The sequence below is a fragment of the Diadema antillarum genome, unplaced genomic scaffold, assembly GCF_040938485.1.
Source record: "Diadema antillarum isolate AM-2024a unplaced genomic scaffold, OU_Dant_1.0 scf00000196, whole genome shotgun sequence".
NCBI classification, from domain to species: domain Eukaryota; kingdom Metazoa; phylum Echinodermata; class Echinoidea; order Diadematoida; family Diadematidae; genus Diadema; species Diadema antillarum.
The window spans coordinates 292,494-580,851 of record NW_027271085.1 but is presented as its reverse complement, the minus strand read 5'-3'; the positions used below and the strand labels follow the sequence as shown (position 1 = coordinate 580,851).

Genomic DNA, 288,358 nt, shown 5'->3' with positions numbered 1-288,358 from the left:
GCTGACGGTTAGAAACCAATGGAGATAAGAGAGAGAAGTGAAGTAGAAGTGAAATTCGTGGGGGAGAAATAAGGATAGATCTTCATGCTCTTTCTAACTGTATCTGCTGGCAAAGCAGCCGGTTTGGCGTCGTATGTCCCTGAAGAGTAGCTACATACATGACTACGTTACAGCGTAGAATATAGGCCCGAATGTTTGTAAGTTGGTGTCAGAAGCGTGCAAACGTTTAGGCGTCCAGACATTCATTAACCGCAAGAATTCACCAGACACACCTGCAGACTGCTCGTGAAATTAAAAAAAAAAAGTGCTCTACAACTGGTACAGATCACTGAAACTACATCACGATATTGATACATAGCGTAATGCTGTTCTCATGGAAGCAGTTAAACGTATGGTATGTTGGTCGTTACAGATGGTATAACGATCAGACTTTGGTAGACACGCCAGTACAAACCACCAGCAGAATGAGGTAAAGCTATCATGATATAAAGAAACATTACAGTGTCTGTATTTTATAGCCGACTACCGTAATTATGAACTTGTGTACGACAATTGTGACCCGCTACAACAAAATGATCCTAAAGTCGGGCGAGGTCGATTATTTGAAAATTGCATGATATAATCCCCTAATCTTTCTCCTTTAAATTGATATGTGACACATTCTATAAAAATAATCGGCTGCGGAGATATCGATGTTTAAAAGAGAGCATGTCGAGACGTCTGGAAAATCACTGTTTCGAGAAAAGCGCCCTAAAAGTCTTCCTTTCGACGCAATCGCGATCAAGGGACACGCAAGTCAGTTTTCACCTCTGGACAATAGAAGGTAATACCTAGCAACCCCCGAAGAGTTCATTCAAGCACATCAGCGTCTGCGGTCTCCTCACCAACCAATCAGTGACCAGGATGTGATAAACGGCTGAGCATAGCGCACCCCGCCCGCACGCACCAGTCGACTGGGCTGTGTGCGAGCTTCACGCTTCAGTTAGCAGCAAGCAGCAAACTGACCAATGAGATCACTCTGGTCGTTGTTAGGGGCGGAGCCTATCTGCGGCGCTCAATCCAAATTTTCGAACCAGTTTCTGCTTCGTTGAAACGCCAAAAAACATGGCTCACAAAAATGCTATTTTTTAAAATCTTTCCTTTGATCATTTTGCTTCAAAATTTCGACAGATGATAGAAGACATGTTACACTACAATAACATATCAAAATCAGAAAGTCGTAAGTTTTGACCAATTTTAATGCTCTGACTTCAAACTCGATTTTCACGGCTTCGACCGTGCGCGACTTTAGGACCTTTTTGTTTTAGCGGGTCACAATTTCCTTTTCAAAAAGCACTATGTGTATATTGGACGGAATGGATTTAAAAAAAATGGTATTTTCTTCTGAACATTCTTAAGGTTGTTGTTGTTTTGGTGTGTTTTTTTTTCATGCGATGATTTTCTGTCTTATACAAGTAGGCCTACACCATAGTGGAATAAAAAGAAAACGTGTATCGGAAAGAAAAACAAAAACGTGTAAAAACTCTAAAAAATGAAATAATCTTTCACATTACAATACTGTTGGGTTGTTGTTGTTGTTGGTTTTTTGCACTACGTAGAAGTGAAAACTTTGAAAAAAAAGATAAAGAAAATAGCACAGGAACGTAAAAGACATAACTGTTGTTTTAAGGACTAGCTTCTGTAACATCTTTTTTTTTTCTGAATTGATCTATTACATTATTTGCTCTTTCATAATCGGCCCTAAATAAAAAAAACAACAAACAAACACACAAGTCTGGTGACTTTTTGTAAGTATTGTGGTGCTGCAGTGTCACATACAATGACCACTTATCACGTTAATTAGGTGAATTAAGTATCTACTCCGTGACATCCTGCGTGGCTACCGATAAAGATTTCCATAAGGAGAATAAAGCTCAGCTGTTAACAAAAGCAGAACAATGCAGAACCCCTTTATTTACACTACATCCAGCACGGTGTGGCATGAAAAACCTTATTTACCGAACCATCTTCAGTTCACATCTTTCCAGGCTGTCTACACCTCTGTATTTGAAGAACTCGTTTCCAAAGGGTATTTTATTCATTTTTTAAAATCAAAATCTATGTTTTCTTTGTTAAGGTACCCATTTTAGTAGCTTTATTTACAACTGTTAATAAGATGTTGAATTTCCCATTGGAAAATGCTAAAGAATGACATTTAAAATTCAGTTCGTTTCCAAAATGCACTGCATCCATTTCAGTTCGGTTCCAGGAGGTACTACTTCCATATTTACAATACCATCATAGGAAATTAACCAATCAGAGAGCAGTATAATGACTGGAACCTACATTATTGTTTTGCATTAGCTTTCGGCTTTCTTGTGATATTCCGAGTGTGCTTATCCTTCGATTCCCAAGTCAGTCCCCCCCCCCCCCACATTTCATGTGGGCCTTTTGTTTTTAAAAATGCAAATATCATTATCACAATGAAAACAAAAAAAAATAAGCAACCCCGAACTTCACCTCTCCCGTCCTCACGCTCTCTTCTAAAAGAAAATGTTCAAATCAACACAGGGCTACACCCCCACCCGACGATGCATCTAGGGTATCTAAGGGGGAGTGGGGGACAATTTGTCTGAATCCATGATGACGGCTCCCAACCATCTATGGAAATCTTGCTCAGCACGGGTAGATCATTGTGCACTTTGTTTTAGGGCCACCGACGGAAGGGGGGGGGCAGTGCCACCCCCCCCCCTCCTCCCCACCAGTAATACAAACAAAAAGTATGGATAAGATCACCATCTGACAACATTGCACCTTTTCTATGATAATGAAAATCTGTACTAAATCTTCTCTGGAGAGTAGCAGATTAAATTGATGCGTTATAATTAGTCTGGGAAATCTCGGTTCGAAAAAGTACTGCTCTCAGGTGAATTGAAAATATAGTAATAATATTGATCGATTATGAATCAATCTGTGAATTTCGATTATTTTAAAAAAGTATTCTTACTTTTGTATCATACATGAGAATTCTAGAAAGTGAAAGTATCATTCCCAACAAATATTGCTAATTACGATTATCATAGTACACACACACACACACACACACAAAAAAAAAATCCCAGGATAGCGAAAAAAAAAAATCCCAGGATTTGGATCTATAATGAATCTGCTACCTTTTGGAAACGTTCATGTGTCCTAACACTAACAGAATGGTATGGGTAAAAGATTATTTGTGTGTGTGTGTGTGTGTGTACTGACAGAATGGTATGGGTAAAAGATGATCCGGACGCTGCATCTAACCTGAAACAAAATTCTTCAGTTCGCAAACCGACCCAAGTCGAGTCATATAAATGTACACTTACCACTCCCTGTCATAGTACTATAACAAAAACAAACTGAGAGAAACGTGAAGAAACCAAAAAACGTGAAGAAACCAAAAAGGTGAAAAAATTTGTCTGAATCCATGATGACGGCTCCCAACCATCTATGGAAATCTTGCTCAGCACGGGTAGATCATTGTGCACTTTGTTTTAGGGCCACCGACGGAAGGGGGGGGGGGGGGCAGTGCCACCCCCCCCCCCTCCTCCCCACCAGTAATACAAACAAAAAATATGGATAAGATCACCATCTGACAACATTGCACCTTTTCTATGATAATGAGAATCTGTACTAAATCTCTGGAGAGTAGCAGATTAAATTGATGCATTATAATGTGACAAATGAGGCGAATTCATAGATGTCTTTGTCGAATCTTTGTCGAGCTAAAATGAAATGAAATCCATCTTCACTCCTAAAACAAGCAATCGAGATTAAAGAATACTATGGTGTTGGGATAAAAAACAACACTATTGCAAGGTGGGGTGTGCCTATGCTTTGTGTTAATTATATTTTCTTTTATCGCTATTAGTCTATAGAAGGTGGTGCTGTGCAACCGAATATTTGAAGGAGATTGAATAATGCAATAGACTTTTAAGGGATTTTCTACAAGATGTTATGCCTAATCATATTATGAGGGACCGTGTCTCGCCTTAGCAGAATATCCTCTCTCTATTTTCAAAGCTTCATCCAAACGCCAGCTGCCCATCCCTTGGAGCTATCTCCTGTATATAAAGACTGTCTTTGAACACTGGTGACTATGGCTGTGCGGGTTATATGAGAAAACCCGAGGGGTTCCCTCGTTGAAATGCAACGATTGATCAAACAGATGGAGGCAGGAACCATGCAACCTATTTTGTTTTATATTGCCAGCTAAGCAGAGAATCACTCCCAAATGCCACTCAAATAAAGTGCTTTTGGAAATCAAACTGAATTTTGTCGCAATTAAATCATTCCAACTGTGTACCTCTCAAAATATTATCCGATCCCACTACACAACATGGTGGTGACGTTGGCGGTTATTTCCACTGCGACGATGGTCCGGAGAGGGAAATGGTGGTGGTGATGGTGATTATGCTGGTGGCGATGACGTCTACTGTGATGATCGTGCGGAGATCAAGATGGTGGCGATGTCGATGATGATGCTGATGGTGATTATGGTGGCTGGTGTTGCGATGATAGCAAACATAGGTTGTATTTCTGGAGATCATGGAAGTTGCTGTATCTGGTACTCATCCATCCTGGAGAGCGATGTCGTCGAAGTCATACGGCAATGAAATGCATGGTGCCGTCCGAAAGGTTGATGGGATATAAATGTTGATGGTGATCTAGTTGTACTGCACGCTCATTTCCAGTACCATTATATTTTGAAGTCCACGGTCATTTTGCATGCTCTGCTGTCCGTTGCCGTCCGTTTGTCACATTATATAAGGGCGTTGGTGGCAGATGGTGTGATATATGACATCGTATCAGATGTGGGCCTAGTAAGTTTTCAGTTCTGCTGGTATGCAATCTTCGTCGAAACTCCTACAGCAAGAAGACAATTTCTGGTCGCAGGAAGATGATAGTGTGGAGTTTTTTCCCCGTTAACTACAGATGCCAGGGCTCCACAGATTTGTTTTGCTGATATTAATGGTAAAGTCAGCATCACCAGTCTTTTTCTGATTCCCGTAGCAGTCAACTAAAAAAAAAAAAAAAAAAAAATGGATTCTCCACCATGTTATGTAGAATTGGTCCAATTAAGCCTGGTTCTCCACCACGCTGCGCAGTGGGATAGGTAAATATTTGAGAGGTGCATAGTAAGAATGACTTGCCACACAGTTCAGTTAAATTTCCAAGAGCACTTTATTTGAGAGGCGTTTAGGAGCGATTCCCTCTCTTCGAGCGTCAGAATGCAAGTCTTCTTCTCTGCATGTTATACACCTTGTAAAAGTTATTCTCTATTAATTCATACATTCAATCATACCCATTGGTTATATGGTTGTAACACGCTATGAATGGGTGAATGGGGTGATGTCTTCATGTTAAAGAGAGGTTTTCATTGGGCAAAACTTTTGTTATTATAGGAACAAAGGCGGGACTTGTTTTACAAAGGTCGCAGTACTCTTGGTTTTGGATTCAACAGCAATTCTAAGTAATCAATGGGGGAAGGTCAGGATGTTTGGGTTTGACAATAGCCTGGTCGTAAATTACATGGGGCTAGATGAACAATGTACTGAAGGGATGATGAAGGTTGATGACTCACTGAATGAGGTGGAGAGTATTGGTAGGGGTCATTGACTGGCGGAGATGAACTGGTATATCCAGTCATCATTGTGGAATGGGGGGGGGGGGGTTGTGCTAACTTTGAGTATCATTACACAACTGTCAACAGTTCTACACACTTCCATGTAGAACATACTTCAAAAATTGCCATCTATAATATGTGACCGTGCACCTCAAAACGAACATAAAGTCGCACACACTGATTTTGCGTGAGGACTGAAAATAAGTGAAATGGGTCAGCCTAGCCGAACTTGACTTTTCATATTTTCTGAAAGAACGGGTCTTCGTTTACATTATACTAAAATTTGGTATCATAAAACGGGCAGGAAAGTGTGTTTTTTAGCAGTTTATCTCGAACATTTTTGGTACAATAGTTTGGTTATGTGTGTCTTTAGAATCCCTTTTTCATTTCTGAAAAACCTTGTCCACACTCTTCACTTTCAACTCTAATAACTTTAGAAAGGATAGAGCTACTGCTTTGAAAGTTAGCATTGATTATGGACAGAATGTGTTAATGAGGAATGCTTAATTTCAGTTTAATCTGATAATCCCTTCATTGTTGTTACTCTGATGGTTTACTTCCTGTTTTTGTCCCATTCATCGCACAGTCAGCACGGTTTGGTAAAGATTAAGCGCTTGAATAGACACTGTACTTCAGAGCCTCTTTTCTCAGTTCACACTTTTCCTGAGTTTGTGCTTTCTTTCCAATATTTAGATAGGTTAAGAGAGTCCGTTTGATTTGAGTTACACATCATTTTAAAGCTTAAAGTCTGCTCTTTCAGAATATGGTCTTAACTGAAAATTCATGTCTGGCGACTTTTTGTTTGTTTTGAGGTGCAGAGTCACATATACCAATTGGTCTTTATCAAATTAAGTGTTCATGGAGACGAAGCAGAGGTCTATTTTCTTGGGGTGAAATCATTCAATTTACTTGACGTTCCTCTTTCTTAAGGATTCTGTCAGTCTGCCCAGGAAAGGATTAGAAGATCAGAAACGACTTCGGATTTGATGACGGAGGAAGAAGAGGATTTCGGCCGACAAAAAAGGAAGAAGAGGTAAGCGTTATGTCTTGTCAGCATTGAATCCACGTCAATCACTAAGAATGACGTGTTACGTGGTTTACTTACATTTCTTGAATACCTCTTTTCTTGTCGTTGTAAGAAGACTAACTTTATCAAACTCAAAGTTAATTATAACACTTTACATTGGGCGTCAACATTGATGTACTCCATGGGTTCTGCGTACATAGCTTGTGTCAAAAGAAAAGGCGACTTCACTTGCCTGATGTTGACAGAGTTATGGTGTTGTCAGTACATTTGTTTTTAAATTACAAATCGTTTCCATCTTCATAAAAAAAAAGAAAAGAAAACAAAGGTCACTGCTGCAACATGTGACCTTTCTGTTTTCTGTATTTTTATTTAGTGACATACATTTAATTGGATTTTTTGTTTCGTTTGTTTTAATTGGTTTCCCCAGATATAGTTGGTCTTATAAAACATCCGTACTTTAAACTTCCCCTAATCTGATTACTCACGAGACCTGCGGCTGTACAAGCTAATGCTTTTACGCAGGCCCCATCATATTTTTTCGCATTATGACCACAGTGTAATTCGCATGCATACAGACCTCGTGTTTATACCAAATCAAACTTCGGCACATTCTGATGAAGTCTCATCTAAATCATGTTTTGTATAATTTTCGTATTTATATACTTTATTGTGATATATGTGAGAAATATGAAAATGAATTGAAATGAAATGAAATTGTTTTTATGAACAGTACATCTTCACTTCGCCCGTCCCAAGTATTCACTCACCCTATGTAGGTTTAAATGTGCCAACTTCTTAAATATTTTCCTGAGGCCCTCTATCTATTTTAGACCATAAACTGCAAATGATAGTCTGCAATTTTTTCACAGTACAGAAATGTTGATAAAGTCTTATAGTAGAGCAGTTAAGCTGACGAATTGTGCAAAATTTGACTAAAGCATGAAACTTTCACCATTGTTGACACATGCTATAAGATAAATTCTAAGATCGGGAGGTAAGTCTGAATTGACTTCTGATGACCTCCCGAGGTCACCAGAGGTCAATGACCTCAAAATGTAAGAAAATTGATATTTTGCATCGTTGGTTAATGATAGGCCTAAGCACAGTAATGATGTACTAAAACTTGATTATTATCACAGTGAAATAATTGTCTTCATGTTCAGCAGAGCCTTGACAGGTTTCTAACTTTGACCTCTGATGACCTCCAGAGGTCAATGACCTCAAAATGTCAGAAAAGTGGTATTTTGCATCATTGGTTAATAATTAACACGGTAATAGTGCATTAAACCTAATTTTTGTTTCAGTGGAATTGTCCTCATGTTCCACAGAGCCCGGACAGGTTTCTACTTTTGACCTCTGATGACCTCCAGATGTCAATGACCTCAAAATTTAAGAAAATTGATATTTTAATGCGTCACTCATTACTGAAACACGGTCAATTATGTACTAAAATCTGATTTTTGTAAGTGGAATTGCTTCAATGTTACACAGAGCCTTTTAAGTCAGGTTTCTACCTTTGACCTCTGATGACCTCAGATGACCTATCATGAGGTCAATGACCTGAAAATATCATAACATTGATATTTAGTGCAATTGGTTGATAATAAACATGATTAAGATGTCACATTCATATGTATCACAATTAGATTGTTTTCCTATTCCACAGAGCAAGAGAAATTACTGTTTCTCAATCTTTGACCTCTCAGGACTGTGACAGGACAATTACCTCAAAATATCAGAATAATTTATGCATAGTCAATGCTCAACTTATACCCAATGTACAGTCATGCATTATGCTATTAGCATTTATGCTATAATAGAAGAATCTTGTTATTCCAAGGAACATTGGTCATTACCCTGTGCATTATATCCAACTTTGACCTCAGGACAATGAGAGGTCACTGAACTTTTAGAATATCAGAATTTGTGAAGGCATGCCTGTATTGATGTCTGGCTTCATTCGTTTAATCGTAAATGCTTCATGTACAAATCCGCCTTGACGTTTTTATCAAAGTATGTATGCATATTCCACAGAGCATTGGTTTATGGTAACAGGTCTCTAAAATGTGAGAGGTCAATTACTTCAGAAATAAAGCTTTAAGTGTCTTGAGTGATGGCAGTAACCTCAAATATAAATTTTATGCTTGGGTTAGTTATGCAGACTAGCAAATATGGCCATTATCTCCGCACTCGAGGAAAATAAGTCCCACGAGACTGACATACATCAGAGCGTTTAATCTATTCAGTGTAGGTCTCATAGACCTTTTTCCCCCATGTGTCGGACTCATTATGGGGCTGGTTTGCTTATATTATCAAGCTCATGGGCAATATTTGCATAGTTAGTAGCTGGTGGGCCTGTATTGGCCAATGTCAACCTTGTGGGTTGTTACAGTATGACTGCGATGAATGACTCATGGTCCTGGAGTATATAGTCCACAGCTGCGACATCATGGACCATCTTGAAAACTTCGACAGACTGTGAGGCCCAACATGCATTCCACATGAAGCAATCCTGTGTTTTGCAACTAGCTATTGCCATCAGAGACCTACCCAGGGAATAGATAAGCATGTGCAAAATATTTTGGAGTCTACTCCCATAGGAAGCTCAGCTGGAATCACATCGCCACAGCAGCTTAAAAAGGGTATACTTCAACCACAAACTCTCCCCAGATGAAGATATCATAAAATTCAGGTGCTTTAATTGCTACTCCACATTGCTCACGACTGTCCTTGAATATGCATGCATCATCTGGGATCCATTCACCCAGACAAACATCATGAAATTTAGAATGATCCAGAGAAGATATACATGCACTCTTCAGCTGCAATGATCATCATAATATGCAAAACAAGCAGTGTTACAGCCACACTGGAAAAAAAAAATACAATGGCAATCCCTGTAAGAAAGTACAGCACAGGCAAATTCAGCGATGATGTTATGCAACAAGAACTCCACAATATCCACTCCGCAGGAAGTTGTGGCTCCATTGCTGCATTCTTCAAAAAGGGCAAATGACCAGAAATGTAAGGCATCATTTGCAAGAACACAAAGATTTTTTTTTTTAATCGCTACCCTAGGCCACTGTCTCTTGCATCTCTTTGAAACACTTCAGGAGAGAGATACTCAATATTCAGCTCTGCTATCTGGGTTATTTTTTTTTTTGTACATGTACAAATAAACACTTGGCAAAATGAACAACTTTCACATCAAAATGTAAGCGAGAATACTAAAAACGAAATAGATGTAATAATGTGCAAAGCAAATACCAGGCCTACATCATCTAAAGGTATACAAGGAAGGAAATCACCTTATTGATAAACAATTTACTTAACTGCGATAGCGACCACTGAACAATATTGTATCTTACAATTCTCTCTTCTTTTCAACAAGTGGAATAAAACACATGCACATACCGGGGCATCAGTTTAGAGGAGGGGTGGGGTGGTGGCAGCTGTAATTGACCCCCACCCTAATAAATTCTGAGATGTGGACTTTGTTTTGTTTTGTTTTGTTTTGTTGTTGTTTTTTAGACAGAAAACAGCCCAAGTTTTTCAAGCTTTTTAGACAGAAAACTGCCCAAGTTGTTCACTTAAAGTGTGCATATGATCGTTGAAATTTAATGATGAAATGCAAAATCTCCCTTCTGTGAGAATGGATATCTCCTTTCAATAGACTCCTTCCCCCTGTTTGGTTCCTTCCAGAGATAAAGCATACTTTGGGGATTGATAATTTCCTAATTCTATGAAAAATGTTTTTAAGACATATTTCACTTTGAATTCTAAAGATGAAAAAGCTTTCCTATATATGCACGAGTGTTCATCTTGGAGGGCAAAAGGCAGTTGCCCCGCTTCCCGTGAAAATATGGGAAGGGGAGTGGTGGGGACATAAAACTTTGCCTCCAAGTATTTCCTCCGAAGCGGACTTTTTATTAACTCTTTTGATAAAATATAAATTGCCTGAACATTTCACCTACAGTATACGAGATTAAAAAGCAAAATTTCTCACTATCGCTTTACTTCTCTCGCTATATCAACATCCCCTCCATGCATTGATTATGGCTACACATTTGCTGATGGACATTTTTTTATTCAAAATGGTAGTTCAACCAAGAGAGGCACATTGAATTGCAAAACAAAAGAATGCAAAAGCTCCATAATGTGGGAAGGGGATACCTCTACCCACATCCTTTTCTCGATTGGTCTCCCTCCATAGATGGCTGAATTACTACACCTCTCTGATACAAATTTCGAGATATTCCTTCAAAAGTGCATGTGTGCCAGATCGTTGAATATCATTTCTCAAAATACAAGATCTCTCTCGAAAGGGAGTGGAATACCCTACCCTCTCCAACGCTGCCCTTGGTGGGTTCCCATCCATATAGACTAGGTACACTTTGGCGATCCATAATTTTCCAAATATTCCACAAAACGTATGCATCAGATTCTAAAAATTAAAAAAAAAACTTCGTCTTCGGGAGGGGGGGGGGGGAGGGTGAGATGCGCCCACACCCCATCAACTTCCATGTAAAGTGATGACGCACACGTTTAACAAGAGCTGCACTAGATCACTGATTTCAAGTCTAAAACTGCAAAAATCCAATCCCCCACCCCCACCCCCTCCGCTGCACTCCTTTGCACCATGGACTTATGCTTACACATATTTTCAAGTCCCCCCCCCCCCCACGTGAAAACAGATTGGCACCCCTTGCTCTGTGCACATACCCAATGTAGATAATTACCTGAAAAGTTCTGCGGAATGAGTAGCCACTTTTTGGTAACAGAAATGCATGGTTTGCAAGCCTTACTAACAATTAACTATTAATTATCGCAATATAATATTAATATCATCGCATATCATGGAGGTCTTTGACCTTGTGTGATTTTCGTAGGTGAAAGGTAATGGCTCATTAATAAGCAGGGCCTACGAATGCTCTCTAGAACCAAATCATGTTTACCATTAATGATGCCAAAATATTCTGATACTTTGAGGTCATTGACCTCTCAAGATCATCAGAGGAAAAAGGCAGAATCTCGTCTGTGCCTTGGAATATGAAGACAATGTCATTGTAAAACAGATATGCCTGTTTGGTACAACTTTACCATGTTTATCACCAACCAATGATGTCATACTTCAATATTCTGATATTCTGAGGTCATTGACCTGTCATGGTCATCAGAGGTCAAAGGTAGAAACCTGTCTGCTTTTTAGAATATGACTACAAATTCATTGTAAGACAGATATGCTTGCTTTTTACGTCTCAACAGTGTTTACCATTAACCAATGACATCACAGATCAATATTATGACATTTTGAGGTCATTGACCTCTAAAGGTCATCAGAGGTCAAAGGTAAAAACCTGTCAATGCTCTGTGGAATCAGAAAATGGTTTCCCTGAAGTATAGATGCGTGTTTTGTGCATCAAAACCACATATATCATTCACAAATGTCTCAAAACATTGATATTCTGATATCTAAAATTCATTGACTTCTGGAGGTCATCAGAGGTCAAAGGTAAACACCTGTCAATGCTCTGTTGAGGCAGAAAATAATTCATCTGCAGTATAAATGCATGCTTAGTGCAGCATAACCACATCTATCATTCACAAATGTCTCCAAACATCACTATTCTGATATCTAAAGTTCATTGACCTCTGGAGGTCATCAGAGGTCAATCAGACTTACCTCCTGATCTTAAAATAAATCTTATGGTATTTACTAACACTGGTGAAAGTTTCATGCTTTAGTCACATTTTGCACAATTCTCGTGATTTTGAGAGCTTAACCGCTCTACTATTATTTTCAACATTAATCTGCAGAAAAAGCATACACCTATTAAGTGACCTTGACAATGATGATGACGGCAGCATATGCCTGGATACTTCACCGTCACCACCACAATCGCTGTTTCAAACATCGACCTTGGTACAGGGGATGTCCTTTAAAAGCGCTTCAAGTGTAGGTGCACCATTACCCTCAGTAAGGAGAGGCACAGAAGGCCAGTCGGCCAGGGGAGGTGTAGCAGGACCCTTGGTCAGGTCTTGTGAAGCATGGCCGTCGGTTACAGCCGATGCAACAAAAGCATCTGTAAGGATGGGTGCAGCAGGGTCATCATCATCCCTTTGGACAAATGCGGTTCAGGGTGATCATGCAGACATGGGCAAGTTCTCATATTCTTTAAAGAAAATATATAGAAAAACTCAAATTGTGCATTGTAACGAACATTTTTTAAACTTGTTTAACATTTCTGGCTACATATTTGCATATTGCTAGAACTTCAGTCGTACCGTCAATGTTTTTTTTTTTTTTGATTTTTTTTTCCTAATCAACCCAGCAATACTGTATACTGTATATCGTATTTATCATTGTAATTGAAAAATGTAACAAAAAATGCGAAAATTAACAAATAAATTACACCCCTGCTTGCTCAATAAATGTTATAATTCCTTAAATATATGCACAACTCCAAGTCAATTATGAAAGCCAGATTCCAGGGTTAGGAAAGAGCAAGTCGCTACTTTAGGTTAAGACACTTATAGGGACTAATTATGGTAGAAATACCAACATGTTGTTATGTGTTCTAAAAAAAAAAAAAAATCTGCATTGATATGGAATTTCTGACTCTATTTTCGCAGGAAATCCTTTGAGAAGAACACTCTTAACCCACCTAGAAGACATCAAGGAGAGCGTTCAGAACAACACAGTCAAGTTGAATATATTGCTAGAGACAGCTGGAGCAGATGAACACAGAAATCTCCAATGTGAGTTGCCAGATGACATGCACCTACCCTTGACAACCAAACAAAGCATGGTTGATCTGGAGAAAAAAATTTCAACTGACAATGTGGCAAAAAAAGCTTTGGTAAGTTTTATCTTCACGCTCACTGATTTGATTCTGAATTGTACAGTAGGGTCTTGTTTCATGGAATGCAACATTGTAATCCCTTGAGTAGACAAATAATGAAAAGCTCACTCAACCCCCTCCAATACACACACACACACACACACACACACACACACACACACAACCCATGCACTAATGAAACTTCCAATACCTTCTGCAATTGTGCATTGAAGCAAACGGCATTGGCCTGGATAATGGTTTTCCAAGGAAATGAGAATTTGTGTGTTTGTTGTTATTGTTATTGTTTTTTTTTTTTTGTTAGCAGAAAAGTTCAAGTTCAGTTAAACTGAACTTTAACCAGCTTGAACCTGTTTGAGCCTGCTTTCCAGTTGGTCTCAAATTGCTTAATAAAAATGAAATGAAATGAAATAAAATGAAATTTATTCATATTCCACATAGTGGACATCATATCATAAATATACGGGATATAACACATAGTGGACATTATATCATAACTATGCAGAGTATACAAAATATCGTGATATTTCTATATAAAAATTACAGCATGCACAAATGTGGAGGGGACTACTTAGAAGCACTGCTTTTTAAATGTAGTCCCCCTACAGAATATACACGACATAATATCAAAGATAAGGCGAAGTGCCTTAACGAAGACACCCTGATTATATACGTTATTTACAAGAGCACAATTATGGACTCTGCCATGGATATAAAAAAAAAAGTCATGTAATGTTACACAGTGCAGGTGTATGTACAAAGTGTTTACAGTGTGCATTGATATTCCATTAAGATAATGAATGAAACAGAATATAACCTTGCGAGTATACTTAATGAAAGTACTTCTAGAAAACATTGGTTGAAATATAGAGACATTTAATTACCATGAATCCGATTACTATTACTTACCAAGAAACATGTTTTTCAGCTTATACTTGAAGCTATTTATTAAAGCTCTGAGCTTGTTTCAGTGAACGATCGAAGGAATTCCAAAGCTAGGACCAGTGAACATAAAATTCCTGTTGCCAAAACTAGTTCTATTTTTAGGAAGATGATAATCATTCGCATGCCTTGTTGAGTAATTATGCATATCTTTATTTTTTCGGAACATTTCCTTAAATGCAGCAGGTGTAGCGTTAATGTCTACGTTGTACATGAGACAACCCAGCTGAAGTTGATATAATCAGTTATCTTAAGAATGCGGTTTTCTTTAAACAAGACATCAGTGTGTAATCTATAACAAATAAGAGGTATTGCATATCAATCGCATCGCTCTTTTCTGCAAGAGGAGTACTCTGTTCATTTTCGTTTGTACTGTATTTCCCCATGCCATTATGCCATAATTAAGGTAAGGCAGAATACGAGTTCAATATAACATAACAAGCATTGACTTGGAGAGAATTCGTTTAACGTGACTGATAATGCCAACATTTCTTGAAACTATCTTGCAAATGTTATCAATACGACAATTCCATGTTAGCTTATTGTCAATTGTAATACCTAGAAATAGTGCGCAAGTTTGTATAATAGAATGTCGTGAATTATAGCAGCGGACGGTTTAGAAAAATCTAAGAACAAACCGATAGTATGACAGGACTGTTCGATTGAACCTGATATGGTATTGATTAAACTTAAAATGGCATGAGTTGTGTTATATTTTTCTTTGAAGCCACATTGGGAGTCAGATATCATGTTGTGAGATTCAAGGAAGGCAGTTGTCCTTGAATGAACAATTTTCTATAAGATTTTTGATAACGAAGTTAACAAAGATATCAGGCAATAGTTGCTGATACATAATTTGTCTCCTTTCTTGAATATTGGAGTCACCTTTGCGAGTTTCGTTTTAGATGGTACTTGACCAGATTGTAACGAAAAGTTGTATAAAAACAATAAAGGATCTGCTATACAATGTATAAGGTGTTTGATAAGGACATTGCCAATGTCATCATAGCCAGGGGCTTTGTTTGCTTTGAGGTGAAGTACAATTTTGATTAATTCTTGCCTGTCAGTTGGTTGAAAAAAAAAATGGAGTGGTCGTTTGGTGAGGAAAGAAATACGTTAAATGACTTATCACTCGGAGTAATAGTTTGTGCTAAGTTTGAACCTATCTTTGAAAAGTATGAATTAAAGATCTCGGCAATTTCAGACTCGTCCTCAATGATAGTATTATCAACTTGTACTTTAGAAATGAAATTTACAGCCTTCCTTTTTTTCAAAACGTTATTTATTACTTTCCAAGGGTTCTTGGTATCGCATTTGAATTGACTCAATTGGTCAGCAAACTATTTCTTTTTAGCTAATCTGATTGTATTGGTAAGACTAGTTTTGTATGAAATATATTCCATTCGAAAAGTTCGTCACGGTTCTTGATATAATTAACAAAAGGAGTACTTTTACGATTTATTGAGCGTAATAGTGTTTTTTTTAACCCATGGTTGCTTGGGGATTCGTTTGTAATCCTGTGTGCAACACTTCCTTTAAGGAATTCATGTATCTAGGCAATTACTAGAAATATAAAGAAAATTATGCTTGGTCAATATTTTCATTTCCGTCATGCACAATTGACCAGTCCACAGATTGAAGTTTTTCTTGAATTAGAGCGATATTTTCAGGGGTGAATTTGCGACGAAATGCATGCTTTCGAGTTATACTTTGACTCCTTGGTCCATAAAAAGATTTGATATACCACTCACCACTATGCCAGATTTTGGAAAAGGTTAAAGGTTAGCAAAAATGTTGTAGATAAGAGTAACAGAATGAACAGTAATTCTTGTGGGTTTAGAAATAACAGGCAGAAATGAAGCTTGTAAAATGTTATCAAGGAAGTTATCACAGGCAGCGTTACTGCTTGACAATAGATTTATATCGAAATCACCCATGATTATGTAATCCTTCTTGTAGAATGCACCATTTCGACAAATGTCGTTCATTATTTCCATAAAATCATCATAATTAGATTGAGGAGGTCTGTATATAACTCCAAGCAGAATGCTTTTGCCCTTTCTGACTGAAATTTTAATAAAATTAATAGTGATTCTATGACTTCATTCATATATTTCAGTTCTTCCTTTGTAGCGTAATTATATATGCCTAAAACATTAATAGCTACCCCACCAAATGATCTATTTGATCTGTTGTTAATAACAATATCATAATCAGCAAGAACATTAAATTAACCTGACGCTGGAATTTCAGCAGATCACGTTTCAGAGAGGCCTATGATAGGTGCCGTAGGGAAATCAACATTTTCAAGAAATATTTAAATGGAAACAAAATAATTCTTTTCGTTTTAGCGTTCGCAAATATTCATTAAGGGTTTCCCTGTAAAGTATGGCGATTTAGCAAGTTGACAAGCTTCATCGTGGCTATTAAACTCAATGTTGAGTTCGTCTAGATGGTCGGCTAAGATTCTAGTTGCAGTCCTATCAAACTTGGTGTTTCTAGCAGGTACATTTCGGTCTTTTTGAAATAAAGTTGCAAAGTCATGATCTGTTAAGAGATTAAAAGGAAAAAGATTGTTATCCACCATTTAGAGGAAGAATCGTTGTGGTAGACAACAAACAAAGTTATAACACGTATATTACTGGAGTTTTCACAAGTCATATTTCCTGTTGATGACATTGATGGCGCCTCCGTCGCTTTTCTTCACATAGATTCGCCCATTGTGGGTCAACAGGTATTTGTATCCTGCCTGCCTCCTTGCTCTGTTTGTGTCCTTTAGCAGCTCCCTGGTGGACGAGACAAGGTTTTCGTTGACATAGATCCGTCCGTTACCCTTAGAGTTGCTGCGGAGATAGAGGTCTTTCGTGGTGAAGTGCTGTAGCCTTCTTCGGCCGTCGTAGATCATGTTTCGTTAGCGTTGGTTGGTGAATCTGACGATTATCGGCCGTGGCCCCCGCTGACCATCTGCTTTTCCTAGTCGATGAGCAATATCGATGTCGCCAGCGCTCACGTCTTCGGTGATCTTCTGAGCAATCTTTAAGACGATCTTCTCAGGGTCTTCACCCTTTCCTTTTGGCACGCCGGCGATGTCAAGATTGACCCGACAGTAGTACCGGTTGAGGTCATTTATTTGATGAGTGAGATCGTCCACTCTTCTTTTCAGCAGCTATTTTGTTGTTGTTGTTGTTGGGTGTTTTTTTAGGTCGTGATTTTCTGCCTTCAGTCGCTCGGTGATTTTCTTCATTTCTTCGAATTTGGCAGTGAGAAAAGTAATGGAGTTCAAAATGCCCTGTTGGCCCTCCTTGACCTCAGAGACCGCTTTCTCCAGTTGAGAAAGTTTGCCGTTCAGAATACGTGAGAGATTTGCTGCTTCATCACTCTACGCGCTGATATCCACTTCCTCTGCAGGTTTCTTCTTCGGAGGCATCTTTTTATGATGTCACAAATACTCTTAACACTGAGCACTGAATTAAGGGATTGTTACTATGCGTGATGTGCAAGTGATGGATTAGTATGGATGCGTGGCATACGCACCATCTATTCTATTTTTTTTTTTAATGGTCTCGAGCAAAATAAGGAGAGTGTGTTTGTCTTTTATATGGCTCGTGACATCATTTGTTTGTGTGTTTGTTTGTTTGTCCGATATTCAACATATTCCTAAATAGATATCGTCACTGACTGGAGTTGGAGGTCTGAATATTGAAAATGCGGTGAAGCGAACAATGAAAGAGCTCATGACGACCCAGGTGGCACTTGCAACCAACATGACCGGCAGAAATGACAAGATGGCATTTGAAAACACAACCTTATTGGAATGTGTTGTCTGTGAGTTTTTTTTACAAGTGGTTACCGCATGTACGTGTCCCCACCACTATGTATACCCAAGGAAGTTCAAGAGAAGGAGGAACTGAAACAGTGTTTTCCCTTTTTATCCCATGTTTGATGCCGCCACTAATAAATATTTGAAGTATAGAGCTACCCACCGATAGGAAGACAATTGTGACCCTGCACCTCAAAACAAACAAAAAGTCGCCAGACATGAATTTTTAGTTAAGACCATATTCTGAAAGAGCAGACTTTAAGACTTAAAATGATGTATAACTCAAATCAAATCAAATCAAATGGACTCTCCTAACCTATCTAAATATTAGAAAGAAAGCACAAACTCAGGAAAAGTGTGAACTGAGAAAAGAGGCTCTGAAGTACAGTGTCTATTCAAGCGCTTAATCTTTACCAAACTATGCGGACTGTGCGATGAATGGGACAAAAAACAGGAAGTAAACCACCAGAGTAACAACAATGAAGGGATTATCAGATTAAACTGAAATTAAGCGTGCCTAATTAACACATTCTCTCCATAATTAATGCCAACTTTCAAAGCAGTAGCACTATCGTTTTTAAAGTTATTAGAGTTGAAAGTGAAGAGTGTGGACAAGGTTTTTCAGAACTGAAAAAGGGATTCTAAAGACTCACCTAATCACACTATTCTACCAGAAATGTTCAAGATAAACTGCTAAAAAACACACTTTCCTGCCCGTTTTATGATACCATATTTTAGCATAATGTAAAAGAAGACCCGCTCATTCAGAAAATATGAAAAAGTAAAGTTCGGCTGGGTTGACCCATTTCACTTATTTTCAGTCCTCACGCAAAATCAGTGTGTGCGACTTTATGTTCGTTTTGAGGTGCACGGTCACAATTGATTCATGAGGCATTGCATCATGACTTGTCACTCTGAGGAAGATTTGTTTTTATGATGAAAATTACTTTTCACCCTCCCTTCTTATGAAACATGAGCAGTACATGAAGGTGCACACACAGGGATATGCGAATAAAAATTCCACTGAAATTGATGAAATAAGAATAAAAACTAATCGACTTTACATGTTTTTACACAAATAAAACATATAAGTGAATAAGGAACTGCACTTGAAGATTATACCATATCAGTTTTATTTGTCGGAAGTGATCGGAAAGATGATAAAATCGAATTTCCATTAAGGATGGAGTTCAAATATTTTCACAATCTACGGCTCAGATTTACCCCTTTTGGACATAATCCTGGAAAGAACTTACTTTCTCTTTCATATGCCTTATCATTAGCTGAAATTTAATTTCGTCTAATACAAAAAGAAACAAAATATAGCCGACATTACGTTAGCGTTTCAACTTAATCATTACATTGCTCGGAAAGACGGCGGCATCGAACCTCGATCATCAATGGTACAAATGCACCTGTGGAATTCTTTTGTACGTCAAAAGAAAACTGACAGCTGTTTGAATGTTTACAGCCAGTTGGAACTCCATTTCTCAAACCTCCTTGGTATAGGCCTACCTGGGGAAAGCTGCAACTTGCGGTTAGTTGCATCTTGGAATGTGACAACACAAAACCAATTCTTGGCCAATTGGCATCAATATCTATCATGTGTGAAATTCATGATAGAATCCCTGCCCTTTAAAGGGGGACATTTTTTGTGAAATATCATGAGGATCCTTTCATGAAATGTTGCCCTTTTTGCCAGTGTGAGCATCTCGAAATGACATATGTAATAAATATTATGTGTGCGGATTGAGTAAATGCAGCAAAATATGAAGAGAGCAAAGAGTGATATGAATGAAGAGAATCCCACATTTTTTACTTCATTTTTTTTTTAACAATGATGCATTCCCTCGATTTGATACTGACTTACCGGGTTATATCATTCTATCTCCTCCAGTTTTTTTTTTTTTTTTTCTGCGAGAAAAGCTAGAATAATCATATGTTACTCTGAATTATGTTAAATGCACGTGTAATTAGTACAACAGTGAATTGTTATCAGTTTTCACTTGAAGCATGCTCCTTCCCTCTTGAAAAAAGATGATGGTTGCTCTTGAATGACAGTAAAGGTGACAAATTTACTATTTTTTTTCCTTGACTCACCCAGGTGCTGTAAATAATAATACGGAAGCTGACAAGGAAGAAATTGAAAGGTTGGTGAGGAAATGGCTTTCGGGCGCCAGAGACCGAGATGGAGGTAGGCGGAAGCGCGGGGTCAAAACTGGAGCAGCTCGCAACACTGGAGCCACCAGATATGCTGATGATAAAGACGATGAAACTCCAGCACATACCCCTGAAGAACATCTAGTAGCGGGAGGTGACTATGAAAACGAAATGCCAACATCAGAAGACAATGAGTGTTAAATTGACCATTTCTGCAGTAACAGATATTATACAGTCCTTAAAAGTACTTTTTGATTCTGCGGGTCAAAGCAGAAGTGCAGTGTAGACTTGTTGAAAATCAAATTGTGTTACTTTAAAGATGTATCAAGCTCAAGATTAGTTAATTCCTTCACTAAACGGTTCATGTTAATCACCAGTTTCATGCCCTCACCGGAAAGATTCGCTAAAGGCATCATGTCTATCAGTTTTCCACCCATCCTAATCGATTTTGTGGACGCTGTAATTGTAATAGAACTATGTAGTGAAGAGACATGTGGACTTGTGTCGATTCATGATACCCCGACCATCACTTACGTAACCAAATCATAGGTGCAATGTATTCTAGGATTATGTTCTACTAGTTTTCATTAGATTAACTAGGTAAGCCCGTAAAATGTATTCAAAATGAAACTTGTGTGATGCCACTGACAATATCTGTTACTGATACTGTTACTGATACAAACAATGAATGTCAAGATGTTAAGCAGTATTTTCTCCAAAGATTTTAATAGGGTTAGGGACAGGGTTGCAATAGGGTTTTAGGTTTGGTTTGATGTGAGGATTAGAATTAGGGTTAGGCTTATACTTATCGATGTTTGTTTGTTTGGGGTTTTTTTTTTTCGTTAACGTCCAAATATTCCATGGGAACAATTGTTTAAACATTTTGTTTTTCTATCTTACATCTGTGCCTAACACATCAAAAATAAAGACAAGTAAGTAAATGAATGAATAAATAAATACATGAATAAGTATATTCATGAAGTTTCAAGTCAATCGGACTCAAAATGAATTCAAACAGGCTAGTCAAAGTGGAAATTCTGCGCGTGCGTCAATACCGATATACAGTGCAAATGTGACCGTCAGTCTGCATCACAAAACGCACAGAAAGTCGCCAGACATGAAATTTTAGTTAAGAGCATATTCTATAAGAGCAGATGTTAAGCTTTAAAATTATGTATAACTCAAATCAAATGGACTATCTAAATATTGGAAAGAAAACACACATTCAGGAAAAGTGTGAACTGAGAAAAGAGGCTCTGAAGTGCAGTGTCTATTCAAGCGCTAAATTCTTACCAAACCGTGCTGGCTGTGCAATGTATGGGCCAACAAACAGGATGTAAACCACTAGAGTAACAATAGTAAAGAGATTATCAAATTAAACTGAAATTAAGTGTGCCTTATAAACACATTCGGTCCATAATTGATGCCAACTTTCAAAGCAGTAACATCATCCACTTGAAAGATATTAGAGTTGAAAGTGAAGAGTGTGTACAAGGTTTTTAAGAAATGAAAACGGGACTCTAAAAACACACCCAATCTCACCGTTCTACCAGAAAATGTTCGAGATAAACTGCTCAAAACACACTTTCCTGCCCGTTTTATGATCCCAAATTTTAGCATTATGTAGAAGACTTGCTCTTTTAGAATATGTGAAAAAGTCAAGATCTGTTAGGTTAAACCATTTCACCTATTTTCAGTCCTTACAGAAAATCAGTGGGTCCGACTTTTTGTTTGTTTTGTGGTGCACGGTCAGAAATGTGAAAGCTGATTAGTTGTAAATAATTACTTCATGTACTGGTGATGATGATGGGAAATCATGTAAAGTTATCAAATGCCTGTGCAGAATGAAATAGATAAAGAGTTGCATCGCAAAATGCGGCAGGCGCAAAATAAAAATTTCTGACTTACTCTAAACAAACAAAAGCAGTTAGATGTAAAATCAGTTTTGTGAAATGATTTCAAAAACCTGTATTATAAAGTTTTCAAAATTGAGTTTTAATTTTCTTTTCTTCAAACGCGTTAACTCCCACCTCAGTTTTTGTTGTCTTTTGTTGTTTTTCTGTTTTGTTTTTGTTTTGATATCGCGTTATATCCACGCAGCCGAATATACCGCATGCGCACTTCGTTTCCCCAACATGTTCATGTGAATTGAAGCTTGCATTCTTCCGCAATCTTTGATCTAGAGTATGTTTTTTTGTGTGTAGGCCTATGTGTGTTTGAACGTGTGTGCGTGTGTGCGTGTGTGCGTGTGTGCGTGTGTGTGTGTGTGTGTGTGTTTCGAACACGTTAAAGTATGCCTTTATTAGGTAACATACGAAGACCTGAATATAAGAACGACCCAAGTCCAGTTTGTAGCCAAATTCAGTTTGACATGGGAAATTGTAGCTTATGCATGGACTCATCTTGTGTATAAATCATAAATCCTAATTACCCCCGGAAGTGCCTGAAATGAATGAGTTAAATCTTATATGAATGTAAAAATGAAGGACTTGGGTCATTCTTACATTTATATTATAGCGCCCTCTCTCATCCTTCTCTCATCTCTATAACAGAATGTCATGTATATGAGTCAAAGAACGACCCAAGTCCATCACGCAAAATGGCCTCTCCACAATTAATGTAAATGTTAATTGTCATAATAATATGTGTTCTAATTTGTGTATACAATGTTGCCTTCCTATCATAGTTAAATGGAATATCATTGGACAAATAAAAAAGATATGAATTTTTTTTTTTTTTTTAAAGTTTACTCGAAATGGTCTTCCATGGACTTGGGTCGTTCTTATATTCAGATACGCATACTTTCTTCATTATTTCAAAGGTATTGCTATCATGTGGTTCGAGTGGATAGTGAATTTGTGATGGCCTCTATACAGGAAGGACTTAGGCTATGAAGCCTGTAGTCGAAACAGACAGTATAAATATTTGCCTCGTAATTTACTTTTTTTTTCTCATTTAATCTCAATATTTTCAAAAGAGCTAAGACAACAAGAGATTCCTCATGAAAATAGTAGTATGTGATATTGGAATGATGATGTTGGATTAACAAATTATACTTTTCCTGTCACGGTAAAGGATTCACTACTCTCCGCCCTTTAAGTGTTCAATGTTTTCCAAAGGGCGATGAGTTAGCTCAGTCGGTAGCGCGTCTGCCTCACAATCACGCGGCCCGGGTTCGAACCCGAGTCTGGACTGAGCAATGTTGTTTGTAAGCATACCGTCCCCTCTAGCAAGAGGCAAAACACTCTGTCCCTCGGCTAGGACATAAAATGGAGGTCCCGTGTATGAGAGAGTAACAACTCATGTACGTAAAAGATCCCGCTTCATTCATTCATTGCAAAGAGCAGGGTGTTTAATCCGGTGAAGTGGTCCCACCTCACATCCAACTGGCCCCCATGGAAGACCAGCTTGACGCAACTGAATATGGGCTATCCAGCCATCTTCTCAGTTGGAAAATGAAAAAAACAAATGTGACCGTGCACCTCAAAACGAACATAAAGTCGCACACACTGATTTTGCGTGAGGACTGAAAATAAGTGAAATGGGTCAACCTAGCCGAACTTGACTTTTTTTATATTTTCTGAAAGAGCGGGTCTTCTTTTACATTATGCTAACATTTGGTATCATAAAACAGGCCGAAAAGTGTGTGTTTTTTTAGCAGTTTATCTTGAACATTTTTGGTAGAATAGTGTGATTAGGTGTGTCTTTAGAATCCCTTTTTCATTACTGAAAAACCTTGTCCACACTCTTCACTTTCAACTCTAATAACTTTTGAAAGGATAGTGCTACTACTTTGAAAGTTGACATTAATTATGGGCAGAATGGGTTAATGAGGCATATTTAATTTCAGTTTAATCTGATAATCCCTTCATTGTTGTTACTCTGGTGGTTTACTTCCTGTTTTTTCTCCCATTCATCGCACAGCCAGCACGGTTTGGTATAAAAGATTAACCCTATAAAGCCCAAGCTATTTTGACCCCTTCCAGGCCCAAGGGGGGGGGGGGGGGCACATTGTGCCCCCTATATAATTTCTTTATTATATGGTGTATGACCGTCATATTTGGCACATGGGTAGAGCAACTCATACTCTACATGACCCGACATTTGAAATTTCCCAAGGTCATCCACTGAGGGCACTATTTACCAAAATATAAAGAAATACAGAGGAAATATGCTAAAATCATGTTTTTTCTTTGTATTTCTTTATCCCCAGTATATATGTTTCTATTTTATATCAATCATTTTCATATTTACCATAAAGGAAAAGCAACTCAACCTTCACAATTCGTAATGGTTGAAATTGCTCAAGGTCAACATGTGGGGGCGCTATTCATTACAATAAAAAGAAATATATGAAACCTATGATGTATTGCTTGGAACGGGTACATACATTGGTATCACATTTCATATTTCCAAAATATTGAAATTTTGAGTTTGCAGATTGATAATATGATAAACAAATGATATTACAGGCGAAGCTTGTGTGAAAATAACCCAAAATAAAAGGGTAGTGTTTGAAAATGCTGTATTTTCGATTATTTCTTTTATATCTATTGTTTCATGCCTATGTCGTGAAAAAATAAAGGAAATAATAAGAAGAGCATTTCAGGGTAATTCATAACCATTATTACTTCACATTTTGGTCCTTTAGCAAATTACAGCCAAGAAAACCCCCATTTCATCCATTATTATACTATTAACTGAAATTGGAACAGAAAATCACGCAAAATCTGACGAACATGGTTGTCAGTTTACGGTTGCCATGGCAACCAGCAATATCGAACATGGCTAAATTATATATCAAAATGTTTGCAATAAGATTCTAGGAAAAGTCACCAAATTTGGTTGAAATCGAGTAAAGGGTGTGGGAGTGGCAAACAAAAATATGGTAGGGGGGCACAATGTGCCCCCCCCCCCCTTGGGCTTTATAGGGTTAAGCGCTTGAATAGACACTGTACTTCAGAGCCTCTCTTTTCAGTTCACTTTTCCTGAGTTTGTGCTTTCTTTCCAATATTTAGATAGGTTAGGAGAGGCCATATGATTTGATTTATACATCATTTTAAAGCTTAAAGGACAAGTTCTCCTTCATAAACATAAGGATTGAGAAAATGCAACAATATTAGTAGAACACATCAGTGAAAGTTTGAGGAAAATTGGACAATCGATGCAAAAGTTATGAATTTTTTAAATTTTTGTGTTGGAACCGCTGGATGAGGAGACTACTACAGCTTGTGAGTCATATGCGTACAACAGTATAAAGGAAATATAAAAGAAAATTCAACATATTTTCACCTTTTTCGCATAATAAAAGAGCAATTGACTTGCCTCTTTCTAAAGGCAGGGGAAATAATATTACCCATAACATTTATCGGTAGCGAGTCAGGGGAATGTGCACTTTTTTCAAAAGATGGAATTTTGTATATTTGTATATTTTCCTTATATTGTTGTACGCATGTGACATCTAAGTTATTCATACACTGCAGTAGTCTTCTCATCCAGCGGGTACTGCACAAAAACTTCAAAAATTCATAACTTTTGAACGGATTGTCTGATTTTCCTCAAACTTTCAATGATGTGTTCTACTAATATTGCTACATTCTCTCAATCCTTATGTTTATGAAGGTGGACTTGTTCTGTTCTTTCTAAATATGGTCGTAACTAAAAATTCATGTCTGGCGAATTTTTGTTTGTTTTCAGGTGCAGGGTCACAAATAGTACATCAACAATAATAATTATATTTAACCTAATGAAATGCAACTGAAAATCATATTTCAATATTGGACAGTATTCTGGAAAAGAGTGGCTACAACTTGGTATTGATTGGCAATTATTATCACCCTTGTTTACATGACACAAACACACACACACACGCACACAGACAAACGCTAGCACACGCATATAAGATATATATATATATATATATATATATATATATATATATATATAATATATGGAATGGGTGAGAATTCTAACGATGTGCAATTGCCAATTTTCGCACCTTATGACACTTTTTCCCTCAGAACACACCAAGATGATATAAGAAACCAGTTTCGTTCATGTCATCTCAAAGCGTGGTAAATTTCCTTTCAGGAAATATATGGGTTGGCTTACTTTTGACTGATATTTTGCATATTACAAGGATTTAAAGCGCAAAAATACGGTAAATATTCTATTTTCACAATAATTTCTTCCTTTTTTCAAATCAATGATGTGCCATTTAAAGGTACGTGACATCTATTATCTGACCGTGTTTTGGATCTGACATATCATGGGTATGTACCACAAAATGATAAGAACTCTATGAGCACGTATAAAATTACAGAGAACAATAGAAATATCAAGGTCCTAAGCAGACGAACGTCCGTGATGCTTCTATGTCTATCGCTGCTGCAAATTCTACTTTGTTGTCCTAACTGTAATGTATACGAAAATTTGGTGCTCCACCTAATTTACATATCCTACAAAAATTGTACGTCTACTGGCTGTACATGGGACGTAATATTCTTTTATGCAAGATTATACTCAGTTTTCGTCACGGATGTGCGTCCGCTAAATAGCACCTATAAATATCGTATCCCATTGAACGTTATTGGCGATATTGTTCTGTGTCGTAATCAAGTAAGATCTAGGCACATGGTAATATGTATGTTTAAAGTTGTTGTCCATCCTTTGTCCAATGCGAACCGAAATTACATTTTTAGACGAACCTACGAGAAAAAGAAAGAACGTCCGTCATGATTAAAACTTTATCGAGTGGGGCACCATCTTCCTTTGATGGCACAGGTACATTTTCCTCTGGCTCTCTAACCGAGGAGCTGCATGTCATGTTTGGAGCGAACTGGGACTCGTCTGCAGTTTTTGGACCATACGATACACAGAAAACCGAACAAATTTTGAATATTTTCTCTGAAAATCCACCTCCTACATCCTCTGTGAAAAAATACATGTTGAAAGGGGCCAAATTTCTAATAATTTGCATTGAGAATGCCTTTCACTTTTTTGAAAGAGTTAGGAAGGCTACGTGCTCTCTGTCGTTTAGTATCCGCCCTGGAACATGACCCTAGGGGTAGAACGAACGTCCGTGACAATTTCAGCGAACGTCCGTGACGTAGGCAATCCAACCGATAGGGATAACTTGTCTTGAAAGTGTCCTTTATTTTGTAAATGTTTCACCTCAAATAAAGAAAAGGAACGTTTTGCAAAGTAAACAACGAGCTTAGAGCAGTAGTTTCAGAATGTTTAAGGCGGTATGCGATCATGATGAACAAACAGCTCAAAATTTGCTTGCAATTTCACCATTGTATTCCCTCTAGTTATGTAAATACAGCTAAACACTGAAAACCAGGTTATAGGAATCTGAAATTTTGCGTGATCTGTAATTTCTGTGCATTTAAATTTCTTTCTGATGAGGTTTTGGAGGCAATTTACACTGTTATAGGTTCTGAAAATTTCGCTCACGGACGTTCGGTCCAAGAAAGAAAATCTGTGATAATTACAAATATATCACTGTACGAAGAGTTAATGTTACTTGAAATATTACTAAATCACTGAATCTCTCATACCCAAGAGTGAATAACGTTCAGCATTCAATTTTTCTGTAATAACAAAAGGGAAACTTTTTGCTTACGGATGTGCGACGGTAGAATTAGTCCATGAATTGCATAGTAGGAGATAAAGGAACAGTGTCACTTTTTAGTGACAGATGCTCTCCGTGTATATCTTTTGTGTATAGGTAGCTGATATCTCAAACAGAACACATCTATTTTTGGTCTTCATCACGGACGTGCGTTGTAATTGTCATATATTCTATTCCTTTATACATTCTAATCTTTCTTTTCACAACGATTTTCTCTCATTTTCTAAGTAGCCTGAACATGCTGCGACCAAAAGAAAAGTCCGAAAAGTGCTACAAAGTCACATTCAGAATTGAAACGAAAAGGGTGAAATGACGGAATAAGTCTGTAATGGGCATGTGGCAAGATGGAACGTAAAAGTTTCAAAAGAAATTGGAAGCAATTGAATGAAAACGAGAAGAAACTGAGGAAGGGTTGAGCTCCAACACATATAGAAAAGAATTGCCAGAGCACCCCTGTTATACCGAGTTTCTTTGGAGGGGCTGTTTTTGTTCTTTTTTTATTTATTGAAATTTCGTCATATGCGAACAAAAATAATGTATTATTGACCGATGAAAACTCGCAAATCCTCCATTTATCATGACATGGTGTTTTTACACTCATCAATGAAAAGCAATGTTAATTTGCAATTCTGCCTCGTATATTTCTTTTTGTAAGTTTACTTTTAAGAGACAGAGAGATCGTTTGTGCTTTTGTGCTTACTTTGAAAACACATGTTAAAAAGTAATGATTAAGTAATATGCTTGAGGTCGCACTTTGATACGTTCGCTCTTGCAAAGATTCGTTGCTTCGAATGTCCGTTATTCACTCAATTCAATATTCCAAAGGTTTGTTATTCCGAAAACGACAAAAAAAGGTTCGTAATTAATTTACGAGGTTCCTCATTAAAAATGTTCTTTTTCAGAAAGTTTGTTAATCAGAAAATTCATTATCAAGGTTCAATATTCTTAAGGTCCGTTATTATAAATGTGGAATATGGGCCTGATATTCGTTTAGGTGAAAAAGATATCATGGGGGAGGGTTCCGAGGCCCCCCCCCCCCCCCCCCCCCCCCGTTGCTGTGGTACTTGACATGTTCTACTTGGCGTGCCCTGGGGATGTTTTTGTTATTACCCCCGTGTCATTTTTTTTTTTGTATATTAACGAATTTACCGCTGAAACAAGTCGAGTTCTTAATTATTACATATGTGGATGATGTAGTGATGAGGCGTAAAATATGTAAATGACCATTGTTACATGTTGGGTAATTGTTAAAAAAAAAATGATATCTGTAAATAGCTTTGGATTTAGTTGTGAATGTCTGGTCAAGGTATTATGTTGTTAAGGTGTATGTGGTATTGTATGTTGGCATGGTTTTGTTTCAGTTTCAGGTCCACTTTGTGGTATGTCTTTTGGTGCATTTGTAGTGTATTTCATGTATATTTCTGGTAAGATCCAATGCAGATGTGCAAAGAATTGCCTTTGCTGACATTAAAATGATTAATCAAAATAATGAATTCGGATTCCGTTTCTTGTTTTTCTAATTCTTTCACTTACAACCATTCATGTATTTCAGAGATATTGTGCTGTGCTATGAGAGGTGGAAACACGTAATTTTTTTTTTTTGGAACAAATTTGAACAATTTTAATGTGGTAATAGGTTTATCCTAAATCATTTAAATGACTATATGCATTAATTTGGGCTAAATGAGTAGTATACATTTATTTTCTTTGCTAAAAATTATCAGCAATTATCAGCAAGTAATGATGGGATTATGGACTGATGTTGCATGTAAATGTAACAAAAATCGAATATCATGACTAAAGTATGCAGCTTTGGGATGTGATTATACTTCATCACACACATACATTCATTATTACATTAAAAGCCTAGATATGAAGTATATATGTTTATATATGTATATATATATGAAGGGTTTGTTTACAAAAACCGATAAGTCCATATTTGCCAAGTGGAGATATTTGCGGTTAAAGGTCAAGAAAAATAAAGATGAATAGTAAGAAAATTTTTGCTTCTTTTGACCATAACTTCAAAAATGTGCCTTTATATGTAGTGACCAATATATCATTTAAAAAGTATTATTTTGTACTTTATTACAGAGACCGTACTTCAAAATCTTCAAAAATGAACTTATCGGTTTGTGCAAACAAACTCTTCATATATACATGTATATATATATATATATATATATATGAAGAGTTCGTTTGCAAAACCGATAAGTCCATTTTTAAAGATATCAAAGTAAGGTTTCTGTCATAAAGTACAAAATAATACCTTTTAAATGATATATTGGTCACCACAAAGGTACATTTTTGAAGTTATGGTCAAAAGAAGCAAAAATTTTCTTATTATTCTGTATATTTTTCTTGACCTTTAATCGCAAATATCTCCATTTGACAAATATGGACTTATCGGTTTTTGCGAACAAACTCTTCATATATATATATATATATATATATATATGCTATATATATATATATATATATATATATATATAATGTTATATAAAAGAAAGAGAGAGAGAGAGAGAGAGAGAGATAATGACACTCGTATTTACCGATTCCCTAATACACAGCCAAAAAGGAAAGTACAGTATTTCGAAGTTATACTTTTCACAGAAGATTTTGATGAAAATCCATGTATCATATACTATACTGAAGGTAATTAGATTAATTATCAACATAATAGGTCAATACGAAAGGAAACCTTAACACATAAGGGAACACTTTCGTTTTTGTCCTTGAATTCTAAAAAGAAAAGAATACATGTCGGCTTTCATTTGCAAATGTTCTTCAAGATATCAATAACAACAAAGTACCAGTTTAACACAATGAGGGACTTGAATGAAATAGCCAAAATAAATATTTGTTCTGTTTGTCTCTTCATAACCTAAAACAAAAGCAAAATGAGAAACTAAAGGAGGAAAATAAGATTTTTTTCATCAAATAAACGTTGAATTTCTCATGGAATGACATGCTCTCTCATATTTCACAAGAGGTTTCTCATTATCTAACCCAAAAATGTTAGAAACACGAAATTTATTAGTTCTCATTAAAACTATACGTTCCCTTTAACCTTTCAGGTTGATAGCCAATTAAATTATCTTTGACATGGTAGATAACACATACAATTTTATCCAAATACTCTATGGGAAATACAAACCTAAGAAAGTGTTTACTTTCTTTTCTTTTTCTTTTTTGTTGCTGAGTGTAGAAATTGTACAGTTCACTTGGGAATTAGAATGCGCATCGTGTTAAATCATCGGTCCGTTTATATGGCATCGAAATCTCCTCTGCTATAAAGTCATTGATACGTCTCTTTTATTACTTATTATTTTCTTTTGAGCAAATTTTTACGTGGAGAGCTTACTTCCAAAAGGCGCTAAATCCACTGAAAGTGATCGCTCTACCGCCGTCTGGAAACAAGTTCTTCATAAGAGAGAGAGAGAGAGATAGATAGCGATAAAAATTGGACCTGACGCCGACGTTGCTCTTGATTTTGTTCCCTCTTTTACTCGTAATCAATCGAGCTTTCGAGCAAAGTCGCCTCAAGTCTAATTTCTTTCACTACAATATGCTAGCAACAATGAGGCACGGCGTAGGTTTGGGAAGGGAACTATCTCTCGCACTATATATATATATATATATATATATATATATATATATATATAATTGCATTTATATGGCGCTTCATACTGACGTTTCTAAGCGCACTTTGCTACTCATACAAATAGACTAGAAAACACAATAACATTAACAAAAAACAAAAGAAGAAAGAAAAGAAAAGAAAAGAAAAATACATGTGATATAATGGTACAATAATTGATAACTGTGTGCGCCTCCAGAAAAAAAAATACAGCTGATTAAACAGGTGAGTTTTAAGAAGTATTTTAAATGATTCGACAGATGAGGCATTCTGAATATAAAGAGGGAGTTTATTCCAAAGAGTTGGAGCAATGGAAGAGAAGGCTCGGTCACCATAACGGGTTTTTGTACGTGGGCCATGAAGTAATTGGAGAGAGGAAGATGAACGGAGGGGTCTGGCAGAAGAGGAGGAGCGGAGAGAGACTAGGTTTTGAAGATATATGGGTGCAAGATTACGTGTGATTTTGTACGTCAGAAGTAGGATCTTGAAAGTAATACGGGAATGTACTGGAAGCCAAAGGAGTGAGCGGAGAACAGGAGATATATGGTCATGTCTCCTACTAAGGGAGACTAATCTAGCGGCTGAATTTTGTATATATATATATATATATATATATATATATATGAAGAGTTTGTTCGCAAATACCGATACAGTGCCGACCGCGGGAAACGTCACGAAAGCCCCTAGGGCAAATGCGGGAAGCCCTTTCGTCCGGGCGTACGAGTTTATACGCGGGTGTGTGGACGCGGATAGACGAAGCAAATCGCCCGCACCTTCACGCTCGTCTGAACACCCGCATTTGCCCGAGCGCTCCAGGCGCTCGTATGGCAGCATTGGATGTATATTTAGAATCAAATCTCCGTGGTTTCAACCCGCGGATAGATTGCTAGTATCATTAATACTCGTAGATGTCCAATGTTGCTTACATGAAAACATGGACATTGCCCGCTTGTCTGAACTAATAATATCGAAATTTTATTTGTAATTCGTAATAATCATCCGACATTGGTCTCTAATCAATTTTCCTCACTCTTCTACATTGGATCGGAGAAGATGAATCACTGATTATCATTCACAACTTTGACATCGTCCGCTAGGTATAGCCCTGATTTGATAAACACGCAGACACGAGCCCCAGAATGAATTATACGAGTGTTAGTTGCTACTTAGGGTGTGATTTCACGGAGCACGCGAACGACTTGCGAAGGACGCGAATGGCAAAATCCAGCATTCGTATTTTAGTCTGCAAAAGATCGCCGAACGAACGTGAGGGTTCGGAAGCATCGTCAATTGTTCGCGAACGTCGTTTTTACTTACGCGAGAATTTCAAAAAAAAAAAGTTTGAAATATTTTGCGAACCTTTTCCGCACACTTGATTGTGATTTGCTCGTGAATATTGTTCTCGAAAGGGTCTTTAAAGCCTCGTCATAATTATTATGCGCAAGACCTTCGCAAGACACGCGAGATGTTTGCAAATAATGTTCGTGAAACCGGTTACCAGGGAGGAGGGACCTCCCTGGTGAAACCCCGAACAGACTTCGTAACTTTGGAGAATGTCTCGCGTATGTTACGCGAAATCTGCGATGTTTTTCCTACCATTTTACGACGTAATTAGATTCGCAAACTGTTCGTGTACCTTTTGAGACATTCTCGCGAACGTTTAGTGCATGTTTGGGGGATGTATGACCCACGTTTACTCCAAATCAAAATCGGAGCATACATCTAAACATCAAACAATCACTAACTACTACACCTGTAGTAGAAAAGAAATTAAAGACTAGCAAAGGGAAAGAAATGTTTGATTTAAAAAGAATCGCAGAATCTGAAGTACGCCAAAATTATATTTAACACTAGAGATTATGTTTTGAAGTAACTGAAGAAAAAAAAATCAAATGCTGTACAAGTGGACAAAGGTCCTAGAAAAAAACTGTTGGGACACACAAAATAGTATGAAGAGAGAAAAAGAAAGGAGAAGTACAGGAAAAAAAAAATTAAACTCAAAGAGAGCTTCCACCTCTCCTTAGGTACATTTTCTCCCATGATTATATATATATTTTTTTGTTTTTTTGTTCGCATTTCCGTCGCGTGTTCTTCGTGTACGTAACATGCTGTACTTTAGCAATGATACACACGACATTCGCACATCCGTCGCGGGAACTTCGCACAAATTGTGCAAGAATAGTTTTCGGCTTAATTGTCGGAACACATTCGGAGAAAAACTTTTCCGAATGTTGCATTTTGTCATTCGCATCCTTTAATTCGCAAATCGTTCGCGTGCTCCGTGAAATCACACCTTTAGCAACTAAATCATCGCTGAGGCATCGTTGCTCCTTAACGAGCTGTATAACCAGTAAATCGACTTGCGGACGTCATCCGCTACTGCGTAAATGTTAAAACATTGACATCGTCTGCTTATTTAATAGTGAAATCAACATTTGATTATTCCTTGATTATTCCTTCGACCAACCTTCCATATCGGCTTTATTTATGTAATACTCTATGAAATCATCCCCTACGTGTGTAGCTATTAATTAAAGAAATCCGCTTACATATAGTTCATCAATTTTCTGACGCTGATCTCTACTTCAGTTTTAGGCCCCCATTCTAAACATCGCTCGTACATTGTTGCTCGACCTGCCAACGTTGTCCGTTGTTGCGTAAGATAATCAAACATCGATATCGTTTTCTTATCACAAATATAATTAGTCTTCGACATCGTCTGCGTGTCATTGATTTGATAAACCCTTGACATTGTCCGATATTTATTGTATTAGATGAACCCGTCCGCTGTTTCGCAAATTATTCAAACATCGACATTGTGCGTCTATATCAATTTCCACATCGTCCGCGCATCACTGATTCTATAAACCCTATAGACATCGTCTGATATTTCATAAACCAACGGACATGAGTCCCCGGATTAATTATTCAAACAATCCATGATATCAGTTCAGGCCTCGAATTAACCGAGGGCCACCGTCGGCCATGGCCGTCGGTGCCCCTCTCGTTGGCCGCAATGCCTTTTGTTTTTTGATCAAAGTTACGGCCAAAAAAAATGTGCCCTTTTTCTTGGGGCCGTGGTGCCCTTTTAGAATGAAAGTTATTATTTATGACGTATGATATGCCCTTTCTCAAAGTCTCTTTAATAAGCTTGAACAACTTTCCTGATCTCAAATATCATACCTTCAGTTCACTCGCGTCCCGATATCTGATTCAAACTCAAAAGTATCTTTCCGAGGTACGAGACGACGTGTACGTACATGTACGCCCGACCGGCTTTTACCGTCCCGACTGCCTGCGCAGCGCAGCGGCCGCGAGTATGTACTAGCTAGGCAGCGCATATTCAGATAGAGTAGTGATGAAGAGTGAACTCCAAGTTCACCAAGAAAAAAGAAAAATCCCACGATGCCAAGGTGTGCCAGACTGGGGAATGGGGAGGGGTGGAGAGAGAGAGAGAGAGAGAGAGAGACCAATCAACAGAAGAAACCGCGCGTACTGGCGCATTCTTGGAGGTCATGAACTGTCTGTCACAGACTACTCAGTAATCATAGCAATCTACACGCGCACGCAAATTCCTTTGCCTTGTGGTTTTGCCAGCCAGCTGTCGGAATGTGCTTTGAAGTTTCATGGCAGCCTGGCCTGGCTGGCCTGAAAGGGTGTCGAGTTTCAATCAATATCGAGTTTCAATCAATACCTACTGTTGTTTTATTCCTGTTTTAAAAAATGTCGTTTCACCTGATAGAAACGCGGAGATCGGGAGTGTGTTACAGCTGTAGGGAAGAGGTTTTTGTTGTGTGTTGCACTTTGTGTGTGTGTGTGTGTGTGTGTGTGTTTGTTTGTTTTTCTCGGTTTGTTTTTCTTCTTTCTTTTTTCATAAACACCAAACATGCCCTTTCCAATGTGGCCTTGGTGCCCCTCTGACTGACTTATTCATATACATAAGGATTTAGAGAATGCAGCAATATTAGTAGAACACATCAGTGAAAGTTTGAGGAAAATTGGACAATCCGTTCAAAAGTTAAGAATATTTTAAGTATCTGCGCAGTCACTGCTGGAAGAGAAGACTACTACAGTGTATAATGTCAGATGCGTACAACTATATAAGGAAAATAAAAAGAGAATTTCACAAAACTTTACTTTTTTAATAAAGTGCACATTTTCTTCGACTTGCTACTGACGTATGTTAAGGGTAATATTACTCCCCCTGCCTTCTGAAAGAGAGAAGTTGAGTGTTCTTATGTTATGGGAGAAAAATGGAAATATGTTGAATTTTCTTAATTTTTTCTTTATATCGTTGTACTCATGTGACATCACAAGCTATAGTAGTCTTTTCATCCAGCCGTGACTGAGCAGAAACTTCAAAAATTCATAACTTTTTAACGGATTGTCCGATTTTCCTCAAACTCTCATTTATCATGTGTTCTACTAATATTGCTGCATTCACTTAACCCATATGTCTATGAAGGTGAACTTGTCCTTTAAGTGCCCTGGCCTCTTGGAAAAAGTGCCCTTTTCTAAATGGCCTTGCCCCTCCAAAATCCTATTTCGAGGCCTGCAGTTGCTAAACTAGTGTTGGCCTACTTGTCAACTTAACCATCACTCAGACACGATCGTTGCTCATTACGAAGTGAAATACGTGTAGACTCGCGGACGTCATCCGCTTGTGCGTAATATCATATTCAAATATCGACATTATTGTCCGCCAATCGTTGCTTCAATCAACTTTCCGCAACTTTTAATACGAGACCTATTAATAGCATTTGCTGGTACATGTATTTTGCTGGGTTTTTTGTTTGTTTGTTTGTTACAAGTTTTTTAATCGCTCTTGTGATCGGGACGAGGGTGGGGAAAGGGGAGAGAGTAGGGTGAGCCGAGTACGAGTGAGAGTGGACAGGGAGAGGGAAATCGAAAGATGGAATCCTCTGCTCACGATTTGTCTCTTATATACCAGAGTACATAAATATTGTCATTTTTTTTCTTCATAGTTGTAAAATTTGTTATGTTGGTGAGTCAATGTGTTGATTTTTTTCTGCCGTAAAAGAAGGAATTAATATTGTAGAATGCCGACCAAAAACAAAATGGTTTTACCAACATTGCGTGCACATACGACCATAGTCTAGTATACGTACAAAAAGAAAATTAAGCGCCAAAAATAGGGAAAAAAAGATAAAAGGATTTGTTCCGTAATTTGGTCGGTCAATATCTTTTCTTTCTTCAGCAGTTGCGCGTGACATTACCTGTTCTTTGTTTTTGTTTGTTGTTTTTGTTTTGTTTTGTTTTGTTTTTGTTTTTGTTTTTGTTTTTTGTTTTTTTTTTTTGGGGGGGGGGGGGTGTGTCATATTCGTTTTACCAACCTAAGGTTCGCTATACCAACCTAAGGTTCGCTATGAAAATACGAAAATGAAATATTCTAAAAAACAAGATTTCTCTAAACACCACATGTAGATGTTCGTAAAAGTCAAATGATGTCATGATTCATAATCCGGCCGAAAATGCAAGAATGTTTGTGATTCCATAGGTGTGATTAATTTCGTTGTCGGAACATTGGAATATGGAGGCTTGGATTATGCAAGGATAAACGAACATTTGGACCAAAGAAATTTATTTTCAAAGCAAGACGATAAGTTTCTTAGTTTGACATCGTTTATTTCTTAGTATAGGAAAGCAAGTGATAACAAAAAAAAAAAACACACACACACAGACGGAACGTAGAATATGTCAAGGCAACTAAATGAAACTAAAATATCTTAGTATGTATGTTTGTTTGTTTGTTTGTTGTTGTTTTTTTTTTTGGGGGGGGGGCATTTTCATAGTACCCACGTAATGTTTGCTGATGTGAAAATACTATTCTGGAACACGCAAATCTATTTCTTCGTTACGTGCAAGGTATTTGTAATTACCTGAAGATTTTTTTTTTTTTCGTATTGTGATGATTTATGTCGGATTCGAAACGCGCAAAATCCCTGTGCCGATCAAGATTGTTTTCTTTCAGAAAATGCAATAGGGTTCGTTAATGCAAACATTATTTTGCAGCTTTAAATTCTGAAGAGAGAAAAAAAAAGAATTCGTTAATCTGAAAACGATTTGTCTTTCGTTTTCAGATTAACTTTATTCTTTAATGGCTTAAAGAACCTTCAGAATAAGTAGTTTTCAGAGAAACTTATAACAGTACTCAACATTTTTTCTCCTTTATTCAATCGAACAAGGGGCGGACGACTCACAATCCCTACAGAATGGAGAAGGCAAATAAGTTATCGTTTACTTTATTTTTATTGGTTAGAACATACATTTCAGATAAGAAAGGGGGAGAAATAGCCTTATTTGAGGCAAGATGAATGACAGAAATAAAGAATCATAACGTTTGTTATCCTGGCTGGGCCTTCGCCCTACCCTGGGGATTCGACTTGAGGTATCTTTAACTAAACCAAGGAGGTATACCTCCTTGGTTAAACATCCTTTCCGTGTTAGAGAGTTTATGGCCTCCACAAATGCGCCAGTACGCGCGGTTACTTTGACAGTGTAGTCTCTTTCTCATCTGCCCCTCCCCTTCCCTAAGTCTGTCACCTTGCCATCGCAGGATGTTTTCTTGGTAAAGTTCGTGTTTTTAAATACTCTGGACTGCGTGTTACTGACTTTTTTCAATTCTACCTGTAATACGTCGAGTCTATGTAACCGTGTGTACACGTGGAGCATGCTGCGCACATGCAGCGAGTCACCACCACAGATGTATGTGTGTAGAGTTCTGTGCATGGTCACTACTCGACTTACCTGCAGGTACGGCATTACCGCGAACAGAAAACGGCAGACAGTTTCTTCTGCTTCTCTTACTGTCAACATATATCACTCGTCTTCGTCACCACAAAACATATTTTGACACACATTGTAATGGAATACAGACGAGCTTTCTTCAATAGCGATGAGTGTTGGTGTTGGATCGCAATATGCATTAGGATTTCCTCAAATAAGTGTTTGAAAGTTGTTTATCGATTTGTTTTACTTGGTTGTTATCTTTATGTTCGGTGGATCTCTCCAAGCATTTGGCAAGATATTTTAATGCTTGCCAATAATCAGGTTTTCCCTACAAACATTTTCCTTATCTCATGATGTTTGATATTTTAATACCATTGGGGATCACGTCCCAGAAATACTACTACACATATACAACATTCCTTTGGCATTTGCGTCTATGTTATACTAAGTTGTGTGTGTGTGTGTGTGTGTGTGTTTGTGCAGTGTTTCCGAACGTTCATGTTTTTGCGTTGGCTTTCACTTTATTACGATTTATTATTATTTATTTTTTAGCAGGTTGACTTATCACAAGGGCAACATTTAGCCCCCCCCCCCCCCAAAAAAAAAAAGAAAAAAAAGAAAAAAAAAAGTTGTATTGGCGTAAAATGAGATTTTCAAATAGGGGCGGTCGGGCGGATTTTTTATTTTATTTTTTTTTTTTTTGTTACCTGCATTTTACGTGTATACTCGTTTAACTCGTGCTCAGTAAACAGGTACAACTGCTGCACCGTATGTGCTGTGTTCATCTATTCCACAAATCATTTATGAGGCCGATATTACTCGAATTATACCCCTTCACAGAATTTAAAAATGTTGAAATCCCTATCCTGAATGTTTTCACCTCATATTTTACTATTTAGACTAGATAAGATTGATGCAAATTGACCCATATGTACGATCTTTTCATCGCACACGGCGATCTCTATTTACAGTCCCACATATACAGATTCGTGTAAGTTCTCCACACAAGAAACCTATAGCAAAACTGTGCACAATGCATTGCAGTCTGAATGCTAAGTATACACTGTATAAATCTCGATAGAATACGCGTCCGTGTTGGAAACAGATGACGTACTGATCAAGCGAGGCTAGGCGAGGCGTTAGCGAGATCTCTCTCTCGTACATCCGATACTGGTATCCCCACAGAGCCGTTTCCACTTCCGGGTTTTTGCGATCGCGATCGCAGTCAAGAAGATACTTGATATCGATAGCAAAAAAAAAAATAATAAAAAAACATAGGGTCGGCCGCATTTTTAGGGCCGGGCGGGTTACGCCAATACAACAATTTTTTTTTTGCCTTAGTTAAGACATGTACGCAGTGTTTCTATAGTACAACGATGTATAGTTTCCGCTTGATATAAGATGAAAAGAAAGAAATATATAATATAAATATGACAAGAAAGACACATGATATAAGTAAGAAAGAAAGAAAGAAAGAAAGACACATAACATAAGAAAGGAAAAGAAAGAAACATAAGAAAGAAAGAAAGAAAGAAAGAAGGAAAGAAAGAAAGACACATGTTATGTTATATCTTACTTGCTCTTATTTCCAACCTCATTTAATTATAAAATTATTGGCGAAATACAAACACAAGCACACACACACATGATTCATAATCCGGCCGAAAATGCAAGAATGTTTGTGATTCCATATAGGTGTGATTAATTTCGTTTGCCGGAACTTTGGAATATGGAGCCTTGGTTTATACGAGGATAAACGAACTTTTGGACCAACGAATTTTGTATTCAAAGCAAGACAATAAGTTTCTTAGTTGACATCGTTTATTTCTTAGTAGGAAAGCGAGTGATAATTAAAAAAAAAAAAAGAAAAACACATACGGAACGTAGAATATTCAAGGCAACTAAATGAGACTAATTTTCTTTCCGAAAATGCAATAGGGTTCGTTAATGCAAACATTTGCAGCATTAAATTCTGATTTAAAAAAAAAAAAATGTTAATCTGAAAACGATTTGTACGATTTGTACGGCATTACCGCGAACAGAAAACGGCAGACAGTTTCTTCTGCTTCTCTTGCTGTCAACATATATCTCTCGCCTTTGTCACCACAAAACATATTTTGACACACATTGTAATGGAATACAGACGAACTTTCTTCGATAGCGATGAGTGTTGGTGTTGGATCGCAATATGCGTTAGGATTTCCTCAAATAAGTGTTTAAAAGTTGTTTATCGCTTTGTTTTACTTAGTTGTTATCTTTATGTTCGGTGGATCTCTCCAAGCATTTGGCAAGATATTTCAATGCTTGCCAATAACCAGGTTTTCTCTACTAACATTTTTTCCTTATCTCATGATGTTTTATATTTTGATACCATTGGGGATCACATCCCAGAAATACTACTACACATACAACATTCCTTTGGCATTTGCGTATATGTTATACTAAGTTGTGTGTGTGCGTTTCCGAACGTTCATGTTTTTGCGTTGGCTTTCACTTTTTTACGATTTATTTATTTATTTATCTTTTTTTTTTTTGCAGGTTGACTTATCACGAGGGCAACGTTAGTTAAGACATGTACGCAGTGTTTCTATAGCACAACGGTGTAGTGTTCGTTTGATATGAGATGAAAAGAAAGAAAGATATAACATAAAAAGAAAGACACATAATATAAGAAAGAAAGAAAGAAAGAAAGACACATAATAGTAGAAAGAAAGAAAGAAAGAAAGAAAACACATAATATCAGAAAGAAAAAGAAAGAAATATAACAAAAAAGAAAGAAAGACACATAATATTAGAAAGAAAGAAAGAAAACATATAACATCAGAAAGAAAAAGAAAGAAATATAACAAAGAAAGAAAGAAAGAAAGAAAGACACATGTAAGTTTATATCTTACTCGCTCTTATTTCCAACCTCATTTAATTATGAAATTATTGGCGAAATACAAACAAAAGCTCACACACAAGCACATACTCAAGCACACACACAAACACACACTCAAGCACACACACAAGCACACTCGTATTGTAACAATCTCACAATTGTAAACCGTTATCAAACTCAAATAATCGACCAGTAGGCACTTTTTCTGTCTCAGTTCAGATGTGTACATTTTTAATCTGTATACAATTCAACAGAGATTGTACATCGGAAGCATTGCCATGATTCGACGCAATGAATAAAACATCATTTACAAACATTTTCATAAAACAAAAAATACGCATGCGATCATGCAATGTCACAAAGTCTGAAATATAAAACTTCAGTGGTGGCAGTGGTCGAAGATCGAAGAGAGTCCTTAGTGGCCAGACGCTTTGCCCTCGCGCTCGATCACGACAGGGATGACTTTGTACAGATGGTCGATGTACCGGTTACACAGTGGTGTCGTCATCTCTTGCACCCAGAACCGCTTGATGCCTTCGGCGAGTTCGCCCAGAGTTGTCGGATGCACGCGTCGTCGCAGGAAGGTCTTAAGCTGGTGCCACACCATCTCGATAGGGTTGAGATCGGGACTCTCAGCAGGCGTCTTCCACCAAGTCACTCGATTTTCCAGGAACCACTGCTTGGCGAGATTCGAGCAATGCTTGGGGTCGTTGTCTTGTTGCAGACGATGGTGATCAGGGTATATCTCCCGGATGAAGGGGAGGAGCGTGTCGTTTAGGATATTCTGGACGTAAAAGGCGGAGTCCATGATGCCACTGAAGACGAGAAGATTGGTCGGGCCACGCCTCGATATCCCCGCCCACACGTGAAGTTTCCCGGGGTGCTTTGGGGTAGCCCTCATGGGACGGCCGCGACCTTCCTTGGTAAAGCAGATGCTCCCGTTGCTGTTCAGCTGAATCGTCGATTCATCTGTAAAGATGACGTCGTCGAAGGATTCGTTCGATGCCTGCAGCTCCCGGCAGAAGTCCAGTCTCTTCGCTCTATTTGCCACGCGAACCATTTGGCAGTATCGCGTCTTGCAACTTCTCCAGCCCAGTCGTCGACGCAACCGCTTCAGAGTTGACACGGATGCTTCGACTTTGGCGAGATCCTTCAGGATACGCTGGAGATCGACTGCCGTCAGTTCGTCGTCGTTTTCGTACAGTTGGTCGATTAGTTCTAGGAATGGCTCCAGCTTTGAAGACTTGCGTGTCGGTAGCTTGGATGGAATTCGTCCGGTCTTCTTAAATCTCGACAGGAAGCGAGAGACAGACTCACGAGTCACTGTCACATCTTCGGCCTGGAGCACTCTCACCATCTCTGTTGGCTTCAGTCCCTGCGTAGCCATGTATACTACACGTTGTCGAACAGACTCGGACATTCGACCCATTCTTCTATGCCGAATGCTATCAACGAAAACGGAATGAACGCTAAAAGACCAATTGATGCGAAGCAGAATATTAAAACAATGATAAACTTTGTCTAATGTCCGGGTCGCTTTATATACTCTTGCCCTCTTCAGCCACAGAAAGGGCCGCGTTCTGATTGGACGTCTTTATAAAATGATGCGCGAGCTGTGTTTTAAGATAATGGCGAAAAATCGACATCGTTAATTGCTGACGTGAAGTCATTTCAAGGGGACTCATGCACCCCTTCCCGCTTTTCTCCCTTTTCATGTGATGCCGACTAGTTTGGGTGATTATACATGCTATTAAGCCAGCTGGACATTCAATGGGAAGAGTACCGGGGCGCGTTGATCACCACACGTGGGTGGATTAATCTAAACAATGCTCAGCCGGCTTGTTCGGATTCTGTGTTCCAGACATTGAACAGTTCACCAAAGCTGAATTATAGCTCACTAAACGGCGGCATGAACTCATGATGATAATAGGACTTAGATCAGAGCCGAACGTTCGCTCCTTCATTACTCTAGAATAAGAAAGAATACCCTGTGTTCAAAGTTTGCTTGGGTGGGACGCAGTTCACTTAACAAGTATGAAGAGTATTGTTTCATTGTCTTGTCATTATCTCGCTAGGTTGGGGGGGGGGGGGGGGAGGGGGACGCGTCAATCACCCGAACAAAACATTTCTAGTTAAGTTGGGCTACATATTATGATATATATATATATATATATATATATATGGGAATATATGCTTCTCATTTAATGCCACTCCTCATTTAAAACAAAGAACAAGATGAGAATATTACCATTACATTATGTTACAGTATGCATGTAAACACATACACTCAAACACACACACACACACACACACACACACAATTGAACGAGGTGGAAAAAAAAATGAAGAAAAATTCTTCGGGAGAAAATGGGTGAGCCAGAAGAGGCCATTGGTTTTACGGCTGAACTCCCACTTGAGATTTTCCGCACTTTAAAAGATACGCTTTAAAAGAGATAAGAAAAAGACAAATAAAACAAGCAAACTATGAGTGAAAAATACGATGCTGCTCATTATAAAGAGAAGATGAATTTCGTTATTGATCTTCATATTGCCTGATGTTTGCTTTTCCGTTCGAAAGTAAATACATTCAGTGCTTTCAATGCTCTTGACAAATCAAATGGACATTATTATGAGGGGCTGTTTTATAGAGATTTAGCATAAGTTGCAATTAATTGCAAACCACTAAAGGGTAGAATGATGTCTCCCGAGGTGTTTCTGTATGATTTGCAGCTACAGTGTATAGTCTTATTTTTTTCTTTTGTTTTTCTCTTTCTCTTTTGTCTATTTTTATACTACAACCGACATTACTATCTTTTTTGAGTTTGTTTTTTATTCGTGATATACATAAATTGGCACAATAATGACTTTATGTTGCCATGAGTGTCAGATGACAATTTGAGGGTACATTGTCACGTTTATTCACTTATGAGGTCTTCTAGCATTGGGTGACATCTTCCTCTCAAGAACTTTGAGTTTGGGCCCATTTTACGGCAAATGGAAATAGGACACAATGAATGGTAAATTGTGAGGGTATGACATGATCAGCTCTCTCATTTTCATATTCATACCCACTGTAAAAGAACTGTTTGCCGAAATTACCAATACATGTACTTCAAAATGTCACAAATTTTCATCCGATTTCAGTCAAATTTTTACTGTTGAACTCGTGTAAGATTTTACTTTTTTATCAGAATAACTTGTATTGGAACTGGATTTCCTCTTTTAGAGGACACTTAAAACCGTAGCAAAGTGTAACCTCTGATCGAGTGAAAACAGTATTATAAAATATATCAGTGGAGGTTTGTCGAAAATTTGGCAATCCTTGAAATGTAAACTGTTCAAAGTTTCAGTATTGCTGGATTAAGAGACTTCAACGCTTAAAATTACGTCATCATGGATAACAATACGTTGTATAAAGAAACTACTCTAAGAATTTGATATATTTAATTTTAAGTTAAGCGAAAGAGGCATTGAGATATTATTATCTATTAGAAATCGGGGGAAGAATAATATGATTTACATAACATGCCGTTAACTAGTTGACAGAGCGCACACCTTGTCATGACGAATGAAATTTCAGTGAAGGAATCTCACATTGTTAGAACATCAACAGGATCGGATCTGCTTTTGGTCAATTTGTGCATACAATGTACAATGTATTTTCTTTATTGCAACAAAGTAACCGTGTGCTGCCACAACATTCTTATCCCAACAGCATGCTGGGAAAGTTTACTACATTTTATGTCTATTTATTCCGTGATGATATGATTTCATTCTTGCTTGATTAACGTAGATTTTATTCAAAGTCGGGTTATTCTGCCGTCGGAATGTCTCATTGCAACTGATTGACGAATTACCCTATACATCTACGTAAATACGCACTGAAGTGATCAGTGTTTCAGAGAAGCCACGATAAAAATAATCTAGGGTGTATAAACTCGAACAGGATTTGAACCGACGACCTCATGACAGGCGTCATCTCCACTAGATCAACGACCTTCCGCCCGACAGCAAGTGTCGGTTCTAATCCTTTATAGCAGGCAGCTGGTAAACTGCGTAATTATTCAAATTCATGAAATTCTTCCGTTGAGAAGGTTAGGATGTCGTAATTTCGAATCCTGCTCGATTATGTACGCCCTTCTTTTGTGTGTGTGTGTGTGTGTGTGCCTACTCCTCAGACACTGATCAATTCAGTGCTTATTAACGTCGATTTAGGGCAATATGCCTATGTCCATCAGTTGCATAGATGTCATTGTTTCACCTAAATAGTGGAAATATATTATTTTCACACAGAAAATTAACTTTATCTTTTGGGATCTGATAGTGGACGTGAAAACTAGAATTCATAGAACTACACCGGTTGCCTACCTATTCGAACCGGAGTCTTTATACCTATGCGTAGCACGCGCGTAATAGGGTGTCGCCTGTTCTAGAAGTATAAGTGGTTGAAATTATCTTTTCTGGCCAACTCTAACCAACGCAAAGGCGCGAGAGCTTAAAACTGTACCGAAAAAGGAACAATACAATACGCTTGTCTTTATCTGTGAAGCTATTCGGTTAACACTCGGAATATATTTGCTTTATGGTTGATAAAGCACAAAAAAACAACAACAAAGAATATCAATGTTTCCTTAGTGTTTCACAACAATTTCACAATAACATATATATATATATATATATATATATATAAATATATATAAATCAGGTTATAATGCCAAAAGGAGCCCCTCCCCCCCCCCCCCCCCCTACTCCTTCCTCCTCGCTTTCCCCCTTTTCAATAATAATCCTATGTAGACAAACATGCCGCCGACTAGTTTGGGTCAAGCCAGCTGGGCATTCAATAGGAAGAGCGATCAATGGGCGCGTTGATCACCGCACGTGGGGGGATTAATCTCAACAATGCTCTACCGGCTTGTTCGGTTTCTGTGTTGCAGACATTGAACAGTTGACATTGAACAGTTCAGCAAAGCTGAATTACAGCTCACCAAAAGGCGGCATGACTTCATGATGATAATAGGACTTAGATAAAAGCTGAAAGTTCGCTCCTTCATTATTTTAGAGTGAAAAAGAATACCCTATGTTCATAGATGGCTTGGGCGGAAAGCAGTTCACTTAAACAAGCATGAAGAGTATTGTTTCATTGTCGGTGAGCTACAATGAGCTCGCTAGGGGGGGGGGGGGTGGGGGGGGGGGGGGGGGGGGACGCGTCAATCACTTCGTGAGTGCGTCAATTACCAGAGAAAGACATTTCTACTTAAGTGGCGCGATATACATATTATAAAAAATATATACAGACATATTGGTATATATGCTTATTAATTTTCAGTTCTCATTAAAACAAAGAACAAGATGAGAATAGTACCATTACATTAGGTTATAGTATACGTGTAGAAATAAACAAAGAAACAAACCACATATACACACACAATCTAACGAGGTAGAAACAAGTTTGAAAGAAAAATTCTTCGGGAGAAAATGGAGGAGTCATCTGTAGAGGCCATTGGTTCTACGGCTGAACTACCACTTGAGATTTTACGTATATTATAAGATACGTTTTAAAAGAGATAAGAAGAAAAGAAATAAAACTAGCAAACTATGAGTGAAAATACGATGCTGTTCATAATAAAGAGAAGATGAACTTGGTTGTTGATTTGCATAATTTATTCTCTGATATAAGGGTCCTCTATTGCATTACAATCTAGTTGCATTGGTAGCGAAGCAGTGAGTGTGTGACATACATATTACATGCAACTAAAATTTGACTGATCGGTTATTGACAAATTGCCCTAAATCGATGTAAATAAGCACTGAATTGATCAGTGTCTGAGGAGCAGGCACTAATAATTAAAAAAAAAAGAGATGGGCGTACATAATCGAGCAGGATTCGAAAATAGACCCTACTGACCTCCTCTATAGAAGAATTTCATGAATTTGAATGATTACGCAGTATATCCGCCGCATGCTATATAAGGATTAGAACCAACACTTGCTTGGAGGGCGGAAGCCCGTTGGTCTAGTGGAGATGACCCCTGTCTAGTGTCATGAGGTCGTCATTTCAAATTCTGTTCGAGTTTGTACGCCCTTCATTGTTTTTGTCGTGGCTACTCTTAAAAGACTGATCAATTCAGTGCTTATTTTACGTCGATGTAGGGCAATTTGTCAATCGGTTGCAATGAAATATCTCGAGGTAGAAAAAATGAATTTGAATAAAATCTATGTGAGTCAAAAAGCATGAAAACACATTATTTCGGTGTTAATAGACAATACAAGGTAGTAAACTTTCCCAGCATGCTGTTGATGGGTAAGGCTGTTGTGACCATACTATCTTTCTTTTTTTTTCTCTCCCGAAGATCCGCAGTGGTCATGACAGTTTGTGTGTGTGCACGGTGTGTTTGAGTTTTTTGTTTTTTTGTTTTATTCATAATTACATGTATACAAAAATTGGCATAGTAATATGTTGCCATGAGTGTCAGATGACAATTTGAGGGTACATTGTCACGTTTATTCACTTATGAGGTCTTCTAGCATTGGGTGACATCTTCCTCTCAAGAACTTTGAGTTTTGGCCAATTTTACGGCAAATGGAAAAGTGAGCATGTCATTCCTTCACATCTCACCATATTTTCATTTTTCATTTTGCGTATATCCTTCATTCATCCATTCATTCATTTATTTGGCAAAATACAAAACAATGTATAACTTGCAGGTCATTACAAAGAAACAAATACATGCCAGGACACCTACTAAGTAGTTATGTGCATTCGAACAGGAAAAAAAGGACTAACCATAATTATAGTCATATATAGTTTGTACATAAGATTTTGAACTTTCCTGGTTTTCATTTAAGCGCAATTATGGCCGAGGCTCAAATCCTCGTATATCTCACTGATCACTATTTTGAAGTTATTCAACCAGGAATTACATCATGTTACAGACATCGATGAAAAAAACGCTAAATTGTGTTCATTATTTTTTGGTACACGATGAATAGAAAATTGTAAGGGAATGACATGATTAGCTCTCTCATTTTCATATTCATACCCACTGCACAAGTACATTTTGCCTAAATTACCAATACTTCAAAATGTCTTTACTTTTCGTCAAATTTCAGTCAAGTTTTTACTTTAGAACTCGTAAGATTTTATTTTTTTCAGAATAACTTATATTGGGACTGGATTTCCTCTTTTAGAGGACACTTAAAACCGAAGCGAAATGTAACCTTTGATTGAGTGAAAACAGTATCATAGAATACTATAGTGGAGGTTTGTCGAAAATCTGGCAACGTTGAAATGTAAATTGCTCAAAGTTTCAGCATCACTGTATTGCTGGATTAAGAGACTTCAACACTTTATTACGTCATCATGGATACCAATATAAAGAAACTACACTGATAATCCAATATTTTTTCATTTTAAGCTAAACGAAAGAGGCATTGACATATAATTATCTCTAAGAAATCGGGGAAGAATAATACGTTTTACATAACATGCCGTCAACAAGTTGACAGATTGGACACCTTGTCATGACAATGAAGTTTCAGTGAAGGAATCAAATTGTTAGAACATCAACAGGTTCGGATCTGCTTTAGGTCAGTTTGTGCATACAATGTATATTCTTTATTGCAACAAAGTAACCGTGTGCTGCCACAACATTCTTATCCCAACAGCATGCTGGGAAAGTTTACTACATTTTATGTCTATTTATTCCGTGATGATATGATTTCATTCTTGCTTGATTAACATAGATTTTATTCAAAGTCAGGTTATTCTGCCGTCGGAATGTCTCATTGCAACTGATTGACGAATTACCCTATACATCTACGTAAATACGCACTGAATTGATCAGTGTTTCAGAGAAGCCACGATAAAAATAATCGAGGGTGTATAAACTCGAACAGGACTTGAACCGACGACCTCATGACATCAGGCGTTATCTCCACTAGATCAACGAACCTTCCGCCCGACAGCAAGTGTTGGTTCTAATCCTTTATAGCAGGCAGCTGGTAAACTGCGTAATTATTCAAATTCATGAAATTCTTTCGTTGAGAAGGTCAGGATGTCGTAATTTCGAATCTTGCTCGATTATGTACGCCTATCTTTTGTGTGTGTGTGTGTGTGCCTACTCCTCAGACACTGATCAATTCAGTGCTTATTAACGTCGATTTAGGGCAATATGCCTATGTTCATCAGTTCCATATAGATGTGATTGTTTTACATGAATAGTGGAAATATATTATTTCACATAGAAAATTAACTCCATCTTTTGGGATCTGATAGTGGACGTGAAAACTAGAATTCATAGAACTACACCGGTTGCCTACCTATTCGAACCGGAGTCTACCTATGCGAAGCACGCGCGTAATAGGGTGTCGCCTGTTATAGAAGTATTCAGTGGTTGAAATTATCTTTTCTCGCCAACTCCAACCAACGCAAAGGCGTGAGAGCACAAAACTGTACCGAAAAAGGAACAATACAATACGCTTGTCTGTAACTGAAGGAATTCTGTTCACACTCAGAATATACGTGCTTTATGGTTGATAAAGTAAATAACAAAACAAAACATTGATGTTTCCTTATACTGTAAACAATCTCACAATGACGTGATGAAGGTGCATATATATATATATATATATTATATATATATACAGTTATAAAGCTTTACATCCTGTCAAAAGGACACTCTCCCCTTCCCCGCAAACCCCCCCCCCCCTTCCTCCTCGTTTTCCCCCTTTCAATGATGTAAACAAACATGCCGCCGACTAGTTTGGGTCATTACGCATGCTAAGCCAATGGGAAGAGCGATCAATTGACGCGTTGATCACCGCACGTGGGCGGATTAATCTCAACAATGCTCTACCGGCTTGTTCGGTTTCTGTGTTGCAGACATTGAACAGTTGACATTGAACAGTTCAGCAAAGCTGAATTACAGCTCACCAAAAGGCGGCATGACTTCATGATGATAATAGGACTTACATAAGAGCTGAAAGTTCGCTCCTTCATTATTTTAGAGTGGAAAAGAATACCCTGTGTTCATAGTTGGCTTGGGCAGGAAGGAGAAGAGTATTGTTTCATTGTCGGTGAGCTACAATGATCTCGCTAGGGGGGAGGGGGGGGGGGGGGGACGCGTCAATCACTTCGTGAGTGCGTCAAGAGAAAACCATTGTTAGTAAAGTAGGGCGATATACACAAACATATTGGTACGTCCCTATATATGCTTACCATTAATTTTCAGTTCTCATTAAAACAAAGAACAAGATGAGAATAATGCCATTACATTAGGTTACAGTATACGTGTAAAAACAAACAAACAAACAAACCACATACACACATAATCTAACGAGGTAGAAACAAGTTTGAAAGAAAATTATTAGGGAGGGAATGGAGGAGCCATCAGTAGAGGCCATTGGTTCTACGGCTGAACTACCACTTGAGATTTTACGTACATTATAAGATACGCTTTCAGAGATAAGAAGAAAGACAAATAAAACAAGCAGACTACGAGTGAGAAATACGATGCTGTTCATAATAAAAGGAAGATGAACTTCGATGTTGATCTGCATATTCTCTGATATAAGGGTCCTCTATTGCATTACAATCTAGTTACATTGGTAGTTGACATTGTTACGTATACAGTTTGGATAATACCGGCGCAGAAAATATTGTGGTTGACGTATTATGGTATGTTTAGCGAAGCAGTGAGTGTGTGACATACATATCATATATACAACTACATATACAAATACATACAGGGCTCGACACCAACGGTGGCCCGGTGGCCTGGGGCCACCTTAAACGCACGTCGGGCCACTTTAAAAAAAAGTCGGATGTTTGCTTATAATTTTGGAAATGAATGACAGTAACATTAAGCTATAACGGTAATAAAATCTTCATATTGGATTTGAGTTCGAAAATGAATAAGGATAACATTCGACAACGGAAGATATTGACATGAATATCGAATGTTTGCTTTGTCGTTCGGAAATGAATACTAAGAATATACAACTCCGTACGATGATAAAATAAAGGCGGATGTTTGCTTTTCCGTTCAAAAGTAAATAGCAATAACATTCAGTGCTTTCAATGCTCTTGACAAATCGAATAGACATAATATGAGGGACTGTTTTATAAAGATTTTGCATAAGTTGCAATTAATTGCAAACCACTAAAGGTAGAATGACGTCTCCCGATGTGTTCCTGTATGATTTGTAGCTACTCTTAATTTAATCTTTGATTTTTCTCTTTCTCTTTTGTCTATTTCTTTACGACAGTCGACCTTACTATCTTTCATTTCTTTCCCCGAAGATGGGCAGTGGTCATTACAGTTTTGTGTGTGTGCACTGAGTGTTTGAGTTTGTTTTTTATTCATAATATACAAAAATTTGCACAATAATGACTTTATGTTGCCATGAGTGTCACATGACAATTTGAGGGTACATTGTCACATTTATTCACTTATGAGGTCTTCTAGCATTGGGTGACATCTTCCTCTCAAAGAACTTTGAGTTTTGGCCCATTTTACGGCAAATGGAAAAGTGAGCATGTCATTCCTTCACATCTCACCATATTTTCATTTTTCATTTTGCGTATATCCTTCATTCATCCATTCATTCATTTATTTGGCAAAATACAAAACAATGTATAACTTGCAGGTCATTACAAAGAAACAAATACATGCCAGGACACCTACTAAGTAGTTATGTGCATTCGAACAAGGAAAAAAAGGACTAACCATAATTATAGTCATATATAGTTTGTACATAAAATTTTGAACTTTCCTGGTTTTCATTTAAGCGCAATTATGGCCGAGGCTCAAATCCTCGTATATCTCACTGATCACTATTTTGAAGTTATTCAACCAGGAATTACATCATGTTACAGACATCGATGAAAAAAACGCTAAATTGTGTTCATTATTTTTTGGTACACGATGAATAGAAAATTGTAAGGGAATGACATGATTAGCTCTCTCATTTTCATATTCATACCCACTGCACAAGTACATTTTGCCTAAATTACCAATACTTCAAAATGTCTTTAATTTTCGTCAAATTTCAGTCAAGTTTTTACTTTAGAACTCGTAAGATTTTATTTTTTTCAGAATAACTTATATTGGGACTGGATTTCCTCTTTTAGAGGACACTTAAAACCGAAGCGAAATGTAACCTTTGATTGAGTGAAAACAGTATCATAGAATACTATAGTGGAGGTTTGTCGAAAATCTGGCAACGTTGAAATGTAAATTGCTCAAAGTTTCAGCATCACTGTATTGCTGGATTAAGAGACTTCAACACTTTATTACGTCATCATGGATACCAATATAAAGAAACTACACTGATAATCCAATATTTTTTCATTTTAAGCTAAACGAAAGAGGCATTGACATATAATTATCTCTAAGAAATCGGGGAAGAATAATACGTTTTACATAACATGCCGTCAACAAGTTGACAGATTGGACACCTTGTCATGACAATGAAGTTTCAGTGAAGGAATCAAATTGTTAGAACATCAACAGGTTCGGATCTGCTTTAGGTCAGTTTGTGCATACAATGTATATTCTTTATTGCAACAAAGTAATCGTGTGCTGTCACAACAGCCTTACCCCAACAACAGCATGCTGGGAAAGTTTACTACCTCCTATTGTCTATTCATTCCGAAATAATAATGATTTCATGTTTTTTTACTCACATAGACTTTATTCAAATTAATTTTTTCTGCCTCGAGATAATCTCATTGCAACTGAGTGATATATTGCCCTACATCGACGTAAATAAGCACTGAATTGATCAGTCTTTTAAGTGTAGCCATGGCAAAAAACAATCAAGGGCGTACAAACTCGAACAGGTTTTGAACCGACGACCTCATGAAGGCGTCATCTCCGCTAGACCAACGAACTTTCGCCCGACAAGCAAGTGTTGGTTCTAATCCTTATATAGCATGCAACGGGTATACTGCGTAATCATTCAAATTCATGAAATTCTTCCTTAGAGAAGGTCAGGAGGCTATTTTCGAATCCTGCTCGATTATGTACGCCATCTTTTTTTTTTTAATTATTAGTGCCTGCTCCTCAGACACTGAGTGCTTATTTACGTCGATTTAGGGCAATTTGTCAATAACCTATCAGTTGCATATAGCTACATTGTTTCTACTGGATAATGGAAATAAATTATTGTTTTTTTTTTTATCTGATAGTGGACGTGAAAACTAGACTTCATAGATCTACACCCGTTGTCTACATGAGAAGCACGCACATAACATACATGTCGCCTGTTCAATAAGTGGGTGAAATTACCTTTTCTGGCCAACTCTAATCAACGCAAAGGCGCGAGAGCACAAAACTATATACCTACAAGGGGACAATACAATACGCTTGTCTTTAACTGTGAAGCAATTCGGTTAACACTCGGAATATACTTGCTTTATGGCTGATAAAGCAAAAAAAAAACAACAACAAAGAATATCAATGTTTCCTTAGTGTTAACAATTTCACAATAACACACACACATATATGTATATATATATATATATATATATATATATATATATATCAGGTGATAATGCTTTACATAGTGTCAAAAGGAGCCCCCCCCCCCCCCCCTACTCCTTCATCCTCGCTTTCCCCTTTTCAATAATATTATGTAGACAAACATGCCGCCGACTAGTTTGGGTCAAAGCCAGCTGGGCATTCAATAGGAAGAGCGATCAATGGGCGCGTTGATCACCGCACGTGGGCGGATTAATCTCAACAATGCTCTACCGGCTTGTTCGGTTTCTGTGTTGCAGACATTGAACAGTTGACATTGAACAGTTCAGCAAAGCTGAATTACAGCTCACCAAAAGGCGGCATGACTTCATGATGATAATAGGACTTACATAAGAGCTGAAAGTTCGCTCCTTCATTATTTTAGAGTGAAAAAGAATACCCTGTGTTCATAGTTGGCTTGGGCGGAAAGCAGTTCACTTAAACAAGCATGAAGAGTATTGTTTCATTGTCGGTGAGCTACAATGATCTCGCAAGGGGGGGGGGGGGGGGGGGGGGCGTCAATCACTTCATAAGTGAGCGCGTCAATCACCAGAGCAAAATATTCTACTTAAGTTGGGCTACATTATCTTTATATATATATATATATATACATATATGTATATTCATATATTGGAATATGCTTCTCATTTGTTGTAAGTTCTCATTTCAAATAAAGAACAAGATGAGAATCATTACATTAGGTTACAGTATGCGTAAAAACAACAACAACAAAATAACGCACACACACACACAATGGAACGAACGAGGTGGAAAAAAAAGTTTGAAAGAAAAATTGCTATTGGTTTTACCGCTGAACTCCAACTTGAGATTTTACGTTCATTATGTAAAGATACGCTTAAAAAGAGATTAAGAGAAAGATAGATAAAAAAGGCAAACTGTAAATGAGTGAAAAATACTATGCTGTTCATAATAAAGAGAAGATGAATTTTGTTGTTGATCTGCATATTCCATGTTATAACATTCCTCTAGTGCATTACAATCTAGTACAATTGGTAGTTAATAACCCAGATTTATATAGCGCTTTTTCTAAACAGACACAAAGCGCTTCAAAAAATTTAACAAGATACAAGAAATATAAAGTAAAGCAAATACACATTTGACATTGTTACGTTCACCTCGTAGTTCGGTTAACACCGTCGCACAATATACGTATGGGTGACGTATTATAGTATGTTTAGCAAACCAGCGTGTATATTATGTCTTAATAACACAAATTTTCCTTGTGTAAAGTAAAACGATCTTGACGGGATGAGGATTTTAATGGTAGAAATATGCTTCGTCGCTTTCAATGCTCATGACAAATCGAATGGACATAATATGAGGGGCTGTTTTACAAAGATGTATATAGCATAAGTTGCAATTAAGTGCAAACAACTGAAGGTAGAATAATGTTTCCCGAGGTGTTTCTGTATGATTTGTAGCTACTCTTATTGTTTTTTCTTTGGATTTTCTCTTTCTCTTTTGTCTGCTTTTACTACAACCGACCTTACTATCCTTTTTTTCCCCAAAGATGTCAGTGGTCATGACAGTTTTGTGTGTGTGCACTGTGTGTTTGAGTGTTTTTTTGTTTAATTCATAATATACATAAATTGGCAAAATACTGACTTTATGTTTCCATGTGAGTATCACGTGGCAATTTGAGGGTACATTGTCACGTTTATTCACTTCTGAGGTCTTCTAGTATTGAGTGACATTTCTTTCGTTCAAGAACCTTTGAGTTTCGGCCCATTTTACGGCAAATGGAAAAGTGAGCATGTCATTCCCACACAACTCACCATATTTTCATTTTTCATTTTGTTCATAACCTTCATTAATTCATTCATTTGGCAAAATATAAAACAATAGACAACTTACAGGTCATTAGAAAGAAACAAATACATGCAGTACACCTAATAAAAGCACCTTTTCTGTCCAACTCTAATCAACGCAAAGACGCGAGAGCGAAAAACTGTACCGAAATGGGAACAATACAGTACGCTTGTCTTTATCTGTGAAGCAATTTGTTTAACACCAGGAATATACTTTCTTTCTGGTTGATTAAGTAAAAAAAAAATATTGATGTTTCCTTAGTGATAACAATCTCACAATTAGTGATGTCGCTTTATATATATATATATATATATATATATATATATACAGCAAGTGGACAAGTGAGCATGTCATTCCCACACAACTCACTCACATGATTGTGAACTCTCTCTTAATATATATATATATATATATATATATACATATACATGGATATATATATATATATATATATATATATATATATTTATCTCCTCGCTTTGTCCCTTTCATTGATGTACACAAGACATGCCGCCTAGTTTGGGTCACTACGCATGCAAGCCAGCTGGGCATTCAATGGGAAGAGCGATCAATGGGCGCGATCACCGCACGTGGGCGGATTAATCTAAACAATGCTATGCGGCTTGTTCGATTTCAGTGTTGTTTTTGTTTGGTTTGTCAGCCACCACTAGGGTATCTAGTAAGGTTAATTGGTCGGGCTCTGTAATTGGTTGGTTGCTTCTATGCAAATCTCTTGATTACTTGTTCAATTTTAACCAATCACGAACCCTAACCAATCCCGAATTCTGAAGGCAGGTGCGGCAGGTTTGCAAAAAAGGTATATAAGGTGATCAAAATTATAATTGGATTATCATTCTACTCCGCGTACCCCTGAAAATCGTCTACTCTGCGTCCTTCTGATATTCGTCTCTTCCATCAATCATCATGCCACGTTCGAGAACCAAAACGTCTTACCGAGAGATTCTGGTAGCGTTTGAAGAAGACTTTTCAACAAGCATCCTTCCGTGGAAATGTCTATTGACGAAAGCGCCAGTGAAGATAGGGGACAAGGTGCGAGTGCAATATGGCGCTAAGAAGCTTTCCGCTACTTTGCTGTATCAGAGTGGTGAGTTTCCACGTACGCTGATTTCTTGACTTTGCACAACCCTTCAGGTTTTCCTGTTCCTGTATTGTTCTTTCTTCCTGTCAAGTTCTCTTCCTTCTTTCCTTGGCCTAATACGGCTATCCAAGTGGTGTTCCAAACACACTTGAAGCAAAAGAATACTCTCTCTCTCTCTCTCTCACTCTCTTTCGATCTGTTTCTTCAACTCTCTGTTATTATAATGATTATTATGTTCAATGACTTCTAATTACCTTACTATTATGTATTTGATGTGTCCTTATTTCTTTCTATCTTTCAAGTTCTCTTCCTTCTTTCCTTGGCCTAATACGGCTATCCAAGTGGTGTTCCCAACACGCTTGAAGCAAAAGAATACTCTCTCTCTCTCTCTCTCTCTCACTCTCTTTCGATCTGTTTCTTCAACTCTCTGTTATTACAATGATTATTATGTTCAATGACTTCTAATTACCTTACTATTATGTATTTGATGTGTCCTTATTTCTTTCTATCTTTCAAGTTCTCTTCCTTCTTTCCTTGGCCTATACGGCTATCCAAGTGGTGTTCCCAACACACTTGAAGCAAAAGAATACTCTCCCCCTCTCACTATCTTTCGATCTGTTTCTTCAACTCTGTTATTATAATGATTATTATGTTCAATGACTTCTAATTACCTTACTTTTATACATGTATATAATGTGTCTTATTTCTTTCAAGTTCTTTTCCTTCTTTCCTTGGCCTAATACGGCTATCCAAGTGGTGTTCCCAACACACTTGAAGCAAAAGAATACTCTCCCCCTCTCACTATCTTTCGATCTGTTTCTTCAACTCTCTGGTATTATAATGATTATTATGTTCAATGACTTCTAATTACCTTACTATTATGTATTTGATGTATCCTTATTTCTTTCTATCTTTCAAGTTCTTTTCCTTCTTTCCTTGGCCTAATACGGCTATCCAAGTGGTGTTCCCAACACACTTGAAGCAAAAGAATACTCTCCCCCTCTCACTATCTTTCGATCTGTTTCTTCAACTCTCTGGTATTATAATGATTATTATGTTCAATGACTTCTAATTACCTTACTATTATGTATTTGATGTATCCTTATTTCTTTCTATCTTTCAAGTTCTTTTCCTTCTTTCCTTGGCCTAATACGGCTATCCAAGTGGTGTTCCCAACACACTTGAAGCAAAAGAATACTCTCCCCCTCTCACTATCTTTCGATCTGTTTCTTGAACTCTCTGTTATCATAATGATTATTATGTTCAATGACTTCTAATTACCTTACTATTATGTATTTGATGTGTCCTTATTTCTTTCTATCTTTCAAGTTCTCTTCCTTCTTTCCTTGGCCTAATACGGCTATCCAAGTGGTGTTCCCAACACACTTGAAGCAAAAGAATACTCTCTCTCTCTTTCTCTCTCTCAATCTGTTTCTTCTGTCACTTATCCCCTATCCGCTTTCTCAATCTTGTAAGGGGAATTTCTGACCACAGGTTTGTAAGCTCTGTTTAACTGTGGTCTTTAATGTGTTCTCCATACAGACAACCCGAGTGCAATCCGGAACTTCGACCGAGAGGCCCGTGTCGCCGAGGCCAATAGACTCGCGGCAGCTACAACGAGAAAAAAGACCCCTGCGGCGAAGAAGTCACAAACAACGAAGAAGAACAACGCAGTCGAGCCCACAGCCCCGAAGCCACCGGCTAAGAGACTTGTAGCGAAGCAGGCAGCTCAAGTGTATGCGAGAGTCGTGCCACGAGGGACACCCCCTGCAGCAACACCGGGTGATTCCTACTTTCCTGATGTGTCATTCACATCACTCTCTTCAATGCCGTACTCCCCTTTACCATCGCCATCGTCTTTACCTGCCTCGCCTTTGCCGTCATCTCCTGCCTCGCCTTTGCCGTCGTTTCCTGCCTCGCCTTTGCCGTCGTTTCCTGCCTCGCCTTTGCCGTCGTTTCCTGCCTCGCCTTTGCCGTCGTTTACTTCCTCGCCATCGCTGGTGCCTCCGTCGCCGGTTTTGCAGCCAACGGTTCCCCAGCCTAGTGCGTCATCTGGGCAAGAAGCTTTGCTGTGGGTCATCATCGAGGAAATGAGGGAGATGCGGAGACTGATGGAACAGTACTTTAGATCAACGGCCGCTAATCCACCTGTAACAACGCCCGCACCAGCCACGACAACGCCACCTGCATCAACGCCAGAACCAACCACGACAACGCCACCTGCACCAACGCCCGCACCAGCCATGACAACGCCCGCACCAACCATGACAACGCCCGCTCCAACCACGACAACGCCCGCTCCAACCACGACAACGCCCGCTCCAACCACAGCAACGCCCGCTCCTGCCACGACAACGCCCGCTCCAACCACGACAACGCCCGCTCCAACCACAGCAACGCCCGCTCCTACCACGACAACGCCCGCTCCAACTACGACAACGCCACCTGCATCAACACCTTCACCACCATCGACCACTCCACCAGCAGCTGTGGCAGAAAGAGAAATGCAGTTTCTGCGGTCATGCAGCTGTTCTGTGACGAACTTTGCGGTTCGAGTTGCCAAGCGCCTGTTCACTAGGGAAGAACTCCGGGATGGAAACTGCGCTGGAGTTCGAGGCAAGGCTGCTCTGGACAGCGGCCGACTGGCATTCATTTTCGAGCGTGTCCCGGCAGTGTGGGGGATCCCCGAAGGTGAACTTCGACACACCGCACGGCGGTGTCGCATCGCGATAGACATGTACGCAAGGAAACTGAAGTAATTTCACGCCAAAGACTCTCTCACCTACCAAAGCATCGACCACTCCCACCACTGAAGGTTTTTTTTTTTTTCAGACTTTGTGACATCGTATGCATGATCGCATGTGTATTCTTTTTTTTTTTTCAATGAAAATGTCTGTAAATGATGTTTGATTAATTGCAATGCTTCCGATGTACAATCTTCGTTGAATTACAGATTAAAAATGTACACATCTGAACTGAGACAGAAAAAGTGCCTACTGGTCGTTTATTTTAGTTTGTTCACGATTTACAATATTATTGTGAAATTGTTATAATGCATATGTGCTTGTGTGTGTGTTTGTGTGTGTGCTTGAGTGTGTGCTTGTGTGTGTGCTTGTTTTAGTAACTCGCCAATAGTTATATCATTAAATGAGGTTGGAAATGAGAGCGAGTGAGAGAGATATAAGATAATATGTGTCTTTTTTCTTTCTTATATTATGTGTCTTTCTTTCTTATATCATGTGGCTTTCTTTCATGTGTCTTTCTCTCTTTCTTATATCTTTCTTTCTTTTCATCTTATATCATACGAACACTACTTCGTTGTGCTATAGAAACACTGCGTACATGTCTTAACTAACGTTGCCCTCGTGATAAGTGATAAGTCAGTCTGAAAAAGAAATGTAATAATAATAATAATAATAATAATAATAATGATAATTCGTAATAACGTGAAAGCCAACGCAAGAACAATCATGAACGTTCGGAAACACACACACACACACACACACACACACACACAATACAATATATTGTACTTGTATAACATTTATGCAAATGCACTATATGATATTTATGCGTTGTAGGCCCTGGTTGTCGTATATTGTACATGGGATGTGATTCACAATGGTGTTTCAACATCAAACTTTATAAGTAACAATCTAGCCATATCATTGTGATATTTGATATTAATCCTATAAACAGTGATAAAGACCAAGTTATATTGGTCCCTTCCAGAACCCCTGTTCTGGGATCTCTACCTTCTTTATTATGCGATGTATCGCCGTCATATTTGGCACATGTAAAATACGAAGAAAAACATATCCTCATTCATTAACCGATTTTGATAATTTTTGAACGTTCTGTAGTGGTTTATCGTTTCTTTTTCATATTTCCTTTTTCTTTTTGGGTGGATCTCATCTTCAAGCGTTTGGTATGATTTGATACTTGCCGATATCACTTCTTTTTGTTTGATATTCAATCAGAAGGCTAAATCGTCGGCAAGTTAAAATATCTTGCCAAATATTCACGCAGGAAATTCACCCCAAATTCAAATAAAACCTTGTTTGAAGAACCTAAAGGAAACAAAATCTAACAAAAACAGGCTGTCAGGAGGGTTATAGCTTGTAATTCCGAAGGTTCGTTATTCCGAAGGCTCTTTATTCCTAAGATTCGTTATTCCGAAGGTTCATTGTTCGGAATTTCATTTTTGGATTAACCAATCTTCAGAGAAACGAACCTTCGGAATAACGCCACAAATTTTCGGATTAACGAACCTCTCGGTATAGGGAATTTGCCTGTTTCGGATAAACGGTCCTTCGGAATAACGACCTTCGGAATAGCGAACCTTCGGAATAACGAACAGCACCCGTCAGGAGAAGGTAGCTAAACTGCGTGTGAATAAACATTTTGACAAAAAACAAAAAACAAAAACAAGAAAAAACCACACACACAGAAAAGAAACGACAAAACTCCCATGATTAGCCACGCATCACCCTGGGAACGGGGAGGGCGCATAGTTGAGATCAAAGAGGTTCTCCACCTCTTTGGTTGAGACCAGACACCGCGCGCACTAGCTTGCATTCCGGCAGGTCATAAACAATCTGATTCCTGGGGAATGAACAGGGAAAGAAGCTTCCGAAGCTAGCTCAAGTCGGAAACCCAAGCCAAGACCATTGGCAGGTTTTCAAAGGTTTTTTTTTTTTTCCTTTTTTTTTTCTTTCTTTCAAATAATGCATTTGTCAATGTAATGATGCACTCCACTACCGGTGGACATGGGTGCGTCATGGCCATTTTTTGACTGACCACACGTGGTTTTTGTGGCACACCACAGTCGCTTTTTTTTTTTTTTTTTTGACGGACAACACGTTGAAAGTGACAAACACCTCGGTCACTTCCCTGACAGACATCCCTGATACATTTAACGCACATCCGAAACTGCTGAAACGATATTGGCATTCATTTTATTCAAGCAATTTCATTTTCTTTTGGTTGGTAAACATAATTTGTGATAGTTTCGGCAAGTTTCCCTTACCCTGCAGGCCTAAGTACCGTCATTACCTGTAAATGAAAATCACTCTGCCACAAGCACGATATTCCGTATAACTGGTCATGCAATCCATACATGACTTGGGTGCAGATGCGCTGTTGTGTGCGGCCATTTTGAATGCAACACATGAACGACGTATACTATATAGTATAAGTAGCTTCCGTTCGACGAGGAATCCTCGTGTCTTTTACAAGCAGAAAACTAATCGACTGTTGATCAGAAAATAAACTAAACTAGCAATCAGAGGAACTTCACTGTTCATGGTGCACAGCTATTCTGTTTTATATTATCCTTTCATGCCAAAATATAGACAAATAATGCCTCAGGCACCACTTCGTGGCGGAGGCAAAAATAGTACCAATATAGGAGTTGTGTTGGCTCAGTGAGTAGAGCGGCTGCCCTCACAATCGGGAGGTCGTGGGTTCAAACCTCGGCCGCGTCATACCAAAAGACGTTAAAAGATGGGAGTTGCTGCTGCCTTGTTTGCCGTTCAACGGTTGAAAAGGTTAGAACAACGTCGATCTGGCGCTGCTCAGTGGCTGCCGGGCCCACGATCAATTGGGCAAAATGAATTTCCATTCTTGGACAATAAAATTTGGAGTTTATATCCAAAACAATTATTATTATTATTATTATTGTTATTATTATTATCATTATTATTATTATTATTATTTTGCATTCTTTCCAAGGGGTTTGGTTGAGTACCGTACTTTACAGTTGCTAAACTCAACCGTCTGTTCCCACGTACTCCGTCCCAAATTTTACACGCGCGCGCAAATTCCTTTGCCCAGTGGTTTTGTCTGTCACATAAGGTGTCAAGTTTCCCTCTGCCTACTTTTCATTGTTTTTTCATGTCGTTGTTGAACGAGGGAGGGCCACCTCCCTGCTTCATCGTGAACATTTTGCTTCAATAATCTGAACAAGATAAGTGTAGTCATATTTGCTGCTAGTTGTTTGCGTTTGTTTTGTTGTTTTTTTTATCACTTTTGTGATCGTGGCCATGGTGGGGAAAGAGTAGGGTGAGCCGAGTACGAGTGAACGTGGACAGGGAGAGGGAAATCGAAAGATGGGGGATCCTCTGCTCACGATTTGTCAACATTTTTTTTTTTTCAGTTATGACGGGTGTTTTGTTGGGTGTGTCAATGTCCTGATTTTTGTGCCATAAAAAAAGAAGGAATAAAAATCGTAGAGTGCCGACAAAAAGGGAAATGGTTTCACGAACATTGCGCATACATTCGACCAAGTATTAAAAAGAAAATCCCCCCCAAAAATATATATATAAGGATTTGTTTTCCGTTATTTGGTTGTTCAATATATTTTCTTTCTTCAGCAGTTGCGCGTTACATTGCCTGTTTTGGTTCTTTTTTATTGGATCAGAAAAGGAAAAAAAAAAAGAGAGAAGAGATATTCAAAGCAAGACAATAAGTTTAATTCTTAGTTTGACATCGTTCATTTCTTTATTGGGCAGCGAGAGACAATCCAGACGATGATACGGGAGATTGTCAAAGCGGGTAATTCAGATTGATTCTCAAGTTTGCCTCGGATCATTTTTCTTTTTCTTTTTCTTTTTTGTAGAGGGGGTCATGTTCGTTGTACCCACCAAAGGTTCGTTGATACAAAAATGAAATGTTCCGGAGTATCGAACCTTGGTTTGTTTGGTTTTTTTTTTTCTCGGATAAACAAACTTTTATATATATATATATATATTCCAGGCAATTAAGATAATAAGTTTATTTTTGATCGATAGTTTATTGACATCGTTTATTTCTTAGTTTGGAAGCAAGAGATAATCATAATACAGAAAAGAAACAGACGGAACGTGAAATATTTAAAGTAACGATATAAGATTAAATCTTAGTATGTTTGTTTGTCTCTTTGTTTGTTTGTTTTGTTTATTTGTTTGTTTGTTTTTTTTTTTTGGTTTTTTTTGGAGGGGGTAATTTTCGTTGTACCCATGTCAGGGGCGGATCCAGGAATTCTGTAAAGGGGGGGGGGGGGGGGGGGCGTGACTAGTATTTCTGGTGCCACTTCCGGGTTTCATTGCAGGTTTTTCTTTTTATCTCCTTTGTTTTTAACGAAAATTAAAGGGGGCGTGCGCCGGTTGCGCCCCCCTCTAGATCCGCCACTGCATGTAAGGTTCGCTGATGCGATAATCATGTTCTCTCTAGCTAATGTTTACAAAGTTTGCTTGCCCAATAAATTCTTGATAGGAGAATAACAATAATATGCCCGTGTATAATTGATAAAAATGAGGAATAGCGGACGACGAGAAAGGTTTCAAATATGAATTAACGGACAAAGGGTGATACAATGTGATTAACTAATGGAAGATGTTGAAGGCTGATAAAATTTTCAACGGACAATGTCGAAATACGCGAACTGGATGAACGTTCAGTTGGTGTATGATGTCGGCGGGTTGATAAAATCAATGACCAGAGAACGATAATTATGTCGCAGCTATCAACGATCAGCGGACAATATCCGTATATGGTTTGAATTAATACGAATTGATTAATGACAAATGTTGCTTTAGTAAGTAATAGCGAACATCAAGTCACTTTTTTTTAATAATCAACGAATGATGCCAATGGATTGATCATATCAATATGCAGTTGACGATGTCGAAGAATTATGACCTGATATCTAGCGGCGATGTGGAATTTTGATAATAGATTAATGATTAGTAGGGACACCTGCCTAGTGATTAGTGATTAGCGGATGAGATCTGAGTGTTCATGACATTAATTCTGGGGACGATATCCGCTTGTACATCAAGTGAAAAAAAAAAGTGAAAAAAGAAACAGCGAACGATGCTGAAGATCAGTGAAATTATAAATTTGCTGATGTCCGTGCCTTTGGCGATGGCGAAGATTAATCGATGATCTGCGGACATCGTCCGCGGGTTGATTGATTTTCGGATTAACGAACCTCTAGGCAGGGCTCGACACTAACTTTTATTTTTGGTGGCCCGATCGGGCCACCAAAATCATTAATTTTTATTTTCTGGTGGCCCGAAAGTAAAATCTGGTGGCCCGGACAAAAAAATCAAGAAAAACATAAGAAATACTAAATCGGTCCTACTGAACATAGAAAATGAAATGTTAAGTATTAATGAAGTGATACATGTACCCATGTCTAAAATAAATGAAGAGAAAATTCAATCTTTTATTCTGAGTTCTAAGATTTAGCAAATAGGCTTATAGATTATTATAAAAGTTGATGCCTATTTAGGTGGTCAAAACTTATACGTTTGAAACGATAGAGTGGGAGCATTTGGAGACATTTGTGAATATCCGACATCTGTTTTGGCATTATAAAGAGCCGGAAGTTACCGTTATTCATTTCTGATTGTAAAAGCAATTATCCAACATTTACTAGTATTTTGATACCGCACGGAGCCGAATGTTACTATTTTTTTTCAAATGTAAAAGCAAAGAACTGACATTCTTTTTAGCATCTTACGGAGCTGAATGTTATCCTTATTCATTTCTGAACGTGAAAGCAAACATCTCCAATTTATTTTAGCATCTAACTGAGCCGATTGATGCAGTTAATCATTTCCAAATGTAAAAGCAATAATCTGTCATTCATTTTAGCATCGTACGGAGCAGAATATTACCGTTATTCATTCTAACATTAAAAAAGCAAACATCCAACATTTGTTTTGATATCGTACGGAGCCGAATGTTACTGCTGTCCACTTCCGAAAGTGAAATGAATTATCTGACAATTTCACATTGTACGGAGCCGAATTTTACTGTGTTTCATTTTTTAACGTCACGGCAAACATCAGACATTAAATATTTTACCATCAAACGCAGCTGAAAGTTACTGTTATTCATTTCGAAATGTAATAGCTAATATCTGACATTCATTTTAGCATCGTATGGAGCAGAATATTACTGCTCTTCACTTCCGAACGTAAAAGCAATCATCTGACATTTATTTTAGCATTTTCCTTTGCCGAATGTTATTGCTACTTACTTTCGAAAGTAAAAGCAAACATCCGACATTTATTTAATCATCATTCGGGGTTGAATATTATTGTTATTCATTTCCGAACGTCAAAGGGCAAGGGATCATTCGACATTTATTTTAGCATATTCCGCAGCTGATCTGTTATTGCTATTTACTTCAAACCTGAACGTGAACATCCGGTATTTATTTTACTATCTATATGGATTTGAATATTATTGTTGTTCATTTCCGAACGTCAGAGCAAAATCAATATCCGACATCTATTTTAGCATCTTCCGGAGCTGAATGTTGTTGCTATATACATTCGAACATAAAAGCAAACATGACACATTATTCTTATCATTCACCTGAACGTGAACATCCGGTATTTATTTTACTATCTATATGGAGTTGAATATCATGTTTATTAATTTCCGAACGTCAAAGGGATCATTCGACACTTACTTTAGCATCTTCTGGAGCTGAATGTTGTTATTTACTTTCCAACGTGAAAGCAAACATCCGGCATTTATTTTCTCATCGTACGGAGTTGAATGTTATTAGTATTCATTTCCGAACGTCAAAGCTAACATTCCACATTTATTTCAGCATCTTCTGGAACCGAATGTTATCCTTATTCATTTCCGAACGCAAAATCAAACATCCGACACTTATTTTAGTATCATACGGAGTCGAATATTACCGTTATTCATTTCCAGAATAAAAAGCAAACATCTGACATTTATTTTAGCATCTTACGGAGCCGATTGTGACCGCTGTCCATCTACAAAAGTAAAGGCAATTATCCGACTTTTTGGTGGTCCGATTGGGCCACCTAAATCTTCATTTCTGAATTTTAGGTGGCCCGACGCGCGTTTTTGGTGGCCCCGGGCCACCGGGCCACCGTTAGTGTCGAGCCCTGCTCTAGGTATAGGGAATTAGTGTGTGTTTCGGATCAACGAACCTTCGGAATAGCGAACCTTCGTAATAACGAACAGCCCCGTTGAAATTTTCGCGAATTTTGCGCAAGCATAAACTAGCTCGAAAATAAAAGCACACGAATACTTTTGCTTGCCTTATATGTTCCGTAGTTTCTGTCTCGATTCCGCGAAATTAAATTTCCGCGAACTGTTACCATGCCGAGCGCGAAAAATATTTAGTCGCGAGAAAATATCCACTTTTACAGAAATCAGTGCCCGATGACGTAGGTCGTTAAAAGGCATTATTATTTACTTATCGTGGCCGATGTCGATGTTCTAATGTTGATACTTGAGTAATCAACGCACAACTTCCGCAGGTTTACTTCCTTAGAAAGTAGCGGACAATGTCCAGGGCAGTTGGCATTGAAGTTTGATTTAATTGAAAAGAAGCTCCTGAAATATATTCCGTAGTTGATGTCTCGACACTGTAGATTCCGAGAAATTAAATATCCATGAAACTCTTACCACGACGAGCGCGAAAAATAATTAGTCGCGCAAAAATATCAACTTTTACACTAATCAGTCCCGATGACGCAGGTCGTTAGAAGCCGTGTTATCGTGGCCGATATGCCGATGTTTTAATATTGATACTTGAGTAATCAACGCACAACTTCCGCAGGTTTACTTCCTTATAAAATAGCGAACGATGTCCAGGGCATTGGACATCGGAGTTTGATTACATTGAAAAGAAGCTCCTGAATTTGGAATGTGATTAAAAGTGGCAAAATCGGAACTCCATGAAATGTATTTCAAAATGAATTTCAAAATCAAACTTGATTAAAAAATAACGGGAATGTGCCCTTGATTACCCTCGTCCACCCTCGTCCACCCTCGTCCAACCCGCGGCAATCGAGACGCATATTCCCTCGGATAGATTTTCCGTGCGGGCGGATGGACTCGTCCACTGAACGCGTATACCCGCGGGTACCCGCGGGGATACGCGTGAGTGGCCTCGTCCAGATCTCGGAAAAGCGTGACGTTTCCCGCGGTCGGCACTGTAAGTCCATTTTTGAAGATTTTGAAGTGTGGTCTCTGTCATAAAGTACAAAATAATACCTTTTAAGGACGTTCCTCAGTTAAAGTGAAGTCCATGTCATTTTCTTCTAACTTTCTATGCAGTAACTTTGACCCATCCGAAGCCCAAATATGTAAATAGAACCATAGGTTCATATGCTTGTTTTCCTCTGACGGGACTTTGAAGAATATGACTAATCTGCCGTCCTGTACCAAAATGATAGCGTTACAGGATCAAGACCATGATTGGCAACAAAATCTGCAATGACAAACTTGAATCCCCATAATTCTTTCAAAATCCACGTTATTTTCTCCAAAGTTGCAAGAATTGCAGAAAAAAGGTACCCAAAACGAGGAAAAGGTTTTAAAGTTAGGCTTTACACTCTCATTCTTGAGCAAGCAGCGCCCTCACGCGGCAGAAAACACCGAAATCTCTCAAATCCTTCTCATCGATGTTTTCTGTTAGGGGTTAGCTAAAGGACAAGGTTCATAAAACGTATGCTGTACATTCAAAACCCATGTCATTTTCACGAAACTTTATCAAACTGTAGAGGAAAGCTTACTAATTCCAGAAAAATAACAAAAAGTGAGGGTTCATGTGCTACTTTTTTTGTGCTAGCAGCGCCCCCATGCGACATATTATGTCATCGTAAGTCCCAAAAATCTGGTCAGGAACCTATATGCAGGGATGCCTTGACAGGGTGGTTCATAAAACTTATGCTGTACATTCAAAACCCATTTCATTTTCACGAAACTTGACCAAATTGTAGAAAAAGGCGTACTAATTCCAGAAGAACAACAAAAAGTGGGGGTTCATGTGCTCGTTTTTGTGCTAGCAGCGCCCCCATGCGACATATATCATCGTACTGTAAGTCCCAAAATCTGGTCAGGCACCAATGCATGGATATACCCTGCTAGAATGCATGAATCTCATGCGACTCACTCAAAACCCCTTTTTTCAAAAGAAAAAACAAAAACGTGTCATAATTGCAGTGATATGGTGAAAAAAATATCTAGAAAAGAAGAATCATGTGCGTTTTTGTTATTATTTTCCTTACAAAGCCATAATGACATTATGTGGACGCAAGCGGAAAACTCCACATTGACATACTTGTTTGCCCTGACAAAGTGGGTTCGTAAAACCTATGCTGTACTTTCAAAACCCATGTCATTTTCACAAAACTTGACCAAATTGTAGAAAAAGGGTTACTAATTCCAGAAGAACAATAAAAAGCGGGGGTTCATGTGCTAGTTCTTGCTTTAGCAGCGCCCCCATGCGACATAATCATTATGTCATCGTAAGTCCCAAAAATCTGGTCAGGCACCTATGCAGGGATGCCCTGACAAGGTGGGTTCATAAAACTTATGCTGTACATTCAAAACCCATGTCATTTTCACGAAACTTGACTAAATTGTAGAAGAAGGCTTACTAATTCCAGAAAAAAAAACAATATAAAATGGGGGTTCATGTGCTAATTTTTTGTGCTGGCAGCACCTCCATATGTGACCGTGCACCTCAAAACGAACATAAAGTCGCACACACTGATTTTGCGTGAGGACTGAAAATCAAAGTGAAATGGGTCAACCTAGCCGAACTTGACTTTTTCATATTTTCTGAAAGAGCGGGTCTTCTTTTACATTATGCTAAAATTTGGTTTCATAAAACGGGCAGGAAAGTGTGTTTTTTTAGCAGTTTATCTCGAACATTTTTGGTAGAATAGTGTGATTAGGTGTGTCTTTAGAATCCCTTTTTCATTTCTGAAAAACCTTGTCCACACTCTTCACTTTCAACTCTAATAACTTTTGAAAGGATAGTGTTACTGCTTTGAAAGTTGGCATTAATTGTAGATAAAATGTGTTAATGAGGCATACTTAATTTCACTTTAATCTGTTAATCCCTTCATTGTTGTTACTCTGGTGGTTTACTTCCTGTTTTTTTGTCCCATTCATCGCACAGCCAGCACGGTTTAGTATTCAAAGATTAAGCGCTTGAATAGACACTGTACTTCAGAGCCTCTTTTCTCAGTTCACACTTTTCCTGAGTTTGTGCTTTCTTTCCAATATTTAGATAGGTTAGGAGAGTCCATTTGATTTGAGTTATACATCATTTTAAAGCTTAAAGTCTGCTCTTTCAGAATATGGTCTTAACTAAAAATTCATGTCTGGCGACTTTTTGTTTGTTTTGAGGTGCAGGGTCACATATGGTAGAAATCATCCTCGGACCCCAAAATCTGGTTAAGAAAATATCGTGGTGCCCTGATTAGATGGGGTTCATGAATGTCATGCTGTACATTCAAAACCCATGTCATTTTTACGAAACGTTATCAAATTGTAGAGGAAGGGTCACTTAATGCATAACAATTGTAAAAATGGGGGGTTCACGTGCTCGTTTTAGTGCTAGCAGAGCCTCCTTGAGACAGAAATCATCGTAAGACCCCCAAATCTGGCCAGGGACCAATGCATGTATATACCCTGCTAGGATGCATGAATCTCATGCGGCTCACTCAAAACTCCATTTTCTTTTCTGTAAAAAAAAAAACAAACAAACAAACAAAATTGCCTTAATTGCTGTGATATGGTGAAAAAATATCCAGAAAGGAAGGGCCATGAGCGTTTTTGTTGTTAATTCCCTTACAAAGCCATAATGATATTATGTGGACGCAAGCGGAAAACTCCATATTGACATACTTGTTTGTGTGTTTGTTTTACCCACTTGCTGTAACCATGTGCAGAAAGTGATAAGGGAGGAAGAAGAATAGATATAGGGAAATGGGAGTTTTGGCATTAGCCTGACGGTCCTTAAAAGCAAAAACAAATAATATAATGACGTTGATTGTAGATTGTATGTGTTGGTTGTTGCAGTGGTTGGTAAAGTGCGTGTTGTAAACTATGGCGATATACCTTGAGTACCCCACTCCCGAAAAAAAAAAAAAAATCTTTGATTCTCCTTTTGTTACACCAGATTGGGTAATCAAAAATGATTATCTGAATGGTGAAAGTGATAAATACCTGTTTGATAATACTTTCGTGACCTTGTATTTTGTAACCATAAATTAAAAAACAAACAATATGTTGTACTAGTAATGACAAATTTAGATCTAATTTAGATTTTAACAGAGATACTCGGATTGTTTTAGTTGTTAGACCTAAAGATGAAATGTGTGTCATGATTATGTTTATTTTGTTGTTGTTGTTGTTGTTTTTAACACCTAATCTAGTAGACTAGTAGTGCCCGAATATAGGCCTATAGGCCCTAGGTACCTTAGCACTCGACTTGACCATGTTGATGAACAGATAATGAACTGCATGTCACAAAACAGATCTATGAATTGAAAATGGAAACAGCTCAGTTCCACTTCCAAGCTTCCCGATTCCGTCGATCAGTGTTTTGCTACCATGACCATGAATATGCGACCGCTGAACTTTGCGTAGTACGTACAAATATTATCGCGTACAGTCGGCACGCCAGCCGAGCGAGGCCGCCCAGCGCTTCGGCGGTGGGGAGCTGTCGGGTATCCGTACGTACCACACTCTAGCTCGATCTACTAGCAGCTGCTCAGTCAGCTAGCTCATCTCATCACTCTTTCGTGCGCTTCTACGCTCTTTGTTACGTCACTGCCAACCTGCGCAGCTAGGATGCGCACAAATTCAACTGAGGAACGCCCTTAAAAGAAACCTGTACTGACATTTTCTACTTGTCTGATAATTCTAATCTACATTTTTTTTTTGATGCCTACAACTGGAAAGAGAGGATTCTAAAACCCAGGATAAGCCTGTAATGATTTTTTGATAAAAATGAAAACGAGCAAGCCAAGGAACGATCCACACAATTTGGCATACGTCACAGGTGCCAACCTCCGACTTTAGCAAAACGAACTAGAAAGGTTCTACACATGTCAATTTACTGATGAAATCTCACACGAAGTACCGCAAAAACGGTTATTTAGTAAAATTGCAATATGGAGCTGAAATAAACATGTTAAACAATATTCATTAATTCTTAAAAGGAATCTCTTCAAAAGTTTTTTATTTAGATCAAATTTGTGGGGAATATTCCAGATATGCAAAATGAAATTGGCATCATTGTCCGAACGTGCTGCCCATAGAAAACGGTGTGTTGAATAACGTTGCACTAGCTATGCATTTATGATGAGCGACAATTGTTCGACATCACAGTTCAAACTATCTAACGAAGATGAGGACTGAGTGATTCTTAAAATCTAAATCCAAAAAATAGTCAACGGCAATCACGGTTTACGCCTAGTTGGAAGAAAACGGCACTCAGTACATATAGACTCTAGACTAGAACTAGGACTAGGACTAGTGAGCAGTCAAGGACCGAGAAGATTCTACTCGCCGCTCCGTCGACAGCTGTACGTGCACAGCGCTAAATAATGGGCACAGCGTAAACGTTTAGTATGCAATACATACCCCTGCTGCCAGAACTTGAAGAAAGTCCAGACGAAAGTCCAGACTCCAAGGTCTAGCGTTGTCGCTAGAGGCCCTTGTGCTGCAGGCCCTGTTGTTTTTGTGCTGAATTTTGCAGGTAAGGTATCTGCTTTATGGATTTTCAATGTTTTTGTGGTCGAGATAAATCTCATGGTGGTCGTATTAACACCAAGGACTAACTTAGATCTAGTTTTAGTAGGACCCATACCTCGGAAGAGTGGCCCGACCACGTAGATACAAACAGTGCCACCGCTTCGCGATCCAAGCGCTGGTGTAGGCATAGTGCTAGAGTTCTTCCGTATCCATGTAGATATCTCAAAATTCACCCAACCAAATTGCACCAAAATCACAAGAAGTATTTTATGACTCATGTCCACTTGCTCACGCTAATTGGAACCAAATCGCAAGTTGAGAAGCGTAAGTGAAGTTGTCGACTTTCCTGTCGTCGCTAAAAACAATCTGCTCTGTACGAACTAAACAAGAGTGACCGCGGCGTAGTAGCCCTACTTGCCTGCGCACGCACAGACTGAAGTTAGCCATCTAATATCATGAGACAAATCTTTCAAGTAATCGGGAGCAAAAAATCAATTTATAAATTATTTGAGATAAGTTGAATGAAAAATAAAGTTCGTAAATCACACAAATCGCTAAAATCATGACATTTTTCAATTTAGTTCCCGCGTAAATTCCCCGTTCACACAGCACTAGTCGGCTAACTTCAGTTCTAGATTGTGCATATCGCGTTTACCAAGATCTCTCGCGAAGAGTGGGGTTTTTTTTTAGTGACAACTTGAAATTCGGCGTCAATATCAAGTGATACTTCTCGATTACCGATTTCGTTCAAATATAATACGGTATTTTGAAATATGCTTAGAAGTATATCCTGTAATTTTGGTGCGATTTGGTTTAGCGAAATTTGAGACAGCTGCATGGATAGGACAGTACACAAGTGCCGCCTGCTAGCTAAATTGGGCCTAAGCGTCGTCTGCTACTCGGCACGATTTAACGCACGCGTATGCGAGGGCTTGTAATCAGTGAAACATTTGGCACCTGTGACATCACGACATCCGGGCTCGTCAGCTCATTAGCATAATTCTCGCCCAAAAATTTTCATTTTCAACATGAAATTACGGACTAAATCGTTATGAAATTTTGATTCTATTTGCACCACTGGGTCTTTTAGAATTAAAAGAACAACATATAAAAGAATAAAAAACCGGTACAATGCCCTTTTAAATGATATTGGTCACTGCATATAAAGGTACATTTTTGAAGTTATGGTCAAAAGAAGCAAACATTTTCTTATTACTCTCTTTATTTTCTTTGACCTTTAATCGCAAATATCTCCATTTGGTAAATATGTACTTATCGGTTTTTGCGAAAAATCTCTTCATTATTATATATATATATATATATATATATATATATACATTGCCCCCCCCAAAAAAAAAACAAAAACAAAAACAAAAACAAAAACAAAAACAAAAACAAAAACAAAAAAACTGTTCATTTGAGTAGGAACCCTTTTAATTGAGCTTTCGAGCTAATTGCCCTTCTTCGGAATTCTGTTGCTGTTAGTACTGAGTATGTTAGTACCTTTTAGCAGGGTTGTTACGGCACAATCGCCCCCGACTCTGGGCGACAATTTATGCAGGGGTTGACGACACAAATTGTCGCCCTTGCATAACTTGTCGCCTGGCGACAAATTATGCTACTTGTGCAGTTCCCAATTTTTGACCTCGATGGCGACAATTTGTGCAGGCAAAATGAAACGTAGCTGCAAAAATTGTTGTCTGCCATGTACTATGAATTGTGTGGTTTGAGTGGTTGCTCCGGTGTTATGCTTGGGTGGGAGGGGGGGGGGGGCTGCATGGTATGTGTTGTGTATGATTTGTAGGTGCGTATTATGTGACTTGTGTATGCGTTTGCGCATAGCTGTGTGTGTGTGTGTGTGTGTGTGTGTGTGTGTGTGTGTGTGTGTTTAGAGTATAATAATACAATGTGTGGAAACTGTGTACATGTGTGGTGGTTGTATTTGCTGTGGTAGTGGTTTGTCTGTCTGTGTATACGACGTGTGCCTGTGTGCGTACGTGTGTCTGTTTGTGTTTGTGTTTTGATGTTTGTGCGGACGAACTTGTTGGGCCAAATGTTAAATTTCTACGGCGCGTTTCTATTATGGCTCATAACTTTTGATAATGATAGGTCTGTTTAAAACCAAACTTGAATGGTAGATGTCTCTTGGAGAGTTGAAGGGTATCAGAAGGCAGGCTAAAGGTCACAAGTATGGGTCAAGGAACTTTTGGGGCCCAATGTCAACTTTTTACAGCGCGTTTCTATTATGAACCATAACTTTTGATCGATTGGTCCGTTTGTGACCAAACTTGGATGATAGATGTCCCTCAGGGAGTTGAAAGTCACCACAAGGTCCGAGGCCACAAGCAAGCAAGGGTCAACGAACTTTTAGGGACCAATGTTAAGCTTTTGTGGCAAGTTTGTATGATGGCTCATAACTTTTGATCAATGCATCTGTTTGTGTATGCATGCGCGAATAATTTCGACACGCCGTAAATAATTTCTCAATCTTTAGTTGATTTTAGAACAAACGAATTGCCATAATGCACACCCCAAATACATACGCATTCATAAACCAGCCCCAACAAACACTCGAAGAAATCCTCGTAATGCATATAAACCACCTCAACACACAATCTTCCATGACATGCAGTAACACACACACACACACGAACGGCCACTCAGTTATCATGTTCGCACATACACACTTCCTTGACATCTCAGCGCGACTTTTTACATTCGTTGTTTGCATGAATGTAGCCATGTCAGTTATGTGTTGGTATTTCAATGACTATATCAAGAATGATATTACCCCCAAGAATGTGCTGCAAGGGCGGGCGGCAATTTTTGCCGGGGAGACAATTTGTGTCGCAACAAGGATCTTGTAATTATGGTTATATAGTCAACTGGACTGTCGCACAAGTGTCAAAGATTAAAAGAGATTAAAGATATATAACGACAGTTCAATCACTCATCTTCGATGAACTATTCAATGACGGCATAAGTCAATCTTAGCGCGCGTCACCATCAGAGTATCGTAATATACTAGTATCTCGCGCGATTGTTATATCATCGCGCCCACGGAAGCTTTGCGAAACCATCAGGAGCACATTGGCGCCCACAATATTGCACCACATACGATGAGTTTTGCCCGCCAACTTAAGTTGAAGTGCCACTCCCTTCGTCAGATAAAGATATGGAGAAAACTTTGTCAATAGTTCTGCCAGCTGCCTTCCTGGTGCTTGATTTAGGAGAGACGAACGAGTGACTTTGTTTTTTGACGTTGATAATTGTTTTGAATAGAATCGATATAATTGACTTTGTTCTGATCAGTTATGATTATTCTCGCGGAGATAATGATATGATGCTGATTTCGGTTTATTCCGTCATTTATGTTCGAAGGTTATCTGACAATGCAAATACTTTTATTTTCCTCTTGAATTTGTATTATTATATCTTGCGCTTTGAAAGATCAATCGCTTTCCCCTTCTTCTCGTTCTACATCTCCAATGTGGAAATTGATTTTTTTAGAATGGAACCGCTGTGTCTTGTGTGAAATGCATTTTTTCCGTTACTACATGTACGCTCCCAATATACCATGACTTGCAGGACTGATCATCGTATACATAATCCCTCCGCTGCCACTAACTAACAGGACCAATCGGTATAAAGCTGCGAATGTAATAGAACGTGTTCTGTTACAAATCCATCTCATGACAATATTTTCTATTTCCCATCTTGTTTGGGTTTCATTTTCCTTCTGAAATACATTACTTAGCCATAAGACGTGCAAGTAAAGATGAATCAGTCCTTTCCATTGAAGTCAGTAAATATTACTGTATTTGCCTGAGACATTTACAGTAGATCTCTGCACAATACTAAAAGGCACTCTTTCAATTATTTGTTATTATTTGGAGAGTTAAGCCATAAAGAGAGTTTTACCATCCCATCAAACTTGTGTTCAGAGTGCACAGAGTTTTTTTCATCTTCTTCTTTCATGCTAGAGGGGACGGTATGTTTACGCACAACATTGCTCAGTCCAGACTCGGGTTCGAACCCGGGTCACTTGAGTTGGGGGCAGATGCGCTACCCACTTAGCCAACTCACCGCCCTATAATTCAGTCTTTGGGAGGTTAATACTAATAACATTCTCTGGTGGAATATGCATTAGTTTAAGTCATTAAAACAATCAATTGCATTTAAGTATTTTGGCACCCTGATATTTGCATTTCAAGAAAATATTGTCTTGAGAGCTTATTTTACATGTTACTAAATAGACATTGCGTAATTTAAGCTTATTGATGAAAAATGTGTCTAGTTTTAATCACCATTTCTTAATGTTTAATAGTTTATGGAATCTCGGCGGATGACAAGCCACATGGAATTTGCCCAGTGTTAATCAAATGTGGAAGTCAGACCCTTCTCAGCGTGGAGATCGTTCATTTGGTGCCAAAGCTGATACGCAGTGAAGACAGCGCCGTGTTGGGGAAATATCCTATGCTGAAAAGAAAACCTGGATATGTATGTAGCGTGCCGACTCGAGGTAAACCCTCTGGGTGTGTGCATCACAATCACATTAACCATATGAAGTGGCATATCTGGCCCATATAAGATAGGATAATAAAGGAAAATCGGGAATTTTGACCATTTTATAGAAGAAGCCTTACAAAATATTGATAAGCCTTTTGAGTGACACTTTTATTACCTTTTCATTGGTTTGCTGGTGAAAGTTGTGCGCATTTAAATGACACATTGACACTGCAAGGGTTAAAAAAAAAAAAAACTATTATAACTACCATGTTGTCATTCAGGCGGTAACAGCTCGTTATTCCGACCGAGGGTTATTTATTCCGAAGGCTCTTTAGTCCGAAGATTCGTTATTCCGAAGGTTCGTTATTCCGAATTTCATTTTCGGATTAACGAATCTTCAGAACAACGAACCTTCGGAATAACGCCACAAATGTTCGGATTACGTGACTGAACCTCTAGGTATAGGGAATTTGTGTGTTTCGGATTAACGAAAATTCGGAATAACGAACCTTCGGAATAACGAACAGCACCCATTCAGGCGATGGCGATTCTAAAATCAGGTTCGGTAATCTTGTTAGTCATTTTTTAGTATAATGTTGTATTTGTTTTTAAAGTGTCCCATTTAGCAAACAGTAAATGATAATGATATTATTTCTCAAACGAATCATAATTATTGTTATTATTGTTGTTATTATTATTTTATTACTATCATCATCATCTAATCATTATAATGATGACAATAAAACAACGGTTATAATAATAAGTGATGATAAAATGTATTGTTTATATTGTTTCTATGATGATGATATGTCCAGTTTTTGGCCAAATTCAGTTTGACATGGGAAATTGTAGCTTATGCATGGACTCATCTTGTGTATAGATGATAAATCCTAATTACCCCGGAATTGTTTGAAATGCATGAGTGAAATCATATATGAATGTAAGAATGACCCAAGTCCAGGACTTTACTCGAAATGGCCTTCCATGGACTTGGATCGTTCTTATATTCCGATACTCAATTATCACCTACACGCAAAGGTAAAATATCCGGTTTTCCTTTCCAATGCATTTTCCGTTTTTTGTTTTGTTTGTTTTTGTTTGTTTTGTTTGTTTGTTTGTTTGTTTTGTTTTGTTTCTTTTTTTTTTTGGCTGACCAAGGAGGTTTAATACATTGGAGTTCCAACTGGCTGCAATTATTCAAACGGTTGTCAGATTTATATTGATGTAAAAAAGAATTCCGCAGGTGCACTTGTGACTTTGATGATCGATGTTCCAAGCCACCGTCTTGCTGAGCAATCTGAAGATTCATTTTGAACGTTATCATAATGTTGGCGATATTTTGCTTATTTATTTATTAAATTAAATGAAATTTTACGTAATGATAAAGCATGTAAAACAAAAGTCAATTCCGTCCAGAAATTTGCGCAGAAGTGTTAATCAGAGCTGTATCATGTGAAAATGTTGAAAACTGTACCATCCTGTTAAGCTGCTTTTATCACTTTTCCGCTTAATTTCCACAAACGAAACTAACATGAAAAAATCTTCAAGTATAATTCTTTATTGATAGATATAACTAATTTGTGCCCGGGTATGCCCAGTCGAATAATTTTCACCTTTATTTGCTCAATTTCTATTCGCGCATCCTCGTGTCTGTACCACCTACCTTTTATAAGAAGGGATAGCGAAAAGCAATTACCATCACAAAGACATATCTTCCTTTGAAAGTGGCTGGTAATTATGCAATGAGACACGAGTCAATTGTCTTCTTATCTGCGTGGCAGATCCTGTTTGGCATATGCTTCAAATATTCATGAGCGGCGAAATCGAACATCTAGTAAAGGAAATAAGACAGTTGTGGCTCCATTCTTTAGAACCTCCTTGGGCTGACATTTCATTTACACATTAAGGAACGGACAGTACTGGTTGAGGCGAGGATCCAGGCTCATAACGGTTTTTGATGAAATAATGAGAAATCTCTTCTGTAATATGAGAGAGCATGTCATGTCAAGAAGGATTCAACGTTTATTTGATAAAAAACGGCCTTGAAATGGTTGGGATATCAAAAAAAAAAAGGCGATCCTATTAAACTTGACAGGCCACGACGTTTAATAGAATCCCTTTGTTTTACCTTGTTTTATATATCTCATTCAAATCAACTTTTGATTCCCCTTAATATGCTCTACAGTGCGTATAAAAAAGGTAATGCCCCTTTAGAGGGCTACTATTTCATAATTATAAGCTATGGAGAGCACAATGTTGGTTGGGAGGAAAGAAGAAAATTTCCTCTTACAGATTGAAGATTTTGTACCTCATTATGTTGACAAATGTCATGCATGACTGAGCACATGAACTTTAAAGACAACAATGACAAATTACACTTTTTCCAAGTGTGCGTGTTATTGTGAAGGAACCATGCATGTCTCACTGCATGGATGAGATCTGTCAATAAAAGTGGCCAAATAAGCCAGCCTCTATGAATGCAGATTTGTGTTTAGGGTTTGTGTGTATGGTTTCTCCTAACCTTTTATGGTTCATAACCTTTAACATTGCCACCTGTTGGATAACTTAGTCATTTCACAGAGGCCAGCCCATACAGTCCATTTTCTCTGTTCATATTCAACACATAGTTCGCAGCGACAAACCATGTCTTGATTATGAAGAGAGAACATGGATAATGGTTTAGCCTTTGTGAGAAGTACCAGGATTTCAACAACGTGGCCATGTTGAAGGGTATGAACCATAAAAGGTTAGGAGGGCTTAGTTCGTTCATCGGGTGATCGCGTTCGGGTCGGGGGTGGTCGCGATACACGACCTTTCGTAGATTATATGCCCTAATATACGAAGGGTCGGGTGGAGCATTTGAGAATTAGACCCCTATTATTTACGAAGTATCGGGTACAGCTTACCCGAATCTTCGAGAAAAAGCCAGTGCAAATTTACGAACGATCGCGTGTTTTATCTCCGAATACGCGATTATATTCCTACGTTTTTACTCTGAAAATTTTTCACGAGCGTTTGTATACAAGGCTAGCAGCACGTAATGCTCGCCGTGCATAACTATGGCAAAGCGATACGCTCGCGTGCGATAAAGTGATAGTGCAGGTTTCAATGGACGGCCATTCATATTGTACAGTATGCGCGGCGAAAGTTTTAGTCGTCTCGACTCGTGGATCACAACAATCTGGTCCTTTCTGTTCTATCTGAACATCTTGACAACATTGTTATCGGCATTGGGCCGAATGCATAAAACAAGCAATTGCTTGTAAGCAATTGCTTCAAGCAAAAGCACAAGCTCGTCTAGCAAAAGGTCTAGCTCAAGAAATTGCTTAAATCCATATGCATAAACTTTTGCTTGTGCTTATTAGTCCATGGGCCAAGACCCGAAAAATGGGTTGTTGGTACCATCTGAGGTGGCACAACATTTCTGGTGTCATTTTGTTTGTCGGGCATAGATATGCTTATCAAGCTATGATAGCATTTCCAAATGAGTAGCTTAGTCATAATGAATGAATTTCTAACCAATTTGGTCTCGTATTTATATCCCTATACTTCTGAATCGAAACTAAACCGCTATACAAAGAAGAGCACCGCCTTTTGTATGTCCACAGGTGTTCTGTTGTAAACGCGGTGCGCTTAGTCTTTATTCAAGGCAGCGAAGGGAATATCCAAAGAGTTATGATCTCCACAGCTGTCACGCGGTGTGCTTAGTTCTTTATCTAGACCAATGTACCGTTATCATATCTAAAGTTCCTCATAAAAGGGATTATCTATACTGTTTTTATACTACCCTATCAACAAATACATCCGTTTTAAACAAAAATCACTCTCTTCATTTACAATATCATTCATTATATATAATGTATCGTAGTGTACCGGTACATTGTTTTTGCATTATGTTATATTGTTGGAGGGAAATAAAGCGACATTGGCGTGGTATCAGCGTTTTCACCGTAGCGTTTTGACCGGAAAATGATAAATGATTGAAAAATACGGTAAAATTCACTAGGAATTGCTTTTGTTGTTGTTGTTGTTTTTAGATAAAAGGATATACACTGTATCATACGCTTTGGATATTCCCTTCGCCGTCTAGAATAAAGACTAAGCGCTGTGGACATCATAACCTTTGGATATTCCCTTCGCTGCCTTGAATAAAGAATAAGCGCACCGCGTTTACAACAGAACACCTGTGAACATACCATAGAGCTGCATTTTACAGCTCTATGGAACATACAGAAGACAGTGCTCTTCTTTGTATGGCAGTTAGTTTCGATTCAGAAGTATAGGGATATAACGACGAGACCAAATTGGTTAAAAATTCATTTACTATGACTAAGCTACTCATTTGGGAATGCTATCATAGCTTGATAAGCATATCTATGCCCGACAAACAAAATGACACCAAAAAGATTTTGCCACCTCAGATGGTACCAATATCTGGCCTGGCCCATTATACCTTTTGCTTGTCCCGCACAAGCAATTGCTTGCGTTTTCAACAAAAAAGGACGTCACGCCTGTGCGAACACAAGAACAAAGACGAGTGTGACAGCATGTATTTGAAAGGGCATGTGTGTACGGAAACATTCCCTGACATAGCAAAGGAGCTATGAAATGACACTCATAAATGCACACCCAGATCCACACACACATCTATACACACACACGTACTGGCTGATTCCCATCACTGCTTATAGTAGCCCGGATGTTCCAGATCGCACGTAGAGCGAAGTCTCCTTGCTCTCCACCGAAGTCAGACATCCTACCTGTTTTTCATCACATTTTGCGTGCTAACCACTGGACATTCCCGTTGTTGAAACAAAAAGTTTCTTACACTACTTAGGAGTAATTTCTTCTAGATTTATACCACTCCTGCACAAGTGTGGTCTTTCTTTTTTTGATATTGTAATGAAATGAGTTTAGAGCACTAGAAGTAGGTGTCTCTGGTACGTCTAGTAGGACGTTGGAGGCGTGCGGTGACCCCGTGACCTTAAGAGTTGTAGTGGGGGCACAGGTCGCACGTGGGTAAAGTCTCGCTCGAGCGAGCAGTGTGAGCGAGCAGTTGTTAGCTGACTCTCCACAGAGGCGGACGTAGTCTAGCTTCTGGACTCTTTTTACTCGTAGCCGTGATTGTACGCGACAAGCCGTATGAGGGCGTGACACCCGAGGATAGCGATACGCCGAGAACTGCGATACCCGAGAAAAAAGGGCGCGCAGTCTCTCGATTATCGCAATAAGAAAATTTGCGCCCTCTCTTGGTCGCACCAAGGAAAAGGGGACGGAGCCCAGACTAAGGCGGACGTGGTCCGTGGTGTGTCTCCCTGTGCTTTGTTGTATATTGTATACAAGACGCTGTGTATCGACTCTTCGTGCGGTGATCAGTTACGCACCGTGGCAGACGAACTCTCCGAATTGGCGAGTACGGTAATAAAGTTTCCTCTATGCACGCACTTTTCTTGTTGCTTGTGAATTAATGATGTCGACTCGGCGTGATATGGAGGTGTGGTCTGATCGCTGTGAGCGTGAGTGAAGTGTCCGCGAATATATACCCAATAAAGATCCCACAGTAACCGGAGAAATCCGGTTATATTACAATATGAAAAATTACACTTAAAAGGGAACGTCCCAGTTAAGCAAAAGCTCAAGCTCATTTTACAGAGCTTGGAAAATCTTAAGCAATTGCTAGCAAGAACAAGCAAAAGGTATGCTTTATGTATACGTTTTTAAGCAAATGCTTGGTCTCTAAGCAATTGCTTGCGGGCAGCAAGCACTTGCTTGTGCTTGCTAGCAAATGCTTCTGCTCGCAAGCAATTGCTTGTTTTTATGCATACGGATTCAAGTAAAAGGCTAGCACATGCAATTGCTTGTAAGTAATTGCTTCAAACAAAAGCACAAGCTCGTCTAGCAAAAGGTCTAGCTCAAGCATTTGCTTAAATCCATATGCATAACCTTTTGCTTGTGCCCATACCTTTTGCTTGTCCCGCTATAAATAAAACTACAGTAAGCAACAAACATACACAATGTTTTTGTGCTTACCATAATCACCATCGCCTTTATCTTAATGATCACATTTTTTTCTTTTATCATTCTTTTTCATCATCGTTACAATTTTTTATATTATCATATTTTCACTTCATGTAATAATTACTCAGGGTTTTTTTCGACATTCTGCTGAACAAAATATGCAGACGCATAGGCTTCCTAGGCTGCCACGTGTTCAACAATCCTCTTATAGTGGCAGTCCTTCTTCGTAATTTCTTATTTGCTAATTAGGTTAAACAATAGAGTCAACGCACATATCTATTCTTTCTCCTTTAAATCGTGTATACTAATTAATATATTGATGTTTTCTAAGGAATTTACTGTGTACTGAAACGAATTCTGATACATGTATTAAATTGCTTTGGAGAAAATAAGGCAATCATATAGACAAACAAGCTTTCGTGGTAATGCTTTTAATAACCCTGCCATAGGTTAAGGATCCAGTTTACATTTGGGAGCAGTGATTTAAAAAGATAAATCAGGATATCACATTTGATGCATATGTGTAGGTCTGTTGTATCACAAAACATTATACCATGTAAAATTTTCGCAATAAAGCCTAAAATATAAAGAGATTAAACCGTAACTGTCGACGGTTTCGTCTGGAAGCATTCTAAATATGACTCTTGTTAACATTTTGTGTACCTATCAATTGATTGTACGGATTCAATTTTGTTTTGTTTTTGTTTTCGTTTTTTTTTTTATAGTGGCTGTTTCTATCCCTAGCTCACATTTTAGACCTATTTTAAAGCACTAATTGAAGCTGGGGTTTTGTTTCATCTTCAAATGATAGATTATGCCTTTAATGTTGGTATTGAAATCCTAGGCTGCCAAATAATACACACCGACAAGGGAAGATTCTACAGGGATTTCGCCTTTCCTGGTTTCTACCTACAAAATAACTCCTTGGCTATGGATTTTGAAGTCAGCACCAAGTTCGACGCGCATCTCGCCTTGTCTGGGGAGAACTCTGGCGTACCCGATATGTATCGCATTGGTAATCTATTAACATCACGTAACTACCAATATGGTTGGGGGAGAAAACGACACCTTATGACAATTGTTATCCAAATTATTTTCACGAAGGATGTGAATTTTGTTTTGGTTCCTGTTTTATCTATTGTTATTGTTGTTTAATTTCTTCTTCTTCTTCTTTTTTTGCTTTCATAAGCCATGACCATTGATAAGAGAGGGCAGCATTTTTCCTCAATAGCTTTCATGACTTATTCAGAATTTCAACCACCCAGCTGCTGAGTGTTGCATACCATGGAAATACAGTATGTCCCCCCAAAAAATTACAACGGGACCCCCGCAATGATATCTTTAAAAATAGTAGATCAATCTAAATACAAATTCAGGGTATGAAACTATAACTCATTGCCCTCATCTTACAGAAAACCCCATTAGATTTGCTTCAGTGGTCAAAGAGAAATGAGGAATTTTGTAGAGGATGTCGGGAATCTCTTTTGTCCAAGTTCTGTCTATTATTCACGCACTAGAGCATTGAATTGCTGCAATCGGAAAAATTAAACTCATGACATGCTTTACAACAATCTACATTTCTCTGTGACCGCTTAACGAAATTGAATGAGATTTTCTTCAAAATAGAGCTAAGATGTTACATTTTAAGGCCCCGAAGTAGCACTTAGACAGGTCGATCATTTTGGATGTTATCAATTCGAAAATTTGATTGTAATTTTTCAGGGACATACTGCAGTATGTCTCACAAATATTACAATCAGATTTTTGCATTGATATCATCCAATATGATTATTTTTTTTAAATGCTACTTCAGGGTCTTAAAATATAACATCTTAGCTCTATTTTGCAGAAATCCCCATTCGATTTGGTTAAACGGTCACACGGAAATGGGGATTGTATTAAAGCATGTCATGAGTCTGATTCTTCCAAGTTTAGCACTTCGATGATTTTGTGTGTGAACATTGGGCCGAATGCATAAAACAAGCAATTGCTTCAAGCAAAAGCTCAAGCTCGTCTAGTAAAAGGTGTAGCTCAAGCAATTGCTTAAATACATATGCATAATCTTTTGCTTGTGCACATACCTTTTGCTTGCATTCAGCAAGCAATTGCTTAGGGTTCGAACAATAGCGTCACGCTTGTGCGAACACTGTACGTCTGAGAACAAAGGCGTATTAGGTATTTCATAGGGGCATGTGTGAGCTGGAACCTGACATAGCAGTATGGTGATCATAACAACGCTCATATGAAATACACACACACACACACGCTTATACCTTTTGCTTGTCCCGCACAAGCAATTGCTTGCGTTTTCAACAAAAGGGACGTCACGCCTGTGCGAACACAAGAACAAAGGCGCGTGTGGCAGCATGCATTTGAAAGGGCATGAGTGTGCAGAAACATTTCCTGACATAGCAGAAGAGCTATGAAATGACACTCATAAATGCACACACAGACGCACACACACACAACTATACTAACACTCGTATTACTGGCTGATTCCCATCACAATTAGTCCAGCGGATATAGAAAAAATCATGCACTTTATGGTAAAAGCACCATACTTGGTACACATTTACATGATGTCAATATAAGTCATTTCTGATATGGAAGCCACTCTGATTCTCCCTTTGGCGGCCGTGGCGGCCATTTTTCAAAATGGCCGCCATGTGATATAGCAATGCTGTGTATTTTAGAAACTATAAGTCCGATTGTCGTGATTCTTGTACCAAAGTATAGGTTTTGAGGGTCAAGGATTCCAATAAAATAATTTTTGAGAGGATAAAACCATGGTAACCTACTTATTGGCGGCCATTTTGAAAAAATTTGGCCATCATGTTAGATAAAAACATATCCTTAAAACGTATGGACAAAGGGTCATGACTCTGGTACCAACTTATATGTTTTGGGGGTCAAGGATTCCCATAAAGTCAACTGTAAGTGAATATGTGACCCGCTACAACAAAAGGATCCTAAAGTCGCTAACGGCTGAGCCGAGAAAATCAAGTTTGAAGTCACATCATCAAAATCGGTCAAAACAATCGGATTCTGATTTTGGCATAGTTTTGTAGCCTAATGTTTTGTCTATTATCTGCCGAAATTTCGAAGCTAAATGATCAAAGGAAAGGCAAGAAATCAGCATTTTTCTGGGCCATGATTTTCCGACTTTCAACATAACGGAAACGAGTCCAAAGATTTGTATTTAGCGCCGCAGCTAGACTCCGCCCCTGGCAATGAGGGAGTGATCTTATTGGTCAGTGCGTGGCATCTTTATTACTGATTGGTCGTGCGTAGACCGCTGGCGATAAGCTTGAATGAACATCGAGGAGGTCGCTAGGGACATGTCTTCTATTGTCAAGTGGTGAAAACTGTCTCCCATCTCCTTGAGTATGATAGCGTCGGAAGGAAAATTTTGAAGGCGTTTTTCGCGAAACTCTGATTTCGCCAACTACTTGACATGCGCTAATAAAATCATTGATATCTCCGCAACCGAGTACTTTTATGAGTTGCGCTATATATGAAATTAAAGTAGAAGAGAAAGGGAATAATGTCATGCCATTTTCAGAAAATTGTCCTTCCCCGACTTTTGGATCTTTTTGTTGTAGCGGATCACATATGAATCGCTTCATCCTACGTTTTGGCGGCCATTTTAATGAATATGGCTGCCCTGCCATACAACAGAAAATGAATATTGTATATCTTCGAACTCAAAAGATATACACTCAGCAAAAAAAGAAAGTAAACACTTTTTTGAGTTCATAATTTTCATAGAAGATTTTGATGAAAATCAATGTATTATATACTGCATTTAAGGTAATTTAATTGGCTACTAAGCTCATAGGTTGAATGATAAGAAACCTTTACGCATGAGTGAGCACATTCGTTTTTGTCCTCCAAGGAACAAAATTAAAAATTGCAAAAATTGACATGTTCTCTTTCATTTGCAAATGCCCTTCACGATAACATTGACAACAAAATACCAGTTTAACACAATGAGAGACATGAATGAAATAGCAAAAACAAGTTTTCCTTCTCTTTATCTCTTTATAACCGCTAAAAAAGCAAAGTGGGAAACTAAAGGGGGAAATAAGAATTTTCTGTCAAATCAAACTTCAAATGACGTAGGGAATAATAAGCACACAGATGATTAAATGAGCAGAATGTCTTTATTTATTTCTTTAATCTAGTGTTTTAAGAATTCATGAGACAAATTCAAGAACCAAACAATATTTACAATTTCCTAATTTGAAAAAAAGCTCAAATTTCTACCTTTTTAGTTAATAATCACTTCTCTTAAATTTCATTTGAATTTAGATTTGACATAAGATTCTTTATTTTCCTCCATTATTTTTAGCTTTCATTGATCATTTGGGCTTTAGAGATATCATAGAGATCAAAGGTTTATTTTTGCAACTTAATTCATGTTTCGTTCTGTGTGAAATGTGTTGTTTGTTCTTAATGTTCTATGGGAGAGCACATACGCATGAATGACAACTTGTTCAGTTTTGCAATTTTTGCTTTTGTGCCCTGGAAGAGAAAAACAAAGGTGTTCACTCATGCGTGAAGTTTCCCCTTTTTTTGACCTACCAGGTTGATAGCCAATTAAATTACCTTTAATATGGTATATAATACATTAGCTTTCAGCCAATATTCTATGAGAAATATAAACTTGAAAAAGCGTTTACTTTCTTTCTTTTTTTTTTGCTGAGTGTATAATCACGATTCAAGTGTAAAAGTATAGTTTTGGGGTGAAGGTTTTCAATTTAATGATGTTTTAGCAAAGTGAATAGGTTCATCACATCCTTTGTTTTGGCGGCCATTAAATTTTGATAAATATGGCCTCCCTCCAGTTATAATATAGCGTACGAGTGTTATGAAAGCGGGATGCCCATTGTGGATTGATTCTGGTGTAAACGTTTGTTTTAGAGTTCAACAATTACTTGTTCACTCATTTTTAGTATTCTAATGTGGAACATCTGGGCATGGTTAACTTTGGAAGCATTTTGGAAAATATGCTCAACTTCCTTTATAGGATTTCTGTGTGTACAGTACATCGTATGTGAAAAACATGATCTTCACAATTTCATGTCTGAAGTACGTTTCTCAAGATTATACAGTTTCTAGAAATATAGACTCTCGCTTTCTCTGGTCCCTGGACCATGGAATGAAAATCATAGTTTCCAACCAATATAGTACATCTGTTTTCTTTGGAAATATGACACTAAGTGTGAGAAAACTTCTAAAACTTATTGGGTCACTTTCATACATCAAATGTAAACACACTACAATTATGTATGTCTGTAAAATCCATGATTGACCAGGCTGTTCTGATACTTACAACTACACTGAATCTTATACATCAAACGATAAAGTAAATATAATAGGTATTATACGATACATCTTTATAGGTTTACATCTAATTGCAATTTGCAGCGTAGTGGGTAAAGAATCGGCCTCATGAAAACAAATCAGATCTTCTGCCAAAGTTTTGTATCTTAAACCAACATCATTTCTTTTAGACAAAGCTGGACATGATAGGTTTTTTTTTGTGTGTGTGTGTCATCATCTTGACATATGAATATGATGTACTTGGTCCAATCTGTTTCTTTCCTGGGAGCTGGTTTCTCGGTTGAAATGAGCTTTGCTTTTGAAGCCATGTTATCCTACAAATAAACCCAATTACCAATTACTTAAAAAGATAACATTTTATGTAAATGTGCTTCACAGAGGTAAAGCAAAAAACTTATGTGTACATTTTTTCTAGAAATGTGACAAACATTTTCGTTAAATGGATTTGTGGTTGTGAATTTTACCTTTTGATGTACAATTATTTGTAAAGAACAAGAACAAGGAAAAATCAAATTATCTGTTTCTGTGTGTAGTTCTACTCTGAATACATTACTTGTTATGGTTGATTAATACATTAATTTTTATCAATGATTTTAGCCTCTTGAACTGAATTTCACCATACCCTAACCCCAAAGAAATTATACAAATATATATTTGATGCATTTGCCATTCTCATATGGAATAAGGATTAAGGTTTCATAATTCAAAAGCAACTTCTACAGGTAAATGGACAGTGGGCATTTCAACGCAATTTTATAACGTAACAGCGCCCAAACAAAATATAAACTACAAGAAAAATTATGCTAATTTATGAATTTAAGGAAAACCTCAAAGAAATACACATTTTGGGTTTCATAATTATTGGAAGATAAAACTGCAGAATAAAATATTCAGTATATCGATCTTTTTACTTACCGGCACCAGTAGAAATACTGAAGACGTTCTCTAAAGCGCACCTGCATCTACATAATTATGCATTAACATTCGTCACCGCTCATCAATGGATGATCAGGAACAATAATTGTTTTGGATTGTCAGAGCTCATTCGATTCCTTTATATGATTCCTTATAATTTGTGTAACAGTTTTGACAAGGTCATACTATGAAATAATGAACAAGAACTGAGAACTTTAGAAATCAATAGGTCTTATAAGACTGCAATAATCATGTTTTTGTGGCTGGAAACTATGGCAGTACACTTAAGATACTCTCCTATCTATGCATCCAAAATTGGGGGAAAGTCTTCTATTCCATTCTCACCATTTACTCTACCTAACTGATATTCAACATAATTATCTTTATAGTATTCCAGGTATGCAAAATTATTGTACTTATGTGATGTTCAATATACCTATACTTGAATAGTGAATGTGATAGAAGTATGGTCAATCAACAACAATCAATGAACAATAAAGAACTTAACGCCGCAACAACAAAGGAGGTTCATTTACCAATAATAGGTGAACGATTCTTGTCAATGGGACAATACATATGGCAAGTGAGGGTGTATATATATATATATATATATATATATATATGGTGGCCCTCAGAAAACGGAAACGAATATTTTTTTCCAAAACCAAAACGAAATTGTCCAATTTGGTTGAGTATTTTTCTTTCTAGACATGTTTTTGTTGATCATTATTTTTTTACTTTATTTTATCAAAGCGCAGCAATGGAGACTACCCAACAATTGAAGGTGAATTTTCGACTCTAATCCTATTCACGCATTCCACATTGTGATGTGCGGCCTCAATTCTCTGTTAGTCTCCCAAGGCAGTGGCTTTTGTTCGATGCTGAAATTTGTTGAATTGAGCTAAGAAATTTACGCTCGACCCGTCTTTACAAAAACATCTGTAGAATAAAAAATACTCAACCAAATCGGATGATTTTGGTGTCATTCTTCTTCTAGATAAATTCTCTATAACTTTATGTCATTCCTTTTTGCATAAAGTAATGCAAATGTGCAAATTATTTGCGAAAACTCGCGTTTCCATTAATTCTAGGCCACACTGTATATAATGTGTGTGTGTGCGTGTGTGTGTGTGTGTGTGTGCATACTCTATGTAGTGCAGCAGTCATATTTATCAAAATGGACCTGAAAACGAGATGTGTTAGTTCTATTCATCAGCAAATGCTTGTTTAAAATCATTGACCCCAATTAGTTTCAAAGACGTACAGTACAGTATATATCGCGGTGGCCATGTTTTAAAATGGCAGCCAAAACGTATAGGATGTGATGGCTGTATACACGAAAAGATGTATCCATTTAAATAATTGAACCTCAAAAACATATTTTTGTGCCAGAATCATAAAGATGCATCCATTGGTTTTAAAGATAGGCCTATATAAATAGAATGTAGAGCGGCAGCCATGCTTTTTTTCAAAATGGCCGCTAATAAGTAGGTTGCCATGGTTTTATCCTCTCAAAAATTATTTTATTGGAATCCTTGACCCTAAAAACCTATACTTTGGTACAAGAATCACGACAATCGGACTTGTAGTCTCCAAAATACACAGCATTGCTATATCACATGGCGGCCATTTTGAAAAATGGCCGCCACGGCCGCCACAGGCAGAATCAGAGTGGCTTCCATATCAGAAATGACTTGTATTGGCATCATGTACATGTGTACCAAGTATGGTGCTTTTACCATAATGTGCATGATTCACCCTATATGTGCTCTATATCCGCTGGACTAAATAGCCCGCATCTGCCAGATCGCACGTGGAGAGACGTCTCCTTGCTCTCCACCGAAGTGAGACATCCTACCTGTTTTTCATCAAATTTTGCGTGCTAACCACTGGACATTCCCGTTGTTGAAATAAAAAATTTCTTACTCTGCTTAAGAGTAATTTCTTGTAGATTTGTACCACTCCTTCACATATTGTTGTCTTTCTCCCATGAATATGAAAATGATACTTACAGAGCTTGGAAAATCGTAAGCAATTGCTAGCAAGAACTAGCAAAAGGTATGTTTTATGCATACATTTTAAGCAAATGCTTGGTCTCTAAGCAATTGCTTGCGGACAGCAAGCAATTGCTTGTACTTGCTAGCAAGAGCTTCTGCTCGCAAGCAATTGCTTGTTTTTATGCATACGGATTCGAGTAAAAGGCTAGCACAAGCAATTGCTAGCGTTTATGCATCCGGCCCAATAGACAGTACTTGGACAGAAGAGATTCCCGACATCCTCAACAAAATTTCTCATTTCTCTTTGACCGCTGAAGCAAATCGAATGGAGTTTTCTGTAAGATGTGGGCAATGAGTTATAGTTTCATACCCTGAATTTGTATTTAGATTGATGCAATATTTTTAAAGATATTATTGCGTAGGGCCCCGTTGTAATTTTTTGGGACATACGGTAGATTTTGCATAGCAACTATCATAGAGGACTTGAAGAGTTTGTTCCCAAAAACCGATAAGTCCATTTTTGATGATTTTGAAGTACGGTCTCTGTCATAAAGTACAAAATAATACCTTTTAAATGCTATATTGTTCACCACATAAAAGGTTCCTTTTTTTAAGTTATGGTCAAAAGAAGAAAAATATTTCTTTTTATTCTCTTTATCTTTCTTGACCTTTAATCGCAAATATCTCCATTTGGCAAATATGGTCTTATCGGTTTTTGCGAACAAACGCTTCACTATAGACTAGTGCTAGCTACTATATGTCGTGAAGTTTGGGGACAGTGTAAAGAAGATGTACATGAACGTTAGTTCTGATCTCGGAGCCTGTTGCATTTATAATTGAGTGGGTTGCAAACAGTTGCAACTCGGATGTAAAGCAAAATGAAACGTAACTTGCTGAAAATTTATAGGGTTTTATTCTTTGTCCTTTACAGCAACACAAAGCATCTACAAAAGTACTGAATCAATAGAACATCATAACCTTTGCATTCGAATTGAGTAACGACCGCCTACTGGAGAATTTACATCATAATTATGTCTGACTATGCAGGAGAGCAAATTATACTCAAACATAAGACAACATATTTAAATGTTTTTTTTCACCTTGTATTTCCTATCTCTGCACGGAATCAGGAGTATCTTCTGACACCCCAAATGGTGAGGAGTCGCCAGGATACAGCGAAATTGCTCAGGGGCGACAAGCAAGGGACATTTGTGCAATGTGAACATAATCGAGCACACATCCGCTGCCAAGCTATCTGGTATTCCAGAGTACAATCACTTCTGGTTAACATTTTACAAGGGTCGTTTCAGTATGGATCGCCATGGTAACCGTTCCCCCTTCATAGAATGGACCGATCCCGACCTTCTACATGTCAAGTATATCGGCGTGTGGACTGGGCATAGTTCGGTTGGAAGATGGAAATTTCACTCTTTTTGTTAAATCTTGAAATAATGCTTTGTGCGACTACCAACGCACACACACTCAACAATAGTTGAGCTCTTTAGGAACGGCCGACTTCAGTCGAGAAAATATTGCGGCTTCGTGACTCTGTATACTAACATAAAGATCAGTGACAACTGACAATGCTGTGCATAATTCGCTTTGAGGATTTTTGAATACGTTGTATATCCAAACCGGACCAGATTTCCTATTCCGTGAATCCCCTCGCTCCCAGGTCTTTAACTGTAACAACAGCAACAACAACAAAAACAAAAAGCAAAAACAATGTGTTTCGGATTTTCTTATCTCGAAGATTGGTTTACAATTGTCATATCTTGGGTTTTTTGATGTCATCATTTGCCTCAAGTGTTAGTGTCGCCCAGGAACACAGACAATAAAGTGTGATATTACTTAATTATATGGCATTACAAAGCGGCAGCTCAGCGTCTTGTAGCGTGACATTATTTGAAGTATTTTTTTGTTTTATTATTGTCATAATTGATCTTTCTCGTATACAAGATAAATGTCATGGGCCCTTACTTATATACATTTCAAATTGTACACTACTAATTTCAAGCTTTCGGATAAAAAAAAAAGGTTTTACACGAAGTGGTACCTGTATGTCCATTTGAATTTCATTTAAAGGTAGCATATCGCCATGGTACACCACACATACATTGATTTTAAGCATTGTGCCAAAATAAACGTAATTTTGTTTCGTGAGAAATATTACTCTTTCACTTATGGTCATCTTGATGGGATCGTGCAAATAATAAGAGAATCTTAACTCTGAATTCATTGTATAGGAGCAGACTACAATATATTTCAGCAGATGCCTTATGGCAAGTTGAGGGTATTATTGTCGTCGGAGTACTTAGAATAATAAATGTAGGGCCTCATAGAACATAAATTAACCTTAATTCCCGTCAGCAAAACAGAGTCAAGATATTGAAGCCTCGGCTCTCTCCATTCCGGAAAAGTTGTTAGTCCGCTAGGAGAATCACAAGACAAAAAAAAAAAAATCAGGATAAAATGTCATATAGAAATTATACACTCTTGTATTCTATGTGTATGAACACGTAGTTACCCAAGATGAAATTAATCTCATATTTCACCTTTGCACCTGATGCTCATTTCTGCTCATTTAGTTGTTGTTGCTGTGGTTGCCGTTGTTTGTCACTACGAAACTCAAAAGTGCAACTGACACGTTGATCAAATGCATTTTGTATAGAAGTTGCCGTAAAAAAAAAAAAAAAAACAAGCTTAAGATAGTGGTCTCCTGCACTTACTTGCCATGATTTGATTCAATAATTAACAATGATTTTGCATTTATGATCAATTAGTTTCTGGATTTGTTGTCGAAATGTAAACGAAAATAAATGATACAACAAAGTAAATGCACTTAAAATGAAAAGACTGGAAGCTGAATGTAAATACACATATTCTGATTAAAAAAAAAGAAATAACCTTCTGATTCAAAAACGATTTTATACATTGGAATGGATTTCAAAGTAGGAAATCCGCATGCATTTCCTACACGTGGGTTTTCATCTTTTATCCACATGAGTTGTAATATGGCACGTTTGTTTGAAATGAAACAAAAATTATATCACGGATATTTAGAAATGTAACTAACATGACGGTAATATTCCCCCCCCCCTTGTCATTTTCAAGACGACAATGACCACCGAAATACTCATCAAAGAAGATATAACTTATATGATCGGCTTAAACCATTGCGTATAGGCCCTATTTGACTAATGTGTCAACGTTAGGCGGACATATCACAAGTCTAAAAGCACCAATTCTATTGCCATAGAGGCATTAATTAATTGTGCGATGGCAGTGTTTAGTATACTGAAGTGAAATTTTGAGGGAAATAAACTATATTATAAATATTGAGGTAATTCAGGAATGAATGGATGTGGTGATGGTAAAGGACCCATAGTATTTGTAATGATTATGTAAGTGAGAGAAGAAAAAATAAATCTTGCTTATACATATCAATACGGTGTTGTCAAATGTCATTGCTATAATAGTCACCTTGACAAGATCAGTCTCTCTCCCTCTCTCTCTCTCTTGCTAAATTTTCTTTCTCTATCACTGGCATATCTCTATTCACGCACACATGCACACCCATAAAAGACGAACACATGCGAACACATGCGCACAAAAGCGCGTATCCATATTACGTCTGTCTGCACGAATATGCAGTTAGATTAGGTTCATCATTACTATTAAGGTTAAAGGGATGGTACAGTATTGGTGGAGATGAGAATTGGGCTTTTAACCTTTTGCGAGATTCCAAGAAAACACTTCTGAAATAGCACAGAGCATACCATTTTAAGAGGAATTCAAAGTTTATTTGATGAAAATCGGGTTTGGCATGACTGAAACAGCCAAAAACAAAGTATAACAAAGCGATCGTAAAAAAGTGTGGGTCCCACACTAATAGAATCGCTCTGTTTTGGATATTCCGCCATTTCAAAACCAATTTTCATAAAATTAACGTTGAATTCCTCATGGAATTGCATGTTCTTTCATATTTCATAAGTGGTTTCTCATTATATCACCCAAAAATGTAAGAAACCTGAAATCAGGTCTCAACCAAAACTGTACGATCTCTTTAAAGGGGATGGCTAGTAACTGATCAGTGGGAATCAGTTGGAATGCTGGAGGATGATTTTTCCAATTCTTGTTGGATTCATTTAAGAGTTCATTATATATCTATTGTGTGAAAACTATTTACTTCAGAACGGTCTCATATTAAAGTAATGTGCAGTTTAATGCCCCGTCACTGTACAGGCATGCTAGCCTGGAACCATTAAACTGCACATTATTCGAATATGAGACCGATCTGAAGCAAATAATTTTCACACAGCAATAGATATATAATGCACTCTTAAATGAATCCCACAAGAATTGGAACAATCATCCCCCAGCAATCCGAATGACTTCCACTGATTAGTTACTAGTCATTCCCTTAAAAGTCAAAGGAACGGTGCAGGCTAATTGTCCATAGGAAGTAATTTCCCTAGACCGTAAAACACACACACACACACACACACACACACACACACACACTCACATGCATTTCAATCGACAGCACATACACATTTTGTTTACAATATAGATGTTTATCGCCATCCATGCATCAGAACTATATAGTCAAGTAGGTAAATTTATGTCACAAAACAAATACAACTAACATTTATACGTATGTGTGTCTGCGCAGGTCCCAACAGATGTCTAGAATGAAGAGCATATCAAAAAACAAACAAAAACAAAACACAGTAACCTCGTAGGATAGATTATAATATTGGGAAAAATAACACAATGATATTCGGAAGTATAGAAAAGCTTTCACAAATACAAGTGCAGGCGAACAAACGAACTAGATGCTGAAAACAGTAAATTTTGCAGTTTTGCAGTTTTTGTTCTGTTTTGTTTTTTGCGTGATAGCAACATTGCCAGAGGTGTACTACACTGATTGTTACAAGTGTGATAGTGTGATTGTTACAATCAAATTGTCCCCTAGTGGAATACAAAGGAAGTATCAGGGAAGCGGGGGGGGGGGGGGCACTAGCAGGTATTCAAATAAAGGGAAAAACGTGTTTTTTTCTTGTTTGTTTTGCTATAAGGTCAATTCTATTCTTTAAGGAATTATATAATAAAAAAGTTGGCAAAAATTAAAATCATCTCTCGGACAAAAATATTTGATATATATGCAGATTTGAAATAATGAGATAAACACCTTTTCTAGTCGTAATTAGTTTGCTGAGTGAATATGTCTGTTTCGAGATTGCATTCTTCTAGCATTGTCAAAACATTGAATTAAACACTCACAGATCGTCATGCACATACTAAATCTACACACAATAGGTTAAAAACAAAATAATTTTCATTTTAACAACATCACAGCCAAGATTTTCCAGGCTTGTATATTAGGTTTAGTGCCACATTTATTGAACTGTAATAAACATGGTATACAGCATTTCCCCCGTAGTTATGAACCTTACATTCCAGCAAGTAATGTGAAAAATCATTTCGGGTATGAATCACGATGAAACATCCCCTCCATATTGGAAATGATGAACTATGTTACATTCTTCTGCTTGACAAACAATCATGGTTATTGTCATTCAAGTTTGTTTAATGTCGGGTTGTTTAGAAAATTGCAACCCTCACTTGCTTCTCCATTTTTATATTGATTACAGCATCACCATAGAAGTAGTTGTAGTTGTAGTAGTAATAATAGTAGTAGTAATAATGATACCAATAATAATGATAACAGTAATGCAATTAAATTGAGGTGAACTGAACGCAAGGAATGTTACATTAGGCTATATAGGCTCGTAAGTCTTGCAGATCCAAAAGAATATTAATTGTAATTAAAGCCGTCTCATAAATAGTGACCTCGTCTCATCGGTAACTAAGCAGTATGCAATCAACCAAAGTACGATTCCAAAGCATGAGAATGCCCATGGAGATGGGAAATCAAAGAAGAAGTGAAATCTACATGTGAATAGTATGGATTACCTTTTAAAGGCCACATTTCGTCAGCTTAAACTTGTTTTGTTTTGTTTTGTTTTGTTTTTTGAGGCGTGTGTTGTTCATCTTTTTTTTTTCTTTTTACATAGGTAAATCGAAAAAGATAAAGGACGAAATTACATCAATTTTGGAAAAGAATCAGTCTATACAAATAAGCTGCAGGAGAAGTACAGTCTCAAGGTCAAGGCTGCCATTGCAATCATATATATATATATATATATATATATATATACATATATTAGTCATCATTCTGTTTATCATTAATTATCACCTGTATTTTCGGAGTTCAACACATTCTGCAACAGAGATGATATCTACTAAGGTATTGTATTTCTGTCAATGGTAAGCTCCATTTCATACACTCCCTCCCACCTCCTCTCTCTCTCTCTCTCTCTCTCTCTCTCATTATTTAGGTCTCTTCTCTTGAATATTGGTTGAGACAGCCAAGAGTTTGATTTACAAAATGTAATGAAAGCCAATGATTATCATCCATGCTTTGTTACAATTTCTGTAATTATCACAAGAAAAAGCAATCTCATTTCTTCCTGATTTTGCAACTAGTAATGTTAAAGTCAAAGAAATGGTATAACATCACAATGCCTTGGATACACTAACATGATAGAGAAATCCCACATACTACATCGTGAGCAAGAAAAAAGGAACAACATTTTATGTTGAAGGTCGTTTTATTTTTTTGTTTTTTGTGAGGGGCTGTTCTGTTACTGGGTTATTACAACATTCTGAGAGCTTGCGAAAGCGATACATTTGACGAAGACTGACGATTAGAGCTCCAACTATATCAAGAACGTGTGTAGTAGGAAATACGGCCAGTTTTTATCTCATGAAACCTTATTTTTAAAGGAAATCAAAACCCAAAGAGCAATGTGGATAGAGTGAAAGCAGCAATAGTAGTAGAACACATCAGTAAAAGTTTGAGGAAAATCGGATAATCGATGCAACAGTTATAAATTTCAAAGTTTTGGTGTTTGGAACCACTGGATCAGGAGACTACTAGAGTTCCTGACGTCATGTGTGGACAACAATAAGAGAAAATATAAAGAGAATCCCCCCCCCCCCAAAAAAAAAAAAAAACAAAAAAAAAAACATTCCATCAACCTGATACTGACATATGTTAAAGATAGTAATAATCCCCCTGCTGACTGAAAGCTGTAAGTCAATTGCTCTTTCATGAAGCTAGAAAAGTGAAAGCATTTTGAATTTTCTTTATACATGTATGTGTTAAATACGGCAGCATTTAAACAATCTTCTTTTTTCTATGTGATGATGACCTAACTTTAGAAACTTTTAAAGTGACGGTTATCTGTTTTGTATTGGATTTTTTTTTTCCGTTAATAACTGTTCAGTTTTAAAGTCTCTTAGATCTTTTCTAACCTATGCATGTGTATATTTATGATTGATATTAAGCATTTCCCAGCAGTCAGTGAAATAACTCAACATTTATTGACATAAGGAATACTGAGAGAAGGTCATTCCTCTTCTTCCCTCCTTTTCTCTTTTTCCATCCTTTCTTTCTCGTCTCCCGGGAAGTCTAGCCCTCTCAGAGCGCGAATTATTTCATCACGCAGCTCGACTCGACGGCGTTTGTCATCTTCGTCGCTTACCAACTTCAGCCACTCCCGAAGAGGAATCTGGGAGCAAAATGGAAAGAGGGCATTGCTGTTACACAGTCTTTATGTTACATTTTTGCTATTGTTCTTGTTCTCTTTCTAAACCATGGAATATCTATTTGATGTGTGACAGTGAATGTGATTGCGTCATCTACACAATTTACCACATTTACGTACAGAAATACTCTCAGTCGTGCAAATATTTCATGGTAGCAATAGTCGACACAGCAGACGTCGTAGAACCGACATTTTTGTACATAACAATAATATTGTTATGTACAAAGATGTCATATCGTTTTCGTATTTAATAACTGAGCTTGAGCATGAAAATGCCTAATTTATATCAAAACATATAAAACATATATATCAGGTTTATCAATTAACATAATACCATACATGTATATCGATATATGTGGAGAGTTACATCGATTATATTGATATACTTAGACATTCTAATAAAGATAATTTCCATCTTACGTACTTCATTGCGAGTGTGTGTTGTCTGCGGACGTTGTGTGCATGAAATCGAATTCTTAGCTATTCAATGTACTTACAAAAGACAACAAAACAAAACAACCAAAGAGTCTGCAACAGCGACAACACCTAATGTCAAATCGGCTGCATGCTTACAGGGTCATGGCCAGCTTGAGCCGACGGACGTCGACCACTAAAGCACATTCCGTTGCTCTCTTCCTGCTCTTCCTGCGCTCTTTTCCACTTCTTGAAGATGTACCAACCGATCCCCATAATAGATAGCTCAGCAGACAGCCCTGCTACAACTATGCCTGCTATTTCACCAACCAGCGAAATCGGTCCAGATTCAGCTGCAACGATGGGGGGGGGGGGGGGGGTATGACAATAAAGAAACAAAAAAGCAGCTTTTGAGATGTAAACTAAATTCATTGAAAAGACCTTGTAGCACAAATGATTTCTGATAATGATTTTAGGCAGTAACCCTTCTTTACAACAACTAATATTCATCGCTTTATGGCGCAGAAAATAGCAGGATTTCTTTGACTTCAAACATTGTATTTGTATTAAGCGTCACAGACATCTTCAATCCCCTATGCGAGCATCTTTATACCCAAGGTATACGGCGTGTGATTTCGAACAACAGCATCGCTTGCTATATGATCGTTGATTTGACCTTTAACAAACTACAGTTCACTATGGAAACTTCAGGTTTTCGTTCTCTTTCTTTCCTGTTGCATCTTCAGAGGCGCTCCATACTCCGTTCATTGTTTTTTCTCGAACATAATTATTCAGATGACAGTACAAAAGGCAGAGGAGATAAGTGTTTCGATGTGTTTGTCACGATATTTTTTTTCTCAGGTCAATATTCTTCATACATTCGAAGAGGATTCAATCTTTGTTTAGATATTTAATATTCTCCTCGTGTTGCTCTAACTTCTGTTTCTCTCTAATCTCAAGATGGTTGCAAAGAAGGGCTACTACCTTGTAAATGCAATTGGCGGATTCACATGAACGCGTCCGTGTCATTTTCTTTTTAACTCCTTCATAAGTAGTAAAGAATAACTGTTGGTAGGGATCGCCGATACGTGGAGCCGCACACACGGGAACTGAAGTTCGGTGTGCTTAATTTGGCCGACACCTGTGACATATGAATGTAATACAAAGAAAACGCATTTGATAGAGAGAATAAGCTGCATGTGTAAAACGAGCAATCACTAAACTCCTTCGCATTATGGAGAAGATCTCATCAATTTTATTTAGTGCCATCATGCTATGAAAATGTATTTACAGGACAAAGCCTTCAAGTACTGAACAGAAGTGTGCTTTTAAAGGCTCTTGGCAGCATCCATGGCATCAATATCATCAAAATGAATATTCACATTTATTTGGACGCTAATTAGAAAATACAATCGGTTCTTTCAGGAAAAGGTATTGCACAGGAATACTGTTTGTACTCTTTTCATAAAGAAATCATCAAATTGCATTATTATTTAAGTTAGCCTCTTTAATGATTATATTCATCGTTACATTGGACGGATAATTTTGTACTACACTAAATTGACACGTTCTTTTGATGTCTCAAGCACAGTGGCACAATATAGTGACCATAACGAAGACAAAACTCACATTACGCTCTATCCGTCTGATACAGAGCTGACACGCGTCTACACGTAGCATCCTGCCGTCGTCTTCTATTCGGTCTGCCGGCAAGTTAAATTGAGTAAGGAAGGAAAATAGTATTATCTCTTACCCATGTCTTATAAAATCAAGTATCATTCATTTTAGGATCATACTTTCTTGTCTAATAACTGATTCGTAAAATATATATGTCAGTGCACAGTTGGCAGAAGATGGACATATAAATAATCTTATGTAGTACTTTACATTGTCTTTGATGGATGTTGTAAACACAACCTAAAAATGAAATGAAATGAAATAAAATGAAATGAAAGTACCTCACAAAAGAATGCAAAATATCGAAATATCAATACATCACTTCATGCGAAAAACCTGACTATAGAGTGCATTATTTGTCTATAGCTCATAGAAAAGGAACAGACACTTCTACCAATGATATAACGTTATTACGTCACAGAATCAAAGCAACATTTAATTTCTGAAAATGACATATCATCAATGCGACAGCAGGAGAAAAATAAAAAGAACGTCATCATGTTTAGTTGTTTGCCAAGATCAGGACCACGATCCAACGATCACAACACACATAACAGCGAACAGAAAAACAGAAAGCATAATCTTTAGAAACAGATAAAACGATTGTCTCGGATAGAGTCAGGTCAGCTTCACTACAACCTGTCCTTCTAGCTGTACTTATCGCGTATCACTGGGTTCAATATCAACTATATGATTTGAAGAGTTTGTTTGCAAAACTACTCGCCTGTTATTTCTAAGCCAATCGTCAGAAAGGGCAAAATAAAACCTTTCTTATGATACCTCACTTTTACCATTACAAGGGATATTTTCTTAATGATAATCTATGATGGCAAATGTTCCATATTCTCTTAACCCGTTGAGGACGAGTCCCGAGTATACTCGGGCAGGTGTCTATGGGAAATGCGTGTTGTAGCAAAATCAGTCCGTCCTCAACGGGTTAAGATATTTCTTCTTTTTTTACCTCTGCTTGCCACATTAGTTTCCTGTGCATAGGTCTGTGTGTAAACTCTTCACTTATCACATAATCTACTAACCTCTTTCATCTCTTCCACGGAATCAAAAGATGGGATCCGGGCAGTTGAATCGGGGTGGCAATGGGTGAATGGATGAAACTGGTCCAGGCAGAAACTCCACTGTCCAGCTGTGAAAGCCACGTCCCTTAGATTCTCCAACGACGCGTGTTCACTCCATCGCAGCTCCAGGTAGAATATCTGATATTTTTGTGGGTGTCACCTTGGTCGGGGACCCCTTTCGGCATAACTCAACAGGATGAAATATTCACTGCGCATGCCTTTTACACAAGCTACCCAAGTAAGCGTGATTTAATAATACCAAAACAGATGAAAGAGTGTCACGAATGCACTGCCTAGACCCTACTGCTGTACGTTGCAACTGAGCGAGTAGTTTTTGGACATTTGATAATTCTCTACTACTTCTTAACAGCTTACACTACAATATTGCATAGGTGTATATACTGTTGACGCGTGCAGACCTGTGGAGAGATGAACGTTGAGATGTTAGGAGTTAGTCGGGGCAGAACATACTTACCCTCCTCGCAGAATGTACCGAAGAACCCAGGCGGACAGACACAGGCGCTTTCTTGACAGGTGCCTCCATTTTGACAGGTATCCTGCCCACAGTCCACTAAGAAATAGGTAGCAGAACGAAGGCGAAGGGAAATTGAAAAGAAAAAAAAAAGAATATGGCATTACATTCGATAAAAAAGTAGAAGCTGTAGAAATTATTGACGTTATTTAGAAATGCATGAAATATGCTGTCAGTAACAAACTCAAATATCCGTGTGTGTAAGAAATTATTAGTAAAGTTATAGAGCTCCAATAGCAAGTGATGAGTATTCACACGGGAATGTGATTCAGAATGGTAAAGTGGTCGTAAAAGATATAAAACGTTTTAAAATTCCTAAACATCCATTTCTATTCCTCTTGCACAAAACACACACACACACACACACACACACGCACACATATATATATATTTTTTTTTTGGGGGGGGAGGATCAAAAATAAAATCTATGTTATCCTCATAATCGTTTTCAATTATTTTACCTATGAATATTATAGATATAATTATGATGAAACGTTTGCGGCACGGGCTTGTTGCTTTCCCTATCTTTCATTTTACTGGTGGTGCTAGTTGTTGAGGCTCTTTCGGTTCAGTCAATCTCACAGATCATACGAATTGTAACATGAACTATTTTCTTTGCTAAAGTATCTTTTGGTTATACTTTTGCAAACTGTTTCAACAAATCTCCTCATATCAGTTAAAGATGTAATATGTAGGGCCTACGGTCTACAAGCTTCGTACAATGGTGTCCGGAATCCAGGCACTTATACATACAAACGTTGATATAACAGCAATCAACTGCATTATTTTTCAGCATATACTCTCCAAATTCCGTAGATTGAAAGTCAATCTAATAGATTGTAATCAGGGACCAATTCAAAATAGGATTGAAAGGTTCAATCCAATGAGATTGAACTCTAACTCTATTAGATAGAAAACTTCAATCCAACTTTTGGATTGGCCCCTGACTACAATCCATTTCAATCTAAGGAATTCAGAGTGTAGTCACGGTAAGCAGGATAAGCGTTGCTGGATTTGATTGCGTTGTTTCCCCTTAATCCTCTCCTTTACACGTTAATTACCGGGTTAGAGATTTGTGTGTTTGTGTGTGAAATGTATCTATATGTGCATTTGACCCAATGAAACAAAAGGCTAATTGGAAGAAGGCGGCATCTGTTGTGTCGTATTGTAAGAATTCACCTCGCTCTGCTTCGCTGTCAGCTGGATAAAGATGTAAATATTACCGATGAGCCGTTTTGTATAAAAGCTTTAGGTTGCATAGACTGCTTGTCTAATGTATTTAGATTCTATGAATGCTTTGTTCACAAATGTTACTCCATTTCACAGAGTCTTTTTTTTTCTCCTTATTGGTCACTCACCAGAAGCAAAGATTGTTCTTTACGGCCACCCATCTAAGTGCATCGGGTCACAGTGTGATAGATCCAGCTCGTTTGATCGAGTATCAGATGAGTATTCTGCCAGTGTCGCGCGTGATCCTCATCGGACAATCTTGTCTCATCAGATCACCGCGCGACGTGTCTATCACTGACCCGATTATCGACTGACAGAAGTCGGATTCATCGGACTGCACTCCGATACTTTTCTGTGGGTGGCCGGAAGTGATAAACTTAGCTTCCGATGAGTGACCGACGAGAGAAAATCTCTGTGAAATGGGGTAAAGCTGGCCGGAGGGTTGCCCGACTTAGCAACAACCAAGCGAATTCTTGCCGATGGAAATTATTTGAAAGGAGAAGGTGAATGAAATACTTTGCTACTTTCATGTAGGAAGTAAACATCCATAAATAAAGATAAATCACAGAAACGGTCAATTTCATTTCTTAGAAAAACCGCCGCTTTAAAATGTCATCATCTTAACATAATGATTCCGTTTCAGAATTTTAGCAAAACCCATTAAATTTGTTTTTTTTTTTAATGTTTTTTCTTTCAAGATGGGCTATAACATGGTAATCGTTGATGAATCCTTGTGATCGATTTTCAGCCTTTGTGACTCGAAGCCTTAAGACTTGACAAAAAAAAATCTGAAGAAGGTGGTAATAGTTGTTTCTAACACACCTCTTTCGCAGAATGATCCGCCGAATCCATAGGGACAAGCGCATGCCTGGTTGAGACACGTTCCTCCGTTCAAGCACGGACTCTGCTCACAAGTTATCAACGGCGCTGCTTCTGGAGACAAATATTAATATGAATTGCTACTATTAATTAATCAATATGATTTTTTTTATGATATCCCTACAGCATGAGCAAATCCACTGGTTTGGGTAACACTGGGAAATAGACCGCAGGAGTATTACGGCTTCGCTTTCAGGTTGTTCAGGGAACAGAGAATTGCAAAGGAATGTTTACCTACAATCAAAACTTCTTTTGAAGATACATTTTGGAAAAACAAAACAAAACAAGCGTAATCACTTCTTGGAAGCGAACAAACAAACAAACACATTACAAACAAACTTGTGGTAGCTGGACAATCATGATACCACTATACTTAAGTGAAAAAATTAGGCAACAATTCATTTTAGAAAGATAACGACACCATAATACGTCCATACTATCAGCATTTGTTTGTGTTGTTTTATTTCTTTTTATTTTAGATATTATTGATTTGACATTCCGCTGAAGGAAATCGAGGAAAGCAACAATCGTCCGTGGATCATTTGATGAGGAAAGTAAGTGCGGTATGTGCAGTGGCCCCTTTATGTATAATGCATGCGTACCTTCACCACAGACCACGCCGCTAAAACCAGGAGGGCACACGCATACACCATTCCGACAGGTCCCTCCATTTTGGCAACTTCTGCTCTCGCATGCATCTGCAAATCATAACATATTATATACATATATATATATATATATATATATATATATATATATATATATATATTAAATCAATTTCTACAAACAAAAAGAAAAAAAAAAACCTGCGAAGAAAAGGAAGTTGAAATTCTGGTTTCCGGGAACAATTCAGCAATTATAACTAAATCGATAGAGCGATTGTTATCATAAACTGCTTAAGTAGTGCACTCGATGTATGCGTTTCTTGGAATCATTTTCGTCTGCAGATTAACTTAATTCATTGTGATCTCATTTAGCTACGAGGTGACATTGACGAAAATGATATAGTTGACTTGGATTGACTTCGTATATATTCTGTCTTGGAACGTCATATGGAGGTACAGTGTATGTATTAGGTATTATAACAGACGCAAGGTTGTGCCACCGCAATATACTTATTGAATACATGTAACTGTAAATACACTGAACTATTAAAAAAGACGCTGTAGATACGCATGATTTTACTTTACTGTGTAATGTATTAGCTCTTCACTTCTTTCGCACGTTACATTTAATTTACCTTTTCTGAAAAGCACAATTTTCTTGATGTTTCCACATTAAAACGCGGAGCTATTATCCGGTATGGACTGCCTTGTCCAAATAGATGAGTTCAATAACTCAACGAGGAAGTAACAGTGCAATTTAATTGAAAATAAACTATTTTTATTATTCCGAAATTACAATCTTTCCCCGAAACTTACTAGGAACTGGTGTGATTACAGCTTGACAGGTGGCCAGTGCTCCACCAATATCACAGTACTCCCATCTTCTGTTTCGATCGGTTGTGTAACACCAGGCGGTGTTCACATTATCAGGGTTTCGACAGTAGTTGTGATCTCCCAGCCCTGCGTTTGGGTAATTTGCAGGAGTCCTGGAGTGTTGGTGAGGAGCCTGAAGGGTCCATCGCTGGCAAGTTCGACCACTGCGGGTCATATTGACCAAGCCTCTGTAGTCTCTCGCTCTTGGCTGAGTGTAGCATTCTCCAGGACCAATCTCCTCAGGACCTAGTTTACAACATGCGAATCAATAACTTTCTTTCTATTTTGACCAATATATTTACCACATTATGTATCTGTCCTTGTCTTTTTTCTCTATATTGCAAAAACAAAATACATGTCGTTCATTTGATTTTCAATCTTTTTTCAATCTTTTCTTTTTTTCAATCTTTTCTTATTATTTTGGCCTAATAATACGGGGTCATCCCACTAAAAAGACACCCACGAGTCATACAGCCCACGAGTTCGACACTAGGCAAATAAAGCTCATGAGTTTGACGCTAGGTAAAAACAGCCCACGAGCCAAGTTCGACAGATACAACACGGCGCGTTGTGTCGGTCTTGTGGGCCTTGTTGGCTTAGTGTCGAACTCATGAGCTGTATGACTTGTGAGCTGTATGACTTGTTTGCCGTATGACTCGTGGGTGTCGGTCTCGTGACGTACACCCAATGATACCTCTTACCTGAAAAGTCCAACGCCTTGTCAAAGTACGCACTGCAATACTTTCATAAATTACACAAACTCAAGGTTCTTGAACAACGAAGAGTACATTCTACTTTAAGTAAAATCTAATAAAGAAATTTCATTATCTCTGCCATACTTACTAGGTGCAGGGGTGACCAAAGTTTCACAAGTTGCCTGTGCTTCACCAACATTACAGTACTCCCATCTTCTGTTTCGATCTGTTGTGAAGCACCAGGCTGTGATCGCATTAGAAGGGTTGCGACAGTAGTTGTGATCTCCCAACCCTGCGTTTGGGTGATTTGAAGGAATCCTGGAGTGTCGGTGAGGAGCCTGAAGAGTCCATCGCTGGCAAGTTCGACCACTGCGGGTCATATTGACGAAACCTCTATAGTCCCTCGCTCTTGGCTGGCTATAACATTCTCCAGGACCAACCTCCTCGGGACCTAGTTATACAGCACGATAATCATTCTCTCTCCTTATATTTTGTCCAGCACCAGTGAACTGTCTTATTTCTTTCTTGCAATCCTAAAGAATTTGTGTCCTATTTTGTCATTTTATACCCCCTTTTATCTAACTGTTCTAAAAAACCCACAAGCATTACCTTGAGTGCACTGAAGTAAAGGAGAAGCAATCACTGAAATGGAAAACAGTATGGCTAAAGATGACCTCACAAACACTCGAATCAAATGACTTAGACAAACTGGCAGAGTGTTATATTATTGACAGGAAAACTGAGTAAGACAATATTAAATTTTATAAGAAATTAATACCGGGCGCTGAAGTGACTACAATTTGAGAGGTTCAACACTTTCTTATCCTATACCATATTCCTATAAGGCTATAACGCTTTGCAAACCCTACTCTTTACTCATTTAATTCTTATGACACGAGATATGGTCGTACACACTGTTGAAATCTTTTGTTTTGAGATAAAATAAGAATCACAATAATAGGAAATCCTACCAGGTGTAGATGTGACCACAGCTTGACAAGTGGTCTGTGCATCACCGATATCACAGTACTCCCATCTTCTGTTTCTATCGGTTGTGTAACACCAGGCCGTGTTCACATTGTCAGGGTTGCGACAGTAGTTGTGATCTCCCAACCCTGCGTTTGGGTAATTGTCAGGAGTCCTGGAGTGTTGGTGAGGATCCTGAAGGGTCCATCGCTGGCAAGTTCGACCACTGCGAGTCACATTGACCACGCCTCTGTAGTCTCTCGCTCTTGGCTGGGTGTAGCATTCTGTAGGACCAATCTCCGCTGGACCTAATTAACATGGAACGAAATTTAAGAGTATTGTTTTTTCCTCTTATTCATTCAATGTACCGGATGGCTATTTGTCTCAAACACTCTTCCTCTTTAATTTTGCTTCCTTTCCTCGTTTAATCGACCCCCTCTACACCTTATCGCTCTTTTATACCACATTCATTTTGAAGACACAACGCTTTGAAAGCATTTTATACCCAGGAAAGCAAGGAAATTCTTCATACAACAGATATGCTAATACCCAGTTGAAATCTTTAATGTTGTTTTCACGAAAATAAAATATCTTATAATAAAACCTACCAGGTGCAGAGGTGACCTCAGCTTGACAGGTAGGCTGTGCTTCACCAATATCACAGTACTCCCATCTTCTGTTTCGATCGGTTGTGTAACACCAGGCCGTGTTCACATTGTCAGGGTTGCGACAGTAGTTGTGATCTCCCAACCCTGCGTTTGGGTAATTGTCGGGAGTCCTGGAGTGTTGGTGAGGAGTCTGAAGGGTCCATCGCTGGCAGGTTTGACCACTGCGGGTCACACTGACCAAGCCTCTGTAGTCTCTCGCTCTTGGCTGGGTGTAGCATTCTACAGGACCAACCTCATCGGGACCTAGTGAAAATGGTATACGGAGTTCTCGAGTATATTTCTTTTTTTTTTTACCCATTTATTATGTGGCCCCGGAAAGGTTATTTAAATTCAAACGCTTTTTTTTCTATTTTACAGGTTTATCTTTTTTTTTTCCTTCACCATCAGGTTTTCATCGTTTACAATATTCCTAATAAAACTACTCCGCTTTAAATGCATTCTCTGCTCTTTTACACTGTTATACTTGTTACGATAGATATGCTCATATACACAACTGAAATCTTATAAATGCTTTCTTCTTCTTTTCTTCTTAGATAAAACGGAACAGCAAGTCATAATATTCTAGGAAATCTTACCTGGTGTGATGGTAACCTCAGTTTGACAGGTGGTCTGTGCTTCACCAATATCACAGTACTCCCATCTTCTGTTTCTATCGGTTGTGTAACACCAGGCCGTGTTCACATTGTCAGGGTTACGACAGTAGTTATGATCTCCCAACCCTGCGTTTGGGTAATTGTTGGAAGTCCTGGAGTGTTGGTGAGGATCCTGAAGGATCCATCGCTGGCAAGGTCGACCACTGCGAGTCACATTGACCACGCCTCTGTAGTCTCTCGCTCTTGGCTGGGTGTAGCATTCTGTAGGACCAATCTCCGCTGGACCTAATTAACATGGTACGAAATTTCCGAGTATTGTTTTTTTCCTCTTATTCATTCAATGTACCGGATGGCTATTTGTCTCAAACACTCTTCCTCTTTAATTTTGCTTCCTTTACTCGTTTAATCGACCCCCTCTACATCTTATCGCTCTTTTATTCCACATTCATTTTGAAGACACAACGCTTTGAAAGCATTTTATACCCACTACCCAGGAAAGCAAGGAAATTCTTCATACAACAGATATGCTAATACCCAGTTGAAATCTTTAATGTTGTTTTCACGAAAATAAAATATCTCATAACAAAACCTACCAGGTGCAGAGGTGACCTCCGCTTGACAGGTGTGCTGTGCTTCACCAATATCACAGTACTCCCATCTTCTGTTTCGATCGGTTGTGTAACACCAGGCCGTGTTCACATTGTCAGGGTTGCGACAGTAGTTGTGATCTCCCAACCCTGCGTTTGGGTAATTGTCGGGAGTCCTTGAGTGTTGGTGAGGAGCCTGAAGGGTCCATCGCTGGCAGGTTCGACCACTGCGGGTCACACTGACCAAGCCTCTGTAGTCTCTCGCTCTTGGCTGGGTGTAGCATTCTACAGGACCAACCTCATCGGGACCTAGTGAAAATGGTATACGGAGTTCTCGAGTATATTTCGTTTTTTTTACCCATTTATTATGTGGCCCCGGAATGGTTATTTAAATTCAAACGCTTTTTTTTCTATTTTACAGGCTTATCTTTTTTTTTCCTTCACCAGGGTTTCATCGTTTACAATATTCCTAATAAAACTACTCCGCTTTAAATGCATTCTCTGCTCTTTTACACTGTTATACTTGTTACGATAGATATGCTCATATACACAACTGAAATCTTATAAATGCTTTCTTCTTCTTTCCTTCTCAGATAAAACGGAACAGCAAGTCATAATATTCTAAGAAATCTTACCTGGTGTGATGGTGACCTCAGTTTGACAGGTGGTCTGTGCTTCACCAATATCACAGTACTCCCATCTTCTGTTTCTATCGGTTGTGTAACACCAAGCCGTGTTCACATTGTCAGGGTTACGACAGTAGTTATGATCTCCTAACCCTGCGTTTGGGTAATTGTTGGGGGTCCTGGAGTGTTGGTGAGGAGCCTGAAGCGTCCATCGCTGGCAAGGTCGACCACTGCGGGTCACATTGACCAAACCTCTGTAGTCTCTCGCTCTTGGCTGAGTGTAGCATTCTCCAGGACCAACCTCCGCTTCACCTAGTCAACATAGTTCGCAATTCATGAGAATGCTTCCTCTTTTTCCTTTAGTTTAAGCCCCGGGATATTTATCTGATTTACTGCTTTAACTTTTCTTTAGAATAATATAAAGGGTTTTTATCAAAAACATATTTTCTTCAGGACTTTCGGTCCATTACCATATTCCTATTAACCCAATCAAAAAAAAAAAAACACGCTTTGAAAACATTCTCTGCTCATTTAGTGCGAGGACATTGCTATTACAACAGGAATGATCATTCACACATGAAATCTTTTTCAAGAGTGGCTTCTTCTTCCTTTGTTTCAAGAAAAAAACCTAACAAGAAATCGTAATAATTATTTTAGGAAATCTTACCAGGCGCAGAAGTGACCACGGCTTGACAGGTGTTCTGTGCTTCACCAATATCACAGTACTCCCATCTTCTGTTTCTATCAGTTGTGTAACACCAGGCCGTATTCACATTGTCAGGGTTGCGACAGTAGTTGTGATCTCCCAACCCTGCGTTTGGGTAATTGTCGGGAGTCCTGGAGTGTTGGTGAGGAGCCTGAAACGTCCATCGCTGGCAAGGTCGACCACTGCGGGTCACATTGACCAAACCTCTGTAGTCTCTCGCTCTTGGCTGAGTGTAGCATTCTCCAGGACCAACCTCCGCTGGACCTAGTCAACATAGTTCGCAATTCATGAGAATGCTTCCTCTTTTTCTTTTACTTTAAGCCCCAGGATAGTTATCTGATTTATTGTTTTAACTTTTCTGTAGAATAATATAAAGGGCTTTTGTCAAAAACATATTTTCTTCAGGACTTTCGGTCCATTACCATATTCCTATTAACCCAATAAAAAAAAAAACGCTTTGAAAACATTCCCTGCTCATTTAGTGCGAGGACATTGTTATAACAACAGGAATGATCATTCACACGTGAAATCTTTTTCAAGAGTGGCTTCTTCTTCTTTTGTTTTAAGAAAAAAAAAACCTAACAAGAAATCGTAATATTTTATGAAAATCTTACCAGGCGCAGAAGTGACCACGGCTTGACAGGTGTTCTGTGTTTCACCAATATCACAGTACTCCCATCTTCTGTTTCTATCAGTTGTGTAACACCAGGCCGTATTCACATTGTCAGGGTTGCGACAGTAGTTGTGATCTCCCAACCCTGCGTTTGGGTAATTGTCGGGAGTCCTTGAGTGTTGGTGAGGAGCCTGAAGGGTCCATCGCTGGCAAGTTCGACCACTGCGGGTCACACTTACCAAGCCTCTGTAGTCTCTTGCTCTTGGCTGGGTGTAGCATTCTTCAGGACCCACCTCCGATGGACCTAGTTAACATAATACGCATTTCAGGAGTATGCTTTCTTTTCTTTTCCTTTCGGTATCAGTAATCCCCCGGAATGGTTATTTAATTCAGCGCTTTCACTTTTTTGATAATAAGAAAGCCCGTTCTCATTAACACATTTTCTTTAATACTTTCGGGTCATTACCATAATATCTATTATTACTTTTAACGCAGCAACAAAACAAAAACAAAACAAAACAAAAACGCTTTCGAAACATTCTCTGCTGATTAAGTGTGAAGCCATTCTTATATTGTCTTGCCACCCGTTTATTGCTTGGTGGTACCCACTATAGACTTAATACACTTTGGGGAATGACAATTTCCACAAAAAGTGTGCCCTAGATCGCTTTATTTCAACTCTAAAAACACAAAAGCTCCGTCGAGCGGGAGATGGAATGCCGCTCCCACATCCTCCCCCTAATCTCTACTTCACTAGATTTTAATATACACAGAGATGATGCACATTTGGAATAACAGCTAAATTCCGTGATTTTAACACTTCCCTGAAAAAGCCCTTATCTATTTCCATTATTATTTGGCACTGGAAAAATTCGAAGTATTGCATCAAAAGTTTGCACAAGATCGCTGAATTTCGGGTCTGAAAATCACTTTCGTGTGAAAGGAGAAATGACCCTTATCTACACACTCGTGTGCGTGCTTTTTCTGTTTGAATGCTGAACAGACAGCATTCATGATAATCATTGTAAGAATCAACACATAGAGTTTATTTAAATGATACCATTTTATATAGGCAAATTGTTCACTGCTAATCTACATTAAATATTGCTATCTACAACAAATGGGACTGTTTCAAGTCGATAAAAAACGCAAAAACATGCATCAAATTGCATCATTTGCAACATCAAAGAGCAAAAAGTTCTCACCTTGGGAGGGGGAACACCCCCCTCCCACACGCTCCCCTCCCCCTCGCTCGCTCCGCTCGCTCGGGCTCAGTCGCGTTCATGATATTCAGTGTAAGAATGAATACAACAGGTTTATTTAAATGATACCCTTTTACAGACAAATTGTTCATTGATAATCTACATCAAAATATACTGCTACCATTAAACAAGTGGGACTGTTTCAAGTCGATAAAACACGCAAAAAAAAAATGCATCAAACTGCACCATTTGCAACATCAAAATACAAACAGTTATCTTTGTGGGAGGGGGGACACACCCTCCCCTCTCCTCTCGCTTGCTCTGGTCGCTCGGGCTCAGTCGCGTTCATGATATTCAGTGTATGTATTAATACAAGAAGTTTATCGAAATGATACCATTTTACAGACAACATGGACAAATTGTTCATTGATAATCTACATCAAAATATACTGCTACCTTAATCAAGTGGGACTGTTTCAAGTCGATAGAACACGCAAAAAAGGTGCATTCAATTGCAACATTTGCAACATCAAAATGCAGAAAGTTCTCGTCCATTGTCGTCGGAGGGGGACACCCCCATCCCACATTCTCCCCTCGCGCCTCGCTCGCTAGATGTTAATATACACAGATAATCATTCTCTCTCTTTATATTTTGTCCAGCACCTGTGAACTGTCTTATTTCTTTCTTGCATTCCTAAAGAATTTGTCACCTATTTTGTCATTTTATACCCCCTTTTATCTAACTGTTCTAAAAAACCCACACACATTACCTTTAGTGCACTGAAGTAAAGGAGAAGCAATCACTGAAATGGAAAACAGTACGGCTAAAGATGACCTCACAAACACTCGAATCAAATGACTTAGACAAACTGGCAGAGTGTTATATTATTGACAGGAAAACTGAGTAAGACAATATTAAATTTTATACGAAACTTAATACCGGGCGCTGAAGTGACTACAATTTGAGAGGTTCAACACTTTCTCATCTTATACCATATTCCTATAAGGCTATAACGCTTTGCAAACCCTACTCTTTACTCATTTAATTCTTATTACACGAGATATGGTCGTACACACTATTGAAATCTTTTGTTTTGAGATAAAATAAGAATCACAATAATAGGAAATCCTACCAGGTGTAGAAGTGACCTCCGCTTGACAAGTGGTCTGTGCATCACCAATATCACAGTACTCCCATCTTCTGTTTCTATCGGTTGTGTAACACCAGGCCGTGTTCACATTGTCAGGGTTGCGACAGTAGTTGTGATCTCCCAACCCTGCGTTTGGGTAATTGTCAGGAGTCCTGGAGTGTTGGTGAGGATCCTGAAGGGTCCATCGCTGGCAGGTTCGACCACTGCGGGTCACACTGACCAAGCCTCTGTAGTCTCTCGCTCTTGGCTGGGTGTAGCATTCTACAGGACCAACCTCATCGGGACCTAGTGAAAATGGTATACGGAGTTCTTGAGTATATTTCGTTTTTTTTTACCCATTTATTATGTGGCCCCGGAATGGTTATTTAAATTCAAACGCTTTTTTTCTATTTTACAGGCTTATCTTTTTTTTTTCCTTCACCAGGGTTTCATCGTTTACAATATTCCTAATAAAACTACTCCGCTTTAACTGCATTCTCTGCTCTTTTACACTGTTATACTTGTTAAGATAGATATGCTCATATACACAACTGAAATCTTATAAATGCTTTCTTCTTCTTTTCTTCTCAGATAAAACGGAATAACAAGTCATAATATCCTAGGAAATCTTACCTGGTGTGATGGTGACCTCAGTTTGACAGGTGGTCTGTGCTTCACCAATATCACAGTACTCCCATCTTCTGTTTCTATCGGTTGTGTAACACCAAGCCGTGTTCACATTGTCAGGGTTACGACAGTAGTTATGATCTCCCAACCCTGCGTTTGGGTAATTGTTGGGGGTCCTGGAGTGTTGGTGAGGAGCCTGAAGCGTCCATCGCTGGCAAGGTCGACCACTGCGGGTCACATTGACCAAACCTCTGTAGTCTCTCGCTCTTGGCTGAGTGTAGCATTCTCCAGGACCAACCTCCGCTTCACCTAGTCAACATAGTTCGCAATTCATGAGAATGCTTCCTCTTTTTTCTTTAGTTTAAGCCCCGGGATATTTATCTGATTTACTGCTTTAACTTTTCTTTAGAATAATATAAAGGGCTTTTATCAAAAACATATTTTCTTCAGGACTTTCGGTCCATTACCATATTCCTATTAACCCAATCAAAAAAAAACACACACTTTGAAAACATTCTCTGCTCATTTAGTGCGAGGACATTGCTATTACAACAGGAATGATCATTCACACATGAAATCTTTTTCAAGAGTGGCTTCTTCTTCTTTTGTTTCAAGAAAAAAACCTAACAAGAAATCGTAATAATTATTTTAGGAAATCTTACCAGGCGCAGAAGTGACCACGGCTTGACAGGTGGTCTGTGCTTCACCAATATCACAGTACTCCCATCTTCTGTTTCTATCAGTTGTGTAACACCAGGCCGTATTCACATTGTCAGGGTTGCGACAGTAGTTGTGATCTCCCAACCCTGCGTTTGGGTAATTGTCGGGAGTCCTTGAGTGTTGGTGAGGAGCCTGAAACGTCCATCGCTGGCAAGGTCGACCACTGCGGGTCACATTGACCAAACCTCTGTAGTCTCTCGCTCTTGGCTGAGTGTAGCATTCTCCAGGACCAACCTCCGCTTCACCTAGTCAACATAGTTCGCAATTCATGAGAATGCTTCCTCTTTTTCTTTTACTTTAAGCCCCAGGATAGTTATCTGATTTATTGTTTTAACTTTTCTGTAGAATAATATAAAGGGCTTTTATCATAAACATATTTTCTTCAGGACTTTCGGTCCATTACCATATTCCTATTAACCCAATCAAAAAAAAAAAAAAAAAAAAACGCTTTGAAAACATTCCCTGCTCATTTAGTGCGAGGACATTGTTATAACAACAGGAATGATCATTCACACGTGAAATCTTTTTCAAGAGTGGCTTCTTCTTCTTTTGTTTTAAGAAAAAAAAAAACCTAACAAGAAATCGTAATATTTTATGAAAATCTTACCAGGCGCAGAAGTGACCACGGCTTGACAGGTGTTCTGTGTTTCACCAATATCACAGTACTCCCATCTTCTGTTTCTATCAGTTGTGTAACACCAGGCCGTATTCACATTGTCAGGGTTGCGACAGTAGTTGTGATCTCCCAACCCTGCGTTTGGGTAATTGTCGGGAGTCCTTGAGTGTTGGTGAGGAGCCTGAAGGGTCCATCGCTGGCAAGTTCGACCACTGCGGGTCACACTTACCAAGCCTCTGTAGTCTCTTGCTCTTGGCTGGGTGTAGCATTCTTCAGGACCCACCTCCGATGGACCTAGTTAACATAATACGCATTTCAGGAGTATGCTTTCTTTTCTTTTCCTTTCGATATCAGTAATCCCCCGAAATGGTTATTTAATTCAGCGCTTTCACTTTTTTAATAATAAGAAAGCCTGTTCTCATTAACCCATTTTCTTTAATACTTTCGGGTCATTACCATATTACTTTTAACGCAGCAACAAAACAAAAACAAAACAAAACAAAAACGCTTTCGAAACATTCTCTGCTGATTAAGTGTGAAGCCATTCGTATATTGTCTTGCCACCCGTTTATTGCTTGGTGGTACCCACTATAGACTTAATACACTTTGGGGAATGACAATTTCCACAAAAAGTGTGCCCTAGATCGCTTTATTTCAACTCTAAAAACACAAAAGCTCCGTCGAGCGGGAGATGGAATGCCGCTCCCACATCCTCCCCCTAATCTCTACTTCACTAGATTTTGATATACACAGAGATGATGCACATTTGGAATAACAGCTTAATTCCGTGATTTTAACACTTCCTGAAAAAGCCCTTATCTATTTCCATTATTATTTGGCACTTGAAAAATTCGAAGTATTGCATCAAAAGTTGTCACAAGATCGCTGAATTTCGGGTCTGAAAATCACCTTCGTGTGAAAGGAGAAATGACCCTTATCTACACAATCGTGTGCGTGCTTTTTCTGTTTGAATGCTGAACAGACAACATTCATGATAATCATTGTAAGAATCAACACAAAGAGTTTATTTAAATGATACCATTTTATATAGGCAAATTGTTCACTGATAATCTACATTAAAATATATTGCTATCTTAAACAAATGGGACTGTTTCAAGTCGAAAAAAACCCGCAAAAACATGCATCAAATTGCACCATTTGCAACATCAAAAAGCAAAAAGTTCTCACCTTGGGAGGGGGAACACCCCCCTCCCACACCCTCCCCTCTCCCCCCCCCCCCCCCCCCCGCTCGCTCCGCTCGCTCGGGCTCAGTTGCGTTCATGATATTCAGTGTAAGAATGAGTACAACAGGTTTATTTAAATGATACCATTTTACAGATAAATTGTTCATTGATAATCTACATCAAAATATACTGCTACCATTAAACAAGTGGGACTGTTTCAAGTCGATAAAACACGCAAAAAAAAATGCATCAAACTGCACCATTTGCAACATCAAAATACAAAAAGTTATCATTGTGGGAGGGGGGACACACCCTCCCCTCTCCCCTCGCTTGCTCCGGTCGCTCGGGCTCAGTCGCGTTCATGATATTCAGTGTATGAATTAATACAAGAAGTTTATCGAAATGATACCATTTTACAGACAACATGGACAAATTGTTCATTGATAATCTACATCAAAATATACTGCTACCTTAATCAAGTGGGACTGTTTCAAGTCGATAGAACACGCAAAAAAGATGCATCCAGTTGCAACATTTGCAACATCAAAATGCAGCAAGTTCTCGTCGGAGGGGGACACCCCCATCCAACATTCTCCCCTCGCGCCTCGCTCGCTCCGCTCGCTTGGGCTCAGTCGCGTTCACGATATTGAGCTTAAGAATTAATATAAGAAGTTTATCTAAATGATACCATTTTATAGGCAAATTGTTCATTGATAATCTATATCAAAATAGACTGCTACCTTAAACAAGTGGGACTGTTTCAAATCGATAAAACACACAAAAACATGCATCAAATTGAATCATTTGCAACATCAAAATGCAAAAAGTTCTCACCGTGGGAGGGAGGACACCCCCCCCCCCCCCCCCGGGTCAAATCCTGGCCACGCCGTTGAATATCAGACTCACAACGATCACATCACATCGCATCATTACGTCGAGACGCCATTAATAATATCACCGAGATGACAATCGAGCTGCGTGCGTACGAAAAACGTTATTACCGTAACTCGCCGATCCGGCGACGGCGGCGACCCATCAGGGCTAGTCGCCTGACACCATGCACAGCCGTCATTCTACTCGCCGCACGAACTGCCGATACACACAGCGTATACAGTATGTCCCCCCCCCCCCCCCGGAAAAAAAAATACAACGGTGCCCTCCGCAATGATATCTTTAAAAATAGTGAATCAATCTAAATATAAATTCAGGGTATGAAACTATAACTCATTGCCCACATCTTACAGAAAATCCCACTCAATTTGCTTCAGTGGTCAAAGAGAAATACGGAATTTTGTAGAGGATGTTGGGAATCTCTTCTGTCCAAGTTCTGACTATTATTTACACACAAGAGCATCTAAGTGCTAAACTCGGAAGAATCCGATTCATGTCATGCTTTACAACAATCCACATTTCTCTGTGACCGCTTAACCAAACCGAATGGGGATTTCTGCAAAATAGAGCTAAAATGTTATATTTTAAGACTCTGAAGTAGCATTTAAAAAGTTTAATCATATTGGGCGTTATCAATGCGAAAATCTGATTGTAATTTTTGGGGGACATACTGCAGTAAGTCGCCCCAAAAATTACAATCAGATTTTCGAATTGATAACACCCAATATGACCAACCTGTCTAAGTGCTACTTCAGGGTCTTAAAACATAACATCTTAGCTTTATTTTGCAGAAAACCCCATTCAATTTGGTTAAGCGGTCACAGAGAAATGTGGATTGCTGTAAAGCATGTCATGAGTCTGATTATTCCAATTTTAGCAATTCAATGCTCTTGTGTGTGAATAATAGACAGAATTTGGACAGAAGAGATTCCCGACATCCTCTACAAAATTCCTCATTTCTCTTTGACCACTGAAGCAAATCAAATGGGGTTTTCTGTAAGATATGGGCAATGAGTTATAGTTTCATACCCTGAATTTGTATTAAGATTGTTTCACTATTTTTAAAGATATCATTGCGGAGGGCACCGTTGTAATTGTTTTTTTTTTTTTTTTTGGGGGGGGGGGACATACTGTACAAGACTTCAGCGTACAATACATTACAAAACCATGGGGAGACACCGCGGACGCGTCCGCCCTCGTTGAGCGTCAGCTCACCACCACTCGCTCCTATATACTTCTCGAGCGAGGGTATACTCACGTGCCACCCGTGACTCGCCCCCCCCCCCCCCCCCCACCGAAACTCTTACTGCCATGGGGTCACCACACGCCCCTACGTCCTACCAGACGTACCAAAGACAGCAACTCCAGTGCTTTAAACTTATTTCATTACAATACTAACGCAAAATGCAAACATTCTCTGCTCATTTAGTGCGAAGACATTCGTATCAAATCATTACGACCATACACTCGGGAAATCTCTTTTAAAAAGTATATACGTTCTTCTTCTTTTGTTTTAAGATAAAACCTACCAAGAAATCCCAATATTTTAGGAATTCTTACCAGGCGCAGAGGTGACCACGGCCTGACATGTGGCCTGTGCTTCACCAACATCACAGTACTCCCATCTTCTGTTTCGATCGTTTGTGTAACACCAGGCCGTGTTCACATTGTCAGGATTACGACAATAGTTGTGATCTCCCAATCCTGCGTTTGGGTAATTGTCAGGAGTCCTGGAGTGTTGGTGAGGAGCCTGAAGGGTCCATCGCTGGCAAGGTCGACCACTGCGGGTCACATTGACCAAGCCTCTATAGTCTCTCGCTCTTGTCTGGGTGTAGCATTCTCCAGGACCAACCTCCTCGGACCTAGTTTAGTTTAACATGGTACGAAATTCCCGAGTAATGTTTTCTTCTCTTATCCATTCCATAAAATAATGGGATGGTTACTTGTCTCAAGCAGTCTTCCTCTTTAATTTTCCTTCCTTCGCTTGTTTAATCGATTTCATCTACACCTTATAGCTCTTTTATAGCATATTTATTTGAAGACACAACACTTTGAATCATTTTATACATAGTAAGCAAGGAAATATCTTGTTACAACAGATATGCTAATACCCAACTGAAATCTGTACATATTTTTTTTTTTTCAGGAAAGTAAAATATCTTATAATAAAACCTACCAGGTGCAGAGGTGACCTCAGCTTGACAGGTGACCTGTGCTTCACCAATATCACAGTACTCCCATCTTCTGTTTCTATCGGTTGTGTAACACCAGGCCGTGTTCACATTGTCAGGGTTGCGACAGTAGTTGTGATCTCCCAACCCTGCGTTTGGGTAATTGTCGGGAGTCCTTGAGTGTTGGTGAGGAGCCTGAAGGGTCCATCGCTGGCAGGTTCGACCACTACGGGTCACATTGACCAAACCCCTGTAGTCTCTCGCTCGTGGCTGAGTGTAGCATTCTCCAGGACCAACCTCCTCGGGACCTAATTATCATAGTACGAAATTCCCGGGTAATGTTTTCTTCCCTTGTCCATTCAGTATACGGGACGGCTACTTGTCTCAAACACTCTTCCTCTTTAATGTTCCTTCCTTCGCTCGTTTAATCGATTTCATCTACAGCTTATCTCTCTTTTATACCATATTCATTTGAAGACACAACACTTTGAAATCATTTTATATCCACTAAAGCGAGGAAATATCTTGTTACAACAGATATGCTAATACCCAATTGAAAGCTATAAATATCTTTGTTTTTCAAGAAAATGGAAAATGAAATATTTTATAATAAAACTTACGAGGTGCAGAGGTGACCTCAGGTTGACAGGTGGCATGTGCTTCACCAATATCACAGTACTCCCATCTTCTGTTTCTATCGGTTGTGTAACACCAGGCCGTGTTCACATTGTCAGGGTTACGACAGTAGTTATGATCTCCCAACCCTGCGTTTGGGTAATTGTCGGGAGTCCTTGAGTGTTGGTGAGGAGTCTGAAGGGTCCATCGCTGACAGGTTCGACCACTGCGGGTCACACTGACCAAGCCTCTGTAGTCTCTCGCTCTTGGCTGGGTGTAGCATTCTTCAGGACCAACCTCATCGGGACCTATTGAAAATGTTATACGGAGTTCTCGAGCATATTTTCTCTTTTTTTACCAATTTATTATATGGCTCCGGAATGGTTATTTAAATTCAAACGCTTTTTTTTCTATTTTACAGGCTTATGTTTTTTTTTTCCTTCACCAGGTTTTCATCGTTTACAATATTCCTAATAAAACTACTCCGCTTTAACTGCATTCTCTGCTCTTTTACACTGTTATACTTGTTAAGATAGATATGCTCATATACACAACTGAAATCTTATAAATGCTTTCTTCTTCTTTTCTTCTCAGATAAAACGGAATAACAAGTCATAATATCCTAGGAAATCTTACCTGGTGTGATGGTGACCTCAGTTTGACAGGTGGTCTGTGCTTCACCAATATCACAGTACTCCCATCTTCTGTTTCTATCGGTTGTGTAACACCAGGCCATGTTCACATTGTCAGGGTTACGACAGTAGTTATGATCTCCCAACCCTGCGTTTGGGTAATTGTTGGGAGTCCTGGAGTGTTGGTGAGGAGCCTGAAGCGTCCATCGCTGGCAAGGTCGACCACTGCGGGTCACATTGACCAAACCTCTGTAGTCTCTCGCTCTTGGCTGAGTGTAGCATTCTCCAGGACCAACCTCCGCTGGACCTAGTCAACATAGTTCGCAATTCATGAGAATGCTTCCTCTTTTTCTTTTACTTTAAGCCCCGGGATAGTTATCTGATTTATTGTTTTAACTTTTCTTTAGAATAATATAAAGGGCTTTTCTCAAAAACATATTTTCTTCAGGACTTTCGGTCCATTACCATATTCCTGTTAACTCAATCGAAAAAAGGAAAAAAAAAAGAAAAAACCGCTTTGAAAACATTCCCTGCTCATTTAGTGCGAGGACATTGCTATTACAGCAGGTATGATCATTCACACGTGAAATCTTTTTCAAGAGTGGCTTCTTCTTCTTTTGTTTTAAGAAAAAAACCTAACAAGATATCGTAATATCTTAGGAAATCTTACCAGGCGCAGAAGTGACCACGGCTTGACAGGTGGCATGTGCTTCACCAATATCACAGTACTCCCATCTTCTGTTTCTATCGGTTGTGTAACACCAGGCCGTATTCACATTGTCAGGATTGCGACAGTAGTTGTGATCTCCCAACCCTGCGTTTGGGTAATTGTCAGGAGTCCTGGAGTGTTGGTGAGGAGCCTGAAGGCTCCATCGCTGGCAAGGTCGACCACTACGTGTCACATTGACCAAGCCTCTGTAGTCTCTCGCTCTTGGCTGGGTGTAGCATTCTGTAGGACCAATCTCCGCTGTACCTAATTAACATGGTACGAAATTTCCCAGTTTTGTTTTTTCCTCTTATTCATTCAATGTACGGGATGGCTATTTGTCTCAAACACTCTTCCTCTTTAATTCTGCTTCCTTTACTCGTTTAATCGACCCCCTCTACACCTTATCGCTCTTTTATACCATATTCATTTTGAAGACACAACGCTTTGAAAGCATTTAATACCCAGGAAAGCAAGGAAATTCTTGATACAACAAATATGCTAATACCCAGTTGAAATATTTAATGTTGTTTTCACGAAAATAAAATATCTTATAATAAAACCTACCAGGTGCAGAGGTGACCTCAGCTTGACAGGTGGGCTGTGATTCACCAATATCACAGTACTCCCATCTTCTGTTTCTATCGGTTGTGTAACACCAGGCCGTGTTCACATTGTCAGGGTTTCGACAGTAGTTATGATCTCCCAACCCTGCGTTTGGGTAATTGTCGGGAGTCCTTGAGTGTTGGTGAGGAGTCTGAAGGGTCCATCGCTGACAGGTTCGACCACTGCGGGTCACACTGACCAAGCCTCTGTAGTCTCTCGCTCTTGGCTGGGTGTAGCATTCTTCAGGACCAACCTCATCGGGACCTATTGAAAATGTTATACGGAGTTCTCGAGCATATTTTCTCTTTTTTTACCAATTTATTATATGGCTCCGGAATGGTTATTTAAATTCAAACGCTTTTTTTTCTATTTTACAGGCTTATGTTTTTTTTTTCCTTCACCAGGTTTTCATCGTTTACAATATTCCTAATAAAACTACTCCGCTTTAACTGCATTTTCTGCTCTTTTACACTGTTATACTTGTTAAGATAGATATGCTCATATACACAACTGAAATCTTATAAATGCTTTCTTCTTCTTTTCTTCTCAGATAAAACGGAATAACAAGTCATAATATCCTAGGAAATCTTACCTGGTGTGATGGTGACCTCAGTTTGACAGGTGGTCTGTGCTTCACCAATATCACAGTACTCCCATCTTCTGTTTCTATCGGTTGTGTAACACCAGGCCGTGTTCACATTGTCAGGGTTACGACAGTAGTTATGATCTCCCAACCCTGCGTTTGGGTAATTGTTGGGAGTCCTGGAGTGTTGGTGAGGAGCCTGAAGCGTCCATCGCTGGCAAGGTCGACCACTGCGGGTCACATTGACCAAACCGCTGTAGTCTCTCGCTCTTGGCTGAGTGTAGCATTCTCCACGACCAACCTCCGCTGCACCTAGTCAACATAGTTCGCAATTCATGAGAATGCTTCCTCTTTTTCTTTTACTTTAAGCCCCGGGATAGTTATCTGATTTATTGTTTTAACTTTTCTTTAGAATAATATAAAGGGCTTTTCTCAAAAACATATTTTCTTCAGGACTTTCGGTCCATTACCATATTCCTGTTAACTCAATCGAAAAAAGAAAAAAAAAAGAAAAAACCGCTTTGAAAACATTCCCTGCTCATTTAGTGCGAGGACATTGCTATTACAGCAGGTATGATCATTCACACGTGAAATCTTTTTCAAGAGTGGCTTCTTCTTCTTTTGTTTTAAGAAAAAAACCTAACAAGATATCGTAATATCTTAGGAAATCTTACCAGGCGCAGAAGTGACCACGGCTTGACAGGTGGCATGTGCTTCACCAATATCACAGTACTCCCATCTTCTGTTTCTATCGGTTGTGTAACACCAGGCCGTATTCACATTGTCAGGATTGCGACAGTAGTTGTGATCTCCCAACCCTGCGTTTGGGTAATTGTCAGGAGTCCTGGAGTGTTGGTGAGGAGCCTGAAGGCTCCATCGCTGGCAAGGTCGACCACTACGTGTCACATTGACCAAGCCTCTGTAGTCTCTCGCTCTTGGCTGGGTGTAGCATTCTGTAGGACCAATCTCCGCTGTACCTAATTAACATGGTACGAAATTTCCCAGTTTTGTTTTTTCCTCTTATTCATTCAATGTACGGGATGGCTATTTGTCTCAAACACTCTTCCTCTTTAATTCTGCTTCCTTTACTCGTTTAATCGACCCCCTCTACACCTTATCGCTCTTTTATACCATATTCATTTTGAAGACACAACGCTTTGAAAGTATTTAATACCCAGGAAAGCAAGGAAATTCTTGATACAACAAATATGCTAATACCCAGTTGAAATATTTAATGTTGTTTTCACGAAAATAAAATATCTTATAATAAAACCTACCAGGTGCAGAGGTGACCTCAGCTTGACAGGTGGGCTGTGATTCACCAATATCACAGTACTCCCATCTTCTGTTTCTATCGGTTGTGTAACACCAGGCCGTGTTCACATTGTCAGGGTTTCGACAGTAGTTGTGATCTCCCAACCCTGCGTTTGGGTAATTGTCGGGAGTCCTTGAGTGTTGGTGAGGAGTCTGAAGGGTCCATCGCTGGCAGGTTCGACCACTGCGGGTCACACTGACCAAGCCTCTGTAGTCTCTCGCTCTTGGCTGGGTGTAGCATTCTTCAGGACCAACCTCATCGGGACCTATTGAAAATGTTATACGGAGTTCTCGAGCATATTTTCTCTTTTTTTACCAATTTATTATATGGCTCCGGAATGGTTATATAAATTCAAACGCTTTTTTTTCTATTTTACAGGCTTATCTTTTTTTTTCCTTCACCAGGTTTTCATCGTTTACAATATTCCTAATAAAACTACTCCGCTTTAACTGCATTCTCTGCTCTTTTACACTGTTATACTTGTTAAGATAGATATGCTCATATACACAACTGAAATCTTATAAATGCTTTCTTCTTCTTTTCTTCTCAGATAAAACGGAATAACAAGTCATAATATTCTAGGAAATCTTACCTGGTGTGATGGTGACCTCAGTTTGACAGGTGGTCTGTGCTTCACCAATATCACAGTACTCCCATCTTCTGTTTCTATCGGTTGTGTAACACCAGGTCGTGTTCACATTGTCAGGGTTACGACAGTAGTTATGATCTCCCAACCCTGCGTTTGGGTAATTGTTGGGAGTCCTGGAGTGTTGGTGAGGAGCCTGAAGCGTCCATCGCTGGCAAGGTCGACCACTGCGGGTCACATTGACCAAACCTCTGTAGTCTCTCGCTCTTGGCTGAGTGTAGCATTCTCCACGACCAACCTCCGCTTCACCTAGTCAACATAGTTCGCAATTCATGAGAATGCTTCCTCTTTTTCTTTTACTTTAAGCCCCAGGATAGTTATCTGATTTATTGTTTTAACTTTTCTTTTGAATAATATAAAGGGCTTTTATCATAAACATATTTTCTTCAGGACTTTCGGTCCATTACCATATTCCTATTAACCCAATCGAAAAAAGGAAAAAAAAAACGCTTTGAAAACATTCCCTGCTCATTTAGTGCGAGGACATTGCTATAGAACATGAATGATCATTCACACATGAAATCTTTTTCAAGAGTGGCTTCTTCTTCTTTTGTTTTAAGAAAAAAAACCTAACAAGAAATCGTAATAATTTAGGAAATCTTACCAGGCGCAGAAGTGACCACGGCTTGACAGGTGGTCTGTGCTTCACCAATATCACAGTACTCCCATCTTCTGTTTCTATCAGTTGTGTAACACCAGGCCGTATTCACATTGTCAGGGTTGCGACAGTAGTTGTGATCTCCCAACCCTGCGTTTGGATAATTGTCGGGAGTCCTTGAGTGTTGGTGAGGAGCCTGAAGGGTCCATCGCTGGCAGGTTCGACCACTGCGGGTCACACTGACCGAACCTCTGTAGTCTCTTGCTCTTGTCTGGGTGTAGCATTCTTCAGGACCCACCTCCGATGGACCTAGTTAACATAATACGCATTTCAGGAGTATGCTTTCTTTTCTTTTCCTTTCGATATCAGTAATCCCCCGAAATGGTTATTTACTTCAGCGCTTTCACTTTTTTAATAATAAGAAAGCCTGTTCTCATTAACCCATTTTCTTTAATACTTTCGGGTCATTACCATATTACTTTTAACGCAGCAACAAAACAAAAACAAAACAAAAAAACGCTTTCGAAACATTCTCTGCTGATTAAGTGTGAAGCCATTCGTATATTGTCTTGCCACCCGTTTATTGCTTGGTGGTACCCACTATAGACTTAATACACTTTGGGGAATGACAATTTCCACAAAAAGTGTGCCCTAGATCGCTTTATTTCAACTCTAAAAACACAAAAGCTCCGTCGAGCGGGAGATGGAATGCCGCTCCCACATCCTCCCCCTAATCTCTACTTCACTAGATTTTGATATACACAGAGATGATGCACATTTGGAATAACAGCTTAATTCCGTGATTTTAACACTTCCTGAAAAAGCCCTTATCTATTTCCATTATTATTTGGCACTTGAAAAATTCGAAGTATTGCATCAAAAGTTGTCACAAGATCGCTGAATTTCGGGTCTGAAAATCACCTTCGTGTGAAAGGAGAAATGACCCTTATCTACACAATCGTGTGCGTGCTTTTTCTGTTTGAATGCTGAACAGACAACATTCATGATAATCATTGTAAGAATCAACACAAAGAGTTTATTTAAATGATACCATTTTATATAGGCAAATTGTTTACTGATAATCTACATTAAAATATATTGCTATCTTAAACAAATGGGACTGTTTCAAGTCGAAAAAAACCCGCAAAAACATGCATCAAATTGCACCATTTGCAACATCAAAAAGCAAAAAGTTCTCACCTTGGGAGGGGGAACACCCCCCTCCCACACCCTCCCCTCTCCCCCCCCCCCCCCCCCCGATCGCTCCGCTCGCTCGGGCTCAGTTGCGTTCATGATATTCAGTGTAAGAATGAGTACAACAGGTTTATTTAAATGATACCATTTTACAGATAAATTGTTCATTGATAATCTACATCAAAATATACTGCTACCATTAAACAAGTGGGACTGTTTCAAGTCGATAAAACACGCAAAAAGAAATGCATCAAACTGCACCATTTGCAACATCAAAATACAAAAAGTTATCATTGTGGGAGGGGGGACACACCCTCCCCTCTCCCCTCGCTTGCTCCGGTCGCTCGGGCTCAGTCGCGTTCATGATATTCAGTGTATGAATTAATACAAGAAGTTTATCGAAATGATACCATTTTACAGACAACATGGACAAATTGTTCATTGATAATCTACATCAAAATATACTGCTACCTTAATCAAGTGGGACTGTTTCAAGTCGATAGAACACGCAAAAAAGATGCATCCAATTGCAACATTTGCAACATCAAAATGCAGCAAGTTCTCGTCGGAGGGGGACACCCCCATCCAACATTCTCCCCTCGCGCCTCGCTCGCTCCGCTCGCTTGGGATCAGTCGCGTTCACGATATTGAGCTTAAGAATTAATATAAGAAGTTTATCTAAATGATACCATTTTATAGGCAAATTGTTCATTGATAATCTACATCAAAATAGACTGCTACCTTAAACAAGTGGGACTGTTTCAAATCGATAAAACACACAAAAACATGCATCAAATTGAATCATTTGCAACATCAAAATGCAAAAAGTTCTCACCGTGGGAGGGAGGACACCCCCCCCCCCCCCCCCCCCGGGTCAAATCCTGGCCACGCCGTTGAATATCAGACTCACAACGATCACATCACATCGCATCATTACGTCGAGACGCCATTAATAATATCACCGAGATGACAATCGAGCTGCGTGCGTACGAAAAACGTTATTACCGTAACTCGCCGATCCGGCGACGGCGGCGACCCATCAGGGCTAGTCGCCTGACACCATGCACAGCCGTCATTCTACTCGCCGCACAAACTGCCGATACACACAGCGTATACAGTATGTCCCCCCCCCCCCCCCCCCGGAAAAAAAATACAACGGTGCCCTCCGCAATGATATCTTTAAAAATAGTGAATCAATCTAAATATAAATTCAGGGTATGAAACTATAACTCATTGCCCACATCTTACAGAAAATCCCACTCAATTTGCTTCAGTGGTCAAAGAGAAATACGGAATTTTGTAGAGGATGTTGGGAATCTCTTCTGTCCAAGTTCTGTCTATTATTTACACACAAGAGCATCTAAGTGCTAAACTCGGAAGAATCCGATTCATGTCATGCTTTACAACAATCCACATTTCTCTGTGACCGCTTAACCAAACCGAATGGGGATTTCTGCAAAATAGAGCTAAAATGTTATATTTTAAGACTCTGAAGTAGCATTTAAAAAGTTTAATCATATTGGGCGTTATCAATGCGAAAATCTGATTGTAATTTTTGGGGGACATACTGCAGTAAGTCGCCCCAAAAATTACAATCAGATTTTCGAATTGATAACACCCAATATGACCAATCTGTCTAAGTGCTACTTCAGGGTCTTAAAACATAACATCTTAGCTTTATTTTGCAGAAAACCCCATACAATTTGGTTAAGCGGTCACAGAGAAATGTGGATTGCTGTAAAGCATGTCATGAGTCTGATTATTCCAATTTTAGCAATTCAATGCTCTTGTGTGTGAATAATAGACAGAATTTGGACAGAAGAGATTCCCGACATCCTCTACAAAATTCCTCATTTCTCTTTGACCACTGAAGCAAATCAAATGGGGTTTTCTGTAAGATATGGGCAATGAGTTATAGTTTCATACCCTGAATTTGTATTAAGATTGTTTCACTATTTTTAAAGATATCATTGCGGAGGGCACCGTTGTAATTGTTTTTTTTTTTTGGGGGGGGGGACATACTGTACAAGACTTCAGCGTACAATACATTACAAAACCATGGGGAGACACCGCGGACGCGTCCGCCCTCGTTGAGCGTCAGCTCACCACCACTCGCTCCTATATACTTCTCGAGCGAGGGTATACTCACGTGCCACCCGTGACTCGCCCCCCCCCCCCCCCCCCCCACCGAAACTCTTACTGCCATGGGGTCACCACACCTACGTCCTACCAGACGTACCAAAGACAGCAACTCCAGTGCTTTAAACTTATTTCATTACAATACTAACGCAAAATGCAAACATTCTCTGCTCATTTAGTGCGAAGACATTCGTATCAAATCATTACGACCATACACTCGGGAAATCTCTTTTAAAAAGTATATACGTTCTTCTTCTTTTGTTTTAAGATAAAACCTACCAAGAAATCCAATATTTTAGAATTCTTACCAGGCGCAGAGGTGACCACGGCTGACATGTGGCCTGTGCTTCACCAACATCACAGTACTCCCATCTTCTGTTTCGATCGTTTGTGTAACACCAGGCGTTACTTGTCTCAAGCAGTCTTCCTCTTTAATTTTCCTTCCTTCGCTTGTTTAATCGATTTCATCTACACCTTATAGCTCTTTTATAGCATATTTATTTGAAGACACAACACTTTGAATCATTTTATACATAGTAAGCAAGGAAATATCTTGTTACAACAGATATGCTAATACCCAATTGAAATCTGTACATATTTTTTTTTCAGGAAAGTAAAATATCTTATAATAAAACCTACCAGGTGCAGAGGTGACCTCAGCTTGACAGGTGACCTGTGCTTCACCAATATCACAGTACTCCCATCTTCTGTTTCTATCGGTTGTGTAACACCAGGCCGTGTTCACATTGTCAGGGTTGCGACAGTAGTTGTGATCTCCCAACCCTGCGTTTGGGTAATTGTCGGGAGTCCTTGAGTGTTGGTGAGGAGCCTGAAGGGTCCATCGCTGGCAGGTTCGACCACTACGGGTCACATTGACCAAACCCCTGTAGTCTCTCGCTCGTGGCTGAGTGTAGCATTCTCCAGGACCAACCTCCTCGGGACCTAATTATCATAGTACGAAATTCCCGGGTAATGTTTTCTTCCCTTGTCCATTCAGTATACGGGACGGCTACTTGTCTCAAACACTCTTCCTCTTTAATGTTCCTTCCTTCGCTCGTTTAATCGATTTCATCTACAGCTTATCTCTCTTTTATACCATATTCATTTGAAGACACAACACTTTGAAATCATTTTATATCCACTAAAGCGAGGAAATATCTTGTTACAACAGATATGCTAATACCCAATTGAAAGCTATAAATATCTTTGTTTTTCAAGAAAATGGAAAATGAAATATTTTATAATAAAACTTACGAGGTGCAGAGGTGACCTCAGGTTGACAGGTGGCATGTGCTTCACCAATATCACAGTACTCCCATCTTCTGTTTCTATCGGTTGTGTAACACCAGGCCGTGTTCACATTGTCAGGGTTACGACAGTAGTTATGATCTCCCAACCCTGCGTTTGGGTAATTGTCGGGAGTCCTTGAGTGTTGGTGAGGAGCCTGAAGGGTCCATCGCTGGCAGGTTCGACCACTGCGGGTCACACTGACCAAGCCTCTGTAGTCTCTCGCTCGTGGCTGAGTGTAGCATTCTCCAGGACCAACCTCCTCGGGACCTAATTATCATAGTACGAAATTCCCGGGTAATGTTTTCTTCCCTTGTCCATTCAATATACGGGACGGCTACTTGTCTCAAACACTCTTCCTCTTTAATGTTCCTTCCTTCGCTCGTTTAATCGATTTCATCTACAGCTTATCTCTCTTTTATACCATATTCATTTGAAGACACAACACTTTGAAATCATTTTATATCCACTAAAGCGAGGAAATATCTTGTTACAACAGATATGCTAATACCCAATTGAAAGCTATAAATATCTTTGTTTTTCAAGAAAATGGAAAATGAAATATTTTATAATAAAACTTACGAGGTGCAGAGGTGACCTCAGGTTGACAGGTGGCATGTGCTTCACCAATATCACAGTACTCCCATCTTCTGTTTCTATCGGTTGTGTAACACCAGGCCGTGTTCACATTGTCAGGGTTACGACAATAGTTATGATCTCCCAACCCTGCGTTTGGGTAATTGTCGGGAGTCCTTGAGTGTTGGTGAGGAGCCTGAAGGGTCCATCGCTGGCAAGTTCGACCACTGCGGGTCACGCTGACCAACCCTCTGTAGTCTCTCGCTCTTGGCTGAGTGTAGCATTCTACAGGACCGACCTCCTCTGAACCTAGTTAACATAGTACGCAATATCATTCCCGAGTATGTTTTCTTATCCATTCAATATATAGGGCCCATGATGGGTATTTTACTCAATTTTTTCCAATTTTTCTTATTATAACAACATTTCTCATTATCCTCCATTTTCCTTGCAACTCTTTGGTCCTTTCCAATATTCTTTGTAAGGCTACACTGCTTTGGAAACATCTGCTCAGCGAATGAGAGCAAACTCTTATTACAGCAGATATGCCCATACATACTAGAAAAATAATTTTAGTGCTTTATTATTCTTTCTTTTAAACATAAATCTTAGACCTTAACAAAGAATCACAACATTTTAGGAAATCTTACCAGGAGTAGAGGTGACCTCAGCTTGACAGGTGGCATGTGCTTCACCAATATTACAGTACTCCCATCTTCTGTTTCTATCGGTTGTGTAACACCAGGCCGTGTTCACATTGTCAGGGTTGCGACAGTAGTTGTGATCTCCCAACCCTACGTTTGGGTAATTGTCGGGAGTCCTTGAGTGTTGGTGAGGAGCCTGAAGGGTCCATCGCTGGCAGGTTCGACCACTACGGGTCACATTGACCAAACCTCTGTAGTCTCTCGCTCTTGGCTGAGTGTAGCATTCTCCAGGACCAACTTCCTCGGGACCTAGTTAAACATGTTACGCAATATAATTTCCGAGTGTGTTTTCTTCATCACTCAATACAATGTAGGAGACTCCGAGATGGTGATTTGATAAAATAGTTTTCTTCTTTTTCCTATTATGTAGCCCTTTCTCATTCTTCTTCTTCTTCTCTTTTCTTGACCTTTTTTCTGGGTCCTTTTCACTACTCTTGCTAAGAATACACTTCTTTGGAAAATCAGTTTATTGAATGCGAGTATATTCTTATTACAGCAGATATGCTCATACACACTAGTGAAATATTTTTAGTGCTTTATTCTTTGTTCTTCTAAAGATAACCCTTAAATCTTAAACAAAACAAAAAAAATCACAACAGGAAATCTTACCAGTTGTAATGGTGACCTCAGCTTGACAGGTGACCTGTGCTTCACCAATATCACAGTACTCCCATCTTCTGTTCCTATCGGTTGTGTAACACCAGGCCGTGTTCACATTGTCAGGGTTGCGACAGTAGTTGTGATCTCCCAACCCTGCGTTTGGGTAATTGTCAGGAGTCCTGGAGTGTTGGTGAGGAGCCTGAAGGGTCCATCGCTGGCAAGTTCGACCACTGCGGGTCACATTGACCAAGCCTCTGTAGTCAGTTGCTCTTGGCAGGGTGTAGCATTCGCCCGAACCTGGTGAAAGATTAAGACTTGTATTTAGACTCAAGCTTGAAAGGATAATGTACAATATACAATTCCATTTCGTTTTATTTCATTTCATTTTATTTCATTCATTTAATTGCAGTCTCTTTCCCACATATAAGACAAGAATTATAGTTTCAGGTCAAAGGTATGATATATAATAAGCTCCATGAACAAAAAAGAAGCAAACGGCACCAAAGTAAATCCATGTACAAGACTTGCACTTGTAGAGGGAGACAGAGTGAAGGAACTCACATCTTCACGTTTACCCCTCTGAATAATATCCTTCTTTCATTTATCCTATGCCTTGTCCGCCTTGGACTACTTAAAAGGATGGTACAGTATTGGTGGAGATGAAAATTGGGCTTTTAACTTTGTGCGAGATACCAAGAAAACACATATGATATGGTACAGAGCATACCATTTTAAGAGTAATTCAAACTTTATTTGATGAATATCGGGTTTTGAAAGGCTGAAACATCCAAAAACAAAGTAAAACAAAGTGATCGTAATAAATTGTAGGTCCCACACTTTATCACAATCGCTCCTTTTGGATATCTCAGCCATTTCAAAACCAATTTTCATCAAATAAACGTTGAATTCCTCATAGAATTACATGCCCTTTCATATTTTATAAGAGGTTTCTCATTATCTCACCAAAAAAAAAAAAAATGTTAGAAACCTAAAATTGGGTCTCACCCAAAACTGTACGATCCCTTTAACATAACAATGTCGGAATCTCGGAGCTTGGGTATTTTGTTCCTTGTTCATCGTGTCACTGCCGGAAACCAGGGACAGCCTGGTGGTAGTGTCGCTGCCCGGAAAGCACTAGATGACAGGTTCGAGTCCCACTAATTCCTTTTTTTCCGACATGTTTGTTAATTTACAGATCAGCAGTACTGCTGCGATCTTAACAAATTTAATTTGTAGAGGGAGACAAACTGAAGAAACTCACACCTTCTCCTTCACCCTCTGAATAATATCCTTCTTTCACTTGCACAACTTAAAGTAGTTAAGTCTAGTTCCTTTCTCCGGAAACCATTTCACGTGGTAGTTCGTACGAAGCATCCTTCTACCTTTATTAGACAAGGTATTAGCTCATTCTCATGGTATACGTTTGTGTATTGATATCACGTGATTTTTTTTTTTCCTGTAAATTGTGGGTCTCTATATCCTGCAAAATAATGAACCATGACTTTCTGCACCAGCACGGTGACCAGGATATAAGAGTTTCATCGCAAATGGAGCTATAATAAGCGTCATTTTTTAAACATTTTAAAATACGTCAATCATCAGATAGAGCGGAATAAGACCTTTCCAGATATATCTCACTTGTAAATATTAGCGAGAACTAAGATTTTCCTATTGTTCTCTGTTTTTTTTAGCAGTAATCGCAAATATATCAACCAAACAAGCATAGACTTAGCTCGTTTTGCAATACAATTCTTCATTATAAAAAACAAGCCATGATTATTACAAAACTATACTGTTAGTATCATTGATAAAGTCATCATCATCATTAATTGTATATACATCAAGTCAAATTTGACATCGGTGTGTGCCGTTACAGAAGAAACAGAGAGGAAAGCCGCTCTTTCATTTGAAGCACTTTTAGAGACTTACCCCATCTCGGGAACAAGGCCAAGGCCAGAAAACATATGACCAAGAAGCAGATTGGAATTCGCAAGGCTACTTGGTCCATGACGCATTGCCATGCAGCTCCGCCTCGCTGCCTTGCAACCTCGACCAGTTTGCAAACAAACGCTTTGCTGCAGATTCTCTTGACAGAAATCAGCACCAGTTTGCCCAGGATTTGCTGAATGCTTCCTGTCTAGACAAGAGGAAATCTGAAATCTAAAGCGAGAGAGTAAGACGAGCAGGAAACAATGTGCATTCCTCAACTCTGTTGCGGCATCGGGCTAATACCGGTCTTTTATAGGCCTAGTACCTTTCCACCATCCATCAATATTGCTGACAAGAGTTCATAATCAGTGCCTTTACCATGCACTCCCCTAAAGAGCTTGTGAGGGGAGGGGAGAAGCACAATTAGATGGTGCATGGAAACACAGACGAGGGGTTAAAATGGCAAATGCAGAATTCTTCGGGTACTAGTGCATACTGATTGTTCTCAAGTGCTAGAATTACCAGCAACATTTCTGCTACGCATCATGGAGAGAAAAGATTAATTTGTCTGATATCGCTAATAATTAATATCATAAGACGCACTCTTTAATTTGAATGTCTAGACAGACACGTTAATCGGGATGATTCAGATCAAAATAGACCCTGGGAGGTCACTAGGATCAAACTTTCAAACAACACGAACAAGCATGTAAAATACTTTCGACTCCGCATAAAAGTCATCGGAACATGATACGTCCAAGAAACGGATAACTCAGTGAAAACAAGCCCAAATTACACTCATAAATGAAGGTCTTAAATGGAAGATCAGATGTATAGTTTGTTTTATCTTGTCAAAATGACATATTTTAGTTTGAAACAGCATTGAGTGAATTGAAAACAAAGAACATATAATTTTGATATCTTCAAAAATATTTCTTGTTACGTAACTAGTGCAGGATACATACTTCTCAATACGATTGTAACTTTACATATAATGAAAAGAATATATGAAGAGTTTGCACAAACCGATAAGTCCATATTTGCCAAATGGGGACATCTGCTATTAAAGATCGAGAAAAATAAAGAGAATAATAAGAAAATTTTTGTTTCTTTTGACCATAACTTCAAAAATGTACCTTTATATGTAGTGACCAATATATCATTTAAAAGGTATTATCTTGTACTTTATATCAGAGACCGTACTTCAAAATCTTCAAAGATGGACTTATCGGTTTTTGCGAACAAACTCTCTATATATTATAATAAAGGTATAATAATTATACTATAAAGTGTCACGACAAAGAAAGACACTCTCTGGTGGCATCAAGAGGTTCATCCGGGATCTCCTTGACAGGTTATAGGTTAAGTACATTGCCTAACTTTATGATAATGATATTTAAAAGTTGTCATCGCGCCGAAAGACAGAATACAACGTAGTCCATTTCTTTGTCTTATATATAAGTTCTATTCCATGTTTATGGACTGAGCGGGCTTGTAGTAAGCAGACAGAGTTTAGAGCCACTCTGTGTTGAAAGGCTTAATTTAATATTTGCAGATCATATGCGTAAGGGATAAAAACATCCATTTTAAAAATGTGAATGCTTATAATTGATGTTGAATATATTGAAATACACAAAATGTGTACAATACTTATAATAAAAATGTTTCCAGACTAAACTATCTACAGTTGAGAAATATACGGATTCCAAGTATCTCCTTATTATAAGGATTTATTGAGAAAAATCTATGTGATAGGGTGTTTTGTGATACAGCAGACCTACACGTATGCATCAAATATGATATCTTGAACATTTTCTTTTTTAATCACAGCTCCCAAAGTTAAACACTACCTTTAATATTCAGTCTCTTGGCATTGGTTCAAAATGTTTCGTATATCAGTGTATGTCGACGTTTGGAGTTAATTTGGTTTTCTTTAATTCGAGAAAAATTATGAGAGAAATTCACTATATGACCCTGCATCACAAAACCAACATAAAGTCGCCAGACATGGATTTTTAGTAAAGGGCAGATTCTGAAAGAGCTGATTCTAAGCTTTAAACTGTTGTATAGCTCAATTGAAATGGGCTCTCCTAACCTATATAAATATTGGAAAGAAAGCATACACTCTGGAAAAGTGTGAACCGAAATTAAAGGCTCTGAAGTACAGGGTCTATCTGTTTATTCAAGCGCTTAATCTTTACCAAACCTTGCTAGCTGTGCCATGAATGAAAAAAAAAAACAGGATGTAAACCACTGGAGCAACAACAATGAAGAGATTATCAGATTAAATTGATATTAAGCATGCTCTATCAACACATTATGTCCATGATTAATGCCAAATTTCAAAGCCGTACCCTTATCCCTTGAAAAGTTATCGAACTTGAAAGCGAAGAGTGTGCGAAGGATTATCAAGAAATGAAAAAGGAGCCTATATAAGACGTATACCTGATATCTCTACTCTACAAAAAAGGGTTGCAGAAAAACTGCTGAAAATGCACTTTTCCATTCATTTTAGGATCCCAAACTTAAGAATAAGGTAGAAGAAGCGTAGCGCTTTGAGAAAATATGAAAAAAAGATAATATCAAATGATGTGGTTGACCTGTTTCACCATTTTTGAGTCCTCACTTAAAATCAAGGGGTGCGACTTTTTGTTCGTTTTGTGGTGCGCGGTCGTGTATCGAAACGAAAGGGAAAGTACTTGAAATACGCCATTTTTTCACAGAGTGTATATAGAGCGTATTTTTTTTTTTTTTTTTTTTTTTTGTTGTACTGATCATGCAAACAAGAACATGTTTCCTGTCTGGTTATGTATACTTTACTACTCGCATGTCAAAACTTATAATATTGTTTCTTGTACATTCTGTTGGAAAAATACAAGTGAAAATAAATTATGAATTTGAATTTGAATTACAAAAGAGTTCCACCTTATTTGTAATGTATCACAGAAAAAAAAAATGTGTGTGTGTAGACATGACTCGAAACAGTTTCTTTCTCAATATGGTATTTATGACAAGAAATTAATGGCACCTTCGTACCGTCTGCAAAAGATCATATTCTGTTCATAATTATTGTGACATCAGTAATAATTGGAAGATTGATGATGCGTTGACGACATCGCTGTCTCTAGCAACAATATCACGTGCAATTCTTCTGGTGTATTCATCCATATTGATTATACAGTCAAAGAAAATACAATTGTAATGACATTTATGATTGATTGAGATGTTGAAGTCTGTTAGTTCATTCGTGCAGATGGTAAATGAAATAGTGAAAGGAACACAAGGGGAATGACATCTGTTTAGAGTATGTTCACCTCAGGGATATGATATAGGAAAGAAAAGTGCAGTGAACTTCATAATACATTAGTCCCTAGGATAGATTCAATTTTGCACCATATATAGTGACGTTCAGTCCACGTTTGCACAGGCATATACTCTGTTGTATATTGTTAATACATAGACATACATATTCAATCAGTTGCAATTATATCTTGAAATTAAACAACAACAAAAATACAACCATTTACATAAAGGGCTTCTCTGAAGAGTGCAAAAATAGGTCCGAAAGTCAACTACATAAGATAATTATACAAGACAGAAATGACACGGCAATTCGACACGACAACTTACTATACAGAAAAGACATGTAGACCAACAGGCACACGGACCTCCTGGAATACATACCCTGTATGGATATATATATATATATATATATATATATATATATATATATATATGAAGAGTTTGTTTGCAAAAACCGATAAGTCCATATTTGCCAAATGGAGATATTTGCGATTAAAGATCGAGAAAAATAAAGAGAATAATAAGAAAATTTTTGCTTCTTTTGACCATAATCTGATACACTGACACTCAAATCAGGAGTACCGCAGGGTTCTATTTTAGGACCCCTGCTCTTCACGCATTTTGTTAACGACCTACCCTCTGTTGTCAAACACAGCAAAATCGTTCTGTATGCAGATGACACTGCTATTATGTATAGCGCTTCGAGTCCCAAAGAATTAGAGACTGTATTGAATGACGATCTAAGGCGAGTAGAGTCGTGGTTGAACTCGAATCGTTTAACACTCAACACTGAAAAAACAAAGTTTTTGTTAGTCGGCACCCCACAGAGAGTTTAATGGTATCAGGGAAAACATTGATATTCAGATTGAAAGTGTGTCGATAGAACATGTGAAGACGGTCAAATATCTTGGTGGTTGGTTGGATCAACACTTGACCTGGAATGAACATGTTGCCCAGGTATCTGCCAAAATTGCTTCCAGGCTAGCTTTGCTCCGTAGAGTAAGAAAGTATTTGACTGTAGAGAGCGCTAAGCTATTAGCAAATGCTCTGATATTACCTTACTATGATTACTGCTCAAGTGTGTGGACAAACTCAAGTCAAAGAATACAGGATATTCTTATCAAGCAACACAAACAAACAGCAAGAATAGTTTTGCAGACAAACACTCGAACCTCAACGAATGAAATGTTCACACGTCTAAAATGGATAGATATGGAGAAGAGATGGAAATTTCAGAAAGGAAAACTTATGTTTGACATTCTGAATGATTCTGCCCCTGTATATCTGCAGAGTATGTTTTCAGCTGCCATGAGTGTACATCGATACAGTACGAGAAACGCTCAAAGTAGAGCTTTAGTTGTACCCAAAGTAAAAACTGAGAGTGGCAGAAAGGCATTTTCTTTTGATGGTGCAATACTTTGGAATAATTTTCCAAGTGAAGTGAGAAATGCTCAAACAAAGCAAACATTTTGTACTCAGTTTCTGAAAAGTCGGCAATATTAAGATGCTGTATTGGTAATTATCATATACATGATTACATTTGATAATTTGGTATATGTTTTTTTTTTTTTGGTCTTTTTTTTTCACAAGCAATATTGTTTTGGTAATGACTTGAAGTTATATACACACATGTGTTTTCTATGGTATGTACAAGTTTGTAGGAATGCAGACCCACCTTTGGTAGTTGTCGGAGAGTATGTGCTGTGGTGACAGGTTTTGTTTTTCCTTTCTGTTCTGTTCTGTTCTTTTCTTTTCTCTTCTTTTCTCTCTTTTTTTCCTTTCTCTGTTTTGAAGGTCATTCAAATTGCCAGTGGATGAGATAGGTTTTCTGGTTAACTGTTGCACAATGTGTTCCCATGGTAACAGTACATTTTGAATGAAAAATCATGTTAAAAAATATGGATTTGGAGTATTTGGTTTGAAATTTGGCATATGTAACCATTATATGATTTAGATGTTTAAATCTTTGTTATGTTAAGTATTTAAAGTGTGTTGCCATGTTAACAACATTATTTGAATGAAAATTATAGAATAATACTGCCTTTTTTAGTTTTTGAGTATTTGATTTGAAATTTGGGATATGATATGATCTATGATATCATAGTTGTGTAGATTTTTGTTTCATGTTATACATTGTGTTACCATGGCAACAGCGTTTTTACTGACAAACACAGAAATTACCGATATATTTATTTTTCTCAGATTTTGGGCATTAGACAAGAGATATGATATACAGCTGTATATGTGAATGCCAGTGGGCATTGTATTCGTATTCTTATTCGATGTTGAGTAACATATTATTATGTTTATAAGTTTGTTATTAGTAAGAACATAATAAGCTGGTTGCTGGTTGGGTTCATTTCTTCCCGCTTTGGGTGGGGGTATTTATCACTCTCAGTGAAAGTTTTAATTCTTAATGAAATTTATGGTTAATTGTTTGGTTATGATAGTTACGTAGGCCCATCACCATGTTATTATTGCTTGTTTGACTAGTAAGCGTATAGTTATTGTGTGACTGTATGTAGGAGACTCAGTGGAAGAATTGTACCTGTCCACATACAGTGTGTTGTATTTGATGTATATGTCTCTGTCTTGTCAACTGTAATGTTTGTTTGTGCTGGGCCCCCAGTAAGAACAGTACGTGCCTACTGATGGGGCTACCCTGTTGAAAAAAGACTGAATAAGTAAATAAATAAATAAATAAATAACTTCAAAAATGTACCTTTATACGTTGTGAACAATATATCGTTTAAAAGGTATTGCTTTGTACTTCATGACAGAGACCGTACTTCAAAATCTTCAAAAATGGACTTATCGGTTTTTGCGAACAAACTCTTCATATATATATATATATATATATATATATATATATATGAAGACCTGAATATAAAAACGACCCAAGTCCAATTTTTGGCCAAATTCAGTTTGACATGGGAAATTGTAGCTTATGCATGGACTCATCTTACTCCCCTTACTTATATTTTCTTATATTATATTACTCCCCTTACTTATATTTTCAATCAATCTTTGTTAACTGGAAAAGTTCCTGAAAAGATGAAAATTGCTAGAGTCGTTCCAATATTCAAAAAGGGTGCTAAAGAATCGGTTAGCAATTACCGTCCAATATCTCTTTTAACTTCAATTTCAAAAATTTTGGAGAAACTTGTTCACAAACGAACTCTTAGATTCCTTATCAATTGCAATATTCTTTCAAATTTTCAGTTTGGATTCAGAAAACAGCATAGCACAATCCACGCTCTGCTAGCTTTCATTGATAAAGTAGCCCATGCTTTAGATGAAGCTTCCCATACCATCGGTGTTTTTCTCGACTTCTCAAAAGCGTTCGATACTATAGACCATGATATTTTCCTTTATAAGTTAAGCCATTACGGCATTCGTGGGACAGCTCTAGATTGGTTTAAAGACTACCTTACTAATAGAAAGCAATATGTTTCTCTAAACGGTCATGAGTCTCTCTTGAAAACAACTTCTTGTGGTGTCCCCCAGGGTTCCCTACTTGGCCCATTATTATTTATTTTGTACATAAACGACCTCCAAAATTCGTCTCAGATTCTTTCTTTCATATGCTTTGCTGATGACACAAATTTATTTCTTTCACATCGTAACTCTAACACGCTTATACATATGTTAAACAATGAACTGAAACTTGTTCAGTCCTGGATCCAGGCAAATAAGTTATCACTAAATATTGATAAGACTCATTACATGCTGTTCAGCAATTCTCTGCAATCTGTTTCTGATTATGTTAAGATCAATGGTATCAATTTAAACCAGGTAGATAGTATTAAGTTTCTAGGACTTTACATTGATAGTGATCTATCCTGGAAAACCCATGTTAACTATTTAAGTAAAATTTTGTCCAGAAACATAGGAATTTTGAATAAGCTGAAATATTTTTCCCCATACATATATTGCAAATTATATACTCAACAATGATTTCCCCTTACCTCAACTATGGAATTCTTGCATGGGGTAATTCGTCCAGATTTTTGCTTGATTCGCTTTTCCTCCTCCAAAAACGCGCTATCAGAATTATCAATAACGCTGGATATCTATCTCATACAAATGAATTTTTTCACAAGAATAAGATTTTGAAATTGCCTGACTTGTTTGATTACAACCTAGGTATTTTCATGTATAAATACTCCACGAATGATCTTCCTGATGTTTTTCTTCACATGTTCAAAAGAAACTGCTCAGTTCACAATTATCCCACCCGCCAACGGGACGCTTATCACCTTCCACGTACTCGAACAATTTTCGCGATGAAAACAATTATGTATGCGGGACCGAAATACTGGAACGATCTCCCCTCTGAACTCACAGGTTGTTTATCACTATCATCCTTTAAATGCAAATTAAGACAGTATTTATTGAATAATTACATTAATTCAGCTCACTGAAATCTGTTTTGTGATGCACAGGACTATCCCGCTGTACCGTACTCCAGGGTTGTTGTTATGTTAAAACCAGCTATTTGTGCCCTCAAATTCTGTCACTGTGTCTATGACCTATTGCATTTTCTTCCTTCTCTAAGACATTTGGGGCGAGGTAACAGCTGGTATTTTAATTCCTTCTGCACTGTAACTGGTTGTTGAATGTCTTCTTTTTTTCTGGGGGGGGGGGGGATTTGCAGGTGCATGTGTTCCCTCCTTAATACACGCAATGTATAAATCTTTAATATTTTTTAACCGTATTATTGTTATCATATATTGAGTCATATTGTTATTATCGCCAGAACGACAATGGTTCATCCGCCTACAGCATGTGGCTTATCCGACCCCAAATCTGTATTAGAGAAGAATTTGCTATATAACTGTATAAATGTACTTTTTTTTCTCTATGTTTTGGTCAATGTTGTACCCGTGCTCCCCATCTTAATCTTTAACTCGATTTTAACTGGGACCTACGCTCAACAAGCTCGCTTTTAAGTAGGTTCCTTCATATTTCTTTAGCATCCATTCACAGATTCAAAACGTCATATATCGACCACTATATGTTTTATATATTTGCAATATTTTATGTATGTCTCAAGCTTGATATCATGTACTTCATTTGATTTTGTTATATTTGATGTATTTTTTCATCGAGAAATATGAAAATAAATCGAAATCTTGTGTATAAATGATAAATCCTAATTACCCCCGGAAGTGCCTGAAATGAATGAGTTAAATCTTATATTAATGTAAAAATGAAGGACTTGGGTCATTCTTACATTCATATAATGGCGCCCTCTCTCATCCTTCTCTCATCTCTATAGCAGAATATCATGTATATGAATTAAAGAACGACCCAAGTCCATATGAATCAAAGAACGACCCAAGTCCACCACACAAAATGGCCTCTCCACAAGTAATGTAAATGTTAATTGTCATAATAATATATGTTCTAGTTTGTATATACAATGTTGCCTTCCAATCACAGTTAGATAGAATATTATTAGACAAATAAAAAAGATACTAAGTTTTTTTTTAGTTTTCTCGAAATGGTCTTCCATGGACTTGGGTCGTTCTTATATTCATATACTCATATATATATATATACCGTGTGTCCGGAAAAAAATACAACGGGAGCCTCCGTAATGATAACTTTGAAAATAGTGAATCAATCCAAATACAATTTTGGGGTAGCAAACTCATTGGCCGTATCTTACAGAAAACCCATTTCGATTTGTCTCAGTGGTCAAAGAGACATGAGAATTGTGTACTTTGTTATAGAGCATATCAGGAATCTCTTCCCCCCAAGTTCTGTCTATTGTGATCACACACAAGAGCATCCAAGTACTAAGCTTGGAAGAATGATCAGACTCATGACATGCTTTACAACAATCCACATTGCTCTGTGACTACTTATCTAAAGATTGAATGGGGTTTTCTGCAAAATAGAGCTAAGATGTGATGTTTTTAAGACCCTGAAGTAGCATTTAGACAGTTTAATCATAATCATTATTGGGTGTTGTCAATGCGAAAATCTGATTGTATTCTTTTTCTTTTTTTTTCTTTTTTTTTGGGGGGGGGGCATACTGTATCGATATATGCTGGTGTTCTTAGGCCCAGGCCTATACACTGTCTGTGGTACTATGTACTACTATTTAACTGCTACTGCTACTACTACAATGTACTACTACTTCTACTACTACTACTACTACTACTACTACTACTACTACTACTACTACTACTACACACACATACACAGTAGTAAACATAAAGAACCAATGTATCAAAGCATACAATAATCACAGATGAAATCATTCCACATTGCATGCTGTGCAAAATACTCATTAGAATATTGAGGAAAAAAAAATGAGAATGACGTAAAGACAATAGTCATCTGTTCAGCTCCGAGAAAACTACTGTGAACTTTTGATATCGATGTTTTCTGGCATAGCACCTATCTACGTGACCCTACAGTTGTTCTTTTTTATCTTTCTGTTGTCAGTAGTCATATTACTTGTTTACTGAATCATCTGTTTGAAATTAGGGGAAAAATTAAAGCAAACAAAAACATGTTTGTCACATTAAAGAAGACGAGCACGTTGGAAGAGACAACAACAACATTGTCAGAATAATTCCAGTGGTTTGTGATGAAAACAAAACATCAAGGAAACAATCCATGATTGTTTGTTGGTGTGTATGTGTCTGTTTCTTTCTTTTTCTTGATTTTAGCGGCCGTGCATCATTTTTTTTTCGCTTGTCAAGTCAACAACATTGCAGTGTGCCAGAACGGCTTGTTAAAAAAAAAAATACAACCAACCACACAAACAAACAAACAATCAAAAAAAAAAAAAAAAGTCATCAAGCTTGTTTGAGAGGTTTCTTCTTTCTTTTCTTTTCTTTTCTTTTTTGGAGGGGGTGGGGCAATAATGTTATTTCCTGTGTATCCTTCGTTTGCCAGATTATCTGTTTGTAATTAATATCAAATTCTGTTGCGAGTGAAATAATTTCCATGCTGAATTCACCGAAAGAATAAACTAGTAAAGATCTGGTGTTCGCTGTTAACTGGAAGACATTCCATGTGATGACATCATTGTAATTATCCGCCAAAATTAAAGTATACGTACTGTCGGCATGACAGCACTGAATTGTGAAAATTTGTTCTTACGATTGAATCCTTTCTATATCCGGTAAAAATTCCATCATTATTCCTGATTTCCCCTAAAAAGGAGAAAACTTTGTCAAACTAAGCGAACTTGATTACTGACATTAAATGTCTCCTTGCAGACCAATGAAAACACTCTGTGAGGTTTTATAAAGCGCCCTCTCGGGTTAGTACACAGTGAACTGTGATCATGTATGAACAGTAAATTTCTTCTTCTTCTTCTTCTTCTTCTTCTTCTTCTTCTTCTTCTTCTATTTCTTCTTCCACGAAACTGCTTTGATGTGTTTAGCCTGTTGGGCACGATTCTCGAGTATAAGCGGGCAGGTGTCTATGAGAAATGCGTATTGTAGCAACTAAATCAGTCCGTCCTTGTTGAAATGATACAAAAATAATATATTATATAATATTAACAAAATTTTGGTATAAGCATTGAGAGAACAATAAGAAAAAGTGAGGCAGGCTGACATTTCTATGTAAGAAGAGATAGTTTGATGATTTTTGATCTTCAAGATAATCATTCCCTTAGTTATAATGGCAGAAATAAAATGTTGCCAAAGTTACAGGGTTTTATTTTAGATAATTATTGCATGCATAAGAAGTGCAATGTGAGAAAGAAAATCTACAACAATTATAATTTTTTTTTTGTTTTCTTTTCGGTAATAAATAGAATCCATTACGAAAAGTATTGAAGAGTTTGTTCGTAAAAACCTATAAGTCCATATTTGCCAAATGGAGATATTTGCGATTAAAGGTCATAAAAACAAAGAAAATAATAAATTTTTTGCTTCTTTTGACCATAACTTCGACAATGTACCTTTATAATTATGTAGTGATCAATATATCATTTAAAAGGTATTATTTTGTACTTTATGACAGTGACCGTACTTCAAAATCTTCAAAAATGGACTTATCGGTTTTTGCGAACAAACTCTTCTTTTCTTTGCCATTTGATGGTGCATCTTTACGGAAAATGATGTGCCGGACTATATTCTATACCACGGCAGTGCGTCTCAACATACTTACTCAATCAAGTGTCGGCGTAGATCTCTAAAATTGCATTATGTTGGCCAGTGTGAGATAACTCCAATCATGGGTGAAGTATCATTCTTTGCTTATATAATTATTGTACTTACATTATTTTAGATCCACATGTTAATTTACATGTATACTAGCACATGTATTATAATGTTAAGTTTTCATCTCAATGTGATATGATAAATTATAGTAATGATGATGATGATAATAATAATAACAATATTAATGATGATAATATTGGCTACTGTCTTGTATAGCGCTCAAGTCTACCTTTCAGTGCTTATGGCGCTTAAAAAATGAATAAAATGACAACAAACATACGAAGAGTTTGTTCGCACAAACCGATGTCCATTTTTGAAGATATTTAAGTACTGTCTCTGTCATAAAGTACAAAATAATACATCTTAGATAATATATTGGTCACTACATATAAAGGTACATTTTTAAAGTTATGGTCAAAAGAAGCAAAACTGTTCATATTATTCTCTTTATTTTTCTTGACCTTTAATCGCGAATATCTCCATTTGGCAATATGGACTTATCGGTGTTTGCGAACAAACTCTTCATTACTATTCCAAACATGATAGAAAACAATTGGCATGGTGACATGTTTCATGCATTTTAAAGTTGGAGTTATTCATTGTACTAGTATTGCATTATTTTTACTACCTCTTTTATAGAAACTTTGTATTAGACAGGAGTACTGGTATCAGACTTGATTTGTATTCATCGTCTTCTCTGGCGCAGGTATCCTGTGTTCATGCTGCATAATTGTGCCATGTAAACGTTGTGAATACGAACAATAAACTTCAACTTAATTTCGGAATTTTTCGGGGGTTTTGAAACTAATTCTATTCGGGAACCCATTTCAGGATAACATTATTGTTCGGAAAAGGTTTGAAAACTATCATAACCCTATAGTAAATTCCTCGAACATCATTTCTGGGGAAAATATGAAGAGATCCCCATTTCAACGATTTTCTTGATTTTTTCCCCGAATTGAGCCCCTTAGCTACACCCTTTTTCAAGAAAAACAAACAAAAACAAACAAGCAAACAAACAAATTAGGAACGCGCATGTGGGCTGCCCATGACTCATCCACCAGTGACCTGTCCAGCCTGCAGCTGCTGCTGCAGCAGTCCTTGCTTGTCGAAGTCAGTCTTTCAGAGAAATAAATAAATAAAGAAAGAAAGAAAGAAAGAAAGAAAGAAAGAAAGAGAGACAGAAAGTAAGAAAGAAAGAAAGAAAAAAGAAAGGCAGAGAGTAAGAAAGAAAGAAAGAAAAAGAAAGAAAAATAGACAGTTAAAGAAAGAAAGAAAGAAAGAAAGAAAGAAAGAAAGAAAGAAAGAAAGAAAGAAAGAAAAAAGAAAGAAAGAAAAAAAGGCAATCCAGTCTTACGCCCTCTTGTGACAAAAAAAGTTGAGTGGAGAAATTTCATCGATCGCGAAGAAGATCGCATGGAAACGTGTACGAATGTATGACACGCCTTCGTTCGCGATCGCTTCAAGCTTGCTTCAAGCATAGATTAGTGTGTGTGTCGTGTGTAATTACAGAGCGTGCACCGGTACCACAATTGTGCGTAAGTGTGAATGTTGTTTCACTCTGGTAAAACAATTTTTTTCGCTTTACCTTTTTTGTACTTAATAAGATTACCATCAACAACTGGAACGCAAAGGTACAATAACAAGTCCTGCTTCATAACCCGTTTATCTTCAGAACGCCGTGGTGAGTATGCCATGAATGATTTAAGTACTGAACCTGCACACGTCACCACTCACCAAACATAATCGCTCGCTAGTTTTGGGGCTTGGCGACCCAGCCTGATAATTCTGCCCGCCGCGTCCCGATGTAGCTCCCCTTGTTGGCCGCTGGGCAGAGTTGCTGGGTAACTTGGTTACGTAGGCTTGCCAATGTACAACGCTATACGTAGGTTTGCCTGCCTGTACTGTAGTGAAGCTTGCAGTTAGTGAACTGGATGGGTTTCTTCAATGGCAGCCTTCTTCAATAGTGTCGGTGCGTGTACAATGTCGTGAATACAAGATTGCTACAGCTGTGTTAGCTCTGCAGCTTGATAATAGATTGCCTCTCCTGCAGCTCTGAAAAGCTTTGATTTTATGTAGATTCTAGGTAAGTGCCTAATTATAATTACAGCGTGCCAAATAAGCAGTGTACACTGCCTTATATTTAATAATTAGGCCTAATGTTAAACTTAGTCTTTAAGTTGTAACCTAGGTCTACTCTAGTCTAATCGATTGATTGTTAATCTAATCCAGTTGCTGAACAGGCTTTGATGAGAGGCACCGTAGAGGTAGAAAAAGTAAATTAATGGAATATTTTAAAGAAACTAACGGTCCAGTGGCAGTGTGTTGTTTGGAGGTTTGCATGGTGAAGTAAATGAGGGAGAAAGATTTGCAGTGACACCATTACAATGTAGTCTACAGGGTTCGTTAGACAACACACAGGATGACTGATATCGACACCAGGAATATGCAATCTGTTCTCTTTTACTTTTGCTGACACGGCACACAAGCTTTAACCTCTTCGTCGTTACATTGTCGTTCCTTCTCTCTTTTTTTTTTACATCGATCTCCACCAATCGTGATCGTAATCGTTCTACATAATCTATCTACTATCGTAATCGTTCTACATAATCGATCTACTATTTCCCTTACATCATTAGCTATGTACAGTAGAACCTCTACTCTAGTCCTTAACCGGGTCTTTGGGGAGCTTTAGATTTTAGACGCGCGGACGTTCAGAGGGGAAAAAAATGATCTAAGTGTACACAGAAGCGTGCGTCAACTTGACCCGTGCTACTGCGCACATGTTTTTTCTCCCTTTGAACGTCCGCACGTCTAAAATCTAAAGCTCCCTACTGTTTGGCAGAAGAAGAGCCTAGAGAGGAGAATTGAAGAGGGAAGCGACATATGAGGATTGTAAGGAGGGCAAAAAAAAAAAAAAAAAAAAATGAAGAGTGGGGGACAGTGGATGGGCTGGATGTTGAACTTACAATGTAGTGGCACTAGTGGAGACGGTAGAGAAAGGAACAGAGAGAGTGGTAAGGAAGAATAGAGCAAGAATCAAGTAAGAATAAGATGTTCGAACATCGTTAGAAGGAGAAAGATGAAATAGAAGGAAGAGGAAGAGGGAGGAGTTGAACGTTGAAAAATCATGGTGATAGGAGAGAGAAGTGAAGATTCATGGAACCAAGAGAAGAACAATGTCGGCGAACATTGTGGACTATGGAATGCGGAATCAATGGAGAAAGGATGAGTAATCCCACGAAGGAAAGGTACAAAGTCGAGGAGAGATGAGACTAAGTTGAGAGAATTACATTGTAGGGAGTGAGAGAGAGAGAGAGAGAGAGAGGGGGGGGGGGACAAGAAAAGAAAAGAAGATAATGAAATTCAAGCAGTAAAGGAGAGGGGTAATGGAGAGGATAATTGATGACAGTTAAATCCTGGAAAGGTTCCTGTGGGAGAAATGCAAAATAAGAGATTAGAATAAGGTTAAAGTGTACGTAGTCCTGAGGGGAGAAGGCAATAGAAATAACCTATGAAGAAAACTGTAAATTACTACAAGTGGTCCTGAAAAGGACTGTTGGGTTGTATGGAAGGGGTAATGAAAAAGAAGAAACTGTGATAGCTGAGTTTTGTTCAAACCTTGCCAAATTCTCTCGGAGTCATTTTCAGACCTTGAATCTAGATATGAATGATATTTCACCCATTTCACAGCCAAGATAAACTACAGATCATTTGATATCAAGGGCAAGATATAATTGAGACTTGTCAAAGGAATTTTCATTGCACTGTACCGTCTGTACGGCAGGTTTTAATACTTGGATTCTTGTTCACCTCTCTGGCCCAACCAATTATACATGTACTAGTACCTGATACACAAGGGACTTTTCTACTGCTCAGTAAATTTGGCTACATCTCAAACTTCACACCTTTAAGCTTTATTAGTGTTTGCACCTTCTGTGAGGCACAGGAAGAAGCAATTATTGTACATAGACACCAAGTTGACCCATACAATGTATATTGCCAGCGAGGGTCCCATACATTGTACAGCACATTTAATACACATTGATGGTCTGTGCTATAAAACTCTAGAGGCTCCTGTGTGAATGTGTATATAGTCAAATTACAATTTATGTACATATGTAGTTGAAAACTCAGCAATGCATTTGTTCATATTCTACAACTTTGTCGATTACATTTATAAATGCTATTTAATTGAATGCCAGTGCTCTGTTCAAATGATAGTATTTTCTTTCAGAACTATAACCTACACTTGTACGTACATTTAGTGTAAAAGTAATGATTTTAAATCATTTTTTTTTTTTTTTTTTTAGCATGTCCAAACTCTTTGTCGGTTTTGTGTCCTCACTATTGATTAAATTTTCAAATCCTGGCAGAATTTCTGGCAGGAATTATGTTGCCATGGTTGAAATGTGTTGCAAAGTCAGCGATCAGTGAGCAGATACAGAGTTCTGAAAACTATGCTTTTGAAATTAAGAGTAATGAGAAAGTAGCATGTTTTGAATAAAAACCTCAAAACCCACAAAAGTAGGCTAAATGAATTTTCACTTTTGTATCCATTATATCAAATGTACACTGTAGTTTGAAAGAGTTTAAAAGCTTAGCTTTAAAATGATACGTTGTATATGGTTTTATGTCATATTACATACATATACATAGCTTTAAAAAAAACAATGACAGGGGAGTACATTGTAGAGAAGAGATTTCTCTCCCAGGTATAATTATTAAACGACAAACCTTAAAATATAATTTGAGTTGGTCAACCACAATTCTTGTGGATTTTGAACTGGTGGTCACATACACTGTACAGTACAGGTATTGTACATGTTACAATTACATAAAAGTTATTTGATGTTTTTACTACCATATGTGACCATGCACCAGAAAACATACAAAAAAGTTACCAAATGTGGAATTCTAGTTAGAGGCAGATTCTGAAAGATCAGATTCTAAGCTTTAAAATGATGTATTTAACTCAATTCAAATGGATTCTCCAAACCTATTAAAATTGGAAAGAAAGCACACACTCTTGAAAAGTTTGAACTGAGAAAAGAGGCTGTAAAGAGGCATTTTTTCGTGACTATTCCACCGTGCGGAATATTTTTGACCGCGCCGTTCGCTGACTTTTTACTTTCAAGTCTCGTACATCTTTTAACATCCTTTTTTCGCGAAAATTGCGCATACCGTTAAGATGCTGCATGACCTTTTATACATGGCTGTCAGACCAAAAATAGCTCAAAAACGTGATTTTGTGTATTTAAAGTCTATAGATGCAAATAGAGTTTTCTCACCTTATTCATAAAGATATTAAATTATTTTCACTTTCATTCGCTGAAAACAATTATTTTCAGCATGATCTGAAATGCTTGAAATAGATTCTGTCATAAATTTTACGAAAAAAATGATAAAACAGAAGGTCGAAAAACAAAGAAATACATAAGAAATTCATAAAACAATAAAATAAATAAGAAGTTAGTTTTGATACCAGATTTTTTTTTAAAAGTACGTTGTTACCAGGAACAGTGTTACCAAAAATTAGGATGCCACTAGCTTCATTTTCTGAATTAGAGCAAAATTTATGATTTCACCTAGATGTGATATTATTTGATATTTATATTGAAAATGAAAATTTAGATTTTTTCTTTCATGCTTTGGTAGATAACATGACAGGTAATGTATGCGCTAATTTTCAGGGTGATTGCGCAGTCGACGGCCGAGATCTCTGGGGGGAGGGGGTGGGGGGTTGAATCAACCCTCCCCCATCCACAGAACACAGAACACCCCAAAAAAGCCCAGTCTGGTTTAGGGTTAATATCTCACAAAGACACACACAAAAATGTTGGAATTCTGTAGCCCTGTCTATAGTGTAAACCAAAATTGTACCATCCCTCAACCCGTTGAGGACGGTTTGATTCTGCTACAACACGCATTTCCCATAGACACCTGCCTGAGTACTCGGTACTCATCCTCAACGGGCTAAGAATACACACATCCTTGTGTATCAATTTGTTTCAGGAATACAGCAAGATATGAAAAACTCAAGTGTTTTATTCAAAACTTACATTTCCGAAGTGCATCAGATACCATATTTGGCTGGAGGTCAATGATACATAACCTTACATTGTACTTTACAATCCATAATACCCCATACAAGATCTAAATCATTTCAGATAAAGAAATTCCACCCTAAATTGGTCCACATCCACCCAGAGCACATAACCAACAGTACCATTTTTTTCTTTTTTTTTTTTTGTACTACATTTGTAGACCTTACTCAATTCAACTGCACTGTACAAGTGTATGTGAGATCAATTTCCGGTGCTTTCATACACAAAGTTAATTTGCGCAATGAACATCTGGAGGAGTTCACAAACTGACATTTTGGCACAGATGGTGTTCTCGTCTGGCACAAATTTGGTGCATGGCATGATCACTAAACTGTATTCAAGAAGGGGAAGTTTTCGAAAACATGATCTACAGGTGATAGGGCTTATTGTTTATTATCACGAACTTAACTTCCTGACGATAACATTGTCTTGGTATTAACATGCTTTTCCTGTATACAACAGGTACCGGTACATGTACATTGTAACATTGTGTCTCATGTTTTTTACAATGTAGGTCATTTGCTGTCAAATATAAAGGGAGAACAAAATAATATACAAAAATGTTTGAATTCTGTTTTTGTCATACTGCCACATGTTCTCAAACATCCTCATCATGATTCAGTTGTAAGCTGGCTGTACGCTTTAAAGTACAAACGTACATCAACTAGTTGACCCTGTTATTAATGCAGTCATACATTTTTTTTATATTCTCCTGAGTAGATCATGCTTTGTGCATGTTTAAAAATATTTGTGAAAATTAGTGATTTTTTTTTTCCTTTTAAAACAAAAGAAGGTTTAAATCTGCTCAGCACGGTCTATAGTACTGTACATCACACAAAGTTGCCAATTTGCCTTGCACTCTAAACATCAGATCAGATAACTTTTCATGTGTTTGTCTGATTTTTCCCCAAAAGATTTTCACCGGAATACCTATACAGTACAAAGCACCATAATGTCAGGGAGGACTTTCCATTTTGACCATATGTATGGTTGTTATGGCAACATTCTTTATGTATGCATTCAAACAGAAACCTACTGGTATAGCATTGTGCGAGATGGATGTCACCTCCCTTCGCCAGAAACTGGCCAGTCTGGGCCAGGACCACGTCCTGCAGTTCTGGGACGACCCCGAGCTCGACGACGAACAGCGCCGGGCCCTGTACGACGACATCCAGGCCACCAACGTGGCGGAGGTGCTGCAATTTTTCTCGACGTCGACGTCGAACATGGACAACAAGGAGAAGGTGGACGACCGGATGGAGCCGATCCCGTCCGAGCTCTTTGGGTCAGTCACCCGCTCTGGGAAATATCTGGACCAGTGGTACAAGGAAGGCAAGTTGAGCTTTCTAAACAATTTTGATTTAAAATTGCATTTTTATTTCATTCTAATACAAGATATGTACCCACTGTTGTTAAAGATCATAGCTGTCACCTGTTGAAGAGATTGACGGTGTATGGACAAATTTTTCCTTGTTATGATAATGGCTTTAAATATAAATACATTGTAAAATGGTAGATTGTCAAAATATTGCAGGAAGTGGAACCAGATGCTCAGTACAACAGAGCTGGAGATGGTGTGTGTGGAACGATTGTGTGTAAACGTGTGTGTGTGTGAGTGTGTGTGCATGAGTGTTTGTTTGTATTTCAAAAGTATAATTATGTGTGATTTGTTAGTACGTACAACTGTAGTACACACATTAAAATGCATTTAGAGCAGTTTGTTGTTACTGTTAAATTGTTATTTAGTGTATAATGTTCTGCGTAATTCGATGCTCTCTGTACTATGCTAGTTTTATCAACTACCAAATTTCTGTGATGCCACCGATTCCCTCACACAGGGCTAAAGCAAATCTCCAAGGGGAAGGTAGGGGTGCTCCTGCTAGCTGGTGGCCAGGGCACCCGGCTGGGGGTCAAGTACCCCAAGGGTATGTACAACGTGGGGCTCCCATCGAGCAAGACACTGTACCAGCTGCAGGCGGAGCGCATCCTCAAGCTGCAGGAGCTGGCCCTTGAGCTGACCGGAGAGAAAGGAACCATTCCATGGTGAGTCCCCCCCCCCCCCCCCCCCCCCCATACTTACAATATGTTGTACGTAATATGTATTTAACTCTTTATGTGCCACGTTCGCACGTCCGGCTCAGTCGACGGCGTGCCAACTTCGCATATATTCTGCTCAACAAACAAAGCCGCCAAAACCGATCGATAAATCACTAATCACTGCTAATCCCGTGGCACGATGAAAGCGTTTTCCGTGCTTTTGTTCCTCTCATATATACGGCTTGCATTCTATGTGGTGATTGACTATCAAGTGGTGTTCCCAACTAGATTTGCTCGTTATATTCTAAGTTTCTGTCACGGTTTAATGTGCAAAAGTCATGCCTTTACAGTAATGTAGCAACTGGTCATTCGAAAGAGAAATTGAAAATAGATTCGTCATACAATTTATATCGAAACAAAGTTTGCATTCCTCTTGAACTTTGCCTACTATTATGCCCATCCTAACAGAAATATGTAGAGGTTATACAAATTAGAAAAACAATTCTTTCTCAAAGCATGACTACCTTCGTGTCTCGGAATAACGTGCCACACAGGGGGTTTCCACCATGGCACATAAAGAGTTAAATGCTTTACGTTTACTACACGCTTACCTCGCTCTAACAGCAACCTCTCTCCCGCCATCTCGCCACCTCACCTGATTCAGGGCATCCTCCTTCCTCCAACAAACCTTCCAGCTCCCAAACTCCTTCTCCACACTGTTCTCTAAGTTCTTGTCTGAGATCATCCTCACTTTTGTGGCCCATTCACTTTATTTTTAAAGCTTGATAGCACCCAAAACATGAGGAAAATATGTGTACTTTGATGAAAGAAAGAAAAAAGAAAAAGAAAGAAAGAATGAAAGAAGAGATACCATTGCAATTTTTGGAGAAGTTCCTCGTCCATATTTTATTAAAAATCTGTCATTTCTTGAATTTTCTTGTGTTTAAATCATTGTTTCTGTGTGTGTGTTCTCTTTACAACCAAAATAGATATAAATGAATGAATAACTAACTATTCCCTAACTAACTAAACTATAAACTAACTAACTAAATGAATACATAAATAAATAGATAGAAAGGAAAGTACCAGGGAATGACTTTGCTGTTATTGCATCTTCAGTTTGCTATAGAGGCATTTTTCATACCACTGCTACACAGAATATCATTTGTGTAGCAGCTTTCTTCCATAGAAGTGTACAGGATATCATTTGAACATTGTTATCAGCTGAAATTGCTAATCGATTCAAACTTGAGTTGGGAAATCATTCCCTGGAGTTTGGGCATGATAATTAAATTCCTATTGGTAGCATATACAATAAGAAATATTAAAGATGCACTAATGCTTGCATTGTATTTAGAGATTATGCATTTTTAACAAGTCATGCACATGTGAAGATTTTATGTAAAAAGTACAGTGTACTCTGTATGCCGGGTAGGTTCCAAATTACAACACTTATCAAAAACAAGAATGCAGTCATAATACCTGTGAGATACCAGGCCACTCAATGTACTTTGCCATTCCCTAGCTGCATCACCAATTTAATGATAATAAGCCTTGTACAAAGTCTACTATGGGGATTTGTACACCAGGGCTGCCAACACTGGAAACTACGGCGTAGTTGAGAGTGAGACTCCCACAGGCCAGTGCTATACAGTACGCGCAATAAGAAACGCCTCCGTCAATTTCGTTTTCCAACGAAAGTTCGTTATCGATCGAGTAGCAACGAAATTTGGACGAAATTTGGACGAAATTTCGTTATCGATCCAGTAGCAACGATTCTGACGCTTTGTGGACGCATTTCACGCACGACCGCCCGCTCAATTTCGTTCGGCAAATGCGTTGCTCGTTCGGAAAATGCGTGTTCGGAGCTCGGCAGTTTCGTCCAAATTTCGTTAAAACCGTCCGTGATCCAAGGCGCACATGGAATACAGTACACACGTGTGTGTGTAGTGGCCACATCCACAGCCGCTAGCCGGCAAGAATCACTGCAAGATTAGACTCAACAAGTACTAGTAGTAGCACAGCGGTCGGGAATGAGAACAGTAGACAGGCGTGGAATTCACCTGATTCACATAATACTATTAAGAATGGTAACATGTATACATACATCGATGCCGTTTTCATTGAAGCAATTTGTAAAAGTTTTAGTTTCCCTTACCCTAGCTGTAAGTACGGCACCGTTAGCAGATTATTCACTGCATTTGTAAGTCACCTGATACATCACATGTTGGTATGCGGGCTGCATGTAACCAGGGAATGTGCACGTGTGGGAAAGGCGAGTGCGCCGTATGTGCGTCGCAATTGCCATGGCATGGCTCGCTCGGCTGAACGAAACAGAGATGTACGATACATGACAAGACCCAGTATAAGGCCTACTAATTGTTCACGTGTTGTTTTTTTTTTTTTTTTTTACAAGCAGAAAATAAACAACTGTTGATCATGAAATAGACTAAATTACCAATCAGAGATCATTCGGGTTCATAGTATTTAAGAGAAATCACGCAATTTTGGCGAGGGTGAACCCACAGGAACCCACAGGAACCTTATCGTAGAATGCCGACCAAAAAGAAAATGGTTTCACTAAAATTGCGTGTACGTAAAATCCATTTGAGTATAGAAAGAAAATTAACCCCCAAAAAGAGGAAAAAAGAAATTAGAAGGATTTGTTCGCCGTTATTTGGTCATTAAATATATTTTCTTTCTTCAGCAATTGCGCGTTACATTGCCCGTTTTTTTATTGAATCAGGGCCCTGTTGCATAAAACCCTTACCGCTGGACTTACCGCTCCTTTCTATGCGGTAAGTCTTAAATCAGCGGTAAATTTTATAATCATTGATGCTGACGGTAGTTACTATTGAAATTCAATGGTAAGTTTTATGCAACGGGCCCCAGAAAAGCAAAAAAAAAAATAATATTTAAAACAAGACAATAAGTTTAATTCTTAGTTTGATATCGTTTATTTCTTTATTGGACAGAGAGATAATTCAGATGGTACGTGGAATTTTCAAAGCGACTAATTCAGACTGATTCTTAGTTTGACTTGGCTCTTTCTTTCTTTCTTTTTTTATTTTATTTTTTTTTTGGGGGGGGGGGGTTTGAGGTTCATGTTCGTTGTACCCATGCACCCATAAGGTTCATTAGGACGAAAATGAAACATTCAGATACACGCGACTTCCCTACACAAAAAATAGATGTTCGTAAATGTGATAGTCAAATTATGATTCATAATTCGAAAATGCACGAATGTTTGTGATTGGATAGGTGCGTTATTGTCGGATTAGCAAACCTTCGGAGTACTGTAGTATCGAGCCTGTTGTATTCAAGGATAAACGAACTTTTGAAATAATGAATTTTATATTCAGAGTAAGACAATAAGTTTAATTCTTATATACCTGTAGTTTGACATCGTTTATTTCCTAGTTGTGAAGCGGGAAGCGAGAGATAATTCTGAAAAGAAGTATATATACAGTCATGCAGACGGAACGTGAAATATTCAAAGCAGCTATGAGATTAAATCTTAAGTTGTTTATTTGTTTGTTTGATTGCTTGTTTGTTGTTATGCTCAAGCGTTGGTGTAATTATATATACATTTTTTTTTTTTTTGGGGGGGGGAGGCATTTTTGTAGTACCCAATGCACGTAAAGTTCGCTGATGCGAAAGTGATAAAATGTTCCGTAACACGCAAATTCCCTACACCTTGTAGATGTTCGTACCTAGTGTGAAAATAAAATGTATTACTATTATTTTGTTTCCCCCATTGTTCGATGGGTATAGCAAACCTTCGGAGTGTCAATCCTTTCGTTTTCGGATAAACGAACTTCCTTAACTCACAACACCATGTTTCAGAGTAACAAACTAGTCATTATTTTATTCGGGCATTGGGAATAGTTCAGGAATAAAATATAGAAGGGAGGAAAATCTTTAAGGCAAGAATTACGATGGATTCTTAGTTTGAAATCATTTATTCATTTCCGTGGTGTTCATTATTCCGAAAAAAAGAAAACGGGTGCGCTATTCCGATGGTTACGGCGTTATTTCGAATCCGAAACACGCATATTCCTTGTGCCTATCCATGTTTGTTGATTCGAAAATGTAATCATGCTGCGGGTAATTGCTATAGGGGGGCATATATTGTTTTATTTCTGTCTATTGTTATATTATTATTATCATTATTATCATTATTATTATTATTATTATTATTATTATTATTATTATCATTATTTTTATTATTATTATTATTATCGTCTTTAACATTATTAACCAATGTTTTGATTAACGAGCATTTTGTGGGCTGTTTTTTTTTTTGGGGGGGGGGGGGGGCATTGCCCGATTAGCAAACCTTCGGAGTGTCAATCCTTTTGTTTTCGGACGAACGAACTTCCTTACCTCAGAAGAAGAAATCAGTGTAACAAACTAGTCATTATTTTATTCGGGCATTGGGAATAGTTCAGGAAAGAAATATAGAAGGGAGGAATCCGAAACACGCATATTCCGTGTGCTTATACGTCATGTTTATTGATATGATGCGGCTAAGGGCCTATTGGAGGTCGTTATACCTTTCGTTTGGTCTACGATTTCTTTCGTTTCATATCACTTTATTTGTTCCTTTCATATTCTGAAATATTTAAAGGTAATCTTTCAATTGCCTCGCACTGTGTATATATACATGCATTTTCGTAACGGCGATTTCGCGCTTTGCTGCAGTATTTCGAAGGGTGTTTGATGCCAGCCGCTTCGGTGTGCTCTGTGGTAATGTTTATGGTTGTCAGGGAGGTTGTTGATACTTTGTCTGTTGACATTTATTTTCGTACAGGCATGGGCGGATCCAGGAATTCTGTACAGGAGGGGGGAGGGGCGCAACTAATATTTCTGGTGCCACTTCCGGGTTTCACTTCTATTTTTTTTTTCCACGATAAATAAAGGGGGCGTGCGCCTCATGCGCCCCCTCTGGATCTGCCACTGCTACGTGTTTATCTCGAGTGATGGTGATCGTGTTTCTAAATGTTTATAAAAAAAGGACAAAATTATCCGAGTGATGCCTGATGATAGTGCAAGTGATGATAATCAACGATGCAGATGTAAAAGACGGCTTGCTGTGGATGCTGAGCGTACGTGCCCTTCGTTTATTTAAATAAGTTTTCCCTCTTTTACTCTTCTTTCCCCTCCCAAGAATGATAAAAAAAGAAAATACCTACACCTCACAACAAAAGGAACCACGTGTGAACAACCATCGTTAAGTTCAATCGAAATGTTCATTATTAGCAAAGAATAAGGGGAAAACACGAGTGACGGAAAATGATAGAAGCGACGAGATTGTCTTCTTGTGTATAATGCGGTCTCTTGGGATTGGAAAAACCCCACCCTCTCCCTTTGTGGAAATTTCCACAAAACCAGGTGCGTGCCAGACCCCAGGTGCCAGACGAAAGAATGCGCGCATTTGGTGTAGTATATCGATCGAAGAACTCGCGGGTGAGTTGAGTTAAAGGAATCATTGCAAAGATGTTCTGATGTTCTGGTTCCCGAACTGTAAAAAGGAATTGATTAATCACTCAAAATGCAATCACAGATTTATATGAAAAGTCTCATATGCCTAGACAAATTCACTGAGATGTCCTATGTGATGCAGCCACCACCCGATTAAACGGCAAAATCATGACAATAAAATTTCACGCTCATCAAAACTGCCTATTACTTTTCATATGAATTTTGGTTATCAACACTCGTTCGTGGATTTGTTTGCATGTTTTGTGTGTATTATTCCTCGATCCTGAAAGACGTAATAATTATTCGCATCGAACGTAAACTGTTTACCGTAACTAAGCCTATGGCGCATTCGATCCATTCAACTTGCAGTAACCTTTAAGGCAGTACAACTGTAAGTAGCACATGGTGCATTCTTTTGAACCACGTGTTTCGCATATCGGCACATCCAAACACATTAGCGATCGTCCTTATGGCAAACTTTCCGATTACAGTCAGGGGAGAAGAAATCGTAATACTGTACATGTACTTACGAAAGTGATTATGCTTAAGATCAAATAAAATGAAGAAGTTTGAAAACAACTTGGCAACACTCAATCAAGTTTTGCATTCTCTCACACAAAAGCTCTCTTGAGAAAATGAAAGCATTCCCTCTCCCCTGCTAGATAATGGAAGTTTTCATTACTAGCCCAGCAAGTTTTGGGAGTGTACATGAATGTTTTTAGGATAGAGTCAAAAGGGACCTAAGTTTTCGATCATAGCAGAATCTTCGTCAGAAGCAAAATGGCAAATAGGCAGAAAAAGCAACCAAACACATGTAAAGCGACTTCACACAACAAGAACAGTCAGGAACAGGCAAGGGACAAGGAACAAAGAAAACAAAAGGAGAGGGTAGGATGTCATGGGCAAGGAGCCCAACAGGTAAAGGGAGGGGGATTAGAGCAGGAGGATGGACAGACAAAAGGCAGGGAAGGTTAGTAATGGTCGTGAGGGCCAGGGGGCAACCATTGAAGGAAAAGAATGAATATGGAGGCAACATCAAACAAGATAAGGAACAACAGAGAGACAAAGAAAGGTAAAGAGTGAAATAGCAACAGCAAAGGGGGGGGGGGGGGGTGAGCAAACAGCAAGCCCTAGAAAGGATCTGTACAAGTACCAAGAGGAGGCAACAAAATGAAAGTTAGAGTCAATCAACAAATGCAATTAACCTTATCAAAGTATGGTAATATTAATACAGCAATAATGATGATATTGACAAAACAAATTAGAATAATCATTAAAGCACATAAAAAAAAGGGGGGGACACAAAGTCCATGGGAGAGAAAATGTATACTTGCAAAGCAAGTATCAATAGGCAAATTAAATACGTTTCAAAGAGCTGGTTCATATGAAATCGCCTTTGATTTATGATTTTACAAACAAGAATTTTCATCGCTTACTTATTTCTTTTATTACTTTAGTAATGTCATGATATTTCATGATGGTATGTGTTCTGTCTTTACATGGCAAGATAGGGTTTTTTTTTTCCATCCAGGGTCAAAAGAAGAAAGTGATAACTGAAAGGATAGAATGGAACACCTACTCAGCAGGCAACACTAAAACAGCCCCCAGGGCCAGGCCATGTCGTCAGTGTCTCTCGTCTTAGATCATTACAGGCCTACATTGTACATGTATAGGCTACTCGTTTCGTACTCGTCATCGCCAACGTCATGATGGTCGGTCACACGAAATAAATTGCATCATCATAAGAGCTCTTATATCAACACCACTAGATAGTGTAGATTCATTATCATTATCACTATCATTCCAGTCGATCTCATCCACCGCGAAACCCTCAAAATCCTCAAAATCATCGTGGTTAATACTCTCACAAAACACATCTGTAAACGATTCAGACATCGCAGACCTAGCTACACATCTTGCACACAAAAATGAAATGGAGGTGGAAAACTACGATGAATACACAAAAAATATCGACAATGGCATTTTACCGTAGCAGAAAATACACAGAGTATCTTGCACCGGAAAAAAAAAATGGATGTGGAAAACTACGATGAGGAAAACTAGGGTGAAAACCCGATGCGTGAAGACGAACGATGAAGACACTTTACGGTAAAAATACTTACACGGAAACAAACGAGTGGGTACGATATTCTCGCACACACGAAGATAATCGACACATCGTTCAATCGAAAAACTCAACAAACACTCGAACAAAAACTCACCCCAAATTGTGGCAAACACGGTAATCACTTAATAAAAATGAGAAAAAATACTCTCTAAAGTATGATTGTACTCTGAAAAGAAAGGGATACAATGATACGAAAGCAAAAGAGAGAAAATGAGAGAAATGGACGGGAAACCTAGAGAACTTCGACGAAAGAAGAGCTAGCAATTCGCGATTAGAGCTAACTATCCTGTGTGTGTGTGATCGCGTGTAAAGGGTTGAAAGCGTTGAAAGCGCTGAAAGCGTTGAATGCGTCCACAGCTTCGGAAAAGCGTTCGGGGATTTCGTTGAATTCGTTGAATTCGTCCAAAATCCGTCCATGAAGTCTGGACGCAAAAAGCGTTGAAAACGTCCCCGACGAAATCAACAACGAAAAAAGCGTTGGGACGAAATTTGGACGCACTTTCGTCGGGCGTTTTCTATTGCGCGTACTGTACAACGTAATTTAGGAGTCAAAATGAGTGAGATCACTTGATAGAAATGCATGCAAATGAAATAAAATTTTAGAGTGAGAAAGGACCAAAATGCGTGAGTCTTCACGCTCAATGCGTGAGAGTTGGCAGCCCTGTTGTACACATTATTGTATAGTAGGAACAAGTTTATAAAGTCTGCCTAATTCCCTGAAAGACTCAAATGCAATGGCAGGAAGCTGAGATAAATGACCTTGTGTTTGGTTCAGTGAAAATGTATAGTGTAGAACAATGGGAGACTGGCATACACTGTACTTGCCTTTGTGCCACAGGTCACACGTCAACTGATTCTAGAAGGTGCTATTGAATAAGATGTGTAAACTAATACTGTAATACGAGGAACTTTCGCGTGCATTTTAATTTCGCGAATTTCGCGAGCGCCAAGATTCGCGAAATTAAAATGCACGCAAAAGTTCTTGTCTACACTATATGCATTGAATGCCAGTGGCAGTTCGCGAAAATTTCATGCCGCAAAAAAGACCGTCGGCTCCAGTTCGCGAAAAATTCTTGCCGCGAATATATCATGTTTTACAGTATATGACATTTCATGAGGCAAAATAATACTCATGAATACCATACATGAAACCTACCTTCATACATTGTATTTAGGAAGAGTCTGGAGCGTTGTATACACTGACTCATGCAAGAGTTCATGTTAGGTACCTGTATGTTCCAGCATTTCTCAACTGACTGAACTTTCAGCTTGTTATAACCATGGACCCTACCAGTAGGATCCATACATTTGTATTAAATTAATGTTCAGCCCCTGGTTCCTTGAAAGATGCCATACATGTACGTACCCTTATTGCATAATAAAAATTAGATGGCTATTTTCAACTTCAGATTGTATCAGCAGCGCATGGTATACTGCAAAATGAATTACGTACAATGATGTACGTACCTGTTACAAGCTGGCAGAGAGTCATGTGTTAACCTGTTGAGGACGAGTCGTACTCAGGCAGGCGTCTATGGGAAATGCGTGTTGTAGCCAAATCAAACAGTCCTCAACGGGTTAATAAGCAACAACATGAAGTCAGTTTTGATATCAATGCTTCTAGATAACTGATTTGGTTTACCAATGAGTTAATTGAAATATTGGTTATTAGTAAAGGTGATGGCTAGTAACTGATCAGTGGGAATCAGTGGGAATGCTGGAGGATGATTGTTCCAATCCTTGTGGGATTCATTTATATACTGTTGTGTGAAAATTATTTGCTTCAGAATGGTCTCATATATTCAAGTAATGTGTAATAGAATGTTTCCAGGTTAGCGTGCCTGGTCAGTGACGGGGCATTAATCTGCACATTACTTGAATATCAGACCGTTCTGAAGCAAATAATTTTCACACAACAGTAGATATATAATGTACTCCAAGGATTGGAACAATCATCCCTTAGCATTCCCACTGATTCCCACTGATCGGTTACTAGCCATCCCCTTTAATATTAGTTAATATAAGTTACACAGTATATAATGTACACTGTATTTCTGGAGATTCAGTGCAATTCATTTTAATGGAATATGAGAATATTGACATTGATAACAAATTTTACCGCTAACAATTGTAAGTGTTTCTACCCTTTCTGTTTTTAAACTTTGTGCAAAACAGTCCAAAATTGTTGATGTTTCTTGGTTAGGATCTCAGATCTTGCGGTTGTTTTGTTTTGTTCTATTATGTTTCTTGTCATTGGCAATAATTGCATCACATTTTGCTGTAGAAAATCCACTATTGCTCAACAGTCCCACCGCCCTCTTTTGTGTTACTGGTATTGTGTTTTGCTTCATATCCGTCAAACATATACAATGTACCACGTTGTACTATTATAAAGCAATGCTTTTGAACATTTTCTTTTTTCATGTACACGTGTGAAAGTCACATGTTCAATATTGGACATGCTGTGTTTTGCAGCGAAGAACTAGATCAAGGTTAAATTCTTGATGACCTTTCAACTCAAAAATTTGTAGACAATGCCTCTGGTGTTATCTATGTTGGCTGTTGCCTTGACAGTTGGGAAAGCATTGAATAGTGCATAGTGACAGTACCATGCTTACAATATATGTACTTCTATATCAAAGGACTACTTGCTATTATTTCTTTCTCATTTTTGCTCATTTTTAATATTTTTCTTTTCATGCCTTCAACTGCTGTATGATTTATTTTAAACCGGTTCAATTGTCTTTTTTTTAATGCACAGAACAAAGTAATGGCTGCAGAGTGAAGAAAATATGAAATTACAGTAGTTTGAATAAATTATGTTGATAGATTGCCCAGGTCTTACGAGAAATTTTTAGCCATTTATTGTAAAATTGTAAAATTCACTTACAAGTCAAAATGCTGAGTTACAGTTGTACTTCTAGAGGTGTTGGAATGAGACTTTCATGGTTATGTACCTAAGCTCTGTGTATGTTTTCACTTTATTCCAAAGAATATGCTTTAAAAAGGGATCATACTTCAGGTTTCTAACATTTTTCAATGAAATGCAGTAATGAGAAACCTCTCATGAGTATATAAAAAAAACCAAAAACAAAACATGTACCGTAGTTCAAAGGGGAATTCAATGTTCATTTGATGAAAATTTGTTTTGAAATGGCTGAGATATCCAAAACAAAGCAATACGGTACTATAAAAGGTGGGACGCACCTTTTCAAACATAAGGATTGTTTTGTTTTACTTTGTTTTTTGATTTAGTATCTCAGTCATTTTAGAACTGATTTCAGAGAATAAAATTTGAATTTGAATGGTACTCCATGCTCTCCAACATTTCATAATAAGTGTATTGTGGTTTCTTGGTATCTCGCAAAAAGTTAAGAGCCCAATCTTCATCTCCACCCATACATACGTACAATCCCATAAACCTGTTTTGCGATGAAGTTGTTCATTGTACACCACACGGGTAGTTATATTTTAACAGCATGGTAATGCAGATTATGATAACCAGGATATGGGCATGGGAGAAAAAGCTTTAAATCTTGTTTGTACTGGACACTTCTTCTCTTTTGTGATAGTGGTATTGCCCCATTGCGAAACATTGTTTTGAATACATGTATGGGCTAGTCTCTTGTACGTCACAGTGCTGGGTGTGGTTCTAATACCATACGTGGCAGAGGAATAACAATGAGCAGTATTATAGAAATGCACAGTTAGCTCTTCACTGAATTGACTCGTGCGTGTCTAACCTGAGTACACACCCAGGCAATACACTGCAAACACAGACTTTTATATAATTTGTGCGTGCACCGGCCAGAAATGCAAACATACAGTACAATGTGCTGTGGAGATTTTCTATGATATGACAGTTGTCCGACAATAGATCTCAAAATCCCATGCAGCCCTGTTGTGCACAATTCACGGTTGAATAGTTCTGTTGTTACTGTTAAAAGATTGCTCTCCCCCCACCCTCCCATATTGAAACAAGAACAAATACACTGTACACATAAACACATACCATACAATAATGTAGTATCTTATATCAAAAGCATCCAATGAAAATGTTTTCATTGAGCAGACAAAGAGCTGCAATTTTCAATTTTAAGCATACTGTGCGTTATAGGAAGATTTAAACAGACACTTGTGTAAGGTCGTGCTTTTTAGGTTGTTGGTTTTTTCTTTATTTGTCCTCTATTGAGATACATTAGTCTTCTCTTTTCACCCAGTGATAACCATACAAGTGTATGTGTTTTGCAGTTTCTCACAGTAGAAATCTGTGCAGCCAGATGTTTTTAATACAAATATATTACAGTCCATCGCTACTCTGTTCCTTTAAAAAAAGTGGTGAAGTGTGTGTAGTGTATGTAGTGTATAAGGAATGCATTATAATCAACTTCATCGGCTGTGATTTCTTGCTGAACAGTTCATTGTTTTTATTATCGCTACACTTAAAATATTTTTTTTTGTTATGATCATTAAATCATTAGTAGTGGTACATATGTATAATACTATCATCAAATTACATGTCATCATCTGTTACCAGGGTGGTCCACAACTTGAAATTTGAGCATGTTGCAAGCTCAGAATCTGAGAATATTGCAAAGCGGAGCGCACATCACGAGCACATTGTAGTACGCAATATTTAGCAGCATATCTCTCTTGGTGCTGCTTTCATTCAATGTTCTCTCTCATGTTTTGCACACAAATATCTAAGTACCAGGTAGTTTGATGTTTCTATTGTCTTGCACATGTTTTTCACATGTTTGAACACATATTCTCTTGAGCTTGTTGCAAATTCTTTAGGATGTTGCCTAGCATGTTACTGGCTTTTTGAGGATGTTGCTCAAGAATTTGAGCATGTTGCAGCGACATGCTGAAACCCCTCGTGGACCACCCTGTGTTACTATCATTGTCGTTGTTACTATAGATAATTGCATTCCTGTATTATTTCACCATCATCATCCATTTCAAGTATTTGCTATTATGTCATCACCATCTTCTTGTTTTATTCTGTAAAGGTACATAATGACCAGTGAGCACACGAAGGAGCCCACCAGAGACTTCTTTAAGAGTCACAACCACTTTGGTATCGATGAGGCCGACCTAGTCCTCTTTGAACAGGAGATGCTTCCCTGTGTTTCCTTCGAAGGCAAGATCATCCTCGATCAGAAGTGGAAGATAGCCCGGGCACCGGGTAGGTTGGATCCACCTGTTTGAATCTAACATGGTGGGAATATCAAAGGACAAGTCCGCCTTCGTACATCCTATAGGATTGAGAGTGTGCAGCAATAACACATCAGTGAAAGTTTGAGGAAAATTGGACAATCTATTTAAAAGCTAAGAATTTTTGAAGTTTCATCGCTGCCATTACTGGACGAGAAGACGACTCCAGCTTGTGATGTCACATGGATAGAACATGATATATAGGAAAGCATAAAAGCAAATTCAATATATTCTCACTTTTCTTGCATAATAATAGAGTGCTTGACTTGCCTCATTCAGAAGGCAGGGGAAATGATATTTCCCTATACATGAACTGTACATGCATGTCAGTCGTGAATTGAGGGATTTTTTTTTTTCCAAAAAATTAAAGTTTGTGGAATTCTCCCAATTTCCTTTAATACAAATGTCACACCATAAACTGTAGTAGTCTCATCATCCAGCAGTAACTGTACCCTGTGCAAAAACTTTATAAACGGCATATCTTTTGAACAAATATTCTGATTTTCTCAAAACTATCACTGTTGTGTTCTACTGATAATAGAGAGAAAGAGAGTACTAAGAAAATATTTTCGATAGAAAAATAAATAAGTAGATAGATACTAGGGAGATAAATAGATCATAGGAAGATAGGGTCTTAGAAAAATAGATAGAATAGATACAGTGTAGATAAATAGATTGATTATTAGGTAGATAGGTGCTTACATAGATAGACAGATATAAATGTTTGCAAAATAACTCCAAAAGTTGTGAACAGATTAGAATGAAACTTGCAGGAAAAGTTGATGATTACTCTAGAAACAGATGGTTCAACTTTTGTAGTGACCCAGGAATTTTTATGGATATTTGAAGGATTTTTGCTCTTTTTACGTATGCACATATAGAGGTCAATGAACTTGGGACTTCTAGCTGTGCGTACTAGAGGTTTACATACGGGCACTATAAAGTGTGTGCTTTGCTTGGGTAGGGCGCCGGGCAGCTGGAAGTGAATGATGTAGCAACAGGCTTCTATATAAAATTCAGAAATTTCATGCATGTTTGGGTGGTTCCAGCTGTTGTCTTGGCAGAGGACTGCGCTCTCAGAGTGCTTCTCTAGTTCAATTTCTTTCTCTTTGTGTGGCTAGACGGAAACGGAGGCCTCTACCGGGCGCTGGGTAACTGCAAGATTCTGGAGGACATGGACAGGCGGGGTGTGCAGTACGTCCACGTCTACTGCGTGGACAACATCCTGGTCAAGATGGCTGACCCTGCCTTCGTGGGATTCTGCATCGCAAAGGGCGCCAACTGTGGAGCCAAGGTGGGTGCTCCAGTAGGGCGGGGCCCCTTATAACACAAGATCACAAATCCCCAGTAATTTTTAGAAAAAAAGAAATGATAATACAAACAACAACAAAAACAAAACAAAACAAAGTAAAACAATACAAAGCAAAGTTATCATGCACATGGATGTATAAGAGTTAACTCTTAACGTGCCATGGTCGCCGATCGGCGACCATAGTCCTGACGTGCCATGGTCGCCGATCGGCGACTAAGAAGAGCAAGAAAACTCCTGCTCATTAAAATGTTTGTGGTATCATAATTACTTGCACTATGAAACTGCCATTGATATATAATGATAGCAGATAAGTGTATCTATCGTTTGAACTAAATATTTGTGTATGCTTACATAGGATTTTTTAGAGTAAATTCATGATTTTTCGACAAGGTATGTTTTCTTCGCGCCGGGAAAATTCGGCGTGAGCTGTGAGCTGTGTATAAATCAAAAGTCTCATTGGTAAACCACGCGTGTGTACGCTATTGAGTCTGCGTGTCTTTTCTATGAGGTTCCAGTCGTCTTGTTCCGCTTGGATGCTGTCCTGCGGGACGGCTGAAAGCATGCTTTCATTTTGTCCCTCAGAGAAGGTCAGCTTTTATTTTGACGGTCAAGCCTTTCATCCTTTTGTCTGTTTGATGTACTGTAATCGTCCCGACGCTTACATACAATCAGATACAAAAGAAGAAAACGCCTTTGTCCTTGTGTATGCACGCGTACCAGCAAGCGAAAACTTGACTCGTGAACTAAGCCGCACGGCACATCCATATAATTTGCGTTGACGTGATCGTCATTGTTTTTAGCCTGTCATTGCCGGTCTCCTTGTCCAAATGAAAGTGAATACCAGGAGAAATTTAGGTTGGCGTACTTTAGGACTAAAGACAGAATGGTAGAAAAAGAGGGGGAGGTGAAAAGGGTATAAAAATACCCAGGTATAGTCCCCTTTTGTGTATGAATGTGTCATTACATAATATCATTAGCGCTAGAAAGAGTTCGATATACACACCTTGAGAAAGGGAAGTACTGAATACATAATGCAGCTGGTATGGTAGTGCCCGACATCATAGTAATTTCGTACGCATATTTCTGCGTACTTACGATCTTCAATACTCGCGGGACCTCGTAGACTGGCCTCACAAATCGTTTATAAGGACCGAAACCGCAAAAATAGAATGCAACACAAAAATGCAAAAACGTTAAGAAATTCACATTTTACCTCAGATTTAGAAGAAGATGTCGATTTATCGCAAGATTTTATCATGGGAACTATTCAAAATGTTCGTATTAGACATTTTGCGGTGAGAAAAAAAAAATGAGCCTCATTAGCCGATTCTTTTTCTCTTTGTCCTCCCCTCGGTAAGAATACTAGTAGGTACATGTAGTGAACCTTGGGTAAGAATTGTGGTTCTGGTGCAAGAACAAGATGTGAAAGCATTGACTATGCCATTACGAAAATCATGTACCTAATTATAATGCGATTTTTTTTTTTTTTTTTGCGGTTGTAAAAGACAACTTTTGATTTTTTTTTAATTTTTTGGAGAGAAAGATATACTTGAAGCCTATTCTCCAAAAACCTGAGTGAATAATTTGCGTACTTTTGCTGAATTCGTATTTTCAGGACTTTGTGAATAACCGGTGTTATTTTTTGCCGACATTTCATCCACTTTGTGCTGAATTCAAAGCCACAAAAAAAAAGGCGTTCGGTGATACGATCCGCTCTCCTACTGTATACATAGTAAACGATTCATAGACATTCACAAAGCACACATCGCGATAGCTAATGTCCTATCTTTTTGGCCCTTTGTATGCGTTTATTGTGTACTTTCTTCTGACGATAAGTGTCCCATGTTTTGCAAAATGGTAAAGTGCTCAACAAAACTAGTCAACAAAAGGAATTCCAATGTTGACATTGATCAAATCCAAAAACGTACGTGAAGGACTTTCCAAGATAGCGGAAGTCATTCAAACTGACTAAACTCTCACTAAAACCCTGTGGACTTACGAACCTTGCGATATGTCTTTATTTCTTCTTATTGTTGTTGTGTATCAATGAGCTCCTCATATACTTGGCGAGCAACTCTCTTGCACTTCCTCTTCTACAAAATTTCGTGAATAAATTTGGCAAATACAACAGATCACAGTACTGTAGGCTGTCTTACTTGACACCTGACGCTGTTTTACGTAATTTGTGCAAAGTGCAACGTGATTTTGACCTTTTTTTAGCTTAGCTTTTTTGTTCTAATCTAAGATAGAACTAAGTGTACCCGTATAATCAAACCTTTTGTTGTGGAACTTGCCTTGATTCTTGTTTGTGTGTTGTTTGATATGTGTGTGTGTGTGTGTTCTTTTTTTTTTTTTGGGGGGGGTACTATCCATACAAACGATCAAGACGCAGCCTTTTTCAATATTCAATAATTGGTGCAATTTGGTCATACAAGAATGTCGTTAACTCAAATCTTTACTTCACAAAATAAGTGAAGAAGTCGAGGTAAAATTATTATATCTCTCTATGATATATGAATAACTTCAAATTATTGTTGTAACGTTAACCTCAATATCCATCTGTCCCTTCTCTCTCTCTCTCTTTCTGACAGAATCGCTTTGTCTCTCAAACTCTTGTTGTTACTAATACCCTATTGGCGAATTTCATTTCTTCTTTTTTTTCTCTCTCTCTCTTTTTTTTTTTTTTTTGGGGGGGGGGGGAGAACTATATACTCTAAAGAGGAATTGCTGTACAAGGCTTCGTGCATTGTTTCTTCGTACCTTGCGTCTCGTATGATTTGATGCGGATATAAAAACTGTTAGCTTACATGTTGACGTTGTTGTACAGTACGTTTGCATGGAGTGTATGATTTGATGAATTCCTTTGTTGTGCATGTTTTCAGCTTCGCTTATTATACTTTTCCAACCTTACATGCAACTAAGTGTGCTAATAATCATACTCTTGCTTTGTTTGTATGTGTGCTTTTGAGTCTTGTTTGTCGGTTGTTTATTTGATTTTGTGTTTTTAGGCGAAGAAGAAACTGACGACCTCGATCTATGTATGTATACAATATATATATATATATATATATATAGAGAGAGAGAGAGAGAGAGAGAGAGTAAGAAATATACGCATATAATATACTTATATATTTATATATATTTATGTATGTATATATACATATATATATATATGTATATATATATTATATGCACACATGTTTATTATTATTATTATTATCGTTATACTGTATGTCATAGATAACTATTTTTGGAACGTCGAGTTCCATTTCCATTCGTCACTTTCTCTCTCTCTCTCTCTCTCTCTCTCTCTCTGTCTTTCTGGCAATAGTATTCTCTCTTCAAACTGATCTCACTCCACATATACAACCTGTTACTGAATATACATTGCACCTTCTCTCGTCAATATCTCTAGATACTACTAGTATCCTTCAGTAGTTACATACACTTCAGTTTTGCAATCTCACTATAATTGATCAGCTTTGATCTGACATTACACACTCAGCAACGCTGATTAAATTACAAATAAGAAACAGATGAGTATAGTTTATCTCTTTCACTCGTCACTGTGAATAATGCTTTATTTTCAATTCCTCATTCACACGATGACTAGTGATATCCGGAAAAGAATTCACTGCTCTTACATTGACAACTTACATGCATGTAATATGTGGTGATATGACAATTACTTATTCAAATGCGATCGTGGAACTCGCTGTAAAATCATGACAGCGGCTACTTATTGTTGAAGAGCCAAGGAATAATTACACAATGACATAAATAACCCCACATAATCTAAAGTTTGATAAGATACACCATTGAATTCATAAACACAATATACCATCGAGATTCAGAATTGCCACTGACAAGTATACATTGTAAAGTGTAATGAGCACTACACAAATCCATAATTCCATAATTTGTCGGACATATGTATGTATACAAAATAAATTACTAGTACAAGTTGATAATAAACTAGTGCTAGTGGCACAATCACTGGCATATCACTGGTTACTCATGGGGATCGATTTGACCCATAATATCAACCTTTTCTGATAATACAAGAACTTGTGAGCTACATCTCAATAAATTATCACATTGTCATTGATATTTTGTGTATAACCATATCATCAATATGAACGTTTATCTCTTTGTACAGTATTTGATTTTTTTAATGCTATTAATTACTATTTCGAAGACTTACGGATAATAAATAACCAATCCTTACAATTACGGGAATATCACCATTATTGAAATGTACATACATTGTGTGTACACTGTAAATAGGCAATGTAATATGAGAGATAACTTGGCAGAGAAATTCATGTCTAAAGATTTCACGTTACCCTGGCTAATGACATAATCATTGGTAACTGGGATCGATTTGACAGACAATAACCACCTGGTTTTGTGTACATGCAAATGAGTACAAGTGAGAGTACACGGAACGTTTCTTTTGGGGTGAAGTTCAGACAGATATCGCGATTATACTTCAATACATCTCAGTCTTGGATCGTAAAACCAATAATGTCCATGTAATTACAATGAATCATGCACCTGGAAATGCTTGCCATCTGTGAGCTGTAATTTGAACATGCATATTCTATAAGCAACGGTAGACAGGCCTATACACGACAAGTTCATGACATTGTTTAGAGTTCATGTCATCAGAAGACTCAGTGTTTGTGACCTATGATCGGAAATCTTTTCTGGTGTGGTAGATCTCGAAACACGGGATGCAACACATAGCAAGTCCACATTGTCGGCAGTATGTCCTCGTCTGTCTTCGCCTTCCCCTCCTGCGGTCCGAACACACGTAGCAGTCAGGACGATGTTGTCGATCTTCGAACTCTGCTGGGAAGTGGCGCTCAGTCAGTCTTGCCTCGTTGTCGGCGATGGGAGGTGACGGTGTCCGACGATAGCGAGATGCTCTGTAGCCGTTCAGCAGACCCTCAATCACCCGACATCTGAAGTCGCGCGTGGACATCTTGTGGCCAGCCATGCGAAATGCGATGTAAGCGTTCACGAGAGCTACTTCCATGGTGAAGTGGTAGGTTACGCGGTATCCCTTGATTTTCTTATGAGGGTAGCGGTAGTAGGACATGCGTTGATCCATTTTGTCCACGCCGTTCATGAACCTGTTGTACACGTCAACAGTTGCTGGCTTCTGAATCGTACGGCGACCTCCTTCGGCGTTCTTACTCCGTATCTGCTTCTGTTTGAGATCGTTGCTGCTGACGGTCGACAGCACGTTCACGAGTTTCACGTCATGCCAAGTCACTGCTGACATCTCCCTCCCTTTGGCGAAAAACACGGGATCGTCACCTTTCGCAAGGTGCAGACCACCACGTCGGATCTCTTCTGGAAGTCCTCGTCGGTTGCTCCTCACCGTTCCACAGGCTCCAAGTCCGTTCCGTGACAGATCCTCGTAGAGCTTTACGGAACTATAATAGTTGTCCATCACGATCACGCGATCCGTGTTGTAGAATGGCTCCGTCAGCTGTTTCACCAGGGCTTCAGTGGCGCTGTCCCCATTGTCTTGTCCCTCGGCTCCGACATACTGCCGCCACCGCAGACAAAATCCCGTTTGGGCGTCACAGAGCATCCAGAATTTTATCCCCCATTTCCGTGGTTTGTTTGGGATGTACTGTCTGTAGGAGATTCTTCCTTTGAACGGCGCCAAGCTCTCGTCGATTGACAGGTATCCCCCGGGAAGGAAATGCTCAAGGTACGTCGGCTGGGACATATCGATGAGGGGGCGCGTCTTGTGAAGGGGGTCGAAACCGGGCTGTCCACGGGGCACGAGCTTCTCGTTGTCATTGAAATGAAGGAAGGTGTTCAATAGCTGAAATCGATTCCTGGAAATGACGTCGGCAAACCCAGGAGTCACTAAGATGTCGGAGTTCGTTTCCCAGTACTGAGGCACAGATGGCTTTGACACCAGTCCCATCGCTATTTGAAGTGCGGTGAAAGCGCGTATCTCCTCCTCATCGGTGTCCAGCCATACGCCGAATCGAGAAGCCTCTGGGAGGGGCGCTGGGCAATCGAAGAATTGTTGCGCATACTTGTTCGTTTCATCTGCTATGTGGGCAAAGATGGGAGTCGGATAGAACTTCGTAAAAAAGTCCACTGGCTCCAATCCTTCAGCGTCGAAAAGTAGTCTGGGTTGGTCGTCATACACTCGTCGACTTGACTTGAATCGCTCGTCAGGCTCAAGTCTCCGCCAATCGTGATCGGAGAGTGGTTCAGCATGAGTTGTTGGATGAGGCGGAGGTAGATCATTGAGGTGGTCATCGTCACCTCCATCAGCTTCGTCGCCTGACGAGTCTTCAAACAGTGATTCACCGTGCTCTTCAAACTCCGGGAGAAGACGTGAGGAATCACGTTCTTCTGTGCTTTCACTGCTACGAGATGATTGCGTGTCTTCTTCCCAGTTGTTATCTACAATATCCTCGATTTCGAAGTCAGAGTCCAACATGAAATCACGGACCTCTTCGGCAGTGAACTCACGCCTTCGCCGTTTTCTCGGTGGAGCCATAGAAGCGAGCACACTTTAGCTCATTCAGGAGAGACTGATAGAGTATTTAGAGATTATGAAGCAGTAACGTTGTTGAATCGCAGGAGAGATCGAGATAAATGATGATCACTGGCAATTTCCCCCTTCTTATGTAAGTCAATGTGATCAGTTCGGGTGATAGAATAGCAGGATTAAAACTATCAACGTTCGATACCTTCGCCAATCACGTATAAGCAAAGGTTATTATAGCTCTAGAATAAAACTTTCGTTTGAAAGACCTGAAAAGAAAGAGTACCGCCTATTTCCAAAACCTAACCCATAATAAAGACGCGGCACGCGTGAATAGATGTTTCATGGCCACCGCCACCTCACCGCGGATACAATAAGAGTGCCTTATTTGCATAGATGAAAGCGCCTACCGAAAGACCGCCACAAACAAAAGAAGGCCTTGACACCCAACCTTGGTCATGGTCTATTACATTTCGAAAAACATGTGTCAGTATTTTGTTGGTCAAACTATGGAAATACATGAAAATATCCTGTCGAAACAAGAATATCGGTCTGTAAACACTCGTAAAATAATTGGGAATGAATGTTTTGAACTGGCAGTAATTCAATTGCGAATGTCAACCTTACCTTTTCCCTGTTATATTGTACCTTTTCTCCCAGCAGATTCAAACGCGTTAATAATTGTGACAAACTATAATTATCATGCAGTTGATTTTAGTCAGTAAATCTAAGTTTCATCAAATATGTCAGCGAACTAAACATTGTAATAAAATGAAGTACATTCATTTCAATAAACCATTACCATGTCGATTTAAAAGACACATGTACATTATATATATATATATATATATATATATACACTCATATATACAGAGTGGGAAAAGATAAAGGCATTCATGGACGTATAGATAACGTACATGTTTCACGTATATACAGTATACACACATTCGTTGAACTACGTTCGTGAATGCCCTTATCTTCTCACCCTGGATGAATAATGAAGTAGCTACATGTACACTTGTTCTGTACAAGGTCGAGGCGCCTTCTCTTTCTCGCTCTGTCTCTCTCATTTCATATATATATATAAGTAACAAAAGATAAGTAACAAAAATACAATGAATAATACAATAATGTAAAATGAATTTTGTTATTGTTCTCTCAGTATCAACACTTGAGAAAGGGCGGCGAGACGCTCGAAAATTTGTGTGAAGAAATAAACCGTTGGTGAATACAGCATGAACTTTGTTACAGCTTTGTTACTTATCTTTTTATCTTGCCAACACGTGGGCTACCTTATCAACATATATATATATATATATATATATATTATATATATATATATATTCATATTTTTAATACACATATGTGTATCTTTATAATATTAATAATTTTGCCTTATTCTGTTCAAATGTATGCAAATTGGTTGCTTTTTTGCGCGCTTCTTTGTGTTTACGTCCCAAGCCCTTGAAAAGACTGGTAACTCCGTCGAAAGCTTGGGAGAGTAAAAGGCTATTAGTGAACATTACTGCAACGTCTGCGAGCAGTCTTTCCCGTCACACCTACACATAAATATAATTCAGCACCCACAACGTAGGGAGCCAAGCCCGCTTCACCTTATATGTTGTATATATATGATTATATATAATGAAACAAGTTTTAGTCCGCGTGTTGGTACCAGTAGGTATAGAAAAGATGTGAAAAAGTAGAGTGGTAATGCATTTTTGACAGTCTTCATCTTCATCATCATTTTTTCTGTCTACATGTATATAGAAATATATATATACGTATATATATATATATATATATACTATACCAAAATATATGTATCTTACATACAATTATAAATTCAGCAATGTTATAACAACTGCACTTGATAACCTAGGACGGCGCTTCTTCTCTGTCATAATAGTATAGGACAAAATATGTACCATTGTAAAGCAGAACATAAAAATGCTTCTCCTTCATGCTTCAGTCAGATTTTTTATCCCGTTTTGCAAAGCTTCTTCAGCATACATAATACCGTGTTGTTGTAGCCTATAAGAAAAGCAATCAGCTTTTGTGAGAAAAAGGAAAGAAAGAACACAGACAAGTTTCAAACGTAAAACTTGCCATTTCATCTCTCTCTCATCTTGACCACACAGTTGGTATAAACACGAACTAAAGATTTGCCACGCAAACGCTAAGAGGCACGGCTAATCAGGCAGGATCATTATGTTCTGAACTATGCGCGACACAGCCAACAGCCATGATCATTGTCCAACCACGGGAGGCTGCGCCGTCTTGATGTTAGCGTCGCCGATCTGAAGAACTCGCTGTCTACCACAGATCAGAATTGAAGATCTCGGGTAGTAGAATACCCATTTCCATGAATTTTGGATACTAGAGGTATTCACATGTGCATAAAAAAAATCACACTATCGATCGAGATAAATGATGATCACTGGCAATTTCCCCCCTTCTTATGTAAGTCAATGTGATCAGTTCGGGTGATAGAATAGCAGGATTAAAACTATCAACGTTCGATACCTTCGCCAATCACGTATAAGCAAAGGTTATTATAGCTCTAGAATAAAACTTTCGTTTGAAAGACTGAAAAGAAAGAGTACCGCCTATTTCCAAAACCTAGCCCATAATAAAGCAGTTCGGGCACGCGTGAATAGATGTTTCATGGCCACGCCACCCTCACCGCGAATACAATATAAGAGTGCCTTATTTGCATAGATGAAAGCGCCTACCCGAAAGACCGCCTCAGACAAAAGAAGGCCATGATATCCAACCTTGGTCATGGTTTGTTTACATTCGAAAAACATGTGTCAGTATTTTGTTGGTCAAACTATGGAAATATATGAACTTATCCCGTCGAAACAAGAATATCGGTCTGTAAACACTCGTAAAATAATGGGGAATGAGTGTTTTGAACTGGCAACACCCTCAATTGCGACTGTCAACCTTACCTTTTCCCTGTCATATTGTACCTTTTCTGCCAGCAGAATCAAACACGTGATGATTGTGACAGACTATATTATCGCGCAATTGATTGTGGGCTGTAAATCTAGGTTTCATCAAGTATGTCAACGAACTAAATATTGAAAAGAAATTAATTATTCATTTCAATAAAGCATTGTCATGTCGATTTAAAAGATATACATACATACATATATGCAGAGTGGAATAGATAAAGGCATTCATGGACGTATAGATAATTCAACGTACATGTTCCACGTATACACACATTCGTTGAACTACGTTCGTGAATGCCTTATCTTCTCACCCTGGATGAATAATGAAGTAGCTACATGTACACTTGTTCTGTACAAGGCGCCTTCTCTTCCTCGTCTCTCTCTCTCTCTTATATGTATAATATATATATATATATAATATATATGTATATATATATACAGCAACAAATAGTTTCTTCTCGGAGTCCTAAGAAAGTATAGATTCACTACAGTAGGTCAATATAAACTCCGTTGGAGACGTAAAGTGTCAAATGTATTGACTTGACAAAGCCCTATGGGCGAAAATGCGTCAAATTTATGTCTCCAACGGAGTTTATATTGACCTACTGTTGTGAATATATATATATATATATATATATATATATATATATATATGTATATATATATATATATATATATATATATATATATATATACCTTTATATACGATTTTGCCTTATTCTGTTCAAATGTATGCAAATTGGTTGCTTTTCTGCTTTTGTGTTTACGTTCCAAGCCCTGAAAAAGACTGGTAACTCGGTCGAAAGCTTGGGAGAGTAAAAGCTATTAGTGAACATTACTGCAACATCTGCGAGCAGTCTTTCCCGTCACACCTACACATGAATATAATGCAGCACCCACAACGTAGGAGGCCAGCCGCTTCACCTTGTATGCTATATATATATATAGATTTGATTATGTATTATGAAACTCATAGTCCGCGTGTTGGTACCAGTAAAGAAAGATAAACAAGTGGTAATGCATTTTGACAGTCCAACAGTGCTATTTATTAGCACATTCGGACTTTCAAAATTCATTACCATTCTACTTCTTCATCTTTTCTACCGACATGTATATAGAAGTATATATATATATATATTGACAGTAATGTTATAACGACTGCGCTTGATAACCTAAGACGGCGCTTCTTCTCTGTCATAATAGTATAGGACAAAATATGTACCATGTAAAGCAGAACATAAAATGCTTCTCTTCATGCTGCAGTCAGATTTTTTTGTTTATTCCGCTTTGCAAAGCTTCTTCAGGATACATAATACCGTGTTGTAGCCTATAGAAAAGCAATCAGCTTTTGCGAGAAAAAGGAAAGAAAGAACACAGACAAGTTTCAATCATAAACTTGCCATTCATCTCTCTCATCTTGACCACCAGTGGTATAAACACGAACTAAGATTTGCCTCGCAAACGCTAAGAGGACGCTAATCAGGCAGATCATTATGTTCTGAACATGCGCGACACAGCCAACAGCCATGATCATTGTCCAACACGGGAATCTGCGCCGTCTTGATGTTAGCGTCGCCGATCTGAAGAACTCGCTGTTACCACAGATCAGAATTGAAGATCGCGGGCAGTACAATACCCATTTCCGTGAATTTTGGATACTAGAGGTATTCACATGTTCTTAAAAAAAATCAAACTATCATTTTTTAGCTCTGTATTATTCAATTTCAAACAGATTCAAATTCTGTCCATTCCAGTTGCATTACTCCTGTCTCGATACCGGTGGGACGTGGCTGTTGTGATGCCCATAACCATCCTCCATCATGTCTATAGCAACGTGGATTGACTGTATGCATTGTGCCAACGATTTTCGTGTACATTTTTCAAGAAGTGATTATGTCAGTAATGCATCTAATTGTTATCAAAAAAAGAAAATCAACAGCTGTATACAGGTACTTGAAATACGTGGGGTACCTTGTATGAAGAATGTGGTAATGACAGGGTGTTGAAGGAAGGCCTCTGATTTCGACGGACTGTGAGAAAAATAGGAAATGATTATCATTAGCGCAGATAGGGTCTTTACCAAGAAAGAAGAGTCAATCAGAGCAACGTACAGAACAGAAACCAAGAATTCAAGAGACCTCCCTGATGGTAGCATAAGTTGTGAAGATTTTGCATGTTCAAAGAAAGCTTTAGTTCAGAATAAACGCAGTATAAGCATATACAAACTTCGCCTTTTGTGAGAGTTCTTTTCGGTCGACTTTCAAATGCAGTGAGCATCGCGGAGCTGCAAGAAAACGATACATGTTTTATGAAGACTAGAAGAGCCCTATGATAGTTATAGTCGAAGCCTGTGAATGAAACTTATATACTAGCGTGACACCTACGCTTTATTGAACATGGTTTGAGTTTTTAGGTCAGTAAAACACGTTTCCAAATTAATCTTTGACAGGAATTACTTCGACTCCCTTTGCCTATAGCATATTTTGCTTCATTTCTGTGCACAACAAAATATGAGTTTCAGTACCACCTGTGTTCTGCATTCATTCCTTGAAACCCTTCAGTTTGTAGCGAAATGAAGCATCATCCTATATGCATCCTACAGCATACGAGTGATTGCATGGATGTATACGAAACTACAAACGTGAAAAACAGCTCATTCTGTATTTGGCGTGTACATGCATTCATTTATTATGTATAATTATTATCATCATTGAGCGTATCTAATTGAACTCATGAACCAGACGGCGAAAACTTCCCCCTTCCTTTGCAGCGATAGTGATTACTATTGACATTGAGATTATCGTAACTTCACAGTCAATTATGCCTAATGTGAATAACAAGTCAACGATCAGAAATGAAGAAGTTGAGGGGCAAGATATAAAGAGAGAGTGAGGGAGAGAGAAAGAGAGGGTGAGACAGAGCACATACTTTGATTTATGCAAAGGCACGATCAGTGATCGAAATCATAAAAATTGATAAAGAAAAGTATGAATAATGAAGCTAGCATTCTACGCTACACCGGGACGACTGAACTTCGACAGTATAGAGTGTAAATACTGTTTCTGCTAGAGAAAAAGATGACACTCTGAGTTACAAGACGTGTAGTGAACAGAATTAGCAGCAATAAGAAAAGCGCCTCAGATCTTCCGACAGAAGATAGCTGTATTGACTATACTGCTGAATAACGTAAACTAATCAGGAGCGATTAGCGAGTAAGGAGACGTAATTTCAAAAGAGAGATAATGACATCAAAAAAGCCCACATTAGCAGAGTTTCTAAAGGTTGTCTTTATGTTTGTAGTTTCTTTTCGTTGTTTGTTTGTTTGATTGATTGACATCTTGTTTCTTTGCTTGATATTTTGTTGCCCCGGCGGCTCAATCCCACTTACCAGCATTGCCTTCTTCTTTATAGCTGCTACACGGGTACGATGATTTTTGAAGTCCTTTGATTCTCTCTTTCTATCATTTTGCATCATGGTAATTTTGTTGGAAAGATTTTAGTTTTTACTGCACCTCAAATGTTTTCCCTTATGTTTTTTTTTTTTTACCTCAAATAACGTGATCATACTAATCATATAATGTTTAACAATTTTATATATATTTTCTTTTTTTTTTCAAAACATAAGGATGCGTGCTTGACTTGATCATATTCTTTGATGTGTGGATGCATGACTTTCGCGACGGATGAGTGCTAGACTTTACATTCTGATTTTGCAGTTTTCTCCGATATTACTAAGGTTGTGAGACGTTAGCGGTTAAAATGTCGGGAAATGAATCTGCCGTCATGCGAAGGTCCAGCATCAAAACACTTTTCCGAAGTGAAGTACAATTTCTGGGATACCTCTAATATCGCTGATATTCTGTTTGTAAGTGTTACCCAACACCCAATGTACCGATCACGTCAAAAAGCAAAGTAATAGATTTTTTCACATGGTCATAATATTGGTGCGATACGAAAATGAAACTCACTAAGCTCCAAAATAATTTCAGTAAACAATGATATTGTTACCGATCAAAATCTTTTGAAATATTCAGAAATACGCAAACCAAAAATCACTCTCTCCATTTCTTTACGCCTCCCCCCCCCCCCCCCCCCGAATCACCGCACTGCAGTGCACGCAAATGAACTATCAGTAACCTTTGTTTATTTCATATGGATGTGTAGTTCTTGGTCTGTGTGCCATTATGTCCTTCATTTTGAAATAGACTAATTAGTTTGAGAATTTCATATTCCTACAAAACGATGTTCGCATACAGTTCGCGGGAATATTAGACCTAGATGAGGGTCTGATTGCTCTTCAAAATCTGGTGAACGTTTCAGAATGAGGATTATGTAGATATGTGTAGTGCTATATTTTCAAATTCCACTTTGTTCCACGTATCTGGTTTCAGCCAGCGCTAGGCGCAACAAGCACGTGGCTTCAACTGCAGGTTTCAGCGGCTGTCCTCGTGGTGCTGTGAGTAAATCGCTTGTTGTGAGCCAAACACGCGTCGTTGTTATGAAGTTACTAAGGTTACACTTTAGTCATGCCGCGATCGCTTTGGTGGTGGGTAGCTACGCAAAACAAGGAACTGACCATTGATCGATTACTCGTAGACTTTTGATGAAATAATAAGGAAGGCATGCGCCGCATTGTCAATAAGATATTTTTTGGTCCGACAGTGTAGCACATTGTTCAAGGCATCCTCGGATTATCTCCGCCTGTGACCATGGGCTCGCACGCCAACGAGCCCCTCACCGACAAAGGACTGCCGATTTCAATAGGGGCACGCTCGCCCCTCACACTAACAAAAGAGGGATTACTGTTGGCACTTCCTGCTCAAATGGATAAAAGAGTGGAAAGACTCTCCTCCAAGACCCGGGACAATTACCTTTACTCTCAAAGAGGAACCGGGACTAAATAACCAAAGTTTGGGAATGAACTACTCGGTCAAAAAAGTAAATTGCATGGGCAAAACAAACTGCGAATATCTTTGAAAGTATACGACTCTAGTTGACAAATGTGGTATCATTCGAAAGAAAAAATGTATATCTAAAACTTTGTCACAGAGTCAAACACACGTTCTATTGAAGAAAATTCACAATTAATTCTTCCTTTTCATGCTACCCAAAATTTCTTAATAATTTTTTTATGATATGATTTCTTTCAGCAATATTTCAAATTAGGATAAATATTACTGCAAACTGACGACATGGCACGAAAGAATTACCATTTCTCCACATTTTTTGTGCAGACAACATTTCAAAACAAGCAGTAATTACAGAGATATGACAGTTTGAAATTACCCTGTCTATCCAGATTCGGAGCTTCCGAGCACTGGCTAAAAATCTCTGGCACGTTAGGGGTTTTGGGCCTGGCACATTAAGAGTTAAAATGTTTAATGTGATTTCAGATTTTTTTACTCTGCCCAAACCCTTTGGACCAATGTCAATTCAAGTGGATTGAAATGTTCACAGTGTGAATGCACTTCAGACTACGTTTTTTCATATTTTAAAGTTTCATTTTTTTTTTTTTTTGCACGTACAATGTACTCTGACACCCCTGCGTGCTGGAGATTAATCTAGTCTGGGTCAGATTCTGATAAGAGGAGATTGCCTACCTTAACCCTATTAAGGCCGGGCTTTTTTGGGTGTTCTGTGGCCGGGGAGGGGTTGATTCAACCCCCCCCCCTGAGATCTCGGCCGTCGATCGCGCAATTGCCATGAAATTTGGCACGTGCATTACCTGTGGCGTAATCTACCAAGCTATACAAAAAGAAATGGAAATTTTCGTCATAATGATTAATTATGCTAATATATGCATAAAATCATACATTTTGCTCTAAATCAGAAAGTAAAGCTCCTACAATCGTAATTTTTGGTGAAAACATTCTTTGTAGCATTCCTAACAATGTAACTGGAAAAAAAATTTGGTATCAAAATCAATTTCTTATGTATTTTATTGTTTTATGAATTTCTTATGTATTTCTTTGTTTTTTCGACCTTTTGTTTTATCATTTTTTTTCCACAAAATTTATGACAGAACCTATTTCAAGCATAATTATGCTAAAGTTAATTAATTTCAGCCTGTGAAAGTGAAAATAATCATATCTTCAGAATAAGAAGAGAAAACTCCATTTGCATAGACTTTATACACAAAATCACGTTTTTGAGCCATTTTCGGTCTGACAGGCATGTATAAAATGTTATGCAGCGTCGTAAAGGTATGCGCGATTTTCGCGAAAATGGTGTTAAAAGATGCGCGAGACTTGAAAGTAAAAAGTCAGCGAACGGCGCGGTCAAAAAAATTCGCGCAGCGGAATAGGCGCGAAAAATGTCGAGGGGGGGGGGTTGATTCAACCCCCCCCCCCCCCCCCCCCCCGGCCTTTTTAGGGTTAAGATAAAATATGACTCATTAGAATTAGATAAACTTTTTGGTGGATTCCATGTGCCAGCCCCTGTGTAGACAAAAACTATACACAACTGTTTGGTTTTATATCATACACTGACATGTGAGATGCAATTTGGCCCTGTATTGTATGGCTGTGGAAACTACATTCTGCTCTAGGCGATAATGATAGAACGGTAGTAATGATGTTGGTTACAACCTTTTTCCGGTTGTAATATGTTGCATTTGAATTCCCGAGGTATGTCAATGCAAATTACATTGTTGTCCTTGTTGGAGACAAAGCTCAGATGATTAAATGTTGCAGTGGTGCTGTCATCTTTGCCTACCCAAAATACACACACACACACAAACATACATATCGTAGGTGAGCAGACATCAAAATGTGCTTGATTTATGTACAGTCATTTCAAGTATTGAATATGGTGTTAACATTTTACGACTCACTCCCCCTCCCCCCTTCCACCACTCCCCCAAACTTGATCCATTCATACAGGTGGTGGAGAAGGCCTACCCAACGGAGCCGGTCGGAGTGGTCTGCCGGCTGGACGGTCAGTACGAGGTGGTGGAGTACAGCGAGATCACGCTGTCCACGGCTGAAAAGAGGAACGAGGATGGCCGACTGATGTTCAGTGCCGGAAACATCTGCAATCATTTCTTCACGACAGATTTCCTGCGCAGCGTCGTCAAGTAAGAGCACAACTTTCCCTACTAAAATTGTATCTCATGCTTTCTGACACATTAGTTTTTTGCTTTTAAGCGGACAGACTTGTCATTTTTTACTTTTTAGCTGTCTTGGTTTGTTTGGTGATCAGAAACTGTCATAAAAATCGCTTGTTGAGGTATAATAGTTTGATGATATCTTTCAAGGCTTTTGCAGTGTCTTGAAAAAGTGTCATGTTCTGACCATCCTGAAACATAGTCGTTTTGGGTATCTTTTTCAATTTTATAAGTTGTCTTGTTTGATGACATGAGTTTGCAGTGTACAGTTGTGTTTGCTAATACTGTGTAGGTACGGAGATATAGATAAAAAACAGAAAGATATATACTAGGTAATACACATTTATGTGCACATGCTGCACAGGCAAAAGATATCAAATGTATAGATGGCTTAATGGGTCGATCAAATGATAGATATTTATGTTCACAGATAGATAGATATGCAGGAAGATGGATAAATCAGATCGATAGACCAATATGCAGACGGGGATAGATAATTAGATTGATAGATAAACATAGAGATAGACAGATAACTAGAAAGCTAGACAGAAGACCTGATAGTAAAAGAGAGCTTCCAGCAAATTTGTCTCGCCATATTCGGTTGAACAAAATCTTTGATTCTGGTGACAGTCTTTCCTCTTTCATCCCTTTGTCCAGTGAAAACGAGTCAAGATTGCAGCACCACGTGGCCAAGAAGAAGATTCCATTCATCAACGGGGAGGGCAAGCGCGTGGTGCCAGAGAAACCCAACGGCATAAAGATGGAGAAGTTTGTCTTTGATGTCTTCAAGTTCTCAAAGTGAGTTCTTCCAAGTCACTCTGTTTAAAGGGGCATAGTCCCGGTAGTGTAGAGGGCGCTGTTGATGATACTGCCGATCACCGTAAGCATTGATACGAAGATTACCGAAGTTGAGCTGTCATCAAGAGTAAAGTGCGTAGCTGTTGCTAAGTAACGTTGCCTTCGTTGTCCTCTCTGCGCATCGCGCAGTCTGTAGTAATGCCAGGTTGCGGGCATTTGTGCTTGTTATTATGACATCACAAAAGAAGGTTGCTAAAGCTGTCATCCCCCGCAGCCGAATCATGAGCCGAACTGTGATCGGACCACTGACTACAGTGGATCGGACTCGGGAAAGTGGGCCAAAGCGTAAGCGCTAAAGAGGAGTCGATAGCGTAGGTCTCTATAACTGTTTAACCCTCTCTTTGTCAGGGATCAAGAATCTCCAGTTTTGCTAGTGGGTACAGGCAGGAAAATCTTCCATTTATATAAGAGACACTTAGGGTTAGAATTTCTGTCACTTTTGGTAGGCAGCAGTGGTGGCAAAACACCATTTCTTTTCTATCTGATTTATGGTGGATGCTTGAACGTAATCATTATGGACAGGCAGTGGTGGATAGGAGGTGAGTACAGTATTAGATAAGGCAAGGTTGGCTATCTTTGACTCTATCATCATGGAAATGTTTCTTGTTCTGGGAATAATTTCTCAACTCAAATTTGATTAGCAATTACAGCTAATGAATGATATTTCAAATGGTATTCTGTACGCTTCAATGGAATTCACCTGCTATACAAAATATGTGTAGTTTGGGTAGCAGTAGTATGAAATATGCATGGTACATTGCAATGTAATACTAGGAAAATTATTCCCTGTGGTCCGCAGAAATATTTGATGCATGATATCGATCTAGCTAGTAATTGTTTGTTTTTTATGTGTAGTAATTTTGCCGTCTTTGAGGTGCTCCGCGAGGACGAGTTCTCGCCCCTCAAGAACAGCACAAAGTCCGAGAAGGATAACCCCACCACCGCCAGACACGCCCTGCTGTCCCTCCACCACCGGTGGGTCCTCAACGCGGGCGGAGACTTCGTGGATGCTGATGGCACACCCATCCCGGCCATCCCCAGGTGAGCATACTGCTGGTCGTGGGGCGTGAATGATTCAAAGTGAAAACATAGTTCTGTTTACTCAAAAATTTACACAAATATGCATATTAAGAAATGAGTGAAATAGCTTTTTACCATGATGTCAGTAGGGTAATGATAAATATGCAAAATATCCCCCCCCCCCCAAAAAAAAAAAAATAGATTCACTAGAAATACGACAATCTGAGAGAATACCTGATCAGGGTCGCTGCGTAATTTTTTTAGAGTCGATTATCGATTATCAATAAATTTGGCAACAGCTGCACTCACTGGTCTACCCGCTCGAGTGAATCGCATTCAATTGATCTATTTGGAAAATACTATAGCTAGGCCAAGGTTGATCATCAGGAAACATTATACCCACAATACTGAATGGGGAGAGGGCCCTTCTGGAATAAAAGTCATGTGCTACGATTGAAATTATTCTATACTTTTGATCTCAGAATACGAAACCGTGTAATAGTACTTGACAACAGCCCATCATCCTAGCAAATCGCATCAGCCAGATCAAAGATTCTTGGTAGACCGTTTCGATGTATCCCAAGCAAATTCCAAATCGTGGAAGATGGATTTTCAGCTCTTCTGAGAACTATGTTTTCACTTTAAATCTTCTTACTAGGCCATAGCGTTCTTTCTCTCGTATTTTCTTCTTCATCATTATTGCCTTGGTCTTGCTCTGCTAAATCTTACTTCTCTCATCATCTTTTTCTTTATTTTTCTTCTTCTAATGGGATGCAAGTTGATAAGATTTTGTCCAACTTGACGAAGACTATAAAGAATGAGAGTCTAATTATTTTTGTGTGGTGTGCTAGTCATGTTCATGCATTTTCAAACTGATGTAGATTCAAGATCATGGTTCATAAAGTGTTGGGCAGGCTGTGTTGGACTCTACAGTAGAGCAGGGGACCGTTTCATGAAACTTTTTGTCAGTGGTTTACACTGACAACTGTTAAAAGCTACTGAAATCCTTGCGTCTGATTGGCTGATTGCAAATTTGTCGGTGAAAACCTCCGACGAACTCGTTGATGAAACGCCCCCCTGGTGCAGAAACTTTGCAAGGGATGAATGAAATCAACTGGATATGGTGGTGGGGTGGGGGGGGGGGGGAGATGTTTCATAAAGCTGTTGTTAATGTTACGAACAACTTATGCGCGACTGGTGATCAGTTGTGATGTGCTATACTTACCAGAATTTTGATAATTCAGCACAAGAACTGATCACCAGTGGCTCATAAGTTGTTCGTAAGTATAAAGAACAGCTTTATAAAACACCCGCCTGGTCTCTTACCAGTAGGTTGTTTTCCTTCTCAGTTTTTCATCTGTCAGTTGTGAGAACGTTTTTTCTTTCTTTCTTTCTTTCTTTCTAACCATGATACACTGTATGAGGGAGGGATTCTCAATGGCTGTGTATAGTTTGAATCCACCACACCAAAAATATTGCCGTGATTTTCCACCCCATGAAATCATTTTTAAAAATGTATCGGTATAATAAAGCATATTTTCATATTTTGAAGTAAGGGTCAGTCAAAAGCAAAACAAATCAATTGCATATTCAAATGTAATGCTATTAAAGAGCAGACAGCTTCGCAAAAGCAAAGCAGTAAACCATTATTACTGTGCTCTCAGAGCTGGAAACAATTTCCAACCATTCACAGAAAATACCTGAAAAAAATCAAGAAATGCATCAGCAGCTCCATCCCCTGATTAATGAGTCTATTCTTTGCAAATATCTCAAATTGACAAAAATGGAGTTAACTCGTTTTGCAGCCAAACTCTTCATATTTGTGTTTGCATTTCTTTTTTTGAATTTCTTTAATGGGGTTTGCTCAGCTGGGTCATTGTGTACGTGGGTGTGTTTGCATTTAATGGGTGTAAGCTAACAACTTGCCAATTTTCCCCGCGAACTCTGAGAGTGGTTGACAATCCAGCAGCAATTGATTATCACCAGCTTCTTGGCAACGCCCCCTCCTCCCCTCCCCTCCCCCATTGGTCAAATTAACCCATTGTTAATGCTTGGTGCAGCAGTATGGAGGAAGGATGCAGACACACTATAATATCTGCTCTCAACCACAAAATAAGTGCCTAACCACTCATTTAAATGTACATTTTTTATTGTACACAGCAGTAGTCTCTGGGTAGGTTCCATGACATTTGCTCCTGTGGCAATTACTCCCATGAAATATCAAATTGATGGAATGTGTAATTTTCAAGGAGCTAAGCATGAATTCTACCTTAAAGCATAACCCTAATCCTAATCCTTATCCTCACATCAAACTAAACCTAAAACCCTACCACAACCCTAACCCATACCCAAGTCCTTGCAGATAATAAGAGCAGAGTAATTGAAGAGTGTGTTCGCAAAAACCGATAAGTCCATTTTTGAAGATTTTGAAGTAGGGTCTCTATCATAAGGTACAAAATAATACCTTTAAAATAATTATATTGGTCACTACATGTGAAGGTACATTTTTGAAGTTATGGTCAAAAGAAGCAATAAAATTCTTATTATTCTCTTTATTTTTCTTGACCTTTAATCGCAAATATCTCCATTTGGCAAATATGGACTTATCCGTTTTTGCAAACAAACTCTTCATGTTTCAGGAGCAAATGTTGTGTCATCCTTCATATGTCTGCTTATATATGCACCAGAGACATTTCTTCTCGATTTATTTATTTTTTTCTATGTGTGTCCATTCTGTTGTCTTGTCTTGTCTCATTGTGTTTCTTTTAAGGTAAGAAAACCTATTCTTTTGTATGTTACTTTTATAACATATGGCATACTTTTCTAATTTAATGATATATTTCGTCATAAGGTGATCTTCTGCAGGCCCAGCTTGACAATTTTTGCAAGACTGTCTGTCATAAATCCCTAAAATGTACAAATGTACATTCAAGTAGTGTGTACATGATAAGTCATGATAGAATATTCTGTATACTGGCACATCATAATTTGAGGGAAATCCACTTATCTTGAGAGTTGCAATGAACATTTGGCATACCGTGAATCATGTAAAAAATGCCTACTTTTCATTGCAATATTGATAAACAAGTTTGCATATTGATGAATTCACACAACTACAGTTGTAGACTGTCTTAGTTATAGAGGTACAATACAGCCAGTACAGTCATGTAAATCTCCAGTAGGCATAACAATGTGCGTTCTGTTTTGTTTTGTCTTGTTTTTGTTTGTTTGTTTGTTTTTTCCACCGTGCTGGTTTCCATTGTTTTGGTATTTCTGAAGAGATAATCTTATCTGAATCTGAAGTGTCAAAGCATAAGATTGATTTGATAATAATACTTCTATTTGTTGCTTCTATTTTGTGTTTTTATTTGGTAGAAGGCATGTTTGCGGAAAGAAAAAAAAAAGAAAGAAATAAGAAAGAAAGTGATCTTTTGCATGTGGAGTTCAGTACATCGGCTCTAATGATATGATAGATAATGAGCTATTGTACACCGGTGTAACTTTATCTACGTTTGTACGTGTGTATCTGTAGTGTGTTTAATTTGGTTTGAGGATGGCTTTGGATTCATGTTTGCCCTAAATGTGAAACACGAGTGCTTAGCAGCTGTATTGCACCTGCTTTCTGTGACAGATATTCGCGCCAGATTTCCGACGACCCGCAGAGCAATAAGTAAGACAGCACCACTGCATCGTGATCTTTTAACCTCTTACTTTGCATCTTTGATTTTCAGCAAATCCTTTCTCCTGCTCAAAAGATACCCTTATTTATGCCTCTTCATGACGCTACATGTATGTGTATCGTCCACACTGTTAAGCAAAGTTTATGCTTCAACAATTGACTAGTAATTCTAGTCTAATAATTGAGGGGGTCGGTGCAATATAGTGCTAACCCACACTTTTGTCAAAATTGAGTTACATGCATTTTCATAATCCTTATCCTTCACTCTAACCTCCGTGAAAATATCATATTTGAATTCAACCAATAAGGTGGTAATAAATGCATGATTTCATGTTTTGTTGATGTACAATGTATGGACTTTGCAAACATTCAACAGCCATTATCTCAAAATGACTATTGTGTGGGTTAGCACTATATTGCACCGACCCCCTCAATTGCACACGGTGCTTCCGTGCTATCTTGAGCCGTACTTCATTTGGTAGCAAGGGATATCGTATTGCATACTGTAAAACCAGAAACATTCGCAGCTTGAAACTTTCCCAAATCTCAAACAACAGCCTTTTTTGTGGCGTGAAACTTTAATGAGTTGCCCCTCCCCGACATCTAGTGCAGAAAAAGAAAAGAAAAACAAACAAGCAAACAACGAACAAAAATTTTTGGGTGCATTGTTATTTTGTTCACCATGGCTCCTCGTGAAATTTTTAAAAGTTTCAATTCAAGCAAGCAAGTATTTCTGGTTGCACGGTATTCGCTCTGTTGGGCTCTATAGTGTATGTAGGCCTATCTGTCAACATTACCAACTGTGTGTCAAGCCGCGTTCCTGTCTCATTTCATCATCTTCAGGCTTATCTCATTTTTCTGGACATCCTTTCATCATTCACTGACTAAAGTAGACATGGATAGCTAAAAAATGTGAAAAAAATCCTTCTCTTTGCCCCTTCCCCTCATATCTCAACTTACACCCCATAGCCCCCCCCCCCAAAAAAAAAAAAAAAAAAAAAAAATGAACATGATATACTTTGAATATGCTTTCAGTCATTACTTTTAGAGGCAAACAGTACAAGTGGTTTCTCTCGATTGTAACATGGCAATAGCTTCTCATAGATATTGTAGATTAACCTTTTGTAAACTTGTATCAACCTCCTATAAACTTACCTTCTTTATAAACTTGAGTATAAAATACAGTACCACAAGGAGACCACATTTACCTTGTGTTTGGGAAGATGGCAAAGATTACGTAATCCCTACTACTCCTTAAAGTAATCCTTTACAGCGTCTTTTGGGACTGATTTCCTCATTAACAAGAAATGTCAGTCTCTAGAACTCCTCCTCCTCTCCCCCCCCCCCCCCCCCCATGATATCATGACAATGTATGTGACTTTCATTGTCTACTTTCGATATTGATACAACACCGTAGTGTTTTGCAGCTGATGCCGACAGACCATCTGTTAGAAATTTCAAAGGGAAATTAAGTCCATTAAGTCCATACAACAAAAGGATCCTACAGTTGCTGACGGGCGAGCCAAGCATGGCCCAGAAAAATGCTATTTTCAGGCCTTTCCTTTGATCATTTAGCTTCGAAATTTCGGCAGATGATAGAAGATAAATTAGACTACAAAATTATGTAAAAACAGAACCCGAACATTTTGACAGATTTTGGTGATCTGACTTCAAACTCGATTTTCTCGGCTCACCCGTCAGCGACTTTAGGATCCTTTTGTTGTGGCGGGTCACATATGTTGATTCCGGCATCAATATTCATAATATCAAAATATGTCACTCTACAACAAACATATTCTAAGGAGAAAATAATATGAATAAAGGGGATTTTAATATGGGCCTGACCACTTCAGCATGATGAGTGGCCATGTTTAACCCATTGAGGATGAGTCCCAAGTATACTAGGGCAGCTGGCTATGGGAAATGCATGTTGTAGTAAAATCAGACCCCGTTTACAGTGAAAAAAGGCCGGGCTCCGCTGCGGCCGAGTCCGGCCTTTTCTCACTGTAAACGCAAAGTGGACCAGATGATGTACCAAACTGCGACCAGTGCACTCCCAATAATACTGTAAAACCAGGAATGGTCGCATGTATTTTAATTTTGCGAATTTCGCAAGCGCCAAGATTCGCGAAATCAAAATGCACGCGAAAGTTCTTGTCTACACTATATGCATTGAATGCCAGTGGCAGGTTGCGAAAATTTCATGCCGCAAAAAAGGCTGTCTGCTCCAATTCGCAAAAAATTCATGCCACAATATATCGTGTTTTACAGTAGTCGTTTGTTTACAAGCAGACTACAAAAGTGTATGACAAAATATTGAAAGGTTTGAATGAAAAGCCCGGGCCGATCGATCCCGGCACTGTAAACGGACAAAATTGTGAGGCCAAGTACCGCAATTGAGGGACAGGCTCGGCCCGGGCTCAGCCCGGCCCTGCACTGTAAACGGGGTCCTAGTCTGTCCTCAACGGATTAATGTTATCCTGTTGTATGCCATAGCTATCAATCGCCCTTTCATGACCATTGTGCTTCATGACTGTCGCTCCCATTCACAGACACTGGTAGAATTAAAGTATTTCCATTTGGTGCAGAATTCTTCCATAAGCGCAATAATTCTCTCTTTCCATTTCCATCCAATGTATTCCAAAGCTCATTCTATAGATAGTGTGATCTGTGTGTAGCTTGATCTTGTAAAAACACTCCACAGATTTTAGTGTACAGACTTACAGGCATAGTTAGGTAGAGAACTGGATAGAAATACACTCTCTCTTTATGTGCAATTATCATCTTTTAGATGCCCATTCTCAGAGACTGAAATTTCTGAACGGAGTGTTGCTTTAAAAAAGAGTTGTGTTGAGAGAAGCCACACCACAGAGCTAGTTTGTAGTATGCCGTGAAAATTTGATACATGCATTCATGACATTTCTAGAGCTTGCCTTCTGTAAATATACCAAACTGTATAATTTTATGCAGTATTAAAGGGACGGCAAACATGGAGGGAAAACATTCGCGGGAATGATATTTTCCCTTGGTATAAACTGTGAATACTTTCACCACGTTTATGCATTCTGGAATAAACAGAAACCAAATTTACACAGTGAGGCTCTTCCATTTTCTTTCTTTCTTGTTTTGTTTGTTTTTTAAATGCATAGTATACATGCATTGCTATAATTGGGAGAAAAAAAAAAAGAAAGAAAAAACAAATTTAATGTATCTTTCCTGTATACAGTTTGTAAGTGTGAGACAGGCTAGATGATTGCACCTGGAAAAAAAGAAAAGAAAATAAAAACATTTCTTTTCAGTAAATTTGTCAGTAAAGCTGCAACAATACAGCAACGAGAAATGCAAGTTTGTTTTTAATAGTTGAATTGAATTTAGTACTGATCCATTTTTTACAAGACAATTAAAAGTGAAACCGAGGTTTATGGTAACTGCAAGAAGAAAAGGGAAGAAAGCAAAAAGAGAGTTATCGAAGGAGGAGAAGGAAATGAGAAAGAAAGAAAGGAAGAATAAATGAGAGAGGAAGAGATAGAGAGATAGAGAGAAAGGCAGAGAGAGAAAGAGAGGTACATGGGGAGAAAGATGGAGGGAGAGAAGAACAGTGCACACTAGCTGGTGTGTCTCCTGGCAACCTGGTAGTGAAGAAGGGTGGGGGGAAGTAATGCACAGATTCACTAGTACCGCAAGTCCAGTCATTCTTGTAGATCACAAAATGCATGAACATGGACAACCAACTAAAATTTGTCTGTGAATCATATGGCATGGGTGTATGCAAGGGGGGGTCGGGAGGGTCGTACGACCCCCCCAAATTTTCAAGAGGTCCACTTTTTGTAAAAGACATTATAGGGCTTTTTACTCTATATAGGCCTACAACAGGAAAAAAAAAGTGACCAGGTGGTGTTCCAGCAAATTGTCAAAAACCTCGTAAATTTCGTAACTTAGTTTTAGTATGCCATAATTTACCTTATTTCTAAGCTGCACTGCCATGCCGAAAAAGTCACTTTTGTATGCACCAAATTGCCCCATTTTAAGATATAGAATTCAAAAACTCCCTACCGTGGAAGGGGGGACACCCCCCTCCCACACCCTCCCCCCGCTCGGTCACTCCGCTCCCTCGCAAAGGTAAAGGTCCAAAAATTTGGGTTACGACCCCCCCAGAAAAGATCCTGGATACACCCCTGTATGGAATGCCTCATGATAGAAGGGCACTGTGGCATGTTTGTCTGTTTGTTTGTTTGTTTGTTTGTTTGTTTGTTTTGTGGGACATTTGTCTGTTTGCAAGTCTGGGCAGATAAGCAAATTTCTTTGCATGATATGGGAGGGAAATACCAGAATTCTCTAGATGCAGTAGGTACCCCAAGTGAGGACAAGGCACCCAAAATTTTCCATGCATATTGTACCCAGGCCATCAATTGTCTGTACGAGGCTACAATTGTACCTTTCATGCACCGCATGGGTCAACATCGTGCATGACATTGCATGAGCTGGCTGGAGCATGTCTTTTTCATTCTCTTTTCGTAGTCGCATTCTTTGATGCATGCAGTGAAGTCTAGCTGGCACAGGCTACTAAAATGACTTTGAAAAAAAATATATATATATAAAGCAGACCAACAAACAAAAATGCATCTTTCTTGTCGTACTGGACATGCAGAAAAGCATGGAAGCATGCAGTGGTGTAGCCTGAGAATTTTTATGTAGATTGCATGCCAGAACTTGGCACAAATGGAACAGGGAAATGTATACAGTATACAGTGATTCACGTACAGGTCTTTAAATGATTGTCATTTCCTCTCTCTTTACAGTATTTCAATTTTTTTTCGTCCCCGCCGAACGAGTTTGAGCAGGGGACTATGAGACGGGCTCCGTACGTGTGTGTGTGTCTGTGTGTCCGTCCGTCTGTCTGTCTGTGCGTCCGTCCGTCTGTGCGTCCGTGTGTGATCAAAATGTTCAAAATGCTACTCCTTCGCCATTTCTAACCCGATTTTAATTCTGTTTACTTTATATGATAGCACTACCTGGGAGCTTTGAAACTTGTACACAGAATTTCAGTTGTGACCTTTGACCTTGACCTTTGACCTATATTGTACATTTTGCTTCAAAATGCTACTCCTTTGCCATTTCTAACCCGATTTTGATTCCTTTTGCTTTATATGATGGCACTAGGTGAGGGCTTCAAAACTTGTACACAGAATTTTGACATTTGACTTCTTTGACCTTTGACCTTGATCTTTTTACCTATATTGTACATTTTGCTACTAAATGCTACTTCCGGCGGGGACATATATTACGCACCGCGTAATTTCTACTTTTCCTTGTTTTTTCTGTCTCCCTTCTTTGCAATACACAGTGAGAAACTGATTCTCCCACATACTCAATCATAACGTCACCCTGAGTTGATTGCAGAAAGCGAGTAGTTGTCAGCATTGATATTTAATAATACGTGCATATTTCAGATTTAATCTTTAACTCGTTGGAGACGAGTCCCGAGTATACTCGGGCAGGAGTCTATGGGAAATGGGTGTTGTAGCAAAATTAGCCGAGTCCTCAATGGGTTAGACTCTGCTATAGAGTGTGAAAAAGGATTTTGGTGGAGAGAGCCCAGCCGAGTGGGGTTGCGCGAGGGCCTTTTGAGATCTGCTTTGCATAATTTTGTTAGCCCTTTGAATCAGGAACTTTTGCTCCTCGGGAGCAAAAGTCGACCAATCAGCATGTCTGTCTGCCCAAGCCTGATTTGCATACGGTGAAAGCATGCCATAGACCTCCATTGGTGGTCAGTGATGCGTGCGAACAGGCCAGACAACGCCAAGACGAAGGATGTGGCGAAATTCCATTTGTCGACGGGATCCTGTTAACTCTTTATGTGCCACGTTCGCACGTCCGACTCAGTCGACGGCATGCCAACTTCGCATATTCTGCTCAACAAACAAAGCCGCCAAAACCGATCGATAAATCGCTAATCCCGCGGTACAATCAAAGCGTTTCTCGCCCTTTTGTTCCTCTCATATACGGCTTGCATTCTAGGTGGTGAATGACTATCAAGTGGTGTTCCCAACTAGATTTTGCATGTACACTTTCAGTTTCTGTCACTATTTTATGTGCAAAAGTCATTTCTTTACAGTAATGTAGCAACTGGTAATTCAAAAGAAAAACTGAAAATAGAATTGTAATACATTGTATATGGAAGCAAAGTTTGGCATTCTTCTTTAACTTTGCTTTAATACTATTATGTCCGGCTTAACAGAAATTTGTAGAAGTTATACAGATTGGAAAAACAGAATTCTTTCTCTAAGCATGACTATCTTTGTGTCTCAGAATAACGTGGCACACAGGGGGTTTCCACCATGGCACATAAAGAGTTAATATGACTATTCAGTAGGGTTCATGTGTCGTGAATGATGTGTGAAGCATATCTTAAAAGGCCCTCGCACTTTCGTGCTGGGCTGGGCTCGTTTCGCTTGCCCATTACAGCGAAGGGGCCTTGACAAAAGGCAATGGATGTGAGTGCGACACCTTGCCATCACATTTATTCGTACACTGTACATTGTCAAGAAACACATTGTTGTGCAATGTGTGCATAGTGCTACATTTCGCTTTTCTGCCCTGCCTTAAGAGAATGCCCAAGTTTGATTAATTGCAGACAGTAGAGTATCGAGAGTGCTCATCTCGTACGACAGGTCAAAATTTGGATTTTGGAACATTGCACTTTATTGGTTTGTTGTGCTGTTGGAGATTTTGTGTTGCTGATGATGAAAATAATGCTCTTTGTATTTTCATAATTAAAAAAAAACAGTCTGGTTAAATGGCAGGAAATAATGGTGTTTGCACTTACAATGTAACTGACATTTACTGAACACTGCATGGTGTTTAACTTGTGGCAATAAACAGTGCAAGTGTGTACTGTGTGTGGTAGCTCTACGCTTGTAAGCCATAGGACTTTTCATATCATAGGGAGATTTAGGAGTAGAGACAAATATTAGTGTGTGTTTGAACATATGGTGCCAGTAGATCAATTACAGGCACCATTCTCAAAATCAAACACTTAACATTTTTATGCCTCCGCCATGAAGCGGTGCCGGAGGCATTATGTTTTCGGGTTGTCCGTCCGTCCGTAATGAACTTTGTGGACAGGGTAACTATCAAAACCTTTTGAGGTATCCTAATGAAACTTGGCATGTATGTGTATTTAAGGGGGTGAAGTTGTGCCTATCAACTTTTAGATGCACATGCTCAAGGTCAAAGGTCAAAAGGCCAAGGTCAAATACATAAAATTTCACTATTTCCACCATATCTAAGCAATGCCTGAAGATATTTTCTTGAAACTTAGTGTATACATATATTACCCAATTAAGATTCTCTGATGAAAGTTTGGGTCATGAGGTCAAAGGTCAAAAGGTCAAGTAATGATATAAAAACTTTACCTTTTTTCTCTGTACCTTGGAAATTGTATCTTCATGGAATGGAGGTATCTTCATGGAACATAGTATATATACATGTACTGACTAGCAGTGATTATCTAGAGAATTTAGGGTTCATGGGGTCACAGGTCAGGGGTCAAAGGTCACGGGCATCACTTCAAAATTTTACTATTTCCGTCATTAATATGCAATGCCAGCAGGATTATTATTTTTTTTTTACACTTGTTGTATGCATGTATAACCTAATAGAAATTCTCTGGAAAGTTTTTGTTTTTCTTTTGTTTTTGCCTCAAAGGTCAAAAGGTCAAAGATCAAGTGAAAGTGCTGAACTATTAGTTTTCCTCCATATCTTGCAAGTGGCTCAAGTTATCTTGAAATGTACTACATATTCATGCATGTTTTTCCTGACAGTGATTATCTTATGAAGTTTAGGGTCAAAGGCCAGATGAAAATGGTAACAATTTACTATTCAGTACAGAAATTGCACTTTTTCTCCATACCTTGAAAATTACTCAATGCATAAATGTATGAATGGGTCAAAGTCAAGGTAAAGTCCTTAAATCCCAAATACATGCTCTCCTATTCATCCAATTAAACCTAGGTCAAGGAAGGTGAACATTCCAACACATTTGTGACAAACTTGTCATTTTAATATTTTGCCAATTTTGTGAAAATGTAATCACACATTGTCCACATGTACTATCTAGACCTATTAGGAGAATCATGCATTATGGCGGAGGCATACCAGTTGTCTTCTTTCTTTCTTTCTTTCTTTTTGTGCAAGCCACCGACTATGTATGACTTTTGTCAAATGTCACGGGAGTATGGAGCATTCCAGCTTAAAATTGTTTAATAAACTATATATTTCATAAGTTTACATGTGCTGCCTTTATAGGAGTGATGTACAAGGTAGTCTACTGTTTTGATACAGTAAAACATCTAGATAATTATATTACATTGTACTTGATATGGAGCAGATGTGGGATTTGTACTGACCTTTATAGTGTCGTCATTTTTGCATTTGACTCTCGATTCTCCATTGGTGTATCATAATGTTTCACATTTTCCTAATTACCTTTGCCAGAATGTTATTGCATCTATACATGTGTTTACAAGACCAACACATTCTAGAGATAATGAGACATAAAAAGTTTGTGTATGTAGGTCGGGCATGGGGGATATACTCTGTACAATATGTATCTGTGCTGTTAAACAATCAGATCATTTCATAACACTAGAAGCATTTGTTGTGAAAACAGGTGAGTATTAGACTCCAAAATATTCTATGTACTCTGGAAATCTGGCAAATGGTAAAGAAATATGTAACTTCATTCCAAACTGGTGAAATACACACATAGATATTATGGCATGAAGAATCAAGAAATAAAGACCATTGTCGAAGATCCTGAAGAAGGTGGAGGCCACCAAAAGTTCCAGTCCAATAAACTCATTCTACCAGTTTATTTCTTGATTCTTCGTTATATTGGAGCCAATACGTGAATTCTCTTTTTTCTTTTTTTCTTGTCTTTTTTTTAGCCTCATCCCATTACTATTTTTTTCTAGTTCTCATATAGGTCAATGTGGTGGTGGTCCATGTATAATGAAATACCCTACATCATTGCAAAAAAATCTCATGAGCTATCACATATTAATGCTACTCCAAACCCATCGATTCCGTCAACTTCCATTCGATCAAGAAAAAAAAATGCTTCAGCAGCTCTCAATATGTACTGTGTACAAGCAGCTTTGGAAACATTTTGAAGGCCTACTTTTTCACCCACAAGCGTTAATTTTAAGCTGACATTCTGTTGAATATTCACATTAATTCTCTTCACAACAACAATGAAGGGATTATCAGATTAAACTGAAATTGAGCATGCCTCATTAACACATTCTGTCCATTATTAATGCCAACTTTCAAAGCAGTAGCGCTATCCTTTCAAAAGTTATTAAAGTTGAAATTTGAGAGTGTGTACAAGGTTTTTCGAAAATGAAAAAGGGACTCTAAAGACACACCTATAAAACACACTATTCTGCCAAAAAATGTTCGAGATAAACTGCTAAAAAAACACACTTTCCCGCCCGTTTTATGATCCCAAATTTTAGCATAATGTAAGAGAAGACTTGCTCTTCCAGAAAATACATGTATGAAAAAGTCAATTTCGGCTAGGTTGACCCATTTCACTTATTTTCAGTCCTCGCGCAAAATGAGTGTGTGTGACTTTTTGTTCGTTTTGTGATGCACGGTCACGTATTCAATTCATACACTGTACAATCGGGGATTGTCATGCAGTCCTTAGATACTTATTAAATCCATTTCTGTCCTGTGTTGTCTTACAGCCGGAGAGCCAACGATCCCGACGGCTACCCAGTGACGTGTGAAGTCTCTCCACTGCTTTCCTATGCAGGAGAGGTGAGATTATCTTCCCACTGCCAGTAGAGGGCGCTGTCTCATATTGGGATTGTGGACTGCCATTATTGCAACATTCTCAGCATGCAGTCACAGGCAACAACAGCCATGAATGCTTGCCTTGATTTTGATGTTGCCTTTTTGTTGCTGTCGTATGAATTCCTACAATTTGATGGAAATATTGATAACACAATTCTAATCAAGTCGTGGCTAGTGACACCAAGTTTCCTTAAAAAAAAAAAAAAAAAAAAAAATGTTTTTATTATACCGCCAAAATGCATTCAATGATGGCTAAAATCGCACTTTTGAAATTGAATATGTCATGGATGACCAGGCGTTCCAGTAAAATGCCTTGTTTGACCAATTTATCTGTCAGTCATTATGTTTGTAACGTTATCACAAAAGATAACGTTTAAATTTTTGTTATATTCCACTGAACCAATTTAACTGGCTCTCAAAAAGTGACAGTTTTTCATTAGACCAAAATTCCAGATGAGGTTTTTGGAAAGAGGGCCTCTCAAAACACTCGCCTGTCTGTGGGTGGCATGTCAGCCATGTCAACATTTGTTTCTGTTTTTGGTTGTGTATGTTCAACTTTATTCATCTATTCAATTATTGCGGATGTATTAATTAATTGATTTATTTATTTAGTCATATGGGCAATTCCGCGGTTAGTAACGTTACATTTGAACAAATTTAGATCTTTGTTTTTACTACTAAATTACCATTTATTCATTTAAAGCCAAAATTATGTCAAAAACATGTTCATCATTCCCAGGTTTATGATACAGAAAAGAATGAATACAATCCAAGAAATAATAGCATTGCTATGGCAACTGAAAGGGCTGGTTAGTAACGTTACGAAAAAAGGACATGACAAAAAAATCAATGTCTTGTAACAAAAAGTGTGCAAAAATTCAAGTTACTTCAAAGAAAGTGTTGCATTAATTTCAATTATTGCATCATGACAAATGTTCACACAATGTTTTTTAGCAGTTCAACCAATAATTTCTTAGCTAGACCCCAAAAAGCATGGTTAGTAACGTTACGGAATAGTAACGTTACATTTGTCCGGAGTAATTCCGCAGGTCATTTCACCCTTTTGTAATTGACAAAATGTCACATGACTTCTGGAGTATTTAAATGTATTTATCTTTTACCCTTTAGCAAAACTTTGAGGAAAAAATTTCAAAGGAACCCACTGTAATTTGCATTTAAGTGAATTTCAGCATCCCCAGTCCCACATGTACATTTTAAATGATGGTTTTAGATCTCGCGAAATCAATAAATATGAAAGATAAAATCTACTGAATTTGAAAGACCTTAATGATTGGTGAACAGTCATGGCATTAGTTGATACCTAGATTAAAGAGTAAGATAAAGAGGCACATTTCTTTTATCCATGTCATGTCCACCTAACTGCGGAATTGCCCATATCCATATATATATATATATATATATATATATATATAATGGAAGTATTGGAACAACTTCAAGTTCACGCGGTTGACTGCAGGTTCATCCGTGCAGGTTCATCCGTATTTATTGCAACTCTGAGTTTCATGCAACCTCCATGAGGTGCAATCATCAGGCAATTCATTTTATGTATATATGTACATACTAGTATTAATTTTTTTTTTTTTCTGTTTTTGGTTGTGTATGTTTAACTTTATTCATCTATTCAATTATTGCGGATGTATTAATTAATTGATTTATTCATTTAGTCATATATATATATATATATATATATATATATATATATATTTATTTAATTGTTTTTTTGTGTTCATTCATTCAGTCATTCATTTATTTATCCATCCATCCATACATTCATTCATTCATTCATTCATTCTATATTTCTTTTTCCTGTTCTTTTTACACATTTCCAGGGCTTGGACAGGATATGTAGCGGGAAGAAGTTCACTCCTCCTCTCCTACTCAACCAGAGCTTTGTCATGTCTGAGAAGCAGGACACCATAAAGGAAAACTGAACAGAAATAATTTGACCTCAATACCTCACTCTATGTCTTAAATGTACATTTCTTATTAATATATAACTCCGTGTGAATGTGTATTATATTTAGAGTATTGCATGCTCCGGAGTGGAATATATGTGTACCCAACAAATGTGATGCATAGACCTGCATTTAACTCTTTATGTGCCGTGGTGTAAACCCCTGTGTGCCACATTATTCTAAGACACCACTGTAGCCATGCTTTGGAGAAACAATCCGCTTTTCAAATGTCGTCAAGTTGCAGTAGATTTTTGTAACCCTGGAAATGTAATGAGCAGAGTTGTCGAAAAAACGCCAAACTTTGCTTTGACATAAATTGTATGACCAATCTACGACCGTTTTTCTTTCAAATGACCAGTAGCCATATTATTGTAGAGGCATGCATGACCTTTGCACGCAAAACAGTGCCAAAAACTTACAATTTACTCGCAAATCCAGTAGGGAACACCACTTGACAGCCAATCGCCACATAGCATATTGCTACCTGTAGCAGGAATGGAATCACAAGAAATGCTTTCATCGTATAGTCATAGTGGCATTTGGCGATTTCTCGGTCCGTTTGGGCGGCTTTGTGCTTTTGAGCAGAATATGCGAAGTTGGCACGCCGTCGACTGAGTAGGAGGCGCGAACGTGGCACATAAAGAGTCAATGTACATGAAGAATTTCTCTAGTGCAGATATGAAGAGTTTAATGGCACAATGATTTCACTCCATTCTTGTAAAGTTGAAATATTTTTGATGACACCCTCAAGAAAAGAGTGAAATTGATATCACGTGGGATATTCTAAATCATAACTTACAGAATTTTTATTGATATGTAAAAGTGAGGTATCATTGGAAGATTATAATTATTTTGCTCCATCTTTTGACGGACTTATTTTGAAATGTATAAGAATGGCACTTTACTCATTGTGCAATCAAACTCTTCATACAACTGTAAAGGCCCTACATCATCCAGGCTGTAGGCTGAGGCGATTATGCCAAAGAGACATGCATCATGTTTAGGAATGATTGCTTCAGTATTTTCAGCAGCTGTGAGCCTAAAAGCTTTCTGTGATATAAAATGGGGGTGTGTAGGTGAATTACTCACACATGCATTGTCCAACATACATGCATGTATTGTGTGGAATGAGGCCAGAAAAGCCATGTGTTAACCCATGAGGATGGGCAGATTTTGCTACAGCACACATTTCCCATAGACATCTGCCTAAGTGTACTGGGGACTCATCCTTGACGGGTTAGATATATGTACATCATTCAAGCTTGTACTGGCAAACATTTGACCTCTGTTTTTCCTCAACTTTACAAGAGAATGTTATATTCCACAGAAAGCGTTTGATGGAAGATATGTTTCACTATATGACAACAAAAATGTAATTCTTTTTCAATGGAAGGTCCTACCATGTACAGGTACCTATCTCTAGTCTTAATTCAGCTCCCCACGACTATGTAAAACTATATTTTAAAAGGTGAACTGTTTGAATGAACAGTTCAGTTCCAGTCATTCACGTGACCAATTCGGCAAAAAGTTATTTAATGTAACTTATCATGTCTACAATTCATCTTGTTGAATGTGTATTGTACAAAGGTAGGGAATTGCATGGCATTGCACTGTGTTTGTGTGTCCATTTCTGTATCAGAAATGAGGACACAATATGCGGGCCTGTTGCCAGTTTTCAGGCAAAAGCCTGAATTTGAGCCCTATAGTAGTATCAAAGTTCATTCCCTTTCACGTACAGAGTAGTTTCATGTAGATGTATTTCAGGCCCTCTTTCATTGTAAACTGAATCCATGACAATTATTGTATGAGTTTTTGTTTTGTTCTGTTTCAATAGAGATATGTCGTCACTTTGCAAGATTGCTGCAATACTGATGAATGTAAGTTGTTTGTCACTGAAATTTTGTTGAGTTTTAGTAATTACAAAAAAAAATGATATGAAATGAAATATCTCCTAACAATTCCTCATAAAGGACCAATGAAGAAATAGATAAAGCATGCCAGCATCGGGATATGACATGACAGGTGTAATGTCATGGCTGTTTCTACCATGTGATGTACAATTGTGTACATGTGTACGTCGTAAATTTTACATTCTGAACTCTGAACGTGAAATTCACATTTGGCGAACATTATGTTTTAATATGGATATTTAGCCGAGACAAGATGGCTCAATTCTGTCCAAAAGATGATCAAGTCTGTGCCTTTCATTTTCTTTCTTTCATGCAGTTGTTTAATGATCTCTACAAGAAATGCCTGTGTTCCAGATACTCCAGTGTTGATAGACCTATTAAATAAATGTGATTTTTACTGGACTGTCACGGGTCAGACCTAAAGGATACATTCGAAAATAGTCAACAGGTTATTATAGACCGATTCGGGTTCGTTGAGGGCAGCAGACAATTTGTGGCACTGTGGCGCAGCCATAGTGGGTGTCTCAGCCGACCCCCCCTGCTCTCCCCCACCCCTGGACAACATGTTTATCACGCACTTGTAACAAAGGTTCGCGCACTATTAAAAGCAAGCGTTCGCGCACTCAGTACGAGACGCCTATTTGCTAAAACGACCATGCATCAGTTTTTCATTCCGCGCGCAGAAGGGGGTGGGGAAGAGGAGAGGGGGTCGGCTGAGACACCTCGTTAATGGCGCTGCCCATGCCAAAAATACACATAGCGCATCACAGAATCGGTCTATACTCTGGATATCCCCTTATCTTTCTTTTTAGAAACTGGAAAACAAAATGGGGGATGACAAAATTGTTCACGAGGCAAACATTATATTCTCTCTTTTTTTTCTCTTTTTTTTAATTAAAGGAAGTGTATGATTCAACATAGTTGACTCTGAAGTCATCATGACTATCGTGAATTGAAAAGAAGGTTGGCAGAAATATTCAGGTGACAATTCCCACAGTAGTTCTCCTAGGCTTTTTTTTTTTTTTTTTTTTTTTTTGATTCCAAACCGTGATATTTCGTTGTATATTCATTCTTGTAGACAACTTGAATATACCGAGGTATTGCTCTTTTTCATTTTCATTTTTTTCAAAAAGACCGTAATTGTCAAGTAAAAGCATATTAATGACTTGGTATGAAATAGATATTCAAGCCCTTGACAAAAACGTTGAAATGATTTGAAACAGATTCACATTGCTAAAATGTTTCCACATGTAGATGGCACAACTCATTGTGATATTTCTTGTGAAAATTTGTTAGAAATACCTGTTATGTAAAGGCATCTTCATTCTTCCAAGAGTTGATGATTTTGTAATGTTGTCTGGAAAGTTGTGATAGTGTTGTAACCTAGAAAATGAAATTGTTTTAAAATTATATGAAAGGTATGGGTACTTGTGTATAAAGAACTTCTTGTTTTCTCTTTGTTACTATCGTATTGAAAACAAAGCTAACCTAATTCTTGGTCACCGTCGTTGAAGTTTTTTTTTTTTTTTTAAATGAAGTATGTTAAAAGCCCATGCAGAACCAAGATTTTGAATACTTTTGCATGATTACCAAGATTGGTGAAGTATTCATTTAGAGTGTTTTTCCAGTGCCGATTGTTATTCAAAACTTTAAAAAAAGAATAGCTGCATGAGTATTGATCTTTTTTTTTTTGTTCACTTTTGTTCAGTGTGCAATTTGTTGTTCATTATTTCCTTTACGTTTAAAATAGAGAAAGGCTACATTGCTGTATTTGTGCATGACAACATTTTGTTATCTTTGTAGAATGTTATCTTTGTAGAATTTGGCAGATTTAATACAGAAGGCATGATCCAGTGAGATAATACTGTATCCTGTATTGTCACATTGCTTTTGATATTCAAGTGTATGACTCACTTCAATTCAAGTCAGTTCAATTGAAATTGAAGCAAAAGCATGACTTTGTCATTGCATGAATAATTGATGAATTAATTTTGATATTTTTAAGTATCATTATTGTCAGTGATAGTTTATGAGGATAGTAACTGTACGTTGGTGACAGCAATAGCATTGATATCATCTGGTATGTGGGAATGTATTATAAATTGTTATGACCAGTTTTTTGTTTGTTCATTTTGCTCATGTTTTCAAGTGACCTTTAACCTTTGCATTGGGATATTTTGAGTAATGCAATAGCACTTGTAAGATTTTTTGTGTGTTCTTTGTTTTCTTTCTTATTTTTTACTCATGTTCATATTTGTGAAACCAATTGATCATCCAAACTACTGTTGTATCTGGATATATTTGTTGTTTCAGTTTGCATATACTGTACTTGTTTTAATTTTTTTTTTAATATGTCTGTGCATTCAAACTCATTTGAAGAATGCTGTCTAAATTTTTCTTCTGCACTTTTTATTGCTTTTGTTGTCTCAATGATTCTGAGTGAAAACATTCACAGCCCAGCCTCAAATACACTATAATGTGTGCATTCCAAATTTTGATACTTTTTTTGTGTACACATATGGGCCTAAGCGCCACAGCTGCATTTTATAGGTTTGAAATGAGGTGGATGGTAGATCACCACCATTGTCATTGTGCATCATACATGTATTAGGCATTTTTACGTCAGCCCGATGTTTCGACATAAATGCGCTGTTTTCAGAATCTCAACTCCGATTTTCGCTGGCAGATGACGAAGAAGTGTGCTGTTTGATAATTTGAAAGGACAAGCTCAAGAAAATATCTCGACCCAAACTTGGGGAAATTTAGGCAAAAGTGGGATGATTTGCGAGCTAGCGTGCTCTTTGATAAATGGTGAATTTGACTCGAGGAATTAGCACGATGCATTTCATCATGCCTAGCCTGTGTGACCTGATCAACTGAGGCAAGCTGCACACAAGTAGTGGGTGATTTGTTGAAGGTGCATACTCTAATGACGCTGTTTGCGCCTGCTCAGCTATAAAATATGTTCGAAAAAATTCTCCGCCAATTCTCTTTGGGCTGATATGAATAGGTAATGAAACAGCGTCTTAATTTGAGATCATGAAAAAAAAAGAACACACACAAAAAACCAACCAAAAAAAATCTTGAGCTTGGATTTCATCAGGCTGATGTGAAAATGCTTATTAAAATGTTTGGGACTTTGCTACTACAAGCTCAGAGAACAGCTGGTATTTCTGACTTCGCATAGGAGACTGCTTTCACAGCTCCATTTGTACTTGTTGTCCCTGCAGACTGCCTGTAAATAGCCCTTCTGAATGCTGTAGTACCGAGTATAAGATGACATAGCAAGGATTCTTCGTAGATACTAAAGCTGTTTTAGCTCAGTGTTTACAGGGCATGCTGGGTCTTGTTTCTTCTTTACTTACTTGTATTAAGATGTAGTATGCATAAGGGTCAACACGATTCCATGCAATGTACAATGTAATTAATAACTAAATCCAAACTGCCATACATGGGCCAATGTAATATAAAAGTGTAAAACAGTTTTCACAAACCCTGTTCATAGGAGAGTCTTTATAGGTGGGGATTCCCCACCACTTCTCTCACCCTACAAAATGTAAGTTGCTGATCATAATTTAAAGGGATCGTATAGTTTTGGTTGAGACCTAATTTCAGGTTTCTAACATATTTGGTGAGATAATGAGAAACCTCTTATGAAATATGAAAGAGCATGTAATTCCATGAGGAATTCAACGTTTATTTGATGAAAATTGGTTTGAAATGGCCGAGATATCCAAAAAAAGAGTGAATCTAATAAATTGTGGGACCCACACTTTATTACGATTGCTTTGTTTTACTTTGTTTTTGCATGTTTCAGTCATTCCAAACCCGATTTTCATCAAATAAACTTTGAATTTCTCTTAAAATGGTACACTCTGTACTATATCATAAGTGTTTTCTTGGTATCTCGCAAAAAGTTAAAAGCCCGATTCTCATCTCCACCAATACTGTACCATCCCTTTAAAGGCAACATTCCTGCCAGATTATATTTTCCAAGAGTCAAGTACTGGGTAATGAAAATCCTTATGTGCAAACAAATTATGTTCTTCTGTTGTAATCATATCTTTTTCCCCCATATAAGTCCCCCTGTCTTAATCTTGCCTACTCAATTGTACCTAGAATAGTTATGTATATCAAGAAAAAAAAATGATTTGAAGATAATTTGTCTGTTTTGGGACCTATTGTGTTTCTCCTGAACTGTTGAATAATGATGCGACTGAGCTTTTGTTCACAGACTCCTCTGAGGTTTTCATTGTTTTTGTTTTTATTTTCTTTTTTAACTTTCCTTTATTGTTATTACCTCTTGTGTATTTCATTTTAGAATTTTTTGATTCAGCATTGTAGTTCCCAAGCCTAGGTGGAAGAAATTACTTTCTTTCTGTTTTGCCAAAATGTGTCATGTGTTTTGTTGCTAGAATACAGAGAAAAGTAGCCATTTGGATTTTATCTAGTTGCTTTGTAGCTATATTAACCAGCTGGAATCATACAATGGACAGTGCCTGTGTCCTTTATATTGCAGGCATCACGCTTTCCCAAAATTGAGCAAAGATGGACACAGGAAAATGTTCCGAATCGGCTTTGATTGCATAAATATTTCATTATTCCTTAAGGCATCTTCAATAAAGCATCGTATACCAGTATATTTGCTGTTGGAGTTTCTGAGGCTGTGAACAAAATGATTGTACTGGTACTTGCTTTGGCTAATGATTTAACTTTTAACTAGGTTTGAAGCCAACTTTGCACAAATTGAAAATTCCATATCCATATGGCCACTCTGTGACAATGTTCGGACAGTGGTACTCTAGCCTCCACGAGTTGCACCAGTGTACATTGTTATGTATACTCTGTTCAGCAGTACAGCAAGTCTGTGTGGCCAACTGGTTTTCACTGCTGATAGCTTCAGGGGTGTATATGAGATATGAGGAGACAGAATGTGTCTTTTCTTTTAATAGGCACTTCCCAGTTAGTAAGCTCTACACTCCGTAGGCTTGTACTCTTGCATGTTTTTGTAATCTCTCTTGATTTTTTTTTTCTTTTTTGATCTGTAAAGATAGCTTTTCACTGCGTCATACAAAATTAATGAGTGGCAAAATTATTGCCTCCCATTTTCATCAGAAATGTTAATACACTGTAATTGTATGCGTTGTGAAAATAATAATGTCAATTCCAAGGTGGGACAATGCAAAGACCAAATTATTTTTTGTTTCACCTTTTGTCAGTGTGATTTTTGCCTGTCAAAGTCAGGAGTCTGTATTGCAAATTATCTTACAAATCCCTATTTTTGAAACACATGTATCGTAGGCCGCGTTTATAAGATTTTGCGTGCCCAGAATCACTGTTTTGACACACTGTTTTGAAACACTGTTTTGAAACAATGTTTCAAATCACAGTTTCGTCAGGAGAGCGTTTATAAGATTTTTTTTTTCTCCGAGCGTGTTGGGGCTCTCGCTCAGACTGTGCCGTTGCGCAACTCACTCTGCGCAGTTTTTCCTCGGCAAAAGGTCAAACAGGGTGCGCGCAAGGCATTATGACGTCACATAAACAGTGTTTGAGATCGAGGTTGCGTTTTATAAGATTTCGGAAGCACTGTTTCTACTGTTTTGAAACGCACTATTTTGTGCGTTTCAAAACAGTGTTTCAAATCACAGTTAGTGTTTATAAGATTTTTTTTTTCTTACTAGAAACACTGTTTGGCCATAAACAGTGTTTCAAAACACTGTTTCTGGCCAAAAGAAAAATCTTATAAACGCACCCTGAGTTACATGTGCATAATTATGCGCATGAAATGTATGGCTTAGATCTATATGATGTAGTACGAAGTACCTGCTGTGTGTGTACAATGCTCAAATAAAAAAAAAGAATATTAAGATTATGATGTGTGTATTTGTATAAAAAAAGGTATTAAGTTAAACCTTGTATATTTAGGAGATGGTGTACCTTGAATATGTACCAAGGTACAAGACATTTACATTCTTGCATGCTCGATAAAGTAATGCCAGAAATTCTGTTGAAATTCTTGAAGTAATAAAGTCTTTCAAAATAAGAATAAAACAAAAGTGAACTGTGTGTGCTCCATCAGTTCATTGTGAAGGTAGTTGTGAGATGAATTAGTTTTGGATAGTAATGGTGTTCAGTACAGAATTGTTCAACTAGCTATTATAGCCTACGATCATTAAAGGAGATCTCAAAATCGTCTGGACTGCCCCTTTAATCCTAACCAGGCCGGGCTTTTTAGCTCACCTGAGCCAAAGGCTCAAGTGAGCTATTGCGATCGCCCTTCGTCCGGCGTCTGTCATGCGTAAACTTTTTACATTTTCATCTTCTTCTTGAAAACCCCAAGACCGATTTTCATCAAACTTGGCAGGTAGCATCCCTAGGGGGTGAGGAACTTAATTTGTTAAAATGGGCACCATGCCCCACCCAGGGGGCCCCCAGGGGGGCCCAAACCCCCCAAAATTAAGGACTCTGTAAAAATCTTCTTCTCTAGAACCAGAAGTGATAGAGCTAAGTTAATACTATGAGTTAGTACATTGATGACTATAGTTTCAAGTTTGTTCATGGCAGAATCAGGGGTGCCCCCCCCCCCCCCTTGGGACCCCGGGGGAATGGGGTGGGGAGGGGTTCTAATGGGGCCTACATTGTACATTTTCATCTTCTTCTTCTTGAGAACCCCATGACCCATTTTCACCAAACCTGGCAGGTAGCATCCCCCAGGGGGGGGGGGGGGGGGGGGGGGGGGGGGGGGGGGGGGGCAAACCCCCAAAATGAAGGAATCTTTAAAAATCTTCTCTAGAATCAGAAGTTATAGAGCTAAGATATGAGTGAGTACATTAATGACTGTAGTTTCAAGTTTGTTCATAGGAGATCCAGGGGTGCCCCTCTTGGGGGCAGGGGGGGGGGGTGGTTGGGAAGGTCCAAATGGGGGCCCGAATTGTACATTTTCATCTTCTTCCTGAAAACCTCATGATGTATTTTCATCAAACTTGGCAGGTAGCATCCCTAGGGGGTCAGGATCTCAATTTATAAAAATGGGCACCATGCCCCACCCAGAGGGCCCAAGGGGGCCCCAATCCCCCCAAATTAAGGAATCTTAAAAAATTTGGGCCCTTATTGTACATTTTCATCTTCTACTTGAGAATGCCTGGTCAAATTTTGGTAGAGCTGTGAATAATTTAGATTAGTGACTGCGTGAAAGGTGAACTTGCGATACTCAGGTGAGCACTAGACCCGCGGGTCTCTTGTTTGGGTGTTCTGTGGCCAGGGAGGGGTTGATTCAACCCCCCCCCCAGATCTTCTGCTAGGAATAAGAGCTCAGGCCCCTAGACTCCATTTTACTCAACTGGTTCACTACTATATGGATAAGCCGTTTTCATTAATATTTTGTTTTTGTTTTTGTTTTTTTTTTCTAAATGAAGTTTTACATTCTCTTTATATTTTCTTTTGCTATATTGGTATTATCTATAGCATGATGTCATGAACTGTAGTACCGGTAGTCTTCAAATCCAGCAATGGGGGCACCACAAATGTGAAAATGTATAATTTTCCAGCACATCTCCTGAGTTTCCTCAAACTTTGCTGATATGTTCTACTGATATCGCTGCATCTACTCAATCTACATGCACACAGTATATTTGGGTGTCACTCCCCTTTTACGATCATGCAATATACATCTCCAACTGCAGTAAGTGGTATTAACGGGCAATGCATATCAAAAGAATAACTGAGTAGTAGTGAACACTTTGATACAATGAAGAACACCTGAACAAAAAGTCTCTGCAACATAAAATGGCAACACCTCTTTATTTCATTTTTCCCATTGCACTAGTAGCCAACATACATTGTAGACTAACTGACATAACAAACACAAGCATACGAAAGTGGGACACAAAATCCCATAAGATATGCACACGCAATCACAGCTTGTTTCAAAAACGTATCATCCACGACCCAGCCACATCTGTACAAAGAAACATCTATAAAATTGAGAAGTTTCATCCGCTCATTTAACAAACTCATTGGGGAAAAGGAGGCCACATACGTTGTGCAATTGCGTAAACATTACAGTACATTTCTCTACGATAATTTGCAACTTTTCTTACTTTATCAATTTGGTCCGATTCACATGCTCAGATTATGTAGATAACATTATCAATAAGGCCTGACACATTGTTCTGCTTGAAAGTAAAATTGGCTTTAGAAGAAAAAGGAAAACAAAACAATAAAGCCCTATCTTGAATATTACTATTTCTAAGACAAAAAAAAAAAGAATAAACAAACAAAATAGGCTGCCGTTTTTTGGTTGTGCATACAACTCGACATTTAAGTACGATCGTATCAATGAGAAATTTGCATTTTTCTAAGGCTCCACCATTGAGCCTCCTATCTGCCTTAATACTGCGCGCACTTTATATGCAACATGAAAACACCTCGCATACTACAATACACCTGTAGAGTAATACTGAAGAGACTATTTTCTGAAACCTGCTACAATTTCATCATCAAATACATTGCGTTTTCACAATATATCATATTGAATTATGTGCAATTACTCGTATTGTATTGTCGACCAGATGAATACCAGTTACTGCATTTGCAAGGCTCAAATAGGTTGTGAAGACAACTGGCGTAATGACAGAAGTACTCATAATCTGTTACTCCATTTTTTTAATTCTTTTTTTTTTCTTTGTCCTGAGTTTAATACAAGATATGCCAGGTCAAGAATTCCACAGCCCAATAACCTACTTCCGCCACATTCTTCACATTCTTCCCAATATTTGACCTCTGAAATATCAAATCATCTGTATAGCTCAATAATCATACCATCCAAGTCAGTGGCGGATTCGGGGGAGCACACAGGGCAGCCCCCCCCCCCCCCCCCCCCCCCCCCCCCCCCCCCCATTTATTTTTTGTTAAAACACAAAAGCAATGTAAAGAAAAAAATTGGGAGGGGGGTGCGAGTGCCCCCTACATAATTTTGTAAAGGTGCCCCCTCTTTACAGAATTCCTGCATCTGCCCCTGCAAGTATTTTCTGTGAAAACACAGAGCAAATGAGAACTAGGTAGAAGGAAACTCCATTATAACAAGGTCAAAAAGACTGCCAATTTTACCTCTTTTACCTTTTACCTCTTTACAGGTACATACCTCACAATAAACGTACAAAAAAGGAGAACAGTTAAAATGCAGTCATGCAAAATCAGGACAGCCTAATTCGCCTCGTGACTAGAGGTAACTCGTATACTGTATTAGCTGATATTTGCATGAAAGATTTTTTCGTGAATGACGAGGTCAGAGATGTTGTTTTCGCGAATCCACGCCCAGCGCTCATGTAAATGCATCACAGTGTATTAACAAAGCACATGGAGACATTTTCGCGTGTTGTTAAATTCGCGATCCCACTGTGATTAACGAAATTTGCGAAAATTTTGAAAATTAAACCCTAGCGAAGATAACAGCTTATACTATAATAGCCAGTCCATTATAACGAGGTTTCCCTGTACATCTCCGAGGGATAATACAGAGACTGCACTTACATTTGAACTCCAAGTCTTTAAACTGTTGAGAATGAGTTCCGAGTATACCAGGACAAGTGTCTCTGGGAAATTTGTTGTTGTAGCAAAATCAGCTGCAAATGGAGTTTGCAATTTGGTATTTAGCCAGTTTTCTTAAATTTTCACCTATTCTGTGCCATGGAATGCGTCAATGCAATTAGACGTAGATATCTCCGTAGGTGGAATCCGAAATGAGTGTGCGAGATCAGGATTTGAAACTACGGTATTTTCAACGTTTATGAGGCGAAAATTTTTGATTGTTTTTTTCACATCAAAATTCTGGTAAAACTTAAGGGGTGGCGATATCTGGCGTACCAAAAATGAGCGAGAGAAAACTGACACCGCGCGTGATTCGTGGCGATATTCTTGTAAGGCAACCTCAAATTTTAATTTTGAGTACAGCATCAAAATCTGTAGAGTTTTCTCCACAATATGAGAAACATTTCTAGGCGATTTCCAGTCAGTTTTGATATTACAATCACTGGTTGAACGTTAGGGTGGCGACATGTGGTGCGAGTGTACCCAATCATACAATTAAATTTAATCTGTGATTGCAAATTATAGCGAGACAAACTGTAAAAGTGGAGTTTTTTGGTTTGCAGTGTGGACATTTTTGTGCATTTCACCCAACAAGAAGCTAGCACAGAAATAATAGCACGGAAACATTTTTGCATACCATACGTTGCAATAAATGAAGGGTTTGTTTGCAAAAACCGACAAGTCCATTTTTGAAGATTTTAAAGTACGATCTCTGTCATAAAGTACAAAATAATTATACCTTTTAAATGATATATTGGTCACTTCATATAAAGGTATATTTTTTAAGTTATGGTCAAAAGAAGCAAAAATTTTCTTATTCTCTTTATTCTTTTGAACCTTTATTCGCAAATATCTCCATTTGGCAAATATGGACTTATCGGTTTTTGCAAACAAACTCTTCAAATAATGTCCTGATCCAGTGGAATTAAGAAACAAAATAACACAATTTATCTTTAGTACCCAGCTGAGCACGAGAAATTATTCAATGCAAAAATATCTACCTTTACAGTTATCAACATCAGTTTTATCGCAATGATGATCAAAACACCCCAAAGTCTGTACATATCCTTCTAGTTGCTACAGGATGTAGAGGGAATAAAGTAATTCAGTCTACATCTGCATAACAAGAGAGAGAATAATGAAGGGGCTCCAAGATGATTGTTTTGGGGGTTTCCCTGCAAAGCAGCCCGAACGTCTTCAAAAGAGATGAATTTCCAACCAAAAATCTGATCTGTGAAATATCTTTGTGCATGAAAGGGCAAACTTCTGGTTAAAAGTTGTCTTTGATTATTTGTACATCACTTGTATACTATAGTACACAGTATGCATTCACACACTACTGGCTGACTGGTATTTGCCTACTTGCCTGACTGGAGTGTCATACACATTATCCCATCAAGGTACACTAAATACACTTCATACGTTTGTAGTTTCTCATTACACATACCATACATGTACATGTATATTGAGGCTCGTAAATAATAATAATAATAATAATAATACAGGGTACTTATAATGCGCCAGTTCCACATAGTTAACGTGCTCAAGGCACGAGCGAAAGTCTACTTCATAGCAAAGAACTGCTCCTTTACCAGTGGTGTAAACCTATTGCTCATTAACCCAATGAGGACGAGTCCCGAGCATACTCGGGTATCTATGGGAAATGCGTGCTGTAGCAAAATCAGCCTGTCCTCAATGGGTTAATTTTTGAGATCTTTGAAGGAAGGTGAATTTCCAAGCAGTTCTAAAAAGAAGACAAACATAAATAAACAAACACAAGAATTTGGAATATGAAATCAACTGCAGCATGAACACAAAATCAGCTTTTGAACATTGAAAAAAAAAAAAAAAAACAGATTAAAATAATTGCTAAAGGTATGTTTCAAAATGACGTAAACAAAATGATATATGTTTTAAGACTTAAAAACAGAGTAGAGAGAATAGTTACACATTTGTACTACAATTATATAATACATGTATAATTCCTTTTCCAGGCAAGAGTGCGTATGATAAAACCCTTCACTTCTGGGATATTCTCAAATTATTCTTGATACAAGCATGTGTGTGATAACGGCTTCCTGTAGTGCACTGCTGATAAAATACATTGAGTAGTTTTTCATATGCGTTTTCAATTTGTGTCACTTTTATAATTTTTCACACTACGATGTACTCTCTGTACATTGAATCAAGTTCTAAACATTGCAATACTTTCTTTGAGTTTGTAGTGTCTTTCCCCCCCCCCCCCCCCCCATTTTTTTGTAACCCATTGAGGATGAGCCCCGAGCATACTGGTGCAAGTGTCAATGGGAAATGTGTGTTGTAGCAAAATCAGTCTGCCCTCAACAGGTTAAATGCACATAATTGACAAATTGAAAGAAACAACATCCAACTGACAATGTGTAACTACAAATTAAAACTGAGAGTGACATATCATACAAAGGGGGATGGGGGGGGGGGGGGGAGGGGGGTAAGGTAACACCTTTTTGAATGTCCAACTGTCTTGGACAGTGGCACTAAGGCCAATGTGATGTCACAATGTTAATATTCATCTCAATATGTCTACTACTTCATGAGGGTTGAAACTAGACATTTGACAACAAACAATTATGATTTTACATTAACTTACATGAAAAGTAGATGTGCACAAATGCATTGCTTTTGAAGCAAGAATTTAAAAAAAGGGGGGAGTGCTACAGACCATTCAAAAAGTACCAATGAACAAATAACTAAAACTTATTATCAAGATAATTTATCTGTAAGAATGCGTACAAATGTAGTTTCTGCTTTTAAAGCTGTTTTCTTTTCTTTCTTTTTTTTCACACAAAACTGCTATTTATAACTACACACATGTACATGGAAGCTTGTATGATTGCATTATATTTCATCGTCACAATTTATAGAATATTTCTGCATTCAGACAATATATCTGTTTTTGCTTCTAATACATAGGCAAGGATGTCCACCTTGCCTATAAAAGCATTGTCATATTTAGAGGGCTAAAGGTGTATTCTTTGCAGAAAATCAGTATTCTATATCTTTCTGGCAATAAACCTGCATTGTAATACCATTATGGAAAACAACTATTTTCCATGGAAACTGCAGTATTCTTTGGCTAAAAAAACAAAAACCAACAACAACAAATACAGAATAGGATATATAAAAGAAAAAGAAAAGATAAAAGAACAGATGGCATCTCTGGAAATCAGAAACTTTGAGCATTAGCTCTGTTGGCTCTCCTCTGAAGATAGAATTTAAACTTAGGCTTAAAAAAAGGGGAAAAGACAAGGACACAACTACACATAGCAATCTGGCTATAAATAAAAAAAAACATGAAAATAATAGAATAGAATAGAATAGAAGTATATAAATATATCATCAGAACATTTATCTTTACAGTATACCGAACAAGGTACTAGGAGAGACAAACTGAAATCATATTGCAAACACTAAGAATCTGGAAGGCTGAAGTTATTTTGTTTTGTTTGCCTTCACTTCTCTCTGGGTATGTGTTCTCCTTCTGTCCTCTTTAAAGGGATAGTACAGTATTGGTGGCGATGAGAATTGGGCATTAAACTTTTTGCGAGATACCAAGAAAACACTTATGATATAGTACAGAACATACCATTTAAAGAGGAATTAAAGTTTATTTGATGAAAATCGGGTTTAAATTGACTGAAACATCCAATTAAAAGTAAAACAATGCGAGAGAATAAAGTGTGGGTCCCACACTTTATGAGAATCGCTCTTTTTGATTATCTCAGCCATATCAAAACCAATTCTCATCAAATGAACGTTGAATTCCTCATAGAATTACATGCTCTTTCATATTTCAAGAGGTTTCTCATTATTTCACCAAAAAATGTTAGAAACCTGAAATTAGGTCTCGACCAAAACTATACAATCCCTTTAAACTCTGATACAATGAAATTGCAGGCAGTGTGCTTACACTTAAACAGACTGTGCTTCTTTATTGCAATGCCCCCACCATATCATATCCAATAAGAATATTACAGCGCTATATTGCAGTAATGAACACTGCATAATATACCCTCTCTTGCAGCTAAACTCATATGTACAGAGAGCAAAGTGGCTGCGACAATTTTTCAAGCGACTTCTTTCAGCATTATAGATTACCGTCCTCTTTTTTGACGAGCACAGTGTATCCTGGGCCGAGGCGTCGCACTACGTAGCCAGATTCCTCGTTGGGCGTTTCCACATGTATGCTCTCCTCCGGGCGGATAGCGGCAAGAGACGGTGTGGCACTAGTACTTGCTGTGCTTGTGCAGAGCTGAGCAGAATTTGCTTCTTCCTGGTCGGCTGCTCCCGATTCTAGATGTGCACCTGGTGACGTTTCCGCTGCCTGGATATGGTGCTGGGGGAGCGGCGAACAAGGGTCTGTGCTGATCTGTCTGCTCATGAGACTCTCCTGTGACTTCCCATGGTGTGTCTGTGAATCACCTGTCAGCGAGCTGCCTTCCATTCTACCACTGGAGTTCTGGGATGCCTCTCCTGCATTACGAAACTGGAAATGAGAGCTTGCGCCATCTTCTCCATTGGGAGAGTCCACTTCCATGGGCAGGGGTGATCTGTGACCCTGCTCGCGGTGCACGCTACGGTTTGTGCAGTCTGTGTCCATTGGTATGTCGCCATCAACCCGATCCAACGTAATGGAAGATCCCGGCTGCCCATCTCCAGTCAACGCAGCATTGTCCTCAGCAGCCACACCCCCGGGACCGTCACAACCAGGAATAGATCGTTCCTCACTTCCCTGCTGCTTGTGCTCCAGCCTGGATGATTCCATTTCATCACGGGGCTGATCTCGACCATCTGGAATGCTTCCATCACGATATTGCACACTTCCACTGACGTCAAACACATTGAGCGACTTATCGTCATTACCACCACTGCACTTCACATCAACACTGTCCTCAACTAAAGGCCTGTCCACCACCCGATCATCCACCTCCCCAGATTTCATAGATATCTTTCCATCGCCCTCTGTCGAAATCTCTTGCACTCCCCCACTCAGTGAGTGTCCTCGCCCAGCAAACGCTACATAGCCACTGGTGGAGGGTTCCCCATCCTGCACAGGGTTGACCGCGCCCACTTCCAGCGACCTCTGACCCAGCGCGACCTCCTGCAAGTGCTGGAGGTCGTCAACGTCGGGATTAATTGGGAAGTGTCCGAGGGGTTCGAGACAGAGCTCCAATCTGTCATTTGGGGCAGAGTAACGGAAGCGCTGGAAGAGAAAAGAAGAAAGAGAGAGGGAGGTGGATCGATTAACAAGTGAGGAGAATGTTGACCAGTCCCATTAATACAAAGACGTGGGAGATCTTCTTCCCTCAAACACAAAGAAATTCATGCTGCTTATGAGTGCACTGGTAGTGGATTTTAAAGCTGGAAGGGAATGCTGCCTGGGAGAGTCAAGCAAGGGTCCAATCAGTTCAGGTTTGTATCCAGCACGTAGGGTTGCATATATTTTGTAAAGCTCTTCACCAAACATGGTACTACTCTTCTGTACAGTTTTTTTCTTTCTTTTGAATTATCACCATCACTTCTAGCACTCTTTCAAATTTTGTCGTGATATAGTAACTTCATAATGGCATCTTTTACACAGAAAGTGCAGCAGTGCAAAATCAACCCACAACATGACTTTGATCATGATCTCTCTGTGTTCAAGCCAACACAAGAGTTGCTAGTTGATGGTGACTTTGTTTCAGCGATGCCGATACCAAAATCACTAGTTGGTAAAATCCTAAGAAACTTTCAAAAAGTACAGAACTTTTGTCTTTGAGGTCTGAGGCAGAGGAATCCTTCCTGTTCATCTAATTCCACTCCGTATTATTTTAATATGGATTCCCCGTTTTACACATGTATGAACACATGCTATCCTTGATGTTTCTGTGACCGCAAGTTGACAGCCACTTCTGCCCAACAAATGACAGGGGCACATGAGAAGGAATGGCATACTGCAAACATACTAGGTGCTCATCTCTTCCCCTGCCCAGCAGAAGCTAGGGCCGTAGCATATGAGATCTACTAAAAAAAGTCAAATTTTTGTTTGTGACATATTTTGATAGAGAGTTCTGAAAGTTCTTCCATTTGACGTAACTACAATTTTTTTAAGACTGCAATCCTGAGGGCCCACTTGCCAGATAATTGTTAATTTTTTTTCTTCAAAAATCAGCTCAATAAGAAAACATGAGCAGGTGTTACCTTTTCTGGTATAGAGGGCAGCATACAGTGCTTGCCGTCTTCGAGGCCAAGGTCCCTCTCCACGATGTTGTAAAACAACCCCCCATGCTCGAATAGATCGGGCTTGCCCTTGGAGAAGGTCCACAGGTCCATGCCATTCAGTTTGGCCATCAGGCTCAGTGACATCAGCTGGACTTCTGCATTGCTTGCTGCGGGTGGGTTCATTGACAGTCAAAATGGCGGGACATTAAATTTTCAAATTTAAAGATCTGCGATAAAAAAAACCTCAGCTCCATAATCCTACAAAATACATACTATTTCATCAATTTTGTTTTCTCTTAGTTTCATTGTTTGGTTCAAGGTTGCCCAGATAATCTACAGTCTCGGCAAATTGCTGGGTACGCTTCTCTTTCGGAACTTTGATGAGTTTTCTCCCTACTACTTTAGTTTGATGGATGATAAGGCCAAATCCCAATAACACTGAAAAAATAACTCACAACAAACGAACACACAAACAAAAATAAAGCAAAAATAATCCAGATTCATCTATTTCTTTATCAAGGTGCACACTGATCTTTTGGGAAAGTTGGGAATATCATGTAATCACTTATTAATCCATTAAATCGAGTCCCGAGAATACTCGGGCAGGTCCCAATGGGAAATTAGTGCTACACCAAAATCAGTCCATCATCAATGGGTTTAAGATATCTATGGTGAAAATCAAAATCCTAACAATGTACACAAGCTACAGTACGTATCTCATCTCCCTTGTATATGGGGGAGGGGGATTAGCATAGTAAATTTGGCACTCACAGATTTGTCCAATTTCGAAGCATTTGCATAGCATTCTGTTGTCAACGACACTATTATCCATGGCATCATCTCTGTTCATTATTCCAGAAACACTGGAAGCACATGGAATTTAAGCTGTGATTTTTCAGACTAGAAAACTTTAATCAAGAGTTCCCTTTAACTCTTTATATGCCACAGTACAATGAAAGCGTTTCTTGCGATTCCGTTTATGTCAATGTACTGTAGCTTGCATTTTATGTGGTGATTGATTATCAAGCTGTGTTCCCTATTGAATTTGCGAGTAAATTACTGTCACTGTTTTTGTGTGCATAAGTCATGTATCTACAATAATAGAGCTACTGGTCATGATAAAGAAACATGGTAACAGATTAGTCCTACAATTTACATCAAAGCTAAGCTTGGCAATTTCTCTACAACTTTGCTCATTATATTTCCAGGGTAACAGAAATGTTTACACATTGCATAGACTTCCCCCCCCCCCCAAAAAAAAAAAAGAAGAAGAATATTTTCCACAAGCATGACTGCATTGCCGTCTCAGAATAATGTGGCACACAGGCGGTTTACACCATGGCACATAAAGAGTTAACAGTGGAGATTTTTAATAATACCATCATTGTCCCTGATCTGTTTGAATCCCTTTTGGAACTCTCGGAGTAGGGCCCCCTGGTCAAGGCCCGGTTCGCTGCTCCCAGCCCACTTCTGCCTGTTGCCAGCAATGCCTGCTGTTGTGCGCCTGCTCTGCATGGCATCTTCTGCAAGAGGATCAGCCAAATATACAGAAATAAATGCCATGGATAACTACAGTGGATACATGCTTCAGATGAAGTCAACATACATCCTCATCATTCATACTAGATAATTTACTTTAATAATGCACTTAATTTACTTCATGATTGCGGAGAACCAGTATTTAGGTTTCAGTTGCTTGTCAATTCTTTTCTTGCATTAAAGGGATGAAATAGTTCTGGTTGAGATGGGGGATGCAGATGTTAACTTTGTACGAGATATTCAGAAACCACTTATGAAATATTTAAGAGCATAGTTTTACATATTTAAGAAATTCAAAGTTTGTATGATGAAAATTGGTTTTGAAAAGGCCAAGATAATGAAAAACAAAGTAAAACAAATTGGTCATTACAAAGGTGTGTCCTACCTTTTATTAGAACCTCTTTGCTTTTGCACCTCAGCTGATTTTCATCAAATACTATGTGAAAGCATTTGGAGAAATGAATGGGACCATAAACAGCAACAAAGTTGTTTAACTACAAAGAAAACAACAGCTACACAATGTCTTCTTCTATATTGACCATGACTTAGTCTTGTGAGGCTAGGCATTCAGACCCAGTTGTCACCTCTGTGGCTCCATGGTGGGATCTGGTAGGACCTCTCCAAAAGAACAACTTCACAAAAGCTTCACAAAGATAATTTTCTGCATTGACCCTGAGCTAGTCTTGCAAGTCTGAGCATTCAGACCCAGTCGTTACCTCTGTGGCTGCTCGGATCTGGTAAGACCTCTATGAGCAAACAACTTCACAACAGTTTCACAGTAATTTTCTACATTGACCCTAGCTAGTCTTGTAAGTCTGGCCATTTAGACCCAGTTGTTACCTCTGTGACTGCTAGGATCAGGCAGAACCTCCACGGTGAGCTTGTCGCCATTCTGCAGCAGGAGGGGTGCTGTTTCCTCCTCGCCAACAGGGGGCGCCCTCAGTTCCTTGGGCGGGAAGCCGTGCTTGATGCGCTGCCTCGCAGGAGGAACATGGAGCTTTGCCTCAATCAGGGCCTGTAATTGAGAATAACTCGTCCTGCTGGCAAGACTAATGTGGCCTGCATGCAGAAACAGAAAAAGGGAAAATTTCATCCATTCAAAACAATATGATTCTTGGAATATATCACTATGGAAAATAAGAATTCAGCTGTAATTTTGATATTGTAATTGCATATATATCTTTTTTTGAAGTGCAATTTGTGATTAAACCCACTTTTCGTCACAATTGTGACCCTGCACCTCAAAACAAACAAAAAGTCGCTAGACATGAATTTATAGTTAAGACCATATTCTGAAAGAACAGACTTTAAGCTTTAAATGATGTATAACTCAAATCAAATGGACTCTCCTAACCTATCTAAATATTGGAAAGAAAGCACAAACTCAGGAAAAGTGTGAACTGAGAAAAGAGGCTCTAAAGTACAGTGTCTATTCAAGTGCTTAATCTTTACCAAATCGTGCTGGCTGTGCCATGAATGGGACAAAAAACAGGAAGTAAACCACCAGAGTAACAACAATGAAGAGATTATCAGATTAACTGAAATTAAGCATGCCTCATTAACACATTCTGTCCATAGTTAATGCCAACTTTCAAAGCAGTAGCACTATCCTTTCAAAAGTTATTAGAGTTGAAAGTGAAGAGTGTGGACAAGGTTTTTCAGAAATGAAAAAGGGATTCTAAAGACATACCTAATCACACTATTCTACAAAAAATGTTCGAGATAAACTGCTAAAAAAAAACACACTTTCCTGCCCGTTTTATGATGCCAAATTTTAGCATAATGTAAAAGAAGACCCGCTCTTTCAGAAAATATGAAAAAGTCAAGTTCGGCTAGGTTGACCCATTTCACTTATTTTCAGTCCTCACGCAAAATCAGTGTGTGCGACTTTATGTTCGTTTTGAGGTGCACGGTCACAATTGTACTTCCATGTATACCATATGGACACTCCTAATCAAATTAGTAGTGGAATAAATTAAGAATTTGGGATCTCCTATTATTGTGAAAGAATGCAAAACATATTGGATCTATTAAAGAATATAAAACAGATTGGCTCCTTTCATGAAAGTCACTCAGACTAATCAGTGTGAAAAGGTCATTATATGATGAATGGAGAAGTGGTGCGGGGGGAGAGAAAAGAAAAACTTACATGCTTTCCCTCGGACGAACTCAGCTTTATCCTGATGTCCCGCGGCGGCTCAATCGTTGGCGTGGTACCCGTCTCAATGATGACTTGTTGCGGAGACTTGACCTCCGCCGCGACCTTTGACCCCGGGGTCTGGACGGTCGACTTTTTCTTTTCTTTTTTCTGAATGGGATATTGACATAAATACCAAACATAATTGTCACAGAGAGAAAACGTGTGAACCCCAGCTCAAAGTCCACAAAAAGTTGCAGATTCAGATTCTTTGTGATGGATGAAACTATGTCAATTGGGTTGACAGACCTAAATCTTTTCTATTTGTCTTACCTGAAAGAGTCATCTTTTCTCTGCCTAATATCATAATTTGGCAGCTTTAATCACAATGAAATCATAATGTTAGCAGTTTTTCCAGATCATGACTTTTTGAACAGGTGCTACTTACACTGAGAAACTGCTACAAAGCACACTTTTCCTCTCTCTCTCGTCACACTTTGAATGGGACTGGAAAGTTCAATTCTAAAAACTTATACTTCATCTTAGAACTACAAGTAAAAGGGTACTGTTTTGAATAATGCAGCAAGTGCAAATTCGTTTTAGCACGCTTTTCATGGATTTTTAGATAGACAGTCACATATATGGCACAGACTAGGTTGTAGGATGACAAATATCATGTAGAAATAAAACATAAAGCAATTACAACCGCAAATTCATTATGGCCATCATCATCACTTTCATCACTAAAAAACTACAGCATCAATGGCACTGATTACAAGAAACCAGCAATGATGATACATGCAAAAAAAAAAAATATATATTAAAATTGACAACATTAGTGTCAATGTTAGCCTGTTGAATACAAGTCCCGAGTATACTTGTGCAGATGTCTATGGGAAATGTGTGTTGTAACAAAATCATACCGTCCTCAATGGGTTAAAAACAGCATGAACGAGAAAAAAAAAAACATGGGGGGAAGAGGAAGACAAGGAGGAAAAGGAGGAGGAGGAGGAGAAAGAGGAGGAGGATGAAGAAGATGAGGAAGATAAAGAGAAGGAAGACAAAGAGGAAAAGGAAAAGGAGGAAGAGGAGAAGGAGGAAGAAGAGAAGGAGGAAGAAGAGGAAGAGGAAGATTTGAATGAGAAAGAGACAGCGCAGCAGGAAAAGGAGGAACCATGTGAATAAGAGCAAGTAATCAACTTAAGGTTCTTACTGTGCCGGTCAGTATGATCTTTGAGGGCGACTGGACGTCGGAGGAGATCCTCTTGGGGGAGCCTTCCTTCGACTTTGCCCCCGGCTGTCTCCTGGGGGACTCTGCCCTGTCTCCCTGAGCTGCGTCCATCCTCTCTGACCCCGCCAGGTGTCTGGGTGAGGCTCCGCCCTGCTGGACCGAGGAGGAGCCACCGGGTGATGACCGGCCGGCTGAGCTTGCAGAGGGGACGTTGGTCAGTGAGGGAGGCTGGTATGCTGGCTCCTTACTGGCCGTCTGTGAGTCATGAATATTCAAACAATTAATATTCATGAGTTATGATTATTTAAAGTACTTAATATTCCAGAGATGTATTAATATCCATCGTTAATAGCAAACAAGAGGAAACCAACCAATAGGCTAACCAGAGGAATTTGAAGCTCATTGAGCTTTTCATCTCATTTTTTTTTTCCTTTTTTACCTTGGGCCGAGGTGATTCTGTTTGTCTAAACAGGTACACAATCACACTTGCAGTCCTTAATGGCACAGGTAATAAAGGAACAAGTGGTTATCCAAAATAAACAAACAGCTGGCTTTACTTCTTGGGCGAGCTGTCCTCAGAGCCAGAATAACGTAACAAGCATGAGAAAAAAAAAAATTACATCGATACTAAAGTATCATGAGCTTTTGACTAGTATCATCTTATGGGAATTCATCTGCAGCCTTGATATTTCATAAAACGGATGAAAAGAGAAATATTTATTCATGTTTTGTTGAAATATAATTTTACCTACTATGATTATTAAATCAGCACAAGTTTCACAAACTAGTAATGACTGTCCCAATCACAGGCTGCAAAGTGCCGGTGATATTGCCAATTTATACGACGTATGCAAAATGAAAAGTTGTTTATCACCATGCTGATTCTAGGTCCAGCCTCGAAAACCATAGTGTGGACGATAACTGGGACTTAAATCTCTCAGTGCCCCAGTGAAGCTTGTCTGGACCCCAAGACAAAATTTTGAGGGGGAGTGACCATGGGTCATAATTGATAGCATCCAGCCGTACAGGTGACTTCTGTTACACTGAAGTCCTCTGGACCAGCAATTTTTTCTTGTAACATTGAAATTTTGTAATGGTCGAACAATAACATAAAGTGGATACAAATGTACAGATGATCATTTTGGAACCTAAATTTCTACTTCATTGTGACAAGAATTTTGTTATAACCGTGTTCGTTAGAACAGGGCTGGAGTGCACTGTATTCAGGGTTTGCCCCAAGCCCTGACTGCCCCCTGCAGCTCGGGGACAGTCGAGATAGTAGTGCTGAGTCGCAAAATATACAAGATCTCTCCGAGACCACGTATGAGAGCCAGATTTATCTATTGATATTACAAGAGAGAGTCGAACTCCCTACTCTCTCCCTCTTTAATGTCATGAGGGAGATGCTGTCTTTGTTTTGTGTGTGTGTGTGTGTGTGTGTGTGTGTGCGTGCACTTACCCATGGTGTAAAACGAGGACACACATACAGTCTTTACATTTAAACCGAGGACACACAGAACCGAGGACGTCCCCAGTACGCAGACCATTCCAAACGGTCTGCTTTTGCATGCTTTTTCATGCAAGGGTACATGTTTGTAGGTTCTCCATTAGCATTATTGTAATAAGTCCTTGGTTGGATGGTAATATTATGAATGAGTCCTCGGTTGACAAGAGTCCTACTGACACACAGGTCCTCGGTTATGTGGTAAAATTCTTGAGGGTAAAACAGGTCCTCGGTTTCCACCATAGATGCGTATGTGTGTGTGTGTGTATTTCTGTTTACTCACGTTCTGAAGGATGGACTCCACCACTTTCTGCACCAGCTGTTCGTTGCCGAACTCGCCGGCGAAGTGACGGTTCACGAGCTTCTCCGCGATCCGGAAGGCGTTGCTGTTGAGCTCGGGCTGTCCCTCATTCTGGAACCAAACCACCTCCTCCTCAATCGTCTGCCCTTTCCACGAAAGTGGAACGGAGAAACTGAAATGATATTGATAATAATAATGACAATGATAATGATTATGATATGATAATGATGACAATGATTGCACAAATAATAATCAAGATGATAAATAGTAGCAGTAATAATTGCAATGTATACGTTGTTTCCATTTATAGTAATAACAAACAAGACCTATCTCTGAAAGTGATCAATACCCCTACCTAAACACTTTTTCAACAGTACACTGCCAGGAACTTTAAACAGCGCTCAACTGATGTGCTGCTGCCATTTTCATACAGCGAAAATCACACTCACATACACATATGCATACACAAATAATAAACAAATAAATGCTCTGTGCACATAAAGGCAGGAAAATATATATAGACATAAAAACAAAGGAAAGTACAAACATATTTAAGAGAGAGAAGAAAAGACAAGGTAAGATGAAAAGTGACAGAACTTTGACATACAGGAAAAGCATTACCCATTGGCAATAATGAAAGAGATTGTTTTTTTTTTCTTTTAAAGGGGATGGCTAGTACCTGATCAGTGGGAATCAGTGGGAATGCTGGGGGATGATTGTTCCAATCCTCGTGGTATTCATTTACGAGTACATTTCTATTGTTGTGTGAAAATTATTTGCTTCAGAATGGTCTCATATTGAAGTAATGTGCAGTTCAATGTTTCCAGGTTAGCGTGCCGGTACAGTGTTGGGGCGATCGTTAACGGGCTATTAACCATCGCCCCGTCACTGTACAGGCGTGCGAACCTGGAAACATTGAACTGCACATTACTTGAATATGAGACCATTCTGAAGCAAATAATTTTCACACAACAATAGATATATAATGTACTCGTAAATGAATCCCACAAGGATTGGAACAATCATCCCCCAGCATTCCCACTGATTCCCACTGATCAGGTACTAGCCACCCCCTTTAATCTTATTGTTATTGTTATCTTTGCTTGGTTTACTTTCTTGGGGTTTAGGAATCAAAATAGTTCAAATATAATCTTATATGCAATAGCAAAAGTGAATTGACAGACAGGTAAACTCCTGGCTATCTAAAAGCAAATGAAGACTCACATAAGAGGGGGGTTGTCGTACTCCACCCCACCCCAGTAGTGTTTGTGGCCACAGTCGCAGGTGGTGGAGTCCGATGGGGTGCTGGTCCGATCCCCGTTGACGTAGACGATGCTGCCGTCTGCTTTAAGACGTCGCAGATGAGTGGTTCTGCAGGGGAAGACAAACAACAACAAATCAAGGTAAAGATTTTTCTTTTTCTTTTTTTTTTTAACAGACACACTGAGCTTCATGTAACCCTGATAAAAAAAAAAGCTTCAGAAGACGAGCAACTTGTCAGTGATTGAGAAGACAAAGTCTTAGTGATGGTGATATGGTCTTCAAAATTTCAGCATTCCGACATCATTTACTACACAAACAGGAACTGTCTGTTGTAAAATCAACAATAAATTTGGCCGTTATAACACTCATTTAAACTAAGTACCGGTAACTGAAATTTAATATAAAGCTCAGGATCCCGCCAGGCAATCAGAAATTGAAAATATTTGTGACCCGCTACAACAAAAGGATCCAAAAGTCGGGGGAGGACAATTTTCTGAAAATGGCATGACATTATTTCCTTACTATTCTACTTTAATTTCATATATAGCACAACTCATAAAAGTGCTCGGTTGCAAAAATATCGATGATTATATTAGCGCATGTCAAGTGGTTTTAGAAATCAGAGTTTGGAGAAAAAAGCCTTCAAAGTTTTCCTTCCGACGCTATCATGATCATGAGGAGGCGAGACAGCTTTCACCGCTTGACAATAAAAGGTACGCTCCTAGTGACCTCCGCGATGTTCATTCAACCTTAGCGCCAGCGGTCTACTCACGACCAATCAGTGATCAGGATGCCACGCACTGACCAATAAGATCACTCCCTCATTGCTAGGGGCGGAGTTTAGCTGCACCGCTAAATTCAAATCTTCGGACACGATTCTGTTACATTGAAAGTCGGAAAATCATGACCCAGAAAAACGCTGATTTCTTGCCTTTCCTTTGATCATTTAGCTTCGAAATTTCAGCAGATGATAGACAAAACATTAGACTACAAAATTATGCTGAAAACAGAAATCCAATTGCTTTGACCAATTTTGATGAAATGACTTCAAACTCGATTTTCTTGGCTCAGCCGTCAGCGACTTTAGGATCCTTTTGTTGAAGCGGGTCACATTTGTTGATCCTCATGAGCTTTGTAAAGATTTGAACTCACAATCATATTCTACTATGTGCCAACAAGTAAACAAACAGACTGAGTGTGTTCCCTAACATCAACAACAAGGCACTAAATTGACATGGCAAAGGGCTAAACCTAATTCACATTACAAAATCCCTGCTTCAAAATCAGCCAATAGAGGGCGTGCTTCTAGAAGGCTTATCACAACCAGCTGTAGAAGGGGGCCTGCAGGGCTTACCCTGAACCCTGGCACCAGGGGCACGTGGCGTCCTGCTTGAAGGTCAGGTCTGGGACAAGCTCATCCGTCACTGGATCATAAGTACATTGCAGATCTACATTGATGAATACCACATGAAAAAAAGAGAAATGAAACAATACTGGTATTCAAAAAGTCCTTCGGCATAAGTTATCAAAGTGATTTGTAGACTGTAAAACCTGGGATGTTAGTGTACATGAAACGTTTAACAAATTTCACAAGGAGACAAGATTCATAAAAGTAAAAATGCAGAGGAAAGTCTATGTCTACACAATGCATCAAATGCCAGGCGGGTATTTAGAACAGTTTAGTTCCACACATGTTTTTACAGTACAAAGGGTAAAATAAAAAACAAAGCTTGATTGACTTTTCAAATATAACAGACCCCCCCCCCCCCCAAAAAAAAAAAAAAAAAAAAAAAAAGAAATCAAAAAAAAAAAAAAAAAATCATGGGATTCTTAACTGTCAATAGTTTTAACGAACACCACTACTTGGTATCAGTTTAAACCCCTAATGCAAATCAGTAAAGGTAATCATATTATTACCCCACCCCTAAGCAATTAGTTTGCACATTCTGAGGATAGAATTCTGTCTCATTGATTTCATGTAAAAAAAAAAAGGCAACTCAGCACAGATTCACAAACAGGTCTCAATGAAAGCTTTGAAATCCCCACGAATGTGTGTGTGTGTGTGTGTGTGTGCGTGTGTGTGTGTGCTTGTGTTGCATCTGTCCTATGTAAATACGTTACTATCATACTTCTTGTTAATATGTTTAAAACTTTAGTATGTTTTGTTTTATATGTTTATCCGGGACCCCTTTTTTTTTACAAGCTCTGCTTATTTTTGTTGTCCCAAACCATTCATTATTCTTAATGCTGTATCCTTTTGTAAAATGTCAAATGTTTAATGAATTGGTTAAATAAACTTGAACTTGAACTTATCAAAGTGCAGGGTAATTTTTCAGAGTAATAGTCAACAGGAAGAAGAAGCCTACTACAGGAATGTTCATCCCCCTCACCGTTGGCATGGAAGGTATACAATTTCCCCTCCTCCAGCTCCCCATTGATTTCTGAGGCCAGCTGGTAGAGTTCCCCACCCCTCCTCAGGTCCCCCCGGTCTGCCGGCCCCACTAGGCTGGGTAGCTGGCAGACGGCCTTGCACATCAGGCAGCTGTAAAGCTGGTGCTCCTGTACAGCGTAGCGCGTCCGCTGGATGATGATGTCCTGGTGGATATCGACAACACCTGGACAGTGGAAGAAATAATATGCTAAATACTATACAGGTCTACAGTATTGGTTGGAGATGTGGTCATGATGTAATGACACGACTAATGTCGCAGGGCTCAAAAATCATATCACAAACAGTGGTGCAATTTACAGATCTTGACTTAATGCTGATGGGTCTCGAATGTAATGGCATGTATTTATGACCAACATATACTCAGCTGTCTATCATGGTATTATAAAACATTCAGCAGTCCTTTGGAAAAGAGTCATATTTCCACTGTGTACAACACTTTAACTAGTCGCTGCACGCCTTGGGAATATAATGTAATCTCACATGAAAAATATAGCTCCCTTGGAGAGCACATCTGTATATATGAAATCTTTGACAATGCAAAAGAATTTGGCATTTTTGTTCTTCATACTATTTTGTTTAACTTCTTTTTCTTTCTTTTCTTTCTTCCTTCTCTCTCGTTCTTCCCTCCCTCCTCTATCCATCAACTTTCTTTCTTCATCAAGCCACATACGAAAACATTTCTCACAGCATTTCAAGTTTATGTTTTGGTACAGATTGGTCTTGAAACATTCCAGAAATACAATTATGGACTCTTCATTCAAAGTATGAAAAGGTCTGAGTTCAATCAAGTTCATAGCCAGGCTTGGCTAGGGACTCACAAGCAACAGAGACTAAAAGGAACATTGAAACCTACTGTGCAGTCAAGATTATACCTGTACATACTATAGGGTCATTACGTGGAATACATACTTCCAGTAAAGGGGAGAGGGGTTTTAGTTCTTGACCCGTACCTGCTCTTTTGTAGATGTAGTTGTAGGCATCTGACACCAGTGATGGGTGGACACCGTGTTTGTCTAGGAAGAGTCCCTCCATTGCGGTTGCCAGTCGCTGTACATACTTTTCCTTGAAATTACATTATATCAAGAAATGCGAAATACGTAATTATCATTATCCTCATGAACATCTTTCTTATGCTTCCAAAAAAAAAACATTTTAGACAAACATTGCTTCCAAAATCTGCAAATCTGACTCTATTGCTACCATAAATCAAATCATCTTTTCAGACACTCAGTTGATATCGCAAAAGAGAACTGCACTGACAAAATGAAACACAAACATGTTTTTTTTGACCGAGTATTCTTGAAAGTTTCACACTTAGAAAAAGAGGGACCAACAATTTTTGTTATCAGGCCTTTTACGAAGCACATAACACAGGAATTAGTCTCCATTTTATTGGAGGAAAAACCCTGTAGAATGTCTACATTCATGTAGCACACATAATGACACCCGAGACTTGGTTCTGTGAACACATCCCCTCGTCGATCTTGGTATTACGTATTTAAGACAAAGTTTCGTTAATGTTATTTTCTTATAGTACAATACATGTAATGTTTATTTTTGTTTTGCTTTGCATTTTCAAAAGTAATCTTTGTTTTTGTGTTTTATAGCAACCTATTTTTTGTTTGTATGTTGGTTTTTTCTATAGCAACATTAGTTTTGTTTTGGAGTTTTTTACATTATATAAACAGTCACTGAAAGTGAGGATATGGCATCAAACCTGTAGAGTTCTTTCCCCTCCGATGGTGCACATGTCATCTGCATCAAACTCAATGTATTGATTTATAGCCTCTTGGGGGGTTCCCCATGCTTTAGTCAGCATCCAGCGGGGTAGGCGAGGTAGAGGGCGCCCTAATTAGAGAAAGAAACAGAACAGCAAGCAAAAGATAGGTCATGTAGCTGCAATTTACTAAAAAGAAAATGATATCAACCCATTGAGGATAAACAAATTTTCTTATTACACGCCCTTTCCCCAAGTCTTCTCCGGACTGGTTTATCTTCAACTGATAAAATGGAAGACTTGATGGTGATACAGAAATGTATGTAGGATGGAGATCCAAGTATGGAACAGATTGTCAAACTCTTATACTCTTAATCCATCCACTCATTTGTTCTTTTGTCAAAAATCACTGGATGATCTATTCACTACTTTTTCAACCTCGTTAATAACATATTTCATTTAATGAATTTATTTCCCCCTAAGTCATGCCCCAGCTGAGAAAAAATTCAAAGTAAAATGCAACTTCAAGGTAAGGTTGACTGGCATTAAGTGCCCTTTACATTACAAAAATGCTACACACAAGTACCAAATCATATAACCTGCCTGAATAATTGTTCTTGTTGTGCCAGGAAAGCAGGAAGGCGGATTAGTTACATCTTACACTCACCCGGGAATATTTTTTCTGGCCCCATTATAAAAACAAACAAGGAAAAGTAGAAATTACGCGGTGCGTAATATATGTCCCCGCCGGAAGTAGCATTTTGTAACAAAATGTGCAATATAGGTAAAAAATCAAGGTCAAAGGTCAAAGAAGTCAAAGGTCAAAATTCTGTGTAGAAGTTTTGAAGCCCTCACCTAGTGCCATCACATAAAGCAAATGGAATCGAAATTGGGTTAGAAATGGCGAAGGAGTAGCATTTTGTAGCCAATGTACAATATAGGTCAAAAATCAAGGTCAAAGGTCAAAGAAGACAAAGGTCTAAATTCTGTGTAGAAGTTTTGAAGCCCTCACCTAGTGCTATCACATAAAGCAAACGGAATCGAAATCGGGTTAGAAATGGCGCAGGAGTAGCATTCTGTAGCAAAATGCACAATATAGGTCAAAAATCAAGGTCAAAGTTCAAAGAAGTCAAAGGTCAAAATTCTGTGTAGAAGTTTTGAAGCCCTCAACTAGTGCCATCATATAAAGCAAACGGAATCGAAATCGGGTTAAAAATGGCGAAGGAGTAGCATTTCGTAGCAAAATGTACAATATACAGTAGGTCAAAAATCAAGGTCAAAGGTCAAAGAAGTCAAAGGTCAAAATTCTGTGTAGAAGTTTTGAAGCCCTCACCTAGTGCCATCACATAAAGCAAACGGAATCGAAATCGGGTTAGAAATGGCGAAGGAGTAGCATTTTGTAGCAAAATGTACAATATAGGTCAAAAAATCAAGGTCAAAGGTCAAAGAAGTCAAAGGTCAAAATTCTGTGTAGAAGTTTTGAAGCCCTCACCTAGTGCCATCACATAAAGCAAACGGAATCGAAATCGGGTTAGAAATGGCGAAGGAGTAGCATTTTGTAGCAAAATGTACAATATAGGTCAAAGGTCAAGGTCAAAGGTCACGACTGAAATTCTGTGTAGAAGTTTCAAAGCTCCCATGTAGTGCTATCATATAAAGCAAACAGAATCAAAATTGGCTCATAAATGACAGAGAAGTAGCAAATTGAAGATTTTGATCACACACGGACGCACACACGGACACACGGACGGACGGACACACGGACGGACGGACACACGGACACACACACGTACGGAGCCCGTTTCATAGTCCCCTGCTCGAACTCGTTCGGCGGGGACAATAAACAAAGCTGGAGCATTATACATGTACCCTCAGCTTAAAAAATGGTTGAGAAAGAAAAAGCCTTCCAGATTCTGCTTACATCATGATTATCACAGTTTTGTATAACTTACAATAAACACAGGCGAGAGCAAAAGACAACAGTAGGAAATCTTTCCCTGAATTCCTTGTCGCTACTTTTTTTTTGCTCTCTTTCTTGGTTCTGGGTGTTTTTTTGTTTTTTTTCTGTTCTGAGAGTTTCTTTGTTTGTTTGTTTGTTTGTCTGTTAGGCACTGACCTTTGACCCCGACAAGGGCTATGAAGTGATTGCGCCCAGAGCTGCTCCAGGCCACACAGAGAGGCTTGTTCAGAGTTCCGTCCTTTCCCCGACACTCATTGCGGCTATGCAGCACGGGCAGGAATACACCTTTAAAGGGGAGCAGATAATCAAAATTTGAATTAGACAAGTGGCAGACAATGCATATTTCACATGTTATGCATAACCTGCAAATACAAATTTGTCACTGTCGATCTTAAATACAAGGTAACCCGAGTGTTGCCCGACATAGCAATAACTGATGAAGGCAGGCCAACATTGGCACACATATCAAAATCACATACAAGCATTGTACATGCAGATTCCAAAAAGGGATCTGGGAGATACCAACATCTTATGCTCTTGAATACCTGTAGGCAAAGTGTATTTCCCAAATCAGGGAGACAATAAGTGTATTTTCTGGTCAGGACAAGCAGAGATTTTTTTTTGTTTTTCAGCAAGCCTCATGTAGAATCAGGTAATCTTTGTAGCTCTGCTAATTCACACAAACTGAATTATAATGGATGCAATGTATTCAGTAGAAGTAAATGCATTGCATAATATGTACACTGTAGCTCATTACTAGCTTCTCTGATGAAAGATGTTCAAAATTATGACTTTTTACAAACTGTTATTTTGTCAGGCATGAGAACAATTTTCTGAAGAGGAAAAAAAAAAATCCACCAAATCTCACACCCTGCTCATACCACAGGTCATGTTATCTTCTGAAGAAAATGCACAGGAGCTTCATACCTGAGTAGTCTCCAAAGCTTTGCAGACCACTCAGCGAGTCCAGTAGGATGATGGGTCTACGGAGCACATTGGCCAGCCCAAAGATGTGGATATTCTGCAAACCCATGAGCTCGTTGGGGCCCGGGAAGTAGTCTGGGTCGCTCTCCTGGATAATGTGCTGCCACTCGTCCTTGTCTACAAAGTCTCGGAACAGGGCCTGGTACTGGGCCAGGTTCTGCTCGAAGTGGCGCTTGAGGTTGGTGCGCAGGGCGTGCCAGAAGAGCTCGCGGCCGACCAGAGCCCGCGAGATGCCATGAACCAGGCAGTGGCCATCCCCGTCAGCATGGATGGGGATGAGGACTTCCGCGTCGCCATTGACAAGCCGTATCTGTTCCAGTGTGTTCTTGAGGTAGCCCGCGCTCCCCGTCTGGTCCCGACCGTACCCCATAATGTCCACGTGCTCGGGCTGGATGAGGAATGCCCGGCCACCGAGGTTGGCGCAATCAAAGATGTCGTTCTGGTTGAGGCTGCGCAGGGGCTGCGCCTTGCCCTGCTTGTCCATGCCATATTCGGTGAGCAGCGGGCTCAGAAGCTTGCACTGGTAGTTGGAGAGGCCGAGCACCTTCACCGAGTCGGTCGTCTTCTTCGGCGCCAGCTTGCCCACGAGCACGTTCCGCACCATGTTGCGCAGTGCCACGTCGGGGTCGGTGACCTCGGCGACTCCCCGCACGGCATCCAGGGGGTGCCGCTGGCCACAGTTGCTGCACTCGACGCTCGGGTCATAGGAGAGGAAGTAGAGCCTCGACTGGCAGTGCTCGTCTGGACAGGTTCCGGACAGGAGGCAGAAACGTTCCTGGGAACCATCACTGGAGGTCGATGGCCTATCGGGCCTTGGCATGCTGCAGACTCTACAGTCTACGCAGAAAAATAGAATATTAGTTACTCTACTGTGATATCACGCAAAAATACTTTGCCTTGAGGGTTTCTTGTTAAAACTATGGACGACGCTGACTCGATAAAAACTAGTATACTTGGGTGACCCGCACCTCGTCATAGTTAATGTTTATGCGTATTTGAATCACATTTCGTCACTGAAATTCTATGAAATCCCATTTACATACTGGAAAAATTCGTAGATTCCAATGGAACCACAAATTTACTGTTCGATACCAGAAATTTGCAGCTATCGTCCTCAAACGCGAACGATGCGAAAAAGTTGCGCACTAAGGAAGGGGCCCGCAACTCGCCACCCGTGCTCACATAGACAAAGCACGTAAAAGACGTGAGCGGGTGACCGTGAAGCTTCCATAAGACAGGCTCGTAAAAGACGCGTGCGGGTGACCGTGATGATACCAATAACACGTAGGCCTATTCCTAATATACATTTCAAATTTTCACGAAAAACTGCTCGTTTTTCATCACACTTTGCTTGTTTGTGGTAACCCTGCCAAATTTCAAGTTTTTTACGTAAGGGATACTGCACACAGTCCCGGGCATAATTTTGTGTTCAGTGTGCTTGTAACAATTTTAAGCCGGGTGGCGGTATTTGGGCCCCTGGCGAGGTGCGGGCACCTCACTATACCTATGTTTATACAAACAATTATACTTTTTTGTATGGCCACGTAATGAATAAAACTGTTTAAATTTGAGGCATAATATTGGAGATGATCTCACAATAATGCTTTTGACAGCACTTCACAATGCTTTATTTTTAAAAATGTTCTCTGTCTATTCAAACCTCTCACCCAATCAATATTTTGCATTGTTTGATGGAACATGTAGTTGAGCGTGGAGAGGGGATGCATACCAACTTCTTGCCCGCTTTCGCTGAGGTAGATTACCATTATTAAAGTCAGTTCTAGGTCAGCCTGCAAAATGAATCCCATTTGGGGGCAGTGCCATTGATTGGGGGCTCTACATTGTATGTTAAGTCCAGAGAACTGCGGGAGAAACAGGTTAAAGTTATAGATTCTAAAAATGTTTTAAACTCCTCAAAATAAGTTAGGTCTGCAATTAAGGTTATCATATTTCTCTTATACCTGCATTATTTCCATTAAATATGACATCATATAAGAAAGCCTGATTAATTATCTTTAAAATGACACCTCACTTGCTAGTGTGTATGATTGGGTGTTCTTGGAATGTCCAAAACAGCTGAGTATGGGGACAGATGAACACTGAAAAGTCGCAACAATTCCGCTATTGATAATGTACAGTTTTGATGGGAAAAAAAAGAAAGAAAACAAGGCCACTGGAATATCTAAAGCAATGTTGGAATGAGAGCACTTTCAAAAACTCCCATTTCCTAGACATCAGATTCATGATTGTTTGGTCAACCTTTACAAAGTGTAGGCCTACAACTTGTAGATGTTTAATTTTTGCCTTAATTTTAATCTGCAGATACATTATACTACTGCAGTTTTTTAAATCTATGGATGAAGCCTGGAATCTAATCATGTCATGATAATCTTACAATGCATTCTTTTCAAGCACATTCCTTGAACTCTGAAACGACAAAGCAAATGGGAATTACACTGTTTGACATAACAGGTTTGCTCTATTTTGCAACATTTCACATTTCACTTTTCCTCATACTCATGCAGTACTGACTACTGTGCATTACAGGAATGCATAAACAGTTAAATTAATGTAAACGAGTGAGTTGTCATTGTAAAGAAAATTAATCAGGCTTTTTTTACAATGTCACATTTGAATAAAATGCTTTAGGCCTACATGTAGTTTAAGAGAAATATGATACATCAAATTGGAACCGCAGGACTTTTTTGAGGAGTTCACATTTACTGATTAACAGTTAAACTTAGATTAGACACCTAAATTAACGTTAGAATCTAAAATTAGACAAGGGCAAGGAAGGGGTTTAAATTGTCATTGTGCAATTTAATCAGCTGTAACATAAGTCAGCAACATAACTTACCACATGCATCAAATAAATCATCTGCAATAACCGTCCACAACATCTGCAATACACAATGTCAAGATACACGTGTAGAATGTATACATGTAGAAAAACCTGCTGCCAAGGCGTAAACTGCCAGTTTCAACAGTAACGTTAGACGTCTTGTTAGACTTCCAGTGGACAGTCAGCAGTGGTCAGTATTAACGTTCAATAGAGAATACGCAGAAGACGACTAACCGTTGCGGCTTTAGGGTCTATCTCCCTGGACCCTATTCTTTAAATCTCAGACTCAGTATTTGACTGTCGACTCTGAGTCAAAATTGTAAACTAAACTCAATCGAATCCGACCTCTCTAACGAGTAACGTCTTACCCGGGCCGGGGGTATTTCAACATGTTTAAAGGTGTAGGCCTAGACAGTTTCTAAAATCTAACGTTTGAATCTAATTTGCATTTGTTTATTGAGTCTGAGATTGTCAATGTTCGAACAGAATAACATTAAGTCCACAGCACAGTCAGTGCAGTACAGCACAGGCTCTTCAGTTTTTAATACAGCTGCGAACGTGCGTGAACTTGTCAATATAGGGCCTACGACGTATTTGTACACTACGAAACAAAGCAAAAATCCCCTCCAACTAATCTGGAAATTACGTAGAGTATAACTTACCACCACCAAGTACGGATCAATAACAGTAGGCCAGAATGTGTTTGGCGTCTCTTCTGAAAAAAAAAGTCCCTTTCCTCCAAAAATTCCCTGTTATTGTGCAATAATAGTGTGCAATAGAGTGTGTGTTTCCATTGCACTACCACCACTAGCTAGCACTCTCGTCAACTGCAGCACTGCGCGGCTTGCGCGGCTAGCTAGCTTGCATGCATGCCTCGGATCGGGAGCGAGCGAGCGAGCGAGCGAGGGGATCGAGAATGAATCATCAAAGATCTTGAAGGGAACGGATGTCTCCGTACAGTATGCATGAAGGATCGGATCTGTGTATAACGTAGGCCTAGTGTTCTACACTATCCGAATCCTACGACGATGACCGACGGAGCTAAGGGCCTCGCGTATCGTATGTTTACAAACGATTCGACGAGTACGATGAAATATCAGTGCCCCATCAGACACATTCTTTATGATTTTGCTGGAGTTTTGCTACTTTATTGTTTAGCATGAATATATTTTTCTTGATTATAACGTTCCATTAATTATATTTTTTAATAATTAGTATATTTTCATTGCGTGGACAGATTTCTGTGAATGGTTATTGTTGAAAAATGTTTAGTTTTTAACGAAATATCAAGTCAGAGCCTGACGTAAAGTCAAGGGTCGTGTGCTGCATTTCATGATTTGGATTTCGTCTCGACACCGTACGTGCAGGTAGACACTGGTAGAAAGAAGCCACGAACGACGAAAGCTTTGCGAAAATTATGGCAGAAAAACTAGAGCGTCAGCCGAAGAGTATATTGAAGCCAGAAAGACATTTTGATGATCCTGCAAATAGGCCAGAGTGAGTGAAATGACGATCTCGATGAACATATCACAGAGTCGATGTGAACGGTCCCACCTATTTGTAATTATGTTAGGCTTGGCTTGGCTGTTTGTGTGTGTACGTGTGTGTGTGTGTGTGTGTGTGACTGAGGCGAGGGCCTGAGCTGAGCCCTGGGCCTGAGCTGAGCCCTGGGCCTGGGCCTGAGCTGTGTGCTGTGTTGGCGACTTTACTAGTGTAGGTACTTGACTGTCTACTTCGCATGATTTCACTGGAAGATTGCAGCGGAAGGCAATTGTGATTGTGCACTTTACAGCCATACAGTATATTATCGGTACAGTGCTCACCGCTTAATCGCAGCTGCGATTAGAGTAACTGCGTCAGTAAGCGGCCGTGCAGCCGTTCGCGGCAGGTACAACATACACGGTAATATACAGCTAAACACAGCATTGCACTGTTACATGCACACTACACATTAACCCCGTCGCGGGGCGCTGTAACACAGTAACACTACAGCCCTTTACGGTACGTATTGGTCCGTATGGGGTCGCTGCTGCGGTTAACTACACATATTCTAACACACTAGCAATCAACAAAAACCAACCGATAAAGTGGGCACGATCTCTGACGAAAGTGAAATTTTCTCACCTAAATGACAACATATCGCATCCAAAATGAAATTTTCGGTACTTCTTAACATAACAGTTAAGAAACAATGGTCCAAGAAACTGGATTTTTTTTCGTTTTCTCGATGTTCATGGATTTTGAAAACATATCCTCACGTAAAATAGAATTTTCACGAGCCGATGTGGGCCGCCATTTTTTTCAGAAAGTGGATGCTACCATCGAAAAAAATGAGAAAAACACGAGAAAGACATCAACAACACCGCCAGAAGTGCGATCTTGTTTGCGGCCAATGCATGTGCGCACGCTAGTTTCACGTGCTTTCGCAATGGGAATTGGCGCTTACGCAATGTTCGCGAGACATGTGAAGGCGTTCAGCTAAAGATCGCGGAGCACGCGCGTATTGCATAGGGATTGTACATCGTGCCGCAAGCAGAAATACTACGTCGCATATCGCCCTTATCGGCGAAAATTGTGCCGGGTTTTGCCCTGGTAAATCATGAAAATTGCGTTGGTCAATGGTAAATTTCTTTCATGAAAGCAATTGCGTTAATGAATAATCTTGTCTATGATATATGAAATGGTTGAAAATAATTTGCCTGATTTGTTTACAAGTTGGAAAAACTCTTAACAATGCTTAAACTGCCGCAAACGGGATATTTTACTCTAAGTGGTGAGAGTAGAGACAAGTTTTTCTCCCGTTTAACAGTTGTTTAAGCGGTGCCCCCACTTTAACGATGGCCGGTATTGGCCCCTGCAAACCACACAACATGAAGCCAAGTATGTGGACATTACGTTAAACCATGCACAGTTGTCAAGCCCGACGATAACCACAGCGTCAAATACGACAGTAGTTTACCACACGCTACGACACGCAGACGCAAAACGGCGATAAGAAAGGGCACGGCACGGCAGTCTCACAATTTTGTCAAAGGCATTATCGGAACAAACCTCCATTCATTTGATCCACAAAATAACCCTCTTGTAGAGTGGAAAATACATACCGTTTACCGGGTAAGTTCCGTGTTTAGATGCACCCATACAATATGTATACAAGATGCAACCCGACTTTGGGACTTAAGAAAAATAAAAATTATCAGCGATCGTAATGACAATTTGATGGTATTGGGTACGGTGCAAGGGACAACTTGTTGTCTCTCAACTTCTTTCTTTTGATATCCCTGACCCGATCCCATGAATGACAGAGAAAAAAAGAAACACTGTACTGATTAAACAACAAACCACTTGCTAGCAGCCATGCAGGTGTCTCATGTAAGGTGAGGAATAAGAAAAAAAAATTATGGTACTGTAGATAGAGGAAAACTGACAGTCTGACACCCAACAAGTATGCCAGCCACCTGGCCAGGCTGGCGCAGTGGTAGAAAGGAATTTGCATACGCGTGCTTGTAGATTGCAGGGCTGGGGGCCCTGGGAAAGGGGTGATTCTACCGACTAGCAGACCTGCATACAGTGGACGACTGTGTGTGTAATCTCAAAGCTGAAGATTCACATAGTGCACTGCATATATTGGCACAATCACACATGAGTTGGTGAGAGCATGATATCAGTCCGGGAGACCCGCTCACGAGGCCTGCTCCCCTGTACGAGCACTGCCCCGCCTCACGAGGCCTGCCGAAAGCCTCATGAGGCCTCCCGGGGGAGAGCCTCAAGAAGCTCCCTATTCACTTTTTATTCCTCTCACGTCTGACATATGTGACCGTGCACCTCAAAACGAACATAAAGTCGCACACACTGATTTTGCGTGAGGACTGAAAATAAGTGAAATGGGTCAACCAAGCCGAACTTGACTTTTTCATATTTTCTGAAAGAGCGGGTCTTCTTTTACATCATGCTAAAATTTGGTATCATAAAACGGGCAGAAAAGTGTGTTTTTTAGCCGTTCATCTCGAACATTTTTGGTAGAATAGTGTGAGTAGGTGTGTCTTTAGAATCCCTTTTTCATTTCTGAAAAACCTTGTCCACACTCTTCACTTTCAACTCTAATAACTTTTGAAAAGATAGTGCTACTGCTTTGAAAGTTGGCATTTATTGTAAATAGAATGTGTTAATGAGGCATGCTTAATTTCAGTGTAATCTGATAATCTCTTCATTGTTGTTACTCTGGTGGTTTACTTCCTGTTTTTTGTCCCATTCATCGCACAGCCAGCACGGTTTGGTAAAGATTAAGCGCTTGAATAGACACTGTACTTCAGAGCCTCTTTTCTCTGTTTACACTTTTCCTAAGTTTGTGCTTTCTTTGCAATATTCAGATAGGTTAGGAGAGTCCATTTGATTTGAGTTATACATCATTTTAAAGCTTAAAGTCTGCTCTTTCAGAATATGGTCTTAACTAAAAATTCATGTCTGGCGACTTTTTGTTTGTTTTGAGGTGCAGGGTCACATATATACATTGTCGCAACTTTGCACGGTGATTTTTTGTTACACACGCATGTCCACTATCCATGATGAAAAGAAGAAAAAATTTTGTCCATTTTTTTTTTGTTTTCAAAAATAGAGTTTTAATCAACCGATGCAGAGCGACCCATCAAAACATGGGCGCCAGCGTGTTCACACAATGCAAGACTGCCGCACCTACAGCTGTAACGGCCTGACCCGTCTAAATATTTTCGGTGCTTTTTTCTGCGGCTCTCACCTCTCCGCACACGAATCAGCCTCGTGAAGCTGAAGTCTGACATCTTTTTACAAAAATTTGTGACGAGAAACATAAAATCAGTACTAACCTGATCTTGTGCATATACGTGTACATTCCAAATTACTATTCCACACTGATAGAGTAGGAGGGTACTCCAGTTTGTTAGCAAACTAATCACTTTGTAGGTGTGACAACTTCACTTTCTTCGTCAATTCCGCCGCCCGCTAACCTTTGGGCGCTTTTTCTGGAATCATCCTGCGACGCGACGTCACATCACACCATTATCACGCATCCAGCACAATACACATGCACGCACCGAAGGATACTATATCCTCCGGTGTGTGCGTAAGCTCACTCTCAAAATCTCACAGCTTGCGCGCTGTCTGTATGTGCTGGATGCGTGATGTAATGTAATGTCGTGTCGCGGGATGATTCCAGAAAAAAATGAACCAGGGATATGAATCTACGGTATTTTCTGCCTCGAGTGGAATTGAATTAAGGTGAAACTGAGGGATATTTTGTAAGATATAAGATATTTAGTCAAAAAGTGGTCGATGAATAGTTAGTCCATCTATACTGATTACTGCTATACTGTATAACTGAGACGTGGTCATCAATCACTTATCGCCATCAGTCCCCTTGTGTATGATTCCTGCACACTCTGCTGAAGTTATTGACCCACTTTGAACCGCAGTGTGGTGGCTTAAAACGACCAAAAACCATCTAGTACAATTGCAGCTGTTTTGTTATTGGCATCAAGAACATCAACCAGTTTACATAAACCAGTTACATCAACCTGTAGGTGAAACCTACTGTACAGTCGGCAGTGTTTATAAATGTTTCAGCTTCATCTATTTGTCTGTCAATATTCCGACTATGTTTAGGCTATTTGTCTGTCTGTCTGTCTGTTTATTTGTGTACAAGATAACTTGTGAGCGGATCAACAACTTTTCACTAAATGAAATTAAAACCTCAAAAGTATTTAGCATTATCTACCAAATCTCTCTCTCTCTCTCTCCCCCTCTCTCTCTCTCTCCAGGGATGGCATCAAGTGGGATGAGATGAATATCCTGGCCACCTTCCACCCGGCTGACAAGGACTACGGTCACATGAAGGTGGATGAACCGGACACACCCTACACCAACTACGTGGAGCCCGAGGAGGGTCTGGAGGACGTTGACCCGCAGAGCGACGAGGACGAGGCTACGCTGAATGCTACCGAAATCAACAAGAAGTGAGTGTAGCCCAACCATTGATCTCTCATCGTGACATATCTGGATAGCTCATCGGATAGACCCATTCGTGCTGTACGGTACAAACGGTTAAAGCTATCGCGCTGCCCAACTGTCATCATACATGTTCTTGTGCACGCAATTTTCCAGCAGAGATTGTCACAAAGAGAATGTGATGTCCTGAGCTCCTTACACAAGGCAGAAGTGTATGGCGGTATGCATGGTAACATGGCGTCATGGTAGCTTCAAAGTAATTGGCCAGTGACATATCCAGAAATTTACTTCTAGAGATCAGTGACCGAACCCTCTATGTGCTTATCTTTCATTGGTTCCTCTGACCAATGTCAAATATCGAGTATAGAAGGAGTTTGGTGAACAGCAGCATTAGGCCTCATGCCATTACCCAGCCTCGAGAGTCTATTCTTGGGGTGAGCGTGAATGTATTGTTATCGAGGGGAAGGGGGGAGGGGGTAAACGGACTTTGGTATACTGACTGGCATTATCTTATTGACAACGCAATCATTACTGTACTGTATATGAATGAATGCAAGACCGGGAAAAGAATTCAGAGAGCACAGACCTCTACCAAGCAGCTCATTTCCATCCATGCATGCATGCTGAAAAAAATCGCCCAATAACCCAAATGATAAAGCAAAAAGCCTTACCTGATCAGCTTCCTGCTGTGCGTGGCACCTCAAGCAGAGCCTGCGCTTCAGTTTGGGTATGTGAACTTCTTAGTTCATAGACCCTTTTTGCACAAAGGTACGATATCTTGTAATAATTGACAAAAATTTGTGGATCACCATCAAACTGAAATCAGCTGTTCCTTGTGTCATTATCAGCTTGTAGCGTAAGTTTCATCCAAATTCGTTCACAATTTTTTTTAGTTATTTTGTGCACAGACAAACAAACCAGCACCAACAAAAACATATCCTCTTTGATGGAGGTAACAAATGAATGAATTAGCTATTAAAAGGAGGAATGATTTGAAATTCACCCTCGTATTGTGTCCTCAAATTTGCAATGTCTCTATGAGCAGTGTATTTTCATATGATGTTGACTCCATTAAATATCATCGGCCTCATGCCAAAAGGGCACTAATAATGTACAAAGTCTATGGTGATAAGGCCATTTTGGCATAAGGCCGACGATATGCATTTTTTTATTTCATTATTTCTTCTTGCTGCCACAAGAGGTAAATTTGTGTGTGTTGTATGTTTTTTCCCTGTCCATGGTAGACTTTCCAGTGGTCCCCCGAAACGATGGTGGGAAGACGAAGGTGACAAGGAAGAATCCAGTGAGGACGAGGAAGAGGAGTTGACAGAAGAAGCCAAAGGCAAGCATCATGAATGCCTTGTGTGTCAAATACTATACTTGAAAGGACAAGTTCACCTTCATAGACACGTGGGTTGAGTGAATGCAGCAATATTAGCAGAACACATCAATGAGAGTTTGAGCAAAATTGGACAATCTGTTCAAACTTTCTGCTCGGTCACCGGTATAAAGACAGTATAAAATGAAATCAACTTATTTTCACTTTTCTCGCATAACAAAAGAACACTCAACTTCTCTCTTTCAGAAAGCAAGGGAAATAATATTATCCTTAACGTACGTCAGTAACAAGTCCAAGAAATAATTTGTACTTTGGGTTCAAATTATATCATTGTACGCATGTGACATCACAAACTGTAGTAGTCTTCTCATTCAGCAGTGATTGCGCAGATACTTTAGCAATTCATAACTTTTGAACAGATTGTCGAATTTTCCTCAAACTTTCACTGATGTGTTCTACATAAATATTGTTGCATTCACTCAATCCACCTGTGTATGAAGGTGGACTTGTCCTTTAACTCGGCAACTTGACCTAGTTGTAGGTGAAAATAATGGCAAGTCCATTCAGTTGTAGCAACATGCCTTAGTCCGAGAGGATGGTTATTGCAACAAAATAGATGTAAGGAGGATTAGGTAATCTGTGTTCATTGCTGATCACTTTCCAGACAATTGTGCCAGTTAGTGAAGGAAGCACGTCTAGCATGCAGGGCAGTTGGCAAACACAGCATAATATTCCCCCCCCCCCCCTCGGGTTTTTTTTTTTTTTTGGGGGGGGGGGGGGATTGCTACTTCCTTCGAAATTCAGAGGGACCTTCTGTATTCAAGGGGCCACAGACCACAGCATATAGATGTATACACACTGGAAAGCATAGGAGGGAATGTGAAGTAACAGTAAATTTCTGAATGGGATGGGGACATTGATGGTCATGGCGCTTTATTGTCTAAATTGTATACAGTGTTGGTAATGTATGAACATTTTTGTTTATCTACAAGATGTGAGATGGTAAGCAATGAACTTTTGGGGGTTTTCTTTGCATTTAGAAAGAAGCGCAAAGTTTTGAGGACCTTTTTTCTTTTTCTTTTTCTTTTGTGTGTGTGTGTGTTTGTCAGCCAAGTACGTACCCAGTCATGTACATAATAGATATTTCTATAAGTTTGTTACTATAAGTTTTGTAGTACTCGTATCTGATTAGTTTTTAAATACCTTTAAATGTCTATTCCTTACCTACCCCACATCTCATGATAAAAAAGGGCAAAATATGATTTCATTCAAGAAAAGCGATCCATGCAAAAATGAAAGTTCCTTACAAAAGGAAAATTGCCCAAAATTCATCTGAGCAATTCTTGCTTGACAATGTGAAAGGGCAGTAACGTTGAAATTTTGTTTGCTTACCCTTCGTGTTTGTCATTATACCCCCGCAAGTTTGAAGGGGGTATACATGTATAGGAATCGGAGGTCCCCCCCTCAACGTTCCGTGCGATGTATCGCAATCGCAAAAAGCTATCGCCGCGACGTTTCATGACTTTTTTCTTTCGAGTCTCCCGCATCTTTTGACACCAACTTTGCGACGCCCGGGCGCGCGGTTCCGAAGTTACGCATAAATATGTACATGCATGTCAGACCAAAAATTGCTCAAAAACGTTAATTCGTGTACAATTTCAATGCAATCTGTGCTCACAGGCAAATTTCATAAAAGCATGATTATTTTGGTGTTTTATTGATTAAAATCAATGATTGATTAAAATCAATGAATAACATATTTTCTTGTTCGGAGCGATGTCGCGGACAAATTTCATCGAAAAAACAATGAAAAACATAAAGTCGAAAAAACAAAGAAATAATAAGAAATTCTGAAAAACAATAAAATACTTCAGAATTTTTTCTGATATCACAATTTTTTTTTTGATTACATTTGCTAAGGACACTAAAAAGAATATTTACACAAAAAATGTGCCTGTTTTGAGCTTTATTTGTGATTTATACCAAATAGTCTGATTTTATGCATCATCATGCATAAATTAGCATAATTTAGCATAAATGACAATTTTTTGAAAAAATGATTTCATGGTATTTTAGATTACATCATAGGCAATGTGTGTGCCAATTTTCGTCGCGATCGCGCGGTCGACGGCCGAGATCTGGAGGGGGGGGGTGCCTGGGAGGCCCCCCCCCCCCCCCCCCCCCCCGCCTCTATCAACTACCTAAATAGCCCGGCCTAGTTAGGGTTAAATGATATACATTGGTTGTACTGGTCACTACATATAAAGGTACATTTTTGAAGTTATGGTCAAAAGGAGCAAACATTTTATTATTGTTCTCTTTATACATTGTATGTCTTGACCTTTAATTGCAAATATCTCCATTTGGCAAATATGGACTTATCGGTTTTTGCGAACAAACTCTTCATTTGAAAATAATCTTGGGATGATCAGCCAGTGTGTGTTTCACCTCTTTGCAGAAAAGCAGCGGCAATTCCAGCTGAAGAGGAAACAGCACTACAACGAGGCGTTCAACATCAAGCTGGCCAAGCAGCTGATCCAGCAGGAGCTCGAAGAAGACGAGGAAGACGATGAGGAGGGGGAGGCAGCGAGTTCAAAGGTTGAGGTCACGGAAGGAACCAGAGGCGAGGGGCGTTCAGAGGAGCCGGGATGCTCGGCGCATTCTGTTGATGGCCTGAGCAAAAGAATGGAGGATACGTCGGTCGGTGGCACCGGCCTGTCTGCTGAGACGGGCGACTGAGCGCTGGGGCAGTGCAGTTCATCTCAATGATAAAGAGAAAGATAAAAACATTGTAACCTTTGACCTCGCTGCCAACAGGTCCTCTTGTAGACAAATGCCTGCATAGCTTCTTGTGCCATTTTTTTTCTTTTTTTTTCTGCTGTGCTTTGACATTGATGGAAGCCGATGAGCAGCGGTGTGACATGATAGCGGTTCTGCAAGGAAAAACCGCGGGATCACTCCCTGAGATGCAGATTAGCCGGGAATGTTCGTTTGCAGCTGGTTTGGTTGAGCGGGGTTTCTCGATATTCACAAAATAGTCTCCGCAAGGACGTGGCATGGATGCTTGGACATGTTGAGCCAATATGTCGTCACTTCATACCATGAAATATGATACAGAGACTCCAACTGTCCCACTTATGATGGGAGATCTCCCGTGGAAAACCCATTTTTGCGAAATCTCCCATTCTCCCGCCCTGGCTCTGTGTCTCCCGCTTGATATGATTTCTTACTTAGTGTCATCGTATGTTGAAAAATAAGCCTTAGATAGCATTCGAGAGAGCATCTAGAACCCTAGAGCTTGGACCCAGGCCGCCAGGAACTTCTCGCTTTGCGCACATCAAGTTGGAGTCTCCCGTTTGCTAGGGGTTTCAGACGGGAGAATCTCCAGATCAGAAGGTGCTTGGGGTTGGAGTCTCTGATGATATGGCATTTGCCACAGTGCACTTGTTATTATTTGAGGAACAATGTGGTGTTCCAATTTATTTGAGATATAAATTAAGGTTAAGTCCCAACATTCTCGATTCAGAGACTGTCCCCATTGGAAAGTTGTCAGCAAAGGCTATCACTGTTGCTTGTGATTGAAGATGTTTATTGGTTGCCTTGCTGTTTATCAGCTTGCTTAACACTGCTTTTGGCATTTTAAACATAGCATGTGTCAGTTACTTTATGACTTGGAAATGTCAGATTTAACTGCTTTGTATTAAGTACTAATTTCTTACTCTTCTCTATTCCTCCCCCCCCCCCCCCCTGCTCTCTATCTAACTCTCTCTCTATCTTTAGCGCCATTGCTATATGGATAGTAACTGTAGTATTAACTCACAATGATTGTAAGTGTTTAAATGCAAAGGGACCTGGTACTCTCCACTTCATTTGTGAAACACGAACATTTCATCACGATGGGAAAAATAGTTTCATCGCTTGCATTTTAAGCTAGCTACTATGATGATACAAACAAATATCACTGTTGCTCTTTTTGGAGATGGATTTATGATTTAGAACAATATAATGAATAATCAAGAACAATATAATGAATAATCAATTCATTGAGAAGTATCAGGCTTTTGTAAGATAGCGACCTGGAATTGAGGCAACCCTCAAAACAATGTTGTGTAGCAATTCAAAGATGAATTGGCTGATGTGTAACAAATACTAAACAGGCATAAAACTTTGACTTGTTGCCTCACCAACTCATTTCTGCCTTGTCATTGGACAAAACATAATCTGTCTACGCAATGGAGCAGACATCGTGTCACCATGGTAACCACAGGATCGCCTTGATTTTGTCATCATTACCAGCATTATCATCATTATCATCATTATCATCTTCATTATCATGCTCTTTGCTGACTGGCTGTGTTCTAGACAGACCAATTTATGACATTCCCAGCGGACGGTGTGTGGCAAATTTGATTTTCTGACAAATATATTTCCTCAAATGCCCCTTTTGTGCTTTGCAAATTTCACCAAAGGTCGCCCGGGAACTCGCAGGTGACACATATTGGTAATAGTTTCTAGGGTTACTACCAGGTGACTATTCAAAAATCTTACTCTCAAACAGTCCCTGTTAGTCTCCCAAGTGTCTCTGGGGAACTCCCAGGTAATGATGTAGAGTATTATCGGACATCACAGGAAAATTGCCAGGTGAAAAATGAAAGTCGACATAGCAACAACTTCTCGAAGGTACATGTGTCAATCTATTTGCTACCCCACCCCCATCCCCCCAAGTATAGAAGAGTCATATATGCTTCTTTATGATGTGTACACACAAAGATATGGCAGATATACATCGTTGTATCTCCTAACTTGATATCGGACACATAGATAACTTTGAGCACAAGACAACTCGAAATACATACCGGCACATGCATACAATGTGGCTCAGTTAGCTGTTCATTTTCAGTAGAGTTTAAAGTGTGCTACAGTGCACTCCCGTTATAACGAACACGGTTATAACGAAATTCCGGTTATAACGAAGTAAAAATTTGGGCTGCAATGACATCCACTCTATGTATTTCTATTATTTATTTGTTCGGTTATAACGAAATTCCGATATAACGAAAGAAAACTGCCGGTCCCGAGGACTTCGTTATAACGGGAGTCCACTGTATTACCTGCTTGTCCGGCAGTCTCAAACGCTCGGCTTATAAATGTACCTATAACCATTTGATGAGAATTCATGTCAGTAATGAATGCCATTCTCTTCCTTCGGACAGTTGGATGTGGTGCAGAATTGTGCAGAGGTTTCATACTATTAGAAGAACCTGTTCTAAATCCAGTGTTAATGTACTTCCTGCGAAATTAGTATTGATTCTCTTATTAGGCTAAGACTGAATTTGAATCATGATTTTTGCCAAAATTTTTCAAGCCAACGAGATAACGATATATTTTCTCATCCAGTTTCATGCTTACTTGGCAGAACATACCATTTGTTTTTATAGCCAATGCATTTTGGCCACACGCGAAAGCAAAGCAAACCAACTCATACATTGTACCATACAGTGTCATACCATGCCAGATTGGGAGCGTGTTGTCATAGCAACAAGGTCATGCACCTGGCGCTGAAACATTACATACATTGTACAGGTGTCCAGAACAAAGAGAATCAATTGACTCTTAGCATTATGATGGAAGTGTGTGCCATGCGATTTCTTCTCATGGTAGCTTCTGGTACCTTGTGGTACACCTTCGGAGCATTAAGGATGTGGTCCAGTTTGGGCTCAGTATAGTGCGGTGCGGTGCACGTTGGGAGCAGTCCAGTGCGCCTCTGGCATGGGGATGGTGTGGCATTCAAATAATGCTCAGGACAGAGTGGATTGGTGAGAATTGGATGCACGAGTTTAACTTTGGAACTGTTTAAACCCACAAGTGCAGCGAGTTGGTTTTAGACTGTTCACAAGTTAAACGAGATCATCCAATTCTCTCTGATCTACGAAATAGGTCTGTGCATCATTTGTTTTATAAAATTGGCCCGTCAATTCATAATAATGAATATATACAACCATTTTCCCCATCATGCGTCTGGTACACCTACTACACTATACAAGACATGAGCCATGTATTGAGATTTTACCGCACGCGTGGCTCAGTGTGGATCTGTAAAAATCAATGCATGACAATTGACCAATCAGATTGCAGAGATTCTAAAGCTCATTTTATCATACAGTATGGTATGCATTAGGATAGCTCTCAAATTCACCCTTTGTTTGAGGGTCACAAGGGTGAAAATTTTCCTTTTCTGTACACTCTATGAACTCTTAGCAGGTTTTGAAATGTGTGGCAGAAAGATAATCCTTACAAATTCTTCTGTAAGTCTGACATTTATCTGTGGCTGGAAGGTCATACAAATGATGGCCAGAAAGCCAAAGTTGTAGCTCACTGTAGAGTGGAAGGATTACAGTAGTATACAGTGGATATCCATTTTTAATGGTAATTGTATACAGTATGTACGTAAACTCTTGAAAGTCTACAAAAAAATTTGCCATTTGTGAACATTTTGCATAGCTATGAGTATACACAGCAACTGACTTGCTATTCCAAAGTATAATGTCTCTTCCTTGAACAGTCTTTAGAAGATAATGTGATTGATGTATCAATGAATGCAGTGCTAGACTTTGTCATCGATTCAGAAGATCTCTTAAAACTGAAGTAGCTTGCTTGAAGATTTCAGTATTTAGTGTGAGTCAAGGCATTTTCATCATTTTTTCAATAACCTTTGGGATGGGAGGAATGGAGGTTTTGTTTTATGAGCAGCCTACATCTAAGAGTTTATACCTTTATTTTTTTCCCCTTTTTATTGTTTTGATAATGGATTGTTTACTATTTTTCCGTTTGCTGTTTTTGCTCTTTATTTCTTATAGCCCCAACTTGCACAGATAGAGATAGAGGGGTTATATTATTGTACAGAATACATGTCACTCAATTTTCTCACAGAATGAGTTCAAAATTCAACAGTGTAAATCTAGATTAATCAGTGTTAATGATCATGTACTATGTTTGTTTCTAAAAGAATTACCAACAGTTAAAGCTTTTGCTCAGCTCATACTGTAAATGCTGCCTTAACTATAGCAAACCGTATGTTGATTATTAAACGTTGTTGTTGTTTGTTTGTTTTTTTTTGGGGGGGGGGGGATTTTGGTATTTGTCAAATCTGTGCTTGTCAGCTGCACAGAGATTTTCGATTCATGTAAGAACTGCATTTCCCTGTTAGATATGTACTCACCTTAGGTATCAGATACATTGGCATGAAGGTAACAAAGATTTTGCGTGTGACCACTGAAAGGCCGTAAGTCCATCAGATTGGGATGATCAGACGTCTGTCAGTGCCCTTATAGCGATCACAGCAGAACCTCATCAGAGCGAGGTCGGATGTAGCGAAAACGTGATGTAGCAAGATCATTTTTCAGGTCCTATCATTTTTTATATAATTTGTTTGACTTCATCCCTGCTGTCAAGAGATATCTGATATTAGGAGGGAAATTCAGTTGTCTCAAATAGCAGCTATTATTAAGATCCTTTGTATAATTTCCCTGCAGGAATAATGTCCTTTTAGACTTTCCAATAGTGGACAATGTTGCAACCGAGAAATGACATTGATCTGTGATACCTGAAAATGAAAGATAATGATATTGCTTTCATATGTGTTGATAAGTGTGTGTATGCCTTTTTGTATGTCCTGTTTGTTTATTTGTTGTTGTAATTGTTTTTGTCTGTATGACTGTTTTAGTTTCTGACTACACAGAGAACACTCAGTGTCCTGTAATTTTGAATACATCCATTCGTTGATGCTTCACTCATCATGGCAATGATATATATTATCATTTAAAAATGATTATTATGACTATAACCAGGCTTGACTGGTATTAAAACTTTACAGTATGCACAGTGATACCCAGAACATTTTGATACAGGTCAAGCCTGGTTACACTAGGAGAAGGAGGAAAGATCCAGGGGGCAGGTCTCCCACCATCTTGGAAGGATTATTGTACACACTAGATTCCCTCTCATATTGGATTTTCAGTGCAGGCGAATCAGCAGACGAGTCATGTTACCAAACTCTTTTCTTGTTTGATTTTCTTGTGCTGAAAAACTGAGTCTCATAATTTATCAAGACATGCTCCGTTCTTGATGCAAAGGAATTATTCTTTAGAAGGATGTGTACTGTTTCCTCTTCAAAGGGATTCAGGTTGATATGTTTGCATTAGTTCTGGTTTGTCTTTTGTTTATACAGGTTGCGGTATTTTGTTGATTGATGGGCATAGACATGATATCAAATTCATGGGACTGCGAAGCTGCAAAGAATGCTTCCTATGGCACTACAGGGATCTAATTCTGAGCTTGTGTACCCAGAGCATCCAAGAGCAGTCAGAGCCAGATGGTATGAATCTGAGAATATTGCTTCTAACCAATTACTAAATTATTGAAGTCCTGTTTATGCTCAGGCAGGTGCATATATGGGAAATGTGTGTTGTAGCAAAATCAGCTCATCCTCAATGAGTTAATACATAACAGCATAATTTGATGCATTGACCTGATGCTTAAAGCGCAATCTCGAAATTTTGTATTGGGATTCTCACGTGATAAACTTGGTATCTTATGCATGTTTAATACAAAGTGATAACACAGTCAGTGTGGTGCTGTTGTAAACTACAATGTATGTGGCTATACTGCCCTCTACTGTTCATGTTAAGCAATCGACAATCTCGCAGTGCTCTGATGTATACAAGTACAGCTTGATGTAGAATCATGTATGATATTTGTTTCTTTGCGATGGGTGAAATCTATCATATTCTACTTTGTTGTCCTCACATCAATGTGATCATTTTTGGAATACGCAAACCTTCAGAAAATTTGATAAGTAGGGGAAAAACTGGTGCAAATTTTATTCTGCTCTTTATTTTTCACCAAGGAGGAAATATGTGTATTGGAAAGTAAAGGTTAAATGCATGCCTACCAGTGTCACTATTTGTCATATCGAAAAGTATAAAAAAAAAGGACACCGCAGTCTGCTCTCTTGGCACCAAGCAGCGTTTTACTGGGAGTTGGGGGGGGGGGGGGGGGGCTAGTTTTGATGATGGCCTTAACCCGTTGAGGATGAGTCCCGAGTATACTCAGGCAGGTGTCTATGGGAAATGTGTGTTGTAGCAAAATCAGTCCGTCCTCAACGGGTTAAAAGAAATGGCAATCACCTTGTTATACCAGGGTTTTACATTAATATTGGGGTATAAAAATAAAGATGTGAAGATTTGAGACCTAAAACATCTCCCAGCAATTAACATGCTTTGGTATGCCTTAATTATGAGTTTTCACTGTACAAGTTACAGAATTGCTGCAAGAGGTGAATCAATTATTATAATGCAAATAGATTGGTATTGCTGAAGATTTTGCATGAATTTGCATGACTTATCTCTGTCAGTCCAAGAGGTACAGTGTATAAACTTGTCTGGGGACACAAATGTATTTGGTAACCACATTGCCTGTCCTTTGAAATTATATTCCTGTCAGAGATTTGTGATGTACCTTGACTGTCATAAGTTTTGTTTCTTTAATTGCTGCCTATTTAAACAAGGAAACAACAAACAAGTTGTAATCTTGTCACCTGGTTCAATAGCAAATATTGCCCGTGTACCTTGTTTTGCAACATGATCACATGACATGTTTTGCCATATGGTCACATGACATGTTTGCCACATGGTCACATGACATAGTCATTGTCATGTGTCAATGAATGAAATTTATATCTTCCGTTCTGTTCTTGTATGTTGATTTTTTTTTTATCTGATGAGTGGTAAGATCTGTTTGAAAATGTTAAAACAGAGTGCTTAGCCTCATGAAGAAGCAGCATTGATTCTTCTATTTATATTTCTCAACATGGAGAGAGAGAGAAAAAAAATAATAGAATATAATGGAAATTTATGATGAAATGTGACGTTTTTGTATCGGTGTCTATGTACTAAGTCAGCATTTCAAGTGTATTTTTTTTTCTCGTAAGTAAAATGCAGTGTGAGTGAAAGGTGTGTGTGTGTGTGTGTGTGTGTGTGTGCATGTGCGTGAGTGTATGTTTCTTTATACAAGCTCCTCATATTGCACAGGAAAGAATACACCCACATACAAAATATTTACAAGTGGATGGGATAGTGAACCTTATGAGATACACAGGAAAATAAAAACAAAGATGTACCTTGTAGAGTTCCATGTTCCAAGGTTTACAGAATGAGTCTGCATGTGTGTATGTTTCTATGTGTGTATGTGTCTTTAAATGGGTGTGTGTGTTCATGTGTGTTTAAAATGTGTGTTTATGGCCTGTCACTTACCGTTACTTACCAAACAAACCAAGAAAGCTTGTAGATTTTGGACGAGATTATTTTCTGATTGTGCCAATTAGAATCATTAACATAATTTAGAATTTGTCCATGAGACACCTTTTTTTTTAACACTGGTAATTTCATATCGTAGAATGTAATTGGCGAGAAAGCATAAAAGCGTCCGTTGGACAATGTACGTCTGAAAACGATGTATCTTAGGGAGAATTTGTTCTAAAGGGGAATTTTTTATTCCCCTTAAAGTTTTGACAATGTTTTTCAAAGCCTTATCATTGATCTGGGGCCTCAGGACTACTCCAAAGTAGGGAAAAGATGGCATAGTGTATAGATTGAGGACTGTATGTACCATCAATACAATTTAGGGGAGATTGGCAGGGATGAAAAAAAATGGGTGTATATTTATATTGGATGTGCATATAAACATAATTTTTCCAAAAAAATGCAATATTTTCATTTTTTTTTCCTGAATATGTTCATGCTTTATCTTATCAACATTTCCCCAAGCCATCATTTATTCTGAATTTTCCCTTAGGGCTGGTAGTATAGCGTGAAGTTACTGATTTTACTCACAAAAAAAGAAGAAAAGTAGAGATATGGTAATATCAAAGTGTTCAAAGGATTCTGACACCTTTAAATTTGGGCAAGAGGACGTTTAAATTTCAGAATATTGTAATCTTCATAATAAAACTGAATATTCAATTCTCCCTTCCTCAAATAGATTACCAATTTCCATTTTGACCTCAGCTTCAATACGTAAGTGAATTCTATTACGTAATACTCGTATAAGTCTTCAGAGGTTAGCATTTCCCAGGTGTTTAACCCTAAAAAGACTGGGGGGGGGCCTAAAAGGCCCCCCCCCCCTCGACATTTCGCGCGATTACTCAGCAACACGCAATGCTCTCGCCGCGATACTCTATGACTTTTTTCTTTCGAGTTTCCCGCACATTTTGACACCAAATTTGTGATGCCCGGGGGTACGGTTCTGAAGTTACATAACTTTTTGTACATGCACGTGAGACCGAAAATGGCTCAAAAATGTGATTTTGTGTACAAAGTCAATACAAATTGAGTTTTATCACATGGTTCATATAAATATGCTTATTTTTACTCTCAATGGCTAAAATCAATTTGTTTTAGTAGTATTATGCTTCAAAAAGGGTCTGCCACAAATTTTGCTGAAAAAAACAACAAAAACAAAAGGTCGAAAAAACAAAGAAATACATAAGAAATTCATAAAACAATAAAATAAATAAGAAATTAATTTTGATACCGAATTTTTTTTCAAGTACATTTGCTAAGAATGCTACAAAGAATATCTAGACCAAAAATGAGCACTTTTGGAGCTTTATTTACTGATTAAGATAAAAAAGTCTGATTTCTTGCATAAATTAGCATAATTAATCAAAATAAAATAAAAGAAGACTATTTTGGAAAATTTAAATAAACGATCTTGTAGATTACATCGCACACTACCATTGTGCAAATTTCCGCGGCGATCGCGCGATCCACGGCCGAGATCTTAAGGGGGGGGCCCTTTAGGCCCCCCCCCCCCCCAGTCTTTCGAGCTACCAAAATAGCCCAGTCTTTTTAGGGTTAAGGCAGTGAAGTCACATAATGAAATTCAAAGTAGGTAAAAATTCCAGGCAGTCCCAGTTGGCTATAAATACCCGTGTCAGTGAGCAGTAGGCATCTTTTTCAAGTGTGACGGCAGTGCATCATACCAGGAAGGTGTCCCTGATTATACATCTCAAACTCCAATGTCTAGTGATCGGGAAGAGACGCTACCTCTCAGCCCCCATCCCCGCGGGGAGATCAGGGCATGGAAGGCCGCCTTGAAGCTCAACTATGCTGTCTATAGAGAGACCGAGATACTCTCCCGCTTCATGGATAGGGCGATGGCACACCGTGGTAATGACAAACGGCATGCGAGCCATGCCAGCTGGTGCAGGAGAGCTTCTCCTCCCGGCGATTAGTCCGGACATGCGAGCCATGTCCGCGGGGACAGGGGCGCTGCCCCGCCCATCGAAGACTTCAGCGAGCTAGCCATCCCCATCGGCAGCTCATCAGACGACGATACTCTCAGGTCAGCCTCCTTCCCGGCAAAACTGATTGCGTTGCCCTGTATGGGTGGCCTTGACTCTGCCCTTGTGGTTATGGTCATTTTGACAACCGAATTGATCCGGATGCCATGCCCTTACAGCCAAACTCTTTCAAAGCCTGGTACCAAATTTGATTTTAACTGAAATTCTGATCTCATTTGGGCCAAATTTAAAAATTATGGCTGATTTGCTAATGAAGGCAGTCACACTGCCACATCAGAAGGTAAGTCTCTATAAAATCGCGAAGCAAATGCTCAATTGCCATCGAATGCCCAAGCACTTCTCACACCAAAAATCGAGAGCAAAATTTGGGCGATCCTCCTTCAGAATTCACGAGGCCTTGCGTCTTGTGAGCTCCCAACTTCTACAACAAAATGTAGTGAAGGGACTTCTATACCACATAGATAAATCCTTTCTGAAATTCACAGATCATGCACGGATAATCATCCATGCAATTGACACAACGAGAATTGAACAACTCATGTCACCATCGATGGCCTGACACTCCCGGGCTTTGCTTATCGTATGATCTGAGCATGCACCATCGAGGTATCTTGAAATCCCCTCTCAACCCTTCTGAACAACACTTGCGCAGCAAGTCGATTCCACTTGGTAGAAAGTTGTTCAGAAAGACATCTGAGAAAAATTGACAAGTGTCATGAGTACTGTCCAAAATCTGAAGCTTTCCAAAGATGACTGGTCAAAATAATTCCCGAGCCTTGGATATTGGCCACAATATTTGGCTATGAAACCAATAATTTCATTTCAACCCCATACCAATAAATTTTTCCTCTACAAAGTGTACATTCTACCGAGGAGGAAAAGGCAACCCATGAAGAATTGTCTCCGAAGATTCTCGCAAAGCAAGCTATTAGAGTGATTCCTCACATGGAGTATCAACTCTATTCTAGCGCTACCAAAGACTGGCGGTCTAAGTCCAATCATAAATTTGAAAAACTTGAACAAATTTGTAAGATACGAACACTTCAGAGTGGAACAGTTTCGCTTGATAACGGCCTTAATTTGCCCCTCCAAAGGGTGCATATTTATCGGTATCCGTTCACCTTGTTCATCAAGCATAGTCTTTCGAATGGAAATAGTATTTTTACTGCATTCCAGAATTCAGTGCCTTCTATCTGGCCTTAATTCGACCCCGCAGAATTTCCTTAAAGTTATGAAACCTGTCTTTGCCTTGGTGAGGAGTAGTGGCATTAGAACAATAACCTATTTCGATGATATCCATATTCTTTTTCACACAAGAGAAGAGTGTCTTGACAAAGCCAATTTTATGATCAACTTGTCACCCTTAAAGAGTTTCAGTAAGGATTTCGACAAATCCAGTTTCAACCCAAAGCACGTCGAGACCTTCCTTGGTTCTCATATTAATTCCCAGCAAATGATTTTCAGTTTTTTTTCCTCAGAACAGGATTGACAAGGTTACTGCCCTTGGAAATACACCAATCTTGTATATGGCAACGAAACCAAATTTCGGGATTTTAATGCTTTCCACAAAGAAATCTACATTCTCGTCACTTAGGACTAGAAAAAATAAATCAACTAATGCCCTGCGTAAAGCAGAAGATGACTTCGACACGAAGTTTGGTTTCGTTATCTAGTCATGCGATACAAAACATTCTTTGGTGGTGGCTGTCTCGCAAGACAAAGAATTATTTTCCACCTCCATTAGCATGATAATTTCAAGCGATGCTTGCATCTCAGTATGGAGAGTAGTTAATTCTTAACAATGACATTTCCTTTGCTCAGAGAGTCTGGAGTGCCAAACAGAATTCCCCGCATAGCAATGTGTGTGAACCTCTTGAAAATTCAGAACGGTCTTGAAGCCCTGTGTGGCTCGTGTACAAAAAATGTGCTTATTCATAATTCGGACAGACATTTCTACAGCTAGTAGCATATTCTGACCCGAACGAATTCGCGGCCAACATTGGAATTGGCGTCTAGCAATTGGATATCAGCTTCACAATACCCATTCAACAGATGTAGATAATTCTGAAGTTTCCTGCTTGTCTCGCAGAGACATGAACAACTAATTACTATTTTACATGTTTTTCACCACATAATCCACAAACTCTACATATAGATTAGCAACGCTCCTCATGTCAAATGGAAGCCAAGTTTAATTGCCCTGAATTTTGATGCCTTTTTCCTTACCCTATCAACGTTTTCAGTCCTCCACAAGCTTCAACTGAACAAGGTGACCTGAGCAATCCTCACTGCCCCAATGGTGGCGGCAGCCATGGGTCTCATTATCGCTCGAAATGCGAATAGCCCCACCCCTATTACTAGTACTTAATTCCACGGGAAAATTCTTGCCCCACACCCTCACCCACCGACGAGCCTCCAGCTCACACTAGCCGCCTGCATGGGCGCTCTCTGCTAGCGATGACAAGTGGCAGACACATCGCAGCACATTGCAAAGCCCCTTTCATCATCATGGCGAGACAATACCAATAAACAAAACAAATGAGGGTGCTTTAGGACAGTATCAATGTCTGTATTCTGAACAATCTTGTGATCCTTTTTAACCCATCTACAGAACACGTTGTCAACATTCTAAGCCTATAGCACAGCTTTTCAACAAAGCCCACTCCACGATTAACTCATAGACCTGCTCGGTCTTCCATACTACCTAAAACCGAGAGCTATGACATAGACAAACAGCTCCTATAGTCAGACTTATGAAGGGCGTATCTAACTCCGACCCTCGCAAGGCTAAATACAACAAGACTTGGGATGTTTCAATTGTTTTGAATCACCCTTTATCGTTTCAAGATACCTATGAACTAAAGATTCCTTCAGTGCCTTGAGCCAAAAACAATTTTCCTAGCTCGTTTCGGCAAAACGTACACAAATGCTGAGACATCTAGTTCTTATGACATTACCGGAAGATGAGGCCACGTTTGCACATTAGAGATATGAAAAGTATATCTCTAACCAGGTAATTAAAGCGCCTTCTTTTACCTCCAACCCTAAACTCTGTGTTCCGATCAACTCTTCGCGAGTATATCATCAAATGCACAGAACATCTCCAACGAGCAAGTTCAGAAAGCAAACTCATAATTTCTTCGAAACATCCCAACAAATCGGTGACGACAAGCATCTTGGAGCGGAGGCTGAAAGCCAGTCCCTCGCTGCTGCTTGTTGTATAAACACTTAAAATATAACTAATAAACTGTCAATAGCTGTACGTATACATCCCTGTACACTGTACTGACTGCTGCATACGATTAGGTATGAATGTATTGTTGCTATGGGAACATGTACCGAGTTTGTTCTGTCTTCGAGATCAATATGAAAGGGTACCACAGGACGTACCTCGTGTTCACATACATAAGGATTTGGGAGCACAGTCATCCCGCGTTCATCCCAGACTCTGGTCTGGTAAGACATTCAAGGATGCCAATATGAAAGGGGTATCACATTCTCAGCTCATAGCTACAGAAGCGCCGCAACTTCTAAACTTTCGCGCATGGAGTATAAAGGTCTTAACGAAATCTTGTCCACAACTGACTGGACGAACGCTGGTACATTTTGAACCTTCTAACAATTGATTCCACATTATTTCAACAATTCTCAGTTCTGCTGAGTTAAAAAGATACATGTAAATTGTGATAGTATGTGTATATCTGTATATTAGTATCTCAATTAAGAGCAATGTCCTAATACGAGTCAGATAAGACACAAGACCATAAATCACGTTACGTTGTGCATTGGAAAATGGCGACACATTACTCGGCCACTCGTTTAGGAGATTCGGTCCACCAAACTGATGAATTTAAACTCTAATATCAACCCAAAATGCAGTGGACTTGCCTCTAATTATTGCTGCAATATTACTATGCCGAGATGAACTGGTTAATGTCTAATTCTTCCTTGAAATGTACATGAATTATTCAAAGGAACATGATTATGACTATGTCTTGATTGGAAAATCGGTACAAGAGGTCCATTTGATTTGTCTGTGCCCTATCATGCTTAATCCTGCTCCAGTTAAAGCACGCAAGGTATCAAAATGATATCATACTCAAAACCTATGCCTTGCACCTTATACTAGTAGGTTCTCAAGCAAACTTTGCTCGAGTTCTTCTCCTGCTTGCGACAATGTGTGTCACCATCGATAGACACTCTCTATGCATGAGGAGTCATGACCAAAGTTTCAACCTTGTTGTGAAAACTGTCCATCATCCTTCTTGTCCTCTTGCCCTCACTCAAGCCACAGACTGACTTCTGTACGGAACTTTGAACATGCTAACCTCTGAAGACTTATACGAGTATTACGTAATAGAATTCCTAAATTATACAAGTAATAAGAAGTATAATTAGAATTCTATTAGTAATAATGAAGTATAAGTCGAAGAGGTTCCCACCCATCATCTCATTTAATCGATACTCCTCAGTTCTGAACCCTCCCTTTCCAACACTGTACAGAAGTCAAAACTGGTGGGCCCTACTGTATGCTGATGTTCTGCTTAATATTATTGCTTGACATGAAATGTCCATAATCCGTATGTATAAGAATGCTCCGTGCCTTTGGAACAGCAATGATTGTGCTTTATTTATTGCTTGTCTGTATGATGACAAGGACCAGCGAGCTAATTGTCTGCATTGCACCCAATACTGCATGGTGTTGCTGGTCTGTCTATTTAAAGCCGTATTCTCTTTGAAAAGATGCCTACTGCTCACTGACACGGGTATTTATAGCCATCTGGGACTGCCTGGAATTTTTACCTACTTTGAATTTCATTATGTGACTTCACTGCCTTAAACACCTGGGAAATGCTAACCTCTTCGACTTATACTTCATTATTACTAATAGAATTCTAATTATACTTCTTATTACTTGTATAATTTAGGAATTTTTCTGCATATTGGTTATGAGCACACTTTAACAGTTATATCCTATTTTACATCATCACTACCTTCTATCAACGTATGTTTTAGATATCTTTCGACTCATCTCTACACTCTCTGTTCACTGTTGGGGAAAAAAACCCCGATCTCTTGTGCATGATTATTTTGCCCTAGAAATACTTCCATAACACCTCAGACAATTCAGGTTTTTGAGTTTCTTCAGTTTGTCTCCCTCTACCAGTTTGTCTACTCCCTTTGTAGAGGGAGACAAACTGGCCTTCAACCCTCTGAATAATATCTTTCTTTCATTTATATGCCTTGTCCGCCTTGGACTACTTAACATAACAATGTCGGAATCTCGGAGCTTGGGTATTTGTTCCATGTTCATCATGTCACTGCCGGCAACCAGGGACAGCCTGGTGGTAGTGTCGCTGCCCGGAAAGCAGTAGATGACAGGTTCGAGTCCCAATGGTTCCTTTTTCCCGACATGTGAGTTAATTTACAGATCAGCAGTTGCGATCTTAACAAATTTTCATTTGTGGCGGGAGACAAACTGAAGAAACTAAAAAACCTGAGGAAATACATATGTTTAAAAAAGAAGCAAAATCCGAGCCTTCTGGCCAGGTGTCACTATTTATTGTATTAAAGGTAGCAAAACGGTTTGCTCTCTTAGCACCACGTATTTTTATTTTCATTTTTTTTTTTTTACAGGGGTACCTGTCCTCAGAACCATGATGACACTTTGTTGTACTTTCTTTTACACCGATTTTAGGGTATAAAACAAAAAGAAATGTAAAGATTTGAGATCTAAATTCATAACATCTCCTATGTCTCAAATATGAAGTTCCACTCTACAAGTTACATAATTGACTAAAGAGTTGAGTCTATGACTTCAATGCAAACCATGCATGCATTTGCATAACTGATCACTTTCAGAGCATGAAGTATAAACATGTCTGTAGACACGGAAGTATTTTGTAGCCATGAAAGAGAGTTTAAGGCATCGCTTGTCCTTCAAAATGATATTTCTGTCAGAGATTTGCGACGTACCATATCTTTCGTTAGTTTTGTTGCTTCAGTTCCTACAAAACAAAGAAACAACAGATACATTTTAGAATCTTGTCACGGGGTTCAATAACAGCTATTGCCACGACGTGTTCCTCGTTTCGCCAAATGTTCAAATAACATGTTTTGCTATGTGATTACACATGTTATGCCATGATATTGTGTCAATCTGAATGACATTTATATCTTTTGTTCTGTTCTTGTCTTTTGATCTTCTTTTAATCTGATGTGTGCTATCTGTAAAATAATGTTCAAGCTGAGTTGTCAGCCTCATGAAGAAGCAGCATTGATTCATCTGGTGTTTGTATTTCTCAACATGGAGAGAAAAAAAAAGTGAATTATGATAGATATAATTGGCATTTATGAAGAAATCCGAAACTCTTGTACCAGCCTTTAGGTTCTGAGTCAGTATTTCACCAATAATTTTTTATTTTCTTATCAATAAATGCTGTATGAGTGAGAGATGTGTTTGTGTGTGTGTGTGCAAGTGTGTGTGTGTGTGTGTGTGTGTGTGTCCGTTGGTGTATGTGCCCTTATACAAGCTCCACATAATGCACAGGAAGTAGTACACTCGCACACAAAAATATTAAAAAGTATATGGTATTTTGTAAACCTTATGAGATGCACAAAAAAGAAAGAAATAAGAACAAAGATGTACCTATTAAAGTATAGTTCCATATTCCAAGTTTAACATATCATAATAGGATATTCATGCATGTGTATCTGTTTGTATGTGTGTATATAGGTCTGTAAGTGTGTGCGTGTGTATGCATTTGTGTTTGTAGTCTGTCACTAAAACAAAGCAAAACAAACACAAAAGCTTGTTAAATGCTCTAATTTCTGGACCAGAATAACTGTTTTCTGATTTTGGCAATTAAAATCATAACCATTATTTATTCTTTTTTTTTTTATTTTGCACTGGTAATTTCATATCCAAGAATGCAATTGGTGAGAAAGTCAGATAGATGCGTTTGTAGAAAATGGTATATTCCTGTATAATATAAGCAAGATCTGTTTGCAGTCAGAAGGTCAATTTAAACTATACAGAATGTATACACAAAGAACGTATCTAAGTGTTCAAAGGGTTCTGAATCCTTTTAATTTGGACCTTGTTTTATTCACTTTTTGCTGTAATCTAGCATCGATACCTTAGTTCAGGGAAGAGAGTCACAATCAGAACATCATGAAAATAACAAAACAAAATATATCAAGGTTCATCAATAATGAGTTTGACGTAAGATAAACCAAAGCGAGATTTGTGAGTCCATGAATTCATAGCCTTTGATCTCAACAAAAGTTGTGAAACTGCAAGGTTGAAAAAGTATCAATATGCAAATTAGAAATCAAAGGCAACGACGTTTCTATATCAAACTCATTATTGAAAAACTTAATATGCTTTGCTTTCGTTCTATTCTTTATGATGTTCTGATAGGGGGGGGGGGGTACACGTCACGAGACCGACACCCACGAGTCATACAGCCCAAAAGTAATACAGCTCACAAATCATACTAACAGCCCATGGGTTATTAACACAGCTCACTAGTCATAATATCCCACGAGTCATACAGCTCACAAGTCTTACAGCCCAAGAGTTTTCCAGCTCACAAGTCCTACAGCCCATGGTTTGGACACTATTAAAGCTAAGGCCAGCGAAACGGACACATTAAGCCCCATGTTGTATCTGTAGAATGGCTGGCTATTTTTACCTAGTGTCGAACTCATGGGCCTCATTTGCCTAGTGTCGAACTCATGAGCTGTATGACTCAAGGGTGTCGGTCTAGGATATGACCCCCTTTTGTTAATGCACGATAATCTTCACAATCCGGAACTTTTTTTTTCTGTCTGTCTTCCTCTGATTCCTTTTCGCTCGCTCATTAATGCTTTCATACTTTAGATTATCATTTTTTTTTCTCTCTGTTCGTCTGATTGGAACTTCATATGGAGGTAATTCTTTTGATCTATTTCATCATTTCTTTTCTACACCTGCACATTACAACCATGCTGAATGATACAGGATGTAAAATTAATACTTTTGTCCATTTTCGTGTCAAAGTCCTATTATTTTTTTCATTTTTTTTATGGGACAATGTTTTGTTTCCTTAAAACTCTACACAAAGATGTCAAACTCTTAAATGTTCTATGTGACATTTATTATTTTGCAGCTGTCTAATTACATTCTTTTGCTTGCTCACAAAACTTAATAATTCATGTTTTGTCATACTGTGATTCTGTCAAGCTTTTCAATTACAATTATACACGTATAGTGGGCGTACGTCTTCACGTATATAGGCATAATTCGGTCGTGAGAAACAATACTAATTACATGATACTTTATACAAGTTTGCATTAAAATATCAAACGATAACAAAAAAGGAAGAATCAAAATAGCTAAACTACGGCTTAGTGTATGTATAGAATATCATAAACATTTTCATCTCTATGTCCACGTGTCATGTCAACTAGGTAGCAACGGCGTAGCCAGGATTTCATCTTAGGGGGGGGGCGGTTAGTCTGCGAGGGAGCGAAGCGACCGAGCCCGAGCGAGCGGAGCGAGCGAGGGTGGGGGGGGGGGGGGGGGGGGAGGGTGTGGGAGGGGGGTGTCCCCCCTCCCACGGTAAGAACTTTTTGCATTTTGATGTTGTAAATGGTGCAATTTGATGCATGTTTCTGCGCGTTATATAGACGTGAAACAGTCCCACTTGTTTAAGGCAGCAGGTTATTTTGATGTAGATTATTATTGAACAATTTGCCTATAAAATGCTATAAGTTAAATACACTTCTTGTATTAACTCTTTTCACTGAATATCATGGACGCGACTGAACCCGAGAGAGCGGAGCGAGTGAAGGGGGAGGGGAGGGTGTGGGAGGGGGGTGTCCCCCTCCCATGGTGAGAACTTTTTGTATTTTGATGTTGCAAATGGTGCAATTTGATGCATGTTTTTGCGTGTTTTAACGAGTTGAAACAGTCCCACTTGTTTAAGGTTGCAGTATATTTTGATGTAGATTATCATTGAACAATTTGCCTATATAATGGTATAATTTAAATACACTTTTTGTATCAATTCTTTTCACTGAATATCATGAACGCGACTGAACCCGAGCGAGCAGAGCGAGCGAGGGGGGAGGGGAGGGGGTGTCCCCCCTCCCACGGTGAGAACTTTTTGCATTTCGATGTTGCAAATGGTGCAATTTGATGCATGTTTTTGCGTGTTTTAACGTGATGAAACAGTCCCACTTGTTTAAGGTTGCAGTATAGTTTAGTGTATATTATTATTGAACAATTTGCCTATAAAATAGTATCATTTAAATAATCTTCTTGTATTAATTCTTACACTGAATATCATGAACACCGTCTGTTCAGCAGTCAAACAGAAAAAGCATGCACACGAGGGTGTAGATAGGGGCATATCCCCTCCCACATGAAGGTGACTTTGCGTTTTCAGACCTGAAATTCAGCGATCTGTTGCAAATTTTTGGTGCAATACTTTTTCATCGAAGTGATAAAATCACGGAATTTAGCTCTTATAATGTACACCATCTGTGTGTATGTATAAAGTCTAGTGAGATATATATAGAGGAAGGGGGATTCCTCCTCCCGCTCGCGGAGCTTTTGCGTTTTTAGAATTGAAATGAAGCGATCTGGGTGTAGCAACAGTCTATACTTCTATGCATGGTGGAAGGGGAGGGGCGGGGGAGCAGGGAGAAGGCGTGGGCGAGTGTTATCCCCACCCTTCCCTTCCGATCGAGCTTTTGCCTTTTTAAGGTTGAAATTGAGATATCTCATCTACGCATTTTTGATGGAATCAACATTTGGGAAATCACACACACACACACACACACACACACACAAAAAAAAACTGATTAGTGGGGGGGGGGGGCTGAGGGAGGAAAGGGTCGATTAAAAGGGGAAATTCCCCTTATACATGAGGGAACCTTGAGTTTTCGGAATATAAGTGATAAGTCTTGTGCACTCAGAATTATTCATAATTTTTTGTAAATCTAAAAAGTGTACTAAGCTAGGGAAAGAGGCACAGAGGGGGAGGGTTTGGGAGGGGGTATCCCCCTTCCAAGCACGAGAGATTTTGCATATTTTGAATTGAAATTCAACGATCTGGTGCACACTTTGAGTGAAATATTCAAAAAATATCTTATTTGATGAAAGGTTGCAAAGGAGACCCGCTTCATGTGCATGCATATACAGTATACGCGCATTTTTTTTTCCGCCTCCCAAATCCCCGGTCCAAATCTTAGGGGGGGGGGGGGCGATCGCCCCCATCGCCCCCCCCCCCCTGGCTACGCCAGTGGTGCCACATTTCATAAGCTTTTGTCAAAAACTGAGGAAGTAGTTCAATCCACAAGATCTTTCCTTGATCTTCCGCCATTAATATGCCGTTACCATGGCAACGCAGCTTCCGACATGTCCAAAAAAATATGTCTTGCACATCTTCCCACCAAGACCAATGTGTGTGCCACATTTCATGAGCTTCAGTCAAAAACTGAGGAAGTAGTTCAATCCACAAGATCTTTCCTTGATCTTCCGCCATTAATATGCCGTTACCATGGCAACGCAGCTTCCGACATGTCCAAAAAAATATGTCTTCCACATCTTCCCACCAAGATCAAGGTGTGTGCCACATTTCATAAGCTTTGGTCAAAAAACTGAGGAAGTAGTTAAATCCGCAAGATCTTTCCGTGATCTTCTGCCATTAATATGCCGTTACCAAGGCAACGTACTTTCGGGTACTGTCAAAAAATGCGTCTTGCACATCTACAACCAAAGGCACACATCTGTACCAAGTTTCATGGAAATTGGGCAAAAACTGAGGAAGTAGTTTGCAACACAAAATTTTCCATCATTTTGGCTCATAATATGTGAGCTGTTGCCATGGCAACATACTTTTTGTCACTGTCAAGAAATGTGTCATGCTGACCTATATCCTAAGACAAACATTCAATATGAATTCCATGAGAATTGGAAGAACACTGATGAAGCAGTTTTGCCATGAAGCATTTTGCCCTATATTTTACCAATAACATGCCGTTACCATGGCAACGCACTTTTTGCCACTGCGGAAATATGTGTCTTGCACATTAACATATTCAGATGAACATCTGTACTTGATTTCATAAAAATTGATCAAAAACTGTGGGAGGAGTTCGCGACGCAAGATTTGTACCCATTTTTGCCCATAATATGCCGTTACCATGGCAACGTACTTTTGGGTACTGTCAAAAAATATGTCTTGCACATCTACAACCAAAGGCACACATCTGTACCAAGTTTCATGGAAATTGGGCAAAAACTGAGGAAGTAGTTTGCAACACAAAATTTTCCATCATTTTGGCTCATAATATGTGAGCTGTTACCATGGCAACATACTTTTTGTCACTGTCAAGAAATGTGTCATGCTGACCTATATCCTAAGACAAACATTCAATATGAATTCCATGAGAATTGGAAGAACACTGATGAAGCAGTTTTGCCATGAAGCATTTTGCCCTATATTTTACCAATAACATGCCGTTACCATGGCAACGCACTTTTTGCCACTGCGGAAATATGTGTCTTGCACATTAACATATTCAGATGAACATCTGTACCTAATTTCATAAAAATTGATCAAAAACTGTGGGAGGAGTTCGCGACGCAAGATTTGTACCCATTTTTGCCCATAATATGCCGTTGCCATGGCAACGTACTTTTGGGTACTGTCAAAAAATATGTCTTGCACATCTACAACCCAAGGCACACATCTGTGCCAAGTTTTATGGGAATCGGTTGAAAACTGAGGAAGTAGTTCGCGACGCAAGATTTGCAACGGACCGACCGCCCGACCGCCCGACCACCCGACCGACCGCCCGACCGCCCGACCGTCCGCTGATTCCTATATACCCCCTTCAAACTTCGTTTGGCGGGGGTATAAAGACAAAATATAAAACAAGAAACTTTGCATTTATCTATATCTAAAATTTGACTAAACTTTCAAAATACATGCTTTTCATAATAGGTGCGAAATAGAAACATACGGAAATGCAAAACACGTAAGACACGTAATTACACGCATACATGTAGCGTATGTTTCAAGAAAGTGATAGTTTGACCACTGAACCTCAATAAGCTTTCATAAGTTCACATTCTCATATCCAATAAATATAATTCAGAAACAGTATAACAAATTAACTCACAGATGTCTGGCCTAAATAGTAACTTTAAGCTGCATACGTGTTTGTCCATGTTTAAAGAGAAAGGGAGCAAGTTTCTAAATATTGTTCCTCTTCACACACACACACACACAAATAAATCAATAAACCCATGAAAAACAAACAAACAAACAAACAAGTACCCTTGCCAATATAATCTAAGAAAAATGTTGGCTGACGTGGCGGAGTTCCTGCCTGCCATCTAAATTTGCACATATGTGCTTGCATGTGGGTTGTCTGTGCTGGCCTTCTCTCTCTCTCTCCCTGTCTCTATCTCACTCTGTCTCTCTCTCTCTCTCTCTCTCTCTCTCTCTCTCTCTCTGTTTTGCCTAATGACCCTTTTTGTTTACCTTGGCATCCTATTGGTAACGTGAAATGCGCATTACTTTGTAGCAATGTGCATTGTCAACATTATTAAAGGAGTAAATACATACTTTAAATACACCAATATCAAACACGTCACACGTCCAATGAAGTGTGGTACTCATCACAATGAGATATCCTACACGTTGAGATATTTTACTGTACAAAGCATTGACAACAACAAGCACAGACGTATGGCACGTGCACTTGCGGAATTCAAGAGTCATTGAAAGGAATTGACAGATATATTGCGTTGTCTATAGTGTCTAGCTAGGCCCTACACAATCATTCTTTGTCTTATTTCTGTTAAATGTTTTACATATAACAGCAACTTGTAACGATGTATCTTCAGTCAGTCATAATGAAATATATAATGTATGACGCACAAAGGCACATCAGATTCAACTAACAAAGAACAACAAATATCATAACTGCGTAGACAAAGATTTGTTCAAAGTTAAAGGAAGGATGGGAACATCATGTTTGACTTTGTTGTGTTAAATACATACTTGCATTTAATCATCTGCACTGCAAAAAATGCGGTGTTAAAAGTGTAACACCAACCGGGTGTCAAACTGTGGGTGTTAAATTTGGTGTTAAATTGACACAATTTGACACCCTTCGGTGTTAATTTAACACCAACATTCTCTCATTCATTGGGTGTTAGATTCTCGGTGTTAAAATGACACCCAAGTGGTGTTATAGTTTTGTCATGAAAAGGGGGTTTTCACTAATAACACCGTATCGGTGTTAGTTGTCCACCAGAGAAAGTCACGTGTTCGCAGTCCGATGATCTCATTGGTTACACATGCCAATGCCTGAAATTTGTTGCTGTGGCGCGGAGTCGTCAACGTCTGTCATCGCGATAGTCAGGTTTTCGATGTCGTCTGGGGCTAAAAATGACATTGAATCTATGATGGTGACTTTGCTACGTCTGTCAGCGGGGATAAGTATCTTTTAAGGTAATTATTTCCTGTACCAGTTATTTTCTATCGTAAACGATGTGCATGATTTTCACGGATTTCATCGCATATTATAGACAACTTTGTCTTTGCACGCACATAATACTATAGTATACTATGTAGCGCAGCATACTAAGTACATGTAGCCTATAGTGTTTGCCATACATAATAGGCCATAACACCAACGCGCTGCAGCGGTGCATACCGTGCATTGAGTCTGAATTTCGCTGAGGGTTCCTTTGTCCAATAATTGCATTTTAAAAATATCATCAAATTTTAAATATAAAAGGTTCCGTGGCATTTTGTATTGTTATTGATGTAGTTTTCTTACCTCTGAGGCTCTGGTGCGGATCTTTGTTAGCGCGCAAATCATTACCCGCTACTGACGTGCACGAAGACGAAGTTCGAACAATGTTTGTGTGTACATGTTCGTAGGTTTGTACATGTTCGTAGGTATACTGGTAGGCCCCTAGGCCTACTATATTTTTTGTAGGGCCTACTGTAACTGTTCTAGGTCCAAACTGTTATGTTTAAATTAGTACTAGATACTAGTAGCAAATATCGCTCTAAAAAGAGCGTAAATACCCGATTAAAGGGGGCTGGGTGGGGGGTTCTCCCGACCCGATTTTTGTTTATCACAACAGGTTACGTGATGTTTTCAGTAGCTACACGTAGGAACGTAGGGGCCTATATAGGACGCTGGTGTTTGCGCGTGGATCTTACGTTAGAATCTACTAACTAGTTTCTAGTATGAGAACTACTATTTATGAGTTTGCTAACCGCTTACAAATTTACATTATATAAGAATATGCTCTTATAAAGTTGATGACGTCACATGCATGTAAAACCGGTATTTCCACTGAGTCCATGTTAAGACTCTAGACTCTAGATCTAATTGTAAGGTGCGAGTTCAAGGGTAGCGAGAAACAGAATCACAGCCCATATTAATAACTGGCAGTTCTCTGTCTGAGAACTGATCCTAAATTTCACAAATGAGTCAAAATGGAATACATGTATCATCGCTTTTTTCATGATTCAGGTGAGGGAATATACGTCTACTTTGATGGTAGTATTTGTTAAATCTCTTGAAAAAAAAAAATCCCTTCTGGAATATGCCTCTTCCCCATACTTATGTTATTGCCACACTTAATGATATTGGCAACAGTGCACTTGAGAATCTTGAAAATGACAGAATTGCAAAAAGACCTTTTATTATCTATCTAAAAAAACCTTGAAAATGAGAGTAGATCAATTGCAAAATGGCATTTGATTTTTCCATTTCTCCTCAAATAATATTTGCATAAATGTACACTGCATAAAGATGATGAATACCTGGAAGCAGGATATTATTGCCCCCCCCCCCCCCCCTGGTGGCTAATTAAAACGAACTTGAAATTATGAGCATATCTCAAGTAGGTATATATAATAGAATCACCGACTGAATTAATCTGAAACCACCTGAACAAAACCCTTTGTTTTCTGCAGTTCTGATCAAATCTTTCATGCACACAAGATAAATCTGTTTCATGCACTTGTATACAGTAAATACACTCGTGCAGTTACTGTATGTGGATGTTCAGTACTTTGAATCCTAAGCCAGTGCATCACACCTTGCGCACCAGTTTGACAGTTTGCGGACTTGTAGCCACTTGATAATTATGTATGTTCATGGTCCCTACACTTGCAGGTTGAACAGTACTTCTCACTCCTTCTCCCAGGCAACGATGCCAAGCTTTTTTGAGCAGTGGCCAGTTTTTGGTGGAAGGTCTTGTCAAGCTAGCAAGAGGAAAGCCTTCAGAAACCACAGTCAAGCTGTTGAGTTTGCTGGGAGAACACATGCGGAAAACTGATGTGGATTCATGAGACTTGGAGCAATCATCAAATAGTGTACCACCAGACCCGGTAGCAGTCAGGGTATGCACAATACTATAGGTTTTGAAAGCCCCTTTTTTATGTTCTAGATGTCTATCCACCCAATATCATTTCTTGTGTATCATGCCGCAAGTTGAAAACAATCATCTGTGAATGAAACTTGGTAAGGCTATGTAAATCCAGGGGGCGTTCCACAAAACTTGTCATTGGTGACAACTGTTATAAGTAGCTGAAATCTTTGCATCTGACAATACATTTTATCAAACGTTTCCCTGGAGTCGATGAGGGTCATGAGGTCAATAATCAAGGGTCAGGAGCCCTTCATTATGAAAAAAAAATGCAGGAAATATCTTGTGACTTTGATTTTTCAAAGGCAGATGAATGGATTTCACCAAACTCAATTGTAATATAAAAGTTCACAGTCACAAATCAATATGTAATGTAATTTTGTTATTTTGGAGATGCTGATGAAATAAAGAAGAGTTTTTTTTTCTTGTTTTTTTTTAAAGAAGTCACACAACAACCCATGGGTTCATCCTACATGAAGGATCATATGTTTTACTTAATGCTCCCTGATTATGCAGTGCAATTCACTGATAATTTCTGTTGATACCTGGATACTTTGTTAATGAGTCGTAGAATATATTGTATATAACATGCATTTCTTACAACACAGCATAGAATGTAAGTAACCTGCAAATCCTTCTTGTACTCTATCTGCTTCCACCTGTGAACCAGGGCGCAAGGATTGTGCAAGATTGCTGTGGCTTTGGCTATAGACTACCTTATCCGATTTCAAAAGGTAAGTCTACATGACTATAAGGTTTGTTCAAATATGATGCGACAAACCCCCTGACATTTTTAGTGTTCAGATATGGTGCGCGGAACCACGCCACTTTCATTATGTTAATGAATGCACATGACTCAAAAAAAAATAAGATAAAGGTAAACTCATGACATTGTATCTTCACTTACTTTTGAGCTTGATTGCACCATAACTTCTTGCCACTGTGTGGCAAAATATATTCCTCTTGCCTCAGTGTTTTTGTTTTTTACCATCTCATATCGCATTGATTTGTGCACTAAAATGTTGCCGGAGTTTGACTCATCATATCTGAACAAGCCTTTATGCGTCATTTTGGACAGGCAATTAGAACTCACAGTACTTTGGTATTCTGAAAATGAAATTGATTTTTACGAGTTTAATTGATTTTGCATTTTCTACTTTCTATGATCTGTTTTTGTATTAGAAAAGAAATTAGAGGTCAAGGGAAATTTTCTGGGTTTTTTTTGTGTTGTTGGACTATGTAATTTATTAAGATCACTTGCTTTTCAATGTTTCACAGGTTAACTTTTTTTTATTTGGATGTTGTGAATATTTTTGTGCACTTGCCTTTGTCAGGGTTATGTCCTGATGTCGACGAGAACTTTACTCGTGAATGCTTCAAAGTCGATCCTTGAACTTTAAAGATTGTCTTCCCCATATGTAGGCTAAAATTTTGAAGTTGCTTTTTGATCAGTCACGAATAAGAGAAAAGTGATAAATTTCAAAGCTTCTTTAAGAAAAAATAGGTATAAATGAGTTTTAATTGTGAAATTATAGTGATCTTTAAGTAAAATGGAATAAGATCCATTTATTATCCTCTGCCAAGAAGTGGTGCCTGAATTGTTATGGTTTTGAGTAGTCCATCCCTCCGTGTGTGTGATAGCTTGAAATCTGTTAAAATAATCATAAATGTGAATAAAATGTGTTAAGCCTATGTATGACTGAGTCTATCAAATTGCATTATGGAATCGAAATAAAGGTCACAGTCAAATTTGTCTAGTTTTTATTTGTAATAGATTCATACGATGTCTGTTTGTTTTTCATTGTTTCCTTACATTTTCAGCCTGATGCTAGTTTTGATCACCACTTGAAGAGGGAAAGCAGAAGAAGATGCAGCTCTTGATGCAGCTTGCTTGCTTGAAGATCAGAAGATGCAGCTTGCTTGACAGAGGACGTCAGAAGGATAACATACATGTGTACCAATATTACTTCATTGTTGACCACTTGGTACTACCCTGCCCTGGTGATATCATTCAGAGTGCCTTCGACACATTGTTCAAAGCACATTAAATATGTGTTTTGTCTACAGTATGCAAAACCTCTCATCAACCTTTGGACATTTGGAATTACCCCGAGTTCGTGAACCGAGATCTAAACTTTCAAATAGATAATGAAGTGATGCATTCTTTAGGAGTTCCCACTGAAACTGCTTTTTTTTTTCACTGTTTGCCATACGAACATAGACTGAGTGATGGACAAACAATAAATTGCGCCCAGGGGGCCTGTGTACGGACATAATTTGATTCGTTCAATGGTTTTAGAAGACACTTGAAGAATCATCATTGTGACAATGAAACTGTGAAGATACTCCAAGTCCAGTTCTATGGAGGAACCGAGATAGAGACTGATGATATACAGTTGATGAAGCAGTACTCTCCATTAGTCGATGACAGTTTTTGATGAGGAGGTGATTACCTTTAGTCCAGGGGACATTGAACAACGACCTTGTAATTTTTACATGTCCTAGTTTACATGTGTCAGTATGGAGTAATGCATTACCATGGTAACATCAAATTTTCATAAAGATTACAAATACAGAATGTGGATCAAGCTACTCAGATTTAAATCAATTCTGTTGATATTCGATTGTCCAGAAATCTGTTGCCATGGCAATTGCAGTTTTTAAACAAATCATACAAAATTGTGTGGATCACGCTGCTCTCTTAGTTTCTTTTTTTTTTTAGCATTTAAATTTGAATTTGATACATATGGTCACTATGATAATATGTTATCGTGCAAGACACTTTTTGTGGGGGTCATAAATCCGTTTCCATGGCAACAGCATCTTCATACAAATCATCCACAAGTACGATGTGGATTTAGCTAACTTCTTCAGATTTTGAGCATTTGACTTTAAATTTGGCACATGTGACCACTGTATTATGTACCTGTGCAAATTTTATTTTTCGTCATTGTCAAATAGTATGTTGTCAAGTTAATGGTATTTTGTAATGAGAATCGTATAAACTACAAGTGGATTGAGCTTACTCTCTCAATTTTTAGCAATAACCTTGAGATATGACACCTATATATTGTGACAAGATAAATTCTAGATGTGCAAAACACTTTTCTCGTCAATGTTAAACAATGCGTTGCCATGCTAACTTTTTTTTTTTAATACAAAGCAATCGAAGATATTGTGATTGACTCATAACTCCCTCATGTTTTAGGCATTTGACTTGAAATTTGGCACGTGACCACTGTAGTGCGCTAATGTGCAAATGTCATCTTTTGTATCTGTCAAAGAAAGTGTTATCATGGCAGTGACATTTTCAAATTAAAAACTTACACAACAGTTGATTATGCAATCTCCCTCAGTTTCTGAGCATCTGGCCTGAAATATTGCACAGAGTGCTAATGTGATGGCAACCATCTTTTAAAATGAAAATCAAACAAAAAATACTGTGAATTGGGTGAGCTCCCTCAGTTTTCTAGCATTTGACTTGAGGTTTCGCTCATGTAACCAGTGTAATCTTAAAATGAGTCGCACACTGATCTCACTGTTGAGTAATCTTGCTATGGTAACAACTTTTGTTACATTGTACTTTTTTTTTTCAACAAAAGGCATACAAGAATATCATGAATTGAGCTAACTCTCTAAGTTTTAGGTGGGGGTATCAATTACATCCAGTTCGAGTTGAAAATATTGGCCCAAGAAGGCCTTATGTGTGTCATTTGAATATTTAAATGATCCGAATTTCACATGCTTGTATCGTCACTTGCAATAGCATTGATCAAAAGAAAGAGTATAATTTTTTTTTTATGTTAACATTTTACAACCAGACTGGATGATCTATGTTGAATATTTGAATTATACAGCTGAGTAGGCAATTCAATTTGAACATTTGAATGATAGACCCAAGAAGATATAATACTAGTATCAATTTCGTTTGAAAATTCAACTTGATAGTGCCAAGAAGGCCAAAGGTATTCAGAGTGAGTATTTAAATTTGATATTTTAGCCTACAATAGCCATAATGTATCTCATTTGCATAGATAATCAAAGAACCAACTGACAGGGTCAAAGGTATTCCATTTTGATACTTATATTGTAGAGATGAGGCTTTCATTACATGTAATAGAATTATTGTGTTTTGTTGTGACAGACAGAATTTATTAAATATTTTGATCAACCTAGTAGCACGTGACTGTCTTTCACCTACTTACATTACTGTGTTATTTTGTGCGATTGAATGTGGAGAGTGTGAAATGATGTCGAGGTATCGACACTTCAAATTGTTAATAAGTTGGCATCACTTGGAATTTATTTCTCACTCTGAAGCGTTGAATCAACACTTCTGTGGTGTCAAATAAACACCAAATAATGCAAACTTATAACACTTTGAAGTGTTAGAATAACACCATGACAGGTGTTGGGGTATAGATTTTAACAACAAATAGTGTTGAAGTTACACCGTCATTGGTGTTAAAGGGTGTCAAAAGAACACCAAAGTGGTGTCAACTTATCAATAATCTAAGCAACACCAAAGCTGGTGTTGGTATATTTTAACACCACGGGTGTTGAACTTACACCATAACTGGTGTTGGGATGTCAAATGAACACCATTATGGTGTCAACTTCTTAACACTCTCTTAAGTGTTGAAAAAACACCGAGGCTGGTGTTGGTATATTTTTACACCCTTTAACACCCATGGGTGTTGGATATTTTAACACCAGAGACGGTGTTACTTCAACACCAGATGGTGTGGTCCTTTATTGAAGTTCGGCCGGTGTTAGATTCAACACCAGTGGTGTTAAATCTAACACCGCTGTTTTTGCAGTGTGTTGAATTCATTATGACACAAACCACAGGTAGAAATCATATCTGAAGTAACGTACAATAAGCATGGATAATTCGTATACTTATCTCAAAATTTGGAAAAGATACTATATACAAGTTATATACATGAGATCAAACCAGTGCAAACAGACAATGGATAAACGTGTCTTTAAGTACACATTGTTCTTCTTGAACAGAAAGAGCCATTCATAGCAGATTGCATTCATATTGTATTTTATACGCGATGATACACACAGAAAGCACAAAATACAGTTCTTGTTTTTTTAATCATACAAGACTAGTTGAAATGTATGAGATTGCTAAACGACAGATTTTGCATTACAATATCATATGACACCAAAAAGAGTTAAAATAGCTAATCCACGCGGCTAAACGTATGTATACACGTACAATACCATTGATATTTCCATGTCTACGTTCACGTGTCATGTCGACTTGGTAGTGGTAATCTTCTTGGCCAATCTTTGAAAACATAACGATGCATGATCGTAAACATTTTACATTGTATTAATAGTGTGTTAAGTCATGTAAATACTATTGTTGGAAATGAAATGAAATACATATAAGTAAAATCGGGCTCCTGCCCTGATCAACCATCCTCTGCTTAAAATACTTGCCATACCAACATACAACGTAATACAATACAAACATAGAAATTTCAAATTAATAGGATCGTAAATCTCTCTCTCTCTCTCTCTCTCTCTCTCTCCCTCTCTCTCTCTTTCTACGTACACCTACATAGTTACAACAACATAAGAATCATAGCATATACCGGCGTATCATCAAAGTCATATTTGTATATGCATCATAATATAATCCCAAGTGTGCTGGCAAATGTTTTGTCAATGCAACAATGATGCCAAATCAAATGTCGTAATGCTAATGCCAGCTGGAGGTTCTATAGCTTCTATAGTCTCCTGTAGACGGGTTAAAAAAGTCAAATAAGTGGCACTTGTGACAACGGAATCATGATTATGTTTGCGACAAAGAAAGTGTCATCATACTATACTCCCGCATCAGTACCATTTATGTAGGTTTATTTACATCAACACATACGACAATCTTGTATACATGCATGCGCTTAACAGAATTACAGAGAAAATGCATGTGCTTCTATGTACCTGCACCACTATCAACATTCAAGAACTTCACATACATATCGATAATAAATGATAAAGACAAAATATAAAACAAGAAACTTCGCATTTATCTATATCTAAAATTTGACTAAACTTTCAAAATATACATGCATTTCATATATAGGTGCGAAATAGAAACATACGGAAATGCAAAACACGTAAAGACATATAATTACACACACACATGTAGCGTATGTTCGATAGTTCAATAAGCTTTCATAAGTTCATTCTCATATCCAATGTTATAATTCAGAAGCATTATAACGAATTAACTCACAGATGTTTGGCCTAAATAGTAACTTTAAGCTTGGTTTTTGTCCATGTTTAAAGAAAAGGGGAGCAAGTCTTCCGAATCTTGTTCCTCTTCACATATATCAGCAAAACAACAACAAAAACGAAACACGTGAAAAATAAACAAACGAACAAACCAGTACCCTTGCCAATTATGATCTAAGAAAAATGCTGCACACAGAGAAATTAGGGTTCTATTAGGGTTCATATTTTCACCCTACGAGCAAATCTAACTAAAAGGCACCTTATAGGGTTCGGGATGGGTGTAGGGGTGCAAATCCGAACCCTAAAGGGAGCCAAGTCTTAAGGGTTCGAATTTGGAACCATTCCATAGTCTTTCCCGAAAGCTGACATGTGGGTGTTGAATGGTGTTTGCTTGAAATGCCACACTATTTTTGGATATTATCGTATATTTTTAATTGAAAATATAACTACACGTTGTTAAAGAGTAACAGTGTCATCAGTAATAGCCTACTGTACTAAAAAAAAATACTACTTGAATTAAACATTTGTTTTTTCTTCTCGCACCGGGATCAAGAATATCATTTCAATGACGTTATCATAGAGTACACGTATTATGCGTGCACGCGTGGACCGTTCAGCACATACACTTGGTCAATGGCAAAGCTAAAATCGCATGCGCACGCCACGCCGTTGGTCGCGCGGTATACGTACGTACGTGCATACTACTGACGTTCCTCGTTTGAAATGGACAGACGACCGTGAGGTTGGGATGATGAATTAATCTTTTTGATGAGCCAAACGTTGTGAGTAGATAGTTGTACTATAATTCCGTTGAAAATATTTCACAGTAATCGATGATGATATGTGTGAATTATGCTAATCGAATGCTGAGTGGTGAAAACTGATGCGAAAGAGTTGTATCGAGGTACATGTGTACTAACATGTCAGAAGTGCGATCATACATATCAGGTACATACAGTAAAGCATAGCGAATAAGTCAATGAAAGTGCACAGTAATACGGAAAGCCTCAACCAAGGTACTAACTACGACCAACAGCCCCATACGCATAGCCATAGCGTAATTACGCTATGCGTATGGGGCTGCTGGACGCAGTTACCAAGGTACGTACGTAAATAGGTGACCGGATATAGTCGCATCATATTCGTTAATAGGAATTATTACGTTTGAGCCGAGTTGAGGCTCAGTTGGATATTGGTTTCTGTGAAGTTGACACGAAGAACGATGTAGGCATGTATGATGTGCCTAATGAAGAAAAATAGCGTTCCTGGTTCATTTAGGAGAATTTAAGACATGTATGAAGATTGAAGTCAGAAAATTTAGGTTGGCCTTGACTCCTTGTTGTCTATCAATGAAAATAGAATGTGTGTTATAAATTAGCAATGCCATAGTCACAGAGCATAAGCAATGATACACGATATGTGAATTTAGATAATATCTACTGGAGAAGTTGCATGTGCTAGACATGACATAAAATAAGTCACACAAACAAGGTATGTAAACAGTAAATCACTTCAGAAGTACAACTGGAACTACTTGATCCCATACTTTAGCAGGTAGATATTCCAATATTGATTGTATGTTGAACTTTGTTTTATTCAATTACAGGTTGAGCCTTGCTGATCCATGCTGATGCATGGTGTTAGCTTGGTCTCATACTGGGCCAAAGGGACCTGTGATTATTCATCATCGAGTTCACTATGCATCAAGTTCAATAATGGTCTTCAGGATGAGTGATGCAGGTCAACCTCGAGAGACTGGTGAGCCATATAGGATGCCAGAGCTGGAGGTGGAAGATGTTCAGGATGTCAATCCTGGTTCCTCGTTGAGTCAGTGTGGAAGCCATGCCAGTCCTTCTGAGAGTGATGGCCAGAAGGGCATACTATTTGGCAGCTGAAGCAGGTGCTATAGAAACGCATCAAAAACTAGAGCTCGAGGAGTTTCGACTTATGCAGCGTAAGATGAGATTAGCTATGAAGACCAAGCTGCAGGTTGCTGAAGCAGAGGATCAGATATACCTTGACTACGAGAACAAGAAGTTGGGAGTCGGCTTTCCTGTGAAAGCAGAGGATGAAACCTTGCTGTACCCAACTGAATGCGCCAACCAACCAGTACACACGAGTACACCGATTTCCCTGACTAGAGAAGTAGCAAAAACGTTATTTTCAAATTTTCTTTGACTTTTAGCAGATATAGTCCAAAAGCCAATAAGATCATCAGCATCATGTAGTATCCCTGAACCAGGTTTGATGAAAGCCCATCAATTTTTCCGTAGATACATCCGCACAGACCGGGAGACAGACAGGCAACCTGAAAACATATGCCTCCGGCACCATTCAGGGCAGAGGCATAATAATGAGACTCCTATGTCATAGGCTATGTCATGTATGTTTAAACCATATAAAATTTGAGACGGGTCACATTGAATCCCCCCCCCCCCCCCCCCCATTAGAATTGCTAAACACCACGGCTCTAGAAACATCTTTCCATTTTAATCCAGAAAGTAATCACCTCCCTGTTTTTAGCCGAGGGTGAGCATGAAGCCACTCCATGAAATGAAGATTAGCATTTTTTTTTTTGCAAAATATATGTGAAAATGTCTAATTTCATAGATAACGATAACTATTTATTCTGTCTTCTAAACTGTTGTCAGGTTATTCCCTTTCTTAGAATGCACTGGGCTTGAATATTTACAAGAATACTCTAAAGAAATATATAATAGAAAAATACAAGAGAACGAACTGGCAAATTACAAATTTAAACACAACCTAAAGAGAACTTGACTTCTATTCACTTTTATCTTTTTTCTCTTTTTTTTTTTTGGGGGGGGGGTGGATTATGGATGAAAATATGAATCTGCTAATGGATATGAAATACTCAAATTATGCTTTCCATTATATTTCATACTAGATGGGGTTAGTTTGTATTGTTCATATATTAGATATTTCTTCACCATCGATAGCCTCAGTGCTTCAATAACACATGCACACTTTGAATTGATTGTTTAAGTAGGGAACAAAAAAAATAAATAAGTCGCCTGCTGTTTTTTGTAGTAGACAGCCACACAATGTATGCCAATTTTGGGCAATCTCTGGCAATGCAATGTCATAAGTGGAGTAGCTTTGTGACACTTGACAGAAGCATGATTTTCTCACAAACCCTTTATGTATATAAGGATTGAAAAATAGAGTTTGTTCCAAAACCTGAGAAAACTCAACATATCATATCTACTTTTTTTGCATATAAAAGAACACTGGACTTCACTCTTTAAGAAGGCAGAAACTACATGTATTATCATTGCCCTTACATACGTCAGTGACTTGTTGAGGAAATGTGCATGTTTTACCTGAAAGAAAAAAAAAGTGAAATTCTCTTTAGGTTTTCCTTGAATTGTTCTACGCATGTGACATCATAAACTCTTCTCACTCTGCTGCGACTGCACAAATGATTTAAAGATTATTAACTTTTGAACTGAATGTCCGCTTTTCACTTTTTTTACTGATGTGTTCTAATAGTATAAGCCAGTTCGGGGTACCAGTTTGAGCATGTGCGGAAAAAGGTTATTTGTACCGAGAGACAGGTTGGTTTTTTAATTTCACTGAGATAAGCATCTGTAATGCTAGGATTATTCATGGAATCCTTATAAATGGTGCCTGCCAGTACATCCACTTGACAGCAAGCCTGGTATTTGGCAATGTTAACACACAAAAAAAGTTTGTTAACATATTCAAAACAGCACTTAATAAAATAGATGATTCCCTAAGTGTTGATTGACGAACCATACTGGTCACTTCATCTACACTGGTTAGGTTCATTCTTTGTTTGAATATGAGTTCCATAAATGGCTATGGTGGGCAAGCTGCTGCATTATGTCACTTTGAATTGAGCGAAGTGCCTAACCAACTGAGAAAAATGAAAGGTCAGTTGTACCTATGTGCACATGAGCTATCTCCGGACTGGCTTATTGCTGCGCATTCACTCAATCCACATGTAGGTCTATATGAAGGTGGACTTGCCCTCTAACTCTGATTATAATTTTAAGCTTTCTTTAAGTAGGTTGTATAAAGTGCTGATATATTTGTGTAAGGTTTGGTGAAAATTAAGTGTTAAAATGATTGGAAGAGTTGTGAGACTGTATCAACACTTGAGGTATTTCTCATGCATGATCATAAATCTCTGTAAAATATTGATGGTAATACATGTAGTAATAATGATAATGATAATAATAATAATAATAATAATAGTAGTAATAATAATGATGATGATAGTAATAATAATATATTTTGCTTCTGATCATTATGCTTGTGATGGTGCCAATACCAATACCTGCTTTATGAATGTGAAAAATCGACTGCTCTTTACAATATTTTGAATGTTGGGGCTAAACTGCATACATTGTGTAATTATATTTATGGTCTACTGAGTACAATGTGCTTCTTGTTTCCATTGCTTGAAAAAACAACAACAATGTATCAAAAAAATTGTTTTTAAACTTGTCTCACAAGACATATTCCTTCCTCTTTATGTCCAGTTTGTCATACCACTGATTGGTTAACTTTATTTTCTCTTTCTGAGGTTACATTTTCTGTGGAATTGTTAATGTTAATTTGATGCAATGAAAAGTGTTTTCAGATGTGCTATTCTGCCCAAGATTTATAACTGGGACATATCTTTAGCTGTGTGCATAAAAAAGTAACCAAATTTAGATGTGCATTCTTCATTTTTTGATTCTTTTTTTCACCTTTCTTATCATTGGTGTAATTGTATATGAAAAACAAAATGTGAAGTATACTAATTGTATAATGGCGCACATTCGCTAGCTCTCAAGTTTGGAATTGGATGGAATATGTCAGTACAAGTAGTGAGTTTCAAATATATATGACAGAACTTTGCCATACCCTTCATTGTTTTGGCAATAACTTGTGTACGAGAAATCAGAGTTGCCATATCGCTGTTAATGTCTAAGAGCGTCATAAGAGCGTCTTTTGATTACACATAAAGGTGCTTAAGATGTACCGGTAAATTCAAGGTACATATCTATGATCCATTCTAGAAGTAGAAGGACAATGTGAAAGATATTTGTCACATAGTTTACTATTACTCTGCACAAGCTTCAGGGATTTTTTAAATAAAAAGAATTAGTGCTTTTTGTCAATGTGGTAACTTCCTTTAAAAGAAGAAAAAGTAATCATTTGATGGAAAGAACAAATATTTTTTTCTTTTTCAATGTACTGACCAAATTTCATACATTTTTGATTTACATTGCCCTTTTTATGACAAAATATGCATCTCGTATTAGAATTTGTAGAAATACAATGTATATTTGATGTTCACTTTAAAGTAAACCATGAAAAAGGAAATCGCTGTTAACTTGTCCCTCTTCCATTAGACATATATTAAAATGTTAATAATTTATATGTAAGTATGCACTGTATTCATCATGTTTATGTTCTATTTGTTGTTGAATTGAAGTCTCTGACTTCATTTTTCGAAAGATTGTGGATTTAATTGACTGAGAAACTGTGTGTAAATCTATGCATGCTATTTTGCGTCATGTCTGGAGTGTTGCCTTAGGTAATTGTTTGTGAAGTCAGTGAAGGCATCCAGTAGACAGTAGGTAATTGTTTGTGAAGTCAGTGAAGGCATCCAGTATATGATTATTTTGGTTTAAAAAAAGGTTATAATTTTCACCATATGGGGTGCAGAAAGGTAACCCTATATAGAGACGTGTGCAAATTGTATTGCATCCTATATTGCGGTGACTTTATCACCCCATAGGGTGCAAAATTACAACAATAACAATATGAACCATAATGGGTGCAGGTATGAGGTGCAGAAAGGGAACCCTGTATAGAGGTCCATATTTGCACCTTATAGGGTGTTGAATATAGGGTGCTAAATAAGAACCCCCCAAAATAGAACCCTAAATGGAGCCGCTGGTGTTACAACGATATGAACCAGAAAGGGAGCAAATTTGCACCTGAATTTTTGTTCACCATATGGGGTGCAGAATGGGAACCCAATGTAGGGGTGCAAATATGCACCAGATATGGTGTTGAATATAGGGTGCTAAATAAGCACCCCCAAAAATAGAACCCTAAATGGAGCCGCTGGTGTTACAACGATATGAACCCTATTGGGTGCAGAAAGGGAACCCAATGGAGGGGTGCAAATATGCACCATATATGGTGTTAAATATAGGGTGCTAAATAAGCACCCCCCAAAATAGAACCCTAAATGGAGCCGCTGGTGTTACAACGATATGCACCCTGTAGGGTGCAAATTAGAACCGTAATTTCTCTGTGTGTGGTTAACATGAGGGAGTTCCTTCCTGCCACCTAAATCTGCACATGTGTTTGCATGTGGATTGTCTCTGCTGGCCTTCTCTCTCTCTCTCCCTGTCTCTCTCTCTCTCTCTCTCTCTCTCTGTTTTGCCTAATGACTCTTTTTGTTTACTTTGGCATCCTGTTGGTAACGTGAAATGCGCAGTATTTTGCACCAATGTGCATTGACAACATTATCAAACGAGTAAATACACACTTTAAATACACCAATATCAAACACGTCACACGTCCAATGAAGTGTGGTTCTCATCACAATGAGATATCCTACACGTTGAGATATTTTACTGTACGAAGCATTGACAACAACAAGCACAGACGTATGGCACATGCACTTGCGGAATTCAAGAGTAATTAAGGAATTGACAGATATATTGCGTTGTCTATAGTGTGTAGGCCCTACACAACCATTCTTTTTCTTATTTCTGTTAAATGTTTTACATATAACAGCAACTTGTAACGATGTATCTTCAGTCAGTCATAATGAAATATATAATGTATGGCGCACAGAGGCACATCAGATTCAGCTAACAAAGAACAACAAATATCATAACTGCGTGGACAAAGATTTGTTCAAAGTTAAAGGAAGGATGGGAACATCATGTTTGACTTTGTTGTGTTAACTACATACTTGCATTTAATTATCTTGATTATGACACAAACAACACACTGAGTTAGAAATCATATCTGAAATAACGTATAATAAGCATGGATAATTCCTATACTTATCTCAAAAGTTGGAAAAGATACTTTATACAAATTTACATGAGACCAAACCAGTGCACACAGACAATGCATAAAAGTGTGTTAAGTACATGTTGTTCTTTTTTAACAGAAAGAACCATTTGTAGCAGATTACAATAATATTGTACTTTAATAAGCGATAACACACATAGCACAAAATACAGTTGTTTTTTAATTTCTTTCAGCATACATGACTATTTCAAAATATTCTAAGATTACTAAACGACAGATTTTCTATTAAAACATCATACGATACCAATAGGAAGAATCAAAATAGCTAATTCACGGCTTAGCGTATGTATAGATTACCATTAATATTTCCATTTCTATATCTACGTGTCTTGTCAATTTAATAGTGGTAATCATCTTGGCCAATCTTTGAAAGCATAACGATGAATGAACAGCCTCTTAAATATGTTATACATTGTATTGATAATATTATTATATTATTTTCGGAGATGAAATGACATGAAACGAAATACATTTAAATAAAATCTTGCTCCTGCCCTTATTAACTTCTGCGTAAAATAATCACCATACTGACATACACTGTAATACAATATAAACATAGAAATCCCATACTAGTAGGATCCTAAAAATATCTCTCTCTCTCTCTCTCCCTCTACATGCACATACAGTATACTGTAATTACATCTACATAATAACAACTACATAATAATTATAACATATGGTGTAGTATCACCACAATCATATTCGTATAATGCATCATATACAATCAAACGAGAGAGGACAAATGAGTTGTCATTACAACAATGTCAATAAATCAATGTCACAAAGACAGGAGGTTCTAGCTCCTATAGTCTTCTGTAGATGGGTTAAGAAATGCAAACAAATGGCGCCTGTAACAACTAAATCATGATTATGTTTCGAAACAGAACGTGTCATCATACCATACTCCCACATGAGTACCATCAATTATAATGATGTAGGTCTAAATACGTCAACACATAAGACAATCTGTATACATGCATACGCTTAGCAAAATTACAGAGAAAATGCATATATGTGCTTCTATGTACATACGACACTATCAAAATTCAAGAACATCACATACATATCGATACTAAATGATTCAGACAAAATATAACACAAGAAACTGCGCATTTATCTATACACTGTATTTAAAATTTGACTCAAAATTCAAAATTCATGCTCTTCATATTGAGGTGAAAAAATATAAATATATAGAAACGCAAAACACACACACACACACGTAATTCCACATATAGGCTATGTTTGATAGTTCCACTGGACCTCAATAAGCTGTCATAAGTTCACATTCTCATATCCAATAAATATAATTCATAAGCATTATGGTTAAAAAAATTGAAATAAATCACAGATGTCTGTTCTAAATAGTAACTTTAAGCTCGGTGATTGTTCATGTTTAAAGCGAAGGAGAGCAAGTATACTAAATCTTGCTTCTTTTCAAAAAAAGTAATAAAACAACAACAAAGACGAGACGCATGAAAAAGAAACAAACGAACAAACAAGTACCATTGCCAATATAATCTAAAAATGCTGGCTGACATGGCGGAGTTCCTGCCTGCCAACTAAATTTGCACATATGTGCTTGCATGTGGGTTGTCTGTGCTGGCCTTCTCTCTCTCTCTCTCTCTCTCTCTCTCTCTCTCTCTCAGTGAGTTTCGCATTATTATGATGCGGTTTGTCCATCTTGGCATCCTGCTAATAACGTGAAATGCGCAGTACTTTGCAGCATTCTTCACTTGACAAAATTAATTGAGTAAATACGCATATTAAAGACGCCAATATCAACATTACAAGTGTGGTACTCATGAAAAAGAGATATCCTACACAAATAATATTTTACAGTACAAAGCATTGACAACAACAAATACAGACGTATTATACCATAGGGCCTATGCAGTTGCGGGATGCAAGAGGCATTAAAGGTAGGGGATACCTTTTACAGAACTCCCAAAATGCAGCGAAACATTAAATATGAACCTCAGGGGACTTGTTTAGGCCACGGCTTAGACATTTGGAAGTCAACAGTTATCTACAATTTGAATAATGCACAAAACTCAACTACTCGGTAGTTCTGTGTGTCAGCCACACTTAAGCCTTTTTGTTGCAGTCTTCTGTATTTTTTATCTATAAACACAAATCTAAAAGTATAAGAGCTGATGTAATAACATATAGAGTGTGTGGCAAGAATGTATATAGAAATGTTTGTAAGTTTTGATGAACTTT

General features: G+C 38.6%; 5 protein-coding genes across 6 annotated transcripts; 2 read left to right on the top strand and 3 right to left on the bottom strand.

Annotated features, from left to right (window-relative positions):
- Positions 1-102,331: 102,331 nt before the first annotated feature.
- Positions 102,332-123,770, bottom strand: LOC139723622 (apolipoprotein(a)-like). Its single transcript, XM_071634850.1, has 24 exons — positions 123,758-123,770; positions 123,238-123,540; positions 122,607-122,885; positions 122,004-122,300; positions 121,338-121,616; positions 120,707-121,009; positions 120,092-120,370; positions 119,476-119,754; positions 115,832-116,134; positions 115,167-115,445; positions 114,511-114,789; positions 113,881-114,159; positions 111,547-111,825; positions 110,894-111,172; positions 110,236-110,514; positions 109,607-109,909; positions 108,996-109,298; positions 108,361-108,663; positions 107,758-108,060; positions 106,935-107,237; positions 106,035-106,337; positions 105,216-105,311; positions 104,557-104,667; positions 102,332-102,543 (listed from the first exon to the last, which is right to left on the bottom strand). The coding sequence occupies exons 1-24, from the start codon at positions 123,768-123,770 to the stop codon at positions 102,344-102,346; spliced, it is 6,234 nt and encodes a 2,077-aa protein (XP_071490951.1). The 3' UTR covers positions 102,332-102,343.
- A 40-nt stretch (positions 123,771-123,810) lies between these two features.
- On the bottom strand, positions 123,811-134,295 carry LOC139723621 (apolipoprotein(a)-like). The gene is made up of 10 exons (XM_071634849.1): positions 134,217-134,295; positions 132,331-132,584; positions 131,634-131,928; positions 130,990-131,292; positions 130,375-130,653; positions 129,760-130,038; positions 125,794-126,072; positions 125,136-125,414; positions 124,506-124,784; positions 123,811-124,181 (listed from the first exon to the last, which is right to left on the bottom strand). Exons 1-10 carry the CDS (start codon positions 134,293-134,295, stop codon positions 123,889-123,891), a joined length of 2,619 nt encoding a protein of 872 aa, XP_071490950.1. The 3' UTR covers positions 123,811-123,888.
- Positions 134,296-147,293: 12,998 nt separating this feature from the next.
- LOC139723603 (UDP-N-acetylhexosamine pyrophosphorylase-like) lies at positions 147,294-202,655 on the top strand. 2 transcript variants are annotated; one of them, XM_071634834.1, is made up of 11 exons: positions 147,294-147,398; positions 152,850-153,153; positions 153,660-153,864; positions 166,483-166,658; positions 167,809-167,981; positions 184,367-184,560; positions 185,248-185,388; positions 186,304-186,489; positions 190,100-190,138; positions 199,900-199,972; positions 201,859-202,653. In XM_071634834.1, exons 2-11 carry the CDS (start codon positions 152,877-152,879, stop codon positions 201,958-201,960), a joined length of 1,566 nt encoding a protein of 521 aa, XP_071490935.1. In that variant the 5' UTR covers positions 147,294-147,398; positions 152,850-152,876; the 3' UTR covers positions 201,961-202,653. The 2 variants fall into 2 exon arrangements, with proteins under 2 accessions (XP_071490935.1, XP_071490936.1); XM_071634835.1 differs by lacking the exon at positions 190,100-190,138 and having other exon boundaries at positions 201,859-202,655.
- A 14,715-nt stretch (positions 202,656-217,370) lies between these two features.
- Positions 217,371-237,719, bottom strand: LOC139723619 (deubiquitinating protein VCPIP1-like). The gene is made up of 15 exons (XM_071634848.1): positions 237,665-237,719; positions 234,751-235,644; positions 233,980-234,108; positions 231,864-231,994; positions 231,097-231,208; positions 230,085-230,309; positions 229,049-229,142; positions 227,656-227,802; positions 226,414-226,603; positions 224,609-224,881; positions 223,428-223,566; positions 222,099-222,317; positions 221,099-221,242; positions 219,699-219,886; positions 217,371-218,721 (listed from the first exon to the last, which is right to left on the bottom strand). Exons 1-15 carry the CDS (start codon positions 237,705-237,707, stop codon positions 217,606-217,608), a joined length of 4,044 nt encoding a protein of 1,347 aa, XP_071490949.1. The 5' UTR covers positions 237,708-237,719; the 3' UTR covers positions 217,371-217,605.
- Positions 237,720-239,008: 1,289 nt separating this feature from the next.
- Positions 239,009-248,074, top strand: LOC139723602 (protein phosphatase inhibitor 2-like). Its single transcript, XM_071634832.1, has 4 exons — positions 239,009-239,146; positions 243,442-243,636; positions 244,873-244,970; positions 247,426-248,074. Exons 1-4 carry the CDS (start codon positions 239,067-239,069, stop codon positions 247,704-247,706), a joined length of 654 nt encoding a protein of 217 aa, XP_071490933.1. The 5' UTR covers positions 239,009-239,066; the 3' UTR covers positions 247,707-248,074.
- The last annotated feature ends 40,284 nt before the right edge of the window (positions 248,075-288,358 follow it).

Coding starts and splice junctions, on each gene's coding strand:
- LOC139723622 (XM_071634850.1), bottom strand. Junction 121,010..121,337: donor TGAGGTCACCATCACACCAG/GTAAGATTTCCT, acceptor CATTTTCAATAG/GTCCCGATGAGGTTGGTCCT. Junction 106,338..106,934: donor TTTGGTCACCCCTGCACCTA/GTAAGTATGGCA, acceptor GTTGTAAACTAG/GTCCTGAGGAGATTGGTCCT.
- LOC139723621 (XM_071634849.1), bottom strand. CDS start 134,295: ATGGACCAAGTAGCCTTGCGAATTCCAATCTGCTTCTTGGTCATATGT. Junction 130,654..130,989: donor TGAGGTCACCTCTGCACCTC/GTAAGTTTTATT, acceptor TTGGTCCTGGAG/AATGCTACACTCAGCCACGA. Junction 124,785..125,135: donor TGAGGTCACCATCACACCAG/GTAAGATTTCCT, acceptor TTGGTCCTGAAG/AATGCTACACCCAGCCAAGA.
- LOC139723603 (XM_071634834.1), top strand. CDS start 152,877: ATGGATGTCACCTCCCTTCGCCAGAAACTGGCCAGTCTGGGCCAGGAC. Junction 153,865..166,482: donor GAGAAAGGAACCATTCCATG/GTGAGTCCCCCC, acceptor TATTCTGTAAAG/GTACATAATGACCAGTGAGC. Junction 166,659..167,808: donor GAAGATAGCCCGGGCACCGG/GTAGGTTGGATC, acceptor TTGTGTGGCTAG/ACGGAAACGGAGGCCTCTAC.
- LOC139723619 (XM_071634848.1), bottom strand. CDS start 237,707: ATGTTGTGGACGGTTATTGCAGATGATTTATTTGATGCATGTG. Junction 223,567..224,608: donor AGATCATACTGACCGGCACA/GTAAGAACCTTA, acceptor TATCCCATTCAG/AAAAAAGAAAAGAAAAAGTC. Junction 221,243..222,098: donor TGATCCTAGCAGTCACAGAG/GTAACAACTGGG, acceptor ATCCTCTTGCAG/AAGATGCCATGCAGAGCAGG.
- LOC139723602 (XM_071634832.1), top strand. CDS start 239,067: ATGGCAGAAAAACTAGAGCGTCAGCCGAAGAGTATATTGAAGCCAGAA. Junction 243,637..244,872: donor GCTACCGAAATCAACAAGAA/GTGAGTGTAGCC, acceptor TGTCCATGGTAG/ACTTTCCAGTGGTCCCCCGA. Junction 244,971..247,425: donor GTTGACAGAAGAAGCCAAAG/GCAAGCATCATG, acceptor ACCTCTTTGCAG/AAAAGCAGCGGCAATTCCAG.